The sequence below is a fragment of the Trachypithecus francoisi genome, unplaced genomic scaffold (assembly GCF_009764315.1).
Source record: "Trachypithecus francoisi isolate TF-2019V2 unplaced genomic scaffold, Tfra_2.0 Lachesis_group18, whole genome shotgun sequence".
Classification (NCBI taxonomy): Eukaryota; Metazoa; Chordata; class Mammalia; order Primates; family Cercopithecidae; genus Trachypithecus; species Trachypithecus francoisi.
Window position 1 is genome coordinate 40422614 of NW_022681463.1, and position 288358 is coordinate 40710971.

The 288358-nt window shown below is 39.0% G+C and overlaps 1 protein-coding gene and 1 long non-coding RNA gene across 7 annotated transcripts; one reads left to right on the top strand and one right to left on the bottom strand.

The window, feature by feature from the left end:
• The first annotated feature begins 367 nt into the window (after positions 1 to 367).
• Positions 368 to 210745, top strand: TBC1D4 (TBC1 domain family member 4). 6 transcript variants are annotated; one of them, XM_033177546.1, is made up of 21 exons: positions 368 to 1427; positions 129486 to 130067; positions 132254 to 132343; positions 135962 to 136066; positions 144855 to 144987; positions 152847 to 152938; positions 153198 to 153308; positions 157499 to 157618; positions 166633 to 166707; positions 168037 to 168263; positions 170062 to 170226; positions 175019 to 175042; positions 182062 to 182222; positions 185086 to 185295; positions 188799 to 188957; positions 192863 to 193021; positions 195693 to 195937; positions 200188 to 200347; positions 202938 to 203107; positions 206276 to 206452; positions 208400 to 210745. In XM_033177546.1, exons 1-21 carry the CDS (start codon positions 930 to 932, stop codon positions 208631 to 208633), a joined length of 3897 nt encoding a protein of 1298 aa, XP_033033437.1. In that variant the 5' UTR covers positions 368 to 929; the 3' UTR covers positions 208634 to 210745. The 6 variants fall into 6 exon arrangements, with proteins under 6 accessions (XP_033033437.1, XP_033033438.1, XP_033033439.1 ...); XM_033177549.1 differs by lacking the exon at positions 368 to 1427 and adding an exon at positions 122489 to 122610; XM_033177547.1 differs by lacking the exon at positions 175019 to 175042 and having other exon boundaries at positions 520 to 1427.
• Positions 210746 to 285144: 74399 nt separating this feature from the next.
• LOC117063421 lies at positions 285145 to 287812 on the bottom strand. Its single transcript, XR_004428917.1, has 3 exons — positions 287748 to 287812; positions 286483 to 286525; positions 285145 to 286113 (listed from the first exon to the last, which is right to left on the bottom strand). It is a non-coding gene; the product is annotated as an uncharacterized LOC117063421 (long non-coding RNA).
• Positions 287813 to 288358: the final 546 nt, after the last annotated feature.

A 288358-nucleotide genomic window follows, 5' to 3' on the forward strand; every position in this document is an offset into this window, starting at 1 on the left:
ATTGCGAGTGGCCCCCTCTCTAGGGGGCAGCAGAGACGCCCGGGAGGAGATGGCGATAGCAGCGACCTAAGAGAGGCCAAGCGGGTCCAGGCAGTGCCCACACCAGGCTCTAAGCTGCAGCCCCAAGGGCGGGGGTCGAAGGAAGAGGCGGAGAGGAGGCTTCACAGATAAGCTTTTGCAGGCGACGCTCTCCGCCCGCCGGACGGGAGGCGGGTTAGCAGCCCAATTAAAGCAGCAGCCTGGAAGGAAGGAAGGAGCGAGGGAGGGACGGGAACGCCAGGAGGAGGAGCAGCGAGCTGGGCTGCAGCTGCGGCGGGAGGCGGAGCGGCCCCGCGAGGCCACATTTTGTTTTTGTTATTTTCCATTGGAGTAGTTGTCGGAGGCCTTTCCCGAGGACTCACCGCGCCGCAGCCCGGCAGCCCCGACCTTCCAGGTGACAGCCGGTCACCCTGGTAGGAGTCAGCTCCGCCCCAAGTCACCCCCTCCCGCCCGCAGCCCCATTCCCCGCCCAGCCACCCAGTGCCTGCCCGAGGCGAGCGCGGAGGCTGCCTCGGGGCTGCAGCGCTGGAGTCGGCGGCCGTGGGGACCCTCGGCGTGGTCCTCTGACCCTGCAAACTCGCGACGGAGGAAGGGGAGGTCCTGCCCGAGGCACCAGCCCAAGGAGGATGCCCATTTAACCCACCCTCGCCTGTCCCTCCGGCTGCCGGGCGCTTGCCTCGGTGCCCGCCGCCAGAGCCTCCGAGCCGCGCCCGTGGAAGTGCTGCATGGGGCAGGGCTGCTGAAGCGCGGAGTTCGGGGTCGCGCCGCTCCCAAGCCGGCGCGGGGGCCTGGTGCGGCAGTTGGCACAGTTTCGGCGGCGCCTTCTGCGCGGGAGTAGGGGGCGCGGTGCGCCCGGCCGGCCTCCGCGGTGCCTTGGTGAGGCGAGAGTTATGGAGCCGCCCAGCTGCATTCAGGATGAGCCGTTCTCGCACCCCCTGGAGCCCGAGTCGGGCGTCTCAGCTCAGCCCGGCTCCGGGAAGCCGGGCGACAAGCGGTTCCGGTTGTGGTACGTTGGGGGGTCGTGCCTGGACCGCAGGACCACGCTGCCCATGCTGCCCTGGCTCATGGCCGAGATCCGCAGGCGCAGCCAGAAGCCTGAGGCTGGCGGCTGCGGGGCGCCGGCGGCCCGCGAGGTGATCCTGGTGCTCAGAGCGCCCTTCCTGCGTTGCGTCCCCGCGCCGGGCGCCGGGGCCTCGGGGGGCACCAGTCCGTCGGCAGCGCATCCCAATCCGGCCGTGTTCATCTTCGAGCACAAGGCGCAGCACATCTCGCGCTTCATCCACAACAGCCACGACCTCACCTACTTTGCCTACCTGATCAAGGCGCAGCCCGACGACCCCGAGTCGCAGATGGCGTGCCACGTTTTCCGCGCCACAGACCCCAACCAGGCAAGACTGGGGCTCGGAGGCGCGAGGGCGGGCTTGGCCCTGGGGGATCCGGGAGCAGGGCGGGAGGGGAGGGGACCCGACTTTAAGGACCTACTGTGGTTTGGCTGCAGGCGCGCGCGCTCCACGTGGCGCTCTCAAGCGCCTGCTCGTCCGCTTCCCTGGACTTTGGGAGTGGTAGAGAAGGCATTCGGGGACTGGGCGAGCGGCTGGAGCCGGCCGGTTGCAGCCGGGACCCGGAGGGAGAAGGACCGCGGTCCCGGGATGGAGGAGGAGCTGGCGTGTCCAAAGAGCACGCGTAGAGGAGCGCGCGTCCCGGGAGGACGGCTGGGTCTGGAGTGTGATCGGAGATGGCTTGCTTCCCGTGTGTGTGTGTGTGCGCGCGCGCGTGTATGAACGCAGAAGGTTGGGTTCCTAGAGGTTCTCACTAGTTCTCAATCACGGTCCTTAACCGGTTTGGCTGGTCGCGTCATCTTCGCCCCAGCGCCTGCAGGTCTCCGATTTCGGAGCGGGGCTTAGGGAAAAGTTACTAGACATTGTCAGATTGTCTGCGAAGAAGAATTCTGCATTTGGATATTGAATGGAAAGAAGCCCTTATTTTTTTGCAGTTTTTAAACACGCTTATTGGAGGCAGTGTAGTAGAACAGGTTTCTAATACAATTTTTAAATGATTTTTTTCACTTTTGTTTTAAATTTTTTTTTAGTCTTCTAAATCGAATTACCAAACAGTAAACTTTTACTTCCTTAAAAACAGATGTGGGCCTTATGAAACAGGGAGAGGAAAACTTGACTATGCAGTGATTGTGCCTTTGAAAACAAGCTTTTTTCCCCTTTAATTTGTAATGAGTTTTTCCCCCCATCTCAAAAGCTTCCAAAATGCTGTTTTAAAAATGGTATTTAATGTTTGCACAGTACTTTAGGTTCTTTGGAAAAAATATTGTTGTCTAAATATAAATAAAGTCTCAGGTTGCACCATGTGGCTTTCTTTTGATAGCTGGGAAATTAATAGTAGTCAGATGAGAAAAACATCCTATAAATAAGGCTTTAATTTTTTTATTTCACGATTTTCTGTCTGTAGTTGAAAGACTTAGAATAGTTTTCACAAAAGGCTTATAGTTGAAGAAAATAAGAGTTAATTGTCTTAGATTTCATCACTTTGTAATTTTTTTTTTTTTTGAGGCGGAGTCTCGCTCTGTCTCCCAGGCTGGAGTGCAGTGGCACGATCTGGGCTCATTGCAACCTCTGCCTCCCGGGTTCAAGCGATTCTCGTGCCTCAGCCTCCCGAGTAGCTGGCATTAAAGGCGCCCAATAAAAAGAACTCCTGATGTGAAGAGAGCAGTTTAAATTTGTGATCACTGTTACGTTTATGGCAAAATATCGTACTAAAATTATTTCAAGATCCTAACCACAATTTAATGAATTTCATTTTGTGATCATTTGTGCAAAACTTTTTAGCTTTTACATATGTTAAAATTGGAAAGTTTCTGAAAGCTATTACATCTTTATTGTGTTACATTTTTCTGGTTTTGGCGGTAAGGAGGAGCCAGTTGCATTTTTTCAGGACTTTAAGGAACTTTTCATGACTCTTAGGGGTTTATGTTAAAGTTATTTCCCTCCAGCCACATCTGATGCCTGACACATTGTTGTTAATCTCATTGATGCTCATGGCACCTTGAGTTCTCAATAGCTGCTGTTGAGTTCCTCCTGGTCTCATTGGTAGGAAGTCAATTATAAACATTCCTTTATTTTCCTCCATTATATATTTAAGCATTAGAGGCTGAACTATATAAATATTAATATGTTTAGGATCACTTCCACCTTTTAGTCCAGTGGGAGCCATAAGAGTTTCTCATAAAAGTTCAAGAAAACCTCTAACTGACTTTCCTGTTTATTGCCTTTTCCCAGATGCGTGTTTGATATAAAGACAGGAATTACTATTTGCTCTTAACCAAGAGATTCCCTGGCAGAGGATTATTAATTTGAAGGGCCAGATGTAGTGTCTCTAGAGAGCGTCTACAGCCATTAATTGGTGGTTACAAACTCAAATGATGAAGAAGAGGGTTGAATGAGGACCATGGAGGACTGGATGAATAGTGACTCCTTTCTCAAGGTGCTACTTAGTTCCAGTTGGAAGTTGCATGAATGGAATGCAAGTCTAGCATCGCTAGAGCTGCTGATTTCCCAAGAGAAAGTGGAAATCTGAATTTTTATATATGACCCTGCATTTTAAAGTATTGGGAAATATTGTAAACATTTAAGAATCCTATCTGGGCCAAACACTACACATCTGAGAGATGGCTTCAGAGATCCATGAGCTGCTACTTTTGATCTTTGACATAAATATTTGTTGAGTGGACAAGTGCAGTGATTGACACTATGTGCTGTTTGCCGTATTTCCTTTAGAGCATCCAGGTTCATTTGATATGGCTTTCATAGTAGGGGAAGTTGGGACCATCGTTTTTGAGGAATTTACCAGAAAACTTCCCAGAAGTGTTGATTCTGCAGTTGGACATATTGAAGGGGTCGGTTCCACATAGTATCATCCTGCAGTATGCTTCATGCAGAGTTGCCTGTGGATGGTTCTGGGTACCCTTGAAATCAGAAGGAAGACCTGCTGTTTGCTTTGTTCTGAGTTCTACATTTGAAGTGGAGAATTATTTATTTGGACTTAAGATCATTGTTAAGAGAGTCTCCTAAGTGTTTCCCTCAGTCCTTGACAAAGTCTACAAAGTCTACAAAGGTAGCCTAGAGCAGTAGACCTGCAAACATCCCCTAACATACTTGCCTGTGGTTTGTCTCTCATGCCTATTCCTTTAATGCAATGGCCCTATTTGTTGGATGACCATATACTTTATTGTTTGCTATGGGACAATTTTATTGTCAAAAGGGGCACCACTAATAATGACACAAGCACTGTGAGTAATAAACCTGGACTGTTCAGGACAAAGCGGGATATACGGTCACCATGGCAAAGTTTGTGTTCATGCAGAGCCACTGAGTTGGAGGATTGTGGTTACTAATATAAAATGATAATGTTTTCAAGAATATCTACTCACATATTGGAGTTGGATCTACATTTGACCTCAGAGCTGGAAGTGCTGTACTAATCGCTTGGGGGTCTATTGTGGGGAGTTGCCACAGTGATGTGTTCCTTCTTGGCTGCATACCTCCCTGGTGGGTCAGAGTCAATTTAAGGATGTGTGTCAGGAAAAGCATTCAACCAGAATGGCTCGATGCACCACTGTTTCTCCCAGGTGCAAAGAGAAATGGAGATGGGGGTCGAATATATGCCAATGCAGATCTGTCTCTAGTCAAGCCTATGTAGTCTTATACAGGAGGAATGTCAGACTTAGCACATTTCAGCTAAACTTGAGTATTTGAACTGGGAAAATGGCTTAATCCCATTGGCATGAAGTGAGTTATAGACTTGAACTGGGGAACCAAGAATATCTGATTCTCTCCCAAAGGTCTAGGGTAGGCCACTGATACTCTGTAAATATTTATCCACTTTCAAAAAGAGTCTGTATGGCATTACCCAAATTTTTCTGTTAAAAAGTTATTTTATGTTATACATTTATTACCTCAATAAAAAATAAAGCAGGAGTTGTCATTGAAAGTATGAGACTTGGTATGTTAATTGTGAATTAACATTTGCCTGTGAGTTTTGAAGCATCATTATATTTTATAATTATAGGATGAACAATCATTTACATGATAAAAACATGATTCTTATAATGTTCATTGGTTGTTTTTGTGTATGTTTACTGAAGCTTGCAAGAATGATTTTAAAGAGACTTTACAAATTGTATTCTTAAAATTAAAAAAAGGAGTTTAATGCCAGTTTTTTCCCAAGTCTCAGTTCTCTTAAAAATGTTTATTACTATCTGAACTTTATTCAGGTAACCAGTTGTTTTGTCAATATTTTTAGAAGGTCATTTTTCAGTTCTTTTTCAAAGTTGATGGTTAGTGGCTTTAGGAATATACTAGTGAGAATACCAGAGAAGAGAAATTGAAACCTGGAAGATTTCACCTCTCTGCTTTCTAAGAAGTTTGTTCTGTGGACAGATAGATCTATCTCTTTTTTTGTAATCATTTTTTATTCTCTTTCCTCCCTGCACTCTGAAGTGGAGGTTAATTTCCCTTGGCTCTGGAGTAGAATCTTGACTGCAATATCTGGAGGAAAGGCAAAAACATAGCCCAGAGACTCCCAGCCACAAGGGAGCATGTTCTGATAGGAGCCCTAAGCTGAAAATTGAAGGTGTTCAGTGTCAGGACTTGATTATCAGAAACCAGAGATTGTCAAACTTCAGCGTGTGTGTCAAAATTACCTAGAGGGCTTGTTAAAAGAGACCACTGGACCCTACCCTCAGTTTCTGATTTTAAGAAGTTCCCTGGTGATGCTCAAACTACTGGCCTGGTGACCACAGTTTCAGAAACCCTGTGCTAGGTTACTTGGTTCATTTGGTTGGCTGTATGACCGTTGCTGTCCCCCTGGTTATTTTTGCAGTCTTTCTCAGGCTTGAAAGTTCAAGTTGAATGTGAGGAGAAATAATATTTTTTTTTTTTTTTTTGAGACGGAGTCTCGCTCTGCCACCCAGGCTGGAGTGCAGTGGCCGGATCTCAGCTCACTGCAAGCTCCGTCTCCCGGGTTTACACCATTCTCCTGCCTCAGCCTCCCGAGTAGCTGGGACTACAGGCGCCCGCCACCACGCCCGGCTAGTTTTTTGTATTCTTTTAGTAGAGACGAGGTTTCACCGTGTTAGCCAGGATGGTCTCGATCTCCTGACCTCGTGATCCGCCCGTCTCGGCCTCCCAAAGTGCTGGGATTACAGGCTTGAGCCACCGCGCCCAGCCGAGAAATAATATTTGACTATAGAATATTTTTAAGAAGCTCTTTATCTTCTAGCTTAATGGTTTGCCTGTCCTTTTCCTGAGATAGACATTATTCTGCCAGATATCATAAGACCATGCAAATGTTGAATGAAAACTTTGCCTTTCAGCCAAAGGTTTTAAGTTCTGCAGGTGGAATAAACAGTTCATTTTGAGGAGAATACAGATAACCTAAAAATCTGAAGTCCAAAGTGTTCTAAAATCAGAAACGTTTTGAGCATCAACATGACACTACAGGTAGAAAATTCTTCACCTGATTTCATGTGATCACAGTCAAAACACACAAAATTATTGAAAATACTGTATAAAAATACCTTGAGGCTATGTGTATAAGGTGTATAGAAACATAAATGAAGTTTTGTTGTTGTCATTTATTCTTTTGAGGTGGAGTCTCGCACTGTCACCCAGGCTGGAGTGCAGTGGTGTAATCTCAGCTCACTGCAACCTCTGCCTCTCGGGTTACAGGAGTGCACCACCACGCCCAGCTAATTTTTGGATTTTTAGTAGAGATGGGGTTTCACCGTGTTGGCCAGGCTGATCTCAAATTCCTGAGCTCGAGTGATCTGCTCACCTGGGCCTCCCAAAGTGCTGGGATTACAGATATGAGCCACTGCGCCCACCAGAAACATAAGAATTTTATACTTAGACTTGGGTCTCATTCTTAAGATGTCTCATTATGTATATGCAAATGTTCCAAAATCTGAAAAAAAAATTCAAAGTCTGAAACACTTCTGTTCCCAAGTATTTTGGATAAGGGGTACTCAACTTGTATATCCTAATTTCAAATTACGATAGTTTTTGAAAAAATTAAACCTTGATTTACAGCCTGAGAAATAACACCATTCAGTAAGGCAGACACTGCTCACATGCCCTTTTCTCAGTTTGGAGTGAGTAATTGCTTAGTGAGGAAACTGATGATTTCCATGAATTTTCTAGATTATCGGGTGTATTATTTACCTCATTAGTAAAAGATATAAGTCAGAAAAATAGCAGCATGCTTAATATACTGGCTATTAAGAAAATCATGTAAAAAGAAGTAGAGTTGGGCAATTGAGTGAATAAGATGATGGCCAGCCTAAATAATTACTGCAAGCAATTTTATTTACTTAAAAAAAAAAAAACCTCAAGGCTTCTGTTTGTTTAAAAACATCTGGCTGGTAGTTTCAGAGCCCCATTTCCTTTAGACTGTGTTGGCATGTCTGAACCAAGCTAACATGCAGTTATTTGGATGTGTACCCCTTGTAAAGTGAAGAACAGATCAATTATGATTTAATGTAATAGTATATTCAGACTTATTTGACCAAGTAAAGGATTTTGCTTGACATATGGTCTGTATAAAATATTTATACAAATTGAATACTTCGCTGGGATGTGTCAACTCTAAGGATATCATTGGCTTCTACTTTAAGGTTGGAATATGGTATGTAATATGGTGTGTTGACATTGCACTGTCTAGTTTGAGTAGCTCCTTAATGCATTTCCTTAAAAGTGAATGTTTATTGAGCTCTTCCTGGGTAATAGCACTACTTTCACTGCTTCTCTTAGGTGATCACATTTTAGCTTCACAGTAACTGGGTGAAGTGCATACCAGTATTTCCTCCATTTTATAGATGAGAAAACTGAGGTATAGAAAGGTTAAATTATGGGCCGGGCATGGTGGCTCATGCCTGTAATCCCAGCACTTTGGGAGGCTAAGGCAGGTGGATCCCCTGAGGTCAGGAGTTTGAGACCAGCCTGGGCAACATGGTGAAACCCTATCTCTACTAAAAATACAAAAATTAGCCAGGTGTGATGGCACATGCCTGTAATCCCAGCTACTTGGGAGGCTGAGGCAAGAGAATCGCTTGAACCCAGGAGATGGAGGTTGCAGTGAGCCTAGATGGTACCACTGCACTCTAGCTTGGGTGACAAAGTGAGCTTCAAAAAAAACAAGAGGTTAAATTATTTCTCCAAGGCCACAAGACCTGTACTGGTAGAAGCAGATTTCTATTCAGGCAGAATCTAAAGCTTGTTTTCTTACCTGCTACACTAGAATGCAGTTACTGAAAATTAGTTTTTAGTTGTCGATCTTATCAACTTTTATACTATCACTTTTTCCTACTCATGTTAAAAATCTCCACAGGTAAATATGCTTATTAAGTTTGTAAAATAATAGTTAGTGCTGAATGCACACTTGGGTATAGTTATGTCAGTATGGACTTTCCGTTTTAAGGGGAAATAAAAAAAATCTGTGTCATTTGTTAGGCTGGTAAAGCTGAACTCTGGTGTATCTTTGATTTAGTGTCTTTAAGTATGGCAGGGGAATAAACTATGAGTCTATAGTATTTATAACCATTATAACTTTAGGTTAGCATAAAAGATCACTAGGATATATATTTAAAAACAAGTAAACCATGGATTTGAATATATTTTATTGAATTATAAAGTATATGAATATCATTTAATATGTCTTTGATATCTATGATTATATGACAGAAGGGGACAAAATATAGGATTAAAAGTTTGGTTGGTTTCATTTCGGGTACTCTTGCCATAGATTTGTGCAGTCTCACCAGAAGGAAATCAGGGTTGTTATTACTGTTTAACTTACTGATCTCTTCCAAGTTTCACTTCTTGCAAGATGTCAGAGTTGGAAAGAGTATCTCTAAGTAATGGAATCTTTCTGGCTAAAATTAGAAGCCTATATTCGCTGCTTTAGCGTTTTTATTTTGTGGATACCCTTAACCAGTTGAATAGTCTTCATTTTTAACTTTTGTGAATTTTCACACAAGTTTTTAAAATTCTCTAAGTTAGGACCATGGAAACTTTGTGCTATCAATATTATATAATTTGTGAATAGTTTATTATCAGTCTCAGATTCTAAGTCAAACACTGCTTCTGGTCGAACCCATCTAGAAATCTTTTATATCTCACAATTGTATCTTCTTTTGTATCTTACAATTGTATCTTTATATGTATTTTTAATAATGGATTATGTAACTTGGACACATACATTTATGGCTTGGACCTTTTAAAAATCAGTAAAAATTGGGAGGCCGAAGCGGGCGAATCATTTGAAACCAGGAGTTTGAGACTAGCCTGGTGAACACAGTGAAACCCCATCTCTTCTAAAAATAGCAAAAATTAGCCAGGTGTGGTGGTGCATGCCTATAATCCCAGCTACTCAGGAGGAGGCTGAGGCATGAGAATCGCTTGAACCTGGGAAGTGGAGGTTGCAGTGAGCCATGATTGTGCCACTGCGCTCCAGCCTGGGGCGACAGAGTCTCAGTCTGTCTCTAAATAAATAAGTAAATTGTTTTTGGTCCCTACATGGCTTCCAACTTTTTCAACTCATCTCTTGCCTTAGTTTCAGCCACTTAATTCCCATTGGCTGGGCAGTCTGAGAGCTTTTCCTGAGTTTACCTGAATTAAACTGATGTCCTTTCTCCTTGGTTCTCCAGGTTATTATTGCTCCCAGATTTCCAGTAGCAAGTTATTTGGGAGACCAGTTTGGATACCTCATTATTCTGTGTTAGATCTCCCTGATTCTGCCGCTGTCTTTGAAGACCACCCAATGCTTGTTGCCTAACTCTTTACAGATTGTGCACTACTTGCCTGATTGGATTTCTTTCTTGTCATGGAAGCTGGTCTTATTTTTCCTGAGAGAGGATCTAGTTCTCGTCCTCGCGCCTTCCCGTTAGCTCCTTCTAAGGCTGTTAACAGACTATTTGCAGACAGATTTTATTTTGGCTGTTGTATGGAATTTTGTAAAAGCCTGTTGGCATGAACATAGTGGTGGTGGTGGGCATGATCCTTTTAAATCCATCCACAGTTCTTTTTTTTTTCTTTCTCTTAGATGGAGTCTTGCTCTGTCACCCAGGCTGGAATGCAGTGGCGTGATCTCGGCTCACTGCAACCTCTGCCTCTCAGGTTCAAGCAGTTCTCCTGCCTCAGCCTCCTGAGTAGCTGGGACTACAGGCGCCTGCCACCACACCCGGCTGATTTTTGTATTTTTAGTAGATACGGAGTTTCACCATGTTGGCCAGGTTGGTCTCTTTTGACCTCATGATCCAACCACGTTGGCCTCCTGCAGTGCTGGGATTACAGGAGTGAGCCATCGCGCACGGCCCATCCACATTTTTTTCTTTTTTTTCTTTGAGATGGAGCTCTGTTGCCCAAACTGGAGTATAGTGGCACAATCTTGGCTCACTGCAACGTCTACCTCCAGGGTTCAAGCGATTCTCCTGCCTCAGCCTCCTGAGTAGCTGGGACGACAGGCGCCTGCCACCATGCCCGGCTAATTTTTGTATTTTTAGTAGAGATGAGGTTTCACCCCATTGACCAGGCTGGTCTTGAACTCCCTCAAGTGATCCGCCCGCCTTGGCCTCCCAAAGTGCTGGGATTATAGGCGTGAACCACCATGCCTGGCCATCCACAATTCTTTTATCTAATTTGAGGCAGGCAGACAGGTTCAATAGGCGGATCTTTGTCTAGTTTCTTTCTTTCTTTTTCTTTTTTTTTTTTTTGAGACAGAGTCTCACTCTGTCACCCAGGCCGGAGTGGTGCAGTGGCCCAATCTCAGCTCACTGCAACCTCCGCCTCCCAGGTTCAAGCAATTCTCCTGCCTCAGCATCCGAGTAGCTGGGATTACAGGTGTGTAATCCCACCACACCTGGCTAATTTTTGTATTTGTAGTAAATACTGGCTTTCACCACGTTGGCCAGACTGGCCTCAAACTCCTGGCCTCAAGTGATTCTCCCGCCTTGGCCTCCCAAAATGCTGGGATTATAGCCTTAAGCCACCGGGCCTGGCTTGTCTAGTTTCTAATAGCAGTATTAAACAATATGAAAACAGGTGGTGGTATATTCTATTTATAGATACCCCTTTATGTTTTACCTTGCTCCATTAATTTTAAACCTTTCCACTGGTCACATTGATAAATTTGTTTATTCTCTGTTCATGTAAATAAAGTACATTAGTTATAACGTAGAGACTGTTACCTAATAGCTAATCCTCCATCAGGGATCTGGAAGTTAGTTGGCATATCACCTTTCTTCTATTGGAAGTTAGGTTGGAGGGGAGATATATATATATATATATATATATTTAAAAATTAAATTGTTCATTTTAATAAGTGGAGTGTGAACATGACATAATTAAATCTGTCTTAACATGAGAAAGCAGAAGACTTCTTTGGAATAAAGAATATGTAAAAATCAACCTTTAATTTCTCCAGTATTTTCACTGAAGCCCACCGTATAGGTTTCTTTTTTTTTTTTTTTTTTTGAGACAGAGCCTCACTCTGTCGCCCAGGCTGGAGTGCAGTGGCATGATCTTGGCTTACTTCAACCTTCACCTGTTAGGTTGAAGGGATTCTTGTGCCTCAGCCTCCCGAGTAGCTGGGACTACAGGCGTGTGCCACCACACCTGGCTAGTTTATGTGTTTTTTGGTAGAAACGAGGTTTCACCATGTTGGCCAGGCTGGTCTTAAACTCCTGACCTCAGGTGAGCTGCCTGCCTTGGTCTCCCAAAGTACTGGGATTACAGGCCACCATGCCTGGCCAACCCATCATATAGTTTAACAGAGATTTTTATCTGTCTTTTGCTTGATCTACCAAAATTACCCAGCATTTGACTTGAAACATCAAGGAGCTATACCCTAAACTTCTAGGAGCCAGGTTAATGATGATAAAAATAGCACCTAATCACTTTATATGTATTTATGTTCTAGACCAGAGAGTCTCAAATTTGGGACTCATCCTTGGACGTTTTGTTACAATATGATTGCTGGACCCCAACCCTGACCCCCAGAGTTTTTGATTCAGTAAGTCTAGGGTGGTGTCTTAAATTTGCATCTCTAACAGTTCCCAGTTGATGTTTTTTTTATTTTTTTATTTTTTATTTTTATTTTTATTTTTTATTATTATACTTTAAGTTCTAGGGTACATGTGCATAGCGTGCAGGTTTGTTACATATGTGTACTTGTGCCATGTTGGTGTGCTGCACCCATTAACTCGTCATTTACAACAGGTATAACTCCCAATGCAATCCCTCCCCGCTCCTCCTTCCCCATAATAGGCCCTGGTGTGTGATGTTCCCCTTCCCGAGTCCAGGTGATCTCATTGTTCAGTTCCCACCTATGAGTGAGAACATGCGGTGTTTGGTTTTCTCTTCTTGCGATAGTTTGCAGAGAATGATGGTTTCCAGCTGCATCCATGTCCCTACAAAGGACACAAACTCATCCTTTTTTATGGCTGCATAGTATTCCATGGTGTATATGTGCCACATTTTCTTAATCCAGTCTGTCACTGATGGACATTTGGGTTGATTCCAAGTCTTTGCTATTGTGAATAGTGCCATAATGAACATACGTGTGCATGTGTCTTTATGGCAGCATAATTTGTAATCCTTTGGGTATATACCCAGTAATGGGATGGCTGGGTCATATGGTACTTCTAGTTCTAGATCCTTGAGGAATCGCCATACTGTTTTCCATAATGGTTGAACTAGTTTACAATCCCACCAACAGTGTAAAAGTGTTCCTGTTTCTCCACATCCTCTCCAGCACCTGTTGTTTCCTGACTTTTTAATGATTGCTATTCTAACTGGTGTGAGGTGGTATCTCATTTGCATTTCTCTGATGGCCAGTGATGACGAGCATTTTTTCATGTGTCTGTTGGCTGTATGCATGTCTTCTTTTGAGAAATGTCTGTTCATATCCTTTGCCCACTTTTTGATGGGGTTGTTTGTTTTTTTCTTGTAAATTTGTTTGAGTTCTTTGTAGGTTCTGAATACTAGCCCTTTGTCAGATGAGTAGATTGCAAAAATTTTCTCCCATTCTGTAGGTTGCCTGTTCACTCTGACGGTAGTTTTTTTTGCTGTGCAGAAGCTCTTTAGTTTAATTAGATCCCATGTGTCAATTTTGGCTTTTGTTGCCATTGCTTTTGGTGTTTTAGACATGAAGTCCTTGCCCATGCCTATGTCCTGAATGGTATTACCTAGGTTTTCTTCTAGGGTTTTTATGGTATTAGGTCTAACATTTAAGTCTCTAGTCCATCTTGAATTAATTTTCATATAAGGAGTAAGGAAAGGATTCAGTTTCAGCTTTCTAATTATGGCTAGCCAATTTTCTCAGCACCATTTATTAAATAGGGAATCCTTTCCCCATTTCTTGTTTTTCTCAGGTTTGTCAAAGATCAGATGGCTGTAGATGTGTGGTATTATTTCTGAGGGCTCTGTTCTGTTCCATTGGTCTATATCTCTGTTTTGGTACCAGTACCATGCTGTTTTGGTTACTGTAGCCTTGTAGTATAGTTTGAAGTCAGGTAGCGTGATGCCTCCAGCTTTGTTCTTTTGACTTAGGATTGTCTTGGCAATGCGGGCTCTTTTTTGGTTCCATATGAACTTTGAAGCAGTTTTTTCCAATTCTGCGAAGAAAGTCATTGGTAGCTTGATGGGGATGGCATTGAATCTATAAATAACCTTGGGCAGTATGGCCATTTTCATGATATTGATTCTTCCTATCCATGAGCATGATATGTTCTTCCATTTGTTTGTGTCCTCTTTTATTTCACTGAGCAGTGGTTTGTAGTTCTCCTTGTAGAGGTCCTTTACATCCCTTGTAAGTTGGATTCCTAGGTATTTTATTCTCTTTGAAGCAATTGTGAATGGAAGTTCATTCATGATTTGGCTCTCTGTTTGTCTGTTACTGGTGTGTAAGAATGCTTGTGATTTTTGCACATTGATTTTGTATCCTGAGACTTTACTGAAGTTTCTTATCAGCTTAAGGAGATTTTGGGCTGAGATGATGGGGTTTTCTAAATATACAATCATGTCATCTGCAAACAGGGACAATTTGACTTCTTCTTTTCCTAACTGAATACCCTTGATTTCTTTCTCTTGCCTGATTGCCCTAGCCAGAACTTCCAACACTATGTTGAATAGGAGTGGTGAGAGAGGGCATCCCTGTCTTGCCCAGTTGATGCTGATGCTGCTGGTCTGGTGCCCACACTTTGACAAATACTGCAGTAGGCAGTGGGTTGGCAAAACTATAGCCTTTATTTTTGTGAATACAGTTTATTTGAACACAGCCCAACTCATTTGTTTATATATTGTTTGTTTTCATGCTACAGTGGCAGTGCTGAGCATTTGTGACAGAGACTCTATGGTCCCCAGGCCTAAAATCTTTATTATCTGGTCTTTTATGGAAAAAAAAAAAATGATAACCCCTGCTCTAGACTATCTTGTAAAAAAAAAAATAGGTGTTTTAACCCTCATTTTATAGATGAGAAAACTAAAGCTCAAATAATTTTCTTAAGGACTGGAGCTAGTAAGTGGCGGATCTGGGATTCCAAACCCCATGTGCTTTCTAAAACCTACTTAAACAATTTTTATTGATGGCTTCCAGATTTATTACCATAGCCCAGCCCTCTCCTCTGAGCCCAAACTTTCTTCAGTATTTAAATGCTTACTCGACGTCTGCACTTGAATATATACTTGCTGTTATAACTGGGAATTATATTTGAATCCTACTTTTTCACTCCCCAATTTCAATCACTGAGGCAAGTCACATTGATTCTGCCTCCAAAACTCCTTTTTCTGGGAGAGGGGAGGGGTAGGAGACAGATTCTTGCTCCGTGGCCCAGGCTGGAGTACAGTGGTGCAGTCGTAGCTCCTTGCAGCCTTGACTTCCTGGGCTCAAGTGATGCTCCCACCTCAGCCTCCCAAGTAGCTGAGACCATAGGTTCTAGCCACCATGCCTGGCTAATGTTTTAAAAATTTTTTTGTAGAGACAGGGTCTGGCTGTGTTTCCCAGGCTGGTCTCAAACTCCTGGGCTCAAGCAGTCCTCTTGCTTCAGTCCCCTAAAGTGCTGGGATTACAGGTGTGAGCCACAGCACCTGGCCACAATTCATTTTTCATATGTCCACAGCTCTCCATTACCACTGACACTACCCAGATCTCACTACCTTATCTTTTGCTGGGATTATCACACTCCCTCTCACCTCTTGTCCTTGTTCTCAGCTTGCTCTCCCATCAGTGCCTTCTTTCACAGAGCAGTAGGAGAGGTAAAGTACAAACCAGATCAGGTTTCCCTTGCATTCAGAATAATATGCAAATTCCTTATGTGATCGTGTGTGACTCCACCCCATTCGTCTCCGGGTGTCTTCTTGAAGACTGCTCTCCTGCATGCATTACATTCAGATGTATAAGTCATCTGCCCCATCCTTAAACAAGCTCAACTCTGAATTCACTGCAGAGCCTTTGTATGTGTGACTGCCATTCTTTGTAGCTTAGTTTTTTATCCTGGGCTTCAGTTCTCTGTTAAATTGCAAATGTCACTTCCTCAGATTGGCCTCCATTAGGTGGGTATCCCACTTTTTCACTTCTGTCTCAGCTATTGGTTTTTCTTTTGACACTTACTCATTTAAAATTAATTTTCTTTTTTACACTTCTGGGGAGCATTGTCGCCACCCCTGGAATGTAAGCTTCACACTGAGCGTGATCTTACCTGCACGTGGTTGTGTGCCCAGAACCTAGTTCTGTAGTATGGGTTCATTCCAACGAATTGAAATTAGGTTGAGTAAGAATTGATCCCTGCCCTCAAGGAATTGAGTCCACAGGAGCAGATTCACGTCTGCTGGCAAAGATACATGTTTGTTTTCGTATGGTTGCCTTTAGTTTTCTTTATGTTTAACAAGTGGTGATTGTATTCTGTTTGCCCGGTATTTTTTGTTATGGCTATTTACACATTTAGAGCCCTCATACTGCTTATAATATTAAAAAGGATTATAAAGTAACTTATGTAATTTCTGAAAATATTTTGTTGTCTAATTTGAGAAGAGCTTTTTTTTTTCCCCTCCTGATCAAAACATAGGAAGTTTACTAAAGCTACCAACAGGAGAATGTGCATCTCCTTGTCGTATGTGAGTTGAGGATTTGGGGATTGGAAGATGATCAGCCTGAATGAGTTTGCAAATATATCCTTGCAATAATTGGAGTAATTTTTAGTTTCAGTTCAGTTCAGTTATTTAGGCTTCCCAGTGGTAACATGTTCTCATTTGGAAGGCTATTTAGTAACACAGTGCTTGAGAATGGGTTCTGTAAGATTTTACTCCCAAATCTGAAACTGACCATTTTCTTAGGCCCAAGAAACTGGACTAGAGCCAAGAAATTGAAACTCTGGACCCCACTCTTCCATAATTAGTCATGTAACATGAAAAATCCAGATCATGATTTCTTAGTTGTTCCTTTGTTCATTACCCTGTTTCTTTAAAAACCAATCAGGTTAATAGCTTTTCAAGGCCTGTCTTAACAAATCGGCAGGGCAGGTTAAGAGGTGTTTCAAATGCTTTTTGAAATCGAAAAGGGAAATGAATGAATGGAGAGGAGATCCATCTAGGTAAGGTCAGAGAAGAGTAAGAAAAAAACTGGCCAATGTCCACAGTGAATTCTTGACCAGTTATAAGATACAGAGTTTGTATTCTGAATTTTTTTTTTTTTTTTTTTTGCTAAAACATAAAACAGCATGATCTTGTGACAGAATAATAATCACTGCTGTTGTATATGTTTTATTTAATACTTGGAATAAGAGGTTTTGGTAGGTCGATTATAGTTTTCATGGCCACTGAGGCATGCACCAAGCTATAGGTAAGATGGCAAGTAAGACTGTAGTATTCTTGTGGGTTGGGGTTCTACTTTATTTATTTATTTTATTATTATTTTTTTTGAGACGGAGTCTTGCTCCTTGCCCAGGCTGGAGTGCAGTGGCGCAATCTCAGCTCACTGCAAGCTCCGCCTCCCAGGTTCACGCCATTCTCTTGCCTCAGCCTCCCGAGTAGCTGGGACTACAGGCACCCGCCACCACGCCAGGCTATTTCTTTGTATTTTTATAGAGACGGCGTTTCACCGTGTCAGCCAGGATGGTCTCGATCTCCTGACCTGGTGATCCACCCGCCTCGGCCTCCCAAAGTGCTGGGATTACAGACGTGAGCCACCATGCCTGATGGGGTTCTACTTTAAAGAAAAAAACTACACAAGGAAAGATAACTTTATTTTTCTAGGAAAACCTAACAGGTGCCATAGTCATATACCTTTGTAAATTTAGGCTCCCTACTTCCACCTCCTTCCTCAAAAGGGCCTTTTCTGCTCCTTCATAGTCTGTCTAGTATTAGCAGTACTCATTTCTACATTTCTTCAATGTTTGGTCCCTTACATGGTATAGGAGAGTCTCATACAGTAATAAGTTCTAAACAGCTTTTCTTTTTACACCATTGTTGAAGCAGTATGTGGTTTATATATGCGTTTCTCTGTTTTGTCATTAGTTTTTATAATAATTGAAATGATTTTTGGAAACCTGCTTTCCGTTATAATCTTGGCCCAAAAACATTGACATTGCTGATGATGCATTCAAAACAGCAAACACAGCTGCTTGTTAAGGCAAAAGGCAAATATGAAAATAGACAGTTTCATAACATGTTTGCCTATTTACAAAGGCTGTTTTCTTTTGCTCTTGGAGTAGAGGATAAACACATCATTTCTGTAAAGGGACAAGCTGTAATGTACATATTGAGTATGAGAGTTACTTGTTAGCATTGATTTGAGTCATAATATATTACCCCGTTTACTTAGGAACCAGTCAGGTTAATAGATTTTTTTGTGCATGTGATTGTACCAACTAGTAGTTTCTCTGGAAATCTTGTTTGCTATGATTTTTCTTCTGAAAGCAGAATTGATTCTAGATATTGGCAGTGGGAACTGACATGTATATGTCCTGTAATTGTTTTTTAGTTGCTTATATTTTTCAGATGTTTTTTTAATTTTAATTTTTTTCTTTTTTTTTTTCTTTTTTAGACAGAGTCTCACGCTGTCACCAGGCTGGAGTGCAGTGGCGTGATTTTGACTCACTGCAACCTCCGACTCCCTGGTTTAAGCGATTCTCCTGCCTCAGCCTCCCAAGTAGCTTGAATTACAGGCATGCGCTGCCACACCCAGCTGATTTTTGTATTTTTAGTAGAGATGGGGTTTCATCATGTTGGTCAGGCTGGTCTCGAACTGCTGACCTCATGATCTGCCCACCTCGGCCTCCCAAAGTGCTGGGATTACAGGCATGAGTCACTGTGCCTGGCCATTAGATGACTTATTTTTAAAAACCATGTTACTACCATGAAGGAGAATTACAACAAATGCTTTGCATATATTTAGATCTTCATAATTCAAATGGAGACTTTGAACTGATTATTAGAAAACTGTTGATTTTAAAAGATTATTGTTAAATATCCTCAGTACCTGATTGTGCATAGGGTTTTGTGTATATTTTCTGCTTTAGACTCTTGCTGTCAATGAACAAAATGTTCATTTGTCTAATGCAGATAGAGTAAATGCAGGAAAATCCCATCCTTAACTCATGTCATTCTCTGTTTTGGACATGTTCACTGTGATCAGTCTTAAAAGAAGTGACTAACTTTTGCTGAGTTTTCATTTGCCATTTGGAGGCTTTGCAAAGGAGAAAAGACCACTTATTATTGACTACACAAGTGTGACCCTGTGGAATAGGTGTTGATGAAAAGAGTCAAAGTCTATTAGGTATTTGAAGAGATTTATTCTGAGCCAAATAAGAGTGACCAATGGCCTGTGACACAGCTCTCAGAAGATCCTGAGAATATGTGCCCAAGATGGTGAGGCCACAACTTGGTTTTAGGGAGACATGAAACATCAGTCAATACAGGTGAGATGTACATTGGTTCAGTCTGGAAAAACAGGACATGTAGAAGTGGGGGCATCCAGGTCACACTTAGAGTAAAAGGTTTTCTGATTGGCAACTGGTTGAAAGAGTTATTTTCTAAAGACTTAGAATCAATGGAAAGGAATGTGTGGGTTAAGATAAGGGGTTGTGGAGACCAAGGCTGTATCATGCAGGTGAAGTCTCTAGGCAGTGGCCTTCAGAGGGAATCGATTGTAAATGTTTCTTGTCAGACTTAAAGAGTCTGTTCTATCAGTAATTCCAAAAGGGAGGAAAGTATAATGAGGTGTGCCTGCCCCCCACCCCCATCATGGCGTGAAGTGGTTTTCAGGTTAACTTTGGAATGCCCTTTGCTGAGACGAGGGGTCCATTCAGAAGGTTGTACGGGCTTAGAGTTCTGTTTTTGCTTTACACAGGGACCTCCAGCTTGAGAAGCCAGACTGGAACCAGGAAATGGAAGCTCCAGTCTGCACGCTTCTGTAATTAGTCATGTAACATGAAAAGTCATTTGATCTGGATTGTGATTTTCTAGCTGTTCCTTTGTTCATTACCTCATTCATTCATTCACTCATTCATTCCCTCAACCATTCCTTCATTTGTTCAGTTATGTTGTAAGCTGAATGCTTCCAGTGTGCCTGGTACTGTGTTGAATATTGATATAGAGTGGTGTATAAAGCAGATGCATTCACTGCTTCATGTATCTTAAAATTTATGGAGGAATGGGACAAAACTAAGTGAAAAACAGCATTAGGTGATAGCAGAGTTCCTGGACTCTGGAATCCGACTGCTGGGACTCCAAGCTCCACCACTTAGGGCCCTGCACAAGTTCTGGCATCTCTCTGTACTTGTATGTCCTCATTTATAATGTGGGGATGTCAAAATGTGCAGATTTCATGAGGCTGTTGTGAGGAGTGAGTGAATTCGTTTGTATAAAGCACTCAGAACAGTACCATATGGTAAGTGCTATGTAGATGTTAGCAACATACCTACAAATTTTCAATTTCAAATTGTGATGAAGGCTATGAAGGAAAAGAAGGTAATGTTATGAGAAAAAAAAAGAGGAAACTTACTCTAGATTGGGTTTTGTAGTAGGTAGTTTCTTCAGTTCTCTTTTCATAATAAAATCTTCTTTTTATTCAGTCATTTCTCCTCTGTCTCTCAGCCGGTAGGCTACAGGAAAGATTTGCCCAGGAATCCAGGCTGAAGCCAGTTTGTAAGTTTGTCCCTGGACACACAGTGGTTCCAGGAAATGTGGCTCTGTGCCAATGCAAGATCAAGGGCATTTGCCAGGTGCCGAGACCAGCCTGGTTTTGGAGACCCTAACTCAGCGGCGCTGGAGGAATTAAAGATACATACACAGAAATGTAGAGTATGGAGTGGGAAATCAGGGGCCTGACAGCCTTCAGAGCTGAGAGCCTCCAACAGAGTTTTACCCACATATTTATTGACAGCAAACCAGTGATAAACGTTGTTTCTGTAGATCACAGATTAACTAAAATGGGAAACAGAGGGATGGGCTGAAACAAAGGGATGGGCTCTGGCTAGTTATCTGCAGCAGGAGCATGTCCTTAAGACACAGATCCTCATGCTATTGTTTGTGGTTTAGGACCGCCTTAAGCGTTTTTCCGCCCTGGGTGGGCCAGGTGTTCCTTGCCCTCATTCCGGTCAACCCACAACCTTCAGCATGGGCGTCATGGCCATCACGAACATGTCACAGTGCTGCAGAGATTTTGTTTATGGCCAGTTTGGGGGCCAGTTTATGGCCAGATTTGGGAGCCTGTTCCCAACAGCCAGGGGCTCTGAGAAAGTTTTATAATTGGTTGTTGCATGTAGATTTAGAAACTGGAACTGTTATAGTTACTTTACTACCAGAGAGATGATAAAGTTAACATACTGAGGAGGGCATTGTTTGGACAACTGGAAAAAAACTGTACCTGAATTCTGACAGAAGTAAACCTGATTACCACTACCTGTGGTACGTTTTCAGTTTACGTGAGTTGAGTTGGTTTTTCTGTTACTTGTAGCCAAAAGAAAGAGAAGGGTCATAGAAGGCCACTTTTGGAGGTGAACAATTCAGGATGACTTGAGATGCGCTGATTTTTTACTAATCGGTAGACTTGGGACCGTGTATCAATATGAGGAAAGCTGATTGGGGGAATGTGGGAGAAACAGGTTTTAGGGGTAAATCAAGAATTCTTATGTCTATAATAAGATGAGCTGGATGTTAACAGTGGTTTGCAAACTTTTTCATTTTCTGACCTAAGATACCTCAGATATATGACATCTTAATATCAGTAATTGTGATTTCTAAAGAACTGGCAATCATTGTCACCAATATTGAGGTTGATGAAATCAAAATCTTACTGGGGGCAGGTGGAAAGGGTGATATATCAGTGTTTTTCAACTTGATTGCACATAAGAACTTTGTGGGGAGTTAAAAAAATGTGTACATGTCTACTAGATTCTTACATCCTTTTGTAGAGATGTGGAATCAGAATCTCCAACGTGGTCCCTGGTAATCTCTGTTTAAAAATAGGTCATTGGGATGGAGTCAGCTTAGCACTTCTGTGCAGCCTGAATTTGGGGAACCAGTGCATTAGGGAACCCAAGGCCCCTTCCTATACACGTTTTGTTTTTTTTTTTTTTAATTACGACTCCAGGAATCAATTCCACTTAAACTCGGGAAACACCAAGAGCCTTAGGATTTGCCACAGTACAGTCTTGTTAAAACACCATGAGTAACATCATTACATTACTGCTTCTTGACACCACCTCTGGTGAAATTGTTATGAGTTTTTTTTTTTTTTTTTCTATAGTGTTAGTGAAAACTCGATCTCTGCAGGAATATTGGCAATACTGTGAGTGCGTTAACAGTTACCAAATGCTTGGGTGTTTGATTGATGATTGTTAGAATATCTGTCACTTAAACAGCAGTTAAAATATCACTTTACATATCAATAGTTTGGTAATTTCCTGGGAAGTCAGGTGGTAGATCAGCCTGTAATCATAAGGTTGTATTCTACACTCATTGCAAGGACATTATTACCCATGCTTTGCTGAAGCTAGATAATACCAGTAGATGAAATCTGTTGTCAGATAGTAAGAAGAAATGAGTCTAGGACACATTGAAGCATAATTATGAGCAGTGTTACATGCAGTGGGGAGGTGGGGTGATCTGCGATGGTGATGAGCCAAGTAGGGTCCTGGCTCCAGGGCTAAGACAGAGCCCCCAAATAATGAGATGATCTACAGGAAGACATTACTCTAATTAATGTAATTAAGACTTTATTTATAGTCTTTTGGGCTACATTGTTAGCCAACCAATTTGCCCAAGGTGGTAATGATTCTCTCAGCTTTGGAAGATGATGCTGTAGGCATTTGTGTAGGGATGCGGGGCGGGGGAGGGTACATTTTAGCTCTGCTTTGTCAAATCTTTTTTTTCTTTTTTCCCTTTACCCTGCACCCTCATAGGTTTATGAGTTCTGGAAGAACATTTAGTCCTGGGAAAAGGCAACATTTTAACTCTTCTACCTAGTAAGAGATAAGGTTCTGACTTGACTTCTCCAGAAAGCAAACAAGTTGTAAATATAACATTCTTCTCTTTGCTTATCTGTTTTTTGAGGTAATGTACAATTTGGTACTTACCCTAGGTATCATATTAAACTTTAGATCTGTAGGTCTGGGGTGAGGCTTAGAACACTGGACACCTTGGACACATTTGCATCTGTTCCTCTGGTTGATTTACTGTCTCCGTGATTGTACTGCCCTTCATATATATAGTTGATCTGCAAATAACAAAAATAGTAATGGTGATGGCTTAGGATTTTCATAGGGTAATTCTTGGTTATGGATTAGGCAGTGAGAGCCATGAGAATTTTGTAGTTGTCACAGTGTTTTAATCATCCTTGTCACCACCATTGTCATCACCTCCACTGTGGCCATTAGCAAATATTGGTTGAGGCTAATCAAGTGTAAGATTAGCAGGTTGGCAACTGGGAATAAGAGGTGTAAGTGATTTCAACATAACAGATAAACACTGGTAGTAGCCTAAGCTCATGTTAATCATGAGGTGAAGCTGTAGAGATAGTACACATTTGTTGGGGTACTCGATATTCTCTGACATGAGATCTGCAATTGGTTTCAAGGAATGTGGAAGTTTCAGGGCCTGGTTGAAGAGTGTTTCAAGGAAAAAATGACAAATAATTAACATTTAAGCCTTCTGCAGGTTTTCATTCTTTAACAAAACGTCTCAATCTGTCAGAGACTTAAAAGTCAGTATAGCTACCTGTATGTAAGAAATGAAGAACTCAATGATTAGGAAATTTTAATGATAGTGCTTTTTCTGTCATTCTTACATTTCTATAAAGAATATGGCATTTACAGGTTTAATCAAGTTAAACATTTCTTTCAGTGGCTTCGTGGTGATTTCCATGTTCCTTAGAAATATAATCATAGTACTTTGAAAGAGCATTTTGGTACAGCTGGAAAGTTTATAGCACCTAGTAATTTTTTGAGGCTTTAGTATTAAAGAAATTTATAGCTCCATTATGTATGGAAATGGGATCTGGAGAGCATATGATAATTGAAATCCATGGATAGTCCTTTACTTGAAGTCCTTTCTCAATGAGTTGAGGAACAAATAAATACAGATGGTCTTTACATCTTTTTTCTCTTAAGCCCTTACTTGCATTTCTTTCATACCATTATGTATTGTAGATTCTAAGATGTAAGAAAAAATAGCTTAAACAGTGGCTCAACTGAATTTGAGCTCTGATTGCTTTGCAGACATTCAGTGGCTCCCCAGTATACAGCAGAATAGTTAGATTCACTCTTTTGTAAGCGAGTGGCTTCAGTGATAATGATGGTATGGAAGATGATAATGAAAAACTACATTGGCTATTTATGGAAACACATTTTTATGTATGAATGGGTACAGCCTAATATTGTATACCTCTAGTGTCTGGTCTGTAAGATTATTGTCATTGAAGGAATAAATTTGGCTCAACCATTTACTTCATTCCTTATCTCTCTCCTTTTTTTGTTGTTTTTTTGAAGCAGGATCTTGCTCTGTCACCTGGGCTGGAATGCAATGGCATGAAGTTGGCTCACTGCAGCCTTGACCTCCCAGGCTCAAGTGATCCTCCCACCTTAGTCACTCTAGTAGCTGGGACTATGGACACATGCCACCATTCCTGGCCACTTTTTTTAATTTTTATTTTTAGTGGAGATGAGGTCTCGCTATGTTGCCCAGGCCAGTGTTGAACTCTTGGGATCAAGCTGTCCTTCTGCTTTGGCCTCCCAAAGTGCTGGGATTATAGGCGTGAACCACTTCATTTGGCCCCTCTCTCTTCTTTCTTATAACCAGTCCAGTTACTCAGAGGATGCTCAAGCTCCATACCATGGGTTGGTAGTTCTGATCCTTCTCTTTCCCTGAACTCCATCTCTGCTTTCCAGCTCTCTGAACTTCTCACCATTCCTCGTGCCCACCCGGCCTTCCACATCTCTCTCTACACACATTGGTCTTTTTGTTGGGAATGCCCTCTTATTCACCTGGTTTCCTGATCTTTACAAACCCCATTCACAAGTCATTTCCTTTGCTGTAGTCTTCTTGATATCAGTCCCCATCCTCCAGATGAAAGTTGTTCCTTCCTTTGTGCTTCCCTGTTTATGGCTTTATTGCGGCAGTTGTATTTTTATTGTTGATTTGCAAGCCTCTCTTCACTAGTTTGTAAACTCACTGAAAGTACAGATAGGGCCATTTTTGTATCCTTAGCATCTAACACAATGACTAATATGTATTATTATTATTATTATTTTTCGAAATAGAGTCTCGCTCTGTCACTGAGTCTGGAGTGCAGTGGCACGATCTCAGCTCACTGCAAGCTCCGCCTCCCAGGTTCACCCCATTCACTGGCCTCAGCCTCCCGAGTAGCTGGGACTACAGGCGCCCGCCACCACACCCGGCCAGTTTTTTTGTATTTCACCGTGTTAGCCTGTGGGGTTTCACCGTGTTAGCCTGTGTGGTCTTGATCTTCTGACCTTGTGATCTGCCTGCCTCGGCCTCCCAGAGTGCTGGGATTACAGGCATGAGCCACCGCGCCTTGCCAGTATGTATTATTTATATGCTTTGTTGAAATAATTTTAACAAAATATATATGTTGTTTTCAAGCCTTTCCTTTCTGAATAGGACTGTGCTATGTGTCCAGGGTTATAAGAAGTATAAGATTGACCTGGACACTAAAAGGTTCATATTGTGTTTGGAAGAAAAAGAACTCACAGGGAAAATGTTAAATAATTAAACACAGTGAATGGTCCTACCACTGTTTTGGGAAAAAGAACACAGAGAAAGCATATAGGTCCTTAATAGAGAGCTGGGTAAAAGAGGTTGTATTTTATATAGAAGAGGAGAGACATAGAGAAGTGGGATAGATAATATGCATGTATTTTGCAAGAGAAAAATCAAGCCCATTGCAGTGCCAAAGTCCAGAAACTGACTAGATGGAATTGGGAGAATTAGTAAATTCCTTAAGTCTCCCTTGTCTGTAGAATATTAGTACCTGTCTCACAAAATTATGGAAAAGAAATAATCCATGTAAAACATTTTGCACAATGCCTGTAACAAAGAAAGTGCTCACAGGATAGCACTTTCTTACTGTCATTAGAATGACAGTAAGAAACCATAGTTGTTATTAATAAGTAGTGGTGGCCAAGCCTAAAAACACACTGCGGGAGCCATACAAACTGAAGCCACACAATCAACCAGAAACACACTTAAAGAAGATAAAGGTTAGATATTAGGCGAGGAATTAGTCAACAGGAAATTGAGAATGAACAGTATTAGGTCAGTGTTGAGGGGAAGGGAAAGGCAGGGAAGTTTGAAGAGTGGTTGAGAACAAAACACAAAGAACTAGTGAAAAGAACGACCTTGAAGCTAAGACATTGCTTGCCCTAGGCTGGTAAAAATCCGTGCTCTCCTTCCTGCCAGGACTGGAGCGGATCAGTGTGTGACCAGCCCAGGGCATGCTGGCGGAAGTAGGTGTGCCAACGCATGAGCTGGTAATTAGGTTAAGGGGGAGAATGGGGAATTGCAGTAGAGCCAGATTGTGACGAGAGAGTAGTGGAGGAGGTAAGGAGGGAGACTCTTGAGGCCAAAGAATGGCAGGAAGGATGTGTGAAACAAGGTCCCAGTTTACATTTACCTAGTGCTTTCTCTTTCTAAGGTCTTAGGTCTGAAAGGGAAGGCCAAGCAGAGACAGTATCAGTTTCATAGGCCCCTAGGAGAGCACATAGCCACTGGCTTGACTTGCCTTTCTCACAATATTAGCTAACTCCTATGTCTAGTAGTTCAGTTTTAGTAGACTTTCATTTTATTTTTTAAAAGCTTGAGATTTAAAAAAAACCGTTAAAAAATTATACTTGTAGAAATGTTTAGGATTTTTGTCATGCAATATAGTTAAAAGGTTTTCTACCTAAGGGGTATACATTAAATAGAGTGGTCTTAGAGTACTGGTTTGACACTTGCTTGTTTATGATACAGATAGGACACAGGGAAATACTGGGTAAAAGAGGGCGGTTCCCCATTAAAGGGCCCATCTTCAAGCCTGGAAACCCATGGCCTTAAATGGGAACAGGCATTCCTGTTTTTGTGCCCAAATGTTGCTTTTTCTAGGATCACTGTGACTTGCCACATCCCTACCCCGTGCCCATATAAACCCCAGCTCCATGAGTCACGAGTAGAGAAACAGAGGAGCAGAAGAGCAGCAGAGTGGCAGAGCTGTGCAGCAGAGAAGGAGAGAAGAAAAGGGGCATCTGAACGTTAAGAGTTCGCCTGGGGATGGTTGGAGAAGAGATTGGCCAGAGGACAGCCAAACTCCAGGGGAAGACCGTCTTCCCACTCCATCCTCTTTCCAGCTCTCCATCCATCCCGCTGAGATCCACCTGCACCACTCAATAAAAGCCTCACATTCACCATCCTTCAAGTCCAAGTGACCTGATTCCTCCTGGATACTGGATAAGGACCTGGGTACCAAGAGGAGAGGATGTAAAAGACTGTCACCCCAAATCTCCACTGGGCTGGTTTAACACTTAGCCGTTCGTGAATGGCAACTACTAAAAGGGCATTAATTGTAACACCCCTAGATGCTACCTTGGGGCCAGAGACCAAAAGCGCTCACCTGGCTCCTGCACCTGCCCATCTGCGTGCTCCGCCTCCCATAAGGGGTTTGTGCGAGCAACAGGGCTGACCGAGCAACAAGGCTGACCGAGCAAACGAGTCACACCCCTGTTGTAAGACCCATGTAGGGGTCAGGGAACTCTCTCGTTTTGTTTATAAAAATCACCTGAGGTGCTTGTTGGACAACAGAGATTTCTAAGCCTCACCACAGACTTATAGAAACTAAATCTCTAGAGCAAGCACCTAGAAATTCATATTTATAAGTATCCTAGGTACTTTTGTGATTAGGCAGTTTGGGATAAATATTGCTTGTGTCAAGTGAAAGACTTTTAAGACCTTCTTGTAGGTCAAGGATTATAGTGCTTAATTTCTAGGTCATGATTTGATTGTACTCCGGTTCCTACTTTGGGAGGTTATAAAGGAAGGTTTACTATATTCTCCCATTTCTACCAGTAATTTAACACCAGGGTTCTCAATTCCGGGTGATTTTATTCCTCAGTGGACATTTAGCAATATCTGGAGACATGAAGACACTTTTGGTTGCCAGGCTGGTCATGTGGGTACTATAGGCGTCTAATGAGTGGAGAGGTCAGGGATAATGCTAAATATTCTACAGTGCATAGGACAGCCTCCCACAAAGAATGATCTGGGCAAAAGTATCAATAGAGGACCCTGGCCCTAAGGTCTGTCTGTATTAATTAATACATAACCATTTAATTAGTTAATAAAGTCTTAAATTGATGTATAATATATATCCCATGTCACCGACATCCATATTAAGATGTAGAACATTTCCAGCGCTCAGTGCTTTCTTGTACCCTCTTCCAGTTGATACCCATTCCCCCTTAGAAATCATTACCCTGATTTCTGTCATCATAGATGACTTTTGCTTGTGCCTGAACCTTATATAAATAGAATCATACAGTATGCACTTTTTTGTGTCTGACTTCTTTTACTCAACATTGTGTCTGGGAGGTTTATTTGTGGTGTTGCATACAGCAGAAACTTGCCCTTTTTTATTGTTGTAGTATGTATATCATAATTTAGTTATCCATTTACTGCTGATGGGCTTTGTGTTGTTACAAAGTTGTGATTAATATGAATAAAAGTGTTATGGACATTTTTGTGTATCTCTTTTGGTAGATGTAGGCTATCATTTGTATTGCATATATGCTTAGGAGCTCTACATTCTTGTTAGTCTGTAATATTGTTAGTTTTTACATTTTAGCCATTCTTGTGGGGAATGTATTTGTATCTCATGGAGGTTTGAATTTGCATTTTGCAGATGAGTAATGATGTGCTAAGCACCTTTTCATATGCATTGGCCATTTGGATGTTATCTTTTGTGAAGTGCTTGTTCGGGTCTTTTGCCCATTAAAAAAATTGTCTTATGATTTGTAGAAGTTCTTTAAATATTCTGGATATGTGTCCTTTTTCAGATATATATATTGCAAATGTATTTTTCTAGTTTGTTGCTTGCCTTTTCATTCTCTTTTGAGAGACAGAAGCTCTTAACGAAATACAATTTATTAGTCTTCTATTATAGTTAGTGCTTTTGTATCCTTTCTAGGAAATCATTGGTTATCCCAAACACCTGAGGTCTTTGGATGCTCAGGTTTCTGTTAGCTCAGCCCTTTGTAGTGAACCAGATTTATTTAAAGATATTATGGCTTTTTTTGTTTGTTTTAGTCTAATCCACATGGTTTATATTGGACACTAAGCCTATGTGAGAGCTGGGAGTAGTGCATGCTTATGATCCTAGCTACTGGGCTGAAGTGGGAGAATGGTTTGAGCTCAAGAGTGTGAGGCCAGCCTGGGCAACATAGTGGGACCCTGTCCCTAGGAAAATAAAGCCTATATGAGTATCAGATTAATATTCATATATGTATTACATATATGCATTAGAAGAGAAGTCCTTTTACTTGTTAAGTTGAGCTAGGCAGTTGGTTGGTTAATATTTTCGTTAAAGCAGGGTATCAGAAAGGATACGTTTCCTAAACATTTTAAGCTAACCTTTTGCTAGGCTTTTGGGGTAGGTCCACATCAAGGCTGTTTCTTTCCATATGGGTGCATTAGTGACAGTGGAGACTCTTCGGTTTTTTGACTGTATCATACCTTAAAAGTACCTTTAGTGTTAGTGAGAATGTAAAGACACTTGTGAATTGGTTAGAGTTCAAAGTCATCCTAAAGTTTTATAATTTTTCCTCATGTTATTTTAGGATTGTTTTGTCTGCACTTGATTTGACAATTTCTCATTTTAGTGAATTAAAAAAAGTATATATTTTAAAAATTTTATTTATGTTCCCAGGCTGGACTTGAACTCCTAGGCTCAAGTGATCCTCCTGCCTCAGTCTCCCAGGCAGCTGGGACTACAGGCCTGTCCCACGGCACTTGGCTTGGTGAATTTTTTGTTTTGTGTCCTGTAAGGCTTTTTCTTTAACTCCAAATTTATTAGCTTACATATATTTAATTACATAAATATAATTATAATGGTTGTATAGTAAGCACAAATAGGACTGGGGGGACACACACAGTAGACTTATAAGCATAGGGTTCAACTCAGGACAGAGATGCCTAGGTGTACGGAGTGGGGGCCCCTAGCTAACCATAGCCAGTGGGCTGTGGGCACATGGAACATGCATGTTTTACAGAGGCAGTAGAGAGTGAGGTTTAATTCATCAGCTTATTTAGAGGATGGTGGATGAAGGTTCTCCAGTTCTCATTGAGCTGTGCAGTTGGAAAGATAGGATGGGAGGGAGGGAAAACCAGATATTTTGATCTTTCTGATCAGTTACATAGAATCTGTACCTTCTCTAACTGAAGAAAGACTCAGAAGCAGATGAAAGAGTAGTCATATATTTAACTAGGGAAAGCATTTATATATTCATGTTTACATTTTTCCCAGAGAGTACTTCATTTTAAAATTTGAAGCAGTGGCTTGGGATTAGAGAGAGGAATCTAACACCTGTAAAAGGTTATATAGGAGTACATTTCCAGTGTAGTTATATAAAGTACTTTACAGATTGTATTTCGAAAGAAAAAATATACCTTTAGATCAGATCATTATTAGGTCCAGCCTGGGATCATAAACCCTGGGAAAAAGGACTGGGGATTTGTGAGTTCTTGTTAGGTCTTGCTTGTTAGTATCTCCAGACATCCTGTACTAACATGCCAAAATCCACCCCATAAGTTCTGTTGGAAAGCGATCTGCTGCCAGTTTGAAGCTGCCTATTGCTTAATAATCTAGCAGTTTCTATATGTTTTCTGCAGAAACTGAATAAATATGGCAAGGTAGAATCCGTATTTAATTTTGGATCTGATAACATCTTTTACTTAAAAGTTGGAAGCAATTTTTGCATGCAGCTGTAATTTCATGTGAATCATATTTTTAAATATTGTAGGACAAATCTTGTAAGAATTTAAAATGGAACATCTTTGCTAACACTTATATTAATCTTTTTATCAAAGCTTGGAAAGAATCCTATTAAATAGGAGGAGTAGGTATTTTAAATAACATTTCAGAATGTTAGACTGTCTACTTTCTTTTAATAAATCACAATAGAGGCCAGGTGCCATGGATCACACTGTAATCCCAGAACTTTGGGAATATAAGGCAGAAAGATCACTAATATATTTTTATTTTTGTTTTCGTAGAGACGGGGTCTTGCTGTGTTGCCCAGGCTGGTCTTGAACTCTTGGGCATGGTTGCACACCTATAGTCCCAGGCTCCCAGGGGGCTGAGGTAGATAGATTGTTTGAGCCTGGAAGGTGGAGGCTGCAGTGAACCATGATCATGCCACTGCACTTCAGCCTAAGCAAGAGAGCAAGCCTTTGTCTCAATACATAAATAAATAAATAAATAAATAAAGTAGAGATTTCTTACAGGATGGATTATTAGAAATAATTGTATTTTACAGAATATTCCTTTTATTTTCATGTTTGCTTCTTTTATTATTGGCAATGCCAGGTAACAGGATCCACATATGATTTTTCTTGTTCGACATTATTAAATAAGAATTTTTTTTTTTTTTTTTTTTGAGACAGAGTCTGGCTCTGTCCCCCAGGCTAGATGGCAGTGGCACTATCATGGTTCACTGCAACCTCTGCCTCTCGAGTTCAAGAGAGTCTCTCACCTCAGCCTCCTGAGTAGCTGGGATTACAGGCACGCGCCACCACGCCTGGCTAATTTTTGTATTTTTAGTAGAGACGGGCCATGTTGACTAGTCTGATCTTGAACACCTGACCTCAAGTGATTCACCCACCTTGGCCTCCCAAAGTGCTAGGATTACAAGTGTGAGCCACCACACTCAAGTGTGAGCCACCACACTCAGCCAAGAATCTTTTTAAAATAGAAAATGTTTTCTCTACCTAGTGGAAGTGTATATATATATATATATATATGCATATAATACACATATACACACACACATATATATCTAATAATTAATATTTTTAAGGAGATTGAATAACTTGGTTAAATGTGTCTGAGTGGAACTATTTGGCAGTATTTATGAAGAAGAAAACATGATTTGGTGAAAAATTCAGATTTAAGTTTTAATTGTATAATTTTATTATTGTATTAAAAATAAAGGCTATGATATATGAAATATATTGCTTGTTTGAGATCCTTTGGAAATTTGAAGTCAGAAACACCTTGTTAAACAAAACATATTAGGTAAACTCTAATGTGCTGCTCAGTGCTTGAGGAAACTTGAAAGCAAGAAAAATGCTACCTAAAAATCTTATTTACTATTTATAGAGTAATATAATATAAAATTTAATTAATTCAAGAATTATGTATTATGACTGATTTGCCAGAAACGTTAGAAATATGAAGAATAAACCTCACAGAAGCTGACAGGAATTTTCATGCATTTGAAAATGATTTTCTTGAAATTTTGCTTATTTTTGACAGAAAAGACTAAAACCTGCCATTGCCAACATTTTTATAAATGTAATTTTATGGGTTTATTAAACCTGTATTTATTGAGTCCCTGCTTTACATCACAGTGACTGTAATTGCCATTCATTTCTTTTAATTGTTTTCCTTGTTTTTCTTCATTATGATGTAGTGTCAGAATTTCCATTTTCCTCCAGAGGTGTACTTCATTTAGTATAATAGCAACATTCCTGATACATGTATGTTTCAGATGTTACTGTTGCCTTTTCATTTGCTTTATACTTTGAAAAAAAGCCCTTTAGTGTTAAGTCTTTTGATAGCACCTTTGACATTTATTTAAGTTTTATCACACCTGTAAGATACATGCAGATATGTTATCTGGCTTTTTTTCCAGGCAATTACAAATAGAAAAGATGAAATTGGTAACTTTGACCTCTTTTTATAAGTGTATAACACTGTGATCAATACTCTAATTTTCCTCCTGGAGCATCGGTTTGTAACAATATGCAGAGAATATTGCCAACCAGGTAAGCCCACCAGAACCTAAGTGTCTGGAGTTTTTATTGAGGCTTCCTTATATAGGCATGATTAATTGAGTCATTAGACATATGGTTGAACTCAATCTTCAGCCCTTCCCACCTCCCCAAAGGTCAGGCTGATAGCACCTGGTGGCCCCAAGCCCCACTTTTAATCACATGGTTGGTCTTTCTAGTTTGGCCATTTTCCAATCTCAGTTCTCTTAATAGCATATATGATCTAGGGCCCACTGTGAGCCCCCTCGTTAGCATAAACTATCAAGTATAGTTTGGGGGCCCCATCATGAATAACAAAGATACTCCTATCAATAGGAGGAGTCCAAGGATTTAGAAGTTACCACTCAGGAGCTAGGACAAAGGCCAGCCAGAATCTTATCAAGCATCCTTCTATTTCCCTCAAAAGTATAGTATGTCTTATTTTATTGGGTGCCTTCAGAATTGAACTTTGTACCATTTCTTTACCGTATTTGCATTGCAGTGCGCATGAAGAGCTCTTAATTCAGAACTTTTCTCTGCCACTAATTATGTGGTTTGGGTAAATCACTTAACTTGTTTGAGACTCACTTTTCTTGTCCATAAGATGGAGTGAATAGTACCTACTTGTTAGAGCGAGAAAAAGTGCCTCACAGTGACTGCGCATAAAAGATGCTCTATAAAATAATAACTATTATTATTATGTGCATCTTTCTCTTGTAATCAAATGCTGTATTTAAGAGTCAGTAGATAATTTTTTTCTGTTACTTTTTAAGCGTATATTCTAGGACTTTTCATTTAACTCGGCTATTTATAATATAGATATGTAATATTACATATTTTGTCAAATATATGACATACATGTTAATATTTATAATACTTTTTTTATTATACTTTAAGTTCTAGGGTACATGTGCACAATGTGCAGATTTGTTACATATGTATAATACATATTTTGAGTGAGACTCCATCTCTACAAAAAATAAAAAATGTAGCCAGGCATGGCGGTGCAAGCCTGTGGTTTTAGCTACTTGGGAGGCTGAGTTGGGAGGATTCCTTGAGCCCAGGAGTTTGAGGATGTAGTGAGCTATGATTGCACCACTGCATTCCAGCCTGGGTGACAGAACAAGTTCCTGTCTCAAAATAAAAAACTCCAAAAACTTTTGTATGTATATTTATATGTGCTCTATATTATAATTTATATACCTATATATTATATATAATGTGTTATATAAATATGATATTTGTAATGAATATAATATGCATTAAATATATTCATGCAATATGTATTTTATATATGTGTATATATAGTAAAGAAGAGTTTAACCAAAAAACTGATAATATAATTGTCTTGACACTTGACTGTTTCCTGTGAAGCAAACCAAATAATTATTAGTGTTTAAATTATTGTACTTGAATTAATTTTATATTTTTTGATGACATCTGTAAATTCTTTAGTACAAGATGTAATTTTAAGTAAGTATATTTTTCGGACCATATTTTGACTAGTATTGTGTTTTTTTTCTTTTGACTGATTTTGTTACACCACTTACTTAAGTTTTGACTTTTTTTTGGTTGCTTATATTTTTAAAGTACATATTCATGTTTATCCTTCCTTCCAAGTAAACTCACTCTTTATTATAGGTTCTTTATAATCAGTTTATAATGCTTGGGATTACTCAGTAAATGTTATTGTCTGCCTAGAAATTGGAAATTAGATTAGCTTTTTGCATCTCCTCTATAGTAAATAAAGATACTACCTTGTATTTATGACCAAAAATAACCCTAATTAGTATATAAAGCTCCAGGTATCCAGAAACTATGGATATATGACATGAACATATCTTGATAAAACTATGAGCGTGTATATAAAACTGTGAGCATATCTTTGTAAAACTTGTCATATTGGTTGACAAAGCTAAATTAAGACACTAATTAAAAATGTGGGAATATAACTTGAAAACTTTATTAACAGTAGCAGTAAAAGCAATAATAATGAGAACATTTTATAGAAAATTTATTTTTATTTCATAGTTTTCTAAGAACCTGCCAACTAATTTCGATGACTAAACATTAACCCACATTCCATTGCATAACCATTCCACAGAAACTTTTACAAATTGCCGTAATTTTCAACAAAGAAACTGGTGGAAGTTGAAATATACGGTATTAAATCATAAAAAGCTTCAATCCCTGATATATGAGTGATACGGAGGAGTGAAGTAATTATCTGGATCATAGGAGAGAAGATAACAATTTTAGGTGTGGTGACATAGACATGTCATATGAAAGTCTTTTTTTCTCTTTTTTAAGTGTCTGTTTCCAGCTTTTGGTGTGGCTTGTTGTTGTGATGAGCAAGCCTGAGGCGGCCATCAGGGGATAGTGTCTCGGGGGCCTAGGCCTCTTGCTCAATGTCTTCAGCCAGAACAGATGGTTTTATTTGATTTATGTGCTGGTATTCTCTCAAAGACATCTTTTGAAAAAAAATTCTCTGAGTTCCAGAACCAGGCTGTTTGGAAACCACTGGCCTAACAGAATGTTTAAGTATTTTTGACATAAGCTGAGCAGTGAAAAATGATACTGGAACATAAGTAGTGGCAGGGGAGAGAGACAGTTCACATGGCAGAGGGAAGATTAATTTTCTCTCCACACACCACAGTGAAAAATGAGAAGAATGTAATACAGTTGTTTCATGCTACCCGTATGCTATTTGCTGGAATTATGCTGCACTTTAAAAAATTTAGGTAAAATTCTTATAGAGTGAACTATTTTAAATAAAGGAGACGATTCTGTAGCTTTTAGAACATTTGTAATGTTGCGCAAGCATCACCTCTATCTAGTTCCAGAACATTTTCATCACTATGTTGTACTTTTAAATTTATTTATGGAGTTTATTTGTGCTGTGCTTCTTTCTAAAAAAAAGCTTGGGAGTGGCTTCTCATTAAGGCTATTAATAAAATAGAAATGGAAGATCAGAACCAAGGAAAGGAGAAAGAAGCTAACATGAAATCAACATGTATTAATGTAGTTTTTATTCAACATCAGGTTTGACACTTAAGCTTTCCAGCAACAGAGCATAAAGGTACATCTGATAAGTTATCCAAGAGCAGAGAATAATTTCAGCTCCTCAGTGGAAACACGTTTTCTTGACACTGAATTCTAAATGAAATTTCTCAATTGGGACTTGATGTGGCATTGAACGACTGCAGTTTCACAGTGTATACTGAAGAGTTTGTAATATGACTTTTTCTGTAATAACCTTCAATAAAAGCAGATTTTAGAGATAGCAAAACTATAAATATTTGACCTCTACTAGCTTCATCTCAAATTAGTCCATATAATTTTATTTTTTTTTAAACAAACAGGAAAAGTGTGAGATTGCAAGGAAGCCCTTAAGAATGTCCCATCAGCAGGAATTGTGGTCAAGGCAGCATCCTCCACAGGACCTGAGGGGGTGGGACCAGGTTTTGCCAGGGATATGTTTTGAAGTTAAGGGTGGAATATTATAGATTGAAAGCTAAAATCTTTTTGTATGTTAGGCAATGAAGTGTAGGTGTTACAAAATAAAAACCTCACTGTGCACAAAGATATACAATTGTTGCACGTGGTTACAGGAGTTACTTTTACTCAATGGACTTGGTGGGTGACAAATGTAGAAATAATTGGAGGATATTTACAGGGAGAAAGTATTAGTAGATTTGGTAAATTTATATCAACGGTAGAAGTATGGAAGGATTAAGGTAGATTTTTATTGGTTCTGTACTCCTACTTTCAAGTTGCTGTTCCTAAAGATATTGGTAATTTGGAGTGCAACTAGCAGTTTATGCGAGTTCCAGTTTCATTACATACTTGTAAGCCCTAGGTGTAATTATTAACACTGTTTTTCTAATATAAATGCTGAAAAGGATTCTTATTGTTACTTATCTTTTCATAGATGAGGATACTGAAGGCTGCGATGCTGTAGGGACATCAGATCATAAGCTGATGGGCATGCACAGTGTGTGTGTATGTGTGTGTGTGTGTATACAGGCCACTGACCGGTACTGTTTATATATATATGTATGTATGCACACACATATATATGTGTATTATATACACACATACACACACACACACATTAAACAGACACACATATAAACAGACACATACACATTAAACACACACGTATAAACAGTACCGGTCAGTGGCCTGTTAGGACCTGGGCGGCACAGCAGGAGGTGAGCGGCAGGTGAGGTAGCAAACCTTTTTCTGTATGTACAGCCACTCCCTGTCTCTCACATTACTGCCTGAGCTCCACCTCCTGTCAGATCAGCAGCAGCATTAGATTCTCATAGGAGCAAGAACGCTACTGGGACCTGTGCATGCGAGGGATCTAAGTTGCAGGCTCTTTATGAAAATCTAATGCTTGATGATCTGTCACTGTCTCCCATCACCCCTAGATAGGGCTGTTTAGTTGCAAAAAAAGCAGCTCAGGCTTTCCACTGATTCTGTATTATGGTGGGTTGTATTATTATTTCATTATATATTAAAATGTAATAATAATAGAAATAAAGTGCACAATAAATGCAATGCTCTTGAATCATCCCAAAACCAGTCCACAGAAAAAGTATCTTCCATGAAACCTCTTTCTGGTGCCAAAAAGGCTGGGGACTGCTGTTCTATAGTGACTACTTTAATCACTCTTGTATTCATGCTGTCTCCTACAGGGTCTTGATTGGAGTAAATGCTTAATAAAAGTTTATTGAATGAATGAACAAATGAATGAGCTGGGACAGAGATCTCTTTCTTTCAAGTTGGATGCAGTGTATACATTGCATTTATGTGAGAATTTGTTTCCCATGTTTTAAAAAACACTTTATGGGGAGGCCAAGGTGGGCAGATCACCTGAGGTCGGGAGTTTGACACCAGCCTGACCAACATGGAGAAACCCTGTCTCTACTAAAAATACGAAAAATTAGCCAGACGTGGTGGTGCACTCCTGTAATCCCAGCTACTTGGGAGGCTGAGGTGGGAGAATTGCTTGAACCCATTAGGTGGAGGTTTCAGTGAGCCAATATCGCACCATTGCACTCCAGCCTGGGTAACAAGAGTGAAACTCCATCTCAAAGAAACAACAAAAACAACAACAAAAAACACAACATCAACAAAAACTCACTTTATGCTCTATAGTGAACATATTAATTAAAATGAGTATTTTATATGGTGTTTGGTTAAATAGATGAATGGCTAAAAAATCTAAGCTCTAAAGCATGTGAAATGAGTAGACTTATTGAAAAAGAAACTTACTGAAAAAGAAACAAAATATTTTGGCAATGAGAAAGTAAATTAATATATACAAATAGGCAGTTTTCTGTAATTGATCTAATATACTTCCCCAGGTCATGTTTAGTAAATAATAAACTTCAGCAACTGCTTCTTTAAAAATGAGTGAAAGAAGTCTTTGAAATTATAGCAGATTATGTGAAATTTTATAAAAGCTGTTCCAGTTATTGCCTCCTAAAATGTGACAGTGACACTCATAGCACAGCTTTTGAAATTCACATACACAAAGGAGAGAATCATGTATATGCATTCACATATTTGAATTATATATGTATATAATTATATACATATCTGATTATAATTATATATCAATCACACTTATATTACCTAATATTAACACATATAATACTAACGTGTTGTATACAGTAATCCCCCCATGTCCTCATGGATACGCTCTAGGACCCCCAGTGGATGCCTAAAACTGCAATATTATTGAATATTATTGAACCATATGTGTGTGTGTATACATATATATACACACACTATATATGTATTGAACCATATGTGTGTATACACACACACACAATTTTTTTCCCATACATACATACCTATGATAAAGTTTATGTTAGGCACAGTAAGAGATTAACAATAACAACTAACGATAACATTGAACAATTGTAACAGTATACTGTAATAAAAGATAGGTGACTGGTCTCTCTCTCAAAATATCTTATTGTATGCAATATTTTTGGACCATGCTTGACTGCAGGTAACTGAAACCTGAAAGTGAAACTGCACGTAAGTGTAGACTACTGTAACACGGTCTTTAAACTTAAAGTGCCCTCCCCGCCTCACACACACACACACACACACACGCACACACACGGAGTTTTAACATACATAGCTTTTTGTTTTTTCTTGAGATGGAGTCTTGCTCTGTTGCCCAGTGGTGTGATCTTGGCTCATTGCCGCCTCCGCTTCTTGGGTTCAAGCTATTCTCCTGCCTCAGCCTCCCGAGTAACTGGGATTACAGGCGCACGCCACCATGCGTGGCTACTGTTTTGTATTTTTGGTAGAGGTCGTTTCACCATGTTGGCCAGGCTGGTCTTGAACTCTTGACCTCAAGCGATCCACTTGTCTTGGCCTCCCAAAGTGCTGGGATTATAGGTGTGAGCCATCGTGCCCAGCCAAACGTACATAGTTTTAAAATGTGTACGTTTAAATCTGTATTTTTAACGTTCTGTAGTCCTTTAGGAGTAGATTGCCAGTGGTTCTGCGGTGTCCTATCATTTGATGATTCCAAATAAATGAACTCTGATACATTTTATATTGTTTTGTGTGGATACATAAACAATATAAATTGAATGTTGCATTAGTTAGGGGTTATTGTAGGGAACTGATACCACTCTGGTTTTTTGAATCAGAAGAGATTTATTCCAAGCAATTACAAAATTGATGGAAGAGCTTGAAGAGTGGTAAAATTAGGGGCTGGCATTAGTTGCTAGCATTTGTTGTTTCACCACTGAAGGTGTGATGAAGAGTTCTGGAAGATTCTGTGTGGAAAGCAAAAGGGAATGAACTTCCATGTCTCAAGTGGAGAGGATTCCAGGTGGCAGAGCAGGGACCTTTTCAAATACGTTTGAAAAGGAAAGGCCAGTGCTAGCCAGGCAGACACCAGATCCAGGATTGTACCAGGCGTGTGTGTGTATGTATTGTCTCGAACTCCCAACCTCAGGTGATCCACCCGTCTCGGCCTCCCAAAGTGCTGGGATTACAGGCGTGAGCCACCATGCCCAGCTGTGTGTATGTGCACACACGTGTGTGTGCATGTATATTCTGGAGAAAGTTATTTAAGGTCTTTGTTCTTAAGGAGGTTTCTTTGGAGGTGGCAAGATTACAGGTAAGAAGCAATTTAAGAACATTGACAATAGAAGTAGAAATTGAAATCCAGAAGGAACTTTAGAAATAGTCAACTCTCATTCCCTGTCTTCACAGATGAAATAACTATCACAGGAGTGTGATGATTTTTCTGGAGGTCACATAATAGAGGCCTGGGCTGAGAACAGTGTATGTGCAGAGAATCTTTCTGGGCCTCACCAACTGGCCCTGACATTATAAAAGATCATTTATTTAGACAACAATTAAGATCAATAGTATAGTGGGTTTCTGCAAAAATAGTCATAGTAACTTGATCTGATTATAAAAATACGAACACAACAAGGTTTGTTTCTGATTTAAGACTATGAAGTGTCCAGAAGTGTATAGATTGTTTACAGATTAAGTGCTGCTAAATTGGGTGCCCTCTTTATCCTGCAATAAAGGTGTGAGTCTGCAATTTACCTCTATTTCATTAATTCTTAAATGCACATTTTGTTTCCACCTTTTAATATAGCCACAGTCTGAATGTGTCTTAGAATGTATGGCTCCCTGGATTTGGTAAAAAACAATAATTGTTGGCTCATGCCTGTAATCCCAGCATTTTGGGAGGCCGAGGCAGGCGGATCACTTGAGGTCAGGAGTTCGAGACCAGCCTGGCTAAGATAATGAGACCCCCATTCCTACTAAGAATACAAAAATTAGCCAGGTGTGGTGGTGTGCACCTGTAATTCCAGCTACTCAGGAGGCTGAGACAGGAGAATCACTTGAACCCAGGAGGCAGAGGTTGCAGTGAGCCGAGATCACGCCACTGCACTCCAGCCTGGGTGACAGAGCAAGACTCCATCTAAAAAAAAAAACAAACAAACAGTAATTGTAGGAGAGTCTACTGAAGTGGTTCTCATAGGAACTGTAACTTAAAGTTATCTGAAATAACTTTTTAAAAACAAAAATGTCTAGGCTGTGACTCCGGCTTGTTGAATCGGCAATCATCAGATTATGAATGTGATAGTAAAGTGTTTTCCAGCAATATTTCACAACTTTTCATCTGCTTACTTTTTTTAGGGAGTAGCGTGAATGGTAAATTCCGTTTAGACTTGAAACATTTTCTGTCTTAAATCAATGTGTGTCACGTGTTGGTAAATTGTAAGCTTTGCCACTATGAATTTTTTTCTTTCCTTTTATACCAGCAACAGATAACAAATTAGTTGAAACTAATATTACCACTGCTACATTTTACTCCTGGTGAGATTGTTGGTTTTAGTGCTCTAGGACCTTATTTTATAGAAGATTTTACAGTTTAGAAAGTATTTTGCATATACGATCTCAGTGGATTCTTAGAGTGGTTTCTGAGGAAAATACAACAACAGATAATGTTATATTTTTGGTGCAAATGAGAAAATAATGTGCTCAAGGTCTATAGCTAATTCGTATTTGAGTATCTACAACAAGCCCAGTGTGTCATGTAGACAAGGAAATGTGCTATTCTAGATATTTTAAGACATTAATTATTCAATAGCCACTTGAGTATTTTTGAGAATAGTTCCATGTACTGTTCTATGTGTTGTATGGAATAGAGTGATGTACAGTATATACACATAGATTATTTGAATTTCTGTTAATATGTAAAACGAAGAGATAGCAGTTACCTGTGTGATTATCTTCTCTGGTGTCTGCATGATATTATGAGAAAATTCCAGTTTCGGTGTAGTATGAGGGAAAAGCGTGGGCTGGAGGGTTCATCTCATCCTGGGGTTAACACTTAACTCTTCCAGTGGTTAAGTGTCTGTGACCTTGGGCGACTGACTTTTTTTGGGGGATGTTATTTGGAAAATTGAGATGAATGTATCTATTCATATAGATTTTATGAGGGTAAATGAGGTAATGTGCATAAAATGCCTAGAAAACTGGCTGGCCCATAGTAAGCAATTAATAAATGATAGCCATTAATATCATTTTTTCCAATATTGAAATAAAAAGTAGAGAAATATAGACCCATGAGTCATGATAAATTTATATTATAAAATAAAATATTAACACACCACCAACGCAGAAGTTGAAATACAGGTTTATGAACAAACATCCAGACTGCAGTGATAAATGATCAACCCCAGAGCCAGGGGTATTTTCTTTTATTTATTCGTTGTCCTTTGAGTTGCTTTGTAAGGCTTAAGGTAGATTACAGAAAAGATGGAGAATGTACCGTATTTGTTTTAAATCCGGGATTCCAGATTTCATCAGGGTGTGCAGTAACACAAAAAGACATGAAACATGAACAACACTGTCTTACTTATAATGTGAAATTAGTAAACTTTTGATCAACTTGTTTTTCCCATGCCCTTGGACTTTATTATTATCTTATCTAGATTATGATTTCACAGCATTTAATTTTTTACTAAAGAGTTAGAGGCCAGGCAGCCCTTTGGGAGGCCAAAGAGGGGCGATTGCTCAGAGCCGGGAGTTTTGAGATCAGTCTGGGCAGCAAAACAAGACTCTACAAAAATACCTAAATGAACCGAGCATGCTGGTGAGTGCCTGTAGTCCCAGCTATTCAGGAGGCTGAGGTGGAAGGATCTCTTGAGCTCAGGAGTTCAAAGTTATAGTGAGCTATGATGACACACTGCACTCCCGCTTTGGCAACAGAACAAGACTTTATCTTAAAAAAGAAGAAAGAAGAATTGTATCATTTGCTTCCTACAGGTACATTTTTCTGCCTTTTCCTCCACAACTCAGTATGTCTTCTTTAGCTTTTGGGTATGTCCAATATCAGCAGTTACTTTGCCTTTGTCCTCTGTTACCCTAGCATTTACAGCTTTTTTTTTTTTTCCAGATGCTTATTTTTTTCTACTATCTGCTTATAAAATGCTTTAAGAAGACTGTGAAAGTTATCCTGTTGTCACATCTGTATCTTTTTCTGATTTCCTGGTACTCGGATTTCAAAGTAGCTGGTAGTCCTAAGTGCTTGGCAAGGTAGCTGGAAGACCATGGCTTTTCCTGGTCTCTGCAGTTGCGATAGCTGTGATTCTGAGTAGGGACAGGGCTTGGTGGCAGATACAGGACAGTGTTCTCAGGGGAATCTGTTGCCCCTTAAGGTGAAGGAAAGCAATGTTGACTGGAAAAAGCCTCTCTGTTAGTTTGGATTGACATTCTTCCTTTTTCCCTCTTTGAGAATCATGGATGTAGAGACAGGGAGGGTGGCACACCTCCTCTGACTGCCGTGCCAGCTGTAGCTTCTGCTTTAGACCGGTGCCTGGAAGGCCGTGTTTGATAGGTGTTTTATTCTCTGCTAGGGAATCCCTGTCCCCCTGTATTTTCCAGACATGTTATGATGAGAACTCATCCAACAGTTTCCCTGATCTTACCCACACTTGGCAGTGTGCTTTGATTTAGATATAATTAATTTTTTGCATTATTTAATGCTATATTGAGTACTTTCAGAGGATTATAAAAAAAATATTCAAACACTTGAAATGAGATATCCGGTCAGTCTAGGTACTTTTGTGTTTCTGATTCTTATTTTATGTCCAGAAACTCTGTGACAAATCTTGCCTTTTCATTCTTGATAGCCTAACCGCTACAGGGAAAAAAGTAGTTATACAGTTATTTGTCAGTGACATGTCCTAGCCGCTGTTGGCGTTCACTTTTGCATCTAGCTGCATCCAGCTGGGCACCTCTAAACTGACATAACTGATTACTTGCCTAAGCCCAGAGGAGCTACAATAAACTTCATAAAATAAACAGAGCAATGATACCCGTAGCAGTTTATCACCTCTGGTGCCTTTCTTCAGATTAAGTGGTGATTCTGTTTTTAGCATAGACTAGACAGAGAGAAGAGGCACAGACAGGACATGGAGTTTGGACAGTTTCTGGTTTTTTTTTGCTCTGTTACTCGCTGACCCTTCCCTTCCCTTCCCCTTCCCCTTCTCTTTCCTCTTCCCCTCCCCACCTCCCCTCTACCTAGTCTCACTCTGTTGCCACACTGGAGTGCAGTGGCATGATCTTGGCTCACTGCAACCTCTGCCTCCTGGGTTCAAGTGATTTTCCTGCCTCAGCCTCCCAAGTAGCTGGGATTACAGGTGCATACCACCACGCCCAGCTAATTTTTGTATTTTTAGTAGAGACGGAGTTTCACCATGTTGACCAAGATGGTCTCGATCTCTTGACCTAGTGATCTGCCTGCCTTGGCCTCCCAAAATGTTTTTTTTCCCCTACCAAATCATTCACACTCAAATTTAAATTTAAATGTTAGTTTTAGATTATTTGATTCCAGAACCAAATTTAAGTGATTTTAAATTTGTTTTCTATTTTGGGATATTCATTGCATTGTTTTATTTCATTATTGTTGATTATTAGAATCTTAAAAATAATCATCTTAATAACCCTCACTAATGCTTATTGAGAACTGGTTATTTGCTAGATTCTCATCTGAACACTTAAAAACATTTAGTTTTAAAATGATTCTGTGGTAAGTTTTGGTATTAGCCCTATTTCACAGATGAAGAAACTGAGGTTTTAAGAGGTTAACTGTAAAAGAGCATTTGCCAGAAACTAACTAAATACCACTCCCTCCTCTTTGAGACATAATATTTTTCTTTTGAGGTTACCCTATATTATTGAGGAAGTTAAAAAGAGTACATACATAGTATATATTATGGTGTTTATAAATTGCCCAAATGTTTTCTGAAACCATTATTTGAGTAACTCTGAAATGGAAATTATGATTACTCATTGTTAATTAATTAAGTGCTTTAAGCTTAGTTCTCTTCAGCACATGAATTGAGTATAAACATTGAGTGCAGCTACACCACACCATTGGATACAAAGAAGTGTTACAGAGTCTAATTTGTCTTCTTAGAGGGAAAACAGACATGTATACAATTAAGTTGTAATGTGGATCAGACTGTGATGGTTGCTGTAACTCGGAGTTGGGGAACTGTAATGGGAACAGAGAGAATGAAGTTACTGATTTTACTGGCAGGATTGGGGAGGGCTGAAGCATTGTCATTCTGTTTCTGAGTTAACTGATCCTGTTAGATCGTGCAGTTTTAAATTGGTTCAAATTTTTATGACTCCTTAGTTTTCTAACTCTATAGGTACTATATGCAATCTATACATATGGTGCATAGACATTCCTGGGCTATGGAAGATAAGGAATCCTATTTTTAGATTTTAAAAGTAATCTTTTTAGAGATACTAAAAATATAGTGCTTTTAAGTTATTTATGGGGGGAAAGCTCTTTGAATTTTGTTTGGTAAAAATGCAATTTCCTTTTTAATTTTTCGAGATTGATTAGATGTTTGAAAAGGATACACATAATAATTGGGTTTCTTTTTTTTGGTTCCTACCCTAGAAGATACGGTTTCCAGATGAGTCCCTTAAATTAGAAAGCTGCTTACATTGTATACATTTTACAGGTTTTTAAAATAGAATTCTATAGTTTCATATATTTCAAAGGCACTGATCATGTCTTGTTCCCCCCACCCCCCTCTTTTTTTTTTTTTTTAAAGACAGAGTCTCACACTGTTGCCCAGTCTGGAGTGCAGTGGCGCGATCTCGGCTCACTGCAACCTCCGCCTCCTAGGTTAAAGCGATTCTCCTGCCTCATCCTCCCAAGTGGCTGGGATTACAGGTGCCCGCCACCACGCCCATCTAATTTTTTTGTATTTTTAGTAGAGACGGTGTTTCACTGTGTTGGGCAGGCTGGTCTCAAACTACTGACCTCATGATCCGCCTGCCTCGGCCTCCCAAAGTGTTGGGATTATAGGCGTGAGTCACTGCACCTGGCCTGTCCTCTTTTTTAAAAAAATCACATAGCATTTAGCACAGCACCAGCCTGAAAGAAGGTAAATGTTCACTAAATGTGAACATTTTTTTTTTTTTTTTCTTTTTTTGAGACAGAGTCTTGCTCTGTCGCTCAGGCTGGAGTGCAGTGGCCGGATCTCAGCTCACTGCAAGCTCCGCCTCCCAAGTTCACGCCATTCTCCTTAAATTAATATTAAAATATGGTGATGGTCTGGTGCAGTGGCTCACATTTGTAATCCCAGCGGTTTGGGAGGCTGAGGCAGGAGAATCTCTTGAGGCCAGGACTTTGAAACCAGCCTGGACAACATAGTGAGACCCTATCTCTACAGAAAAAAATAAAACAAACTAGCTGGGTGTGGTGGTACATGCCTGTAGCCCTATCTACTTGGGGGGCTAACCTGGGGGGATCCCTTCAGCCTAGGAGTTCAAGGTTACAATGAGCCATGATCACACCACTGCATGCCAGCCTGGGCAACACAGTGAGACCCTATCTGTATAATTTTTTTTAATAGTAAGAATAAATATGGTGATATAAACACAGAGCCCTTAACAATTGGTTCCCTCTTCAATATGTATTCCTTCATGTTCAGTGTAGTCTTGATGTCCTTCACAGCTCAGACAGTTTTTTTTTCCCTTCTAAAATTTAACTGTGTCAATTACTTCACTGCTTAAAACTCTCCTCTGCTTTCTCTTTGCTTGAAGGATAAAGTCCAGTTTTGTGCCTGGCTTGCTGCCCACTTCATGATATAATCTGGTCTAGCTTAGCCTCAGACTTCTGCAGGGTTCTGCTCCCCCTTTGAAGAGTTAGCCATTTCATTTTATACAATCCACCCCTAGTTGAAACAGGCTTCTTCTCCTTCTCCTTCTTCCTCTTCCTTCTTCCTTCTTCCTTCCTCCTTCCTCCTTCCTCCTCCTCCTCCTCCTTCTTCTTTCTTTCTTCTCCTCCTCCTCCTCCAATTATAACACTTAACACATTATTCTGTTTGTTGACTTGTATGTCTCTTTGGAATTACGTAAAGGTGGGACTTCTGCCTTCATATATTTATAGTATTCGTCTTTTTAATTACCAGTGCCTGACACATAGTGTATCAAAAAATGCTTGTCCAATGATTGCGTTCTGTCCCCAGAGTCCTGCAAAATTGTTATGCTCATTAAGTGTACAAGAATCTTTTCATAAAAGGTACTGTTTATAGTCAGATGTTAATGAAACATTTCATATATTTTAAGTTGTTTGGAATATTGCATATATACCAGTTAATTTTCTTTTCTTTCTTTCTTTTTTTTTTTTTTGAGATGGAGTCTCACTCTGTCGCACAGGCTGGAGTGCAGTGGCGTGATCTCGGCTCACTGCAACCTCCGCCTCCCGGGTTCAAGTGATTCTCCTGCCTCAGCCTCCTGAGTAGCTGGGATTACAGGCGCGTGCCACCAATGCCTGGCTAATTTTTGTTTTTTTTTTTTTTTTCTTTTTTTGAGACAGAGTCTTGCTCTGTCGCTCAGGCTGGAGTGCAGTGGCCGGATCTCAGCTCACTGCAAGCTCCGCCTCCCAAGTTCACGCCATTCTCCTGCCTCAGCCTCCCGAGTAGCTGGGACTACAGGCGCCGCCACCTCGCTCGGCTAGTTTTTTTGTATTTTTTTTAGTAGAGACGGGGTTTCACCGTGTTAGCCAGGATGGTCTCTATCTCCTGACCTCGTGATCCGCCTGTCTCGGCCTCCCAAAGTGCTGGGATTACAGGCTTGAGCCACGGCGCCCGGCCAATTTTTGTATTTTTTTTAGTAGAGACAGGGTTTTACCATCCAGACTGCGCCACTGTACTCCAGCCTGGGTGACAAAGTGAGACTGTCTCAAAACAACAGTGACAACAACAAAAACCTTGCCAGTTTTTCTAAACATTGGGTACAACAAAACTAGTAATTGAAATAAAGAAGCATAGATTGAGGAATATATTCTAAGCAAGAATAAGTGAGTTATTTAGCTATTTATATGAAGATTTGAACATAGTGGTTTACAATTTCCGTTAAATACTCTGGATAGCAAACAGTCTTATTGTTTTGTGTAATTAGTACAGTATCTCTGAGTGAACATGTGATTTGCATTGGAGAAAGAACACAAATTTAAAAAAGCAAGCATATTATTAGGCTTACTGAATAGTAAGCAGCATATTCAGGCAGATGATAAAATATTACATTTAAATTGTGAAAAGTAAAAATTATGAATTTTATCACAACACTTGGCCTTAAATGAATCAAAATCAACATAGATAGAATTAAAAAACTTTATATACGAAGTGTAGCATAAAGAAATTTAGATGTGGCAAATTTTACTTAAAGTTGCCATCAATAAACTGGAATTACCTCTTGGATGAGGAACAAGGCAGTTTTTTGGGAGATTTTGTCTATGGCAAACACGTTTATAGAACTTCTAAAGGGAAGCATTAATAGTGATGTTGCTTGAGCTTATCTTCAGCTGCAGAAGCTCAGCTCTTTGCTCTCAAAATATATGGTCCACATAATACTGTACAAAATATTTGGCACTAAGATAATGTAGTTTTCCACCTAAATTACCTTAAACAGGAAATACTTTTATCTCCTGTCATATCAAAATATTTGGCACTAAAATCATGTAGCTTTCCACTTAAATTACCTTAAACAGGAAATACTTTTATCTCATATCATATGCCCTTTTGACTACATAGATTCGTATCTGTAGGAAACTATTTCTGAGTTTTCTAAAATACGAATCTAAGAGACTTGTAGCCTGTTTATCTATAGACAATGAGGTCGACATTAATCTGCTTTAAAAAATAACTGAAGAGACACACCATGTTTCTGCATGAAAATTCTTAATATTATAAACGTTTTCCATAATATTTTACTATTTATAACTTGAATTCTCAGTGTGTTATGGCCTTGCACGGTCTCTTCCTTTTAGATCTATCATTGTTATAGAATGTAGCCACAGGTTTGCTGGCTAGACTTTCTAAAACTGACTTCCAAGTGCTTTAGAGGACATTGATTGGATTTGCCCCTTTTTATACATCTAGGATAGAGCTCTTCTGTTTTTTTCTATCCTTAGGCATTTACAAGTGACTGGGCTTTTGTTAAGGTGAGTATTTCAGGAGCAGCTAATATTGAAAGGCATATTAATGAAATGTTTCTAGAGAAAATTGAACCATAAGCATTGCTCAAGTGAAACATTTGGAATTGTTTTTAGCGTAGAGATGCTTATTTGCTTTATCGTTTTTATCAGTTATAAGTTTCTAGGAGTTACTAGGAAATGTAATTAACGGTATATGAACAAGAGTAATATGCTTCAAGAGGGAAGCTTGACTAGAAGAATTCAACAGGCGGAAGTTGTCTCTTGAAAGAACAGTTTACCATATCTATTATTGGATATAGCAGAATGAGGAAAAGACGTTTATGACATTGGAAAATTGTAGTGTGATGGGAGAATCTGAAGATTTTATTTTTGCCGTATTTGTGTAGCTTTTTGAGTATTTTCTTGGCTAAGAACATTTTCCTCAGTTGTAAGAATTGCAGATCTAAAGGATTTTAAAAAACAGGTTTTTGGTAATACCAGGCAAAACTCTGTACTCTTTTGACAGACCTCTGCCAGCCACCAGAGTTAATGCATCTTCAGATAGTTCACAGTGAATAGCAGCAACTTCTCACTGGGAAGGTCAAGGCACTTAACAGCTTGCTCTGTTTTATAGAGGAATTAGCTGCTACTGGTGAGTTAGCTATTCTCTGAGAGTCAGTTATCCCCTGGAGAGCTGCCAAACTTTTAAAGACATCAGCTACTTCTTAGTGTCCCAAATCTCAAAAACTGTATATCGGTGTATTGTAGAGGGGCCAGAAATAGCTCCATTCTCTAAAAAAAAAAAAAAAAGTTTGTAATGAGAATAGCACTTCAAGGAATTTAACGGAATAATTTTGCTACCTCTGCTTATACTGTGGACAACTAAAGTAGATTTAAAAAACCTTTTTGTTTTAGAGTAAGTTCAGACTTATAGAAACATTGAAAGAATAATATACAAACTCTTACTCCCTTGACTCACATTTTACATTTATTAACATTTTTGCAAAATTTGCCTTATAATTCTCTCAGAATATAATTCTCCTTCTTACTATAATTTTTTTTGAACAATTTAAAAATAAGTTGCAGACATGCTGCTGCACTGCCCCCTTAATGCTTCGTTGGATTTGTCCTGAAAACAAGGACACCGTTAGATAACCACCGTGCTGCCATAAAAATTGGGAAATAAATACCAAACTGTTGTTATCATTTAATCCACAGACCCCATTCAGATTTCTCCAGTGATATCAGTAATACCCCTTTAGGCCTAGGATTCGTATCCAATCCATATGTTTATGTTTAAGTCTCTCCTAATCTGGAGTTTTCCTAATCTTTTCTACTCTCTCATTACCTTGACATTTTTTAAGAGCACCAGTTATTTTTGAACAGGCATTTTTAGGATATTTCTCAATTTGGGTTTGGCTAATGTTTTCTCATAGTTAGAGACAAATTATGCATTTGTGGGAGGAATACCACAGAAGTGTGTTCCTATCAGTGCATTTTAGCAGGAGGCATGAGATGTCAATTTGTCCCATTACTGGTGATATTAACTTTTGTCACTTGATTCAGATGGTATCTTCCAAGTTTCTCTAATGTAAGATGAAGAAGAATTTTTCACTTGTCAATTAATAATAAGGATTCTGTGGGGAGATGCTTTTTATGAAACATTTTACCCATTAGTGTCCATTGATGATTCTTGCCCAAATCCATTATTACTATGATGGTTGTGAAATGGTTTCTTAAGACAGAGTCTCACCGTTACCCAGGCTGGAGTGCAGTGGTGCAATCATGGCTCATTGCAGCCTCAGTCTCCTCGGGCTCAGGTGATCCTCCCACCTCAGCCTCCTGAGTAGCTGGGGCTACAGGTGTGCACCACCACAACTGCTTAATTTTTGTATTTTTTGTAGAGTTGGTGTTTCACCATTTTGTCCAGGTTAGTCTTGAACTCCTGAGCTTAAGTGATCTGCCTGCCTTGGCCTCTCAAAGTGCTGGGATTACAGGTGTGAGCCACTGCACCCAGCCTGAAATGGTAGTTTTTGATTCCACCATTCCTTCTTCATGAACTAGTTGGCATTTGTGTTAGTCCGTTTTCATACTCCTATGAAGAAATACCGGAGACTGGGTAATTTATAAAGAAAAGGTTTAATGGACTCACAGTTCCATATGGCTGGGGAGGCCTCATAATCATGGGTAACGGAAGGTAGGAGCAAAGGCACATTTTACATGGTGGCAGGCAAGAGAGCATGTGCAGGGGAAATGCCCTTTAAAAAAATCATCAGATCTTGTGAGACTTATTCCCTATCATGAGAACAGCATGGGAAAACCTGCCCCCATGATTCAATTGCCTCCCATGACACATGGGGATTATGGGAGCTACAATTCAACATGAGATTTGGGTGAGGACACAGTCAAATGATATCACCATTGTATATAAAATAGAACTTTATTTTCTTGTCTGTTTGTTTATATCAGTGTGGATTCATGGATTCTTATTTTGGTTAGTGGGCTATAACCAGTCACTGTCATTATTTCCCAGAGTTTGCCAGTGGCAACTCTTTTACACTGACTTCTGTATCTTTTTCCCATACTGTAGTTATTCTTTGAGCACTTTTGGGACAAAAATGGATTTCAGACTTATTTTATACTTACCTAGCTTGTCAGTCAGCCATTTTTTCGAGAAACTCCAGATTCTTTTAGGAGAGAATGGTATTTAGAAACCCACACCAGGATACTTGGTATATTCGTTGCCACTGGGTGTCATAGCTTCTAGGATCTGTCAGTGGACAGAACATATGAAATCTATGTATGTTTGTGCATATACAGATTTACTGTATCTAGAAACAACGCGATGTCTTTGTGTTAAAGATTGTTGCTTGCCTTAGCATTTCAATATCTAATATTTACAGTTTGTAAAGATTAAATTAAAAACCTTGTTATAGAGTTATTTGTTACTGAAGTTTTCCTTTCAAGTTATCATGACTGAATCATATTATATTTCTCTTACAAAGATGTTTTAATTATATCACTGATACCAAAGTGGTTTTTTTTAGTTGTAATTATGGTTTTTTTTTTCTTTTTTGATACAGAATCTTCCTCTGTCGCCCAGGCTGGAGTGCAGTGGTGTGATCTTGGCTCACTGTAACCTCTGCCTCCCGGGTTCAAGTGATTCTCCTGCCTCAGCCTCCTAAGTAGCTGGGATTACAGGTGCCCGCCACCAAGCCCAGCTGATTTTTGTATTTTTAGCAGAGACAGGGTCTTGCCACGTTGGCCAGGTTAGTCTCGAATGCCTGACCTCAGGTGACTTGCCTGCCTTGGCCTCCCAAAGTGCTGGGATTACAGTCGTGAGCCACCACACCAGGCCTGTAATTGTGTATGTTTTAATTGAACTTTTAAACTTTCCTCCTCTTAATATGAAAGCAACCATTTTTAGGTCTGTGAAACTCTCAGAACTTTTTTGTTTTACAGATTTTGAAATATACAACTTATATTCTTTTTATAGGTTGAATCTGTGTTATTAATATTTCATCTTATATACAAAATATTTTTAGTTATCTGAAGTTTTTTATTTATTTTGTTAACTTTTATTTTAGGTTTGGGGGTACATGTGAAGATTTGTTACATAGGTAAACACATGTCACAGGAATTTGTTGTACGTATTATTTTATCACCTAGGTATTAAGCCCAGAACACAATAGTGATCTTTTCTGGTCCTCTCCCTCCTCCCACCCTCCACCCTCAAGTAGACTTCACTGTCTGTTGTTTCTTTCTTTGTGTTCCTAAATTCTTATAATTTGGCTCTTACTTGTAAGTGAGAACATGTGGTATTTGGTTTTCTGTTCCTGTGTTAGTTTGCTAAGGATAATAGCCTCCAGCACCACCCATGTTCTGTCAAAAGCTATGATCTCATTCTTTTTTATGGCTGCATAGTATTCTATGGTATATATGTACCACACTTTTAAAATCCAATCTGTCATTGATGGGCATTTAAGTTGATTCCATGTCTTTGCTATTGTGAATAGTGTGCCATGAACATTCGCCTGCATGTGTCTTTGTGGCAGAATGACTTACATTCCTCTGGATATGTACCCAGTAATGGGATTGCTGAGTCAAATGGTAGTTCTGCTTTTAGCTCTTTGAGGAATTGCTGTACTGCTTTCCACAATAGTTGAGCCAATTTACACTCCCACCAACAGTGAATAAGTATTTCCTTTTCTCTGCAACCTCACCAGCATCTGTTATTTTTTGACTTTTTAGTAATAGCAATTCTGACTGATGTGAGATGGTATCTCATTGTGGTTTTGATTTGCATTTCTCCAATGATCAGTGATGTTGAGCTTTTTTTCATATGCTTGTTGGCCACATGTATGTCTTCTTTTGAGAAGTGTCTGTTCATGTCCTTTGCCCACTATTTAATGGGTTTTTTTTTTTCTTGTACGTTTGTTTCAGTTTTTTATAGACGCTGGATATTAGACCTTTGTCACATGCATAGTTTGCAAATATTTTTTCCCATTCTGTAGGTTGTCTGTTTACTGTTGATAGTTTCTTTTGTGAAACTTTTTAATTTGCCATTCTCTTTTATTTATAGTATGAATCAATATAATATGGTATAAAATGAGTACTGTGTGTATTAGAAAAGATGAATCAAGTATGTTAGGAAAGGTCTGTCTCTCTTGCAGGTAATTTATATAATGGGTTAAAGAGCATTCATTGCCTTTGTCTTTTACACATATGCTTCCCTATCTGTGTATAATAGGGAAAAGCATATTGTATTTTCATTTCTTAAGAAGGGACAGTAGATTGTTTTTATTTTATGACTTATACTCTCTTGTCTTGATACTTTGGGTAGATATATTACATCAGGAATGGGAACAGATTGTACAAAGAACCTATGAGCCCTTAAAACACTCTACTTCCATATATACTTCGTGAGTGCTACATAGTAAGGCACTATGGTTTGAGGAATGTTTTGGATAAATGGACAGGGCAGTTTCCTGTGTTTTCCACCATGTGTGAGAGAATAAGGCTGAGGAATGCCACTGGCACCTGAGATGGATCTAATGAATGGGTGGCAGTCTGTGGGTCACCATGGCGTGACAGAAAATGACTCACGCGTAGTAAATATTCAATATTTATTGAATGGCATGGAATGGTGAGTGAGAGTTGAGCAATAAATGTAAGTGAAGTAGGGTAGGCTCTTTTCTATTTTTTTTTCTTTCAGTTATTTGCTCTAATCCTTATGAGAGGCACCATGCAAAGAACATAGACACTGTGACAGACAGGCATGATTTTTAGTGCCGAAGCCACTTCTTGCTAGCTGCATGTCTTTTGCAGCCTGAGAAATCTTCAATCTCAGCTGACTCATTTATAAGATGAAGATGATAATGCTTACCTTATGGTAAGATTGTGAGGCTATAGAAAGTGCATCAGACACTTGAACCTATTAGTTCCTTTCTTCTGCATCTTTACTTGTAAATAGTTATTCTGTTTAAGTATTAACTGTACATTCTAAATTGCTGTCTGTGCCATTTCATTTTAAACTAACAGTAGTTATAAATTCCCACACCTCTAGGTCAAACATTACCTTTTTATATTGCTGGGAGAGTGCTGGTTCTTCCCTCTTCATAGTCCCCAGTGCTTCTCTCCACCTGACCCATGATGTTTTATTTACTTGTGTGGTTGTTGACATTCCTGCGGTGTCATGAACATTATTGTTTTGTCTGCTTAGAACCACAGTGAGCTACAGAAAACTGCCTCAGAACATGGAGTTTTAACGGATGTTTTAGTCATAGTCCCACGAGGTTCCTGGGGCCATGGAACATCTGGGCAGTTAATACATTTATCCCTTGGCTCAGGTGCTTGCCCCAGGGATGGGCCACATCAAGTGGAGCTTTTCCCTGGATATTTCACACTAGAGACTGTTCTCTCCAGTCACAGAGATGGAAGGGCTCTAGTTTGATTTGTCTCTAAAGCCAACTCCACACTGCCTACTTCTGGTTACACAAGGAAAATGAATGAATTGGGTGTCTGTTACTTTCCACCAAAGAATGGACTTGGCCTGGAATGTTTCTCCACTTTCTCACTCCAGTTGCTAAGCTTTACTAATTTCTTTAGGCTCAGTTCAAGCAAATCTAATTCTTCTAAAATGTCCATTCTTAACCCTTAGACTGGAGTAAGGCTACTCCTTCCTTTCCTGGTTCCTCTCAATATTTCTTAATAGGTAACAAGCTGTTTTAAAATTTTTAGGTGCACAAGTAGATTTCTTCTTTCATATCCTATTTCTAGAATATAAATTATCTGAATCTTTAGTACCAGTACAGATCCTGATACATTATAGATACTCAGTAAATGTTAATTCATTGAAAAAGCAATGATTTGCCTTTTGAATTCCAGGCAAATAGTTCTTTAGTAAAGCTCTTTGGTAAGAAGAATGCAATATGAAATTATTTTTATTTACTTTCATCATTACAGTTGTTACCTAACTCTGATCCTTAGACCAACAGACCAAAGGTTGGGATCCTTAGTCCCAACAGACCGAACCAAAATGCAAACCAAAATGGAGTTACTCATGCTGAAGTTCCCAGGCACCAAGTAGAAATTAAGTTGTTTATTCAAGGAAGATGTCCTTATCTCAGTTTTACAGATGTGAAAAGAAGCTTTTGTGTGACAGTTAGGTATCATACTGAAGGTCACCTGACAGCTTTAGCAACATAATTGAGATTAGAACAGGGGATTAAGATCATTTAGAAAGTTAAAAAAGTAGTACAAAAGAGTTTCCTATAATCCTAGCACCCGTATACTTGACAGGTTATGGAACCCATTTTCTCAAAGTTCTCAAGAATGAAAATTGCATAGAAACAAAGCCAAAACTCCGATTGCTCATAATGATAATTTGCATGTATAATTACTAGCTTATTTATATCAACTAGCTGATTACACCAGTTGTAATTTCTAGATAATCTTCTATAATTGATTGTTTAAAGGAATTTAGTACAGCTGTTGTAAAGCCCATTGATACCTCATTTCCCTTTTATTCTCCCTGGGACACCTCCAGAAATAGCTGAGTTTAAGCTTGCCAGGAGTGTTCATTCGCTGGGCACCCCTCAGGAGTTGAGTTTGAGTCTAGCTTATTTTAAGCTGGACTTTGTTCACCTTGTCTTTCGCTGAATGGGTATCAGCAAGGACATCCTCAGTTACAGTGGCAAGATTGTGGGTGGAGTGGCATGGGAGGGCAAATGTGAGCAAACACACTCAGAGATGGAGCTGCGTTGACCATATGAAAAGGAAGGGGTAGGTGGAGAGAGAGTGAAGTGCTGTGCCCAAGGAGCCCTAATTACACATGATAAAGCCTTAAGGGAGCAACTGTTCATATCTACACAAATCAATGGGGAAATAAAAGAATGGAAGATGCAAAACAGAAACAGCCATCTGCACATATAATAAACATTTGGGAAGTTGTGATTTCTCCATCTGTCCCCCGATGAGCCTGGAGTACTAAGCTGATGTAAAACGACGACACTTAACAAGAAAAGCCCTTGCAATGTCCTCTTCCCTATTTCTGTCAGTTTCTCATTCTGCTTTATAAATTCCAGTAGTGTGACCCTTTGGTCATGTTTGGAAAGAAGGTACAGATATTAAGAGAGAAAAGAGATTTTGAAGTGTGTTCTTGGGTGGGGCACAAGGGGACAGTGTGGACTGTTTTGAAAATGGCCTATTTAATTTGGAATTCACAAAAATACCATTTGTTTAATTTTTAAAGAAATGAAACAATGCTAAATGAGTCATTTTTCAGAGTAAAAGCTGTCAGCCTTTAAAGCAATGTATGTTTCACAGTGAGAAAGGAATGTCTTCCAACTTAAAAGGCTATGATCTTTGTCATCTAGCAAGATTATAGAGTAAATTTTATAAATTTCCAGTTACAGAGTATATCTACGGTGAGATGTAGCTACAGATATTGTGAGAATACTTCATGTAGACTCATATTCTCAACTGTCATGTATATTTGTCATAATTTTCTTTTTCTATGTTCATTGTCTGTGTGCAATGGTAAAGGTTGTTCTGCTTAACCCTTCTCTGGAGATTGAGAGTGAAATACCTTTATCTAGTCTTGCTCATTCTCAGTGGACTAAATCTAGCTTTTCTCCCTTTCCAGATGGATGCTTTTTGGAATACATTATTATGTAGATTACAAAATTCAGCTAAAAATCTATTTTTTCTGTTCAAGTTTTGCAGACGGTTCTATGCTCTGAAAGTCCTATGGGCTCTCAGACTAAGGTTTTTCTAAGTTTTTCTTTGCATTTCACTGCCTTAAAGTTCTGTTTTGTTTTGTTTTTTTGGTCTGATTTTTCTCCCCTCCAGTTTTCTCACCTTTTTTCTTCCTAGATTTTTTCCAATTTCTCTCAGGTGTTTTGTTTTTCTCTTTTCTCCCTCAATACCCTTTTTAAAAGAGTAGTGGTTCGACCTAAATAAATTTTAAAAGCATTTTGGGATCATTTTAATTAAAACCTTTTATTTTATCTTGCTAAATTGATTTGGAAGAAAAATTTTATCAACTTTTTAATGACAAGAATATAAATGCCTGGGCATGAAAATCTCAGCAAATGGCACCACATTTGTCAAGCCCTGAAGGCTTAAATGTTGCAAATCAGACCAGAAGATCCAGAAAGCTCTGGGTCAACCTTGACTCACTCTGTTTTTTTTTTTTTTTTTTTGAGACGGAGTCTCGCTCTGCCGCCCAGGCTTGAGTGCAGTGGCCGGGTCTCAGCTCACTGCAAGCTCCGCCTCCCGGTTTCCGCCATTCTCCTGCCTCAGCCTCCCAAGCAGCTGGGACTACAGGCGCCCGCCACGTCGCCCGGCTAGTTTTTTGTATTTTTTTAGTAGAGACGGGGTTTCACCGTGTTAGCCAGGATGGTCTCGATCTCCTGACCTCGTGATCCGCCCGTCTCGGCCTCCCAAAGTGCTGGGATTACAGGCTTGAGCCACCGCGCCCGGCCCGACTCACTCTGTTATTCATACTCATTCCTGTTCCATATTAAGACTTTGGGCTTATTCATTAAACTCTGGAACTGGATGAACTTTTCTTTGTGATGAGATGAAAATACTTACTTTCAGTGATGGAGATTATGAAGAGGGAGAATTTTACTTTGCTTTCTGTAGGTTGTTGATTTCCATATTGACTTATTTTTTAGATTAGGGTAAGACAGTTAACTTTCTTTCCTATGTTACTGGAAAGATATGTTTCGTTCTTTTCTTTAACGTGTGATTTTACAACATGAAAACATACATTTGGTGGTTTTAATACTTAAAAATAAAACACCAAAAAAGTTACTCACAGAAAACTAGGATTACCACCACTTGCGACTCTGTGTAATGATAACCTGGGTATGTGGTGTGAGAAATTTGTGGTGGTCAGGTGATTTAGCTATGGCAGTTTCCACAGTTAATTCGCTCTTACCTCTGTAGGATGCAGGAGTGTGTAGGGAGGGGGCCTACTGCCATCGTTACTGCTCTGAAAGTTGGCCGTGTTCCATCAAAGACCAAAGCTGTCATGGCTGGAAATATGGGAGCCTATGAAATGTGTGATGACAGGGGTTGCAGCGAGGGTGGCATTCTCCTATTTACTTCACCCTTAGTCTGCCCTGTCTATATTTGCGGCAAGCCTCTGTCCAAGAAGGCAAAGACTTTTGCAATATTGCTTCAGACGAAGAATGATTCCATTTCAAAATGATCAAGATGAACTAATCCGGGGAACTGGGTTGCCAAAAATCATTTTAGAAGAAAATTGCTCCTCATTTGTCTGTTATATTTTTATTTCTGTTGTGTTCAGTCCCCCATAGAGTGATTTAGATTAAAAGAGCCTTGATTTTATTCATAAGAGCTAAAGGAAATTATTATACATTAATTCCTGACTTGTTCATTTTTCTAGAAAAATCTAGTATAGATTCATACCAGCAAACATTATACTGGTTTTCCATTACTGTATTTAATCCAAATATGACTAACAAAAGTGTAAGGGTAGAGGGTGAAACACGCTGGAAGGATATGTAAAACACATGAACATTGCCCAGGTAAATTTTCAGGGTTTTTCCTTTAAAATCTTATTTGGTAGTTCACCTCAGACCCTAGCATAGAATGTTACAAAAGCAGAAATCTGTTTGAGATCTGTTTCATGACACGAAACATTTTATTGTAATGTTCGAGCTTTGCTTGTTTCATCCCCTCCCGCTACTCCCCACAAGTCGTCCCCAAAATAATAAACAACCTGACAGTACTGAAGCACCCCCTTAATGAAGGCTGAATTTTATGTCCCCTGTTGATTTTAATACCTGTAGAGAATGCCAGGTATTAAATGTTTGCTTCCTGACATTATTTTGAGTACATATGCTTGCTTGCTTCCTGATTTTATTTTAATTTTTCTTCCCATTATAGTCTATTCCTTTCTTTGGCCCTTCCTCCTGTTAGTAAATTGTCAGAGGAGTATTTACCAAGGTATATCAGAAATCCATCATGTATAGTTCAAAAAATGAAGTCATGAAAAAGTGATTTAGCATTTTCTTTTTGTTCTTCTAAGCAACATAAAACAAGAATACGGAAGTCTGGGCTTTCAAGACTTTTCACTTAAATAGTGAATAAAGCACAGTTATAAATGTGTGAAGGATGCAAAGATCAGTGACCCAGGGATCCTAGCTTTTACAGGATCTTGCAAGTCTAGTGAAAGAGATCAGTGATTATGAGTAATTTGAGTGTGAGTATTGCCTCCCGGGGCAAGTGCCGAGGGAGGTCTAAATACAAAAGGAGCCAGCTTTAAGCTTCAAGCCTGAGCAGCAGTGGTGTGAGGTTCACTAGCTGCTCTGATAGTTCCATGTTCTTTTTTTTTTTTTTTTCTATTTTAATATTTAATTTAAAAATAGAGATAGGGTCTTGCTGTGTTGGCCAGGCTGGTCTTGAACTTCAGTCTAGGCCGGACTCAAGTGATCCTCCCGCTTTGAACTCCCAAAAGTGCTGAGATTACAGGCATAGGCCACTGCACCCAGCTTGAAAATTCCATCTGAATAATATTGTTGATATACATAGCAGATACTTAAAAGTTTATATTTTGAAGATATTCACTCTCTTTTTTTTTTTTTCTTCTGAGACAGTCTCTTGTCTTCCAGGCTGGAGAACGATGGCATAATCATAGCTAACTGCAGCCCTGAACTCTCAGGCTCAAGCAGTCGTCCTACCTCAGCCTCCCGAGTAGCTGGGACTACAGGCATGCACCACCATGCCCAACTATTTTTTTGTGTGTGTGTTTTCCAGGCAGAGTCTCCCCATGTTGCCTGGGCTGATCTCAAACTCCTGGGCTTGAGCAATCTACCTGCCTCAGCCTCCCAAAGTTCTGGGATTACAGGTGTGAGCCACTGTGCCTGGCCAATATTCATTCTTCCTACTTTTATTTAAAGCTTTTTGTTTTGGGGATGCTTTTTTCTTCATTTAGTTTTGGACATGAATAGTCTCTTGTGGTTATTAAGAGACATGGGATTGCACAAGATTGCTTCCAAACCTGTGTAGGTATTTGCTCCAACAGGTAAGAAATTGAACCAGTGGCTGAATAGTTGCTGAGTCTCACACCAGTGTTGCCAGGGAATAAATTCAATGCAAGGTGAATAATAACAGGTAATGTGTTTATCCTGATGTGTCTAGAATCACAGTCTTTAATATAGCCGATAGCAAAAAGGGTTGAATTGACCTCCTCCCATTTGTTAGCTGGATACATGTTTTCTGTGAAACCACTTAGTAATTTCACTTATTTTAATAAGGGGACTTGATCTGTGACTTATGCATTATCAAAAAGGATTTTTTCCCTTTTCTACACATCCTCCGCAACACTTGTGGTCTCTTCTTCTCTTTTTGATAACAGGCTTCCTAAGAGGAGTGAGGCTATATCTCATTGTATTTTGCTTTGCATTTCTGTAATGATAGTGAAGTCAAGCATCTTTTCATATCCCTGTCGGCCGTTTTAATGTCTTCTTTGGAGAAATGTCTGTTCAAGTTTTTTTCCCATTAAAAATTGTATTTCAATTGATAATTAACAATTTTGTACATTTATGGTATAAAACATGATGTTTTGATACCCATATGCATTGTAGAGTCATTAAATCAAGCCATTTAAGATATACATTACCTTATATTCTTAACTTTTTTGTGTGGTGAGAACCTTTGAAATCTACTCTCTCAATGATTTCAAGTATGTAATATGTTGTTATTATTAACTATGGTCACCATGATGTACAGTAGGTGTCTTTAACATGTTCCTCCTGTCTAACTGAAATTTTGTGTCCTTTGACTAACATCTTCCTAAAGCTCCTACACTCCAGCCTCTGGTAACCACCATTTTACTCTGTTTCTATGAGTGGATTTTTTTTTGGATTTAACAGATAAGTGAGATCATGTGGTATTTGTCTTTCTGTACCTGGCTCATTTCATTTAACATCACGTTCTCCAAGTCTCCATGCTGTTGAAAATAATAGGATTTGCTTCCCAGGCTGAATAGCATTCCATTGTGTATGTATACCACATTTCATCTGTTGGTGGACACTTACATTGATTTCATATCTTGGCTATTGTGAATAATGCTGCAGTGGACATGAGAGTATAGATACCTTTTCGACATATTCATGTCATATCCTTTAGATAGGTATCCAGTAGTGGGATTGCTTGATCATATGGTAGTTCTATTTTGAATTTTTGAGCAACCTCCATACTGTTTTCCATTATGACCATACTAATTTACATCCTGGCCAATAGTGTGGTTCCCTTTTCACCACATCCTCACCAACACTTACTTGTCATCTTTTTTTATAATAGCCATTCTAACAGGTGTGAGGCATTGTGGTTTTCATTTGAATTTTCCTGATGATTAGTGATGTTGAACATTTTCTCTTACAACTATTGACCATTTGTGTGTCTTCTCTTGAGAAATGTTTGTTCAGGTCCATTGCCCATTTTTAAATTTTTTTTAAAACTATTGAATTGTTCCTTATATATTTTGGATATTAACCCCTTACCAGATATATGGTTTGCATACATATATATTCTCCTTTTTCATAGTTTGTCTCTTCATTCAGATAATTTTGTTTGTTGTGCAGAAGCTTTTTAATTTGATTATATTCCATTTGTCTATTTTTGCATTTGTTGCCTGTGCCTTTGGGGTCATACCGAAAAAAATCACTGCTTAGACCAATGTCATGGAGCTTCTGGTAGTTTTACAGTTTCAGGTTTTATGTCTAAGTCTTTAATTCAGTTTGAGTTGATTTCTGTATATGGTATGAGATAAGGGTCTAATTTTATTCTTCTGCATGTGGATATCCAGTTTTCTCAGCACCATTTATTGAAGAGACTATCCATTCCCATTGTGTGTTCCTGACACCTTTGTTGAAAATTAACTGACCATAAGTGTGTGGACTTATTTCTGGGTTCTCTCTTACATTCCCCTGGCCTACGTGTATGCTTTTATGCTAGTACTATGCTATTTTGATTACTATAGCTTTGTAGGAGATTTTGAAATCAGGTAGTGTGATGCCTTCAGCTTTGTTCATTTTGCTCAAGATTGCTTTGGCTGTTCTGGGTCTTTTGTGGTTCCATGTGAATCTTAAGTTTTTTTTTTTACTTCTGTGAAAAATGTCATTGGAATTTTGATGGGAATTGCATTGAATCTGTAGATCACTTTGGATAGTGGAAACATTTAAACAATATTATAAAAAATGATTAAAAAACAGATTAAAAATGCAATATTATTAAAAGATTTTTAATTCATTAAATGATTGCTTTCTTAGAGCAATTCTGCATCCATAATTTTTTTCTTTTTTTTTTTTTCTAAGATAGAGTTTTACTCTATTACCTAGGCAGGAATGCAGTGGCATGATGATAGCTCACTGCTGTCAGATACCTGGGCTCAAGGGATCTTCCTGCCTTAGCATCCTGAGTAACTGGGACTACCGGCATACACCATCATGCCTGGCTAGTTTTTTGAATTTTTAAATTGTTTTGTAGAGCTAAGGTCTCACCGTGTTGCCCACACTGGTCTTGCACTCCTCCTGCCTTGACCTTCCCAAGTGCTGGGATGATAGGAATGAGTGCCCGACTCATAATTTTTTCAAACTGTCAAGAATACACGTAATATAACATTTACCATCTTAACTATTTTAAAGTGTAAAGTTTAGTAGTGTGAAGTATGTTTACATTGTTGTGCAGTCTCCAGAACTCTTTTCTTCTTGCAAAACTGAAACTCTGTACCCATTAAACAACTCCCCTTTGTCCACCCATCCCATCTGTAATTTTTAAAAATTACTTTTTATTAAGAGAGAATAAAACCTGTAATATAAAAGCAGAGCAAAGATCCTAATAGGAACTATATTAGGAAGAGCTTAAAATGGAGACTAAACAGAAAAGTAGCTGCAGAGTTACTCTACAATGGAAGTTTTTGTTTTAGACTCATAGAGAAGTCATTCTTCTCTTGCCTTTAATACCTAGAATCAGGAGAGGAATTAAAATGTCTGGAATTGATTGATGTCTTCACCTGCTTTGGCCTTTTATTGAATCTCTTCTAACTTTGTTATTTAATCTCCCTCTTTCCTTTTACTCCCCCTCCCCCAGTTTTAAGGGAAAACTCTCTCTCTCTTTTTCTTAAAATAAATTTTAATTTCTTTAGCGAGGTGTTGGCCCTAGCAAACCATCTGTTGTTAGTAACACTGCTTCCTTATAACTTTAGTGCTGGAATAACTGGGTGAAAAACCTATTATTATACTGCTTTCTTTTGGACATAAGTTATATAGCAACTTGTTGAGATATTTCCTGAAAACTTAACAGATGGCTTTAAACAGAGAAAAAGAAACCACTTAAATACATAGAGATTTCAAACTATATAAATTAAAAATTAATGCAGATCTATTAAAATAAAACTTTCTATGGAATGCTCTATTTAGACCTAATTTGTGATAACTTTGGGCTAATGTTTATAGTTTCCAATTGAGAGTGTTGTTGCTTTTGGAAACTTTTCCCCTAAGATTAGCTCTGGTATCGCATCATTAAAATATGTTTTCTCTGTCAGCTGTGTCATTTAGCCTAACTAGTAGCGAATGCAATTCTAAAATTGGCCTGATTTATGAAGTTTAATTTGAATAAAAACTGTAAGGTCAATTAAAATAATTGGTCGACCGATGGTGGCTTGACCTACAAACTAATGGAAAGTTAGGGCAAAAATCCATTTTTAAAAAACCAAGAGTAGCTGAATATTTGATTGAATTCTCTGTTTTGCTTGTATAGACAAATTATCAAATTAAAGATAATCCCAAATATTCTGTGACATTTAGAAGTACATTGAGGAATTTTGTTTCCCCCTCACTCCTCAGTTTTACTAGGAAAAAGCTTTCATTGATATTATCTTTAACATAAATGTCCAGAGAAGATCCTTTCCATAGTCTTCCTGGCACTATCACAAAAGTGAATTCAATAAACAGTAACAGAAATACAGGAGTTTTTAACAAGATAGATTTAAATATTGTAAAGAATTGAAGTTCGAAAGGATTTTCTTTGATAACAAAAGATTTCTAGAAGTTCTCAATATTTTATAATGAATTTCCAATTATTTCTATGACTCAAAATTAATTTTCCATTTGCATAGTTAATGACTGTTTGCCTGATACCAAAGTAATGTGTTTTTCAAAGGACTTTATGACGGAGATAAATGAACCTGTATCTGAGCTGTGTGTTACAGCTTCTCATTTCCCTTGTAAGAAAGAAATGACTGTCCGATTTCATCCTGCAAGGGCTTCCTAAATTCAGGCCTGAATTATTTTGATTTTTTTTTCACAGCCAGTTTCTTAACACTGTATTTTTCTGGTCAAAATGACAAGGAACTCCGTGAGATTGGGGGGCAGATGAACTCATCTTTGCTCAGTATTTTGCAATCTGGGTCAACATTATTAGCCTCTTGGAATAAGGTTTGTGTATAGCACAACAGGTGACATTTAAAACAGTATTTAAGACCAGGTGTTGGTGGCTCACACCTGTAGTCTTGGCACTTCGGGAGGCCAAGGTGGTAGGATCACTTGAGCCCAGGAGTTAGAGACCAGCCTAGGCAATCCCGGTTCTAGTTGAAAAAACAAACTTCAGTATTTAATACACGAAATGTGCATTTGAGTGCACAATCTTTGTACACCATGTATGGGGAGGAAATGGATTTGTGGAACATTTGATGAAATGAAGAACAGAGAACATAAGGGATTGCTTCATCTCAGTATCGGTGATTAAGTCACAATAATTAACTTTAAAGTCAGTATTTTTTATAGATTTGGAATATGGTTGTCTTTTGTTAAGAAAGTTGTCACTTTTAAAGTACTTCTTTGTTTTTACGATTAAAGGAAATGAGCATTTGTAATCCAAAAATTATTTTCTTATAAACATAATAGAGAAGTTCTCTTTGCCCAGTCTCTGATATGCTGCTTCATTTCAGGTTTTTCTCCCAAGACTGTACACACAACCAATAGAGTATCATTAGTGCTCCTTTGAAGTATAATTGTTCTTAGCAAAAATAATTATTCTGGAGTTCTTGTTATAGAACATTTTGTAACAGGAAAGCATGTATAAATATACTACAAAGAATTACTTAGTAACAGTTTCCCAGCAAATAAAAAGTTACTAAGGAGTCTCTCCCATCAGGGGTTGCAAAGGTGAGTGTGACCTAATGCCTGTCTTCAAAGATTTTGTGAACTCCCTGACTAAGTTCACAAAATCCCCATGCAGTTAGAGAGTGAGGGAGTCTGTAAATGGGATAGGAGAGGCTGAAGCCAAGTACAGCGGTGCCTTCAAGGATAGAGAGATTGCATGTGGCCAAAGGGTCTGAAAAGGCTTTGTAAGGACGATGGTTTGTTTTAGCGTCACTGTTCTGAGGCATCGTCTGCACACAGTGAGTGAGAAGTGCCTCAAGTACCTGAGCAGTGGGGATGCCACCCTGCTGTTCCCCTATTTATCATTTCTCCAAAAGAAACTAGGAAAGCAAACCCAGATTTTATTAGTGCTTCATTGTAGATGAGTGAATAGAATTTCCTTTGATAAGTAATCTTCTAAATTTTAAAGAACGATGTTTGCATTCGTTTGTGTGTCTGACTGTCCAGTGTTGGGCTCTTGAGAGCCAAGGGGTAAATATGCCTAAATAATTCCCCTTTTTAGAACTGCTTGGCCTTTTCTGTTCACTCAAGGTCCGTTTTCTGAAGGCCTCGTTCAACTCTTGCAGAGGTGTTACATTTCTTCTCTAGATTTGGTTCACCCTTTCCCCCTGAATGATTTCCTGCTTTAATATTTTCTTGAACTGGCTGTTCTCTTCCTGTCCCCATTGCATCTGCGTACCCTACTACATTTGGCGTAACTTGTTAAATTATTGTAGGGTGGAATTTACAAGGATCCCAGGAAGCATAATTGTGTGTGGTTATTTGAAAATCACTGTTATTTCTGATAATGTTCCAGAAAGCTTTTCTAGAGATCTAATTAGGACTCCTAATTATCTTCTTGAAAATAGAAGTATCTGCATTCCATGTTGCTTGAAGCACTTCTAGATGTCTTGCTTATTTGCCTCACCAAATCGCCACTTGAGGCCCACATAGTTTCACACTATAGAAGGAAGTTTATACACGTACATTTGTTGATTACTCGTTGATGTAGCACTCTAAAAAGAAAATCACACCTTTGAAAATCTAAAAATTATGCTGACTCATATTTATGATTTACATACTATACATTCACTTTTTTTGAAACTATTTTTGTGGCTCTCTGAATTGCAGAGGCCAGGTAGGTAGAAGGCTACCTATGGCTAGTGAGCATTCGTTGCCACTTTTCTTGGACCAGTTGTCTCTCCGATAAGAGATGTGCTTTGTCCATTCCTATTTCCACTGCTCTGCCTAGCACAAGTCCGCCACCCCTTCTGGAAGATGGCAGCATCTAACTTCTTACTATAGCCACTGAGGAATTTCCTGGATCCAGGCTCTCCAATCTTCTTTGGCCTATTCTGTCTCTGCCAAAATCAGGTACTTGCCCTTCTTCTGATACTTTCCTCCTTCTCCTTTTCCTTTGTGTTTGTTCACGCAGAGTTCTTCTCATTTCTGCCCAGTGACATCCTGCTCTTCCTTTAAAATCTAGCTCCAGTGCCGCTTCCCGCGTGAGGCCTTCTGATCCTTCCAGAAACTGTGATCTCTGCCAGTGGCATACCATTCTTCCAGTGCTTGTCATATTTGGCATTCTACTGTGGTTATTTGTGCATGTCCTATCACCCCTGGGGAGAGATACCATATCATATCATCTATTTTTATATTCTCATAGCATGTAGTATGGAATCAGGTACATGGTAAGCACTCAGCGAAGATTTTTTAATTTAATACAATTTGTGAGTTCCACACATGTACCAGATGGAGGTGACTGGGAGACCACAGTTAATGTATGATGCCCACTTCAGCCTCCCTCTCTGGAAGAATGTAAATTGTTATAAACCTTAACACTACTGTGTGGTTCTCATTCATTTCCTGCTGTAATTTCAGAAATATATTTATTAGAATACCCTTTAACGTGATTTTTGATAATATATTTTATACAACTTTGAGGCATGCCTCATCAGAACTCACATATTTGCCTTCTATATTTTCTCAAAGCTGGTACTAGCTACAACAACTAAAAAGTTGGTAAAAATCTGCAATCCTTACTACATACATACATTGTTAGGCAGAAATTCAAGGAATAGGGTGAAAATGTTGCATAAAACTTCAACAGCTCCTTTTTCATCTTCCAGCACTGGAATGAGGAGAGGCAGAACTATAGAGAGGCCAAATGATTGCTTAAAAATGCCTCTTAGATTGCAGCAGAGCTTGACCAGCAAAATAACCTCCAGCAAAACTTTCTTAAGCAGTTATTTGAGGGAATTGTAAAAATTGGTTGGTTACAGCAAAGTGGCTAAAGTCACATTTGAATTGCTGTAAAAGCACCCTGAGTTATACAATCTCCATTTGTGTGTGTGTCTGTGTGTGTTCATGTGTGTGAAAGAGAGAGAAAGTGAAAGAATTAATAGTTACAGAGAACAAACGTTTAGATCAATGGTCCCAACCCTTTTGGAGTTACGACACCCAAGAGGCCCCACATGTGGTTTTTGGTCCCTTGGATAGTGGCTGCTCCTATTTTGCCTGTCTTCAATCCACCTTTAGCACAACCAGAAGTGCTGCTGTGATAGTAACAGGGTATATGTGTGTTTATTTTGCGGAGGTTGCAGCAGAGAGTAGGGAGTGAAAAAAGGGTGTAATTCAAACATAGCACTTGGAGTTCTTAGAAAATCTGTGATTCCAAAAATTGAGAAAAAGAAAACCATTGAAACAGTGTTTAACAGAACCGGCCCTTCTGAGAAATTATTAGCGATTGCTTATGTAAGGCTGTGTCTTCATGCTGCCTGTATTTTTCACCTTAACACTGCTTGAAATATTATTAATTAAATATTTACGTAGATAACAATTATTCTATTTTAAGAACGCAGACGTCTTTGGAACTTAAGGGGAACTCTTGGAGGAATTAACAAGAAGCTTTGGCCTAATAGCTAACTGTGTGCCTTTCATCGTTTAGGATCTTTTGTTTGCTAGAAGTTCTCTTTTCCCCTTTTTCAGCTGGAAAATTCCTACTTATCTTTTAGGGCCCAGCTCAAATGCCACATGCCCTGTGTCACTGTCCCAGATCCATCTCCTGTCTGGCAGGAAAAGTAATTATCCCTCCATCTGGATTCTCATTTAAACAGGTCTTTTCACACATTTGATTACAATTTTTCTTTACATTCTTATTTCCCAGTAGAAAGAATAAATACCATGGCATACTCAATGCTGTATCGGTGGGGCTCAGTAACACACGCTGGTTGAGTTAAAAAATTTTGGCAATTAGATGACCTTAATTTTAAATGAATCACACTAGGTGATTTTCAAGTCAGTCCTTGCCAAATCTAACATTTTATAATCTCAGGAGAAATGGTTAAATTTTAGTCACTGACAATTATGATAAAATAATAATAAAATCATAACAATTATAGTTAGCATATCCAGATAGTTTATTATATTTCACATATTGGGATTTATATTCACTTCCATTTAATTTTAACAAAAACTCTATGGTGGTAGTAGTATTATTACCATGTTGACAAATGTGGAAGATTTTGTGACTTCCTCAAGATTGCATAACTAGTAATTGGCACGATGTGAACATAGGACTATCAGATTTCCAAGCTTATCTGTTAATCAGTAGAGTTGAAACTAAAAGGTAAAAAGCCAGGCAGCCACCTGAGGCATTTATTTATAAGGGTTGCTAACACATGAGTCACTAGAATAAGAATACTACTACTAGTTAAAATAGGTTTCCATATCTTAATTCTTACCTATCTGAAAACAAAACAAAACACACTTGATTCCTTAAAGGAGGAGGCCACATCCTTTCGTGCATGCCCCTCCTCCTCTGCCTGGTCTCTATCTGTCCCTGTTCTCTGCAATGAAGGCCCTTAATTAAACCTATCCTGATCCCCTATGCTAAAAACTAGAAGGAGCCTCCTATTCTGAACCCAGGCATTTCTTTTTTCATGTTTATGACTCTTATTTTCTATCTGGTATTATAATTTCAGCAGGATGATAAGATTAAATCCAGTTTGAGCTGAAGTCCTATGTGCCCATCACTCTCAGACTCCAAAGGGCAGTGTTACTCCTCCCAGGTAGCACTTACCCAGGGCAGGTGGTGCAGGACACAGGTTTGGGGATGCCGGCTCAGCACACACCTTCAGCCTGTACATGAGGCTGGAAGGAGATTTGGGAAGTAGAAGGATGTGATGTGTCTAGGGCAAGTGGCAGTTGTGCTGTGAGCCCCATCCTAGCGAGGGGGCAGCAAGGAGAGCCTGGCATATAGGCCCTAGCTCTTGGGGGACTGGGTGTGGTGTGTGAGTCATGCCAGTGCAGAGAACAGAAGGCGGTGGGTGGGAAGTAGCTGCTTTCCTGCTAACAGTGGACCAGAGATACTGGGTGGAATTGTGAGTGACCATCCGTAGCAGGTGCTCTGGGGCATGTCAAGGAGGGTCCACCCATGAGCAGAGCAAGCAGCTTTGAGCATCTGCATGGTAAACCAACAAAGATATTTGCAGGGCAGTTTGACCTTCTTTGCCCTCTTTTCTCCTGCAGGGTTCAGAAGAAACTGCTAGTCAGCCAGTAGGATCTAGGGCTGGGCAAGTGAGGAGAGGAAGGCCACCCTGCCCTTGTGCCCCACAGTTGCCTGAGCCGGTGGAGGGTGACACTTTCCCTTTGAATGGAGTCCATAGTTTGGTTATTACGTGGACTGGGTATTTACCGAGTGAAGACTGTTTTAGGGACTTTTTGTTATCCACAACTTGGCACCTCACCATGGTGCCTGTCTCAGATTTAATCCAGGGCTGGCGTTAAGATGTCGCCTGGTCAGATAGGTTTCCAGGGGCACTTGTACAGGAGGAAAAATTGCTTTGTGACTTTTGAGTATTGCTTGTGTGTTGCTCTTTCCATATGCCTGGGTCTTATTTCTCCTTTCCTGCACTTGAGGCTTCGTGAATGCTGCAGCTTGGAAATGAGAGGGCGCTGTTGTCTCAGCTGTCAGCACTTAGTTATTTTCGTAAATCTTACAGAGCCGAGCACTCAGCTATTCAATACATATTTGTTGAATAAATAGTTTGCAAAATTAAGCCAAATATAATTTTCATTAAAATTTTTTGAAAAGTACAGGCATTATTTTTTAAGGAAACTTTAATTTCAGAGTAGTAATCTTAAACTTGCAGAGAAGCTATAAAGGTACTACAGAGTTCCCATATACTGCATGCCTAGTTTCCCGTTGATGCCTGACTTAAGTATATTTGTCACTACCAGTGAATTAGTGATTGCTTTTTATTTATACTAATTATTCTTCTTACAGCTTAAGATAATAAAGGAAAGAATGCCACAGTGTTTGTCTCAGAGTAGCTATTTTGATTTCCACATTGAGGTTTTGTACTATTTCTAAACTTTGTTATGCGTTTGCTTTGTACAAGTAATGTGCTTCCTAATTTCAGTTACAAATCAAAGTGTATTGCACAATTCCCAGTGAGTCAGATTGCTAAGTTCTGTGACCCTTGAATTTCATAAAGTAGTTATATTTTTCTTTAAAATGGCCAAGGAGGAACTTGATATTTATGTGGACTGTTGTCTTCAGTCTGTGATGGAGAACTTCATGTTGTTGCCAGAAATAACATGAATTAACAGTTAAGATCATTTTTGGTACCGGTGGTTTTGTACAAAACCATAAAATATAACAGGGTGATCAAGCAAAACTTTTTCATCTAAGAAGTTTTCCCTTAAATACAGCTCACCCTTTATGTCTCTGATTTCAAGAAATTTTGTGGCCTTCCTCATAGAATAATTATAAAGCACAAGTCAGTTAATATAAGAAAAATGCTGAAAAGGCCAGAAGACTCTAAATAAATTCAAGCAACAGAATCAGTTTGGATTAGTTTGATACATAGTTTGTCACTATTTGCGAGGACCACATTTGGTGGTCTGTTATTTAATATTTATGTGTTCCCAAGTAGAGTTTAAATTATTAAAGTGAACAATGCTGAGATTGAAGTACTCTCAGATGGTTTAACTCCTATGTGAAAATAGCTTAATAAATTTGTTTTTGCAGACAACTTAATCATCTGTAATGGAAATGTCATCAATCCAGTATTTTTTTCATGTCACCCATTCTCTGCAGTATTGCAGTCACTGGGTTTACAGCTTAACAGCCACCAGCACTGGTGAATATCTACAATTGGATGTCTTCTGTTGGTCCTAACTCAGTATGTCTAAAACCAATTCTTTTAAAGTCTTAGATATTTCTCTTGAAATCCCAATTTCAATTTATGACAATAAATCAGTGACCCATCCTCACACCTCATACTTAACTTTTTTTTTTTTTTTTTTGAGATGGAGTCTCACTGTATCGCCTAGGCTGGAGTGCAGTGGCATGATCGCGGCTCACCGCAACCTCCACCTCCTGGGTTCAAGTGATTCTCCTGCCTCAGCCTCCCAAGTAGCTGAGATTACAGGGGTGCACCACCAGGCCTGGCTAATTTTTGTCTTTTTAGTAGAGGTTTCACCAGGTTGTCCAGGCTTGTCTCAAACTCCTGACCTCAGGTTGTCTGCCTGCCTCAGCCTCCTCAAGTGCTGGGATTACAGGCATGAGCCCCTGCGCCTGGCCTGTACTTTGATTTGCTTTCTTTCCATCCCATTTCAGTCTTCGTATTGTTGACTTTGAATGGCCTTTTTATGCATTTTTTCCTATTCACTTTAAATCCCTATTTTAAGGATCACTTCATATCTGGATTATTGACATAGCATTCTGACTGGTCTACCCTCCTCTATTTTCTCTTCCCCCAACACACACACACACACACCACACACACACACTACATGCATATACACACAGACCACACCCACACAGACCACATCTGCATACCATCCTGCATACCCTTTCTTCTCACAACATAAACACACACAAACACCAACATACCCCCATATTCTTCCTCTATATAATACACACATGCAAACACACACTTCATTAGTTGATCTAGTTCATGGTCACATTAATTGTCCTAAAATACTTCCCTTCATTTCAGCTTACTAAAAACTTCGTGGGTAGCTCCTCATGCTTATGGGATGTGGTCTGGACTTTTCAGTCTGACTTTGTAGGCAATTCACCTTTCAGTTCACTTTGTTGAGAACTCTTCCTCTCCTATGCCCTTGGCTTTCTGTATGCAGGAGGAGATTTATGTGCGTGTTATCAAGACTTTCTACAGAGTGACCTGGCCTTTGTTTAACCAAGTCAGCTGTTTTTGTGCTATCATCTAGAACTCATTGGGGATTGTTCAGTGGTCTAAGCCTACCACCCTCCCTCTGACATGTCACTGACATGACATGACACTGAGAATGAACTCAACCATGAGAATGTGGATGCAGTGTTGCAGTGCCATAAAGGGACAAAATACTTCTGATTGCTAATGGATTTGCCTGATCACTGTACATCACTCCAAATACAGGCATCACAGGTGGCATATGAAGTTTAAGAGACAATTGTTTTTCTCCACCCTAAGCACAATCTCTTGTGGAACCCTTCTTGACATCATGGAATCCCAATCAAGAAACCCTGCTCTAGAAGAAGAGAAAGAGAACCATGTTTGGTTTTAGTTATTTCAGATCCTGTAGAGAACCACCAAAGGATGGGCTCCAGAAATGCAAACCCCTGTGTTAAAAGCTCAGGTACTGTGAGTCAGTCTTTATACGCTGAGGAAGCTACAGGTTGTATAACTGGAATCTTGACAGTGTAATACAAAGTGTTTCATGCTATGATGCTTAGTGACAGAAAGAACTCTACCCTTTTAAGACTAACAGTCTGGCCTCTTTGTTCTTGAAATTCCGTATCTGCAGATGTGGTCATAGGTTTATCAGGGGTATCCAATATTTTTTGGCTTTTCTGGGCTACATTGGAAGAAGAATAATTGTCTGGGGCCACATGTAAAATACACAAACGCTAAGGATAGCCGATAAGCTAAAAAAAAAAAAAATCACAAAAAATCTCGTAATGTTTTAAGAAAGTTTACAAATTTGGCCAGGTGTGGTGGCTCTCGCCTGTAATCCCAGCACTTTGGGAGGCCGAGGCAGGCAGATCACAAGGTCAGGAGATCGAGACCATCCAGGCCATCCCGATCCCAGCTACTCAGGTACCTGAGGTGGGAGGATCACTGGACCCCAAGAGGTCAAGGCTACAGTGGTCCATGATTGCACCACTGCACTCCAGCCTGGATGATAGAGTGAGACTGTCTTAAAAGAGAAAAAAAACAAAAACCACGTCTTTTAGGCCATCTGTGCATTTAGAAGCCATAAAGGGGTTACCTAACTTAAATTGGATTCTCATTCAACCCGAGTAGTCCCAGCTACTCAGGAGGCTGAGGCAGGAGAATTGCTTAAACCTGGGAGGCGGAGGTTGCAGTGAGCTGAGATTGCGCCACTGCATTCCAGCCCATGGGCTGCAGGTTGGACAAGTTTGACATGGATGCTGGCAAAAATGGAATAGACAGTGTTTAAGATTTGAAGACATAATTTCTATATATATGTTGTTTAATGAATATTACCGTTTGATCACTTTTTGGTATTTAGCTTAATTCAAATGTTTATCCTTTTATAAATTACCTGGTACCCAGTAAGATCTGGGTGTTTGTGTTCCTAGTGTACTAGTTTTGCGCTGAGATTAGCTTGTATTTTGGCTAGTGGGAATGCTGTGTAGGACCCTGCTTATCTTCTGAATCTGGTCAGCCATCAAGTTCACCCCATATTAGGGCATCAGTTACTGGGGTACAAGGGCATACTAGGTCATAGCTGTGGACATTATTTACTCTCCTTAAGCACAATAGCATCTGTGTTTTTGACGTCATTACCCATGTAACCTTAATAACTTAGTTTTCATATTTACACTTAAAATGCAAACTACTCTATTTGGAGGAAATTACTTTTCCCCCTAACTAAAAATACTAGTTTTTTGCCCGGGCGAGATGGCTCATGCCTGTAATTCCAGCACTTTGGCAGACCCAGGTGGGTGGATCACCTGAGGTCAGGAGTTTGAGAGCAGCCTCGCCAACGTGATGAAACTCCATCTCTACTAAAAATACAAAAATTTGCGGGGTATGGTGGCGTGCACCTGTAATCCCAGCTATTTGGGAGGCTGAGGCAGAATTGCTTGAACTCAGGAGACGGAGGTTGCAGTGAGCCAAGATTGCACCGTTGCCCTCCAGCTTGGGCGACAGAGGGAGACTCCATCTAAAAAAAAAACAAAAAATTAGTTTTTGACTGTTCAGACCTTTTACCTTCTGCGATTCTCCTCCCCTTTATGTACTCTGACGGTACTGTCTGCTTCTCTCCTTGTGGCATGTATCACACTGTACTGTACTTGCCCATTTTCTTGTTTGTTTCCTCTACTGGAAGGTAAGCCGTGTGGTGGCAAGGGACCATTCCTGTCTGGCTCATCCTTCTCCTGCCTGGCACAGTGTCTGTCAGGTTTTAGGTCACAGTATAAACATTTGTTGAGGGAATTAACTCGGTAAATATGTCTCTTACTCGAGAATTATGTTACTTAAATGTGGTTTACGACAATTAACTTCTCTGCAACAATAAACTGAAAATTGGGGTTGTTAATAGGTTGGGAATTAATCCTGAAACTGCCATTATATGTTAAAATAAACTTCCAAATGTAGTATTTTTTTTTTCTGGTAATAACCTGGGAAGACCTAATGACTTCATTTCCTTTTTGTTTGTTTGAAATCGTGGAATCGATTTAGTTTATTTGGCTATTTGACATTATTTAGAGGTGACGGTAAAAAAGTATTTTGACTGGGTGTGGTGGCTTATACCTGTAATCCCAGCAGTTTTGAAGGCTGAGGTGGGAGGATTGCTTGAACCCAGGAGTTTGAGACCAGCCTGGTCAACATAGTGAGACCTCGTCTCTACTGAAAATAAAAAATAAAAAAATTTCTCTGTGTGTGTGTGTAAGCATGTGCCTGTCATCCCAGCTACTCAGGAACCTGAGGTGGGAGGATCACTGGAACCCAAGAGGTCAAGGCTACAGTGGGCCATGATTGCAACACTACACTCCAGCCTGGATTATAGAGTGAGACCTTGTCTTAAAAGAAAAAAAAAAAAGAAAGAAAAAAAAAAAAGACCCACGTGTTTTAGGCCACCTGTGCATTTAGAAGCCATAAAGGGGTTACTTACCTAACTTAAACTGGATTCTCATTCAGATATGTGTTTTGTGTGAGGGGAAGCAAAATTAGGGTGAATAGGGAAGGTATAGCCCAAACTTCTACAGCCCTCACAAAATTTCAAGCTCTCTTATTCATTGTAACTTACAGGCTTCTCTTCTACTCCCAGACATGTGAACACTGCTGTCCCCAGGTCTACTCCTCAACCTCTTTGGATTGCCTGGTTATTATTTGGGGTAGTTAGACTAGTGACATTTCAGTAAGTAAATCTTGTTAAACTGACTGATTCATCCTTAGCCTTATGAACATTTATGGGCTTAACTAAAGTTAATATTGCAAACAGAAGCAGTGCTTTTTGAACCCCAAGTGTCTTCAGAAGCTCTGTAAGCATCCATGGACTGGGTGCGGTGGTTCACCCCTGCAATCCCAGCACTTTGGGAGGCTGAGGTGGGTGGATCACCTGAGGTCAGGAGTTTGAGACCAGCCTGGCCGACACGGTGAAACCCTGTCTCTACCAAAAAGAAAAAAAAAAAAAATTAAAAAATTGGCCGGATATGGTGATGTGCTTGTAGTCTCAGCTACTTGGGAGGCTGAGGCAGAAGAATTGCTTGAACCCAGGAGGCAGAGGTTGCAGTGAGCCGAGATCACGCCACTGCACTGCAATCTGGGTGACAGAGCGAGACTCTGTCTAAAAAAAAAAAGAGGCTCTGTATGCATCCCCGTCGTTGCTTAACTCTATAAATTGGGGCTGTCACTACAGTTTCACAGAACCATTTCAGCATTATTTTTTGAAACAGTTTCACCAAACGGCCCTGATCATTGAAGCATTTTGGGAAATGTCCTTTACTCCAAATGTTTGTGGGTTTGAGAGGAATCCTCAAAGCCCATGAGGCAGACATAACAATAGTATTAAAGAGATTTTACGGTAAAACCTCCTGTTTCATACTAAGTGATAACTAGTTCTATTTCATCACATTATATCATAAGGTGGGGAAGAATTTTATTATGCATTTCATTTAACTCTCATTATCAGGATTAGAATTTGAATTATTGTCATATTTTCCATGTGCTTGCCTTTTAGCCTCAGTAAAACAAAGGAGCAGTCATGGAGAAGAGCATTTAAACAATTTGTTGGAAAATATATGGCATAACGTTTGGGTTCTTTTGGCTTTTTTATCTCTGTGGCCTGATAAGCTTTTGCCATGTGGATTCATGGTCTATGTGAAATGTCTTACATTTTATATTAGTTAAAATATTTTATGTCTGCACTTAGAATATAGGCTAAATTTTCCCCTTCAGTAGTTCTAAAGTAGTTATTTTTTACTTTTAGTGTCCACGTGGTATTTCTGAAAAAGAGACAGGTGTTTAATTTCTTGATAACCAAATATAGACCTGCACATCATGTAGTGTGGTGTGCCCTGACCCAGCTTCTTCAGCAAATGTAGCACATGTGGAGTTTATTTATAGTTTGACCTCTAGTCTTCATTGGCTTCTAGTTTATTTGGGGCTTAATTCATTAGTGTGACGGGCTGTGGTATTTAAGGGTCAGCTCTGAGGAGAAGGAGATAGAAGAAGAACCACTGTTCTGGCATTTGTACACTACTGTGCTGTGTTCATACCTGGATTACTTGTGTGCATGGAGATGGGCCTGGGTTAGGCGGACCATAGCAGAGGGGTAGACTGACAGCATAGGAACCTTTGGAATGAAAAGGGGGGATGGCTGTAATACAGGAAAGCTCTTAAAGGGGACATGATGTGAATATATCAAACATAGTAATTATAGCTACCATTTATTGAGTGATTATCATGAGCATACACTGTTATTTACATACATTAGCTTATTGAAACTTCACAGCAATACTCTGAGAGTGCTGTTATTTCCTTTATACAAGGCAGGCAACTGAGTTTTAAGGTAAGTGGCAAATTTGGATAAGATAAACAAATTTGGTGAACAAATTAAAAAATCTGAAAGCTGGGGAGATCCTTTACAACATATGTCAAGTGGGTCAGAATATTTACAAGAAATTTTGGATTCAAATTCATTTCCTCCAGAGATGACACAGCAGGGCACGTATAAATTAGCCCTAGTATCTTAACATCCTAAGATTAGAAGGGACCTTTATAGCTATCTAGAAAAGTATTTGCTAAATTTAATAACTGAGATTACATAAATATCTAAAGAGAAGCTGGGATTGCAGAGAACATTTATTGCCTCCTTGAAAGCCTTTGTTGACAGCAGAATATAAATTCATTAAAGAGATTTGTGTTTTTGTTCCTTTTAAGATTCTGCATGTTTTACCATGAAGTTTCACTAAGGCTCAATCTGCATCAAACTGTGGAATGAACTGAACTAATTTGCAGAACTTCAAGAGAAACCCAATACTTCAAATTTATCTGTTAGCCAGGGTATTTTGAAGCTGGGGGAAAAATCCTTTTAATTGAATCTTTGTGAATAAATCCACATTGGGAAGGAATGGAATGTTTGATTTGAAATGGGCTATTGAAATGGAAGAACAAATTAATCGTGAACCCAGCCATTATTTTCCAATTTCTAAATTGAGTCACTTGAAATTTCTGAGAGGGAGTGAGCATACGGTATTTAAAATGAATATAAATTTAAAATTAGAAAAAGTTTTGTTATAGAAAATACTTTAAAACAAATTGGGCAAAAAGGAAAAATTTGCCAATTAGCAGCCATTATTGTGATATACACATTGTTGAGATTCTGGTATATACATTTATAGCCTTTTTTTTTTTTTTTTTTTTTTTTGAGGCGGAGTCTCGCTCTGTCTCCCGGACTGGAGTGCAGTGGCCGGATCTCAGCTCACTGCAAGCTCCGCCTCCGGGTTTACGCCATTCTCCTGCCTCAGCCTCCCGAGTAGCTGGGACTACAGGCGCCCGCCGCCTCGCCCGGCTAGTTTTTTTTTGTATTTTTAGTAGAAACGGGGTTTCACCGTGTTCGCCAGGATGGTCTCGATCTCCTGACCTCGTGATCCGCCGTCTCGGCCTCCAAAGTGCTGGGATTACGTAGGCTTGAGCCACCGCGCCGGCCTTATAGCCTTTTTAAAAACTCACATATATGTATATCATTGTGTGAAGACATACTTATGTATTCATATTATAACTTTAAAGAAAAGATTTCTTGAAGGCAAGACTGGTAACTGACCAATAGCTCTTTATGAAAAACTATGTATGTATGTATGTGAGTGTATGTCTGTATATATATATTTGTGTGTATATATATATATATATATGCACACAATCATTTATCTGAGGGAACTTGTAAACTTGCAGTCGTATATCAGAGGGAACTTGTAAACAGAACATGTACAGAATTTTTACAGCTTAATAATAAAGACAATCCAATTAAAGAATGGGCAAAGTATTTGAATGGTTATTTTTCCAAAGAAGGTATTCAGATGGCCAATAAGCACATTAGAAATGCTCAGCATCATTCGTCATTAGAGAAATGAAAATCAAAATCACAATGAGATACTACTTCACGCCCACCAGAACAGCTATAATAAAAATGACTGATAATAACAAGTGTTGATGAGAAAGTGGATAAATTGAAATCCTCATACACTGTTGGTGGGAATGTAAAATGGTACAGCCACTTTGGTAAATGTCTGGCAGTTCTTTGAAAGGTTAAACATAGAGTTACCAAATAACTCAGCAGTTCCACTCCCAGGTACCTCCCCAAGAAAAATAAAAACGTAACTCTGTACAAAAACTCATACATGACACTCTTTGGTTGATGGTTACACTAAACGCCTGGACTTCACAATTATACAGTATATACATATATCAAAACAGCATTTATACCCCCTAAATTTATAACAAAAAAACCCCTCCTATGTGAATTTTCATTGCAGCATTATTCATATTAGCCGAAAAATGGAAACAACCCAAATGTCCATCCATGATGAATGGATAAACGGAATGTTTTATATCCATATGATGGAATTTTACTTGGCAATAAAGAGGAATGAAGCACTGATACATGCCACAACATGATGAACCCCTAAACATACTTAAATGAAAGAGGCCAGTCACAGAAGACCACATATTAATATGACATCATTTATATAAAATGTCCAGGATAGTTAAATCTATATGTAGAGAAATTAAATCAGTGTTTGGGGGAAGGGGGTAAGGTCCAGCCAAGGAGGTGTGATTGGTGATGGGTACAGGGTTCTTTCTGGGGTGCTGAAAATGTTTTAAAACTGGATGATGGTGATGGTCACACAACTTTGTAAATATGCTAAAAAGCAGTGACCGTATGCTTTGAAAAGTTGAATCTATGGTGTGTAAATTATATATTAATAAAGCTGTTACAAATACGGTAGCTTATTTTCTGAGATTTCCTGGCTTGTTCCCCCTTTCTGTTTTATCTGTACCATCTCTTTTCTTTTTTTTTCTATTTTCTGTCTCCTGATCAAGCACTTTCTTGTTGGTGTGAGTTCCTGTCTTAGATGTGAGTCCTGGAGTGTCAGTTTCCAGAGTTTATTTATACCTTTAGACTTTGCTGTAGGCACTTCTGCTCACTTACTAGCTGGAATACAGAAAAGCTTATGGTTTCAGCCGCTGTGCTCCCATGGGCAGGCCGTGATTGACATGAGTACCTGTTGGCTGCCTTGCAGATCTGTTCTCTGGCCCGTCAGTCACCCGGCTGCTTCGCTTTGTGTCTTTCCTCAGAGATGCCAAGATTCTGCAAGTCTTGTATGTGGTTTGTACCAAAGTCACTTTTATTTTTGGATTCAAGAGGATACTTTCTCATCTAACTTTGTTATAAATGTTGTCCATAGGTTTTGTTTTTGATGTCGATTGTTCTGTTTTTCTGTGGAGAGTTGGGAAAATCAAAAAATTTTGCTTCCTTGCTGTGACCAGCTTCCTAGAATTCAGAAGTGTAATCTTTCTGGCTGTTTGAGGAAGGTATTTGGAGGGAATTGGTCTGACAAAAACAGAAGATATTGTCCTGGAGATTTTAATGTCCTTGAGGAAAGAACTCTTGGCCTATTAATCTATTTAAATCTATTTAAATCTCTTTAAACCCAGGCCCTGGCATTAGTAAGCACTCAAATATTCTTGGAATGTTGTTGAATTCGTTGAATGTAGATGTGCAGAGAGGTGAATGGCAGCCTGAACGAGGTGGGCTAGAATTTATAGCTGGTACCCACTTACCAGTGTTGTCATTGAGGGGGCTGGATGAATAGTTCCTCCTCCTTACGCATGCAGATCGAAAACACTTCTGAAGCTTTGGTCAGCTTGTCTCACATGCCTCAGTTTATCACAAACGTCTGAAATGATACGTAACTATCATGTGAAGTTTTGGTCTCACTAGGGTATCAATACTAGGGTGTTGATGATCCAAATGATGCAGATCCTGCATGCATCCGAATGAGTGTAACTAGAGACCCTTAATTAACCCTTAGATGCTGGGTCTGTTTTCCAAGTCCAAGATGCTTTGGATTCCGTTTTTGTACACTAAACTCCTATCAACCTTGCTTGTGGGTAACCAAAGCACGTGTAGTGGTTTAATCATGCAGGACCTTTCCAATTTGGTATGGAGGGAACCGCCTGATTTTTCCTGAGCTCTCTAATAATCACTTTCATTTACTCTACTCTTGCATGAATCATAAAATGTTAGTAAATAGAACTATATATGTTATGGAGATGAATTCCCTAAAGGCCCCCTCAGTGACAACACTGTGATGTGTGCTCTATCCTTCTCCATCCTCTTATCGTCACCAACACCTACCGTCAGAGGTTTCATTTCCTTGGTGCTCTGTTTTGCAACATGTCCTTGGAGAAAAGGTTGCTGAGGTTGAAATGAAGGACAAAGCCATACAATGTGCCATCTGTTGAAGACAGCATATTTTTGTGTGTTTTAACAAAGGCCTGCAATGCTTTAATTTGAAGAAGTTGAGTTGGGTGGCAATTTAAGTACCTTGGACATTTTTCAAACCCAGGTGATGCCCAGTGATCTTGGTTGTAAGTAAAGTATGTAAATAATAGAATTATAAAGAATCCAGTGTTTACTTTCTGAGTGGCAGTGAAGAGGCTTAGTGTTTTCCTTCTGGGTTGGCTTCTTGGATGTGTTTCTCAATAAATTCTCTAGAGATATGTGTGTCAAGTCAGCTTGTTAAAAAGCAAAGAAACATGAAGGCATGTAGCCCTCACAGTTGGATGCTTTTAAATACTGCAGCTGTTTGAAAGGCCGGAGTGTACGAATTCAATTATGACTGAGAAACCTATCATCTCTCCCTGTTAGTGCTTGTCATGAAATCCTTCTTAAAATAATGGTAGCCAAGGGAGGAGAGATGTGCAAGGAATATAGACAGCTTCAGTCAATTTAAAAAGGAACAAAAGACAAAAAATAAAATGACACTTACTTCTTAAAAGATAAATGAAGGATTATAATCTTGGCATGCTAGAAGTTTACTCAAACTTCCATTTTTTTTTGGTCTACTCTTTGAAACTGTGCCTTATTTTGTACCTAGTGGTTAATTTAACTCTTTAAACAAATAAGTTTTTGGCTTAAAGCTTTTCTGCATTATTATTTACAACCTTCTGAGGCCGAGACGGGCGGATCACGAGGTCAGGAGTTCGAGACCATCCTGGCTAACACGGTGAAACCCCGTCTCTACTAAAAATACAAAAAAAAAAACAAAACTAGCCGGGCGAGGTGGCGGGCGCCTGTAGTCCCAGCTACTCCGGAAGCTGAGGCAGGAGAATGGCGTTAACCCGGGAGGCGGAGCTTGCAGTGAGCTGAGATCGGGCCACTGCACTCCAGCCCGGGCGAAAGAGCAAGACTCCGTCTCAAAAAAAAAAAAAAAAAAAAAAAAAAAAAAAAAAAAAATAATAATAATAATAATAAAAGATGATTATGGTAAAGTTTATAAAATAGAAAAATATAGAAAGTTAAAAAAAAGAAAAATAACCTCCCTTTCAATGTTTCGTCCTCTCAGGAAATTATAGATTGATGCATACCCTAGACTTAAAAAATTCATATGACCAGGTGCGGTGGGATCTGGGCTAGGATCGCACCTGTAATCTTAGCACTTTGGGAGGCCAAGGTGGGCATATTGCCTGAGCTGAGGAGTTTGAGACCAGCCTGGGCAACACAGTGAAACCCCATCTATACTAAAATACAAAAGAAATTATTTGGGCATGGCAGTGTGCACCTGTAGTGCCAGGTGCTTGGGAGGCTGAGGCAGGAGAATGGCGTGAACCTGGGAGGCAGAGGTTGCAGTGAGCTGAGATTGCATCACTGCACTCCAGCCTGGGCGACAGAGTGAGACTCCATCTCTCCACAAAAAAAAAAAAAAAAAAAAAAGCATATATACATGTATATATACAGACACACACAATATAATTTGTTGTGATGTATAAATTGCATTTTTTTTGCAAACATTGTATGTTTATTATTCTGCAGCATGGTTTGCTTCACCTAATAGTTCATGGTCTTATCTCCATATAGCTGAGATCTGATGAACTGTATTCTCCCTTTTTGTGTCAGTAAAGGTATTAGATACATAATGGCCCATATGTGAGAAAGATATCAGGGGAAACTGCAGCCCTACCCAAATAGTTTGCCCTTCTCAACCCCTGGTCTAAATGGATGTGTAGTACCTGGAAGTCATTTAACAGCTGTCAAATCAATTGCACGGCTGCTGGTGTCACAGAGGACAGGCAGCAGCTGGTGGGCAAGTGTAACCATCCCCATTTCTCTGCATGGGTGGAGGGGGGACAGCAGCAGATGGACATAGTTCTACTGTTGTTCAATTTTTAACTGTAATTTAAGGGCTTTCCATTAGGTGTTCAATTTTAAAGTCACAAAAAGTGATTTTAGTGAAATATTTAAAAACGATTTAGATAAGTTAGAAGAAAAGAATTATCCATGGTCCCTGGCTACCCAAATGTAATTATTGTTAACATTCTGTGATTTTTCTTTTCGTTCATGCCTTTTCTTGAATCTGTTGTTAGAAATGGCACTTTACCTCTGTGGTCTTCCTCCCTAAAACCCATCACTCAGTCTAATCATGAGAAAAACATCAGATAAATCCTGATAAAGAAACGTTTTTAACAAATTCTTCTTGAGAACCCCTCAGAACTGTCACGGTCATTAAAAACAATGAACATCCGAGAAACTGTCACAGCCAAGAGGAGCTTAGGGAGACATGATGACTAAATGTAATGTGTTGTCCTGGATGGGATTCTGAAACAGAGAAAGGACATTTGGGTGTCCATACTGAGGAGGGATGTTAACAATAGAAGAAACTGGGTATGGATTATAAGGAAACTTTTTCAACTGTCTTCACCTTTTCTGTAAATCTAAAACTATTCTGAAATAAGATCAAATACATCTTTTAAAAAGCATTACAATAATACTATATATGCAGTTTTGAACTCTGCTTTTTCTTATGTGCCATCTTTTTAAAAAATCTAGGGATTGTTCACTATTTATCAAAATGAATGTGCTTTGATTCACGTAACTATTGCCTTTGTTGGGGAGATATGTATATGTGTGTGTGTGTGTGTGTGTGTGTGTGTGTGTATGTGTATATATATATATTCCCCCCTATAAAGCCTATTCTAATTTACAGTTATACCACCTATATATATAAATACCGGATTTCCTTGAACTTTCTCTAGCATTCTGTATAATCTTTCCTGAAACTAGTATCTTGATTTAATCTGTTATTTCTTTACTGAAGTTCAAATGTAAGCATTTCCCCATTAGGTTTGTTTTACTACTTCTCTTAAGGAGTCTCTCCTCACATTAATTGTCCCACTTGTGCCTGTGTTTTTCTTGTGAGTTTCCTTGAGCTCTTTAAATAGTACACACACAGCTTTCAATAATAAGCACAAACAGAGGTGGGAAATTGGACTTAATAAGTATTCTTTTGTAATGATCCTGTAGAATGCAACTAGGAAGAGGAAAAATTATAATTTATTAAAATAAAAACTAATGTAATTGAAATTCATGTCAAAAGAAAATACAGAATGATAGTAAGTAGTAGCTCATTTTCTTTGTCTTTGCTTTATTTTGGAGCAGCATGTGTGTTTTGGAAATGTTGGGTTGTTTAACAACATTGTTTATACTTCCTGCCTTTATTTTTTAAGGTATTTGCTAGATCAAAAATAATACATTTTGTAACCACATGGTAACATACAAGAGAATCTCAAAACATTTAGAATGTAATTTCTTTAAGCAATATGAATAGAGCCTATAATTAAAATATTTTGTTTAGTAATAACGAAAAACTAGCTGTTAGTAAGTGATTTTGTTGCTAGCTGCGAAACTAGAACTAATAATTATCTTAATCCTTTCTCCCCTGCCCAAAAACCCCACAAACTTTTCCCCTAAAAATAAAGTAAGTCGTGTTGTGAAGTAGAGGATCCAGTGGAATTAAAAATGCATTGACCCACGGCCTCCTGGTACCTGGCCATGTGCAGGAGTAGGTCTTCATCCATGGGTGAACAGCAGTTCAGTCTGCTGGTTTGGTTTATTTTGGCCCTGCACGCCTGGAACAGACTCTTGAGAGAGGGGCCCAGGAGCACGGGGGCTGCATGTTCTTTCCCCATGACTGCAAATGCCCCACATACTGTGAAACTGGACTGCGGAGCTCATTAACCCGGACCTGATGACTGGCAGGCTTCACAGCTTCCTCTGATTTTGACAGGGGATGGAAGATGTTCAGACACCTCGTGTGTGTAACTTACCTCCCTGTGAGCTCCATTTTTGCTTTTTGTGCTTAGGCAGTATCTATTTTTAGTTATTAAAAAGTCTCTTGTATCTCTCTTACTTTTACCTTCTTTATAAATTCTACCTTTTTTTCTGTACTAACTTGAATTAAAATATGTATATAAAATGATTTGTTAGAAATCTTTTCATCACAGATCATGCATGATACAGCGTGTGTGTGTGTGTTTGTGTATGTGTGTTTGTTTACTAGGGGTGGAAGACCACGTGGAAAATGAAATTGTTTTTAAAGTAAAAGTGTATATACCAAGTAAAATTTATAGATCGGGGTAGGCAATTATCTTTTAAATGGAGAATGTTTCAGATTGCTCAACTTAAAACTTCTTATCCTTTTTTTTGAAGCTATTACCTGAGAATGGAAATATTTATTATGCCAGAATCATTATTATAAACCTTGGTTAGTTCTTATATTGAAAGAATGGAGAAATGTTCTATTCAATCCTTTGGCATGTTTCAACTAAAGCTTAAGTTGCGGGAGAGAAGAATGAAGGTGTATCGGGGAGATGGGGGACAAAACCCTTTTAGGTCTGCCACAAGCTCTAAATTACTTGGACACCTTGTTGTATATTAAGAAGTAATTCAGATTTTAGTTTATTTGATAATATATCTTACATATTTTAATATAAAGATGTTTTTAAGAGCGTGGCAGTAAAATTATTTAACCCCCCACTCTCCAGTCTGTAAGTCAGAATGATTCTACTAGAATCTGTGCTATGTTCATCCTTGACTTTAGGGCACCCTTGGTGGGTGGTTACACATCCTACAGTGTACATATAGCTCAGTTAATATAGCTTTGCATTAGATACAGGAGGAAGGGCTCAAGATCTACATGTTTCAGGAGATTCCAAGCAGAGTTTGTGTTTGAAGTGTTCACTTCAGCAAAAGTCCACAGGTTTTCATGATTTGAATAATTCCTCACTGCTTAATGTTCATTTTCCATTAATTGAAACATTCCTTCATTCATTTGACAAATGTTCCAGTCTCCAGGACTGAAAAAGGGTCTGTCTCAATGGAGTTTACAGTGTAGCTTTTCCTATGATTTCTAGGTTGATAGATACATTCTAAAACTAGTTAAAACTTGTTGCCTTTATTCTCCAGTAGCTATCAACAATAGCAACAACAACAAAAATCAACCCCAAAGCATCTTCATTATCTGGAGGATAAACCTACTGCTGTCTGTGAGTGAGAAAATGTAGAATAATCTGTATATTCTGTTAATTCTTGCTAAAAAAGAGAATTTCTTATTGCCAGAGTATTATATTTTTTATTTTGTACATAACTCTTGATAGGAAAGAATAGATTGTGCCGTTCTTTTGCGAAGGTGAAGTCCTGTGTGCTTGTGCTTTCTGATTATACGTTACTTTCAGCTATTGAAAAAACTGCTTAATGCCAAGGTCATGTAGTATCAGGCACTGACTAAAGATAGTTATGTGGGTGGACCTTGACTGAAGTACCTGATGCAAAAACAGTCCTTACTGACAAATTGAATCAGTTATTCACCACCATTGTGCAATCTCCCACAATTGTGGGAGATTTGGAGATTTGGGGTTTGGGAGATACTGTGACTTTAGAGAAAGAAAGGGGGAAATTAAGAACAAGTAAGAGAACTAATCCTGGAAACAAGCTCTCACACAAGCTTGGGGATAGAGCTGGGTCAGGGAGAAGGGGAGTATGTGGAACTTCCTTTGTGAGAATATTTTCCTTGTTTTCAGACTCATTTTTGAAAGCATTTTGATACGAGAGATCAAGAGATCATCTCATTTTGGTCTAACACTAATATTATGTAAAGGAAACTAAAGCTTGTTTATTTAGAGTGACTTGTCCAGGGTCACATGGTTATTTAGTGACAGCATATATGCATATAGAATCTAGAAACTTGTTCTGGATTTTTCCTGTGACACTTACTCTTTCTCTGGAGTGCTCATTGCTAATGGGTGATGGTTGCACATGAAGCTGGAGAAGTGATCGATGCCATATGGGGGAAAGCTTTGTGCATCCTTGTGAGGAATTTCACTATATGTGTGTGTGCTGGAGAGCTAGTGCCAATTTTAAACATGGATGTGGCCGGGCACGGTGGCCCATGCCTGTAACCCCAGCACTTTGGGAGGCCGAGGCGGGTAGATCACGTGGTCAGGAGATCGAGACCATCCTGGCTAACACGGTGAAACCCCTGTCTCTACTAAAAAACAACAATAACAACAAAAAACCCCAAAGAATTAGCTGGGCATGGTGGCGGACTCCTGTAGTCCCAGCTACTTGGGAGGCTCAGGCAGGAGAATCGCTTGAACCCGGGAGGTGGAGGTTGCAGTGAGCTGAGGTCACGCCACTCCCCTCCAGCCTGGGCAACAGAGTGAGATTCTGTCTCAAAAAAAAAAAACAAAAAAAAAAAGCATGGATTTAATGTTAGGTTTTTATTTAGAAAGAACACTTTGACTGTGATTTGGAGAATGGGGTGTATTGGAAGTAGTGGTGGTGGTAAATGGGTGAAGGGGTATATTAGGAAGCTACTGAGAGTTGTTCATGCAAAAAATGATGGGAACCATATAAACGTGGAAGTGGAAAAAAAATGGGGCTGGTTAGAGCAATATTAAAGAGGAAGAGAAATAGGATTTAGTGATTGTATGTTGGTGGTAGGATGGGGTGAAAGGAGGGAGAGAAATGAAGTGTTTTGGTTTTCTAGGGTACATAACAATTCACCTTTCTAATTAATGGCTTAAATCAACAGCAGTTGTTTATTTGCCCACTCTTCTGCAATTTGGTTAGGGCTCTATGGATGGCTCATCTGTACTCCACACAGTGTCTGCCAGAGCTGGAATTTTCAGGATGGCTTCTTTACTGGGTGGTGCCTCAGCTGACCTTGTGGTCATCTAGGGACTGGCTGGGAATGGCTCTCCTTTTGGTCTCTCCCCAGTGCGAGCATTACCTCCCTTACAGCATGTCAGTCTCATGGTAGTCTGACTTCCTACATGGTGGCTGGCTTTTCCCTAGAGCTCAATAGTAGAAACTGTTGGCCTTCTTCATACTGGGGTGCAGAAGTCCCAGAACATTAGTTCTACTGCATTCTATTGGTCAGAGCAGCCACAGGGCCAGATTGCATTCAAGAAGAAGGGAAATACTTCCCATCAAAGAATTTATGGACACATATTTAATCCATCACAGTGTGCCCTCTGGCCACAAATTATTTACATTTCTTCAAAGGCAAAACACAATTGCTCACTCCCAAGATGCCCGGCAGTCTCAGCGCATTATAGCATTAGGCTCTGACTCAGATACCAGAATTACATTCATTAAATCATATGGAGGTGTAGATGAGGTGGGTTGGGTGTGGTTTCTCAGTGGCAGAGGTGTGTGAACTAAATAGAAGGACAAGTTATTTGTCCCCTAGCCCCCCATATATAAAACAGGAATATAGGGATGATATAAGCCCAATAGACACCCCTGTTCAAAATGGATGTGTGGCAGTGGGTTACAGTACCATAGAACAGGTACTGGTCCATAGCAGTTCTGAAATTCAGCCAATTCTCAGCCTCAGCTCTCATTGGGAATGATTTTCTGTGGTTCTTGGCTCCATCCTCTGTGTTGTCCTTCCATTCCAGTAAGAAACAGCTGATATTTGCAGCCGACTCTTTTTTACCATGCTTCCTGCCTATAGAAGTTTGGGGGTTCAGAGGCCTCCTTTATTTTGGGAGATCTTATGTCATTTATTCCAAGCTAGTGTAGTACCCCCCAAATTTAAGAACTTTCTGTATATCAGTCCACTCTGTTTGAGAAAAGTCACACCCAGAATATCTTTGAAGATAAGATTGGTTCTTCTCTACTTTAGGCTGGGTGTCCTGCTGTGGGAGAGCTCCTTAAAGTCTTAGAAACCCCCTTGTCTAGATAAGTGGGTTTGGGAGGTAGGTCCTCAGATCTTTGAGGTTTTTAGAAAAAGGAGTCTTACTTTTTTGGTACTAACCATGGGTCATTTTTACTGAGCCCTGTTTTGGTCCTTGACCTGAGGCTACTGTTTACTGTGAAAGTCTTTTGCTGAGAGGGACTGCAGATGGAAGTAGCTTTACTTTTGGACTCATAACGTTTTGGGTCCTTTATATTTCCTCTGATTTCTGCTTTTCTTAGCTTCTCTTGCTTCTCTCATACTTTATCACAGGCAGTTAAAGGAAGCCAGTTATACTTCCAGCTTTCCGTCTGGAAATCCTCTTAAGTTGACCCCCAAGTTCATTAGATACTCTTTCTGTTGTGTGCATTAGAACAGGCTTCCTCATTGTTTGCCAGTTCACAGCTGGTGTCCTCTTCTGTCCTGCCTTCAGTAGCCAGTTGCCTCACTAGCAGCTCCCACTTTCAAACCCACTAGCCATATCCTCGAGGCCCTTTAGGCTCCACACAAAACCCATTCCCAAAGCCAATGCCACATGTTTTAGATTTTCTTATGTCAGCACCCACTTCTAGATTCTGATTTTTGTCTTGTTCATTGCATAACAAACCACCTCCAAATGTAGTGGCTTAAAATGATAACATTTGTTTACTTAGTACCCTGCAGTTTGGATTCTCCTTGGTAAGAACAGCTTATGTCTACTTCACATGGCATCTGCCAGGACTGGAACATCCAAGGTAGCATGTTCCCTCTTGTGTGTGAAGCCTCAACTGAGTGGCTGAAACACTTGGGGCTGGCCAGGCATCTCTTTCTCTCCATGTGGCCTCTATGCTGCAAGCTTGGCCTTCCTCACAGCAAGATGGTCTTATGGTAGTCATGACTTTGGATATTTTCAGAGTAGGAAAGTGGAAGTAGCCAAGCCTTCTTAGTACCTAGGCTTGAAGAGCTCAAAATGTTCATCTAATTGCTTCTATTAATCAAAGCAGCCACCTAACCAGGGAAGCAGACAGTATCACCTTTCAGTGGGAAAACTACGAAGAATTTGTAACCATCTCTAATCTACTATAATAGGATAATTCCTAGGTTTTTCTGGTTTAGCATTGGTAGATTATGATACTGTTCCCTTGAACTGGTTTTTCTTGGAAAGGTCATGGTTCATTTACATTTCAAAGAAACCAACTCCAAAACAAACAAATGAAAAAACAAAACAAGGCCGGGCGCGGTGGCTCAAGCCTGTAATCCCAGCACTTTGGGAGGCCGAGACGGGCGGATCACAAGGTCAGGAGATCGAGACCATCCTGGCTAACACGGTGAAACCCCGTCTCTACTAAAAAATACAAAAAACTAGCCGGGCGATGTGGCGGGCACCTGTAGTCCCAGCTACTCAGGAGGCTGAGGCAGGAGAATGGCGTGAACCCGGGAGGCGGAGCTTGCCGTGAGCTGAGATCTGGCCAGTGCACTCCAGCTTGGGTGACAGAGCGAGACTCCGTCTCAAAAAAAAAAAAAAAAAAAAAGAAAAAACAAAACAAAACCAAAAAGCATATCAAATCAAAACAAACAAACAAAAAGCCAAATAGGAAAAGAAAGACCTGTTAGCGTTGTAGACTGACTTATCTTTTCATTCCTTGCCGTCTCCACGCAATATGTTACTGTTTTCACACCTTCTACCATTTATCTCAGTTTTCTCTTTTCAACTACAGACAGTATCGCTTAACATTTCTATGTTAGTTCTACTGCCTTTCCTTCTCTTTTCCTCCACTTCCACTTTATAGTTTCTGGTATCTGCCCTTTATTTTTTATGTTGTTTAAATTGATATCACTTTGTGATGTGTTCATAGTTAATTTCATGCTTTGTAGTTGATTTTAGGAGTTGATTATTACTGGACTAAAGGTTTTACGCTAATACGACTGTGTAAATATTTACTAAAGAGTCACTGTGCCATGACTACACTTTTTTGTTTGGCAGCTTTTTGTTTTTCCTGGAGTTTCTGCTTACCATTTTTTTCTTGCCTTCTCTGCTTTAATCAGACCCTTAAATTCTTCTGACATCTCAAGCATGCTAATTAACCTGTGAAATCTGTTCATTTCCTAGATGCTTCTCAGCTAGGACCCTCAGCTGTCCTGTTTCAGTTGGGACTGATGGCAATGTGTCCTCAGGGTTGGATTCTCTATTTCTTAGATTGTATGTCTTCCTGTTTCTTATTTTACTGTCTGGTTTTGCTTCAGCATATCTTTAAGTAACCTCTCTAAAATGCTTTTATGTGTAAAATCTCTGAATCTTTTCTCATCTGAAAATATGTCTATTCTTTAATCAGAGTTTCTCCAAACACCGCATGTTCTCACTCATAGGTGGGAATTGAACAGTGAGATCACTTGGACATGGGAAGGGGAACGTCACACACCGGGGTCTATTATGGGGAGCGGGGAGGAGGGAAGAATTGCACTGGGAGTTATAACTGATGTAAATGACGAGTTGATGGGTGCTGACGAGTTGACGGGTGCAGCACACCAACATGGCACAAGTATACATATGTAATAAACCTGCACGTTATGCACATGTACCCTAGAACTTAAAGTATAATAATAATAATAAAGAATTTCTTTCAGTGTTGTAGGCAAAGAAATACTCAAGTGCTCAGAATGTTATTCCCTAAGGATGCTGTAAATATATCTGAGGGTGTATAATTACTTGTTTCTGTTGTTTTCCCCAAATTTGTTTTCTGATCTTATATTCCTGCTTTATCATTATTTAATTTTTTTCTTTTGCTTATTAATATTTTTGAATTTTAGGAATTACATTCAGACATTAGTTACTGGGTTTTAAAAATTGATAATTAATTACACTAGATGGCAAATTTGTGAAATTCTCCCTAAATGGCTTTACTAGGAAGTCATTATTGTGACACAAATACAATATGCCTATTTTAGAAAAGTCTGTAAAATTTCTGGAATATCTACTCCTTTCAGTCCCTATTTAAGAATCTCTTTACTTTTTTCCTGGTGCGATAAAGTTGGATTGCTTAAACCTTTTCAGGACAGCTTTGTCTTTTAAAAACATAGCCAACAAGATCTGGAACATTTTAGGCCTGTGACCAGTGGTGCTTTTTAAGTCAGTTCTATCGCCCTTCTTTGAAACAGCTGCGGAGACAATAAAGGTTGATCTATAAACTCCATTAACAGCATTCATGGCTGGAATAAAACTATGCTTTATTGTTTTAGTATAATGAATGGACCTGTCTGGAAGGCCCACTGATTTTTTTCTATGTCTGTAGAGATGTGAAATTTGCAGCTTGTGGTTTTTAATGAAGGAAACCGGATTAAACATTTACCCCTTACATAAATTATAAGCAGGTGAAATAAACCTGTGGAACACCTTTGTGAAAGCAGGAGCCACATTAATCGCAGGTCATGAGAAAAACGAGGGGCTTTGTTGAGAAAGTCCAGAGCCAATGGGTTGCAAAACCACCCTGATCCTGTTTATAAATAGGCGTAAACAAGCCAAGCAATTAAATGGGAGGGGCACAACAACTTACTGATTGTGGAGCCAGGATACTTACCAAGGTATCATTCTTTTATTTAGTTATTTATTTTTATTTATTTATTTTTTTGAGACGGAGTCTCACTCTTGCCCAGGCTGGAGTGCAGTGGCGCGATCTCGGCTCACTGCAACCTCCGCCTCCTGGGTTCAAGTGATTCTCCTGCCTCAGCCTCCCAAGTAGCTGGGACTACAGGTGCACGCCACCATACCCAACTGATTTTTGTATTTTTAGTAGAGATAGGGTTTCTCCATGTTGTGCAGGCTGGTCTCGAGCTCCAGATGATCCACCTGCCTCGTCCTCCCAAAGTGCTGGGATTACAGGCGTGAGCCACCGCGCCTGGCCGTATCATTTATTTTCACTGGCAGATTGTGAACTTCATAAACTCTTTATGATTTTGCTGTTTCCAGCAACTCATAGAGGAATACCAGGAATCTTTATAAATAGCTTTTGGTTGTATACAGATTATTGTATTATATGTTGGAGGAATGGATTTCATATTGTGACTTTTGCACTTTACCATTCACTTTAAAAAATATTTGAGAAAAGGGCCTTCTAGTTGGAACTCAGTCTTGTACATGTTTGTTCCTGTTTAGATATACCACAAAGAGGCACAGTCTCTGTGGTGAGGAGTTGCTAAGGAGGAAGTAGCAGTTGATACATCTGTTTTATGCCTACCCTTACCCACTACTGAGTAGTTACCAACCAGTACATTTCAGGGAACTTGTACCTTTGTCCTACCACATCTGTCTCAGGCCTCCTTTAACACAAAGGAATGGCAGCATTCTTTTTAGAAAATATATTCTAATTGGATAAATATTTTTTGATTTCACACATACTGCCTACAAACATACTTCTGTACTTAATGCCTATACTCCTATTGTAAATGGTTGTTTTTATACTTGGTACCTTCCATACTCAATGCATTCTCTTTTCTGTGATCCTGCTCCCCCTCCCCCACCTGTACACTCTTTCAAATTGTAGCAAGGTTTTGCACGTTGCAGTTGCTCAATAAATGTTTGTTGAATGAAATTAATTGGCTACAGTCTGTTCCTGTTTCCCTTTAACTTAAATCTGCACAATATTCCTGTATTGAAAGCACAATAACATTATTTGCAGTGCTCAGAATCATTGCCAAGGATGCATTTGATTTTCAGGTCATACTGAGAAGTAACAATGAACAAATGAATGAACAAAACAGCTAACCACATACATTTTAATTTTTTTAAAGATTGGCAAATCTAGCTTCTATTGTATTTGAAATATAAAACATTTATGTTTGCTATTTAATAATAAGGTTTATATTTTGGCAAATATTTGGCATGTAGGTGATTCTCTCTGAGCATTCTTTTTCTTTTCTGTGTTTTCCTTAAAATTTAAAAAAAATTATACAGCTGAAACATCTGGCAGATCTGATTTAATACACGGCCAAAATAACCATTGTTCTTTCCATGATTGTCAATTCTTTTGATGACCTCTTGTGTTTAATAATGTCGTTTCCTTTTTAGATTTCACAACGGTTATGGCTAGATTGAAAATCTGTGGAATCTAAACTATGGTTCTGCTAAACCTTTGTTAATAAATGATGAAGTAAAATGAATATGAATTTGAACTTAAAATTAATGGGTCTGAGATGACAGTAAACTTGTTTTAAATATCTGAGTTTGCATATCAGCTCTGTTTACTAGTCTCATGACTTTTCTTTCTGCAAGTTAATTATATTTGTCTTGTCTTAAAAGGTAATTGTAAGAATCATCAGTAGTTGAAAAGCACTTTGTAGCTATTAGCTGTATGTATGAGATTATAATTACCAAGTCATATTATATAATCCCTATTTCAAAGCAATTCACATAGGCATTTTCAGAAACCAAATCATTCTGATAGACTGACTCATATTCTTCCTCTAAGAAAATAAATATCTGTATTACTTAATAAAGAGTTTTTTTTTTTTTTTTTTTTTTTGAGACAGAGTTTTTCTTTTGTTGCCCAGGCTGGAGTGCAATGGTGCGATCTCTACTCAGTGCAGCCTCCGTCTCCCTGGTTCGATTCTCCCGCCTTACCTCCCGAGTAGCAGGGATTATAGGCATGTGCCACCATGCCTGACTAATTTTGTATTTTTAGTAGAGACAGGGTTTCTCCATGTTGGTCAGGCTGGTCGCGAACTCCCAACCTTAGGTGATCTGCCCACCTCGGCCTCCCAAAGTGCTGGGATTACAGGCATGAGCCACTGTGCCCAGCCAAAGATTTTATTTATATCGTTTACAAAAATTTTCCCCAAGAATGTGGAACCTACAAATTTCTCAGGTCTAGGTAACTCTAAACCACTGTATTGTTGCACTGAAAAATTTGCTGTTTGTAGATCTGGCCTGTGCATAGCAAGCCAAGTGGCTATGAGTGGGTAGAATATTATCTGGTGGATCGAATGCAGCAGAGGATATTCACCATCCATTCAGACTTGTAAAGTGTTTGGAGTGGAGCCTGGCAGACAGTATGCCACATCATACAATGTTTATTATATAGATATTAAGAACTGAGACAATATTAATTAATTCTACTGAAAAGATGATGAAGTGTAACATTCCAGAGACCTGCCTGGGAGAATGAGGAGTGAAATGTGTGAATACAAGGGTTTTAGCAGTGTCTAAGAGATGACTATCTACCTCTTGTTTAAAGAGTTTGGCATCAAAAGAAAGGAAAAAACAAAACCAAATGCAGTAGTAACAGCAAACAAAGGCTGAGTGTGTGTGTGTGTGTTGGGGTATGTGTGTATTTTAATTTAAATTTATTTTTTTTTTTTGACATTACAAAAGAGATGATGCCCACAGGGAAGAAATGACTGCAGGTCTACATAAGGAAGGGTATACTGTAGGATTTGGAATTCTAGCAAAGTAGAGGTGGATTAAGGGCTCAGCAAACTGAGAGGAATAACTATAAATCAGAGAAAAAAGGCTAGGTACAGTGGCTCACTCCTGTAATTCCAGCATTTTGGGAGGCCAAGGCAGGAGGATCACTTAAGGCTAGGAGTTCAAGACAAGCCTGGCAATATATCAAGACCCTATCTCTACAAAAACAAAAATAAAAATTAGCCGGTGTGGTGGCGCATGCTTGTAGTCCCAGCTCCTCAGGAGGCCGAGGTGGGAGGATCAACTGAGCCCAGGAATTTGAGGTTGCAGTGAGCTGTGATTCTGCAACTGCAGTCCAGCTGGGGGAACAGAGAGAGACTCTGTCTCTTAAAAAAGGAGAAGATGAAGAAGGAGAATGGGGAGGAGGATGAGGAGGGGGAAGAAGGGGAGGGGGAGGAAAAAGAAGGGGAAGAGGAAGAAGAAGAAAAGGAAAATGTCTTCAGTGGTTAAAGTATGAGAGGACAGAAGGAGGGACAGTGAGATATTGAAGTGGAATTAGGAGCACATGAGAACATTTATGTGAGGTTGTCTTGCAAGCGCCAGTGAATTAAAAGTGGATTGTCTGCTTGAGGATCTTCTCTTCTTTAAGATGACTAGAGAATAAATGAAATATGCGAAATGATCAGCTGAGGGGTATGATGGAGAATGAATGCTGGTAAGGAAGTAGAAATAAAGTGAGAAAGAGGATATGCCAATATTAGGGTCAAAAATAGGGTCATTTTTGCGTTTATTTTGTGTGCATTCAAAAATACAGTCTTTTGGTTATTTATCCAACACATATTTATATGTTTATTTATTCAGCAAATATTTGTTGAAAGTTTTTGGTTTTATAGGGCTTCTGTTTATCATGGGAAGACAGACATTAAAAAGATAAAAAAGTAAAATATTATACCATGCTAAGTGGTGAGAAGTGCTTAGGATACAAATTTTACAGGAAAGGGGTCGGAGAGAAAGCAAGAGAAGGAGAGAGAAAAATAATGAAAGACCAGAGAAAGAATGAGAGAAAGCGAGAGAGAGTTTCAGTGAGTGCGCCCAATGGAGTTGTCACTGAAAAGAAATAGGTGAGTAAAGACCTAAGGAAGTGAGAGAGAGGAACAGGACTTCCGTGGCCCAGGAGGAAGGCTCCTGCTCTGTGGAGGAGCAGTCAGGAGGCCATGTGGCTGGAGTGGACTGAGTGAGGGAGAGTGGCAGGCGAGGAGCTCAGAGAGGGAGTAGGGCATCAGATGGTACAGGGTCTTGTAAGCCAGGAGACTGCATGAAATGACTAAGTGGAGCAAGTGTAAATAGGAAAGAGGAAAGGGTCAATCATAGAGCCCTGGGTCGTCCCAAGGATGAGAGTTCTGCAAGATGAGAAGGAATAAGCAAAGGAATCTGAAGGAGAGCCAATGAAGGGAGAAAACCTAGCACAGTCAAGTGTCCTGGTAGCCAAGTGAAAGAAGTATGTCAAGGCTGAGGAAGTGGTCTTTTCTGTCAAGTGTACCCCTTGGGTCTAATATGATAGGGACTGGGAATTAACCATTGGATTTAGCAATGTGGCAGCCATACCAGCTGCTTTGTTGGGGTGGCAGGAGTAATTGCCTGATGTTATATGGGTTCAAGAAGGAAAGGGAGGAGAGAAATCACAAACAGTAAATGCAGGCAACTCTTTTGGAGTTTAACTGCATCTAGGAGGAGGGAATTGGCCTGGTAGTTAGAGAAGCAAGTGGGGTCAAAAGAATTATTTTAGGATGAGAGGTAAAAATAGCGTGTGTGTGTAAACTGTTGGGGAGGATAGAGTAGAGAAGGAAAAATTGATGTAGAAGAGAGAGGGGAGAACTGCTACAGCAGTGTCCTTAAGTGTGCAGGAGGCCATGACATCTGATATACAAGTTGTTTGTGTGTGTGTGTGTGTGTGTGTGTGTGGTGGGGGGAAAAGTGGCCTTAGCTAGTGTGTGCATAGTATCAGGAAAGAAGGCATAGTGTAAGCACAGTTAGATGTGAAGGTCAGAACTTGTGGAAGCTCTCTTTGGATATGTATCCAAAGATAATATAGATTCTCCCTGCCCTGCCCTCCCCGCCCCTCCCCTCCCCTCCCCTCCCCTCCCCTCCCCTCTCTTCCCCTCCCCTCCTGTTTTTGCCTCCCTCCCTCCCTCCCTCCCTCCCTTCCTTCCTTCTTTCCTTCCTTCCTTCCTTCCTTCCTTCCTTCCTTCCTTCCCATGTGTCTATCCATCCTCACACACATACCTATACATGCACAGTGATTTTCACACACTAAATAGAAGAGAAAGATGAGGTTTTCCTCTTTTGACAATTGCTGCCTTATATACCTCGAAGTCTGCTGTTATTTTCTGGTCTTTTTAAAAATCTGTTTGAAGGTCATATGCAGCATCCTTAAGCTTCCATCATTCCAAGTCTTGAGGAATTACAGTTAGTAAGGCAGAATGTGAGATTCCAGCTCCCTTTCATTATTGTGTTTTAACTTTGGGGTTGCCATTACTAAATGAGAATGGGAATCCATAAGTGAGTGAATTGCTGAAGGTGGCAGTGAAAGAGTCTGTTAGTGTCAGAAATTAGTAGTAGCACCTTTTAAGAATACCCTTCAGCAGCTATGGTGCTGGGTTCATGGGGGAAGCCCTATTTCAGGTTATTCCACATCCTAATCACTCTGGATGTAGACTTGGACCTAATCTTCTGGACCCAGACCTTTCGACCATTGAGACCTGACTGTCAATTTTATCCCTCTTCTGACCTTTTCTTTCTTTTTTTTTTGAGATGGAGTCTCTCTCTGTCACCCAGGCCGGAGTGCAGTGGCACGATCTCAGCTCACTGCAACCTCTGCCTCCTAGGCTCAAGCGATTGTCCTGCCTCAACCTCCCTAGTAGCTGGCATTACAGGTGCCCACCACCACGCCCAGCTAATTTTCTTTTTTTGTATTTTTAGTAGAGACAGGTTTTACCATGTTGGCCAGGCTGGTCTCGAACTTCTGACCCCAAGTGATCTGCCCACCTCGGCCTCCCAAAGTGCTGGGATTACAGGCTGAGTCACCATACCCAACGTGTTCTGACCTTTTCATTTTAAGTTTTTGGTTTAGTTACCTGTCTTCAGGAATTATTGTTTCTATTACTTCTAGGGCCTAGACTTCTGGTTTGCTGAGAATTTCCTACAATCTTTAGTGTTTTGACTAGTAAATTTTCTGGCCTTTTCTGTCCACATTGTCTTGTAGTCCTTGTCCATATCTGACTAGCACCATCATGTTGATGCCTGGTATTGGACTGTGTGCATTAGCCAACCACAGTACCATAATTGTTTGGGATTTTGTGGTTATTTTTATAAATTGTTATAATTCATATGACTAATTTTATGAAAATGATTTCTTAACACTATGGCAATATTTAATTGGTCAAAATATTATTTTTCTTCTATTTTATTTAACCAGTTTAACTGTTTCTCATAATAATTATTATTCTGTTATTAAAAATAACAAAAACTAAAACCATTTCTAGAGATACAATAGTTAGATAAAACCAAGCTTTTCTACAAACTAGTCTGTTTTTACTTACAGTGCTTTTCTGAAGAAACAAAGTACATTAAAAAAAACTACTAGTAGCCTCAGAATTAAATAAAAGTAAACAGAATTTTTGTGGCCTAACTTTAATCTGAAACAGAGAGAGTATGATGAATAGTTTTGTCTTTTTTTCCCAAAATCTCCTTTCAAGGCTGTTTATAATTCATTCTGGCTTCAGGGTAGCTCACTAACATGAGCATGATCAGTCTGTAGAATGAGTACTCCTGGAAATATATCGGAATCAAGTAAGCAGGGTACTGTCCTGTTTTAAGTATGAGAAGTTAAGAAAAATCTGGAATATTACAGTAGGTCTGTTATTTTTAAAAAACAATCACATGCAAAAAATTTGGACCCAGAGTAGATGATGGGCAACAATAGCTACCATTTTAGTGAGCACTTATTGGCCAAGCATATGTCTGCTGTCATTTGATTTCACAAATCCTTACAAAATAATTTGAAGCAGATATCAGTAAACCACTTTATGCATAAAACACTAAAGTTAGAGCTGCTAATAATAAATTTGTAAAAGGCCACACAAACCAGTAAACTGGAGAGCTGGTATCGGAGCCTGTTTGAACAATGTTGGAAGGCATAAAATTTTAATTATAACCTATATGTACATATGGTGAGCAGATAATTGAATTGGGTCAATGTTGTCATACTGTATTACTGTGGACATGTGGAAGACCTGAGAACCATAGTACTCAAGTGTGGTTTGCAGAACTCTGGGGTTCCCTGAGATACTTTCGGGGGTCAGCAAGTCAAAACTATTTTGATTATAATGTTAAGATGTTATTTGTCTTTTTCACCATGTTGACATTTGCATTACTGGTCCAAAAGCAATGATAGATGAAACCACTGGCATCTTAGCATGATGCCATGATGGTGCCCATCAATGCAGTGGCACCAAACTCTACTAATGATCACTGTATTCTTCACAGTCACTAATTCATAGCTAAAAATCCCAGCCAGACCCACTTCAGAATGATCTTCATCTGCTTATTGAATCAGTAGAATTTATTCAATTTCTTAAAATTTAACTCTTGAGAACACATTTTAAAAAATATAATACTTGAGAAAATGGGAATGGCATACCAAATACAGTGCTGGTGTAGAGAAAAAGCATTTGTACAGTTTTTTGAGTTGTGTGATAGGAAGAACTATGGCCCCTTAAATATGTCCTTGCCTTTATCCCAGGAACCTGTGAATATATTACCTTGTATGTCAGAAGTAACTTTGCAGATGTGATTAAAGTTAAGGACCTCGAGATGCAGAGATTATCCTGGATTATCCAAGTGGGCCTAATCTAATAACAAGAGTTCTTAACAGGGAAGAGGAAGGTAGAAGATGGGTCAGAGAGATGTGATGTGAGGAGGACTCAACCCACTGTTGCCGGCTTTGCAGGTGGAAGAAGGGGGCCACAAGGCTGGGAATTTGGATGTCTTTTAGAAGCTGGGAACAGCCCTCAGGTGACAGCCTGAAAGAAGACCATAAAGAAATGAATTCTCCCCTAGAGATTCCAGTAAGGATAGTAGTCCGCCAGCATCATGATTTTAGTCTGATGAGATTTGTACTAGACTTCTGTCCTGTGGAACTGTAAGGTAATAAATGAAGTTTGTGGTACTTTATGAAGGCAGTAACAGAAAGCTAATACAAGTTGTATGCTGAACTAGCCTCTTTTACTTGGAAAACCATTTTTGCTTGAAAGAATGACTCATAACAAAATGTGCTGCTTCAGTCTTGGGTGTTAGGCAGACATAGTCTTGAAAATGAACAAAGTGATCTTGCCACTTAAAGAAAAGCAACTGGCCGGGCGCGGTGGCTCAAGCCTGTAATCCAGCACTTTGGGAGGCCGAGACGGGCGGATCACGAGGTCAGGAGATCGAGACCATCCTGGCTAATACGGTGAAACCCCGTCTCTACTAAAAAAATACAAAAAACTAGCCGGGCGACGAGGCGGGCGCCTGTAGTCCAGCTACTCGGGAGGCTGAGACAGGAGAATGGTGTGAACCCGGGAGGCGGAGCTTGCAGTGAGCTGAGAGCCGGCCACTGCACTCCAGCCTGGGTGGCAGAGCAAGACTCCGTCTCAAAAAAAAAAAAAAAAAAAAAAAAAAAGAAAAGCAACTGACAGGGTGTGTTTAGACTTTTGGAAAAACTTCTATTTGTCACTGTGAGCTTGATGGTTTGCTGAAGACTTTGATGAGATTGGTGGTAATATTAGCAAATGTGATGTCTTGATAATACTTAATAGAATATGTCAAAATTTGCATAACTCAGTGAACCAATATTTCCCCAAAGACCAGTGTATGAGTTACAAAATCTTGCATTGTTAAAATATTCTTTTGAAGTGCAAAATAAAGAAATGGATTTCAATGGGACAGAATGTAGAAAGTTCACTGATACAGTTTCAGATTTCACATTGCCACGAACCTGTAAGGAATGATCATTCTTTGGTGGATAGTATCAAAAGATAATATTAAGCATTATCTGAAAAAGCTCTGAAAATTTACCCTTTTCCATTTATATACACTTGTGGGACATTAGATGTTCTTCATGTCATGGCAGATTGAGTGCAGAAACAGGTAAGGGAATCCAGCTACCTTTTATTAGTCAGGTGTTACAAAAATGTTAAACAATATCAATCTTTGCACAAACTTTTTTGTTTTAAAAGTGATTTTCATAAAATAATATTTATCATATAATGATTTGTGACTATATTAAGTGAATTAATAAATATTTAAAATTTTCTCAGTTATAATTTCTAAAATGATAAATACTGATAGATAGAACCATGCATACAAAAGCCCTTAGTGGTCTCTCAACAGTTTCAAGAGTGAGAATTGCTGTTTTAGAAAGCACTTGGAAAATAATGATAAAGATGTCAATTATCAACAAGGAAAAATACCTACACCATGTTTTCAAGGACAAAAAGGAGATCACAAAACTTTTTGTTTAGAATGAGTCTGTTTATTCAAAATTTTATACCTATGTTAACTATTTTAATATTGAGAAATGTATGGAGAGATGTTCACTAAAATTTCAGTAGTGGTATTTTCTGGGTGAGTGTTTTTTTTATTTGTACTTGTCTGTATGGTTTATTTTACAATGAGCATGTATCATGAAATAAAATAGCAAATCTGTATTAAAAGCACATTTATTATTTTACAGCATATGTTTTTATAAGAACTGCGAAGCCATGTAAAAAGTGTATAATGTATTCATGAAAGCTTTTCTTTCATTGCATTCTTTTCTAGGGCTACTAAATGATAGTCATGGTTTTTGGTCCAAGTTTATTGCTCAAGGCTTTAATGCAGTAGTTCTGAATTTATATGTTTAAGATGGTCTCATTGGTAGGTTGGCCCAGTAGATATTGACATTCGTTAATGCAGCAGTGTGTTAACTTCACTCATCCTTTTGTTTTCTGTTTAGTGTTTACGGATAAGCCTTGTAGGGTAGAATTAAACTTATGATGTTTATAAACATATTATAAATTGTTCAGGATTATAGCAGGACATGAGGGCTTTAGGGTGCGCACGGTTAATCATAAGCAAACACTGTCACAGAAACGCAGTGTTTGATGTCTAGTTTCCGTTCTAATCTCATAGTCTTTGATGTTATCCTCTTAAGACTGGAAAATGTCATGTTCATTTTCTTGATCCGGTTAACATGATTTTATGAGTGGGTTCAATAAATTAGCAGAATCTAGGACAGTTTCTTATCAGTAAAATGAGGATAATAATAGAATTACCTCAAAGGATCAAAGGATAGTTGTGAGGATTAAAGGAGATAAAATATATAAAGCATTTAGAACAGTGCCCCGCACGTAAGTGCTCCATTAGTGATAGCTATTATTATCTAGAAAGTGCACACAGTAAGTTCATAGAAAATATTATTCACAAAGAGCTAACTTTCCCAGATACTCATGTTCAAATTGTTCATGTATTTGCATTAGCAATGATCATGCAGAGGCTGTTATCAGCGTCTCTTTTTAGAGCAGGCACCTGCTTTTCAGGTGACACTCTTAATTTGATTAATACTCTCTTCTCATATGAAAACACTCTAGGTTCAGGCAAGAACCAGTGTAGTATTGTGATCTAGGAAGGTGAGCAGAACCACCATTTTCTCTTTGACTCTTTGCTTGCTCATTCATTGGTTAGTTCATTTCACAAACATATTGCATGGGAGCCATGTGCTAGGCCTTGTGCTCGGGATGGATAAGAGGCATGAGACACATCTGTGGGAGAGGAAGATGCCATTGGGTGACTAAATACAGTGCCATAAGTGCTGTGAGGGGGAAGCACTGGGTTGCTGTGGGTGATTTGTAGGTGTGCATTGCTGCCACAGGCTCTGGGGTAGTGCGCCATTGGGAAGGGCCATGGAGGGAAGTTTCTCTGAGGGGAATTGTGAGCAAATAGGCCTCCCAGGCTGCTGAGCAGTGAGCAGCCTATGCTTTGTTCCTCTCTTTGTTCCTCCTTCTCTAAGGACATCTTATTATCTGCTGATGTGCCTTATGGGCAATTTGCATGGAAGATTTATTAGTCATATTTTTATGTTCTTCATATTCTGTTTACTGGGCTGAAAGAAACATATGTGTTTATCCAATATTTATAGGGCAAACAAAATTTTTAGGAATATTTAATAAAGGCATAGCGGTTTCAGAAAAATTTTTCTTCAGTTATTTTAACCATAACTGGAGTTTTAAACATTTAAAGATGATTTTTGTTTGTTTATTTCAGAGTTGTGGAAGGAATAATCTTTCTGAAGTTTTTTTTTTCGAATCAGCCCACAAATTCATAGACTAATCATAAGGAAACCATTTAGCTGGTATTTATGTAAAGAAATATTTTATCATAACTGAATTTTCAAATATTTGGGCTCATATTTCTATATTTTGCAGTGGCAACCTCTTTTTTTTTTTTTTTTTAAAGAAACTTTTTCTTCCTTTATCTTTTCTGGTTCCCAATTGAAGTAGAATTTTGGAGAAACTGGAAAGTTACTGTCAGGTTGACTGGATATAGTGCTGCATGGTGTCCAGAAAGGAATATGCAGCTCACTGGAGATGAGGTTTTTGAGATAGAGTCTTGCTCTGTTGCCCAGGCTGGTGTGCAGTGGTGTGATCTCAGCTCACTGCAGCCTCCGACTCCCAGGTTCAAGCGATTCTCCTGTGTCAGCCTCCCAAGCAACTAGGACTACAGGCACCCACCACCATGCCCGGCTAATTTCTATATTTTTAGTAGAGATGGGATTTCACCATGTTGGCCAGGCTGGTCTTGAACTCCTGATCTCAAGTGATCTGCCCGCCTCGGCCTCCCAAAGTGCTAGGATTCTGTAATCCCAGCACAGGCGTGAGCCACTGCACCCGGCCTGGAGATAAGTTTTGAAACGTTTAAGAGCTGGAGAGCAGCAGATGAGAAAGAATAGTTCAGGAAAACTGGTAGGCCATGTACCCAGGAAATAGATGATGAGGTAAGAATAAGTGCTAAGCAAGGAATTGAGAATCTTGTAGAAGACTTAAGGCAAGAAGACCAGTTTTATACAGTAGTCCTGCCTTATCAGTGAGGGACACATTCCAAGACCCCCCGTGGATGGTACCAAACCCTATTTATACTCTGGTTTTTTTTGTGTATATACGTACATACATATGGTAAAGTTTAATAGGCCCAGCAAGAGATTAGCAACAATAGTAATAAGATAGAACAATTATAACCATATACTCTAATAAAAATTATATGAATGTGGACCCTCTCCAAAATGCCTTATTGTACTGTACTGCAGGAAACTAAAGCCACAGAAAGTGAAACTACAGATAAGGAGGGACTACTGTACAAGTCCAAATGTATTAAGTGCAATGGGGATAAAAAATGTTTTAGCCATTTATTCAGTAAGTAAATAAAATTTTTGAGTGCCTACTAGTCACGGTTGAGGTGGGGGTAAGATCATTTCTGTTTAAAGAATTCAGAATTCAGGAAAGGCTTTTTTTTTTTTTTTTTTTTTTTTGCGGGGAAGACAAGGTCTCACTCTGTCACCCAGACTGGAGTGTAGTGGTGCAATCTCAGCTCACTGCAGCCTCCACCTTCCGGGTTCAAGTGATTCTCATGCCTCAGCTTCCCGGGTAGCTGGGACTACAGGTGCTCACCATCATGCCCGGCTAATTTTTGTATTTTTTGGTAGAGATAGGGTTTCACCATGTTGGCCAGGGTGGTCTCAAACTCCTGACCTCAAGTGAGCTGCCTGCCTCGGCCTCCCAGTATGTTGGGATTATGGGCGTGAGCCACTGTGCCCGACCGAAGATAGGCTTTTAATAAGAGTTCATGACATTTAACTTGCCCTTAAAGGTATACAGAGATAGAGTTCTAATGCAATGCTGTCCAATTAAAATATAATGTGAGGCTCATGTGTAATTTAAAACTTTCTAGTAACCACATTAAAAGAAATCAAAAGAGACGGGTGAAATTAATTTGAATAGTATATATTATTTAACCCAATATGCCCAGAATATTGTAATTTCAGCATTATAATCAGTATAAAAATATTGAGATAGTTAACATTTTTCACACTAAGCCCTTGAAATTGACTCTTCATTTTACATGTCCAGCACATAGCACATCTCAATTCAGAAGCTAACTTTTCATTGGAAATATGTGATCTAAATATAGAGTTTATAAAATTTTACAGTTGAAAAACAAAATTCACATACAGTTTGTTCCAGTCATACTTTAAAGTTTTCCAATAACTGAATAGGGCATCTGTTTTAAAATTTGAATGCATATTAAAGTTAATTCAAATCAAAAATCTTTTTCCTAGTCATATTAAATTCAACTCCACCCGTGGCTAGAAGCTACCATACTGAGTAACACAATTTTAAAGAAATTGAAAAGAAAGTTTTGTAGGCAGAAAGAAGGTGTCGAGGAAAAACGTTGGAGCAGTCTTGAGGAAGCAGCAAGCAGCCCAGTGTAATTTATTTGAAATGAAATAGTGAGAGAAAAACCTGGAATGATATTTGGGAGCCCTGGATGCATAGTATCCAAATTGGAACTTCAAGTAAACAGACATTGGGCACTCACTGGGTTAACTTTTTGGGAAAAACTTTATAAGAGGAATGAGAGGCTGCCTGTTTTGATTTAGGCTGATTAATCTGGCTATATTGTTTAGGGTGGATTTGAGAGCCAAGGGGAAGAAGAGAGGCTGGAGGTGAGGATATTAACGAAGAGCTAATCGCAGATAGAAAGACGTAATGAGAGCCTGGAGTAGAAAAATGCTGGAGATTCCCCAGCCTAAAAAGATTCCCTTTCACTGAATCAGCCTCCCTCAATGGGTTTCCTAGTGTTCAACTATCTTTCTGTGCTGTTACAAATATTATGTTGTGTCTCTAGTATATTGTCTGCTAGTATTTCATTTATTAGTTTCCCATCCATCTCCATAGATTGGTACTGTAAACGTAGCCATTCGGCACTTATTTCATTGTATCATTGTATGTTATTTTGTGTGTTTGGATCTATTTTAGAGTTTGAGCCATCAGTGAAGAGAGACCATTTCATTTTCGTGTTTGCATGCATAGCGCCTAGCACACTTAGAGCCTCTGGTGTTCTTGTTGCACTGAGAAGGAATTCAATAAATGTTTCTTGATTTGAGTGAACCTGCAATGATAGTAGTTTGTGGATGGCACAGACTTGGGGATGCCAATAACTTTGACTCATATTTGGGCAATAAGGAAGCAACTGAAGGTGGGGAGTTCATTTCAAGGTGAATTGCCAGAGGTTTCAAGGCAAATTTTTATTGGGGAAAAGGTGAAGCAACAATATGAAGTAGTTTCTGGTATTCTTCTGTTTCTTTTTAAGAATACAGAAGAAATTGAAATCATCAGAGAAATCCTATTACTTGATATAGGCAAATATATTACCCCTTACAATTTGTTTAAAATTAGAAATCCTAAGGCTAAAGGTGAAAAGCCAGGTATAGCTATTTCGACAGTGAAATAAATGATTGAGTGGCAGTTATAGCCCATTCACCAACTGGACAAATAGGCACCATGAGGAAGGACTGGTGTTTGTGGGACATGATGATTTCCTCATAATAAATGGGAGACTTTTTGTACATCATGCATTTGGTTGATAATGAAGAGGAGGTGGAGAAAAATAGTTAATATTTATTAATTTTATTAACAAGTTAATTCATCAACTTTATTAACATTATTAAGAACCTATGTTAGAAACAATGTTAGGTGCTTTATATAAAGTTTATTCTCACAGTTTTTATAGGTTACAGGTATTATCCCTATTTTATAGAGGATGATGCTGAAGTTAAGAGAGTTTTAAAAGTGTGCCAAAAATCACATAGCTAGTAAGTGATCGAGCTGGGAATGGAACCCGGATATGTCTTACTGTAAAGTTTGTGACCCATTCGTAATTGGGCATAGTAGATGTTACAGAGAGGGCATTTTGGAGTTAAAAAAAGGTAGGGGGAAAGGTAAGGTTCTTTTTCTAGAGCAGAAGCTCTCTTCTGTTCATTTGGATGGTGATGATGAAAACTCTTCCAGTGGCATAACACCAGAAATTATGGGGACTGCATTAGGCTAGCTTTGTCAGGACTCCCATAGGAGGTGGTCGTGTGGAAACCATGATAAAGAATAAGAAGGTGTGAATTTTCTTCCTTTTTTCACTTCTTCACATAGTGTAGATAGAGTTAATGTGTGGGAACATAAAACGCCAAGAAGGTGGAATGAAGGAAATAGGGATTGATTGTTTGTAAATTAGTGTTTCATCCCTTGAAGATTAAAAAAAAAAATCTTACCTAGTTCATTACTATTCCAGAGACAGATTAAAAAGTGTCTGCCTCTTTTTTTTTTTTTTTTTTTGAGATGGAATTTCGCACTCAGGCCCAGGCTTGAATGCAATGGCGTAATCTCAGCTCACTGCAACCTCTACCTCCTGGGTTCAAGCGATTCTCTTGCCTCAGCCTCCCAAGTAGCTGGGATTACAGGTGCCAGCCACCACGCCTGGCTAATTTTTTGTATTTTTAGTAGAAATGGGAGTGTCACCATATGGGTGAGGTTGGTCTCGAACTCCTGACCTCAGGTGATCCACGTGCCTTGGCCTCCCAAAGTGCTGGGATTACAGGCATGTCTGCCTCTTAATAGAAGAGTCAGATGAGGCTGGGTGCAGTGGCTCACGCCTGTAATCCCAGCACTTTGGGAGGCCGAGGCGAATGGATCACTTGAGGCCAGGAGTTCGAGACCTGCCTGGCCAACACAGTGAAACCCTCTCTCTGCTAAAAATACAAAGATAAGCTGGGCCACTTCGGAGGTTGAGGCATGAGAATCGCTTGAATCTGTGTGGCAGAGGTTGCAGTGAGCCGAGACCGTGCCACTGCATTCCAGCCTGGGCAACAGAGCAAGACTCTTCTCAAAAAAAAAAAAAAAAAAAGAGTCAGATGAACAAAACTGATATACTTCAATACTAGCTTTCTTTTAGATATCTTAATTTTATCAATAACGGTAAATATGCTGTTTAGTTGATTTTTATCAACTAAAACTTGGAGTCGGCCGGGCGCGGTGGCTCAAGCCTGTAATCCCAGCACTTTGGGAGGCCGAGACGGGCGGATCACGAGGTCAGGAGATCGAGACCATCCTGGCTAACACGGTGAAACCCCGTCTCTACTAAAAAAATACAAAAAATTAGCCGGGCGAGATGGCGGGCGCCTGTAGTCCCAGCTACTCGGGAGGCTGAGGCGAGAGAATGGCGTAAACCCGGGAGGCGGAGCTTGCAGTGAGCTGAGATCCGGCCACTGCACTCCAGCCTGGGCGACAGAGCGAGACTCCGTCTCAACAACAACAAAAAAAAAACTTGGAGTTTTAGCTGACTCAGGGGAGTGAAATGGCTCTCTTTGAGACTGATAATCATTTTCTGACATGAGGCTATTTAAGGCCTCAAGGACTTCTGATGTCAATTAACCATCAAATATTTTAACAGTGCTTAGTCTTTGCTCAATATCTTGGTCCATTCATGCACGTCAAATAGACATTTTGGTTTATGAGAGTCCATGTTTCGGAAGAGGCTGTTGGATTCTTAAAGCATTTATTCAGTCATCAAATATTTATTGAGTATTGAACTCATGTTAGTCATTGTGACAGACATGGGTATTTAGTGGTGAACAAAATATATATTTTCCTGCTGTCATATTCTTTGAAATCTAGTGAGGTTGGCAGACTTTAAAAAGACAGTAACACAAATGAATATACTGTCATACATTTTGATAATATTTGACATTTACCATATTGATCTCATTGAACACTAGAGATTTACTTTCTTTAAATAGATGTATCTTGAGAAGCTGTGTGTGTGTGCATGTGTGTGTATGTATGTATGTATAAAACTTCACATTTGTGTAAATCAAGTAATAATTTAGCTTTGTGATTTTGAGCTAGTCATTTCGTTTCTCTGGATTTTAATTTTCTTGTTTATTATATAGCAATTTATAGAAGATCTTTGTAGAAGTTTCTGATGTTAAATTCAGTCATGATGTTATGTGATTGAGATGTTTATATACTATTTTTTAATGTTGCTCAAAACATAAATTAGTTCATTTTGTACCTGAAAATAGAAAGTAAGACTTGTTAAATAATAAATTTACCCAGCTGGCATCAATAGTTATAATGCTGCCATACTGGAAATGTTGAAAGTTTTGCAGAAGCTTAAATATGAAGCTTTCAAAATTATTGTCGAAATTCTAGATTCTAAGTTCTATTAAAAGCCTGTTTATTTTCTTCAGCTGCATATGTATTCGATGCAAATCTTCTAAACTTGAAACAAACACTTGATGGCCTCTCTGATCATCAGTTTTCCAGTTTATTATTTTTTAATAGATAATTTTTTGGAGCACATTTAGAAGTATAGAAAAATTGAGAAGTTAGACCAATTTATTTTCACAGTGGGAGTAATAGGCCCTATCTTGGATAGTTGTGAGAATAAGAATTATTGACTGTAAAAGTTTTAGCATAGGTCCTCATTCCTACGCAGCTATTACTGTGATCAACTTTTTCCCTTCATCATTACGCTAACTCCTACACTGAAAGAGAGCTAGGTATCTATTTATCTTTTTAGTTAATAAAAGAAAAAATTCTATTGTCATGCCCATTTCTATTTGTATCACTGATGGCCACCGACCACAAATCTGTTCCACCATTTAATGTTTTCTCTCATTTCAGTGATCTTTGTTTGTTTCCTTTTTCTAACCATGGAATTTTATGAAAATCTAGACATCAAAGGAAGCAACATAAGAATGAGTAGGTGATTTTTGTATTTTTTCAAAAGCTGATCATTTTAAAACAAAACATTTAAAAAGTTTCCAGTTATTAATATAGATTTAATATGCATTTGAAGAATTTTCAAAATTTAAACCAACTTTTAGTAAAATCGAACTTTAAAATATATTGATGTGCGTTTAGTACATAAACTGGTATGTGTGGAAAACAGGCGAAGATACAAAAGATAAGGAGTAAAATCATGCTGATGGATGTTACACTAACGAAATGCCACATATAGCCATAGTACTAATGTACTATTCTTTAACATATTACAATAATTATAATATATGGCTTTGAAACTTTAAAGATATGAAACCCCCAAATCATGTTCATATTTGAAAGAGAAACTTAAGGCAATAAACAGTTTGTAGCAATTAGAACTATATTTTGCATGCCATTAATATATAATTGCATGCTACTTTTATATATCCATTGTAGCAAAGATTCCCGGGGAACTCTATCAGGCCTGGTTTATGATAGATATGTAGATAGGTAGGTAGACAGAAAGATCCTGGTTTAAGATAGATAGATAGATAGATAGATAGATAGATAGATAGATACACACACACACATATTGATAAAGACCAATCAGAAAAAATATATATGATACATATATTTAAAAGACCAATCAGAATATTTATCTATATTATGTATAATATATATTTTTGGGTTGGTCTTTATCAGTGAACTCATACTTGAATAGTTAGTAGAGTAACCGAATGTCTTGTTTTTGCTCATTTGTGTTTGAGGTATGATTGTAGTGCCCATGGGATAGTGCAGTGGTATTTGCATCACATAATTGTTACATCTGGGCCTTTTTGTTCCCGTTGACTTTCAGGGCCATTTTGACACCTGCATTAAAGACAATTTCTGAGACATTTTCTTCTAGAAACAAGAATGGTGTTAGTAGAGAATCAGAGAATAATTTGTATATCAGACCTCTTCGTTCTATAACGAACGAAGTCTCGTTATAGAACAAAGTCTCACAAGTAGCAGATGGCCATAGCTGTCATTCACATAGAGCTCCAGCTTTCATAAAACGGTATGTTTCCTGGATACAATCTGGGGCCTATTTGCCATTTAATGGCCTCACTCTGTTTGAAGTTTAAAGTTCTCCACTCTACTGCGCCAACAGTTTTCGATATTTATTTAGCAGCTGGCTAGGAACTAGAGAATCTTGTGTTGCACTGAAGACATGATGTTCACACGTTGAATCAGACAGAAAAATTTATATTATGCCTAATATATACTGTTTATGAAGACAGAGATGTATATACATGCTCCAAATGATTAAAATGAAAAGTTATAAACAACACAGTTAACCCTCAGTGGCTCAGTACATTTTTGTGACAGGATAAGTGCTGCTTACACACATGATGCTGTTCTCTGTGTTTGGCCTATTGGAATGCATTGATCTATATTTCCTAAGCTGAAACGAAAGTAAGAAATTTAATTTATATTATAGTTATTGATTAATCACATTGCTTCATGAGTGTACCAGAATAATACATGCGGAAACATATTACTAGTTGAAGTAAGTTTTAGATGGTTATTTGTGGATTATTGCCCTATTACGGTCTCTGTAGAAATGTAAAAGTTTACTTAAAAGTCACCAGAAGGTCAGCTGCAGTGGCATATGCCTGTAATCCCAGAACTTTGGGATACTGAGGCTGGCAGATCACCTGAGGTCAGGAGTTCGAGACCAGCCTGCCAACAAGGTGAAACCCCATGTTGTCTTTATTAAAAATACAAAACTTAGGCAGACGTGGTGGCACCTGCCTGTAATCCCAGCTACTTAGAAGGCTGAGGCAGGAGAATTGCTTGAGCCCGGGAGGCAGAGGTTGCAGTGAGCCTAGATCGCACCATTGCACTCCAGCCTGGGTGACAGAGTGAGACTCCATCTCAAAAAAAAAAAAAAAAAAAAAGGTCACCAGAAGAACATGGTCCTATTTGGAAAAGATATTTATAAATTTCATTATGTCTGTATGTCTGTAGATGTAGCTTAATGATATTACCATCAGATGTGCCTTGTTATCTTTGGGTGAAGAGGAATAGTCCTATGACAGTCTTTGAAGGTTGATCATAAGATTTCTGTTTTTTTTGTTTTTGGTTTTTTTTCAGTTTCAGAAAGTTTTGAAACACCTAGTTCAGCCTCACTTTTATTAAGGACATATGTCTGGAACTTTGACTTGAGTTCTTTCTTTTTAGAAGCATTATATAACTTAAATATTTTGACTTGCATCTAGCCCCAGCTTTTCTTTGTTGAAGAGCTCTGATTGTATTGCCTTGTCTCGAATGCATCATTGATCATTATGAAAAGAATACAGGTTGTTCCTGATGTCTGTTCTCCTTTCTCTAGTAATGGAATTTTGAACTAGGTAAATGGCAATGTAGAGTCAAGACTACGCTTCTTAGCTTCTCTTGTTGCTAGGAGTGTCTCTGGTTCTGGCCACTGGGGTGTACGTAGATTTGTTTTGTGGCAGCTTGCTTAAGAAACCTTCCTTAAGAGAGTATCCATTATGTGTGTGTGTGTGTGTGGTGGGGGTGGGGGAGTCGGGGGACATCCTCTTTCTCTTTTTCTTATTATTAATTCCTTCTTTGTATCTTGCTCCCTGGAATACAGTTGCAACTATTTTGAACCATGGAGTTGAGGCCCCCAAGACAGAGAAACAAGATAGAAGGCACCTGCACCTTTGATATTTAATGACAAGCGATGAAGTACCAAAACAGCCCCAAAACACTAACTACACTTTCATGTTTCATGTGACAGGAAAACAAACTTCTGTTTTGTGTAATCAATTGCTGTTTTGGGTTTCAGTCATTGCAGATGAACCCAATCCCAACGATTGGGTTCAACAGGTTGTGTATAACTTTAACTGATTCTTTAACTACTTTGTTAATATATATTCTCCTAGACTTGTGTACTGGTTAGAACTCTTAGAGGCAAGGGTGAAAACTATCACCTGTGTGAAAGGACCCTGAAGTGGCCCCCAGAATTGGAGGAGACCCAAGAGCTATTCACCACACCTCCAAGGATGTTCACAGCCAGGGACTGGACCCCACCTGGACTCTTTCTCTCCACAATTTGGATCCAATTTCATTTTCCTCTTGGTTTTATTTTGTTACTGCAGACTGGCTCTCTGCAGTGAAAGAGAATGGTACCAGACTAATTTCCTTAATACTTGAGACTTCAGATGGGATATAGCTGTATCTCGTCTTCTGTTGGAAAAATATTAGGGAACAACTCACATTGACCTGGCTTGGGTCACATGCCAGTTGCACCCGTTTGCCTGTCACTGGACCAGCTTGAATTACCTGCAGTTTATTGTGGTTACTTTGGAGGCAGGTGGATGGGAAGATTGGACCTGGGGGAGGGTGCAAGGATTGGCAGCATCCACTGAAACCATTTGTTGTAAATGAAGTGTGTGCTATTTTGACAAAACAGTGTCTATTATAGCTGATACATCATTTATAAATGATTTACAGTTGGGATCATCTTATTCTTTCTTGAAAGCAGTCCATGTGTGAAAAAAATGAGGGCTGCGAGTTTGCTTTGAATTTGGTTTCTGACTTTGAAGTTGTGAAATTTGGCAAGACTGCAGCTCAGATAAATCCTTTGTTTGGGAATTTTGATGAATTTCAGTCCCCATTGTCACATTATACAGGCTAATTATTGGGAACCACTGAACAGATTTCCTTATTTTCTTTGATCTTCAGTCTCATTGATTATAATGGAAGCATTGCTATAATCATTAATCTTTTTAATGTAGACCTAGGGAGGTGTTTTGGATATTAAAGAATTAAGGCTATTACGCCCTGAAAAATACTTAGTGTCACAAATTCTACTTAAAATTCTAAGATGAGAGCTTCTCTAAGGAGTTAAAATTTGGCATTTAAGGAGTTAAAATTTTATGTATGTTTGACCTACATGAAGTTTGAGAAGTAAAAATTCTTTTGAAAGGGCTTTAGGATACTGAGTTTCCAGAATGTACTTGAAATATTAACAAATGATGGAAGATAAATTAATTGAAAGGTCCTGGTGTCATGGGATTGAGTTCTGTTGAGGGAGAGAGGACATCTCTGTCGACAGGGCATGCCTTCGGAGAGTGGGCAGGGCCTGGCATGGGCTGGGCAAAAGCTAATCATGACACAGCGCCTGCTTCCAGGTGGCGTTCAAGCAATATGGTGACATTTCAGAGGCTTCAAAAATAGAGGTGTATTGCTTGTGTAAGTATTTTATTTATTAATCTAATTTCTAGTCAGATATATGTGAGGTGCATAGATGAAGCATATTCTTTCTCCAGGATGCTGAAAGTCTCAAGCTTTTTATTTTTTTCTTCAATCAAAGATGAAAAGAAAGTTGTGTTGTTTGGGTCACGTAAACCATCATACACTTTCTCTTGGTATCGTTTTGCCAGCCCACGCAAGAGAAAGGGAGGGAAGGGAGCATTTGATATTCAATGAACAAAGAAGCATACCTTTCTACAGCCAGTGTCAGCTCTGGAAATGCCTTTTGTGATCAGAACGTTTTGTAGATGATGTTCACTAGAGTCCCAGACAGGAAGAAGGAACGAAGGCCAGAAAGGCAATCTTGCTGCAAGATGTCATAGGATAATTTTTCATTCCCCAGGAGCAGCCACAGCAGGCACACTCCGTGATGACCCGTGTTGTTTGGAGGAGTTGATCTCTACCCTAAGGGTTGGAGGTTGTGCATTTAGAACTCCAATATGAATGGTTACTATGTGGGGAGACTGGCGCTTTTCCTTCACCCACAAAAAGTGCAAGTCCGGGTCAGAGATTAGCATCCGGTTGCTTGCTGTTGCCTTTCCTTCCTGCCTGATTTTGGAGAAAGGTGAATGTGTGTTTCCGTTTTTATCCCCGGGTGGCCTGCGGTTAGGATTTTTCTTCTTTGAAAAAGGGAGGTATACGCCCCTTTAGCAGTTAATGACAATGTTTATAAGGACCTGAAGTCTTTGAATAAAAGCCCAATAATGTCATATTATTTTCATCTGCAAGGTGAATAGTCTGTTATGATGGTATAAATATCTGAAGTAATATGGAAGGACAGGACAAAAATAGGTTTCTGAGAAATGTGTGGCATTTTTTGTTTCCTGATAATATTACAGCTTTATCTACTGATCTCAGCTAGAGTTTGTCATATCCAGATCCCTCTGGGCTGAGCTGTCGCTCCTTTGCCTCCTTTTCCAAGGCCCATTTCATTGCACAATTAAGCCTTGCTTAAAACCTTCTCTTCTCATGAACTCAGACATATCATAAGTTAAAACTACCTATTAAATATTCAGTTTTAGGATTTTGTTTAGATGACATTATACTTCCTATTTCATGAGGAAGGACCAAGATGTGTGTTTCTTACTATATTTATTGTGTCCTGCTTTAAACTACCTAGCAAATTAAATGTCATCGAAAGTCCTGATTTTGCTATATTCAAATTTTTTCAGTCTAACTTTATTTTATTAACTTATTTTATTGCCAAACTTGTCTAATCAGCTAAAGTTCTAGTTGATTTACTTTTTATGGGCCTAAGATGAGAGCAGTAGTAATAATATTTTATAAATAATGGGAGCATTTTTTTTTTCTGAGTATTGTGAGAACCTTTAAAAAAAATTTTTTTTTTTTTTGGTTTAAACTAGTCTTTGTGGGAAAGCTCCCTCTAGTGTTTCTTGGAGCAAGTACAAGTAGTATTGAACTATGCTTTTACAAAAATGAGCCTTAGGGCCAGGCTCGGAGGCTCAGGCCTGTAATCCCAGCACTTTGGGAGGCCGAGGCAGGCGGATCACTTGAGGTCAGCAGTTTGAGACCAGCCTGGCCAACATGGTGAAACTCTGTTTCTACTAAAAATACAAAAATTAGCCAGGTATCATGGCGGGCGCCTGTAATTCCAGCTACTCGGCCGGCTGAGGCAGGAGAATCACTTGAACCTGGGAGGTGGAGGCCTGCAGTGAGCCGAGATTATGACACTGCACTTGAGCCTGGGTGAGGGAGTGAGACTCAGTCTCAAAAAAAAAAAAAAAAGTGAGCCTTAAATAATAGGACTGATTTGATAAATAGAGAGCATCTTGTTGAATAGATAGTAGGCTGATCTCACACTGGAGATGCTGTGCAGTTGGGTAGAGGGATATGCTGTATTCAAAAACATGGATCTCAAAAATAAAGAACAGCGTTTCAGGTGTGTCTCTTAAATACCCCTAGAAAATGGAACATTAACTTTCTTTTTTTTTTTTTTTTTTTTTTTTGAGACGGAGTCTCGCTCTGTCGCCCAAGCTGGAGTGCAGTGGCCGGATCTCAGCTCACTGCAATCTCCGCCTCCCGGGTTCACGCCATTCTCCTGCCTCAGCCTCCCGAGTAGCTGGGATTACAGGCGCCTGCCACCTCGCCCGGCTAGTTTTTTGTACTTTTTAGTAGAGACGGGGTTTCACCGTGTTAGCCAGGATGGTCTCGATCTCCTGACCTCGTGATCCGCCCGCCTCGGCCTCCCAAAGTGCTGGGATTACAGGCTTGAGCCACCGCGCCCGGCCAACTTTCTTGATTACATGTTTATGAGATGCTTTACTTTCTTGTTTTGATGACTTTGTTTCTTACTTCACTGTTTTAGAAATCATGTCCATAGAAATATCCATATCTAAGAAAAGAAATACAAACATTTTTCTTTTCTTTTTTTTTTTTTGAGACGGAGTCTCGCTCTGCCGCCCAGGCTGGAGTGCAGTGGCCGATCTCAGCTCACTGCAAGCTCCGCCTCCCGGGTTCACGCCATTCTCCTGCCTCAGCCTCCCGAGTAGCTGGGACTACAGGCGCCCGCCACATCGCCCGGCTAGTTTTTTGTATTTTTTAGTAGAGACAGGGTTTCACCGTGTTAGCCAGGATGGTCTCGATCTCCTGACCTCGTGATCCACCCGTCTCGGCCTCCCAAAGTGCTGGGATTACAGGCTTGAGCCACCGCGCCCGGCCAAACATTTTTCATAAGTGACACAAATATTTAAAAATCATAGTATGTTATTTTTATTTTGGGAATATACAGAATAGTTTTGCGTAAACACATGCAAACTTTTTTCAAAATTTATTCCTTATATAAATATTACTTTTATAGGATAGCTCCCAGTCTCATCCTAATGGCAGAGAAAACAGTTTTACCTACATGAGTTCATTTCACGTGAGCAAACCTCTCTTCTAATTAGTGGCTGATTCCTGAGTTTTACCTAAAATACTTGATGCCATGTAGGGTTCACATTTAGCAATCCAGAGACCACAGGAAGAGTAGCTCGAGGGTCCTAACGATGCCTTCACCTCACAACTTGGTCAATAAACAGCCTAGAATTAAATTTTATGTTGATGCTCAATATTCTGTTAGATCTTCTTCCCCATCCTCATCTTAGCTAATGAGCAAGCTTGCTATTTTACAGAGAAAATTAAAGCAGAGGAGAAATTCTGTAAACTCCCATCACCCATCTGCCTGCACCTGTGCCTTTCTATTCTGCCTTTCCCTTTCAAACTGCCAGTTCAGTTCAGCCTCTTCCTTGGGCCTAGATTCTGTCCCCTCTTGTCTACTTAAGGACATTGCTCCAGTAATTCTGCCCTCTTTCTTGAGATCATTGATTTCCCCTTCAGTGTTAGGTATTCTCTATTGGAAGCTGTCATTTCTTCAGTTTCTTTCAAGAGAGAACCCACTTTTGAATTCACTCCATTAAGACTTTCGTCCTTAGCTCCCACAAATTTTCTTGCCAGAGTCACGTATGATCTCATGTTGATTATTCTCTTCTTTTGGAAACCTTTCTTACTTTGCTTCAGGATGCCATTCCCTCCTGGTTTTACACCTGGCTCTTCCTGTATTTTCTTTCATTCATATTTCTCCATCTTTCTTTTTCTTTTGAGACAGAGTCTTGCTCTGTTGCCCAGGCTGGAGTGCAGTGGCACGATCTCAGCTCACTGCAGCCTCCACCTCCCAGGTTCAAGCGATTCTCCTGCCTCAGCCTCCTGAGTAACTGGGATTATAGGTGCACGCCACCATGCCTGGCTAATTTTTTAATATTTTTAGATGGGGTTTCACCTTGTTGGTCAGGCCGGTCTCGAACTCCTGACCTCGTGATCTGCCTGCCTCAGCCTCCCAAAGTGTTGAGATTACAGGGTCACCATGCCCAGCCTCTTCATCTTTTAAACTATAAGCACTGTGACCTTAACGCTAGGTCCTGGAGATACCCACCTCTCTCTCTCTGCCTAGCTCTCTCTGTCTCTGTCTCTGTCTCTCTCTCTGTCTTCTATACTCACTCTCTTGTTGAACCCATCTAATCTCATGGCTTTAAATACCATCTAGATGCTAATAACTTCCAATTTTCTGTCTCAGCCCTGATCTGTCCCCTGAGTTCCAGACACATATAATTAACTGCCTACTGACATCTCACCTTGAATGTCTATAAGCTTCTCAAAATTAATGTGTCCAAAACGAAGCTCCTGATCCCTTAAGCCATCACCCATCTTCAGTCTGTCCTACTGTTGCTCCATTTTTTTCTAATTCCTGTGGCCCTAAATCGTGATGTCATCCTTGCCTCCTCTCCTTCTCCTAGACCTCACACTGGATTCGTCAACATATCATCCTGTCTGTACCTTTAAAGTTATATCCAGAAGCTGGCTGCTGCCTAACCACTTCCCTTGCTGTCGCTTCTGTGTGAACCACCAATGACTCACCCTGGATGAGTGCAGTGGACTCCTGCCCATTACGCTTGTCCATTTTCCACACAGTAGCCAAAGGGTTCCTTTGAAAGCAGCTTAGATCATGTCATTTCCACACTGAGCACTGCACTAGAAAACAGGGGTTTCTGTCTCACCAAGAGTAGAAGCCAAAGTCCTTTCAAGGCCCTGCAGGATTTAGATCTCCCACATCTCCCACAACTGCCTCTCCCATAATCACATGCTCACTCCCTCTCATCCAGCCATGGCGGTTCCTCACAGTTCCCTGAACACACCAGAAAAATTTGTGCTTCAGGACCTTAGTACTTGATGTTCTGTCTGCCCAGAACATTCCTCCCTCTGATATTTGTATTGCTCATGACCTTGCTGACTTCAGATGTCTACTCATATCTTATAGAGAGTCCTTTCTCTAAAATTGCAACTATTTTCCTCAAAATTTTATATCTTTCCAAATTTCCCCCTTCCCTGCATTGTTTTACTCCTTGGAAATGTTCACTAAAATCCCTTCTATTTTACTTCTCTCGTTTATTATTATTTTTTCTTCCCTATCTCCCCACCCCAATTTAAATTTCATGAAGGCAGGGAATTTGATTTAGCCATAGCCTGTCACTTATTTTGTCCTCTTACGTAGCACACATTGGAATTATATTTTGATTTAAATGTTATTAAATGCTTTCATTGTCGCAGCACTGTGTCAGGCGTAGTTTCACATTTAATTCATTTTTCTTAGGTTGCTCATCAGATAAGCATTGTGATTTCCATTTTGCATATGAAAAACCTGAGACCTAGGGGGTATTGTATCTTTCTGTAGATAAACATAGATACTGGACCCCGGCTTTAAGTGGAAACCCTCTAACTGCATGATGTGTACTTTTCTAATATGTGAAGCTATGGACTGCTTCCTTATAAAAATAATAATTTTGATTTTGTGTGTGTGTGTCTAGTGAAAGACAGGGTCTCACTCTGTCACCCAGGCTATAATGCAGTGGTGTAATGTGATGACTGTTCCCTGCAGCCTTGACCTCCCAAGCTCAAGTGATCCTCCCACCTCAGCTTCCTAAGTAGCTGGGGCTACAGGCATGTGCCACAACTCCTTCCTGGTTTAAATTTTTTGTAGAGACAGGGTCTCCCTATGTTTCCCAGGCTGGTCTTGAACTCCTGGTTTCAAGCAGTTCTCCTGCCTCTACCTCCACAAAGTACTGGGATTATAGGTGTGAGCCACCATGCCCCAGTTGACTTTGGTTTGGAAAGGGAATTGGAAAGTGACGGTTCTTGCCTGCTCCTTTGTCATCTGACTTCTTCCCAAGCACATCATCTTCTGTCTTGTTACACCAGGACTTAGCCACTTTCGGGGAGATTTTATTCTGTCTTTTTTTTTCTCTCTTTGAGACAGTGTCTCACTCTGTTGCTCAGGCTGGAGTGCAGTAGTACGATCTCTGCTCACTGCAACCTCTGCCTCCCAGGCTCAAGCGATTCTTCTGCCTCAGCCTCAGGAGTAGCTAGGATTACAGGTGCGCACCATCACGCCTGGCTAATTTTTGTAATTTTAGTAGAGATGGGGTTTTGCTATGTTGGCCGGGCTGGTCCTGAACTCTTGACCTTAAGTGATCCACCAGCCTCGCCTCAGCCTCAGCCTCCCAAAGTGCTAGGATTACAGGTGTGAGCCACTATGCCTGGCCTCATTCTGTTTATGAAATCACGATTCCCCAGATTTTTTCCTGTGAGTTGCTCTTTTATGTTTTCTATCTGATCACTTTTACACATTTGTAACAGTCTTAGGACAAGAAGGCACAGGTCTATCTTTTACAGAGGGAATTCAACTGGACAAACAGTGAGACGGCATGAGAGGAGAGAACTCAGTAGAAAGGTTTAAGAAATGTCTCTCTGATAATTTGGCCTAACTTAGACGCCATCAAAAAGGCAGCAGTTAGAAAAGAGCTGAACCGTAAATGGGTTTGGAGCAAAGTAGCCAAGAATATCTAAGAACTAAAGTCTGGTCTGAGAGGAAACTGTCTTGGCTCATAGCCCGAGGGTCAAAAACAAAGCTACTTGTATGACTCTGGTTTAAGTCACAGAGATACTCTTGATTTCTTTGGCCCCAAATTGTCTAGTCTCTTGTGATCTCATTCTTTTCTTTTTCAGTGGTTTGATTTTTGATGTTAACAGTTTATTGCCACATCTGTAAAATAAGACAATGGGGACTGGTGATTCCTTCAGGGCACCCTTAGTTTTACAGTTTTACAGTTCTATTATTTTAAAATCAGTGTATTATTCTATTCTGTTTTGAATCTAGACTCAGTTTTAGACTCCTATTTTACTGTGGAAAATTTGCTTTAAAGTAGTAATTTAGATTTTTAACTAAATACAAAGAATCTCTGAAGTATTTTAGGATAAAAGTTCAAATGAGATTGTCAAACAGCTTCACCCTAAAAACCATAGCACGAACTGGGTGGGCTTCTAAGGCTACTGGGGCTGGACAAATGTATAGGAATAATTAGTGTTTCCTTGAATATAAATGAACTGATACTTGGCATCTATATATCTTCCCACCATTTTCCATTGCATGAAGACAAAATTTTAAAAAGCTCAATTAAAAATTACAGCATTAAATGACCAAATCAATCATTTCTCAAGATGCTGAATTTTACTTCATACCATTACACTTTCAACGTTATCCCCATGTTGCGTGGATAGTCTGTAAACTAATCTTAATGGTTTCTTAAACAAGCAGAATTAATTACAAAGGAAATCTACCCTTCCCCTAAAGCCATGCATTACTTCCAAAGCAAATATATTTCTTTTCCATACTGTCTCTGTTTGAGTGAAACTAGTTTAAATTGCTGTTCTTTCTCATTAGGCAGTTTCTCAGTTTACTTGTTCCCTAATGTTTTTCCTCAACTTTTTTTTTTTTTTACACTTCTCTAAATCTTGCTCTACCTACTGTAGTTATTATAAAAGATGAATAATATCAAGCAGTGAAGCTTATACCAATTGTAAAAGAATTGATCCAGTTCTTTTTTGTTTAAATATGTTTTAGGAAGCTTATTCTCACACTGATATCCGTCATATCTATTTTTAAACATTTATTGAAGTTCATCGGTTATCAGTGAACCATGTGAGGAAAAAAGACATTGTGCTGTAGATTAATCTCTTATCTCCATAATTAGTAAGCATGGGACACTTGTGATTATTTAAACAGTATAAGAAAGACTACAGTCATCAAAATTAAAATGTTTCTTTTTAAAGAAAGCTAAAGCTTTGCTCTTTAGTCCCAAACAATCTGTGTATTTCCTGATTGCAGAGTCAGGAAATACTTAACTTTTGAAGCAATAACGGTTACTCCTGGGAAGTTTTATAATTGGCTGCATAGTGATAACATAGACTTTAATAAATACAATAAAAATACCGCCGGCTTATTTAGAAAGAGAGAACTTCTTCAGTGCAACCGAGAGAGCTAATACTGAGGACGACACCAGTTTGGCAAAATCATTGCTCTTCGTGACCACCTCCAGTTTCCAGCTGGCTTCCTGATCAAAGGTATCTTTCCTTAGTGCTTTTTCACTTTCCAGATTTTCTCCCGTGTTCGTTCAGGACTTTGAACATCAGTGTGGGTTAGTTGTAGAATTCGTTTTATTTTGAAGTCAGGTAAAATGTAGTTTATAAAATGTTAATGGGTTTCTTGAAGTATGTTAAATAACTATGATAACTATTGAGAAAGAACAGCATGACATCAAGGAATCTAGAGGCAATTTTTTTTTTGTCTAGAGTGAGGAATTGCTTTAATGTCTTGAGTCTTGGTACTTGAGTCTGAATTGTTTTAGTGAGGTCAGTGAAGGTGTCACAACAAAATACTAGCTAAAGGTGGCGCTGTGCTTTTTCTAAATACTATGAAACCCTTATTTTTGTTGAATTGATCCCTGTGTGTTAATGGAAATGAATCATATTAACAACTCGCACACTACTTCAGGTTTAATCATAAAGGTGATTTTTCCCTCTCTTGATTGTATGTTATCTTGCTTTTATATTGGCATTAATCCAAAAATTAACGCACAGAATGTGAATGCCGATGAGACCTTATTGACCATCTATCAAGTTCCCCCATTCACTTTACTCCTGAGGAAGCTATCTGGCAGAGGTGCAACAACTATTCCCAGAGGTCCTGAGCAAAATATTGGGGATAGAATATAAACCTGTCAGTCCCTAGTTTGGTTGAGCCTTTTTGAGTATCATTGTTTTGTGTTAAAGATTAAGTGCTGTCACTGAGTAAAAATCTGGCTTTGAATTGGTGTAAATCGTCATTAGACTCTGTGGGTTGTAGGCAGATTCTGAGCAGCGGAATTATTTGTAGCTAGAATATGTAGGTGGGGTGTGTAGCTTGAGGTGCTCTATAACATTTGGAGTTGTTCTGGAAACATACTGTCACTTCCCAGTTTGGGTGAATGGTGAGCAGAGTGAGAAGCCACTGCTTTCTAATTTTGGGTGTGGCAGATCTCTTGAATCATCAACAGGAATTTACTAAATTTGTCTCAGTCCTGAAGCATTTATATCAGAGTTTTAGGTAGTTTTTTACTTCTATATATATGCCTCTGTTTGCTGACAGCGTTCATTCAAGTTCTGAGCCCAGATCATTTTCCCAGTGGCCACAGGGAGGAATTCTAGTAAGCAACAAGATCAGCCTAACTCAGTCTTTCACTTAAGAGCTTATGGTATGATGGTACAGGAGAAAAAGATATTGAAAAGATGCTACACATATAAGAAGGATTCAAATTCATTCAACAATATTTGTAAATGTATGTATAAATATATGTCAGTTAACACTATGTATGCTACAGGAGAATCCTGTGATTCCAAAATATTGTATATATGTACAACTACTGGATAGAAATTTTATTTCTCTTGCGTTGTTTCTGATGAATCCCTTAAGTAAATGCTTCAATACAAGATTTTCATGATTCTCTGATCGCTCATTTCCCCACCATGGGTATTTTACTGTGCTTATATGAGCAGTGTGTCCCTTCTGGTGTGGCCTGAGCTAGTAGTCAGGGGCTGTATAATGCTAGATTTTATACTGCGTGTCTCACATGAGGATAAGCGAAAAAACAGAGCTGTTGTTAGCTCAGTTTTGCAGTCTCTGTAACCCGTGTCATTGAAAGTTGCAGTTAGTCATAACTTGAGAAAAGGTAGTAAAGGTAACTAGAACCAGTTTTGTGTTATAATATTAGCATCTTAAATTATTAAAGATTAAATTACAGACCCAGTTCAGAATTCAAGATGATACACTTTGCTTATATAAATTAGGTCACTTACAGAATTACATTTAGGTGTTGAGTTTTTACCTGTAGTCACAGGGAAGGATCCTGGGAGACTAGAAATTCAGCCACAAATCAGTTTTTCATGTAAGAACTCTTGATATGGCGGTAGAGAAATTCAAAAGACTTGACACAGTTAAGGTTGAATTGACTTTATGTGCAATCTCAGTTGTAGAATGGAACTCTGAGGTTGTATGTAAATCATTTTGTAACAAGATAAAATATCTGCACTAAAATCAGTGCTACAGGCAGTATTTCTGATTCTGTACTCTGTGGAGACATTTTTGGAGGCATACTTGGGTTAAAAATTAGATGAAAAGTATTTAGTGGAAATCAGACAAAAAGATTTAGCTATACTTGGGTTAAAAATCAGATTAAAAATGTTTAGTAATCAGATGAAAAATAGAGAGAAAGAAGAGATCATTCTCCTAGGGCTTTGCCCACTAGAATCATTTTACTTTTTGCAGGTTTGCAGGGTTCAGTGTCAGCTAGCTCACTCTCCGTATCTTCGACCCTTGTCGAGTAAGGTAAATCACATACTAAGGCAGTAAGAAAATGACAGAGGTTTAAGGTTGCTAGTCACATGTTAACACAGATCCCTGACTTTGTCCCTGAGACATGGCAAGTGTTCGGGTGAGTCACTGAAGCTATAGCATGTGGACTTTATCCTTTCATAGGAAATACTTGGTCTAGCAATCTGAAATTCTTGTGATTTTAAAACTATGAATGCTCTAGCAGTATATCTCAAATAATTACAACAGCCCCTCCTTATCCACAGTTTTAGTCACCTGTGGTCATCTGTGGTCCGAAAATATTAAGTGGATGTGGCAATAAACTGTTAACACCGCTGAAGTCAGAGACCTTGTGGGAGGAATGTGCCTTGCATGTTGGAGAAATAGCAAGGAGGCCATTATGGCTGGAGCTGAGAGAGTAAGAAGGGAATTTAGTAGGAGATAAAATCAGAGAAATGAGGTGAGGATGGAAAGATGAAAATCCAGGTTGTCTACCTAAAGGTCATGTGGATGACCTTTAGCCACGGTGCAGATTTAATCTGTATGGATATCATATGTGGATGGCCAGGGCCCTGTAGCACACTGTGAGCTGGTTGTCTTTTACATTTTTTTTTTTTTTTGAGACAGAGTCTCGCTCTTGTTTCCCAGGTGGGAGTGCAATGATGTGACCTCAGCTCATTGCAACCTCCCCCTCCCGGGTTCAAGTGATTCTCCTGCCTCAGCCTCCCGAGTAGCTGGGATTACAGGCACCCGCCACCATGCCTGGTGCCTGTAATTTTTTTGGTATTTTTAGTAGTGATAAGGTTTCACTATGTTGGCCAATCTGGTCTTGAACTCCTGACCTCTGGTGATCCACCTGCCTCGGCCTCCCAAAGTGTTGGGATTACAGGTGTTAAGCCCCTGTGCCCGGCTTTGTCTAGAATTTTACTCCTAATGAAAGGGAGACCTATTGAAGGGTTTGCATGTGAGCAATAGAGGCGAGGTAAGATTTCTCCTATACGCCCTTAGGATCTCTGACTGAAACTGACAGGAGACAGGTTAACAGGAGAAAAGCATACTAATTTTATTTTGTGATTTTTACATGTACATAGGAGCCTTCACAAGAAAAATGAAGACCCAAAGAAGATAAAGGGTCTGGGGTGGATAAAGAGTAGTAACTTGTGCAAATGCGACAAGACAAAGAGGTTTTGGCTAGAGCAGTTGATTGTGGAAAAGTAACTAGGAAGATAAAGGGTCAATTAACAAGATTTTTTTTTTTTTTTTTATTATACTTAAGTTCTAGGGTACATGTGCATGACGTTTATATCATGTATAACTCCTCAATGCAATCCCTCCTCCTCCCCCCCCCATGATAGGCCCCAGTGTGTGATGTTCCCCTTCCCAAGTCCAAGTGATCTCATTGTTCAGTTCCACCTATGAGTGAGAACATGCGGTGTTTGGTTTTCTCTTCTTGTGATAGTTTGCTAAGAATGATGGATTCCAGCTGCATCCATGTCCCTACAAAGGACGCAAACTCATCCTTTTGATGGCTGCATAGTATTCCATGGTGTATATGTGCCACATTTCTTAATCCAGTCTGTCACAGATGGACATTTGGGTTGATTCCAAGTCTTTGCTATTGTGAATAGTGCCGCAATAAACATACGTGTGCATGTGTCTTTGTAGTAGAGTAATTTATAATCCTTTGGGTATATACCCAGTAGTGGGATGGCTGGGTCATATGGTACATCTAGTTCTAGATCCTTGAGGAATCGCCATACTGTTTTCCATAATGGTTGAACTAGTTTACAATCCCACCAACAGTGTAAAAGTGTTCCTATTCTCCACATCCTCTCCAACACCTGTTGTTTCCTGACTTCTTAATGATTGCCATTCTAACTGGTGTGAGATGGTATCTCATTGTGTTTTGATTTGCATTTCTCTGATGGCGAGTGATGATGAGCATTTTTTCATGTGTCTGTTGGCTGTATGGATGTCTTCTTTTGAGAAATGTCTGTTCATATCCTTTCCCCACTTTTTGATGGGGTTGTTTGTTTTTTTCTTGTATATTTGTTTGAGTTCTTTGTAGATTCTGGATATTAACAAGATTTTTATGTTAGGTTTCTCTCAACTGCAGTTTGCTGTGTCTAGTGATGAGTATGTCTTCCTTTCTTCTTTATAGTGAGGGGGAGTTTTACCTCCTGATTTTAGGAAGAAAAAAGAAGATGAGAATACCTTTCTCACACTTGCAGTTTTTCAAGTATCTTGAACTCAAAAATAATCAGTATGCCAAAGTGGCATATTTTGGGGTGGCAAATTTTGACCCCCTAAAGTAACATGACTTGTGTTAAAAAGGATCATTTTGGTTTTGAAAGTAAATTGAAGCTGGCAGGGGAAACTAGCTGAAAGGTTATTGTAGTAAACAAGGTGAGAGCTGATTAGTGTTCTCTCTTGTTAACTATAAACCAAAAATAAAATTCCAAGTCCCTGTACCCCCCTACCAGTTGAATGGACCCCTCCTCTTGTTCAAGGTCACTCCTAAGTTAACCTGAAAAACTAGTTCAGACCATGAAGGGAAGTGGGGGTTGGACATCCCTCCTTATACTCTCCTTCCTTTGAAATTTAGGCACAGCTGACCAGCATTTAATATTAAAACAGCCTTAAGACTGACAAAGCAGACTCTGTCGCAGTAAGATACCAACATGACAGATAACAGGCCCTAAAAGAAGGGCCCTGAAAAGGCCCTATATTTTACCCCAAAATATATTTATTTAACATGTTTTGAAATGGTCCTACAAAGCTCTCTTATGGGGAAAATCATAGATTTTTCCTTCCCTTTCCAGGTCTTTTTCCTGGTCGAGGAGAGAATTAACTAAGAGTCTGGCACCTTTAAAGTCTGATAAGAAACATTTACAATCTATTCTTTGTGAAGCCTGCTACCTGGAGGCTTCTACATAATAAAAACCTTGCTTTTCACATCCCCTTAACTTAGCCGGGACACCACTCCCTTCTATTGATTCCAGCTCTTTAGATAAACTCTTACAACCAATTGCCAATCAGGAAATTTTTGAATCTACCTATGATCTGGAACTGCACCACCGCCCCCACATACACACCCCCCCACCCCACCCCTTTGAGTTCTCCTGCCTTTGTGGAGCAAACCAATGTACATGTTACATATATTCATTGATGTCTTATGTCTCCCTAACATGTAGAAAACCAAGCTATAGCCCAACCACCTTGGGCACATGTTCTCAGAATCTCCTGAGGCTGTGTCATGGTCATGCCCTTAACCTTGGCAAAATAAACTTCTAAACTGATTGAGACCTGTCTTAGATACCTTTTGGTTTATAGAATGTACCACATTTCATTTATCTCTTCACTTGCTGATGGACATTTGGATTGTCTTCAGTTTTGGAGTTGTGAACCCAGAAAACCTGAGACAGGTCTCAGTTAATTTAGAAAGTGTATTTTGCCAAGGTTGAGGATGCGCACCCATGACACAGCCCCAGGAAGTCCTGATGACATGTCCCCAAGGTGGTGAGGGCACAGCTTGGTTTTATACACTTTAGGGAGACATGAGACATCAATATATGTAAGAAGTACATTGGATCTGTCTGGAAAGGCGGGACAGCTTGAAGCAAAGGCAGGAAGACTCAAAACAGGGAGGGAGTTTTTAGGTCATAGATAGGTGCTACACAAATGGTTACATTCTTTTGAGTTTCTGATTAACCTTTCCAAAGGAGGCAATCAGATATGCATCTATCTCAGTGAGCAGAAGGGTGACTTTGAGTAGACTAGAAGTAGGTTTGCCCTAAGCAATTTTCATCTTGAGTTTTCCTTAGTGATTTTGGGGACCTAAGATATTATCCTTTCACTGGGTATTGGGACAAAAGTGCCTTTGAATATTTGTTTGAAGGCTCTCGTGTGGACATGTTTTCCAGTGTTTTAATCTCTAGGAGTGGAATGGCTAGGTAATGAAGTAGGTCTGTATTCAACTCCTAAGAAACTGCCAAACCATATTCTAGAGTGGTGTGTCATTTTATATGTCTGTTTATAATGTACTAGAGTTCCAGGTGCTCCCACGTCCTTGCTGGCAGCCTTCTTTTTATCGTAGCCATTTTAAGAGGTATATAGTGGTATCTTATTGTGGTTTTAATTTGCATTTTCTCTGATAGTTAATGCTGATGAGGGATGTCTAGGTTTTAATCTCCTCCTCATCAAGAAAGGTTATTTTATCCTCATGGTTGGAACTTTGGTTCCTTTCAGCTGAGGCACAAAATAACTTTTAAAAACAATCAAAAGACATATTATGACATAATAAGTTGGCAGTGGCTTATATAGTTTAATGGTTTTGTTTCTGGGAGACTCACTTGAAGTGGGAAAATATAATCCTGCTCTTCAATTTCAATTAATTTTCATTACATTTTAATTTTACATTAAAGTCATTTATGTCAAATAGTATAAGTGTACACTCTGTCTTGTGTAGTGTCTATTACTTTGTATATTATTTAGGATAAAAATACATTCCATATGGTAATAATTGGGCTAGGTAAATGTAAATTGTCTCAAAACATTCAACTAGAATCAGGGTTGTAATTTTTCCCCCCAGGTTCCTGATGTTATTAGCAGCATAAGGCAATTATCTAAAGCCGCCATGAAAGAGGATGCCAAACCCAGCAAAGATAATGAGGACGCCTTTTATAACTCTCAGAAGTTCGAAGTCTTGTACTGTGGAAAGGTGACCGTGACCCACAAGAAGGCCCCCTCAAGCCTCATCGATGACTGCATGGAGAAGTTCAGCCTGCATGAACAGCAGCGCCTGAAGATCCAAGGCGAGCAGCGCCGTGTGGACCCGGGAGAGGACCTGGCTGACTTGGAGGTGGTGGTGCCCGGGTCCTCCGGAGACTGCCTGCCGGAGGAGGCGGACGGCACCGACACCCACTTTGGCTTACCTACCGTGGCCAGCCAGCCTGCCCTGACCAGCTCTCGGGTCTGCTTCCCTGAGCGGATTTTGGAAGATTCTGGCTTTGATGAGCAGCAGGAGTTTCGGTCTCGGTGCAGCAGTGTCACCGGAGTGCAAAGGAGAGTTCACGAGGGCAGCCAGAAATCCCAGCCACGACGGAGACACGCGAGTGCGCCCAGTCACGTCCAGCCCTCGGACTCGGAGAAGAACAGGACCATGCTCTTCCAGGTACGCCTGGCCGGGCGCTGTCTGCCCTTGCCCCAGAAGGTGCCAGACGGAAGCAGCTGGGCATCCAGTTCCTCCCAGCTCCACCTCTATATAACGAATAATCTAACTTTTGTTTTCCCATTCAAAGCAGATAAGGCAGGTGGAGGAAGAGTGCACAGCAAAGTAGGGAAGGGGCGAGAGGCAGACGTGGAGTGTGGAGTGTAAGAAGTAAGGCAGTAGGAAAGGAGGAGGAGGAGGAGGAGGAGGAGGAAGCAATTCGCGGAGCATCCTGAACATCGGGTAGAGAGAATAAGAATCTATCGCCAGCGTTTGCTTTGGGGTGATTCTCAAATAAATGCTTAAAAAAAAATTTGTAGGTAGGGCACAGGGGCTCACGCCTGTAATTCCGGCACTTTGGGAGGCCGAGGTGGGCTGATTACTTGAGGTCAGGAGTTCCAGACCAGCCTGGCCAACATGGCAAAACCCCGTCTCTATTAAAAAAATAGAAAAATTAGCCGGGCGTGGTGAGGGTGCGCCCGTAATCCCAGCTAATCAGGTGCTGAGGCAGGAGAATTGCTTGAACTGGGGAGTTGGAGGCTGCAGTGAGCTGAGATCGACTCCTGCACTCCAGCCTGGGCAACAGAGCGAGACTCCGTCTCAACAACAACAAAATTGTGAAAAGTCAGTCTTTAAAGATATGAATCTGAGAGAGTGCGATTTAACATGGAGAAACAAGGGAATTTTTTTCTAGAGAAGAAAAAACTCCAGAGACTCGTATGTGTATTTTGAGTTGAGAACACACCAGTTTATGCTGTCACACCGAAAGAGGTTAACGAAACACCATTGACCTAAAAATGTACTGAATTGGATACTAAAATAATTTGATGCAAGCCGTAGTATTGGTATAAAAGATCATTCTTAATTCTAAACATTTTTGAATGTTGTACAGGATATAGAAGGTGTCAGGTTCCACTTAAAATAACTTAATTCATATCAATACCCTGTAGAGAGTTTTTAATCCTCAGCTTGTAAGATTTGAGTTTCCGTGGGCAAAAAAAAAAAAAAAAAAAAAAGGGCTGACTATCTTTTTAAAACTTATTTTAAAGATTTCCAGAAAAGGAAATTCCGGAGTATTTTGGTAAACAGTACCGGTGTGTAATATCAGAAGTTTACTTTATCAGAAGTTCATGAGGCTTTTTTTCCACAAATGATAATATTTTATTATAGAAAAAACATCCCAAATGTAGGATTTCATAAACACCGGTAGGCGAACAAGTACAGCTTCCAAAGTAAATTCAAAGTAAAGAGACAACACTTACAAACATTTCGCCTTAACGAGAAAATGTGATGTTCTCCTGCAGAAGTGATCCCATGCAGAACACAAATGTGGCTCCATATCCGTGAAGGCATCAGATTTCCTTTCTGAGCTCGGTATGCCCATTTCAACAATCGAAAATGATGGCAAGAAGTGGCATTGATTATATTACTACTTGATTAAAAAAACACACCCCTGATTAAAAACAAAAATTAAGAGACAGGGTCTTGCTCTGTCATCCAAGCTGGAGTGCGTTGGTGTAATCACAGCTCAATAGAGCCTTGACCTCTGGAAGTTCGTATTTTGTTTTTTTCGTTGGTGGTGGTTTTGTTTTTAATGAACTCAAGGTATGTCATTAAAGCCTCTCTAGTCTTCGGTGACATGTTAATGAATTTCCCCTTTTCTTGGGGCTATCAGATTTGTTCTTTTTTTAGCTAGTCACAGTTCTTGTTGTTAATTTTTCTGAATGGTTTATTTTCAAAAATTTTAATTCATTAGCCCAATTACAGATATATCCTTTTGCTGACCATTTGGGAGAAAGTATGATTATAACTTTTTTTTGAAATTACTATTTTTAGAAATCATGAAGTGAGGAAAGGTTGCACATTTTTTAAAAAGACAGTTTCTAATCTGAAAAATATTTGTTTGTATCTTATAATAATTGAAGACTAACTTAATTTTCATACTTTTTTTGACAGAGGAAAGAAACATTTTTGAGGCAGCTGATATTTGGGGTTAAAAATATTGGTTGGATTAGATGTTTAAGTACATATGAAATAGATATATCTGGGATATTGCATTTGAATCTATATTATTAGTTTAATATTTGATTATAAAGTAAGATGTTAGATCCTTGTGAATTAAAATTAATTGGAATGCTTTTATTTTTAAGGTTGGGCGATTTGAGATTAACCTTATCAGTCCAGACACTAAATCAGTTGTGCTAGAAAAGAATTTTAAAGATATCTCCTCTTGTTCTCAGGTATGTATCAAAGTATATCATAGTATGTGAAGAGACCAATTCAGCCTTATTTCAGAATTAACAATAAAATAACTGGGCTTGACAACCCTTCAAATTTTAATTTTTTTTTGAAATTTAAATTTTTATTCTTAAAGGGAATTTGTCTTAAACTAAGGGCTCCTGGGTTTTTGTCTATGGCAGCGTCAAAATCCTGCCCAGGTCCCTTGGTGTCTGTCCTAACAGTTTGTCCTCATTTTAGTCAACTCTTTCTCACTGTAATGCCACTTCATCAATCCCTTCCAGTGATGGAATTGTTGTGGTGGTGAGTTCTTTTGAAAATATCTGCACAGTTAGTTCCTTGGAATGCTGGCCTGTGGGACTTGTGGGTGTAACTGAGTCATGCTTGCTCTTTATACCATAGTAGGTAGTAAAAGGAGAATGAAGGTTTCAGCTTATTTTAATGTAAATACTAAATTTTGAAAATAGTTTTGTATTTTTCTTTTATTTATTTTTAATTCACAAACTGTGTATTTAAATGTTTTTAAAATAATCAATACAGCCAAATATGTACAAGATTATATTAGACATTGAAGAGATTACAAGATTAAAAAGAACTTTTGAAGATGTCAGATGGAAGGAGTATCTAAATCTAAATGTAGGGAGATTTAAAAATGCTCCTCTAAGGAGGTTCCTGGAATTGAGAATTCACTTCTTTTCTGCCTAGTGACTTACCTTCAAGGAGTTGGATCTTGCCAAGGTCCTTACTTAGATTTTATTGTCACTTCTTTTCTGCCTAGTGACTTGCCTTTAAGGAGCTGGATCTTGCCAAGGTCCTTACTTATATTTTAATGTTGAAAAATCATGCCGGCCTATCTTGTTTTCTTTATTTACTATCTTTTTAAAAATAATTTGAAGTTAGCATTGCTGTAGGTATGATATTCAGACATTCTTCCCTTTGAAGATAACAAGACAGTTTTTGTACATTTATTTATTTATTTATTTGGAGACAGGGTCTTCCTCTGTCATCCAGGCTGGACTGCAGTGGTGTGATCATGGCTCATTACAGCCTTGACCTTTGCGGCTCAAGCAATCCTCCCACCTCAGCCTCTCCAGTAGCTGGGACCACAGGCATGTACCACCATGCCTGGCTACTTGTTATTTTTTTATTTTCTTAAATTTTTTGTAGAGACGAGGTCTCATTATGTTGCCCAGAATGGTCTTGAACTCGTGGCCTCGAGGTCTTCCTGCCTTGGCCTCCCAAAGTGCTGGGATTACAAGCATGAGCCACCATGCTGGCCAGTTTTTATACACCTTGTTAATTGTTTACCCCAGTCTCAGCTAATACAGTTCACATGTGGTATTTTGTTTTAATATACTTTCTATTATATGGAGACATAAAATTACATTGTATAGATAAAACTTTTCTACTCTAATAACTTTGTCAGCAGTTGACATAAGGAGGAATATATTGTAAATTTCTAAATTCCTACTTAAAAGACACAGAAATTTTAACTGAAAACTATTTATTAAGCATTCTTGTAATTCCCAGTTTACTGGTGGTCCCTGGGAGATCGTAAGTGCTGTGAGGGCAGGTGTCTAAGGCTGTGGTGTCATTCTGTAGGACATCAGAGTCAGATGTACTCAGGCAGAGCTTAACCCTGAGGTGTTCAATACATGTTGAATAAATGAGCACTTTACACGTGGTAGGCCTTATGCCAAATACTAAAGAGAGAGTGATGTCTGAACCGAAGCAGTTCCTACCCCAGAGCACCAAGGGGCATCCTCAAAAGCTGTGCCTCCCACCCCACACACTTCCCGAGCTTCCTGGTGAGAAAACTCTCAGTGTTCATTGGGCAGCTAAAAGAAAAAAAAAATAGAAAGAAACAGAAAAAAGAACTAGCCAAACCAAAAATTGGAAGTTCAGATACAATTTCTTGTTTCCCCTTTGTATGTTTTTAAAGTCAAGATGTGCATTCTGATATTCTGGTTCAGAAAAAGAAATAAACAGAAGCAGGAGGGATATTTGTGGAAAGCCCTGACTTTCATTGAGGTAATTGTCAGGTTTAGCCATCTGCTCCTCACTGAGTGGCTGGCCCTGTTCTTATTACGTCTTTCCAGGGAATTGAACTCATGTAATGTGGCTGTTTTCAGGAATAGCCTTATTTTTAATAGTGTGCACCCACAAATGCTTCTTTCTTCAAAATCTGTCGGACTGTTTGCCTGGCAAGCATGGGGACTACAGGAGTGGTTTTCTTTCCTGGAAACGTTGCCATTGCCTCAGGACCCTCTGAGCTAATGAGGTCCTGTGAATTTTTCCCATTTAGTACTAAGCGAGTAAAGGATATTCTTAAGTCACTAATAAATTGTACCAAATTGAGGCCCGTGTGGCTAGAGTTGTGGAGGTGAAAGGGAATGTTATAGGAGATAAAGCCAGAGGAAAGGAGAGGAGAATGGAAAGATGAAAATCGAGGTTGTGTATCTAAAGGTCATATGGAGGACTGGTAGTCACCGTGCAAATTTAATCTGTATGGGTGTCATATCCATACAGATTGCTTACTTTCACCTCAAGAGTTGCAACCTCTCTGCTCTGTACTGACTTTTTCTTTTTACCAGAATTGATTTCCTTTTCTATTTCCATTGGATAGATTGAGCTTATTATAACAAAATAGGGGTTGCCATTTATCAAGCATCCTAGGAATTATATTTCTTAGTTCTAAATCTCGAACATTCCTGACAGTAGGTGCTGTTACTACTGGTTTATAATGAGAAATGGGTGCTCAGAGATAGTCATGAGCAACCCAGTGCAAAATCACATATCTCACAATTAATTGAATCAAGATTTAAGCACAAATCTGACTTCAAAGCATGTTTTTCCTTTTCACTTGGATTTAGGTGATTTCAGGACAACTTTAAATTTTTTACCTACCTGGCTTTTCTAAGTACTATGCTTGCTATTAAGGTGTTGTCTACTTACCGGTATGTATACATTTAGACTGAATGAAAATCACAGATGATTCTGATTTTTTTTTTTAAATGAGATATAGAGGTTATTTAGCCCGGGTCCAGGAAGTACAAGGATTCGTCAGTGTGGATAATTGGCACCTGCAATAATTTCTTTAACGTATCAGTCTTTTAAGTGTGGCTCCTTGAGTGTCTGTAAAGAGACAAACATTCTAGTGTTTTTATGCATACTTTAGGGAATTGCATGCCATTTAATTTGAGTATTGTCAGTATTAGTTTTTCTCAGATTCTTAGCCTCAGATAGATAAGAACAGTGTTTATGATGAATATCAGACTGCCGTGCTAAGAAGACAGTAAATTGAAAACTCCATTATTTGCAGACATGGGTGGCATTTTATTACAAGACACAGTGGATCATACCATCAATATTTTTCCTCCTGTGGCCTTGAGTCGCACAGTGTTTATCAGATGTAAAACAGTCTGCGTTGGTCTCACCTTTTATTTTATGTATCAACAGGCCACTGTATGAGTTTGCTATGGCATTATGTCCCCCCTTCATCGCTGTGAAGAAGAAATTCACAGAACCGTGAAAGCAGAGAACTGATGTTGCTTTCCATATTGTTGATTAAAAGATATATTCCCATAAATTTTTTATTGCACTTCTTCCCCTCCATCTAGGGTATAAAGCATATGGATCACTTTGGCTTTATCTGCCGGGAGTCTCCAGAGCCTGGACTTAGCCAGTATATTTGTTACGTGTTCCAGTGTGCCAGCGAATCTCTGGTAAGTAGTGTTATTGCTGTCTGCTTGCTCCTGCGGACACATCGGTCGAACAGAAGACTTGCCTGTTAGGAGCCCAGGTCTTGCAAAATGGCTATCTATGGGAAGAAGAAGGCATCTAGAAATATGTTTTTCCCCTTCAAAGCAGCACAGCAGTAGAAAACCAAAAACAAATTGTCATGGTAAAATATATGCCTAGATACTTTCTTGGGTTTAATAAACCCAGTCATGGAAACTTGAGCATTTTTAAAAGGTAGGAGAAGACTAATAATAGGAGAAAAGCTGTTACTTTTTTCATTGCTCGTATGAGAAGATAAGGAAGGGCATTGATCTTTTATTTTCTTAATTGCTATAACATCACAGAATAGATAATGCTTATGTCAGCAGAATAGAGAGCTATTTTGGTTTTCTTCCTTTATTTTATTAGTCCCTTCTTCATTTTTAAAATATCATATTTGTTGTGGTCTTACTTTAACTTTCATTTTCCTCTTTGGCATTTAAAAGTCAGTTCTTACCTTTAACACTACCCCTCTCCTGCTCTCAACTAAAGGTAATTGGAGTTCAAGAGGAAACATGTAAGGCAGGCTTGGACATATATCTGAGTGGCTAAGAAATATGTTGACTTTTTTCCCGTCAAAGTTTTTACTTATTCTTGCACTTATGCCATCTCCCCATATCATTTTAACACAAACCTTTAGACATACACATCACCATTTTTAGAAAAGTTTACAGAAAATTATTTTCTTAGACATGTGATCCTCCCACCAGGATTTCTCCCAGGGAAACACGTAAAACTTCGTCATATAGAAATCAAGCAGGCAGCATTGTCCTTGTGCCCTTGGCGCATATCACAATTATCCCTGCCCGACTCTTGCCTTCCACGTTCCCAGTATGGACACCGAGGTTAGAAATAATGAAGAAGTAGGAGTGAATTTGTTCAAAGGCACTATGTGACCAGCAGCCTCTGGCCTTCATCTTTTTCTCTAAAAGACATAAAACTCCCATCACTAACAGTTTCCTATTCTTGAGAGTTCCATTTGAGTTTTGTCCTTCCTCTAAATAACCATACGTATGAAATATCCACATGTTGATATCCAGGGACTGTTGCTAAATAGGTTGCATTTAGGACTTGAGATAGAAATTTGAGATTGTCATTGTGTAAATGACAGTGCAAGACAGGTTAGATAGAACTGGGGGAAGAAAAAGAAAGAAAGCCAAAGAAAACCAATGACCTAACATTAGAGAATGCCAACAAAGTAAGAGTTTGGTAGAAAGTGATATCCTAGGATGTTATTCCACACACGCCCCACTCCCCACCCATTCCCTGCACGCTCACACCTCACTCCTTCTCTGTATTCCTCCTCTACTCTAGGGCTGATCCTTCTACCACGTTCTGGATCCCCCACTCTGCTACCTTTCTAAAACCTATCATATACCCCATATGTTTTATTTTGGAAGCACCATTTACCTAACTTCTCTACTTAGAAATGCTAATGTATCTCTTTCACATTTTATATGCAGTTGTTCATCAAATCCTATTGACTGAAAGAGAAGAATGTCTCTTTTCTCCATTCTCCCACTTTTCTTCTTTGCTGCCCGATTCTAGGCATTCATCTTCTTTACTTTGGCCCTTGTGTAAGTGTTAGTGTCCTAACTAGTAATCCTGCCACTGGTTTAATTTGCCATCTCTTCATTTTCTACATTGTGCTAGAGTTTTATTTTTCACAAAATTTCCTCCTTGGAACCTGGTTTATGCCTCACTGTTAAGGGACAAAATCCAGATTGTGTAGCACACAGCGGGGCTCCCTTCATTCTCTAGCCTCATCTGCACGTAGACTGGAATGCCATGCCCTTTCGTGACCTTTCTCACACACGCCGTTCGTCTTACAAGCTCTTCTCTGGGTCAGACCACAAAGACCGCTTTGATGGTTGGTGTGATACTGCTTTTAGTTTGACTTGCTACTGAAACCCACACATGTTGGTTAGTTCATGGGACGTAAGGACTTGAGTGAGAGGCTGCAGCTCTCTGAAGGCCCACTATGGCTCACAGTACTACAGCTGAAACTTAGAAGTCACCATTCACTGCATGGAGTGAGGAGTGTACCATGTCAGAGGATGCCAGAACCAGGGCGTGCTGCCTTTCATACTGTCCAGCTGGGAAGGAGGCCATGTCAGCCTCAAGAATCTGGCTGTTACTAAGCAAGGAGAGTGTGCAGTGCTTTAGTTATCTCTTTTCTTTACTGCTTTTAATTTTGGAAGTGAAGCAAGCCTGGCTCTGCCCTACTATAACCTGAGTGCCATTCCCTTTCTTTTCTACTGCATATTTTTCAGGCCCCAGCTTACATATCACATCCTACTGAAGTCTTTCCTGACCCCCTGTTTTGCAGGAATTGCCTCCTTTAGTTGTGCTATTGTTAGTTCTCTTACTATACTTTATTCCTAGGTCTCTAACAGTTCTTGCCAATCCCCACACTCACTCATCTGTTGCATAACCACCTATTCTACTTGATTGTGAGTTGCACAGATTTTGGACTATCTCTTTTACGTGTTGTGTCATGGAGGTTCTAGGATAGCAGGTGCTTGGTACTTTTGTACTTTGAGTGATTGAATGACTGCATTACTCTTAACTTCAGGCAATCATTTTCTAGGTGCTGGTTTAATCTGTGATCTCTGGAGAACTTGCACTAAAAGGAAAATGACGTAAAACTTTGTTACTTCTAATCCTTTTTACAGGTTTTGTTTTGTTTTTAGTTTTCAGTGTTTTCATTTTGCCCTCATGCATGTAGAATGAGTTTTGGAAACAGGGAATCATAATAGAAAGTCTGGGAACATGCTGCATTTTTCCACCTAGCGTGATCTGTGACTAAGGCAACAGACTTGACTGGCTGTGAATGCCTTCCTACTGCTTGAAGCTGTGTCAGAATCTGAGGTTTGGCATAATTATTCTTAAGAACAGGCCTATGCTAGGATCTTTCAAACCATGTTTAATTTTATCAGTAAGCATCTTAACTGAATAGTGAGGCATCAGAACTGCAAGTCTCAAGAAAAATTAAACGTAAATTTCCTTCATAATGGAGGATTGCTTAAGGAGCTGATACATAGAACAAAACAAAGCAGTCAATTAAATATTATCAGTCTAAGCAGTGTTAGGAGTGATGTGGCTTGCGTAAAACAATGTATTGCAACACCACACATGCTGATTTACCTTCTCTGAGTACCGAGAATGCACAATTAGCATTTTCTTTTGCTTCTTTGTAATAATTGCTATGAATTTGTAAACAGGGTAGTGTTCTGACGGGCCGTGGAGGGCTATGCTAGAAGTTTAGATGATCAGTTCTTCCTTTTCTCCTCCCTTTGTCTCTCCCAACCTTCTCCCTTCTTTCCTTCTCCCTCCCTTTTCTTCCTTCCTTCCTTCCTTCCTTCTTTCTTAAAATAGTTGTAGGCAGGCAGCTTAATCTTGTTTAACCAACCCTTGAGATTTGTAGAAAACATTATTTCTTCAAAAGTGCTTTCTCTAAAATAGGGTTTAAAGAGTGTGAAAAAAGTACAGGTAGACTGCTACTTACAAATGAAGAAAATGTAAACTCCACAGATGCAGACCAAAATATTCAGGGAAAGTATAACCAAAAGACATCTACAGAACTCTCCACCCCAAATCAACAGAATATACATTCTTCTCAGCACCACATCGCACTTATTCCAAAACTGACCACATCGTTGGAAGTAAAGCACTCCTCAGCAAATATAAAAGAGCAGAAATTATAACAAACTGTCTCTCAGACCACAGGGCAATCAAACTAGAACTCAGGATTAAGAAACTCACTCAGAACCGCTCAACTACGTGGAAACTGAACAACCTGCTCCTGAATGACTACTGGGTACGTAACGAAATGAAGGCAAAAATAAAGATGTTCTTTGAAACCAGTGAGAACAAAGACATAACATAGCAGAATCTCTGGGACACATTTAAAGCAGTGTGTAGAGGGAAATTTATAGCACTAAATGCCCACAGGAGAAAGCAGGAAAGATCTAAAATTGACACCCTAACATCACAATTAAAAGTACTAGAGAAACAACAGCAAACACATTCAAAAGCTAGCAGAAGGCAAGAAATAACTAAGATCAGAGCAGAAGTGAAGGAGATAGAGACACAAAAAACTCTTCAAAAAATATCAGTGAATCCAGGAGCTGTTTTTTTGAAAAGATCAACAAAATTGATAGACCACTAGCAAGACTAATAAAGAAGAAAAGAGAGAAGAATCAAGTAGACACAATAAAAAATGATAAAGGGGATATCACCACCCACCCCACAGAAATACAAACTACCATCAGAGAACACTGTAAACATCTCTACGCAAATCAACTAGAAAATATAGAAGAAATGGATAAATTCTTGGACACTTACACTCTCCCAAGACTAAACCAGGAAGAAGTTGAATCTCTGGATAGACCAATAGCAGGCTCTGAAATTGAGGCAATAATTAATAGCCTACCAACCAAAAAAAGTCCAGGACCAGATGGATTCACAGCTGAATTCTACCAGAGGTACAAGGAGGAGCTGGTACCATTCCTTCTGAAACTATTCCAATCAATAGAAAAAGAGGGAATCCTCCCTAACTCATTTTATGAGGCCAACATCATCCTGATACCAAAGCCAGGCTGAGACACAACAAAAAAAGAGAATTTTAGCCCAATATCCCTGATGAACATTGATACAAAAATCCTTAATAAAATACTGGCAAACCGAATCCAACAGCACATCAAAACAGCTTATCCACCATGATCAAGTGGGCTTCATCCCTGGGATGCAAGGCTGGTTCAACATACGCAAATCAGTAAACATAATCCAGCATATAAATAGAACCAAAGACAAAAACCACATGATTATCTCAATAGATGCAGAAAAGTCCTGTGACAAAATTCAACAGCCCTTCATGCTAAAAACTCTCAATAAATTCGGTATTGATGGGACGTATCTCAAAATAATAAGAGCTATTTATGACAAACCCACAGCCAATATCATACTGAATGGGCAAAAACTGGAAGTATTCCCCTTGAAAACTGGCACAAGACAGGGATGCCGTCTCTAACCACTCCTATTCAGCATAGTGTTGCAGGTTCTGGCTAGGGCAATCAGGCAGGAGAAGGAAATAAAGGATATTCAATTAGGAAAAGTGGAAGTCAAATTGTCCCTGTTTGCAGATGACATGATTTATGTTTACAAAACCCCATCGTCTCAGTCCAAAATCTCCTTAAGCTGATAAGGAACTTCAGCAAAGTCTCAGAATAGAAAATCAATGTGCAAAAATCACAAGCATTCTTATACACCAATAACAGACAAACAGAGAGCCAAATCATGAGTGAACTTCCATTCACAATTGCTTCGAAGAGAATAAAATACCTAGGAATCCAACTTACAAGGGATGTGAAGGACCTCTTCAAGGAGAACTACAAACCATGGCTCAACAAAATAAAAGAGGACACAAATGGAAGAACATTCCATGCTCATGGATAGGAAGAATCAATATCGTGAAAATGGCCGTACTGCCCAAGGTAATTTATAGATTCAGTGCCATCCCCATGAAGCTACCTATGACTTTCTTCACAGAATTGGGAAAAAACTACTTTAAAGTTCATACGGAACCAAAAAAGAGCCCACATTGCTGAGTCAATCCTAAGCCAAAAGAACAAAGCTGGAGGCATCACGCTACCTGACTTCAACCATACTACAAGGCTACAGTAACCAAAACAGCATGGTACTGGTACCAAAACAGAGATATAGACCAATGCAACAGAACAGAGCCCTCAGAAATAATGCCACACATCTACAACCATCTGATCTTTGACAAACCTGACAAAAACAAGAAATGGGGAAAGGATTCCCTATTTAATAAATGGTGCTAGGAAAACTGGCTAGCCATATGTAGAACGCTGAAACTGGATCCCTTCCTTATACCATATACAAAAATTAATTCAAGATGGATTAAAGACTTAAATGTCAGACCTAAAACCATGAAAACCCTAGAAGATAACCTTGGCAATACCATTCAGGACATAGGCATTGTCAAGGACTTCATGTCTAAAACACCAAAAGCAATGGCAACAAAAGCCAAAATTGACAAATGGGATCTAATTAAACTAAAGAGCTTCTGCACAGCAAAAGAAGCTACCATCAGAGTGAATAGGCAACCTACAGAATGGGAAAAAAATTTTGCAATCTCCTCATCTGACAAAGGGCTAATATCCAAAATCTAGAAAGAACTCAAACAAATTTACAAGAAAAAAATAACCCCATCAAAAAGTGGCAAAGGATATGAACAGACACTTCTCAAAAGAGGACATTTATGCAGCCAACAGATACATGAAAAAATGCTCATCATCACTGGCCATCAGAGAAATGCAAATCAAAACCACAATGAGATACCATCTCACACCAGTTAGAATGGCGATCGTTAAAAAGTCAGGAAACAACAGGTGCTGGAGAGGATGTGGAAAAATAGGAAGACTTTTATGCTGTTGGTAGGACTGTAAACTAGTTCAACCATTGTGGAAGACAGTGTGGCGATTCCTCAAGGATCTAGAACTAGAAATAACATTTGACCCAGCCATCCCATTACTGGGTATATATATATATACCCAAAGAATTATAAATCATGCTGCTGTGAAGACACATGCACACGTATGTTTATTGGGGCACTATTCACAATAGCAAAGACTTGGAACCAACCCAAATGTCCATCAATGATAAACTGGATTAAGAAAATGTGGCACATATACACCATGGAATACTATGGAGCCATGAAAAAGGACGAGTTCGTGTCCTTTGTTAGGGACATGGATGCAGCTGGAAACCATCATTCTCAGCAAACTATTGCAAGGACGAAAAACCAAACACCGCCTGTTCTCACTTATAGGTGGGAATTGAACAATGAGAACACTTCGACACAGGAAGGGGAACATCACACACCGGGGTCTATTGTGGGGTGGGGGGAGGGGGGAGGGATAGCATTAGGAGAGATACCTAATGTAAATGACGAGTTAATGGGTGCAGCACACCAACATAGTACATATACACATATGTAACAAACCTGTACATTGTGCACATGTACCCTAGAACTTAAAGTATAATAATAATAATAAAAAACTTATAGGTCATTTGCGAAAAGTGATAGATTTTAGAAAATAAAGTATTTATAATTTTAGAAGTCAAATAAGTTTTTAGTAATATTTGTGTACAGGAGAAATTGGTAGCTACATTTCAGACACCATGACCTCTTGTTTCACCCAGAAATAGCGAAAACATGAAAAGTTCAATATTTCTACTAGATACCTTTTACAAGGCGGTATTATTAAATCACATATAATTTATATGGAAGCTATTTATGTTACTAGTAGATTGCTAACCCCTTCAGTGTTTAAAATAAATGAGAAACAAGAAAATAGAAATAACTGAACATCTGCACAAATAGCTTTTGAATGCATAACAAGGCAAATGAAATAAAAATGCAAAGTCATTAAAGATGTAGTCCTTTTATTTTGAAGAATTAGAAATTATTACTTTTTGCATATAGTATAAAATAACATTTTATGAAAAATTACTTTTATTAATGGAATGATAAGAAATTCATAAGCCTTAAGGTTGGTGATATAATAAAACATAATTGAATAATGACTGACCGCTTGGTGTTTGATCTCTTCTTTCAGAAATAGTAGAAGAATAGTCTCTGTTTATTTCAGTTTCCTCATATACTCAAATGTAAAAATAGATTACATTCTTTAAATAATAATTTATTCTTAAATCAGGCCATGGGGAAGGGGAAAGAGAATGTAAAAATGTGCTTACAAAGATTGGTAAATGGTTTTGAATATCAAAGCTAGTTCGGATGAGGCCCTTAGTGCTCAATGGCTGTGTCATGCAGGTTTCATAATTTGATCTAAGACCTACAGAGTGTAGGAAAATGACACTTTACATTTGTGATTGTTTACAGAAAAGGAGATACAACCGAAAATTGGTTTAACAATGCATGGGGATGAGCTGTTAATTGGTTTCAAAGAAGCATCCAGGAAGTAAAAAGGCTAGATTAAAACTTTTTGACTAGGTCATGGATGAACAAAAAAGAAGTTAGCTGGTAGTTTGCAAGCTGCCAGTCTAACGGTGAGACTCAGCTGTTAGATGCCTCTGTGTAAGACCTTCTTAGTGTCACAAATCAGAAGTGGAATGATAATAAATCAGAAGTTACAGGGATAAGCCATTGTTATTCACAGACTTTCCCCACCATTGTTTAAATGGAACTCGTTTTTATCCAGAACTGTACTTAACACTTTTTGTTTGCTTTTACACTAAAAGTAATCCAGAAGAGTAAAGTGCATAGGATACCTATTAACAAAGTGAATGTTGGACCTATTTTGTTGTTTCCTATAAGTGGCAGACAAAACTTCCAAAAGGATGTTTATCTGATAAGCCGTATAATTAAACAGAAGGATTAGCTAATTAAACTCTCTGATGGCATAGCCCTCAATGCGATTTGAAAATGTCATTAAATTTAAATTAACAGACCAGTATTATATTACACACATCGAAATAATCTTATTTCATCCAGCTTTCAATTATATGTATGAAACATCTAACTCCAAGACTTAGTATTTTCTCTCTGCTAGCCTCTACTCTAGTCATCAAAATTCTATTATTTCTTATTTCGTCAGCATCAACACAGGCTCACATTGCTGTTGAATTTTGAATGTTGCCATGCAAGCCAACTTTTGTAGACCTGAGTTTTGTTTCTTCCTGTAGGTTGATGAGGTGATGCTGACTCTGAAACAGGCCTTCAGTACGGCGGCTGCCCTGCAGAGTGCCAAGACTCAGATTAAACTGTGTGAGGCCTGCCCGATGCACTCTTTGCATAAGCTCTGTGAAAGGATCGAAGGTACAGTTTTATGTGGCCTTGGCAAAAGAGAAGTTTGCTTTGGCACTTGGGAAATGAGAAAGTCCCTGTTGTCATTGAATAGTTCTTTGTCTCAATATGAAGCAAGGACCCAAAGAATCATTTCTCATGTTCACTCAAATGAGTGTGCTGTCAGTCTCTGCTAGGTGCTTCACACACTGTCTCTGTCTGTCTCTCTCTCTCATTTTTAAAGGCAAACTGAAGAAGGTATTTGTATTTCCCACAGTTTTTAAGACTGCTAAGTACATGGTGGGAACTGACCAAATATTTGCTGAATGAATGAAGAGAGACAAAACCATCACAGAATGTCAAGTGATTATTTAATATTTCCCCTTTTCTCCCTTATTTGATGATGAGTTCCTATTCTAAAAATGTAGAACTTTAATGAAGCCTGCTTGGCTTTTGAAGGATATTTGTCAATGACAGAGATAATAGAGGTGATAATATAAAGCAGTTTTTTAAAAAATATGTTCTGAGAAGGAGTGAAGGGCATGAGAAAGAGATGATCCTGTGACTCAACTTCCTTTTCATTTCATTATCTTTTACTAACAACAACATGAAAAAGCTTGAAAACTACTATACAAGACAAAAAACACAATTTAATAAACACTAGTGAAATGTCTACTCTGGACCAGGCAATGTGCTAGGCACTGGGAGATGCAGAAATGATTGAGACATGGACTAATCCCAAGAAGCTTACAGTCTAGAGTGGGAGACAGGTATATTAGCAAATAAATGTAATTCATTATGACAGGTGTTATAATAGATGGGAAGAGTGCAAATTAGTAATAAACATAGCAGAGATTGGTCTAGACACTGTAAATGCAAATCGTGGTTTCTGTTCAGAAGGCAGCAGAATCATAGGCACAGGGCAGAATCAATGAAGAATAACAGTATTCATTGAATATTTACACAACTGTATGATCAAACACAAGTTTTTTTTTTTTTTGGTTGTTTGTTTGTTTGTTTGTTTTGAGGCACAGCCTTGCTCTCTTGCCCAGGCTGGAGTACAGTGATGTGATTACGACTCACTGCAGCCTCTACCTACCAGCTTCAAGCAATCCTCCTGCCTCAGTCTTCCAAGTAATTGGGACTACAGGTGTGTGCCACCACACCCGGCTAATTTTTTAAAAAATTTTTTGTAGAGATGGGGTCTCACTATGTTGCCCAGCCTGGTATCAAACTCTTAGTCTCAAGCAATCCTCCTGCCTTGGCCTCCCAAAGTGCTGGGATTACAAGCATGAGCCACTGTGCCCAGCCAAAGACTATTTCAATGTAATAGGTTTAAACAATTAGAATTATAATTTTGCAGAATGTACATTATTTTCAAACACATAAACCATTTACAAAAATGGAACATTCTTAGCTGTGTGATAAAGGAAGCCTGTAAATCTGTGTGTCGGGGGGTGCCAGTTACTCAGGAGATGGTGTTGGATCAATTAGCCATCCAAAAGGGCAAAGATTGCTTATATTCATCCTGCTTAGTAATACATGCTAGACGGATCAAAGTCCTCACTGTAAACAAACAAAATACTAAAACTATTAAAAGAAAACAAGAAGATTATTCTTATTTCTTGAAGGGAGATTTATTAAGACACAGAAATTCAAGAACAATCAGAAGAAGACACTGACATATTTGACTTTATGAAAATTTAAAGTGTTTACATAACAGTAAATGTTTGGGAGTTATATGATCAGTAACAAACAAGGAGATAGCAGATTGGAATCCAAAATTTGTAAGAACTTTAACCTGTAAGAAAAAGATTAAACCACGCAGTAGGAAATTGTATAAGTCATACTGAAAAATACTTCTCAGAAAAGGAAATTAAAAGTTCCAAGAATGGAAATGTAAGGATGCTGAACCTTACTGGATGTCAGAGAAATGAAAATGGAAACAATAAGATACTCATCAGGTTAACTGTTGGAGAAATTGTATGGTTGTGTAATACGTTTGTGTAATACTGATGGAAGTGGAGATTGCTACAGCCATTTTGGGGGGACAGTTAATATAAACTCATTAACCTAACATTGCACATACTCTGTTATCTAGAAGTTCCATGTCTTGATAAGAAAAACTCTTATATGAAAGTACAGAAGGTGACATTTAAAAGGTTTTGTTATTTGTAAATGATGGAAAATTGGAAATGATCTAGATGTTGATCAATGGGATAATTAGTAGTATATTCACATAATGAAGCAATTAATAGGAAGGAATTGGAACTATATGTCAACATGGATGCATCTTAAAATTGTATTGTTGAGTGAAAAAAAAATTTGCTTAACAACATATACAGCATATATTTGTATATATGGAAAAAAACATAGTATAATGCCGTAAATTTTTTTTTCAAAAACTTTGATCTACACTCCATCACTTTCAGGAAGACAGTGTGGCAATTCCTCAAGGATCTAGAGCCAGAAATAATATTTGACCCAGCAATCTCATTACTGGGTATATACCCAAAGGATTATAAATCATTCTGTTCTAAAAACACATGCACACGTACATTTGTTGCAGCCCTATCCACACTAGCAAAGACTTGGTACCAACCCAAATGCCCATCAATGATAGACCAGATAAAGCAAATACAGCACATATACACCACTGAATACTACGCAGCCATAAAAAAGGATGAGTTTGTGTCCTTTGCAGGGACATGGATGAGGCTGGAAACCATCATTCTCAGCAAACTAACACAGCAACAGAAAACAAACACTGCATGTTCTCACTCATAAGTGGGAACTGAAAATTGAGAACACACAGACACAGGGAGGGGAACATCACATGCCGGGGCCTGTCGAGGAGTGGGGGTCTAGGGGAGGGATAGTATTAGGAGAAATACCTAATGTAGATGATGGGTTGATGGGTGCAGCAAAACACCATGGCACGACGTATACCTTTGTAACAAACCTGCATATTCTGCACATGTATCCCAGAACTTAGTATATGAAAAAACACAAAACTTTGATCTACTTTTAGATTTACAGAAGAGTTGCAGAGAGTTTCCAAATATTCCTTACCTCATTGTTTATAAGTAATATTTTCCTTCTTAAATTTTATTTTTCAAACCATACACTGTAAAATAAATTAGTTCTATGTAGGCAAAGTTATAAACATAGGAGTAAAGAAACAACTTTGTATTTCTGTTTTTAAAATTATTTAAACAGACTCTAGGTGTGTTTTAAAATATATTTTCTATTACAAAACAGAAGTTTTAAGTTCTCATAAAAGTAGTCAGTATTTGCCAGAAGCTGGCTCTAAACCTATAGGGGAGCTATTACTTACACAAAGGATTCTGTGTAGATATATAGCTGGATCTTCATTTTCTGGAGCCTGATGTTTTTATAGCTTTAGATATCTTTTTTTTTTTTGTATTTTCATAGAGATGGGGTTTCACCATATTGCCCAGGCTGGTCTCAAACTCCTGAGCTCAGGCAGTCTGCCTGCCTTGGCCTCCCAAAGTGCTAGGATTACAGACGTGAGCTACCGTGCCCAGCCAGTTTTAGATACCTTTTTAAAGAAAAAAGAAAAGTAATAAACAATTATGAATTCAGAATTATTAGGGCCCTTCCCAGTATCACGAAGGGACTCTGATACTTGAGCTTTATGCACTGCAAGGCATGCGTGTATCTGAAGGGAGTGAAAAGAAGGACTTGTGAGTCACTCGGGGTTGTTTTCCTAAGGCCTTCGATCACACTGTCTGATAGGATTTGTTCCTTCCTGCTTTTTATGTTGGGTAAAGATAGCAGTAAGACAGCGCAGTACTCTGATGTTAAGAGTAAGAACAAAAATAGTAACAGTAAGGCAGATCCTCTGTAGGCCTCTCCATGTGCGAGGCACTATTGTGTTTCGCATGTATTAGCCCATTCTATCCATATGAAAAAATGGAATTTCATTTACACAGGAGGCAGCTGAGACACTGAGACCCGTAGTGGGGTAATAACTGCTGTATTCACGTTGCTGGGAAGGGGCAGAGCCAGGATTTGGACTTGCACAATTGTTTTCTAAAGCACCTTGATACCTTCTGTCTAAGAGAGTATCCAAAGGCAGGGACCCTCAGGGCCTGGAAGCCTTCTGGTATCTGTGCGTTTTCCGAAGAGTTACTTTCATCTAAGTAAGATAACTGTGAATTCTAAGTTTGTTTTATGCTTAGGTACAAAGTACAGAGCTGGAAGAAGGATCACATTTAGATAAACAAATTAATAAAAGTATCGTTAGTGAGAAAGATATTTTAGAGTACCATATAATAGTATTTTATTTCGCTCATTCAGAATTGGAGTATTCTGGTCAATACATCTGGCTGCATTGAGTTTTATTTTTAATGACAAAAATAAGATAAAAATAGAGTAGATAAGTATGTGTATGTGAGCCTTCATCATCTGTCCTTGTGTTCACTCTTACTGTTTATCCCAGGAGGAACAGAGTCAGCCATCTCTGTGGACCAAAGTGAATTGAGGGGGTGGCATCGAAGGGGAACACTGTTTCCCAAGGACCAGACCTCAGAATGTGAACCTGAAAAGTGATGCTGAGTATCATGGAGATAGAGCGATTATCCTAATGTTGGTTTCCTACATTAACATGCATAGTGGATAATATACATGCTTTCAGTATCAGTAATTCACTAGTCAGTGATTCCAGCTGCTGGAAGGAAGGAGGTCCAATCAGCCAATCAGATTCATGGAAGAGGGAGCATGTATAGTTTGAAAGAAATATAACTCCAGCCAATTCCAATTCTTTGACTAAAATAGAGGACTAAAGAAACTTCCTAGTTACATACTTTAAATAGCTACCTTCTTTTTTCTTTTCCTCTTTTCAATCTTTTATCTTCCATGTTAAGTCACTTGAGTAATAAACAACAGGAAACAAAACAAAAACAATCATGTGAATCATTATAATATATTGTCTAAGCCTCTGAAGGAGACTTTCCCAGCAAATAATAAATTGTGATAGCGGCCGGGTGCAGTGGCTAATGCCTGTAATCCCAGCATTTTGGGAGGCTGAGGCAGGTGGATGACCTGAGGTCAGGAGTTCAGGCCCAGCCTGGCTGAAATGATGAACTTCCGTGTCTACTAAAAATACAAAAATTAGCTGGGCATGGTGGTGGGCACCTGTAATCCCAACTACTTGGGAGGCTGAGGCACGAGAATCACTTGAACCCAGGAGGCAGAGGCTGCAGTGAGCTGAGATCGCGCCGTTGCACTCCAGCCTGGATGACAAGAGTGAAACTCTGTCTCAAAATAAATAAATAAATAAACAAATAAATAAATAAAATAAAATAAGGTAAGATAAAATAAAATAAAGCCGGGCGCTGTGGTTCATGCCTTTAATCCCAGCACTTTGGGAGCTCGAGGCGGGCCGATCACCTGAGGTCGGGAGTTGGAGACCAGCCTGACCAACATGGAGAAACACGGTCTTTACTAAAAATACAAAAGTAGCTGGGCATGCTGGCGCATACCTGTAATCCCAGCTACTCAGGAGGCTGAGGTAGGAGAATTGCTTGAACCTGGAGGCAGAGGTTGCGGTGAGCTGAAATCACGCCATTGCACTCCAGCCTGGGTAATAAGAGCGAAAATCCAACTCAAATAAATAAAATAAAATAAAATAAAACTGTGATAGTGAGTGGCGTCATACCATCAAAATGAATTTAGTTTTCTGTCTGTGATCACCAAGACATGCACCGAATTTTGCTGTACATTGCACAAAGAAATGTGGAGCGGAGTTTTTGGAAACTGTTCCTCTAGTTCTCATTCAGTACTGCACAGTGATTTAAAGCATGCCTGGTGGCTGTGTGGCTGCAGGATGGCAGTACTGTATGCGTTCTGGCAAGTGTGAAGCGAATTCTAGATCTTTCAAAATAATGTGTATTTTCAGGTGATCCTCCTGTATACTATCTGTAGAGATCTTGTTAGTTATTTAATTTTAAAAAGTAGCTCAAATCTATTAAATCAGTTTACTTCAGTTGCCTGGCACCTCATATTTTCTTAGAAATGAATACAATGAGAGAAATGCACAATGTACTTACAGACTAATACATTATTTTTAAATTCTGTGATGCAACTTAGCAGAACAAATTGTAAGTATTTTTGGCCAATTACTTTGTCTTATTCTTTGTAAATAAACACAAAGAATACATGGAAAACATTAAAATTAAGTCATAACATCATGTAATGTATTTAGTTATAAACTGAGAAAGATAGCAAAGGCAGCCTTGTAGTAACAAATGATTTTAAAATGCTGGCCTACCTGTAATGTTTATTAAATATTATATATACCCAGATATTCTCTTCATAATCAAAATATAGTAGCAGCACTCTAAGTGGAACCTAACTGTCATGAAAATCTCTTTTTCTCTGAATCTTCTTTTGAAGAAATGAAGGAAGAGAAATCTGTTCTTTAAAAATGGATGGTCTGTTGAATTACTGCAATATGAATTAAATTTTCTTTTTTAAAAAAAATTTAAAAACAACCTTTTCATGAGAAAAGATTTTCCAAGGACTTAATATAAATTATGTGTAAGAATGGGATAGGTTTATGAATATCATGATATAAAGAAGTAAATCATTTCTTGATAAAATAATAACATTGCAAGTTCACTAAATGCTAATGCTATCCTTAAAACTTTATTCTCACAGAAGAGAGCTGCTTCGGGGAAGAGATCTCTGGCTAAGCTGTAGTCTTGCCTTTTAAAATTATTACTTGTTCTTTCTTCTTTACATGTCAAGTTGTAAGCTTAACATTTTTGGCCAAGGCTAGTCTTTAGCTGTTATTTCCATGTGAGGTCTTAGGTTAATGTTTTTTTTTTTTTTTTTTTTGAGACGGAGTCTCGCTCTGTCGCCCAGGCTGGAGTACAGTGGCCGGATCTCAGCTCACTGCAAGCTCCGCCTCCTGGGCTTACGCCATTCTCCTGCCTCAGCCTCCCAAGTAGCTGGGACTACAGGCGCCTGCCACCTCGCCCGGCTAGTTTTTTGTATTTTTTTTTAGTAGAGACGGGGTTTCACCGTGTTAGCCAGGATGGTCTCGATCTCCTGACGTCGTGATCCGCCCGTCTCGGCCTCCCAAAGTGCTGGGATTACAGGCTTGAGCCACCGCGCCCGGCCCTTGAGCCACCGCGCCCGGCCAGGTTAATGTTAAATCATCTGTGAGTTTCTACTGTGGCGGCTGTTAGTGTAAAGTGGTTTCTGGTTGTGCTTGGTATTGCTTAGAAATTCATTGTTAGTAATTTTTGTTGTTTTTTTTTGAGATGGAGTTTCACTTTGTTGCCCAGGCTGGAGTGCAGTGGCTCGATCTTGGCTCACTGCAACCTCCACCTCCCGGGTTCAAGCGAGTCTCCTGCCTCAGCCTCCTGAGTAGCTGGGATTACAGGCTCCTGCCACCATGGCCGGCTAATTTTTGTATTTTTAGTAGAGACGGGGTTTAAAAGAACTAGAATTTGCTTCATGCTTGTCAGAATGTACACAGTGCTGCCATACTGTGGCCACACTGTCACCAGACCTGTTTTAAACCACTGCAGTACTGAATTAGAACTAGAGGAAAAGTCTCTGAAAACTCTTCTCCACCTCCCCAAGTGTTGGGATTACAGGTACGAGCCACTGCACCTGGCCCGTTGTTAGTAATTTTAATGCCAAGATCACTAATGGAGCTGTTGATTTTGGTGGAGAGGTTTTTCATCTAGTTTCAATCATTTCAATGATCCAAGGTTTCTTGTAGGCAGGAACACATCTCCTTGAAAAGATTTAAGTTCAGAGCCTGCTTGGGAAGAGGTGAAGTGTAATGCATTATCTGCCCCTGGATCTCTGTTGCTGGATCTCTGTTTAATCCCTTCCCTTATCATTTTCCTTAGGTCTCTACCCGCCAAGAGCCAAGCTGGTAATACAGAGGCATCTCTCGTCACTGACAGATAATGAACAAGCTGACATCTTTGAAAGAGTTCAGGTAACATTATTTGTAGGTGTCATAAATAAGACATAAGGAATGAGAATTGAATCCTGTTTTATGCATTCCTGTTTTCATTCTGCTGCCTAGAGTTAAAGATGCATGACCTAGAGTACTATTGGGTAGTATAGAATGCCATGGTATTTTTGCTTCTGAGCTAAGTTAAAACTCTTAGCTTTGTTTACGTTTGTCTGCCAGACGGAATAAAAGGAGAGAAGCTATGTTGCCATAGTGTTCTTTTGGTTTGTCTGTTCAACAGAAAATGAAGCCAGCCAGTGACCAGGAAGAAAATGAACTTGTGATTTTACACCTGAGGCAGATGTGTGAGGCCAAGCAGAAGACCCACGTGCATATTGGGGAAGGCCCTTCGGTGAGAAGATACTTCCTCCTTCGCCGACTTTTGTTGTTGTTTATGGATTTTCTTAATTCTTCCCTTTGTACTGTCAGGTTCTTTAGGGCTAAAGTCCTATCAGAGTTTCCTGTGATGCCCCCCCAGCACTTTGGTAGTTTTATAAGGATTTTTTCTTTTTTTTTTTTTAAGCCAGAGTTTCACTCTTATTGCCTGGGCTGGAGTGCAATGGCACTGTCTCGGCTCACTGCAACCTCCGCCTCCCACGTTCAAGTGATTCTCCTGCCTCAGCTTCCCGGGTAGCTGGGACTACAGGCATGCGCCACCGCACCCAGCTAATTTTGTATTTTTGGTAGAGACAGGGTTTCTCCATGTTGGCCAGCCTGCTCTTGAACTCCCGACTTCAGGTGATCTGCCTGCCTCAGCCTCCCAAAGTGCTGGGATTACAGGCATGAGCCACCGTGCCCGGCCGTTTTATAGGGAATTTTAGCAGGCACTGATACATTGAGCTAACTAATGATGGTCTTAAAATGTAAAAAAATTTGTGGGTTTTGGTTAAAAAAAAGCATTAATAGTACATGTTCATGATTTAGAATGAATGTACATTATTTTTAGTTATATTAATCTATTATTTTATTTCTAATTCATATGAACATTTTATTTCATCAAAAGTGGAGATAGCCCAAATGGTGAAACAGCAGTAATATCGTGTAAATGATACCCTAGCTGCAAACTGAGGGTTGGTATTTTTGTGCATGTGGTTTAGAATTTATCCTCTGCTGCATATAGAAGAAGCAGGACTACCAGCAGTAACATCAAAGGGGATAATGAAATATTTAGTCTTGATAACACTATTTCAGGTTGTGTCTTTATTTCACTATATTCAGAACAAATCACATATCGTTAGTACACAGTCCTTCATTTAGTCACAGAAAAGCATTTCTTGAGAACCTTCTATGAGTTAAACTATGTGATGGAAAAGGGTGACAAAAAAAACTGATGAATGAATCATGGGCCCTCCAGAGAACAGCTCAAATATTTGAAAGGGGGATGCAAACAGATCAATAGATACATAGAAAAAATTCAATAAATGGCTTAAAAAAAGAATCTGTATCAATTTTAAGTTAAGTTTTGTATCGGGTATAAGGTGAGGTCCAGCTTCATTCTTTTGCCATTGAGTATGATGTTAGATGTGAGTTTTTTTTGTATATGGCCTTTATCACTATGAGGAATTTTTCTTCTATTCCTAGTTCAAGTGTTTTTATCATGAGAGGGTATTGGACTTTGTCAAATGCTTTTACTGTATCAACTGTCATGGGAGTTTGTTGTACAGATTTTAGCAACACTATTCACAATAGCAAAGACATGGAATCAACATAAATGCCCATCAATGATAGGCTGCATAAAGAAAATGTGATACATATACACCATGGAAAGTTAAAAACGTGTGTATATTAAAGCACACTGTCAGGAGTATGAAAAAACACCCTCACAGAGTGGGAGAAAATACCTACAAACCACTTATGCAATGAGGGTTTACTATTCAGAATATATAAAGAACTCTGACTCAATGACAGAAAAAAAAAAAAACATCTCTGGTGAGCACAAAAGTAGCTATGTTTTTGCTTTGGAGCTGGAGTGGAGAGTAAGAGAAGAGGAGATTAAAGAGGAAGGACATTTGGGGGAGCTGGAATTTTAGAAGAGATAAACTTAGCTGTCAGAACAGTTGAGGAACTGTACTTTTGGGCTGGGCGCAGTGGCTCATGCCTGTAATCCCAGCACTTCAGGAGGCTGAAGCAGGCAGATCGTGAGGTCAGGAGTTCGAGAGTCTGGCCAATATAGTGAAACCCCGTCTCTACTAAAAAATACAAAAAAAAATTAGCCAGTGTGGTGGTGGGCACCTGTAATCCTAGCTACTCAGGAGGCTGAGGAGGGAGAATCATGTGAACCTGGGAGGCAGAGGTTGCAGTGAGCCGAGATCACACCCCTGCACTCCCCAGAGGACAGTGAGACTCTGTCTCAAAAAAAGAGAAAGAAGGGAGGGGGGAGGGGGGGAGGGGGGGAGGGGGGAGGGAGGGAGGGAGGAATATTGAGCATAAAGTTATGTAGTGGTGCTGGTTTTGAGGTCGTGCTTGGGGGTTGGTGGGGGAAACGGCTGGGATAATAGGCAGAATGAGATGAGGAAGGGCCTTAAGTTACTGGCAGGCCTGACTTTGTCATGGAAGGATTTGAAGTAAGGGAGTGAGAAGATCAGATTTGCACCACAAAGAGAAATTTCTGCTGTTCTTCTGATGGTAGATTTATTTGTTGGGAAGGTTGCTGGGTGAGGGGGTTAGGACAAAGTCATATTCTCCAGTTGGGAGAATGTTTTGATAGAATATGTGATAAGTGATTTAATTATTGCAGAAATCTTTATCGAGTACAGACTATGTACTAGGAAACAGTGATGAATAATGGTGACCCTGTCCTGCCATCTTAACTGTTTAGGAGGAGAAAACAACATGAAACCAAATACATTAAACTATGATATGATTGGTATAATGATGTATGCACAAGTTAGAGGTAGCATTGATACATAAATAGCTTGAATAATTCTGTCTTTTTTTTTTTTTTTCTGAGACGGAGTCTCGCTCTGTCGCCCAGGCTGGAGTGCAGTGGCCAGATCTCAGCTCACTGCAAGCTCCGCCTCCCGGGTTTACGCCATTCTCTCGCCTCAGCCTCCCGAGTAGCTGGGACTACAGGCGCCCGCCATCTCGCCCGGCTAATTTTGTATTTTTTTAGTAGAGACGGGGTTTCACCGTGTTAGCCAGGATGGTCGTCTTGATCTCCTGACCTCGTGATCCGCCCGTCTCGGCCTCCCAAAGTGCTGGGATTACAGGCTTGAGCCACCGCCCGGCCGAATAATTCTGTCTTGAAGCATTTATTTAACTCAGGAGAGAGACCAAGCTAGAGCCCTAGAGAAGTGAGGAAGGAACTAAGTGAAGAGCTATTTAGGCAGCATAATCTTTAGGACTTAGTGACTGACTGGAAGAATTTGTAAAGGAAGGGAGAGGGAGTTGCTGTGAACAACGTCATGGTTTCCCATGTGGGGAAATTTGATGAAACGGAGCCTGGAAATACAGAAAGCAGACGAGAGTGGGGCAGTGGATGAGAATAAAAAATAAGAGTTCAATGTGGAAATATGTTTGAGATTCAATTAGAAAAATGGATTTGGTGCCTATAGAGGAATTTGAGGTGGTAAGTATGGAGGTTGATACATTTGGTGCCTATTGAGGAATTTGAGTATAAATATGGAAGACATGAACTTTGATGTGGACCTGAAGTTCAAGGAGGATGTACACGAGATGCAGTTAAAAGTAATGGCAAGTAATATTTTAACTAAATACATGCACTGACTTTCTCTTCCTTAAGCAATCCACCCTTTAGGATTTTGCCAACAACTATCCCCAGTTCTGGGGAAGTCTTCAACCCTTTCTTCTGCCTGTCTGAATCCTGTGTATTCTTTTCTTCATATTTAGACCCACAGTCAATCTTCCTGCTTTCGTATTTGATACTTACATGTGCTTTGTGTTGCTGTTCCCTCCCCAAACAAATCACAAGGTTTCTCGCTTGAAAGGTTTTTGCTGCTAAGGACCATGTAGCTGCTTACTTCAATGGATAAAATACATAGAGAAGCTAATATAGTGGACACATTGTAGATTCTCACACAGTTTGGTTCTATACTTGTGATCTAAGAGATAAATGACCCACTCACAAATGAAAATGGAATTATAACAGAGGCATTACCAGAATCCAGTTTTGTTTGGAAAATGCTTTGTTCTTTGGAACTTGTGTTCTGTGTTTTCCTTGGTAATTTGGATATACAATATCTATCTTGGAAGGGATGGTTATAGATGTTAATCAGAGTTGCAGCAGTAAAAATTGACATCTCAAGTATAATTTTTGCTAAATGCAGCAGGAATGTATTCATGGAAAGGAAAGGCATGAAGGAAATATTTTACATCTGTCTTTTTATTACATACAATATGAAAAATTAAACCCCCTTCCTTATAATCATTGTTTTCACAGTGTGGGACTTAAATTATTACTTAATAATAGAGCTACTGAAGAATTCTTGTGATTTTTAATAGCTTAGTCTTAAGCCTATAATTAAAGTCTCATTTAACCTTAAGTATTTCCAAACTAAAATGTGTCTGTTTTTCTTTTTTTAGACTATTTCAAATAATACAATCCCAGAAAATGCAACAAGCAGTGGAAGGTTCAAACTTGACATTCTGAAAAATAAAGCTAAGAGATCCTTAACTAGCTCCCTGGAAAATATCTTCTCAAGGGTAAGATTGCGCTGATGGTCTTTTAAGTATGCACATTTGTGTTTTCTAACAGTTGAGCTTCAGTCTCACAGATTTCCTTAAAAAAAAAAAAAAAAAAAAAGCCTAAGATAACTTTTAAAAATTAGTTAACAAGTGTTCTTTTTTGTTTGTTTGTTTGTTTTGTTTTTTTGAGATGGAGTTTCACTCTTGTCACCCAAGTTGGAGTGCAGTGGTAAGATCTCAGCTCACTGCAACCTCTGCCTCCTGGGTTCAAGCAATTCTCCTGCCTCAGCCTCTTGAGTAGCAGAGATTTCCTGCCTCAGCCTCTCAAGTAGCAGAGATTACAGACATACACCACCATGCCTGGCTAATTTTTGTACTTTTAGTAGAGACAGGTTTTCACCATGTTGGTCATGTTGTTCTCGAACTCCTGACCTCAAGTGATCCACCTGCCTTGGCCTCCCAAAGTGCTAGCATTACAGGTGTGAGAGCCACCGTGCCCAGCTCAAAATGATCTTTTTTTTTTTTTCCTTTTCTTTGAGACAGAGTCTTGCTCTGTCACCAGCCTGGAGTGCAGTGGCACGATCTTGGCTCACTGCAACCTCCACCTCCCGGGTTCGAGTGATTCTCTTGCCTCTGCCTCCTGAGTAGCTGGGACTACAGGTGCACACCACCACTCCCGGCTAATTTTTATATTTTTAGTAGAGATGGGGTTTCACCAGGATGGTCTTGATCTCTTGACCTTCTGATCTGCCTGCCTCGGCCTCCCAAAGTATTGGGATTACAGGCGTGAGCCAACATGCCCGGCCCAAAATGATCTTTCAAAATAAGTTTCCTTCTCAGATCGAGATTTGTTCTGGGGCCTTTATGTGAATTTGAGCAATAGAGATTTAGTAGTAGAAATACATATGTATAGAAAAGGGGAAATAGAATCTTGATGCTCAATACTGTCAGAACTTTAAAAATCATTTCCCATAGAAAGTTATAAAGAAATTATTTTTTTGCCCATTGTATTAGTTCATTCTTGCATTGCTATAAAGAAATACCTGAAACTGGGTAATTTGTAAAGAAAAGAGGTTTCATTGGCTCACAGTTCTGCGGGTTATACGGGAAGCATAGTGGCTTCTGCTTCTGGAGAGGCCTCAGGAAGCTTCCAATCATGGTGGAAGGCAAAGGGGGAGCGAGACATCTCACATGGCGCGAGCATTAACAAGAGAGAGAGAATGAGGAGGTGCTGAACACTTTTAAGCAATCAGATCTCATGAGAACTCACTATCATGAGAACAGCACCAAGGGGATGGTGCTGATGGTGCTAAACCATTCCTAAGAAATCCATCCCCCGTGATCCAGTCACCTCCCACCAGGCCCCACCTCCAACATTGGAAATTACAATCTGACATGAGATTTGGGCAGGGACACAGATCCAAACCATATCACTCATTCTTAGAAACTTAGAGGCTAAGTGCTGAAAAAAGTATAAATTAATGGAAATTTATATATTCCATTTAGTAAGTGTATATATTCCATTTTAAAATAAGTGAAAGTGTTCCCCTTCAACTTTATTTTCCTCTTCCTGAACAATTCTGCCTTAGAGCTATTAGGTGAGGTCAACCTACATGGGTGTTTTGGGCTGTGACATGGGGGACCCATGGTGGCTCAGAGCAGGGAGACTGTCCATATGGGGTGTGGAATGTGGGGGTGGCTCGATGCAGGGTGGGGGAGCCTCTTGCAGTGGCGAGGGAATCCGCAGAGAAGGGGAACCTGGTTTGGGAGGTCGCAGGAGGCAGCATACTGGCAGAAGGAAGGCCCAGTGTGGGTGTCAGCGTCACAGTGGAGGGGAGCGGGCATTCACAGGGATGAGTGCCTGAGCAGGCTGAGGATGTGCATGTGTTGGGATGGCAGCCGCAGCATGGAGTGGCACAGCCTGAGTGGGATGAGGACAGTGTCTGTGCAGTGGTCATTGTGGAGATGGGTTACATACACACAGGGACTGATGAAGTAAGTAAATGTCTTAAGGAGAGTGGAATCCAGGGAGAAAGAAATTACTAATATGAAAAGGGTAGAAATTAGAATGAACCCTGCATTGGATTCAGCTGGGAGGTATCACATTAAAGAACTTACTCACGTAACCAAATACCACCTGTTCCCTCCTGGCCAACATGGTAAAACCCTGTCTCTACTAAAAATACAAAAAAATGAGCCGGGCATGGTGTTGCATGTCTGTAATCCCAGCTATTCAGGAGGCTGAGGCATGAGAATCACTTGAACTGAGGAGGCAGGGGTTGCAGTGAGCTGAGATCATGCCACTGCAGTCCAGCCTGGGAGACAGATTGAGACCCTTTCTAAAACAAACAAACAAAAAAACCCACCTGTTCCCCCAGTAACCTATGGAAATAAAAAAATTACAAAAATAAAACTTGGAGGTATCAGTATAAAATCATGATATTTATATACATTAAATATAAACATACAATCATATAGAAATATATGTGCAAATATAAAAATATGTAAATATAAACATAGGTATATATGTATATGTTCTACTAGACAGAACCAAGATTCTGAGAAACATGGCTAATTTCAGGACTGCAGGAAAAGTACAAGATGAGCCCAGAACATCTTGGTGTTCTAGATAGTAGGAAAATGTTCGAAGACAAATGGTGATGTGTCATAAGGACATAAAAACCTTGAAAGGGCTCCCACTGAGAAAATACGAGCATTGACATAAATGATAGCCACAGATAATCTAACTTATAAAATGGGAAACTGTTTTCTGATACAAAAAATAAATGAATATATTGAAAGTTTGATCATAAAGAAGATATTTGCTGTATGTAATTAATATTTATGAATTACTAATGGGAAAATAACTTTACAATGGAGAAGGCTGGCAGACACCACCAAGTGATCAAATTGAACATCATCAGCAATGGGACAAATTGCAGCCCTGTGCCACCTGATATAAAGAAACAGCACTGCTTCTGTGGTATTCCTGACAAATAGGCAGTGCCTGAATCTAATCATGGGAAATGTCAACAAACCCACATTGAGGTGGAGTCTACAAAATAACAAGCCTGTTATCTTCAAGAAAGCCAAGAACAGGTTAAGAATATCAAGTGGAATGGTAGATTGTGAATCAAATCCTTTTGCCCTAAAAGCCATTATTGGGACAACCAGTGCAATTGGAGTGAAGTCTGAAGATTCAATAGTATTATACTGCATCAATGTCAGTATCCTGGTTTTGAACGTTGTATTTTAGTTATATTGGAGAATTCCTTGTTATAGAAAATACACAGTAAAGTATTTCAGGGTGATGGAGCTTTATATTGGCAACTTATGTGAAAATGGTTGTGGGAAAAAATATTTTTGTACTAATAACTTGCCTCCGCATTTGAGATTGCCTCAAAATAAAAAAAGAGAAACAAAGTGATCGTTTTAAACATGCTTATCACACATACCTCACAAAGCCCACCGAGGGTGTTTTTTTAAATTTATTTTTTCTGCTTGCTGTTTTCATGTGTTAATAAATAGCTCAGGTTATTAATGAATCAGAAATACTGCCATTGTAGGATCATCAATAAGGGCTCTTTTCTGTACCCAGCACACTGCCTGTGAAAACCAAGTAGTAGGACTGGTTGGGTGGTGGGTGTTTTAACTCCTATGAACAAAGTTTCAAAATGTACCCTTGATGACTTTTTTAAGTCTCTTGGCCTTTATGTGAATATACAAATAAAATTTCACCTTCAGTGTATAAGTGTCTTCCTTAGTGATCTCTCAGTGCCTTTAAAGAGGCAAATTAGTGATATAAATTCTTAGACTTTGAGAGGAACTTTGAATTAACCATTGAACTCTATTTGCAAATGCGTATTGTTTTTAAAAACATTATTTCCACGTGTTTAACCTTAATAGCATTATAGGAATATGTTTAAATAGTTGGATACATTTTGATTTTTTCCATGTTTGTGCAATAGAGCATTAGGACATAGTAACTTCTGATATGCAGCGTTCCTTGTTTTGTTTCTTTGTTACGGCTCAAAATACTTTTCTAGTTATTTCTCTTAATGATAGAGATACTTTTAACTTTAACGGAAGCCCTGCAGCAAGCGTGATCGATTGTGAATGCCATTATTTTATTAGTGGAAAACTGAATCTCAGAAAAGAACATCTAGGAGATTTGTCAGAAGTATGCCAACACAAATTTCATAAAATATTTATACCTTTTTCCTTCAAAATTTATAAATTAGTAAAATCCTGGTCCTTACTCCAGACCTACTTAATCAGAAACTCTGGGGTTGGGGTCCAGTAATTTGGGGTTCAACAAGCTCTCCAGCTGATGCTGATGCAGTTACACTTAAGGTACGTGTAATTCTTAAAGCACCAGCATCAGAAACAGCATCAGCTACCTGAATTGAACACAGTGTTTAGTGAAAATTTTAGCAGAGAAGACCATTTAAGTAGGTGTCAGGGTACCTGAATGTAATACCTGGCCCTAGCCAATTTTATATTTATGATCTTGGATGAATTATTTGCCTTTTCTAAGCCATAGTTTTCCCATTTGTGAAATGGATATATTAATATCTGCTTGCCTCATGTAATTGTGAGGATTAAATGTTAGTATGTTAGGGAAATATCACATCATAGATATGAGGTAGTATATTCAGTGGTAAGCTCAAAAGCTCTGTCATTTACAAAATGGCAAAGGGTATTTAGGGTGATACTTTATCTCCATTTAGTACCTTGGCATCCTGCATAATACTTGCAGTGCCAACTTTGAAGTCTTTTTCTCATGCCTTCAATTGCTGTAATGACATTTTCAGCAAGGGCACAGCCAATCTGTTCTGATCAAGGTGGATACCATAGCTTTTGTTTCCCAGAGTGATGCCAAATGACATAAATGTTGCGACGTAACAAGGTCTTGCTTGTACCATGTGCAACAGAGTGCACTTTTTGGGCAGGTTGGCAGCTCCCCATGTTGTATAAAAGGTTACACAGCAAAAGGGCAAAAGGGGTTTTGTGTACTTCTAAAACTTGTCTTTTTTTTTTTTTTTTTTTCCTGCTGAGTTGTATAGTAGAAAATTCACACTCCAGTTTTGGAGTTTAGCTCATAATTGCTGCCATTTTTAAATGTCAAAATATTTTATTTAGCTAACTATAGTTGTTTATGAAATAGGATCCATTTTTTAAATGCCAAGAAGCTCAGCTCATTAACCACTAAAAAGCGGGTCCAAGAGAAAGGGCCTGCCACATGAATTAGTGAATCATAATGTCGAACAACAGAAAAAGCTGTCTGTTCAGAGGTGAAAATCAGAATCATGTAATGGCTATCTGTTGCTTTTTTTTTTTTCAGTTGTTTTCCAAAATGGAAATATTTACTAATATAAATGTTATTTTATTTTTTTGAGATAGGGTCTTGCTCTGTCACCCAGGCTGGAGTGCAGTGGTGTGATCATAGCTCACTGCAGCCTCAAACTCCTGGGCTCAAACAGTCTTCCCGCCTCAGCCTCCCAAGTAGCTAGGACCACGGGCACATACCACCAGGCCTGGCTAATTTTATTTTTGTTTTTTTGTAGAGACAAGGTCTTACCATGTTGCCCAGGCTAGTCTCGAACTCCTGTTGTCAAGCAATCCTGCCACCTCAGCTTCCTAAAGTGCTAGGATTACAGGCATGAGCCACCATGCCAAGCCAATATTTACTAATATAAGTGCAAGTTATTTTGAAAATAGTACCCATTTTCTACTTTCTTCAGAATAATGTCCATTGTCTTAACTTGTTGAAATGTGTGAAGTGGTAGAGTATAACTTTAAAGTAACTTTGTTTTTCTTTGTGCATAAAAAAAGCATATGTGGGTAAAACACCACTATGTGTAAAATAGGTGATTTCAGTTGCTTTGCTAATAATAGGAATGGTTTGATACCCATCTGACTACTTTGTCTGTTATGACCAAATAACCTGTCTGAGATAACCAGGCAGGTGGGCATGTAAGTAGCGCTAAAAATAACAGAAAGCAATCTTGTCTTTACTATATTTTCCTCTTGGCTACACACACTAATCCAATAATTTGTTAGCCACAAATAGAGTTTTTATTATTGGAAGGATGCCAATTATAACATAGAACTGAAGAACTGAAAAGAATTTGATGATGTTCTAGGACATTTACAAAATTCCATGTAACCTCTGTAGGCTAATTAGCTTTATTTGTAATTCTCTTTTTCACAGTGTGTTAGTTTAGGGATGTAGTAGTAACAGCTCAGGAACTTCACTTGCAAATCCTGTGTCAAAATTGCTGCCCTTTTCTTTTAACTAGCTGTGTAAACTTGGACAATGTAATCTGTCAGAACTTCAGTCTCTGTATCTGTGAAGACGGTCTAAATAACCATACTGACCTCACAATTGGTATGAGGATTAAGTGAGCTAATGCACTGTAAAATGCTTAACGTAGTATATGGCACATGATAAGCGTTCAACAATACTAGGTGCAGCTATCAATTTTATTATTGTTTTAGTTATTATATAGTAAGCCATTGGAGATAAAGCTGTAATATATGCAGATAGGAATAAATATTGCTTTATGAAACAAGGTTGGATGTCATAAATAAAACATAGTCATCTGAAAAGAAGAAAGAACTGTTAAACTTTCTGATAGTAGATGTAAAAAGAAAAATTCAAGAGAAGGCTAGGAAACTTCAGAAAATGGAGCAAAATTCAAAGAAATGGAAAATAGGAGAACAAGGTAAAAAATTAAAGGATCTGTCCAGAACCTAAACAGTAGGAGTTCCAGTAAGAAAAAATGCGTGCAAGGAAGTTTTTAAAGAAATAATTTAAAAAATTTATCAGAGCTAAAGAGCATGAGTTTCCAGATTTAGTGAACTCAGAAAGTGCACAACTGAGTGACTGCATAAAAGTCATGTTAAGGCATGTTGTTGTGAAATTTCACAATGCCAAAGGGCAAACTTAGATTCTGTTCCAAAGAGAAACAGCAGGTCAGCCACACAGGCTCTAGAGTCACAATGGCTTTAGACTTCTGAACCAAAGGACATTTGAGCAATGCTAAGATATTTGGAAGCAAAATTTCTAACCACTACAATATACAATATTCAGCCAAACTATTAGTGAAATGCAAGCATAGACTAATGACATTTATGGGCATGTACATTTTTAAAAAAATTTAGTTCCCATTCTCCCTTTCTCAGAAAGCACCTGGAGAATGTGCCTTACCAAAATGAGGAAGTAAACAAAAAAAGGAGAAGACATGGGACCAAGGAAGCAGAAATTCCAACAGAGGAGGGGGTCAAAGGAAATTTCTAGGTTGATAGTGAAGGAAAATCCTAGGAAACTTTGTAGAGCAAGCCTACATTGTAACACGTCCAGTCCAGATTGGGGCAGAAACACAGAGGTCTCCATAATGGTTGCTTTAAAAAAAAAAAGAAGGAGGGGGAGGGGGAGGGGAAGGGAGAGGGAGAGGGAGATTGATGGTTTATGTGGTGATGTTTGGACCATATTGTGAACTGTTGGAGAGTTTTGTAATATATTTGTGATTGCTCAGGTAGCCACTGACTCCATGAAAAACAATATACAAGATATGAGGTGTAATCAGACATAATCGTAGTAAAATATGTAGCTCAGCTGCAAACAATATTAACAGTCATAATAATCTAAGCACAAAGTACTGATTTAACCAAAATTCGTGATGTAACTATATTGAAGGAAGAAGGGAAGAAAGGTGTGTGTGTGTGTGTGTGTGTGTGTGTGTGTGTGTGTGTGTGTGGTGGAACTGGGTATATAATGAAGTAAGAATATTAAAGTTTCATCTTCCAGAATTAGGAAGTCAACAGATAGTTTCTAAAATGGAAAGCATAAGGAACAGCAGGATAAGCTTGAATACCAGAAATATCGATATAAATAATGTCAAGGTTTGCTTTTGGGGAGTGGGATTCAGTGTGCGAGAGAGGGGGTAGATGACCACCACTTTTCATTATAAACTTGATAGCACAGTTTCACTTTGGAAACTTTGTGCTGATATTATTTTCATTAAAAATTAAAATGAAATTCAACCCCCTCTTGCCCCCGACCCCCAAATAAACCTAAGAATGTTTGCAGACAGAGTTGAAGCCTGGAAAGTACTAATTGTTAAAAAATTTCACAGGGTCACTGTCACATGGATCTAACTGGTGTTTCCACTCATTCTTTTTTAGAACTTCGCCACATGCTCTAGAGTTGTGTGGAACTCCTCAGTCTGTGTTTTGTCTTTTGAGACCTTGTAGATGATGAGGTTCCCAACCTGACTTGTATCCTCTTTCCTTCTACAGTTGGCCTCAGTCCCTTCCTATTTAAAGTGAGGGGGAACAGACAAAATGATCTCTTAGGTTCTTAGGTCTCTTAGATCTTAGGTGATCTCTTAGATCTGTTTCTGAGATCATTTATAAAATCCACATCAAAGGACTATGTGAAAAAAAATCGATAACCAATTCACTAATATTGAAGCAGACTGATATCTAGTCTTCCAAAATTAAATGATTTATTGAAATAGTTTGGCATTATGGAATAATGAATGAAGCAAAACCTTTAAATTTTAGAATGTGGTTTTCTTTTCCATGTGATTTTTAACTGATGTGTATTATAATCCTATAATGTGAATTATGATGTTTTGATCTAGGTTGTATGTATTAAGTCATTTTCTAGATAGCTTTTTTCATTTGTTTTGCTGTATCTTCCATATTTGAATCTGAGACAGAGTTAATGGGGCCCTTACTGAACTTATGAGTGAATAATGTGTAATCTTGTAACCAAACTAACTTCAAAAAGCTTGGCCTGAGTATCTAGTTATCTAATAGCTGATTTAGAAATAATGTAAATAGATCAGGAATGGTTCTTTTTACCGTGCTATAATGACTATTAATATAGCCAACACATTTAAGTGAACTACAAAAGGATCAATTTAATGGTAACATTAAGAGGCCAACTGGAACTACCTTATATAGTTTTGAAGTAAAAATTTAAATCACGTGAAGCACTTAATTTTATTCTTTTCACTCAGGGAGCTAACAGAATGAGAGGTCGGCTTGGAAGTGTGGACAGTTTTGAACGGTCCAACAGTCTTGCTTCAGAGAAGGTATCTAACTAGAGCTTATTTACACTAATTACAGCTTAACAAAGTCAGCACTGATATGGTAATATGCATGCTCCATTATTTTATTATGAATGCTTTATAGCTTTTTAAAAAATAAATATTTGAGACTTTATTATTTTAAATAAGAAGATTCTAGGCATTAGCATGTAGTTCCTTATTCCCTTACAGGCTAACTGTGCTGTGTTAGGCTTTTTATTGTTTGGAGATAGTGTGCTTTGGACAACAGTATTTGAGCAACTATTGATCCAACACCTTATAAAAAATGAGCCATAGATTACTAATTATATACTTGTACAGTGATTTTATTTGTTCCCTTCCTGTGTTACTTTTCCCCCCTCATTTATTTAAATCATTTAAACTGCAACATCAGGATCTTCTTTATCTCATAGACAACTCTCAGTAGGTTGGGTTTCCTGTTTCCTGCATAGTGCAGTATGTCACCTGAGGCACATGCAGCCTATTTTTTTAAATGGAAATATATTAAAATATTTCTGTTAAACTTTCTGTTGATGGAAGTGGGGACTTAGTCCAGCTATGAGTCTATTATCACTAACCCGTGTTTATCAAGCTGAATATTTCTACAGTGGTGCCTGTTCTGGAAAGTTTTAACAGCATACCTGTCTAAATTGAAAGATTTATGATTTCTACCCATGCAATATGAGATGCATTCCAGCATAGCTCGGTTTTCATTCATTTCCTGTTTTGCATGTGTTTTAAAAGAAATTTACCTCAGGGAACATGTAATTGAATAGAAACGTCCACAGTGAGGGAAGACACTTAACAGACTTTATTTTCCGGAAGGCTTTGCCATGAGACTTGGACACTTAGGCATTGTAATACTGTTTTGGCAGTACAGGAAGCATGCAATTGATATGTCACGGAAGCCAGGAGATACGGAAACACAGACTCCACCCTCTTTGGTCATGATCTTTTTTCGTCTCTCTGGCAACAGTGAGAGAAGTACAGTAGCTATAGCATTTCATGGCCAAGTGTCAGGGGAGAGAATACCTTTCACTTTTTTGTCATCCCTCTCACTTTCTGGCCTGTCTTTACGGATGCTGTCTTACAGCTGCTTATCCGAAGATAAGTGGGTTGTGGTGATACTGATTACAGCTGCTTATCAGAAGATAATGGGTTGTAGTGATACTGATTAGCCTACGGCATAAATTCAGTAAAAGGGGGAGAAAAAAAGCAGTTTTGTCATGACTCAGGAGGAAGATGAGGCACACTGTCACTTTTGAGTTCTGTGTTTTGGCAGGTCTGCCATGACCCACGTGGGAAATAAAGGGCTCCCTTCTGCCTGTGTTTCAGGACTACTCACCAGGGGACTCTCCACCAGGGACACCGCCAGCGTCCCCACTGTCCTCAGCTTGGCAAACGTTTCCCGAAGAGGATTCTGACTCCCCGCAGTTTCGAAGACGGGCACACACGTTCAGCCACCCACCTTCAAGCACAAAAAGAAAGCTGAATTTGCAGGATGGGAGGGCTCAGGGTGTGCGTTCCCCTCTGCTGAGGCAGAGCTCCAGCGAACAGTGCAGGTGAGTCTGACCCTCTCTCCAGAACGAGACCTGGATTCTCATGGCACACAGTTTTGATTACTCTGGAGTCAAGGTGGATTATGAATTTATGCTGTAGCCAACTTTCAGTTTTGAGAAACACCATAAAAACAATTTAAGTCACCTCATTTACTAGGGGAAACAGGCAAGGTTAAGGCATACCCAGAAAGAAGAGTTATTTCGTTTGGGTGGAAACTCTTTTTTTTTTTTTTTCCTTTCAGAAAAATGGAAAAAACGAGATAACCATGCAATTGTTTTGTCTGAAAACCTGCTGATAACATGTTACTCAGTGTCTTGATGATGGTTCTAGAGAAACAGAGTCAGCAGATTTGAAAATAGCATAGCAGTAGAACTTCCTGTTAGCTTACAATAAAATACCAGGGTTTTTAAAGTCCCCTGAGTTACTTTCATACATGAGATAATATTTGGCTATATTTTGTTACATAATAAATTAAAGCTAAATATGAAAATTGTTATAAATTGTATCTAGAATAAGGTGATATCTATAAAGAAGAATACATACACCGTAATTGACAGGCAGTGTCCACTTAGAAAAGATCTTGCACAGTATTTAAAACATAATTTAACAAAAAGTTGTTTGATATTTGGTGAGAAACAGTAAAGAGGATAAATGTGGAATGATTTTCTTCTTCCTGTGTAACACAGATCAGATTTATATCTTACAACTCGTTTTGTTTCTCTTATTTACGTATGAATTTGATACAGAAAATAGGGTTAAGTAAAGATGCTGGTTGGAGAGGAAAAGAAAAAACACAACTCAATGTAAAAGGAGAAGGCTAATTTTTATATCACGTGTTACAAAATTTGCCAGCATTTCTTTTAAGGACACGGTTTTATTTTCATTGTTTTCTGAATGATTCGAAATTTAAAAATGAGATATTTTATGATAGAAAAATAAAGTTAACAGAATTCATTATTAGATTTTTTTCTGTGTGTGTAAAGGATATTAAATAGTCATATGTATATCAAGATATTTAAATGATCACTTCATTTATATTTACTCAAGGCAATAGAATGCTTTTTTTTTTCCAGGAAAAATTATTTTCAAGAATTAAAGACATCTATCATTTTAGACTATAAATATCTCAATCCTTCCCTCTGTTTTCCACATTTTATAATGTATAAGTTCAAACAATTTCTATCACTATAAAAAGATGCTCTCTGTGTCATTGTGAAGGCTTGCTATGCAAAGAATCTTCTAGATTTTGGGCTTTCAATTAAACCATAGTGGCACAATTCCACTGTCTTCAGGAAAGAACACGGACATTAATGTTTGTTAAGCCAAAGGTATTATGATAACTTCCAACAACCAAACATGTTGTTCTTAAATATTTAGAAGAGTTTATATCTTTAAAATAGTCAAAGTCTTTGAACTAGTGATAATCAGTCTTTCCTTCTGGAACTTGTTTCCTGTAATTATTTGTGCTTTCCTACTTTTTTCCCTTGAAGTGTCTTTTGCATGTGAAAACAAATACTTTTTGTCCTCAAGTTGTTAAGAATTTTTTAGAGACAAACACAGATGCTTAGAAATACTGTATAGATAAGGAATTCAAATTGTGAAAGAATGAAGTTAGGTCATAGTTATCTAAATAGAGAACTACATGCTTCTTTTTTTTTTTTTTCATGTAAGATCCAGCCCTGAGCCTTGAAAGGAAAGATTAAATTAATAGCAAGAACCTGTTTATATGCTTTTTCATAGTGAATGAAGATATTGCCAAAATATAAATTAAGACAAATTTGCTGTATTTTCTGTACTCAGCACTCTTTCGTCAGTTCGACGCATGTACAAGGAGAGTAATTCTTCCTCCAGTCTTCCAAGTCTTCACACTTCCTTGTCTGCCCCTTCCTTCACTGCCCCCTCTTTCCTGAAAAGCTTTTACCAGAATTCAGGTAGACTGTCCCCACAGTATGAAAATGAAATCAGGTGAGATCAGTGTCCTGTGTTTGCAAAGCAAAATTTTCTGCAGTGATATACTGATACGTTACTAAAAAGTGGTTGATTAATTTTGGAGTGACATTTATGCATCCCTGTGTTGTGCTTGTTCTAATCTGTTTCTAATAATATATTAGTTTCAATTACAATTAATTTTATTAAGAAAACTTTTCAACCAGTAACTTCAAAGCTTTTTGATGACATTATTATCTTTTTGAATTATGTTTTTTGTATTGTTTGTGTGTTTCTTTTTCTCAAACTCCAGAGTCTAAGCACAACTGATGCTAACATATACTAAGTTAACCTTCCCTGATCGTGCCTTTTTTTTTCTTGGCCTTTCTAGACATATTTAATGGAATCCAAAAGCCACTGATTGAAACAACTATACTAAACTGATAGATACAATAATATCTTTATTTTTAAGTATATATAATATTTCCTAGGCATTTCTTTTATTTTTCAATGACAGACTTTTCTGGATCTCAATATAAATCACACAATGGTTACAAGATCATGTTGATAGCAGCTCTCAGATAGCATGAGGGATCTGTAAGGGACCTCTTGAATCTTGTGAACATCCTATTTTGTTTTGTTTTTATCTCCAGTATGGAAAAGGCATAGCCTGTTAAATCTTACTGCTTGTTCTTTCAGTAACACAAAATTAGATGTAGTGATTTTTGGAGAATTACTTTTTTAAAAAAAATTAAAATTATACATGCAATAATATTGATCACTCAAATTCTTAGTGGGGTGCTGCAACCTCTAGAAAGTAGTGGACTTAGTTGGGAACCTTTCTAAATTTGTTGGTGATGTAGATGTTTGTGAGATTCATTCCTATTTTTGTGTATAGCTTGACTTTTCACTTTTATCGCTGTATAGTATTCCATTTCATACATTATAGTTTATCTACTCTTTGCCAATGGATATTTGGGTTGTTTCTTGTTGTTTGATGATTGGCAATTCTTGTAGTCAGAAGAGGAATACATGTTATCCACTAGCCTGTGTGCCATTAACATCTTCTTGGATATTCTTTTGGCCTATTTCTCTTAGACATAGGACATGCTAAAAGTTAACATAACTAGGTAGCACTCACTCACTAGTTAAGTTAGACTAATCCTTGAATTATTCCTGAGGATCTTTTGTCCATGTGTGCCTTTTTTTTCACTTTAAGAAAGATAACTAATACTGGATTAATATAATTTTGATTCTGAACTTTCCTCTGAATTAGTACAAAGTCATGTTCAAACATTGAATTTGATTTATAGTGAAGAAAGTATGTGAAGAATTTAGAGTGCTTTCGGGCACAACCTTATGGAAGAAATTTCAAAGGAAATAGCCACAAAACTAGTATAAGATATATAGAATATGAAATGAGTTTAGAGAACCAAGAATATACATAAAGATATCAGTTTGCATTATCTCTATAATACTGCCTACTAATAAGAATACAACACTTTGAACCAAACCTATTTGCATTGTCTTATTCTGTTGGTTAAACTGAGCATGTGGAGAATCCCAGTTTCCTTCCTGAGAGAACCATGCCTGAAAGTGACAATTAGCAGTACCCATTAAGAAGATCAAAGGTTAGCTGTAACTGGGATGTAATTACATCCAGTTATAGATGTATAGAAGTGGTGGCTTCTGTCTATAAAGATTGTTCATATTGTTCAATGTAAGATTATTCATTTGCTTTCAGGAGTTCCTGCTTAGCTGTATGTATAATTTTTGCAAATAGCTTCCCAAAGCCCTCTATACCTCATTCTAATAGAAGGATATTGAAGTCAGAGGGCAAATATACATTAGTTTTGGGTTGAAAAATTTCACCTTTTTGTAGCTGTGTTGTTTTAAGTGCTGTATTGAAATATATGGCAAACTTTTAAATTTCTAAGATCATTTAAAATCATTATTTTCTGTATGTTTTAATGTTTTCTTGGCTATGTGCAGTTCTAAAAATCAGAGTACTTTTTGTACCGTTTTCTACATTTTGTAAGTTTGATAGCATAAAATCAATAGGCTAAAATTATACTTTAAAAAATTGTTTTCCCAGAAAAGGACACCAATTAAAAGCACACAGCTCAATAGATTATCGCAGAGTGAACACCTCTATTTCTCCTTCACCCCAGTCAATAAATGGAATGCTAGCAGCATGTGTGCAGCTCCTCCCATATCCCCCATCTAATCACCATCCCCATGCTGACCTCAGACATCCTAGATTAGTGGTGCTTGGTTTGAACTTTACATGAATAGAATCAGCCTATATCTTTTTTTTTTTTTTTTTTTTTTTGAGGCGGAGTCTCGCTCTGTCGCCCGGATGGAGTGCAGTGGCCAGATCTCAGCTCACTGCAAGCTCGCCTCCTGGGTTTCCGCCATTCTCCTGCCTCAGCCTCCCAAGTAGCTGGGACTACAGGCGCCCGCCACCTCCCCGGCTAGTTTTTGTATTTTGTAGAGACGGGGTTTCACATATTAGCCAGGATGGTCTCGATCTCCTGACCTCGTGATCCGCCCGTCTCGGCCTCCCAAGTGCTGGATTACAGGCTTGAGCCACCGCGCCCGGCCCAGCCTATATTCTTTTATCTCGCATCTTTCACTGACTTTCGTTTGTGAGATTTATTCCTGTTTTAATGAGCATTTTACTTCATTCATTTTATTGCTGTATAGTATTCCATTTAATATATCTGAATTTTTCCATTCTCTTGTGAATAGACATATAGGTTGTTTCTAGGTTTTTGGCTTCAAAAAGAATCCTGTCTTCACTATTATTATACATGTCTTTAATGTACCTACATATGCATTATTATTATTATTATTATTATTTGAGATGGAGTCTTGCTCAGTCACCCAGGCTGCAGTGCAGTAGTTCAATTTCGGCTCACTGCAAGCTCCGCCTCCCGGGTTCACGCCATTCTCCTGCCTCAGCCTCCTGAGTAGCTGGGACTACAGGCGCCCGCCACCACGCCCGGCTAATTTTTTTTGTATTTTTAGTAGAGATGGAGTTTCACCATGTTAGGCAGGATGGTCTCGATCTCCTGCCCTCATGATCCACCCGCCTCGGCCTCCCAAAGTGCTGGGATTACAGGTGTGAGCCACCGCGCCCAACCCTACATATGCATTATTGATGAATATCTACACAGTAGTAAAATTGTTGGACAAAATGCTCTCTTAATAGGTTTATCTCAACTAGTAAGTCACTTCAACATAAATGTACAAGTTAGAAGCTTGGAGAGTTTTAAATTTGTATTTTGAAATAATTTCAAATTTATACTAAAGTTGCAGAAATATTGCAGAGGATTCCTGTTTAACCATTTATCCAGGTTAATCAAGTTTTTATATTTTGCTACATTTGTTTTATAATTTTTGGTCCATTTACATATATATATATACATACATATATACACATCTATATTTCCTCATTCTAAGCCGTTTGTGAATAAGTTGCATGCATCGTGTTCCTTTATTCTTAGTACTTTAGGGTGTATTTCCTAAGAAAAAGGGTATTCAATTCTAGAGCATGGTTTCTGAAACCTTGTGGTTCCTGAACTCTACATTCTCATTATCACTTGGTTTAGAGAGACTATCATGTACACATAATTACCATGATATCTGAAACTATTCAGAATAGTGAGGGGAGAAGGTTGGTAGTATGATCAGTTATAATTTTCTTGTCAGTTGAGTACTTAATATCTTATTAGTTGCATAAAATGGATCTCTAAATATGCATTGTCAAGTATTGAATATGGTAGGGTAGGAGATAGGCTAACAATATTACTACTTTTTTTTTTTTTTTTTATGAGACAGAGTCTCGCTCTGTTGCCAGGCTGAAGTGCAGTGGCACATCTCGGCTCACTGCAAGCTCCGCCTCCCGGGTTCACGCCATTCTCCTGCCTCAGCCTCCGGAGTAGCTGGAACTACAGGCACGCGCCACCATGCCTGCCTACGTTTTTTTTTTTTTTTAAATTTTTAGTAGAGACGGGGTTTCACCATGTTAGCCGGCATGGTCTCGATCTGACCTCGTGATCCGCCCGCCTCGGCCTCCCAAAGTGCTGGGATTACAGGCGTGAGCCACCGCGCCCGGCCTACTATTACTTTTTTAAAAGCACGTTAATTTGAAATTTTAAATTCAGATTAGGCATCCTTTTCCAGGACCACTATCCTGAATTATTGAAAACATGTTAGGTTACTGTTTTTAAGCAGGCTGAGAAAAAGGAGCCAAGATCTTTTTAATAGTTGGTTAGTAGATTTACTTGCACATAACTGAAATGATAGAGGAGAGGGAATGTGTGTTTTTTTTTGTTTTACCTCACTTTGAATTAATTTTTCAAAATTTAATGTTATTTCGTTGTTTAGTAAACTATAATTTATATGATATGGTATATTTTTATAACATCTGTTTATTAAATATTATCACAGGCATATTTGTTACTTTTTACAATTGCTCCTCAGGTTTTAAGCCTGTGCTTAAATATTTATTTATGTTGAAATTTATTGCTCAGAAGTAAATGACAGTCAAAAAAAAGTAAATGATAGATATTACTTCTATTTACTTATAAACTTTTCAATGAGAAAATAAAATCTTTGATGATGAAGTACTTTGTGGTATAGTTTTCTTTATTTCTCTTGTATTCAGTGAAAAAAATAGTATAATTATTCATTGTGGTTCATTATTGAAGTAACCTTACCATGACTTATTGATGACTTATGGGAATGTCTTTTATTCTGAATCCTGATTTAGACATATTTCTCTTTGTGTGTGCTAATTCCATTCCTTGTTTTCCTGTTGTACCAGACAAGACACTGCTTCAGAATCAAGGTGATTAGAGGTCTAAATATTTTTATTACAAAAAATTCACAGATTCTTCCAACTGCACATCATCATTAGTTTCAAAAGCAGTTTTGTTTGTCTCCTGAATGCATGCCATCTTTCTGAGTGCTCTGAGGTCTACATAGTAGGGAAAATGTGACCCTTGCTGTAATCAGACCATGAATTACCATGTAAAATGTTGATTGCAAGCAGAAATCCTGTTTCTACTCTATTCCATGCTGAAATTTCCTTAGACCTGTGCTGTGGCCTTCAACCAAAGCCTAATTTTAATTTTAAATTAATAGAAGTGAGTTTGCTAGTTAGGGTGTACATATATGCCTAAGTGGAGTTTATTCCGAATGCCAAGAAGATGCAGAAATGAGCATCCTAAAAGAAACATACTCACAAAATTGAATCTGCCTTTCAACTGAAGAAGACTGTTCATCTATTTCTGTTCATCTAAATTCCTGTCACCTTGGTCGCTTTGAGATACTGCAAAAGCCCTTCAGATCTCCCATTTGTCTGGACACAGGAAACACCGAGTTCCTTATTATGGAAGTGTGACCACATCTGTGTTGACATCTCTTGACTCACAGGCTTTTTCTGTGGTAAACATCCAGAATCACTGCTAACAACCACTACAAATAACTGTCCTCTGCTTTATTCCCGTTTCTATATGTTGCTCTTATCATGAGCCCAGTGAAAAAGATACATGCCCATCTTCCTATTTGGGGCCACTGTTTAGATTTCTTTGTAGCTAGAGTAAAAATGTAATGTTAAATACTGCACTAGAATGAGATGTTCAAGGAGAAAAAACCCTCAGAAAATTATTTTGGCAACAATGATTAGATTAAAAAGTGACTTTTTTGAGACTTGTAATTGGCAAATCTCAGTCGTGGTTAGGTGTAAGACCATTTAAATAATACTTCTTACCTATTCTTAAAAGCCTAATGGAAATGTTAGTTCTGCCTTGTGTCCTTTTAGGTTTTGCTACAGGTATGGAATTAAGTCTGTTTATTACTTGAGAGATAATCTAGCCTATGATTTCCTTATTTTACATGTGGTTAGATTGAACGCCAAAGAGGTTTTATATTTTGCTTGATTTTTTTTCAGCTTGGGTCATAAGGATATAAATAAACATATGAGATACCCAGATATGTTTTAAATTCCAATATACTGAACTTATTTTCTTAAAATCTACAGTGTGTCGAGTTTAGGAAGTAAAACTCTTTTTTTTTCTCCTTCTTTTATCTACACGTTGTTCCACTGACTATCTCTTTTGACTCATATGTCAAATACTATATATTGATTTCCACTAGAATAGTTTAATCTCAGTTTTATTTAATTAGTAAAGATTTTCCATAGGATAACAGATGTGTATGCAGTTGAAAGCCAGAACCTATATAAACTGTTAGTGCACCTGATACAATTATGAGTTAAACTGTACTGTGGATCCTGTAGAAAAAATATGGTTTCATTTCTATGTTGTTTTACTTAGGATTTCTTAAGGCTTACAAAGAGAAAAGTTTTTCAGCTTTCAGTTGAATAGTTGCTGTCACACTAATCAAGTTTTGATATCTATCTTATGTTGTCATTCATGGTGATTTAGATATAGATTTAGCCAGTGTTTAGTCATTTATTTGGACTTTAGAGATAGAGTCTTGCTGTGTCGTTCAGGCTGAAGTGCAGGTGCTGGGAGTTTCAGCTGGGTGCCAGAGGGTTGGAGGATAGGAGGCAGGTTGCTGCTCAGCAGAACACCACCTTTGCGAGACGTCCTGACAGAAGAGTTTACCTTTGTGCAAAGTGTATGTATGTTGCCCTGGCAGGAAGTAAAATATGACTACATCCTTCTTAAAGTTGAGTCTCTGTGAGTGGTCATTAGAGCACCTCCATTCTGCACAATAGTCAATGAATTCTTTTAAAGCAGGCAAGCAGGCATTACAATTCTGTGTTAAAATAAGAAGTATGATGTTAATTTAAGAGTTGATCTGGTGAAGGCTATAACTGCTTGTTCAAGGATATGTTAAAAGACTATCTTGAAGCTTTGACAAGTTCATATTATATCATTTGATGGATGCTATATACAAAGGACTTAGAAATAGCCTTCCTACCCTATATTGGGGAATATATTTAATATGGGATATTTTCTCTCCATATAAAGGCTTAATTTATGTTCACAAATTGTGGTTCTTAATTAATTGGTGAGTGGTAAGAGGGAGTATATATACAATATACCAGTCAAAAATGGGTGGGAGTTCTCCAAGTTATATTTCCTTCCTAGATACTCATTTTTAACTTTGTGAATTTCTGATAGAGGTAATGCTGGCACAGAATACTTTTCCTGAATATGTGTCTTGGGAACCAGTTTTATAATACACATGTTTAGATTCCAAAATACAAAAGAAGAAAGAAAAAGATTCTATGAAAACATAAGGGAATGGTTATAATTTGCTTCATCATTTTAAACATGTAAAGATGATTAAAATACCAGTGTATGTATATTCAGCTATATTAAGGTTTTTTTTATTTGGTCCTTCTATTTACAGTTAAAAGTATATACATTTTGGAATGTAATTATTTCAAAGCAAAGAAAAGGAAGTGAGACATTTACATCAACGAGCACCTGATAGTACTCTGAAGTTATTTCTCTGTTGATATACAATTAATCCATTAAAAAATGGACAGAGAAGTACCCAACACAGAGGCTTAGTGCTAATTGGAGACTTAATTTTTCACCAGAAATGCAGAGGATCTTGGGGATCCCAACAGCTTTGTTTTTGTGGTCCTATAGAGCTTTGTTCAGAACTAATGCAGAGTATTTACACTGGCAGGATGTGCCTAATATCTGGATTCTGGACCACCTAGGTTTGCATCCCAGCTCCTTCACTTTATTATCCCTGTGACTGTGGGCAAGTTACTTAGCCTCTTTCTACTTTAGTATTGTCACTAAAAATGGAAGTAGTAATGACACCTACCTTGTAACGTTGCTGTAGGGATGAAATTAATTTATATTTGTAAAATATTTAGAATAATCGATACCTGGCATGAAGTATGTGCTGAGAGTCTTAGCTTTATTATTATTACAGTAAACACCACATGTTGTTTTGTTTTTACTTTTACTCGAAAAGTAGACATTATGCTTTCTTATCTAAGTTTAATTAAAGGAAAAGTCAATGTGATAACTAATATTGTAATAAAAAACAAACAAACCAAAAGAAATAAACTCCCCTCACCCCCATCCCAGTGTAGTTTCCAAGTTGGGTTATAGGAATTTTGATGCAGTGTTTCATTTGGTTTTGATTCTTGCAGTTACCACCTTAAGAATGTCAGATTGCTGACTAAATGTAAATCAAACAGGAAACTGCTATAAGTTGCATAATTGCACTGACTGCTTAAATGTTTATTGGGAACTTGACTTCTGAATACAGATCTTCTCTTATTAAAAGCAGAGCTGCTTTTGCCGTATCTCAGCAACCAACTGCTTTTTCAAGATGTCGATTTTTAGTACAAGATAAAGGGTCAATGGTTTGTTCTGTAAGTTCTTCTTTTCAGTATATTATTATCTTTTATTTTTACTGCTAATTTTTGGCTTATTACTAGTCATTCAATTCCAGACATGGGAGAAAAATATGTCATTGGGCAGTTTATTCATATAATAGGATTTAAAATTTTAGGTTTATGAAATTTCTGAATAGGTATCAGTGGTCTAATGTAAATACTGTATGCACCTCTTTTATAACATACTGACCCCCAAACTTTGTGTTTTATAGGCAATCATGAAACTGATATGGGTACAGCTCAGTTTTATTTTTAGTACCTTCTAAACAGTTGATATGTCATTAGCAGTGAATTGGAAGGTGATTCTTACAAGCTGTATTCATTCCAGCATTAAAATATAAACATTTCAGAATCCTTTGATTTGGTCAACTCTGGTTTGTTAGAGCACTAAAAAAGTCAAGATAAATTAATATTTGTTGATCTTTTGCCCTGTTGGAGCATTGAAATAGTGCTTTTAAATAAGTATTTTATTTAGCTTTCAAAGCTTAAATTATAAATTAGATGCCTTTATGTAGGAAAAGAATAACACTTACTAGAAAAAATATGCTTTTTGTTGTTTATTAACAGCATTGTCGTGGTCAATACCTACCAGTGCCATCAACAGTTCAGAACATACTTTAGAAAAACAAAGCTATTAGGACTTGACTCCCAATAAAGGGTTTTAAGAAGGTAGATCTTTTATTTATTCCTGACATGTTAGCCTAGCCAATATTTTTGTCTGTTTCACTTAATCTTCAGAGGTAATATGTCATTTAGTTGTATAAAATATTAATTTATTCAGTAGATATTTTTGAGTGCTTATTATTTGCCCATTACTACACTAGAAGCTAGAAATATACCTATGAACTGGGCATTTAGCAAATAACTGCCAGCAAGATCGTGTTACAAAAATGAAGATAATGAGTACTTCAACAGTATTTATTGGGTTGTCACTATTATATATAGAACATTCAAATCATATTTTTAAAAGGGAAATACTTGCATTAATGTTTTCCAAAGTGCAAGTAAAAGAAAATATATATATATATATATATATATTCAATATTTCAGGAATTTTTTTTTGGTTTTGGTTTTGTTTTGTTTTGTTTTGTTTTGTGAGACAGAGTCTTGCCCTAGTGACGTGATCTTGGCTCACTGCAACCTCTGCCTCCCGGGTTCAAGCAGTTCTCCCACCTTAGTCTCCTGAGTAGCTGGGATTACAGGCGTGTACCACCACACCTGGCTAATTGTTGTATTTGCAGTAGAGACAGGATTTTGCCATGTTGGCCAGGCTGGTCTCGAACTCCTGACCTCAAGTGATCCACCTGCATTGGCCTCCCAAAGTGCTGGAATTACAGGTGTGAGCCACTGTGCCCAGCCTCAGGGAGTTTTTAAAAAATTTTTTTTTAGTTATAATTTTATTTTAAGATGCAGTCTTGCTCTGTGCAGTGGTGCATTCTCGGCTCACTGCAACCTCTGCCTCCTGGGTTCAAGAGAACCTCGTGCCTCCCAAGTAGCTGGGATTACAGGCGCCCGCCACCATGCCCAGCTAAGTTTTTTTTTTTTTTTTGTATTTTTGGTCGAGGCAGGGTTTCACCATGTTGGCCATGCTGCTCTTGAGCTCCTGACCTCAGGTGACCCGCCCACCTCGGCCTCCCAAAGTGCTGGGTTTACAGATGGTGAGTCACAGCTCCTGGCCACTGCCTCAGGAATTTTGAACAATGGACACATATTAGGGTTATAATGTTATTCAGGATATATAATAACCAGAATTTGACTATATTGAGATATATATATCAAGTACTGTACTTTCTAAATATCACATCATAATACTTACTGTCTGCACAGCAGCGCAGAAGTCTTTTTTTAACTTTTATTTAGTCAATCCAGAAGTAATGTTTCCATAAAACAGATCCAGACTAGAACTAACTGAATTGACTGAGTAAATAAAGATATGATAGGCAGATGCTGAATTGCTCTTCTCATTATTAATTGCCTGAACACTACGGAGTTCCTTGGAGTATCTGAGGGTGGCTGTTCTGGCTGAGCTTTATTTCTGACCTCAGCAATGACCTTTTTGATTCCATCAAAAGTCTTATACCTTCATTTGTTGGTATCATCACCTGTAAATATTGGTATCCTCATCATTCTCTAAGGCAAACTCAGACTGTGAAACTTAAAAATGTAATATATCCCTGCCACTAACAGCACCAATTATTGTAGGGTCTTCCAGCAGCAAACATAGTTGATCTCAAAAATAATTTTGAGTCATACTGACCTTTTTTTGCAGATAGGCCTAGCATAACTCAAAGTGGTCTTTTCTAGGAAATGAAATGTTTACAGTAGAGGAGCATTTTCCTATGCACTAATATTGAATGATGTGACACTCCTCCCGCCCCCCCCCCAAAAAAAAATGAGGGAGGTGATTCTAGAGTCAATTAATTTCAATAAGTTGGGGGATTTCTATACACTGTTTCCCTGTTGGAGAGGTACAATGCATGCCAGTGTATTAACAGTCTCTAACAAGTACTGCTATAAAGAAATCTGTTAACATTTTTTAACAGGCTGGGTGTGGTGCCTCATGTCTGTAATCCCAACACTTTGGGAGCTGAGACAGGAGAATTGCTTGAGCGCAGGAGTTGGAGACCAGACTGGGTAACACAGTGGGATGCTGTCTCTATGACGATTTTTTAAAACAAATAGCCAGGTGTGGTGATGTGCACCTGTAGTCCTAGCTACTCGGGAGGCTGAGACAGGAGGATCTCTGGAGCCCAGGAGGTGGAGGCTGCAATGAGCTGTGGTTGCACCACTGCATTCCAGCCTGGGTGAAAAAATGAGACCTTATCTTGCAAAATAAATAAGTCAATAAAAATTTAAAAGATCTATTTTTTTAACTTAGCCATCCAATCTTATTTGACCCCAGTTTTTTCTTGGTATATCACCTAACAATAATCCCAAGGTTGACTGTTCTGCCTATATTCAGGTTATCTTCTGCCATGATCCAACTATTGGTGGCTAACAATTCAGAGACAGATCTTAACAGTCATAGGCAATTAGAAACAGTCCTTATTGACATGTTCTATAAGAGCTCTAACAAAAGCACTTTGTGAGCCTTTTATGGAATATTTACCTTGTTTTGAATAAGCTATTCATGTTATTTCCTTAGCAAAGCATGAGTTCATGACTTAAGCAACCTGTATTCCTCCTTAAAAGTGCTTCTGTTCCTCGGATTAGAACTAGGACTGGTTGGCTGCTAAGGAATGAGTAGAAACAGGGGAGCTTCTCTTGACTGGGCTGTGGCCTAGATTGCTGTTTCCCCGGGATGTGGTGGCCTGGGTGACTAGTGTGCCTGGTGACGCATTGCTCCATGTTGCCTGTGGCTTGTGCTTGCCCATGACAGAACTTGTGAATGGCTTGTGCTACCAGTTGGTTGTGAAGTGCCATGATGTGCAGCTCTCCTTACAAGTGATATGTTTATTTGCTTTCAACAGTGATGGAGAAGGGAGGAAAAGGACCTCATCTACCTGCAGCAATGAGTCCCTAAGTGTGGGAGGAACCTCTGTCACTCCTCGCCGGATCTCCTGGCGGCAGCGCATTTTCCTCAGGGTTGCTTCTCCCATGAACAAATCACCCTCAGCAATGCAGCAGCAAGGTCTGTGTGGTGCTCCCCAAGGAATTCATCCCTATGAGTGTCAGAAATTAGCTAATGGAATGCAAATGCTGTGTATAAAGAGATTTAAGTGATGACAGTGTAGAAATAACTTTCTGTATGTGACACAGTGGTTTCTCTTTCAGGTACCATTAGAAAACATTAGACAGTCAATACCTGATTGTTGAATGAATGAATGAGTGAGAGAGTTTCCAAAACCTGTACTTGGGCTTACTTCGCAAGGTAGAGGGAACTATGATAGTGCTAGGAAAGAAGTATGTGTCCTTTTTCTTTCTTTTCTTTTCTTTTTTTTGCCCCAGAGATCAGGCCTTGCTCTGTTGCCCAGGCTGGGGTTGCAGCAGTGTAATCATAGCTCACTGTAGCCTTGAACTCCTGGGCTCAAGCAATCATCTTGCCTCAGCTTCCAAAGATCTTTTTATTAGAAAAGCAACATAGCCTTTTATAAGAGCCACACATAAAACAAGCTGATGTAGAAATATTAAGCAATAAAGGAATGTATACAATACACTAGGCAAATACTAAGCAAAAGAGAGCACAGGCAGCTCTCTTTGAGTAATTGACTCATTAAATTAAAGCCAGAGCATCCAAAGAGGCAAAGCACATGTAATGGTAAACAAAAAGATAGAACAATCATGAGAACATACATAATGATGTAATTTTGAGAGCTAGAAAATAACACCTAAAAGAATTCTGGAGTGAAATCACTAAATTAATAGCTCCCATGGGAGATTTTAACATATTCATCTTTAGAAATTAAACATAAATAGTATTTGAGTAACACAAATAAATAAGCTTGACCTAATATTTATACAGAACTTTGCCTCCTATGGAGAAAACTCACTAATTTTTAGCACACTTGGAACATTCATAAAATGTAATGATGTACCTGTCCACAAAGATTTTTTTTTGAGACGGAGTCTCTCTCTGTCGCCCAGGCTGGAGTGCAGTGGTGCTATCTCGGCTCACTGCAAGCTCCGCCTCCCGGGTTTATGCCATTCTCCTGCCTCAGCCTCCCGAGTAGCTGGGACTACAGGCACCCGCCACCTCGCCCGGCTAGTTTTTTTTTTTTTTTTTTTTTGGTAGAGACGGGGTTTCACCGTGTTAGCCAGGATGGTCTCGATCTCCTGACCTCGTGATCCGCCCGTCTCGGCCTCCCAAAGTGCTGGGATTACAGGCTTGAGCCACCGCGCCCGGCCCCACAAAGATTTTTAAGTAAATCATTTTGAAATTCAGATAACCATGATCGTTTATACAAATATTATCTGACCACAATGCCAAAAAAAGAAAGAAATCAAGGATTAGAAGACAAGTAGAATGACATGTGTTTGGGAATAGAAAACTACTCTTAGAAGCTAGTAGGAAGAAAATTCGATGATTAGAGTCTTACCTATTAAAATGGATCTAGAGAGCCGTGAAAAGCCATGAATATGTTTACATAAAATCAAGAAGGCCAAAAATTAATTATACTGAGTGTTCAACTCAAAAAGCTAGTTTGAGCCAGGTATTAAAATTTTAAAACAACAACAGGAAAACATATGGAAGTAAATAATAAGAGTAAAGACAGAGGTCAGTGAATAAAAACAAAAATAGAAGGAAACAACTGGTATTAATAAAGATGAAGTTAACTCTGCCTGAGATGGTCAGAAAAAGCTTCACAGAACAATTAGATATTTATTTAAACTCGTTGCTGGAAGAACCGTGCTTTAGAAAGAAGGAATGATGAAGCTCTGGAGTCATTTGAGTGAACTTTTCAGATCAGAGAATCATGAGAAATTCAGCATAATGGATGCAAAGAATGGGAGATTGATATATGATACTAGAAATCTGAGTGGAGACCAGAATCTGAAGGAACTTAAATATTAGTCCCAATTTGTTCTTGGGATATGAGCAACCATTGAAATGTTTTAAGAGATGTGATTATGGTTGTTAATAGGAAAATCATTGGCAGTAGGAAGGGAGAGAATGAGTCACCTGTTAAGGGAGTGTTGCACATGGAATACTGTGCAGCCATGAAAAAGAATGAAATCATGTCCTTTGGAGCAACATGGATGTAGCTGGAAGCCATTATCCTAAAAATTAACACAGGAGTAGAAAACCAAATACTGCATGTTCTCACTTATAAGTGGGAGTTAAACATTGAGTACACGTAGAAACAAAGAAGGGAACATTAGACACTGGGAGCCCCTTGAGGGTGGAGGGTGGGAGGATGAGGATTGAAAACTACCTCTCAGGTACTGTGCTCACTACCTGAGTGGTGAAGTCATTTGTACGTCGTACCCCAGAGTCACATAATTTACCCATGTAGCAAACCTGCACATGGACCCCTTGAACCTAAAATAAAAGTTGAAAAAGAAAAAGAAAAAGGTGTTGCAGGAGGAGTGAGCAGACGGAGTACTGTGCTCAGCCAGGAGATACCCAGCATTGCTCAGTGGCTCTGCTTCTGATGGATTCTGATGATCGATGTAGACCTTTGGAGATCACCGATACCTAGCCACTTAATTTTCTTGTTCCTCACAGCCAGAGAATATACGTAAGTAAATTGCAGAAGTGTTGGACTCAGGGGAGGCCAGTTAGTTTTAGGGCACCTATCTTACAGAGCTCTCTGGGTAGAAAGAAGAAGTGGTGAAATGACCTATGCTTTTGTTTCATCATGACAGGGAAATCTGGAAGGGGAATTCAGTCTAGTGAATTCGCTTAAATATTAGCTCCAGAAACTAAGTTACGGGGAAAGAGGCTTTGTGACATTTTTAAGTGTAGAAGATCAGATGAGAATGTGAATTCTACAGAAACTTGTGTAGTCTGGGTTACTGCTAAGGAATGCCTCTCACTGTGTTCTTCTCGGCAGATGGATTGGACAGGAACGAGCTGCTGCCACTGTCCCCCCTCTCTCCAACCATGGAGGAGGAACCACTGGTTATATTCCTGTCTGGGGAGGATGACCCAGAAAAGATTGAAGAAAGAAAGAAATCAAAAGAACTGAGGAGCTTGTGGAGAAAAGCTATACACCAACAAATCTTGTTGCTTCGAATGGAAAAAGAAAACCAGAAACTTGAAGGTTAGCCATTCTAATAGACTAAATGCTATGATGCTATGATTGAAGGGTGTAGGTTAAACCTACCTTTCTCTCCCCATACATGCCACCTGCACTCAGTTTTGGACTGTATGCACACTTTAAGAAGAATATCTGCTGATTATAATTGTTGATTTCCGTTTTGTGAGGTGGTTATAACATGGGAAAGGTCAGCTTAAGATATTTGTGGTTTTGTTTTAAATGGGTTTGTATTTTAAATAGATTTAAGACACAAGAAACCTTTAGAGTATATTTAGGTAAAATAGAATGTAGATAATATGGTATCAATGTATTTGATGTGTCTGAAAGTTTATTATCTTAGTGTCACTTCTAAAAAATCCTTAAATATGAGAAAGCAAATTTTTTCTTTGAATGTGATTTTCAAGTTTCAGGTTAATTACATTCATAATGGGAGAAATATGCCTACTTCAAATAAATTCTGCTTACATTGTATTCAATTTAACTATTTAATTGTAATTATCTGTTATCAAGCCAAGTCTGTTCCTATTTTTTGTTAATGCTTTGTAAATTTTCTATTTAACAAAATTATATTCAAGTTATTACATTTATAATCAAATAATTTATAATAGATTTTGTACTGTTTGTGGTGGTTTATTGCTAAGTTTATGATTACCAAATGCTCTGGAATGTGTTTTTCACCCTTGAAAGAATGATGTAATTTACTCCAGTACTGATAGAACCGCATATAAGGAGATGCTAAGAAATCCAAAAAATGTATACATTTCATTCTTTTGGGAAAATCACTTAACCTGAAGGGGCCTCATTTTTACACTTGTAAAATGAAACATTTAACCTAAGTGGTCCGTTTGACCTTTAAGATTATTGGCACAAGTATAATTTAGGTATTTCTCTCACTTGCTTTTATTTTGTTGTCTTTCCTAAAGCTTTTTTAGTGCAGGTATTCCACATTGCTGAGTTTATCATCTGTCTTAAAATTCCTGTTACTGCACCTATGATTCAATTCAATTTTTTATTTTAACTATATGTAGTTTGCAAGAGCACATTTTTAAAAATTGCTGTTGGCGGAGTGAAAAGTATGTAGGATTTTAAAGATCCTTTGGAAATATATCCTCTTTTCTTTAAAATTAAAAATGCTATTAATTGTCATTAGCATAATTTTAAAAGTTCAGTGCGATAAATGGTCTGCCTACTTGAAGTTTCACAGGTTTCAAAAGAAATTGAATTCTTAATTGTAAGCAAGTGCTTATATCTTGAACTAAGTCAGGAAAATAGGTTGAAAAAAAGAAAATGGTCATCATTTCCTCGAAAAATTTAATGCATGAAACTATATTTCACTTGGGAGTATGTACAAATAAAAAATCTGATATAAAATATCAAAGGATAGTTTCAGAATCATAGACTATTTGAAATAAAAATAGTCTTAGAGATTACTTAGCTAGATTCTTCATTCTACAGCAGAAGTAGTGACTGACTCAGGGAAGGTAGGGAATTAACCTAAGGTCAGATAGTGACATGTTGGCAGAGCAAGTACCAAAACTCAGGTTTATTCATCGTGGTTCTCGGACTTTCCCCAGCACCCCGCAGTATTTCTCAGCTATGTAAATATAAGGAAATGGAATGTTTCACATAAATGGCTGCATGTGTATTCTGAGGTCAGTTATATTCTCTGATTTTACAGGATAAAAAAGGAGGTGACATTTAGAATACATTCTCAGAAACCTTTATCAGTTCTCTGTTTCTCAGCCTACAAAACAGAGATAAAAAATAGTTTAAACTATGAAAATTCCAACCAATGGATAATTATTTCTTGATAGTTCTTTAGTCTTTTCTAAACAGTTAAGGGTAGATATTAACTGTCCCTATTCACCATTTTATCCTCAGGGTGTGCTGCTGTTACATAAGCAGATTCTTGCGATTATTTTAAATGAACAATAATCTAGAGAAGATTAGAGAAAAACTCTAAGGAAGTATGTTTTGTCCATCGTGAAGAAAATAATTAGTAAAGTTATATATAGGAGTATATTTGTTTTTAGCCTTAATAAACTCACACCTTTAAAAAAATTATTTGGTTATCAGAGAAATATAAAGAAAGTAGCCAAACAGCCAAGCTAAACCGTGTTAGAAAGCCATCTGTGGTATCCGGAAGGAATAGTTTTGTACTGCGATTTATCTTTAGGTTATGTCTGGACTTTTAAGTAAGAATTTTTACTGCCTTGCTTGAATAACAGTTTGTTATAAGATATTTTAAGTCTTTTGAAATGGTTTCAACCACACTAAGTAAAGAGTAACTTTCATTCTGCTGTTGTTTTTGTGCTGTCGAGGACTTGGGATGCATGACAAAGATTTGTGTTGCAGGAGGTAAGGTGGCCAAGCGCTTTGAGCATGCGTGAATACAGATTGCTCTGAGACGTTCCTGTCCACCGTGATCCTAATGAAGAGAAGAAGTATACTCTTGTGTCCGCTCTTCCTTCTCTTTTGAAATCAATTTTTCACGATAAAGACCAAATCAAGATACTAGTTGCTTTTATAGACATTTATTTTAATAAGCTCTGGGCATGTATGTTTGACCATCAAATTAGAGAGAATTATTTATTATTTAAAAAATAGAATTAGTGTTAACTTCAGTGAAAGGAATTTTCCTTTTTAAGTTTATTACAAATGAACACAGGAGGACTGGGCACAGTGGCTCACACCTGTTATCCCAGTTCTTTGGGAGGCTGAGGTAGGAGGATTGCTTGAGGCCAGGAGTTTAAGACCAGCCTGGGCGACATAGCGAGACCCCATCTTTACAAAAAAGTTTGTCAAATTAGCCAAGTGTAGTGGCGCATGCCTGTAGTCCCAGCTACCCAGGAGGCTGAGATGGGAGCTCAGGAGGTTGAGGCTACAGTGAGCTATGATTGCACCACGGCATTCCAGCTTGGGGTATTGAGGGAGACCCTGTCTCTAAAAAGCAAAACCAAAAGCAAACAAAAGAGAGAATAACGAACACAGGAACACATAAGCTAGTTTTATTAGTTATTAAGGGCAGTGTGGATAACTCTGGAAACAGTTATAAATATGTATCATGTTATCATGGTCATATATTTTTCAAATCAAGATTAGCATGAGTCTTTGCTCATGTATAGCACATATAAAATATTAACACTTCAGTGGTGTTTAAGATAATGTGAGCTATCATTTCCTAGGCTATCCATCACATTTGTCAAAAAAATGGAAAATTATAGAATGATCAACATGGTTTACTTTTTATGCTTAGCAGACTTACCATATGTAAGATACAGAGTAAAACCTCCTTGGGAAGTTATTCTTCATTTTGTTCTCTCATGAAATGACTCAAAGCTTGAGACCCTTTCATGTATCCTCAATTTGTTTTAAATTTTCTTTTTAAGATATACTACCAGTTAATTCCTGAAAGTCATTTGGTATGGTTTTACAAATACAATCAAATGTTTAAAATTTTACATTTTAAAAACACATTGGTCTTACGTAAATTCTTTTTTCCTTAGCAAGCAGAGATGAACTCCAGTCCAGAAAAGTTAAATTAGACTATGAAGAAGTTGGTGCATGTCAGAAAGAGGTCTTAATAACTTGGGATAAGAAGTTGTTAAACTGCAGAGCTAAAATCAGATGTGATATGGAAGATATTCACACTCTTCTTAAAGAAGGTATTTGGGATAATCTCAATAATTTTTGTTTTTTACGGAAAAACCTGCGGGATTTTTTTGTTTGTTTGATTTGTGGAGCTCAGATGTAATTTTGTCCTTGTGTTTTGCTTAGTAAAAAAAAGAAGTGATTTGTTTCTTCTTGTAGTTTAGTGACCGTCTCTGAGGAGGTAGCACAAACCTATTTTCAGCTTGGTGGTGTTGTTTACCAAGAGAGAAGGGCATGCATTGATACAAATCTTTGATCACTGCCATAAAATTATTAATAATTCAGTCTTTCAAACTTGGCTCATTTTCATCATTTGGTCAGAAGTATTCATTTACATATATATGTATGTTTACATGAATGTGTATATATACCTGTATGGATTTATATAGAGAGAGACTTATATTCTGGCTAAGTAATCAACCACTTTTCTTTCATCCGTTCGTTTCTTCACTAATTTTGGAGAAGTTGCTTTTATTTAGCCATTATATTGCATTTATTCTTTTATTGCTGCTATGCCATATAAGATGCCTGATATTTAAGAATTCTAAATTTAAAAATAAAATGAATAAGTCAACTTTTAGTTGCAATTTCTGTGACTCACATTAAATATGTTAAAATTAGAATCTCTATAGCCTACATAAACTGTGGATGTAAAATAAAAATTCCAAAATACCCAAAGAAATTCTATAACGAATGTTGTTTTAAAAGCCTATGCCAATGTGTGAGACTGTTGATCCACAGTTAAGTTTAAATTGAGATAAGAGTTATTTTGAAAGCTGCTTCATTGACAAACTTAATATAGTGTTCTTTATCCTTAAAGATATGGAAATCCTAAAGATTTTTATTGAATGCTTTATTTGGGAGACCCAATAATGGTTAACAGAATGTCTGTGAGATGTGGATTATACCATTTTTTGAAATGATTTTCAAAGATATTTTAGGAGTGCTTATCTTCCCATTTCTTATTGGATACAGTTTAAACTTCTTGGCCCTGTGCCCAAGGCCTTTGTATTAGTCCATTTTTACTCTGCTGATAAAGACATACCCGATACTGAGTAATTTCTAAAGAAAAAGAGGTTTAATGGACTCACAGTTCCACGTGGCTGGGGAGGCCTCACAATCATGGTGAAAGGTGAAAGGCATGTCTTACGTGGAGGCAGACAAGAGAGAAAATGAGAACCTAGTGAAAGGGGTTTCTCCTTAACAAACCGTCAAATTTCATGAGTCTCACTGCCACAAAAATAGTATGGAGGAAACTGCCCCCATGATTCAATTATGTCCCACCGGGTCCTTCTCACTATACGTGGGAATTATGGGAGCTACAATTCAAGATGAGATTTGGGTGGGGACACAGCCAAACCGTATCGTTCTTCTGTAATCTCTCCTTCCTTCTTTCTGATCTAATTTTGTATCTCTCCTTACCGTGTATTGTATGCTCTGGAGACACTGAACTGTTATACTTTGAGCACTGATATGTCCTTTACTATTTCTTGCATGGAATGTTCCAGTCCTCCCTACTCTTCTTCTTCCTTACTTCTCTACATTTTCATTTCCCATCTCCCTTTCTTTCTACCCCATCCTTTTCTCACTCCTCTTTCCTCCGCCCTTTCCCCTGGTCCTCTCCTGGAGTGCCTGCTGCCTGCACTTTAGGCCCAGAGCATCCTTTTATCCCTCAGGTCCCTCAAATACCATTTCCTCAGAGCACCACCCCGACGCCCCAAAAAATCAATTCATTGTGCTTTATCATTATTTTTCATGATTAATTATACTTAATCATAATTTATAGTTTAATAATTATGTATGTATTTGTTTAATGTTTTTCTTACCCCACGACTGCACACCTAGCACCTAAGACAGTATCTTGCACTTGTTACTGAATGAATGAATGGATGAATGAATGAATGAATGAATGAGATGATTTTCGTGAGAATGGATTTATTCATCACTCAATGATGAGGCATCCTGACTGCTTTGCTTTATTCTCTGCTACATACTGGATGCTCAATAAATGTATGTTTGACTGGAATGATGTCGCTTTTTGTACATTTATGACTGGATGGATAATAAAACCGCCCACTCATGTTATCAGTGATTCATTTAGTGGGCTGATAGTTACCTTCTAAAAAGGACATTTTCTATGCTGTCATTCATTCATTCAACAAATGTATAAGCAGCAAGGGATATGATTTTATCATACAGAGATGAAAATATGCTTGCTATTCTCAAGGACCATTTAAGTGAGGAAAAGAGACAAAACTTCCATATAGAGCTAACTGCAATCTAATAAGGTAATGTTACAGTATGAGTCAAATAGTGTGTGAAAAGGGACTGATTACATCTGGAGATGTTAGAGAGAGCTTCAACAGAAAAGGTGACACTCGAGCTCATTCATGAAAGATGAATAGACGTACAACGGGTAATCAAGTGAGGGAGCTTGAAATTCCCTAAAGGCAACAGTAGGTGCTAAAAACTGGAGAAGTGAAAATGACCACAAGCGTCTAGTATACATCAGGGACTGGGAAGTAATGGTGCTTAGAAAGGTAGTTTGGAGCTATATTGTAGAGGCCTCATAAATCATGCCAACAAGCCTCGGTTTCACCTATTGGACAATAATACTTTCAGCTTGTACAAACTCTGGCATTCATTCAGAAGAGATTACTGCCATTAAGCCTTTCCTTAACCAGCTGGAGCGAAGGAACCCATTGCAGATTCAATCTGTCCAAACTGAAAACTCCTAGTGAGTGAAATAAAGTTGTCTGCACTGTGCAGAGTTGAATTTTGTCCCTCCCAGTGCTTACTTCATTTCCCTTGGCATAAAAAACATAGTCATAGTGTCCTCGAACTGCTTGGGATACATTTTGGTGTTGAAGCATAATAGAGTTAATGTTTTATTATATGTGCTAAGCATTTTCTTCTCAAAGCGCGAATATTGTTCTGGAGCATGTCAGTTACACCTTCTTATTGTTTACTACTTTTATTATTTCTTTTTTTTTTAGACAGAGTCTCACTCTGTCTCCCAGGCTGGAGTGCAGTGGTGCGATCTCAGCTCACTGCAACCTCTGTCCCCCAGATTCAAGCCATTCTCCTACCTCAGCCTCACGAGTAGCTGGGATTACAGGTGCATGCCACCACGCTCTCTAATTTTTGTATTTTTAGTAGAGGCAGGGTTTCGCTATGTTGGCCAGGCCAGTAACGAACTCCTTACCTCAAGTGACTCGCCCGCCTGGGCCTCCCAAAGTGTTGGGATTACAGGTGCGAGCCACTATTCCTGGCCTATTCTTTCATTTTTAATGCCCATATAAGAATGCCATTTGATTCTCTATTATAAAGTTACTTGTTGATGACAAATATTTAGAGTTGTAAATTAGGATTAGCATTCGTTGCTATCCTCAAGCCAAATAAAGAGTGAAAATAGGCAGCAATACACTTTGGGATACACTTTGGGATACTTTTGGGAATACACGCCTCTGAAACCAGACTTTCGGAGTTCTAATTCTAAACTGCCACTTCCTAGCCATGTGAACTTGGGGCAATTACTTCATCTCTGCCTCAGCTTTCTGTCTATAAAGTGGGCCTAATAGTAATTGCCTACCTTATAGTTGAGTTGTTTTCTGAGTGCATGTGCTCTGTAGCTAGGCACTCTCAATAAATGTTTGATTAATGCCCAGTAAGTGATGGGTGATGTTGTTGTTAATGTCATTATTGTTAAGTGTTGTGTGAGGGTTTTCTTTTGCAAGACATCAGGAGCTATAGGATTAAGCTTGTCAAAATACACTCCTGTCAATCGTACTGCGTGGTCTTAGAGTGGCGTGCAGTACACACAGCTGCCTGTTTACCAGAATCACATAGTGAAGCAACTGGGATCTAACAACTTCATTCCAGAGCTTAAGGCCTTGGTTATTTATCTCCTTGATTGTAGGAGTTCCCAAAAGTCGACGAGGAGAAATTTGGCAGTTCCTGGCTTTACAGTACCGCCTCAGACACAGATTGCCTAATAAACAACAGCCTCCTGACATATCCTATAAGGAACTTTTGAAGCAGCTCACTGCTCAGCAGCATGCGATTCTCGTGGATTTAGGTATGTTTGGCATGTGGATTATAATTTACAAATGTAAACAGCTGATCCTTCTGTTGAGTTGTTTTGGTTTTTGTTTGTTCTTGGGGCTGATAAAGAGCACCTGTTGGCATATGCGGAGCCATTGACTTTGTCCTTTACTGAGGGCAAGTTGGCCGTATTCCTGATTGATGATCCAATAAATGCCTGCGTATTAAATGAAGTTTTCACCCCAAAACTTTGCCTCTGCAAAGGGAACCATCTTATATTTAAATTATTATAAAGGTCATATTATGGGGTGCTCTCAGTTACTGCATTTTGAACAACTGACTTTTTAGGGCAGATAGTTGTATTTTAATCAATGCTGGTTTTGAAACGGCTTAGAATAGGTTAAAAATTTAACAAAGGTGTACTAGGTATTCCTGGACACATTGCTGAAAACAATCCTTTATCTATCACTTTTAAAAGCAACATGATAAATGGTTATGTTGGTGGAAATTATGACTATACACCTATAGGGTGAGTGAAACATTAGTTGCGCTAATAGGGTAGGAGTAGGTACTCATGGCCTGGGGGAGAATTTCCACTGACAGAATCGTAAGGCAGTCTTATTTATTTATTTATTTATTTCAAAATGGAGTCTCCCTCTGTCGACCAGGCTGGAGTGCAGTGGCGCTATCTCTGCTCACTGCAAGCTCCGTCTCCCGGGTTCATGCCATTCTCTTGCCTCAGCCTCCCGAGTAGTTGGGACTACAGGTGCCCGCAACCACGCCTGGCTAATATTTGTATTTTTAGTAGAGACAGGGTTTCACCATGTTAGCCAGGATGGTCTCAATTTCCTGACCTCATGATCCGCCCGCCTAAGCCTCCCAAAGTGCTGTGATTACAGGCGTGAGCCACCATGCCCAGCCAGCAGTCTTCTTAAATGCTGATTTTCAAATAACTTGTGGAAATAAAAATGCTTTGATTTTTAAAAATTATATTGTGTCTAATTTTTCTGTAATATACTTTATTATTTTAAAATATCTACATTATTAGATTAAATATTATACATTGGCATTTGACCAATTTATTTGTACTCCTAAAAGTTGGTATATGTCAGGTGGCCAGATATGTTATTTGGGCCCATTTGGGAAAATACAAGATTACCTTATGTTTGGGGTCATCTTATATTAGGGCATATGAAAAATCACTAACCAAACCCTAGTTTTTAACCTCTGTTCCTTTTGGATGACAAATAGCTCTTGTTGGGAAAGGACCCAGCTCAGTTAATTATTTTTTTGAGCCCAGCAGAGTTAAAAAGGGGATTTTACAGAGAAACTGAAAATGAGTTTTTGTGCTGATTGTGCCACTAATTGTGGTCTTAGACAGATTGCCTTGCTTCTCAGTGTCAATCCTCTCTACTAAGTGGGGGCATTGAACAAGGCAGTCCCTGTGTTCCCAAGCAAATCTGTGGTTCTCTGACCACAAATTGGTGATACCATCAGGGGTAGTCATGATGTCCTATTAAAGAGAGAGAATGAGATCATATTACAGTCAGACAAAAACGGAGCTAGAATCAAGTTAATGGATAGAAAGTGTATTTATAGTTTTCCTTAGTAAAAAATTTAAGTGAGAAAATAAAACCATAATTTAAAAAATTGCTTATTTGGCTCTACTTGTAGCCATCTGTGTTTCTTCAGCATGCAACTGTTATTTTCTCATATCTTCCTCTTACTGGCTCTGCAGAATTAATCTTATTGGTTCCTGGAAAAAAAATCACTTTTAAGCATATGTGGGAGAAAACATTTTAAAACCTGACCCTCTTGGAAGTTCTAACTGACATGAGTAATCATTTCACAGGGACGCTAACATCTCCCTTCATTTTTGTGGCACTAGGAAAGTCCCATATCAGTATAAACAGCTTTGATGTGAAGATGGGTTTGTTTCTGGGTATAGAACTCTCCTTTAGTGATTCAGGACTCACATTGCCAGCTCAAGTGTCTCTGTGGTAATTTGATACCTAGAGGTAAATTTTAGAGGGGTGTTTATTTGAAATTGACTTGACTTGACCCTTTATTTTCCTTGATATTTTTAGGTATTGAAAAAGGAAAGTGGTTGGCTTGTGGAGGTATTTTAAGAGCAAAGAGCAAAATATAGTTGAAAAAGAAGTTTTCTTCTGAATGATAGTCTGAATGTAAAGCCAAACAAACCCAAAAAGTCCCTCCAGTGTCATATTATAAGAAAAGCAGAAATAAATCTGTTGATAGACTATGAAGATTTCCTTTTAAATAATATAATATCTCTTATAGACTTCTGGTTTCATTTAGAAGGTAGTCTTTATATGAATTAGAATTTGCCTTGCTTTATATAGTCAGAATAAATTTTATATTCTGTTTTCCTGGTATCTCTCCTGGGTATGTCATCAGTTTGTGGATTTTTATTTTATTGTATTTTTTTTTTTTTTGCTACAAAGAAGTACTGGTTAGCATAAAATGTTTCCTCCCATATCATACATGTGAAGATGGTATGGTAGCCTCGCAGGACTTGGGATGAAAGAGAGAGAGACTCTTAGTTACATGGTGACTCCAAGCAACTCTCACTGGTTTGGGAAAGAGTGTTTATTTATTCTTGGAGGTCACTGAATTGCAATTTCTCTATGGTCTCCAAGGCATGAGGACATTTCAAAAAATATTTTTCTTCTTTTCGTCTGCAGGAAGGACATTTCCTACTCACCCTTACTTTTCAGTACAGCTTGGGCCAGGGCAACTGTCACTGTTTAACCTCCTGAAAGCCTATTCTTTGCTGGACAAAGAAGTGGGCTACTGTCAGGGAATCAGCTTTGTGGCTGGAGTCCTGCTTCTGCACATGAGTGAAGAACAAGCCTTTGAAATGCTGAAATTCCTCATGTATGACCTTGGCTTCCGCAAGCAGTACAGACCTGACATGATGTCGCTGCAGGTGAGGCACTTGTGCTTCCCAAGGAAGGTGTTAGACTATTACCAGAAATCCTGGCCCTCTTCTCAGTTATTACAGTTCAGATTTAAAGAAATGGAGAGCCATTGTCTTAGAACTTGGATGAACACTGGGGCATGTTTTAGTTCACTTAGTGTGGGATTTGCTATGTAGGTAAACTTCTAAGTGTATGAGACCCATAGGCAGGATACCTTTTCCATAAAATTCCTAAAGTGAGTAAATAAGTAATTTAAGAAAGGTAGGTGATGAGGACCCAATCCTTTATGCCCTAAGTCTATGGGTTACACGGAGAAGGTATCAAGTCATCTTTATTCACTTTCCCTCAACTTCTCAATTAAAAAGGCTCACAGGTCTTTTGTTTACAATCTGAAAGTGTCTTTATCCCTTTACTTTTGAGTGCACAAATAGCAGATACCATGTTATGGTTCTTTTTGAACTTATCATATCTCCCCTCCTTTATCTTCATGTAAGATAGGCCTTTACAGAGGAAAAAGTGTGAAAGCCAGTGGTGCCTTTTCAGTCTGCTTGTGTGTGTGTGTGTGTGATGGTGTCTTGCTTTGTCACTCAGGCTGGAGTGCAGTGGCACGATCTCAACTCACTGCAATCTCCGCCTCCCAGGTTCAAGCGATTCTCCTGCCTCAGCCTCCCCAGTAGCTGGGATTACAGGCAGGTGCCACAATGCCTGGCTAATTTTTTTGTATTTCTAGTAGAGATGGGGTTTCACCGTGTTGGCCAAGCTGATCTTGAACTCCTGACCTCAGGTGATCCACCCACCTCAGCCTCCCAGAATGCTGGGATTACAGGTGTGAGCCACTGAGTCTGCTTTTCTTAGCGGGCTCTGAAGAATCACCATTAAGATTTTTCAAGTATTTTGAGTGGGGTATTAACTGCCACTGCTGTCTTAAGCCTACCTCAGACTCCTTGTTTACACATTTCTTTCCTAGTTTATCACTTCTCTAAGTGGATTGGTTGCTAATAAGCAGTTTAAATTTTGTCTATAGATACTTATCTCAAACAACCACTGCCTGGCAATTTAAAGTTTTCAGTGGTTAAAAATATAAAAGAAGACTTTAAAGAGGATTCTCAGGTTTTTCCTCCCTTGAAATGAGGTATGCATGACTCCCAGTTCATCGTAATACTATGCTTTAGATAAGAAGTAGTACTTTAAAGATGCTTTTAAAGTATACTATTTTTCCTGGTTCCCGGATATGAGTTTTTGCCTTTATTAGCTCAGTTGCCAATCTATAACAAAAGAATTGTGTTTTTACTCTGAGCATTATAGTAAATGATATTTTTTGAGAGTGAATGCAGATGAAGTATTCCATTTTTCTTCCTTTCCCAAGGTAAAATTTTGGCTGGGGAGATAGGGCTTTGCTATCAACATTAGGTTTTCTGGTGTGAGTTCGTATGATTTGATTCCTCATTGATGACTATTCATAGGTTTAACAAATCAAATAACAACTGTGGAAAGTTTTATTTTTTATTCCTAAACAGTTTACCTGTATCTTTTTATCTTTTTTTTTTTTTTGAGATGAACTCTTACTCTGTCACCCAGGCTGGAGTGCAGTGGCGCAATCTCGGCTCACTGCTATCTCTGCCTCCTGGGTTCAAGCGATTCTCCTGCCTCAGCCTCCTGTAGCTGGGATTACAGGCATGTGCCACCATACCCTGCTAACTTTTTGGTATTTTTAGTAGAGATGGAGTTTCACCGTGTTGGGCAGGCTGGTCTCGAATTTCTGGACCTCAAGTGATCCACCCGCCTTGGCCTCCCAAAGTGCTGGGATTACAGGCGTGAGCCACCATGCCTGGCCACTGTATCTTAATATCAGATAGGAATCAGATGCTCTTGTAAGGAATTCAATAATTCTGATTTTCAGAAACAACAGTTTGGTAGCTATTATTAGAATTTCAAAGATACAGGGAAGTACCTGTGAGTAGTGTTTGATCTGGATCCACAGATAAAAAGATATAGCTATCAGTTTAAAAATACAATGATATTTCAATTTACAAATTCTTCATCAATTTCACATTACAACAATTCATGTAAATTGGATTTATACATTCATTTAATATGCTCTATAAGTACCAAGAAATATTTTATGTCTATAATTTTGAAAATGCAGACATTTAAAAATCTTTTGTGGCAGCATTGCTGTAGGTTACAGTATTGGGGACCTTATTCTGGAAGAATAGATCCTTTTGCATTTTAAAGTGGAATATCACACTTTCTCACTTACTAGAGCAGAAGGTACTGTTTTGGGTCTAGCCAATAGGATGTTTAGAAATGTGCTTGAATGCCTCTTGCAGTGGGTTTGAATTCACTCCACAGGATTTCTGATTTCTTGCTTCTCTCTTGGTGACTTGGGTGCTCCAGGCTTCAGTTACTTTATCTGTAAAATGTGGGGGTTGAGGTCTTTTTCAACTTTAAATACCTGTATCTCATCACGTTAGTTTCTGCTGCTTTCCGTGTTAAGCATAAAGGCATTGTATCTTTTCCTCTGAAGATTTTGGTCTCCACTTTTTTTCATCATCTCTCTCCTAGCCTTATCTCTCTCTCTGCATCTTTCCTTCTCCAGTTCACCTCTTTAATCTGAAGGTTTGCCTTGGTATCTGTAAGGTGGAACTGAAGAATTATTTGTTCTTAGCAAATAGAATTTTGTCATTAAAGCTTTCTTTGAAGGAAGCCTGAATCGTATTCTTATTTGCCCAAATATCCCTTGATGGAAGAAACTATCTTGACCCCTAGTTGAGAATGTACGACGGGGTAGGTGGGAAATAAGATTCTCTTAAAAAAATTAAATGTTGAAGTATTGCTTCTTTTTATAATCACAAGTGAATGAGAACAGTGAGCTTTTGATGATGTGCTTTCTTTTTATGCTGCTAATTAGACTTTTTTGATTTTTGTGTTTACCAAAATACTAATTCTTTTGTTGATAGGTGCTCAAAATTTCTGGTTTCTGTGATGCAAATGGTCTAAAGGAAATGTATGATTTTTTTTTTCAACATGACTTTTTGAGATAATCTCATTTAAAAAAAGACTTTCTTTTTGACTCCAGCTAAGCTTCTTATTTTATAGCTATGACTGCCTGTGGCTCTTTAATTCCCTTTTATTTACAGTTTGTGTGGAAACTGAGTTTCCAAAGATATTTGTTGTAGAGAAGGATTGAACCATTTTTTGTATTTATGCATAGTTTTTGATTTTTTCCCAAAGGAGTCCATTGATTTTTAGTTCTGTACTCTAGAAATAATTGTTGAATTCACAACATAATTGGTTATTTTTATGTATTGTCATAGAGCTATTTAAGAATGATGTTTTAATAATTTCTTTTAGTGAAAGAAGTTCTGCTAGATGTAATAAAACATTTTATACATTTTTACACCAAAATATCAGGCCAATATAACTGATCAGGGAACCACCACTTATTGGTTAACTGTGTGGATAAAAATTTCACAATTCCCGAGTTTCTTCGTTACTTACTCCTGCTTTTATCTTTAGTATCACAGATATGAGTTTAAAAGTTTCTGTGTGCTGTCTTTATGATGTTTTCTGAAATACCAGTAACCAACTCAGTAGCCAAATGAAATAATTTTTTCTTTTAGTTCTAGAAACATTCAGAAACAACTGCACTTTTTGCCTTAATCCCATTTGTCATGAAAAATATGCTGCTGGAATAACTTGAATATTAGAAATAAATCTCAAGCTTCTGGCCCTGTAACATTCTAAGCTTTAATTCTATCCTAGCAGTGCAGATTGTCTGGAGGGCCAGAACTCTTTCATTAATCACATGCTGGTCACAGTAAATAGAAATAAGCTTCTGCACTGAACGTGGTAGATTCTTTAGAATGGAGGCTTTTCTGGAATTCGTCTAAAATTAGGAGGGATCTTCTGTGAGGTTCGTGAGCCAGGACAGTTCTCATTAAATTCCAAAAGCAATGCCTCTCTACAGAAGAAAAAATTCCATTTCTATATATATATATGTGGTACTCAAACACACATGATAGAGAAACTTGCTCAGTCTTCTTAGATAGACTCTCAGTAACTTGCTTTATGGCTTCAGTTAAGTGAACTTGGATTTTAGTATCAACTTTAAAATCACAAAAATGAAGTAATACTGCTTATACTTATATATGTGAATTTGTTGTTAAATATTAGAATAAAATTAAAATCAGTGTATTTGATGCACATGCAGATACATGGGTAATATTTTATTTTTTCTTCTCCAAATTAACTTTAGATTCAAATGTACCAGCTGTCCAGGCTCCTTCATGACTATCACAGAGATCTCTACAATCACCTTGAAGAAAATGAAATCAGCCCCAGTCTTTATGCTGCCCCCTGGTTCCTCACATTGTTTGCCTCCCAATTTTCATTAGGATTTGTAGCCAGAGTTTTTGGTAAGAGATGCCTGTAATTAAATGCAACAGTATTATTTATTCCAAGGACTATACTTCTACTTCTAGCCATATAATGCTCCCATTGTTTTATCACGTGTTACACAGAATAGCAAATTGCTAATGGAATTTAATAAATGTGCCTGGCTCTATTCTGACAGTAACTTAAAACCATATTTGTCTTACATAAAATTGAAATTAAAAGGGAAAGAGGAATTGGGCTCTTGTATTTGAGTAAGCTGTAATGGAGCTCTTATTTTCATTTGTGCCTAAAAATCAGAGCGTATACTCCTAAACTCTGGACTAGGGACAGACTCTGTGTAATTTTCCAGATTTTTATATACATCTTTCTACCCCCCATTGTCTTCTTCCTCTTGCATTCAGAACACAGAGAAACATGTTCTTAACTTGTATCAATGTTGTTTCTAATGACATTTCTTAATCTGACTTTTTGTTGTTAACAGAATAACTTTACTTCCTGTTTCATTGCTCATGTGACTCTTCTTTCATGGCAATGCAGTTATGGTGGGACAGTCTGTAAGACTGGTGGCTCAGGGAAAACACTAAGTACAGTCAGTAGAGCCCAGGGCAAGTTACTGAGTAACTGCCTTGCTCTAATCACAGTGTTTGGCATTGGGAATAAAAAGAGAGTGTAACATGGTTTATGTCCCCTTTGGAGGCCCTTAGACCTATTCACAAGTCTTTATACTTGTCTAAGTCTGTTATTTGAAAAGCAAAAATTAAAACAACAACAACAACCAACTCTTCATCAGAGGTTTGTTCTAATGATGTGTAGGACCTCAGTTGCCTTAAAAAGGACTCCCTTAATTTTTATGTTCTGATCATCTATTTAGCAGACATGGACAAAGCAGTCAGTATTCACTCACAGCTGCACTTCTGTTACATTGGAGCTGTTTGTCAAATAGTATTGGCGCAGTTGTAGGTCATTGTCAGTGTTTGAAAAAATGAAACAGCTTACAGTGACGATATTAGGGAATATTACAAATAGTAAGGAAATACATTGTTTGGAGAAATTTGTTTTGAGGATATATGTGCAATATGTATATATACCAGATTACAACGTATGATATATTTCTTATTGAGGACTGTGGTGGTTTAAAAGTTAAACACTGCATTAATGTTACTACAATTTATAAAATGCAACAAAAGAGTAAAGTTAAAATGCGCTGAATCAAATGTTCATCAGATTTCTCTTGTTTCTCGAATATACACTACTGCTTTTCTACAGTGACATTTTCTCTGGAGCTTGGGTTCCTATTAATGGGTCTTCTGTAAATTCTTTTGTTTATATATGTTTTTCTTCCCAGAGAATAATCTATCATATCAAAATGAGGTTTCAGGGCACCTCTCTTTGACTTCACCTTGGAAGCTTGAGGTCAGGAGTTCAAGAAACAAATGTCATCAGTATCAGTTTTTTGTTATGAGAATACAAATGATGCTGTTGGCTGTACAACAGCTGTTCAACTCTCTTCTTTGAATTTATAAAAGAATAGAGCTGGCAGGAAATGGAAAGATGCATGAGCAAGAAGAACTATGTTTGAAATAATGATTCTATGGTTCCATCTTCATTAAAGACTCTCTGTTGTATATTATTCATTAAAGAATGACATAGATTGAGAGAAACTTTCATACAAAAGTACTAAGTACTTGATACTTTTCTTTCTTTTTTCATTTTTCTGAGACTGAGTCTTGCCCTATTGCCCAGGCTGGAGTGTAGGGCACAATATCAGTTCACTGCAACCTCTGCCTCCTGGGTCCAAGCGATTCTCCTGCCTCAGCCTCCCAAGTAGCTAAGACTACAGGCATGTGCCACCACACTCAGCTAATTGTTGTATTTTTCGTAGAGACAGGATTTCACCGTGTTGACCAGGCAGGTCTTGAACTGCTAGCCTCAAGCCATCCACCCGCCTCAGCCTTCCAAAGTGTTGGGATTACAGATGTGAGCCAACACGCCCGGCCTAGTACTTGATACTTTTCAAAATTATTGCCTGTTTGTATTTGTAGGGAAGCAGGGCTTAGAGTTAGGGTAGCTCTTATATTTCTCTCCTGATTGAGGTTGTATGTTTGTCGTTTGTTTTAATTTTTCTTTTAAGGTGTTTTTTTTTTTTTTTTTTTTTTTTTTTTTAATTTCCTGGTGTGACATAGATTTAATTACATAGCTGGTTCATTTACTTTTTATTATGGTAATGAGAGTTTGAATAGTACTCATTGGTTATGTTAATTTGTTTTTGTATTCCTGTTGTGAAGAAAAGTCTATCAGTTGAATAACTGTCCTTGAGGTTTACCTAGTCTCCATTAAATTTGGCATTAAAAATTACAAATAGTTCATGGACAGAGATATACACTTTGTCCTTTTTTACTCTGGCTTTATCTGAGATTCTTAAGAGGAATATTAAAACACCTGCTTATATGTTTAGTTATTTTACTTTTTAAAAAAAGCTAGATGCTTTTGACCAGTTTTCTTTTGCAAAACACATAAAACAAGTAAATAAAAACCTTTAGCAGAAATAGCATGCTTTTTACAAGAGTGGATGCATAATTTTGATCATGAAAATTGTATCTCTTCTTTTAGATATTATTTTTCTTCAGGGAACTGAAGTTATATTTAAGGTTGCACTCAGCCTACTGAGCAGCCAAGAGACACTTATAATGGAATGCGAGAGCTTTGAAAATATTGTTGAGTTTCTTAAAAGCACGCTACCTGATATGAATACCTCTGAAATGGAAAAAATTATTACCCAGGTATGATTTAAATGCTAATAGTGTTATACAGCAGTTTTCTCTACTGAATATATATTAAATGCTTTAGCATAAAAATGTAGCTTTGCTTGACAGGTATTTTCATCAGATACATTTTTTTTAGAAAGGGGACTGTTGTGAAATTTCTACATTGTGACATTGTCTATCTGGCTATGCACAGAAAATATGGTTTAGTGCTACGTAATGAGTTTTTCAGGAATCCTTTCCATTTAAACCAATGCTAAAACTGCAGATAGAACTGACAGAATCAGGAAGGCCTGAGAGTAAAATCAGATCGTCTTGCCTTTGTTATCTTCTTAATTATTTTGTAAAATACATGAAGAGGACATGTGGCAAGAGTACAGGCTTTGGAATTAGAAGGTATTGGGTTTGCATCTACTTCTAGCTCTTTAATTGGTTGTTTGGCTTGTACACATCAGCCTAATCGTCCAAACCGTAGTTGTTCAGAATGGTACAGCACTGGACAAGTTCCAGAATGGGATAATACTGATCTGAGAGGTTTTATGAAGCTTACATGAGGAGACTTGGTGTATCAGTCTTTGTCCCTCCAGGAAACATTCTCCCTCCAATGATTCAAATGAAGGAACCATCTATAAAGATGTGGGTAGGCCTAAGGGAATCCAACACAGATGTCCAGGTGCCCATTTCCCTAGTAACATAGGGAAAATGTTCAAACCTCTGCTGCAGAGGGGCTAAGTGGAGGATGTAATAGTGTTACTAGGTCCAGGAAGAGCTGGAACTGCGGAGGAGGGTTCTGTGCTGGTTGTTGTGGTCTTGTTGAACTAGGCAGAGAAGGATCAGGGAAGAAATACCCAACCCTTTTCTCCTGCCTCTTCTCATCTTGTGCTGGCATCTTCTGTTTGCCAAACTGAACTAGAAGCCAGCCAGAAAGTAAGTGTGGGGAATTGTCTGCCTGCCAGGGTACAATAGAATGGATGAGGGCAGTGAATGGATCTGAGAAGCAAATTAAAAGTAATCTACACACTGCACACAAAGACTACAAGTCCTTGACTCTTCATAGGGACTAGGTGAGTGGTAGCTATATATTGCTGCTGTTCAGATGCAGTGGACAAGCTTAAGAGCAGATTGATAGATTTGACAGTTGAGCTTTATGAGCATTGATAAAGTTTACCACTTTTCTGAAGGCACTTTTGATGGCAGAAAGACGATAGGGTTTAGAGAAAGGGAGTTTGGAACCTTGTTCTGGTGTCCAGCCATTTACCAGCTGTGTGCCTGTGGGCAAGTTACAACCTCTCTGAGTCTCAACCTCTTCCTCTACAAAATGGGAATAACAAAAGTAGATTGTATTATACTTTTGTATTATTTTAGGAGCAAATATAACCAATATGTTAAAGTATTTTGTACCCTGTAGTTCATACTGTAATATGAACTCTTATTATATTAATACATATAAAATTTTGTTTCCATTACATGGAATCTAAATCACAAATATCTATAAATAGTTTGTTAAAATGCTCTGTAAGCTGAAAAGTATAGCTTTTATTTGTATAGTTACTTGTTTATCAATTTTTCAGAAATACCTTTCTTGACTGGAATCAGATATTATGCTTTTAGAGATTTGAAATCAGATATCACCTCCCTTCTAAAATTAATGAGGAAATTGCCTGGCTTTACAGATTACTATTAGGATTAATGGGTAGAATTTATAGGCAAGTAAATTTGAACTTGATATTGGGAGAATTTCTTTTTTTTTTTTTTTTTTTTTTGAGGCGGAGTCTCGCTCTGTTGCCCGGACTGGAGTGCAGTGGCCGGATCTCAGCTCACTGCAAGCTCCGCCTCCCGGGTTTACGCCATTCTCCTGCCTCAGCCTCCCGAGTAGCTGGGACTACAGGCGCCTGCCATCTCGCCCGGCTAGTTTTTGTATTTCTTAACAATTAGAATTGATTACTGTGGAATGAAATGCTAATATTAAAGGAGACTTTGATGAACTTTATTTATGGACACTGGAAAAAAATGCAAATAATGCAGAAAATCACAAAGAAGGAAACAAAAGTAACTATAAATCTCAACATCTAGAGATAACCTTTGAAACTTTCTGTTACCTTTTCTTTGCTTATATATACATATAAAAATGTATAAAGTTATATATAAATGAAATCATACTACATATACTATTGTGGAACCTGATTTATAATTAAAAATATATAGAGTATTAGATTTTTTTCCAGTAACTATAAATCCATATTATCATTTTAATGGTTGTGTAATAATCCATTGTGTCCATACCCACTAAGTAAGGAAAAGATGATGGTTATTTGAGGATAACCAGTTAGTCTAGAAGTTCTCTTATTAAAATTTGAATGTTTGAGTCTCTCTAGTAGTAAGTAGTAGAGTAAGTCAGATTTTTTGTGGTTTCTTTTCTCTTCTCAGTGTTAATATAGAGACCATTGCTTGAACAGCAGCTGTAGTCTCTCCTTCCCCCAGGAAGTTTGGAGTAACTGTCCTCTAGCTTCATAGCAAATGACCTTCCTATTTAGTGGTGGTATGGGAGAGCAGTAGCAGCCCTAATTAAACCTTACAGCCCTGGACAGTGGTCACAGTATGCAATTTTGAGGATTCTCTCTGCAGTACAATATGTAAATGACTCTTTAAGAGGCTTACAGGGAATAGCAAATGGATGAAAAAATTTTTTAAGATCTTTCTGCTCCATTGGCAAATAAATTAGAAATGCTTTTGGTTGTTTTATTACAGCAATACCCTATGCAATTTTGCTTACTAATCAGTAAATAATAATTACTCAATAACTAATGTTGTTTATCTAGTATACTACATTTTGGGAGACAGTTACTAGATTATGGATATCTTGGCTGCAAAATACACTTGGACATTAATTTATTCTGGTGACTTGACTTCCCGAGAATGTTTCAATTGCATAGAAATAATCTATCTGTTCTGTTTTTAAAGAAAAAATTTCTTCTTTCACAGAAAGAGCTGTTTGTTTTTATGTTGACAGTGTAAGCTATATCTAATTTATTCTTGCATTGACAGTTATACTTTTTTTCTTTTTTATGCTTTAATGTTCTTTATTAATAAGTATTTGGAAATATACATGAAACATACCAAGATACACAAGCTGTATCTTGTTATACATACCAAAGGCTAGCCTAACCCATGATACTTTCATGGCAGGTTTTTGAGATGGATATTTCTAAGCAGTTGCATGCCTATGAGGTGGAATATCATGTGCTACAGGATGAGCTACAGGAATCTTCATATGCCTGTGAGGATAGTGAACCTTTGGAGAAGCTGGAGAGGGCCAATAGCCAACTGAAAAGACAAAACATGGACCTCCTAGAAAAATTACAGGTAAAGAAATAAAGATTTGAGCAAAGAAGTACTTTAATGCCTCCTGCATGCACAGAACTACCTCAGGAATGGAAGGGATATGTGTGTGGAATGAACCATTGCTAACCAAGAGCCCATGTATCAGACTGTCCAAGTGCTCTGGGGCTACAAATGACATGTTAAATTTAACATTACTTGGAAAAAATGCACCCTCACAAAATAGCTAAATGGCAGTTCAAAGTGGAATCTGCTTAAATACCTGTTGTATGTTATAGATATTTGGTTAAGTTCAAGGGAGGAAGAATTGAATGTAGGAAATTGATGAAGTTGTGAAGGACCTGGGCTTGAGCTGGAATCTGGAGGATTGGTGGAAGAAATGAGTGAGGAAGATCTTTAAGTCAGGCTGGGTAGGAGGGTGGCATCAATAAGGAGGACATGGCAGAGCAGCAGAGTTAGCCTGGTGTCAATTTCAGATAGATGTTGGGGAGAGTTGGTAAATATGATAAAGGCAGAAATTGTAAGTGACTTTCAGTGTCAAACCAAAGAACCTGACTTTAATCCTGTCAAGAGGGAAATCTCTCAAAGTTTTGGGGCCATGCTGTAGAAAGATCAATCTGGGAACCTTGATGAGGACAGATTGAGATAGGAGAGAAGGTAAGGAGGCCTGCTAGCAGTCACTTGTGAAAATCTATTGTGGATGATGAGAGTTGTCTAGACTAAAATGGAAATTGAAAAAGAGGGAGACATGTCTAGGTAAATTGAATTACATGTAAATGTTACATGTAATATTAATACATCATTCCTGCCATCAGGGAGTTCACAATTATTATTTGAGAATATAAAACACTATATATCTGTATCTAAGCACACACTTATACGTGCAATAAGCAATTTATTATACAGTAATATTCTGTATTTGCAACTTGTATATGTGTGCTGTGTAGCCATGCCCTGAGGGGAGGGGCTTAAGAGTGATCAGGGGAGGGAGACTAGCAGGTGACCCTCCTGAAGTCTTCAGGGGAGATGACGTCAGTGGAGTTTCAGTGCCTAATGGCTGCTTGGGTTCCACTTACTCCTCCTCTCCATTTCCTCAACACTGCACCTGGCTACAGACTGGAAAACACTAAAACTCTGCTTCTATATGGTGAGTCCCCTGTCAAGACCAGTCAGGAGAGACAGGTTAGAAATGACGGGTCTCTAAAGTGGTTGCTTCCCAAGAATGGGGACACTAAACTTCCTTCACTTTGTCTTACATTGGCTCTGGCTCACAGAAAATTTAAATCTTTTTTCCTATTCAAAAGAGGGCAACATAGTCTATTTTCAAAAAGAAAAATAAATGGTTGATATATTGTCCATTTTTAGTTGGATATTTCAATGGCGATTGAGTATTTGCCCTTATTAGGGAAGGTGGGTTTGTACCTGTTTTATAATGATTCTTCTGAACTTACAGACTTTTTCACTGACAGTTCAGTGTAGTCATCATCAGTTACTCAGCCACCCCTCACATCTATAAAAACTGATGAAAGTCCAAGTGTATGTTTAGAGAACTCCGTATTTCAGTCAGGGAAGGAAAATCTCTTTTAGCACTGCAAGATAGTGTCAGGAATCTCCTGTTTCTCCTTCAGCCAGGCCAGATCCCTCCCGCTCACTCAGGGGAACACCAGTGGGTGCAGAGTAAGTTCTGCTACTGTTGGTGAGGGGGTGATTTAGTATTGAATTATTAGTGTATTCAGTGAGATGAGATGAATCATGATAGTTCCATAGTTACATCTTTGTGAAACCTAATAAATCATCGTTTCATGTAGGTTTTCAGAGTATTTGTTTCACATAATATTTTATTAAGTAATTCGAAGTAATTGGTTAATAAGGGTAAGGACTGGCTCCTGCTATAATCAATCATGACTTTAGCAAGACATTTGATTCCAAATCAAATTTTTGATTTGTGGGATTTTTTCCCCCCCGAAACAGGTAGCTCATGCTAAAATCCAGGCCTTGGAATCAAACCTAGAAAATATTTTGACAAGAGAGGCCAAAATGAAGTCTTTAATCCGGACCCTGGAACAAGAAAAAATGGCTTATCAAAAGACAGTGGAGCAAATCCGGAAGCTGCTGCCCGCGGATGCTGTAGCCAATTGTGAACTGTTGCTGAGAGACCTAAGCTGCAACCCTAACAACAAAGCCAAGATAGGAAGTAAGCCATAATTGAAGAGGCGTGGCCTCAGCAGGAAGTGCTCCTTAGAATACTACAGAGAGGAAGAGCCTGCATGCCACTGGCCCAAGGCTGGACCCTGAAGCTGATGGAACCACCTAATACTGGTGCTGAGCCCCTAGTCACAGCAGGTGGACCTCGTGCTCATCAGAGAGTGCCAATCCTAAGCCATTGGACCTATGTAGATTGGTTTTTGTTGTTGCTATGTACATATAAATATATATATAAAATGAACATAGTTCATGCTTTCAGATAAAATGAGTAGATATGTATTTAATTTTTTTAGTCAGAACTTCATGAAATCCACACCAAAGGAAAGGTAAACTGAAATTTCTCTTGGACATATGTGAAATCTTTTTGTCTTTATAGTGAAACAAAGCCAGAGCATCTTTGTATATTGCAATATACTTGAAAAAAATGAATGTATTTTTTTCTCCAAAGAACAGCATGTTTCACTCAATGGTGAAAAGGTGGAAACATTTATGTGACTTTATGTGTTTCTGTCTTAATATCTACTGACATTGTCTATATGAGGAAAGTGACTGAATACTAGTCATGCTCCTATGAGTTTTTGGGAAGGTAGGGGCATTTCTCCCTGCTTGCTTTGTGCCAACTAGCATGTTGCATCTACATGCATTGTGAGTCTAGTTAAGTATTACTATAAACATACATAAAGAGAAAGTAGGACATTGTGGCTGAGTCTACCCAGCTCAAGGTAAAGGAGAATGTCGCTAATTTTTTAGCGAACTAGATCAGCATTATTACTCAAACTAAATATATCACACCTGAAAAATTTAATTTAGGACCTAAAATGTCTAGATTAACTTTCTGCCTTTTTAATTTAAATAACTCATTCAGTTGTGAATGAATTCCTCTTTATTTGGTGCCACAGTCACCAAATGACAAGGATTTGCCATTTTCCCACCAAATTGTGAGTGCTCATAATTTAGGTCTCTCTACCTTAAATTCAGTATAAGGAAATGTAATTATGATTGTTTTTTTTCCAAAGATGACAAGCTGTGTTGAAATACATTTTTTCTTTTGACCAATTGACAGACTCTAATAAGCTTTAATAATCTTCCCCTTTTATGTGAAAAGTTTTGAGAACTGTAAAATGTTTAGGAACAAACTGTTGAAATCCATCGGAAGGGAAAAGTGGTACCAGTGGTACCAGCTCAACTAAAACCTGCAGTTGTGCATTTCAACTCTTCACTTCCTCAGTCTACAAATAGCTTATTAGAGGACATTCACGCATGCTGGGTATAGGCAAGGAAAGTAATTTTCAAAGTACATTTGCAATTCTCTTTTTCAGAGATGATTCTAGGATAGTGCCTCTGAAAGTTGATGCAGCATTTTTGCCTTTCCAAAAAGTATTTATCGTCACTGCTTTTTGCAGTACTTGTATTTTCACAGATGGATTATCTGGGGTAATTTTCTTCAAAGGGATTTTGTTATACACAGTGAAAATTTATTATGGAGTAGAATAGTAAAGCTCTAGAGGTTTCAGAAAGCTTTGATGAACAGATGACAAACATCCGAAATCCCCTGTACACTGTTACCCAGTGTGAATATAATAACTTGTTATAGTTCAGTGTGCCCTTGAATCCAAACAGTTTCTTAAAAGACAATAAAATCTTATTAGTAAAGTTAATGTAACTTCTAAGTTCTAGAAATGCTGATTCTGTCTACCCCATTCAATTGGGGGCTACTAATTGATTTGTTGCTTGGTTTTCTTGAGAATTTCTCTATTTGTAGGAGGGATTTTTTTCTTTTTACTGTCTGTAGATGGAAAATTACTTTATGGGTGTGATGCACAGATGGTAGCCAAGGAATCTGTTGGGAAAGTTTGGAAAGAAACCTTTTCTTTCTGTTATTCAGTTTAAAGTAATCTTTATCCTGGATGTTTATAGTCAACATTAAGAGTTATATTACAGTGTTCAGAGATTAAGCTGACTTGGATACAATATTTTCTTTTGAAAATGAATTTTCTTTTTCATTTGTGATTTTTTAAAAATGTTGCACCAGTTATGCTTCATGCATTGTTACATCTCATCAGGTTAATGTAATGTCTAGTTCCTTTGCAATAAATATATTACTGCAGCTTTCTTGACATATACTATTTCTTTTCGGGAGAGAAGAAGCTCTTGGTTAGAGTCTTTTACTACAGGGGTCCCTGGGTACCTGTCCATGGCCTGTTATGAACCAGGCCGCACAGCAGTGGTGGGCATGTGAGCAAGCATGACTGCCTGAGCTCCGACTCCTGTCAGATCAGCCATGGCATTAGATTCTCATAGCAGCGCAAACCCTATTGTGAACCTGTGCATGCAGGAGATCTACATTGTGTGTTCCTCAAGAAAATCAAATGTCTAATGATCTGTCACTGTCTCCCATCATCCCCAGATGGGATCATCTAGTTTCAGGAAAACAAGCTCAGGGTTCCCACTGATTCTACATTATGGTGAGTATATAATAATAATATGGTGAGTAATAATCATAATAGAAATAAAGTGCACAATAAATGTGCTTGAATCATTGAGTCATCCTGAAACCATCCCCTGCCACCAGTCTGTGGAAAAATTGTCTTCTATGAAACCAGTCCCTGGTGTCAAAAAGGTTGAGGACCACTGCTTTATAAGATCTGCATGGTAAAACCCCGTCTCTAGTAAAAATACAAAAATTAGCCAGGCATGGTGGTGCACATCTGTAATTTCAGCTACTCAGAAGAGTAGGAGAGGCATGTGTTGTTACTTATAGGAGGCCAAAGAATCGTCTGAACCTGAGAGGCAGAGCTTGCAGCGAGCCATCGTGCCACTGCACTCTAAGCTGGGCCACAGAGTGAGACTCTACCTTAAAAAAAAAAAAAGATCTGCATGGTTTGGATTGTACCTACTTAAAATTGCTACACAAATAATTCTTCCTAATAGAATCTGAGACAAGAAAGATAATTCAAGAGACATTTATGTAAGTACATTGTTACCAGTTTTCAACTTACTTTCTCAATGGAGACTTGAAAGAACATTATTAGCAACCACATTGACAGATTTGCATTCTATACTTTTATTTTCCAAGTCCCCTCATAGATAGCAAGGGAGAGAAAGAGCCACAAGAAAATACAAAATTTTTCAATTGGACACAGATAATTAAGAATTAAGGACACTTACTGATGGATGTGATATGAATGTTTTTACATAAAATATGTATCTCTTGGAGTATTCTCATGTATATTTGTAATCCAATAAAAATACACTATGTCTTCTTGCTAACTTTAGGACTAACACTTTTAACTATTTTTCACTTAATGTAGTAGTTAAGCATTTTGAGAATGAGGCACTGTAGGCTTAATAGTACAGTCTCTTAATATCCATGTTGACTTTTGTTACTATTTCACCAATTATTTTTTCACAGTACCAGATTAGGAATAAGAAATCTATCATCTGATGGCATGAAGTATTTAGTCCTTCTACCACAATGTGACACTCTCATTATATCACTCATTAGCTGTGATATAATGAGAAAAGCACTGGATTTAGAGTGAGAAGTTTTAGATCTATGTCCTGGTTCCACCACTTTTATTTACTCATTCAACAAATAGTTTTTGTGAGCCTAGTCCAGGCTAGCTGCCTGAAATTCAGGGGTGGAGAAGACATACTCCTTGTCCTCAAAGAGTTTGCATAGCCAGACAAGACTAAGCAAAAATAACAAATCTGGAGGCATCACATTACCTGACTCCAAACATAATACAAGGCTATAGTCACCAAGAAAGCATGGCACTGGTATAAAAATAGGCACATAGACAGTGGAAGAGAATAGAGAACCCAGAAATAAAGCCAACTATACGAACAGATCTTCCACAAAGCAAACAAAAACATAAAGTAGGAAAAGGACACCCATTCAACAAATGGTGCTGGGACAACTGGCAAACCACATAGAAAAGGATGAACCTCATCTCTCAACTTTTACAAAAATCAAGATTTAAATCTAAGACCTGAAGTCATAAAAATTCTAGAAGATAACATTAGAAAAACTCTTCTAGACACTGGCTTAGGCAAAGACTTCATGACCAAAAACCCAAAAGCAAATGCAGCAAAAACAAAGATGAATAGATGGGAATTAATTAAACTAAAAAGCTTCTGCACAGCAAAAGAAATAATCAGCAGAGTAAACAGACAACCCACAGAGTGGGAGAAAATGTTCACAATCTATACTTCTGAGAAAGGACTAATATCCAGAATCTGCAAGGAACTCAAATCAGCAAGAAAAAAAAATCACATCAAAAAGTAGGCTAAGGACATGAATAGACAGTTCTCAGAAGAAGATACACAAGTGGTCAACAAACATGAAAAGAAAGTGCTCAATGTCACTATCAGGGAAATGCAAATTAAAGCCACAATGCGATACTGTCTTACTCCTACAAGAATGGCCATAATAAAAAAACTCAAAAAATGATAGATGTTGGCATGGATGTAGTGAAAAGGGAATACTTTTACACTGCTGGTAGGAATGTAAACTAGGACAACCTCTATGGAAAATAGTGTGAAGATTTCTTAAAGAACTAACAGTAGATCTACCATTTGATCCAGCAAACTCACTACTGGGTTTCTGCCCAGATGAAAAGAAGTCATATGTTGACTTACAAATATATATACATACATATACACACACACATATGCATATATATACATACACATATACATACATATATACATATATATACGTGTGTGTATATATGTTACATTTTCTTTATCCAATCACTAGTGGGCATTTGGGCTGGTTCCATATTTTTGCAATTGCAAATTATGCTGCTATAAACATGCATGTGCAAGTATCTTTTTTGTATCATGACTTCTTTTCCTCTGGGTGGATACCCAGTAGTGAGATTTCTAGATCAAATGGTAGATCTGTGTGTATGTGTATGTGTGTGTGTGTGTGTGTGGGTAGTATTCCATGTATATATATATATATATACACACACACACAGAATACTACACACACGCACACACACACACACATATGTATAAGAAATACTACTGAGTCATGAGAAAGTAATGAAATAATGGCATTTGCAGCAACCTGGAAGGAGTTGAAGATCATTATTCTAAGTGATGTAACTGAGGAATGGAAAACCAAACATCATATGTTCTCATTCATAAGCGGTAGCTAAGCTATGAGGATGCAAAGGCATAAGAATGATAGAGTGGACTTTGGAGACTCAGGGGAAAGGGTGGGAGGGGGGTAAGGGATAAAAGATTACACACTGGGTGTAGTGTACACTGCTCGGGTTACAAGTACACCAGAAGCTCAGAAATCACCACTAAATAACTTATCCATGTAGCCAAAGACCACCTGTTCTCCAAAAACCTATTGAAATAAAAAATAATAAAAAAGAAAACGAGAGTTTATACATTAAAGTGGAAAAATAGATATGCAAAGTAGTACAAACAAGACTCATTTCACTCAGCCTGGATGGGGGACTGGGTAGCATTGGAGTGGGTGTCAAATGTGGTCTGAGGATGGGATGCTTCATCTGAGTCTGGAAGCTGCAGTAGAAGTTGATTAGTTTGTATAAAGCAGTATATGAAAGATAGGGGATGGCACAGCAGGTCCTCAAAGTGTTATTTTATTACAATGTTCATGAGAAAAAAAGTAGATTCCCTGCCAGGGCCACTGCTTGTGTGGAGTCTGCCCATTCTCCCTTAGTGAATTAGGTGAGCTGGCATGTCTAAACGGCCTCATTGTGAGTGATTGTAGGTAAGAGTGGCCCTGCAATGGGATGGCAAGCTGGCCAGGGTTGATTCGTTCTTGGGACCCTGAGATGCTGGGATGGGCTCCAGCCAACCAAGACCCAGAGATGAAATAAACTGGTTGGAAAATGAACGAATAAATACAACTGATTGTAAAATACAAATTGATAGACTTTACAATACATGTATGACACTAACAGATGCAGTATGAAAGTGCTCAGCAAGCCCTCCATGTTTGTGATGGTTTTTGAACTTCATGGTTGGAGGAGGTGATCCTGACAATTTTTGTGTTTGCAAACATTTTTTCCTTGATTTTCCCCACCACAACAACAAACGCTGTCACTCACAGGTTCATCAAAAAGGGGGCAAATGATTATCTTACTTGTTTCTATGAACCTCTCTTAAATGTATGTATAATTCACATTTACTTCAGTGATTGATATTAGAAGTGTTTGGGGACTTTATTTAGAAGTTTGGTGATGTTTTTGTGACCAGAAACATACTGTAGGAACTTAACTTTTGTGTGTATCAATTAGCTTATGGTAAAATTGGTTTCCTTGTACATTGTGTCACTTAAAGTCAGTTTCCAAGAACCTTACTATTGTCAGGTCTGTCCCATAGATGCTGACTGACGGATGAAATGAGTACTCAGACACAGGTATGTAGTGTAAGAGCAGCTAGGGGACTGCCTGGCTCAAGTGGCCAGAGTGCATCCCTAAGAAGCTGGAGCTGCTTGCTTTTTTTCAGTGCAGGCATAATGCCAAAAACCTGGAGCCAACAAAACCTGCAGGTAATTACCATTTATTGTTCCCCTTTCAGGGAACATCACACACAGATGATCAAAGGTCAGATCTTGGTCAATGTAAGTAAACAAGCCTATTTAAGATAAATTCCCTTACACTCCCTTGTACCTACTCCTTACCCTCTGCCTCAGGGTTATAGAACAGCTGCCTTCAGCAATTCTACCCCAGGGCTCTGCAGAACCTTCTGTGCCTTCAGAAGGTTTGCATCCTTTCCCTATAGTTTTTCCCACCACTCTGACCGATCCCCCACATACTATGATGGTAAGTGATGACTTACTGTTTATAAATCATAACTCATTCCTTAATTTTGAAGTTTAGTAAGTCTACTTAGTAAGTATAGTTACATAGGGGTGTAGTGGGAAATGAGTCCCTGACACACAAGGACTCTGTCATGAAAGTCTTTGTAGACCATTGGAGGCCATGTGAGGTCATTTTGAGTTCTGCCTAGCAGACAATGGCACCATTAATGACTGATAACCTGGAGAGAGACATCTGGTTTGCTCCAATTCATTTTATACATTTGGAGAGAAACTAGAGAGTAGGAGTGTATAATTAGGTGAATGTAATAAAAATAAGAGTTGAACAAAACAAAATAGAACAGTACAAGCCTGATCTAGGGCAGTGGGCTTTGGGAAAGAAAATGGCCCTTCTCTTTCTGATATATCAGTCACTGGAACTTGCTAGTTTTGTCAGCAAAATATTTGTTCCCCCTTTTCCCCAATCCCTGCAGCAGCTACCTTAGTTTATTCATGTTCTTGGTCCAGTGGATTAAACTGAGACCATTACCCACTTTTAAGGGCAAATTCCTAAGCCACAGATACTGAACTAGTTGTTTTTTGTTTTGTGGAGTGAGAAACGCAAGTAGAAGTTTGGGCTGAATGGCTCAATGGAAGAACCAGGAAGGATCCAGAATTGAAAGGGAATTCACTGGAAGCATAGGAAGAAAGCAATAGAAAAGATAAGTGAAAATTTTTGGAGCAAAATGCTATTATCCCTTCAGTCTACTCATGACATTCAGTACAACGTCAATATCTTGGTGCTCCATGCTGTGGAACCAGATCTCTTTTGCTACAAGTTCTGTTTCAAGGTAGGGTAGCAGTGGAGGTCATGCCAAAGGGAGCATGCCCAAATCTGGGTTATCATTTCTAACCTGGATTGCTCCTTGCCATTAGTGCTCCTCCCCTTGGCAAAGATAACTTCCTAAAACATAAATCTTATTCTGTTTATCCTCAGCTTAAAAACCTTCAAAGCCTTTTTCTCCCTCCCAGGATGAAGTTCAACTCCTAAAATGACACATTCAGTTTTTCATGAGCATGTCCTTAATAACCTGTTCAGCATGAGCTCCTGCCTCTGGCCCTATCTTTTTCTGTGCCCAAATCAAATGGCTAAAATGCCAAAATCCATCTAGTTTCATGAACCAACCATTCTTTTGCTTTGCACAAGCCAATCCTTTCTTCCCACACTCCTTGGGGTTCACTCCTGTAGGATACCCTTGGGTCTCTGTAATAGGAGGATCCAACCACACACCCACTACAGCCTAAGTAGTAGCATCACATCACTGGCAACCTGGGAGCGGGTACTGGGGAATGAGGGAGCAAGGTGCTGCTGAACTTCATGGGTATCTCAACACCCCCAATGACATTATGCATACTAAAAACCAAACAGCTAACTTCATCTCTACTCTGCCAGAAAAGCATGTTAGTGGACTTTGGAGAGACAGGTGTAGTTGTGTCTAGCACTTTATGTTTCTTGATGGCCTAGTATGGATGGGTCAGACCCTTTGCTAGATTGTAGGACCTCAAAAACGTCTCTCTCTGGAATTCTCTGTGTCAGTTCTCATCTGAGAAAAGCACAGTTTTTATGAAAAAGCAAAAAGGAGCATGCAGTGTAACACTTTGTAATTTGTAAAAGTGCTCTAGTGTTTTGTCCTTCATTGTATATATGTTACATGTTTGTTCTATGTACAAGTTATATCCAATGCAGTATATTATGGCATATCTTATACTTCACATTAAATATAGTATGATACAAGCTATGAATATAATAGGGTAGTTGCACTGAATAATCCAGGAACATCACTTACATAGACTATAATGTGGATGGTGCTTCCTGGAGCTGTGTAATGTAGCAGCTGATAAAATATATTACATATAATATAGTACACATATTATACTGACACCTGACACCATGTATCCCACACTGTTCATGTATTAACATGCTCTTACTATTCCATTGTCTACACTGATATAATTTTATAATTCGAAAGCACTCTTATCCAGGCAAGTTATTTCATTGATCATTACAGGAACATCCCAAAAGACCCATGAACTTTTCAATAAACAGTTTATATCCCAAGATTCTTTGAACTCCCTCATCTCGAAATTCACACTTTCTCTTTCCACCAATCATATTATTCTTATATCATGATTTTCAACCTGTCTTAATCAAACACTACATTGAAATACACGCCCCCAAGCAAAACTTCCCCTCTGAGACACAATCAAAGCTCTGTAGAGTTGGCATTCTCCCTTACTGTGATAGGCAATAAACTCAGCTGTCTTCATAACCTCAGCATATGACTTCTTTTCTTCCTTAAGTTGAAAACTTTCACCTTTTGACTTGCAGGTAGCACTTGACAGCTTCTCTTTGGAATATCTGTATTGCCAGTATCACTATTCTCCAGCTTAGGGGCCATTATTAAGTAAAATAAGGGTTGCTTGAGCAGAAGCACAGCGATGGCTCAACAGGTGATCTGGTAACAAAGAGAGCTACTACGGGACTCACAGGCAAGTGAGGCAGGAGAACAGGGTCTGGAGGCAGGGAACATAAGCCTGATTCATGCTGACTTCCTAGAACTAAACCAAATGGGAGCACTTCAGCTATGACAGGGAATATCCTCTCCATTTACCTAGGGTGCACACCGTGTAAATGACTTTGTAACTTTACTTCATCTTCTTTGTTGACATAAGGTATACACCACGTAACCAATGGAAGCCTCTAGAGAACATTTAAACCCTAGAAAATTCTGTCATGGGGCCCTCAAGCCCCTGTGCTGTGGCCCGCTTCCACCCTGTGGAGTGTACTTTCATCTTCAGTAAATCTCTGCTTTTGTTTCTTCATTCCTTCTTTGCTTTGTTTGTGTATTTTGTCCAATTCTTTGTTCAAGATGCCAAGAACCGGGACACCTTCATCCAGTAACGCAAGGAGTGTAGACAGCGTGGATATGCCCGACAAAGGGTCAATTCATGTCCTAGGTGGTACAGAGTGGGACAATGTGAGATTTAATCACATGACTCAGAACAGTGTGTGATATAAAATGTATGAATTATTTGTATGTGGGATTGTTCGTTTAATATTTTCAGATCTCAGTTGACCCCAGATAACCTGTGGAATTTTTCATTTCACATTTTCAGACCTCAGTTGACCTCAGATAACCAAAGTCCTGCAAAGAAAAAACACTGATAAGGAGAACTATGGTACATGCTATTGTTGTCTTATCTTTTTACTTTGCTTATCTTATACTTAATTTCTCTTTTCTTTCTCCAGTCGTCTTTTCCCAAAGTTATATCTATCTCAGATCTCCCGGTAATTCCCATCATTTCCTATCATAATTGGTGGATCCTAGGGATACAGGCAAGGTTGACCCTTCTAGTTTTTATTCCTACAGCAATACAATTGTAGAAAACATTGAGATTGAACTAAATATTTTATTTACTATCATGTGCGTGAGGTCTATAAATATTAATACCTGGGCACTACAATGAGGTATTCTCCAAAACCTCATAAATAAGGGAAATGTGATATTCTTTGAAGTGAAATCAATAGTTTTTGCTCTCATCTACAAGATCGCTTTAGACAGAATACTTCCTGGATCTGAAAGCTTTGACTGTGATCTAATTGAATATGTTTGCACAGCTAAAGAAAGATTAGGTTAATTAGAAAAGGATTGTTTAGCCTTAGAAATACAGAAGAAAGAAAACCAAGCAGTTTGGGCAGATCCAGGTGGAGGGAACCTTAGCCAAGATCCCTGGCAAAGTTGCTGTTTATTGTGAAATTGAATATGGGGAGTCCTGGTCTCCAGAATACAAGCGTTCTGGCTCCTCTGACAAGTCTGTCCCCATTGTGAGATTGATGTCATCTGTGATAGACATATGTCCTAAACATCCAATTCATTGTACTACCCTTGTTCAAAGTCTATGCCATCAGAGCAATCTTCCATTTACGATTTAGCTTTTCTGGATGTCATAGAGAAAGGCTAGTCTAGTTTTAAAACTGCATATATTCAAGTCCCTGAAACAGTTCTGCTTTTTAATATAAACTTAAAACAGGGATTTCCAATGTTTGGAATTATAGTAAAATATACACAACATCAAATTTACCATCTTAATCATTTTTAAGTGTAGAGGTCAGTGGCATTAACTACATTTACATTGTTGTGTAGCCATCACTATCATCCATCTCCAGAAATCTTTTCAGCTTGCAAAACTGAAACTCTGTACCTACTGAACATTCAGTCTCCGGTCACCCCTTCCCTAGCCTCTGGTAACCCCAGTCTGCTTTGTCTGTGAATGTGACTACTGTGGGCACCCTCTGAAGTAGAATCATACAGCATTTGTCCTTCTGTGACTGATTTGTCTTACCTAGCATAATGTCTGCAAGGGTCATCTAGGTTGTAGCATGTGTGAGCACATCTTTCCTTTTTAAGGCTGAATAAAATTCCATTGTGTGCATATACACCACTTTTTGTTTTTTCATTTCTCTTAAGGGGACACCTGAGTTGCTTCCACCTTTTAGCCATTATGAAAATGCTGCTATGAACATGGGTGTACAAATACATTAGTCTCAGGAGCTTGGTTTTTGTGAGTCCACCCATGAAGAATGAATCTGTGGTTTGCATGCTGATGAAATCAAACTGCTGAGCCTTCAAGGGCCCAAATGGAAAAAACTTACCAGGGCAAATGACATTTTTGAGTGATTTCTTGCTACTATTATTATGTAGAAAAAAAATCCTAGAATGTACGGGTTGGATGTTGGGCAAACTGGTTTTCTTAATAATAGTGATGCTTTTGCATACATGGGAGATTATTTTTCTAAGAGCTAGTCAAATATTGCTAATATTCAAGTTCTCTTTTGCAGAGTAAAAGCTTATGTGGTCTGATATTCTTTGCCTTCTCAGATTGAGTTACTTTGCAAATTCACAGATATTGTTCTCAATAGACTATGATATTATATAGGAAGGATTATTTCAGTTAAAATACATCTTACACTCTATATTCAGGGATGTCTCAGAAGTGTTGACATCTCAAAATGAAATGAGTGCATTTCCTATGTTGACTTCTACCAACTTGGGCCTATTTATTTTTCTTTATACATTCATATTCTGTTTTTGTCTAGTGAACGGTTACTCTATTCTAGTCCCCTCTCCTCCGCTCCCTAATTTAGCCTTTGTATAGTAAATTGGGTACTTATAGGGATAAATCACCATTCACTCTTTTTAATAAGTCTATTAAGGCTTATGTAATTAGAGCATTCATTAGTTCTTTAATAGTACTTACATTTAAAATCACAGGGCAAGGCTAGAAGGGAGGTATCAGTGACTTGAGTGAGTTAATATGCTTGGTTTTCTTCCCATTTCCCTTGAAGCTAAATTTATCAGTTAAATATGCCCTGGGATAAACTGTTCAACTCACTCAAAGAATCAAAATACACTTCACGTACGTTTCTATGAAAGGATTACCAGATAAAATATTAATATGAGTGCAGATACAAGAAATTATCACAGAAATTTGGAAAATATACTCTTACAATTGTGTTTCTTCATCTCTTTGTTCTTCCTGAGCCTGGAGGAAGAGGACAAAAGAGTTATTAAGAGGCAGGGTGCGGTGACTCACACCTGTAATCTCAGCACTTTGGGAGGCCGAGATGGGTGGATCATGAGGTCAGGAGTTTAAGACCAGCCTGGCCAACATGGTGAAACCCTGTCTCTACTAAAAATACAACAATTAGCTGGGCGTGGTGGCTTAAGCCTGTAATCCCAGCTACTCAGGAGGCTGAGGCAGGAGAATTGCTTGAGCCTGGGAGGCGGAGTTTTCAGTGAGCCAAGATGGCACCACTCCACTCTAATCTGGACAAAAGAGTGAGACCAAACATCACTTTCTGACTGGGCATGGTGGTTCACACCTGTAATCCCAGCACTTTGGAAGGCCAAGGTGGGTGGATCACCTGAGGTCAGCAGTTTGAGACCAGCCTGACCAACATGGTGAAAACCCATTTCTACTAAATACAAACAAATAAACAAAAATAGCTGGGTGTGGTGGCACATGCCTGTAATCCCAGCTACTTGGGAAGTGGAGGCAGAAGAATCACTTGAACCCAAGAGGTGAAGGTTGCATTGAGCCGAAGTTGTACCATTGCCTTCCAGCCTCGGCAACAAGAGCGAAACTCTGTCTCAAAATAATAAATAAATAAATAAATAAATAAATAAAAATAAAACACCACTTTCTGTGAGGCTGTGCTAATTTTGTTTAGCACAAGGGATGATGGAAAGCCACGCACTGTTTCACTGTGCAGGTTAACTTTTCCCGTGGCAGGCAAACTTAGATAGCTTGAGAAATCTCTCATCGTTTTGTGGGCATTTTTACTGAGCTGGTTTGTTACCAGCCCAAGTTTATTTGTGTACAAGGAAAGTTGCAAGAAAGAATTGGTTTACCCGTTGCACGTTTGGATTAATTACCACATGAATTGCTGGCAGCATCTGGGAGACCTAGTTCACATGGCTCTGTAGTGAGGATAGTTGTATTGCCTTGGATTTCTCAAAGTGTTTTCATGGAGAACACTTAGTGGTGCTAACAGGTAAACAGGTTCTATGACCAAATAAGTTTGGGAGACAATGGATTAAGCCACATTATATAGAATTTTTTTCTGCGGGGTTTTCAGGTAGCTTTAGCTTACTGCAGCTCCTTGGGAGAAGGGCCAGGAGACAGGTAGCCCTTAGTGTTAGGAGCACAGGATGTCGCCATGTAGAGCCAGGGTGAATTCCCGCTCCTGCACTTACTTCTTGTTGACCTGGGCAAGTCATCAAACTTTTTAGCATCTGAGTTTTTCTTTTTGGTTTTCGAGATGGAGTCTCGCTCTGTTGCCCAGGCTGGAGTGTAGTGATGCCATCTTGGCTCCCTGAAACCTCCACCTCCCAGGTTCAACCAATTCTCCTGCCTCAGCCTCCCCAGTAGCTGGGATTGCAGGTGTGGCCACCATGTCCAGCTAATTTTTGTATTTTTAGTAGAAATGGGGTTTCACCATATTGGCCAGGCTAGTCTCGAACTCCCAACCTCAAATGATTCACCCGCCTTGGTCTCCCAAAATGCTGGGACTATAGGCATGAGCCACTGTGCCCTGCTGCATCTGAGTATTCTTATTTGTGAAATGATGGACTTAAGTTAGACCACTAAGGCTTCATTCAGCTGTGTGATTTCTGCAATAAATAATTTTCCAAAACTTCAGATAAATCATGTAAGGCACAAGGAAAGAAAATTCTGGTCTGACTTTCAGTCTAACTATGATAATTCATAATTCATCTTCATCTCATAATTTACTTTTGCTTTTTAAAAAATGTCAGTACAAGGAATCGACCAAATAAATATATTTTACCAGCCTTTTTTCCCCCCTCTGAGTAATATAAGTCAACATGAAACTGTATGGTTAGACTTGTTTTAGAAAAATAGATGAATAGGCCGGGCACAGTGGCTCACACCTGTAATCCCAACATTCTGGGAAGCTGTGGTTGGAGGACTGCTTGAGGACAGGAGTTTGCGACCAGCCTGAGCAACATGGTGAGACCCCATCACTAACAAAAATAAAAAACTAGCTGGCTGTGGTGGTATGTGCCTGTGGTCCCAGCTTCCTGGATGGATGAGGCAGGAGGATTGCTTGAGCCAGGAGGCAGAGGCTGCAATGATCTGTGATGGCATCACTTCATTCCAGCCTGGGTGACAGAGCAAGACCCTGTCTTGAAAAAAAAAAATAGTAAAATGAAATTAAAAACAAAAAACAGGTGAATGAGTCATTTCACCCTCTTCCTTCTGAGTGTTGGCATATAGTTGCTGCATTTTAATTTTAGTCTTGCTTTTCATCGTTGGAGTGGTGAAGATGGAAGAATGATATGTTCTTTTGAAAAAATCTAACTACAAAATAAATTTTGTCTTACAATTCCATTTTTTGATTAAAAAACATATAATCTGAAAAGATAAAGAAAGGCTTTGTATCATCAAATGCATTTCTATAAATGCTTACCTCTAAGATGTTGCCTTCATGAATCTATAATACTAAATTTCTGTCACATGGATAATGCTGATTGTCATTCTATGAATGAATAAAAGTTGGTAAAAAGAGAAAAGCCCATATATAATAAAATGTCTTTTTCTATTGATATTGTGCTGTACAGCATTTGTGTTCCCCTCGAGTGGGAAATGCATGATTTATTTATATAGAAAATCATAAATAGCACACACATTCAATGGTGAGGTAAATTGCAGGATACATTTTTTATTCACTCAACAAACATTTATTAAAAACCTACTGTGTGCCAGCCAATGTCCTAAGTGCTGAGAATACAGTCCTATAGAGAAGATAGGCAAGAAGAGTCCGTACAATATAGTGATAATGCATCATGCTAGATTAGTTAGGCAGTGATAGTAAAGCCAAGAGGAGGGACATCTAACCTAACCTTGTGAGATCAGGAAAGGCTCTTAATTAAATGAATAAAATTTAAATAGGCCAGGCACGGTGGCTCATGCCTGTAATCCCAGCAGTTTGGGAGGCCGAGACAGGTGGATCACTGGCGGTCAGGAGTTTGAGACCAGCCTGGCCAACATGGTGAAACCCCGTCTTTACAAAAAAATACAAAAATTAGCCTGCATGCTGGCATGTGCCTGTGGTCCCAGCTACTTGGGAGGCTGAGGCAGGAGATTCACTTTAACCTAAGAGAAAGAGGTTGCAGTGAGCCAAGATTGCACCACTGCAGTCCAGCCTGGGCAACACAGCAAGACTCTGTATCAAAAAAAAAAAAAAAAAAAATTAAATAGTCATTTGTCTTCACTACATGACCCTAAAAGAATTTCAGGCTTAAATTGACTAGTATCTTTTAGTCCATACCACTTTGCTTAATAGTTTCTCATTTAAAAAACTAATGCTTGTTAATGTTTTCCAAATGTAAAAGTTAGTATACGGGATTACTTACGAGGCCCTAAAAATTTTTTAAAAATTTACATCATTTCTGCTATCTACAAGTTATCAATAATATGTTTATATATTTCTTTTGTCATCATTTCCATGCATTACAAAATAGATATAGACAATAATAGAATTCTGTATCTGATATTAACATCATGATGTATTTATGTCATTAAAAATCTCTAAAATATCTGTATGCATAATTTTCAATGGCTATTCAAGCAAACCAAAATGTATTAATGTTTTTCTATTTATGTAGTTTCATACATTCTTCAGGTATAATCAAATGACTTACAACATTCAACTACCTACTGAAAAAAATAATATAACGTAATCAGCTGTTTTCTATTCCCTAAAATCGGTACCTCAAAAGATTATATTGTATTTGAAAGTTCCTTCATTATTCAGTAAACTAACGCATAGACTACATCTTCTAATATATGGTAAATTAAACATATCCATAAGTTAACTAGATAAGCAATATATCTTAAATATATTTCTTTTTAAACAGAATTTCTATGCTCCATATATTGTAGATGTGTTTTGGCCCCTAGGTCATACTGCAACATTTGAAAACTAATGTTTTAGGATAGTTCAATGCCTCTCCAGAAAGAATAGAGAATATATGTACCATGGGTCAAATGACATAATTTGTTGGATATATACAAAGTCATACCTCTGTTGAAATTGTGATGATTTTCTATAAAGAAGCCCAAATACAAATTCTAGACTCCTGTGTAGTCCGTCCTTACCTTCCTGCAGCTTTCAAAATCCACAATCAATGTTACAGAAATTTCAAGGAAAAAGAAGATCCAATTTATAAAATACAACTCCCCTTCTTAAATCCCCGTAAGTTTCTTCTTTCATTTTGCTACAACTGGAGTCTTTCATTCTTAACTGTCTACCAAACTTTCCCCAGCACACTCTGAGTGAGAAGCTACTCAGTTCTCTATATGTAGATCACCTCAGCCTTTCTCCTCCTTTCAGTTTTGTCCATGCTCATTCATTTGCTATGATCTGAGTGTTTGTGTCCTCCCATGATTGACATGTTAAAAACTAACCCCATGGTGAAGGTATTAGGAAATGGGGGCCTTCAGAGGTGATTAAGTCATGAAGTCACAGCCCTCATGAATGAGATTAGTGCCCTTATCAAAGAGGCCTGAGGGGGCTTTTTAGCTTCTTTTGTCACAGAAGGTGCCATCTGTGAGATGCCGTTTATGGCCATAACCAGACATCAAATCTGCCAAAACCTTGATCTTGGACTTCCCGGCATCCAGAACTGTGAGCAATAAATTTCTATTGTTTATAAATTACCCAGTCTGAAGTTTTGTTATAGCAGTCCAAATGGGTGAAGACGTTCAGTAAGCAAGAATTGCTCCCTCTAGAAGCCCAAGGTGAAGTAAGAGGAAGATTATATTGGATCGGTTGGTTCTATTGGGTTGGATCTGTTACCTAGTATTAATTTTTGGATCTGTCTGTTATATAACCTTACTATAGACTCCTGGATAATTAGAGAATTCCTGCTTCCTTCACTAAAAGGGCCTAGTCAGTATGCCTGACATTCTCAGAAAGAAAGTTTGACACTACTTTTAATTCTGCCTCCCCTTCCATCAGTGGCCTTTACTAGAATACTTGACAGTGAACTGGTTTCGTTGTTCATGTTATAAGATGGAAAAAATGCACAAAAGGTTTTCTTAGGTTTTGGTTAGAATTAAGTCTGTAAGCTGACCACAGGCACATAAAGAAGGCATAAAAATAACAGAGAATGCAAGTGACATAATGGCAGTGTTTATTGTTTGTGCCTAAGTGGTCACATCAGCTACAAATTACAAAGCTGTGTTTTCTACCCTGGACCCCTTCTTACACCAAGCTTTGACCTACTCACTATACATTGTGCTGTCTCAAATAATTACCATCAACAACCACAAACACACACAAATTGGCAAATATACTCTTTCCCTAAATCCAAACCACAGACACAGAAGAGATTGATGAGTCAAAAATGCAACTTCATTAAATTTAGTTGTAAATTATATGATGTTTCTAGTTTGCCCCATCTCTAGACAGGGCTGCTTCTGCCACTACTGTGACTATCTGTAGCAGTTGGTTGCTGTGCAACTATGAGAAGACACAGAAGGGTGATCTGATCCATTAACAATTACCATGTAATTGAAGTAAAATGTGAAAATAAGAAAATGTTCCCAGGTGAGATTAACCAAGAACATCTCCCTGTAAAGCTTTCTGTTATGCCTATCTAACTTCTTGAAAATGGTATAAATTCATCAGTTCTAATTGACATGAAAGTTAAGAGTGAAGTAATATAAATAATAACTAACAAAAGGATCTATTGCCTATGGATAACTTATTAGATTAATGCATTTTAAACATACGTTATCTCATTTGATTTTTTGCAGTAGTTATGTGAAAGAAAGTACAATTTTATTAATATTTTACAAATGAGAAAAATGAAATGACACAGCTAGTAAGTGAAAAAGTTGGGGCTCAAATGCTGCATGGTCTGACTCCAAAACTGGTTATTTCAATGACTTAGCCAGGCTACTGTAGCCTTCCTTGGAGCAGTGAGCTAGTCCCAGGTTTATCTACATTTCATCATCTCCAGATCTTGCAGAGTCTTACATTGTGTTTGTTTGTTTGCATTTGTTCAAGTTAAGAATGCTTTTCATGTTGGTTCTCCTGAGATAAGCAATTTAGGAGAGTCAGAAAGGGAGGAATGTGTAAAGATTAGGGGAATCAGAAGTTTGAGGGATGAATGAGGAGAGAGGAGGAGAGAAGACAGAAAAGCTAGAATTCTTCTGGTCTCTGTTAACTTACACTGTTCAAAAGTTATGATGAAGAGAACCTTAAATACAGCCACAGAATGACTGCAGATTCCTATGATATCTTACTGGATTCTCATATCTAAACCAATTTATAGCATGTAGCAATTTATTTTTTCCTTGGTGCCTGGGCACAATGAATTAGGAAAATGTCTATTTCTGTTCTAAGAGATTTCTACTAAGGGCTAAGGAAATCCCTGGATAGGAACTCCCAATCTATATTCCCCAAGTGCCATCCCTACCCCAAAGCCCATATGTTGGGCTAGTCTGGGGGCCCTGGGGAACTAAAGGAAAGGAAATGTCTTAGTGTTCTTCATCTCCTCATCTCTTTCTCTAGCCTTATACTCTGGCTCTGACTAGAAACGATGATTATTGTAGGAAAGGAAGTAGATCTATAACATTTTGGTCCAATGGGCTGATAGAGGAGAAATGGAATCATGAAAACATTCTAAGTACATCCATTCACGATGGATCAAAAGTCAGATTTATCTGTCATGATCTCAGATGTTTGTGTGTCACTGAAAGAAACCTGTGTCACTTGATTGAATCCTAATCTATTCAGGGAGAGGTTTCTAGGGACATGCAAAGTTTATGATAGAAAGTAAGTTTTGGCCAGGTGCAGTGGCTTATGCCTGTAATACCAGCAATTTGGGAGGTTGAGGCGAGTGGATCACTTGAGGTCAGGAATTCGAGACCAACCTGGCTAACATGGTGAACCCTATCTTGACTAAAAGTACAAAAATTAGCCGAGCATGATGGCAGGCACCTGTAATTCCAACTACTCAGAAGACTGAGGCAGGAGAATTGCTTGAATCCAGAAGGTAGAAGTTGCAGACAGCAGAGATGGTGCCACTGTACTCTATCCTGGGCGACAGAGCAAAACTCCATCTCAAAAAAAAAAAAAAAAAAAAAAAAAGAAAGAAAGAAAGAAAAAGAAAAAGAAATTTTGCTTTACTTTGAAGAACAATGTGAAGAAAGGAAGGGCCAACAGACTAGGATAAAGGATTCCTGAAATTAGGCCTATTCCTATCATTGCATTATATTGGTTGGCTGGCTGGATTAATTGATGAATGGATGGAAAAACTCTTAACATTTTGGAGCACTAGTATTTGATAAAGTAATTGTCTTAGTCTGTTTTCTGTTGCTATAACAGAATACCATAGGCTGAATAATTTATGAAGAAGAAATTTATTTCTTACAGTTCTGGAGGCCAGGAAGTCCAAAAGCCTAGTGTTGGCAACTGGTGAGGGCTTTCTTGCTGTCCTAAACTGGTGGAGGCCATTGCTTGGTGAGAGGGCAAGAGCATGTGTGTTAGCTTCTTATTCTTATAAAGCCACCAGTCCCATCATGGAGGTCCCACCCTGAAGACCTTTTCTAACCCTAATTACCTCCCAGAGGCCCCACCTCCAGTCAACATATGAATTTGGGGGGACACATTCAAACCCTAGCAGAAATTAAGCAATATCATTAAAAAATTTGGGGCTATTAGCCCTTGATAGAATGATTTCGATTTTCTGGGAAATGGACATCCATTTATTTATTTATTTATGTGTTTGAGAGAGAATCTCGCTCTGTCCCCTAGGCTGGAATGCCGTGGCACAATCTTGGCTCACTGCAGCCTCTGCCTCCCAGGTTCAAGCAATCCTCCCATCTCAGCCTCCTGAGTAGCTGGGATTACAGGCACACACCACATGCCTGGCTAATTTATTATTATTACTATTGTTTTTAGACAGAGTCTCACTCTCACTCTGTTACCCAGGCTGGAGTGCAGTGGTGTGATCTCGGCTAACTGTAATCTCTGCCTCCTGGGTTCAAGCGATTCTCCTGCCTCAGCCTTCTGAGTAGCTGGGATTTCAGGCACACGCCACCACGCCTGGTTAATTTTTTATTTTTAGTAGAGATGGGGTTTCACCATGTTGGTAAGGCTGATCTCGAACTCCTGACCTTAGGTGATCCACCTGCCTCAGCCCCCCAAAGTGCTGGGATTACAGGCATGAGCCACCACGCCTGGCCTGGGCTTCCTTTTATTGGGAGAATAAAAGATGGAAAGTGACTCATTGCGGCTGCAACCTCTGTGTTAATATCACATATGTGAAAGCCATTTTAAAACATTTTATAGATGTGTTTGGTTGTCTGATATCTATTTTCTCTTTCACTCAGAGTTGTATCATCTCTTTTTGTTTGGGGGAACCTATCTCATTAGATTAAAACACGCATTGTGCAATCTAGGATTAGTGTCTGTGGAACTCAGCTTGGGAGACAGTACCTTATTTTGTATTAGTAATTTCATTGTCAGAGCTTTGAATAGATGGGATAATCAATCACCCACAAAGTGTGACTTGAAGGACACTGACTAATTTCAAGCATGTCTGAAATCTGCATCATTCAATTCAATTAAATTCATACAGCATTACTTGACTATTTGATGTGTGCCCTGCACTAGGAGAGAGAGACACACAGCTAAATATCTATATTTCAGTTTGGTGAATCCACAATAAAATACTGTATCTTTGAAACTTTATTTGCACATACGTAAGGAAGCAATTAGTTGTGCCCAGGCAGGCAGGCAGGAAAGCAATGGAAAAGCAAAGTGCCTTTTAAAGGAGCCTTAAAGAGTCAGGAAGAGACTCAACAGGGAGCCAAAGGATGTGTGTGTGTGTGGAGTGGGGTGGAGGGAGGGCATGTGAAGGACAGAAGAACAGCGACTATTATCCAGGTTTTGATATTCCTTGATAAGTGATTCCTCAAAACACTACCTCTCTGATGATGAATTCTGTTTCCCAGATACCATGATATCAAGGAAGAAGGTAAACTGATATGAGACACGTGTCTTTCACATCTTCTAATCAAAACAGTAGCTGTCATCTGTGGTGGATTTACTGTAAAGCCAATGTTTCAGGGTCTGTCATTTGCATGAGGTTCTTCCAAGATTCTGTATGTAATTCTGTATTAATAATTTCATATATTCCTTTTGAAGGGGAACTCCCCCAAATTCTGTAAAACTCAGATCCCATAAAACTTGGATCTGTCCCTTCCTACCATTTATTGTATGGTGTATCAATCAGGGTCCAATCAGGAGACATAAACCACACAGTAATTTGAACAGGCAATATTTAGTATAAAGATTTATAACTGTAATAGGGAATTGGAGGCCTGGGGATTGGCTAGTAAGGAGTGAAAATAACTTTAAAGAATGCAGGAATGACAGATACATGGTGCAGCCACTAAGAGCTGAAAGAGAGAACCCAAGGAAGGAACACATCTGAAAAAGCCGATCTCCCTGCTCTCCAGCCTCGTATCAAGGCTGAGATCCAGACTTTATTGGTGAGGGCATGGCTGTGGCTCCCTGAATGGCAGAGAAGTTTGCTGAGGCTGGGAATTGCTCAAAAAGTGTGCCAGGGAAGCCATGTTTGGGAAGATACCAGGCCTGAGGCACATCACTGAGAAGCTCTCTAAAAGAGTGTGGAGGAAAGCCATGCATGGAAGGTGCCGGACTTCTGGCCAGTTAGCGATGCAGGAACCCTGCACTGGAGAAGCTGCCTTCGCTGTAGGAGTTGGGTGCTGCAGAAGCTGCATAGGCTGAAGCAGCCTGCCCAGCGGGCTATCACAAAACCAGGAAGCAGAGCTCCTTCCTCCTGCAGGGTCCCTCCAGCACCCCCACCTGACAAAGTTCAAATTTTATCATCATGCAAACTGCAAAGGAAAAATATATTTTCACAGAGCAGAGAATAAAAAGTAGACTTGGATCTCAAGTAACTGACACTTGTAGTTTCCATACATAAGTCACAAATGTTACCTCATTCAATTCCCGTAAGAATCCTGTCTGTCCTATGTAAGTTTTATTGGCATGAAGTACTGCTTGTGAATATACATATTTCTGACTCTACTGACAAAACTGGATTTTTGGATCCATCTAGACAATGGGATGTCTCCTGTAAGACTATGTCTGAGAGGGGTCACCTTGAAGGACCAGCAGGAGGGCAGCTAAAAAGGCCTGTCAGTCATTTTAGCTTTCCATGACTGCTAACCAGCAATCACTTTTCATTTCAGCATTTAGACTTGGCTTCAAATCTGGAAAGCCCAAGATGTACATCAGGAGTGTGGCTATTAAGAATTTAATTAAAACATTCCAATTCTGTTGGGTTTACCCTTTAAACTATGACTACCAAACTACTTATAATCTCTTAGTTCCCGCTAGAGGGTTCAGTTATCAATCAGCCTGATGATCTGGGGTTTGTTTTCAGTGTATGTGGTTGAGGCATAAATGGGAAAATAAAATCTTGAAACAAATTTACCTCTAGGTTTTAAAAAAAATTAATTTGTTTTCATATTTAAAGTATATAGGGATTCATTCAATCAGATTGGTGTATTGGGTGTTATGACTGAATTTTCCACTAGATGACACTGTTGTTTCAATTTATTTGCATTGGTCTTTGCCTTCTTTGGAATGGACTTCATGGGTTAGCAAACTACTTGAAGGAATTTAGTAGCTCACCATTCTGCTTCCAGGTAAAATATCCCAGTATGGGAGGATCTAGCTTATTTGGAAATGCCTTATGGAAACTACTTAAGTCTCCCCTTGTAACATACCTAAAATTTAATTCTCTTTATTGTCAAGAAATTGTTTTATACCAAATCTGTATTTTTAATACCGCTGTTTAAACACATTTCTTTTTCCCCTGTTCTCCATGGAGATGAAGAAAAACAGATCATCTTTTTATATATAAAAGCCTTTCAAATACAGAGGACAAAGATAAAATTGCTTTTCATCTTTCTTTCCTGAAGGCAGAAATAATATAATTTCTTTTAACTTTTCATCACATTTCTTCACCAGTCGTTTGGACTCAGTTTTGATGATTTTTGATGAGATCTGAATTCCAAATGGACTCCAAAATGCTCCAAGGACTTCAGATTTTGCTTATGACCAATTCACTTAGTTTCTCAAAGTTTCAGCGATATGGCCTAACACTTTCCTGGGTTCTTAAACAAACACAGAGAATCAGGCTAATATTGGTTTAAGTATCCACCCTTCATTATGATGTTGGTGATAGAGGTTGAGTGGACAGGTGTTTATCAACTCAGACTTGCCCCAGATAAACCATCTTTGAAGCACTGTTCTCTTTCCCACCTGTGGACCTCCGCACTTATTATTCTCTCTACCTGGGATGCTCATAATCTCTCTGCCCTGTGCTCTTTCCTCTTGTGTAGTTTCTACACATTTTCAACCTCAGGCTAAACATCATTTTCTCAGGAGCCTTTCCTGAGCTCACATCATCTGCTGTCCGGCACACCAGGTCGTGGACTCCATTAGAGTCTTTCTTAGCACCTTGTACTTGTCTTTTGTGGAACTTTGCACACATGTAGCCATTTAATTATTTGTGAGCATTTGTTTAATGTCTGCTTTCCTCTCATTAGACTCTATTCAGTTACGGATGAGATCTATTTCATTCATCTACAAAGCTGCAGCACTTGTCTGGGAATATAGTAGGCACAGAGTACAAACTTGGTAGGTTATTTTAACTAACTACTGGATGAATTCTTGACAAATTGTTGCATCCTTTTGTTTTCTAAGAGATAACAGTTCTTAGTAGGGCAATTCTCATGAATCAGGAGGTAGACAGGAGCATGACTCATTCAAAGACCTGGAAGAAAGCCTGGGGTGTATACCGGAAGGGAGAGAGCTATGCACACCTGTCTGGTGAAGAAGTTAAGGCCAGACTTTAGACTTTGAACTTTGGGCAATTAAAACTATTGATGGGTTTTTGAAGAGGGAAATGATATAGTCAGATGGTCCCAATTTACCAGGAATGTTGAATGGTTCATGAGGACAAAGACCATTTGTGTTGAGAACTTTAGCAGTAATCTTGACATTGAGCCTGTTCTTCTTTTGTAATTTTATTTCCAGTTGTGATTTTTGAGTTTATTTTACCACACATTATAAGTTATTCATACAGATGAAGATGATGAAAATGATGTGAATAATCACAACCTAATGTCTAACATTTTTTGAGCACTTTCTGTATACCATGCACTGGTCTAAACACTTTACATACATTACATTAGTGATTAAATTTTAGTATGCATAACAATCACCTTGAATGGCTTCTTGCTAAGTACTCCTAGACCTTACCCTCAGAGTTTCTGATGCAGTAGATGTGGCTGGAGCCTGATAGTTTTTGTGTTTCCGACAATATCCTAGGTAATGCTGATGTTGCTGGTCCAGGGACCACACTTTGAGAACCACTGCACTGTATCATTTAATTGTTAATACAACTGTAAAAAAAGAAGGACTACTATTGTCTCCTCTTTAAAGAGGAGGAAACTGAAGCTTAGAGAGGTGAAATAACTTGTTTAGAGTCACACAGCTAGTAAATGGCAGAACCGTCAGATCCAGATTCATCTAACTCAAAAGATGATCTTAACCCCTAAAGCAAAAGTTCTCAAACTTTGTGCATCAGAATCAATGGAAGAGCTTATAAAATTCAGGCCACTGAGTTCTACCCTATCTAATGAATCAAATCTACTGGAGTAGGATGGGCTATTTGTTATTGGATAAGCTTTTCAGGGGACTCTAATGCCCATCAACTTAGAAAAATAGTGCATTTGTATTACACGTTGTAATACCTTAGGAGTTCCAAAAATTTACTGACACCAGTTAGTCTGATTTATTTGGGCGGTGGTGCGGCCTGAGAATCAGAATTTTTAATGTTGTCCAGGTGATTCTAATGTGTAGCTTGAGAAACATGATAATCACTGCACTAAAATTCTGTCTCTTGAACTTGACTGCATATGTTTTGTACACACTCGAAAATGAATTCATTATGTGAATGCGAGGTTAAAGCCAGAAGGCTCCACAGCAGCTTTAGTAGGGGGAGGAGTTCTGAAGGTAGAGGACCTGGGTTTAGGTTGTTCTGTCATTTACTAACTCCATTGTAACCTTGAGTGAGTCGCCAAAAATTTTCTGAGCCACAACTTTCTCATATGTAAAATGAGAATAATAATGAGATTACATACTCATTGCAATAATGTTAATATGTAGCATTATTATGAAAATTAAATGAGATTATGTTATTTTAAGGCTTTATGAACCATGGAATACTAAACCAAGATGAGGGATTATTTTCACCCACATTCGAGAGAGACTTCTTAACAAGAATCTATCCTAGCTGGCAATAAGTGAGGCATATTAATTTTTTTTCTACCTTCAGAAGCCATAATGCTCAGCTCATATTTAGGTAATTATGTCAAATACATTTCCTTGGATTTTTTTTTTTTCTGGCAGGCATAAACAGAGACACAATCTTTTATGTATCATTGGTCTGCTTTCCTGAAAGCACCAAATTATAGGCAGGACTAATGCGTTGTGAATGCTTACAGCCAGTTTATTGTGGCATGCTTCTGACATATCACCATCTGAAAAGCCATCACAGAGGATAGAAATCATTCACAGTCTAATTTAAATAATGGCCACATCTTTGCAATGATGACAGACTGTGACAGTTTATAGGTTTTAGATGGCGACTCCTGCACTTTGTAAAGACAGATCATCTGCCAGTGGACCTGTGATTATTGCCCCACATACATTTGTGAATTTTTAAAGGGAAATTGAGTGTGCAGCTGCCATTACAACAGGTAAATTTAGATGAGTGAATGTATCTATCAAGTGACTTTTAAAAAAAGATCATCTGCCTGTGCTGCAATTCCTGAAGCCCCGTTTCCCATTTTCAAATTTCTTCTTGGAGAAGAAGTAGAAAATAATGTAGAAAAGTTGAAGGAATATCTCTTGGTAAGAATGGAACTAGGAGAATTGGAAATCGTTTTCTCTCTTCCTCATCCTTATTATGCAAGCACCATGTTGATTCTGGGAAGCCAGAAGGTACAGTGCAGAGGGACTGGCTTGATAGAGAGGAGGCTTATGGAATGAATTAGAAAGAATACCAGCTGGTCGTGGTGGCATGTGCCTATAATTCTAGCTACTTAGGAGGCTGAGGTGGGAGAATTGCTTGAACTCACAAGTTTGAATCCAGCCTGGGCAACACAGTAAGGTCCTGTCTCAAAAACAGAAAAAGCAAAAAAAGTATTCCTTTTGCCTTTTTCAAGCATGAGCTTTTCTAACCCCTTGCTTGCATGAATAGAGCCCCCTTTTTCCCCTATGCAAAAATCTTTAAACTAGGGAGGAGGGAAACATAGGTCGAAGACGTTGTGCAGCCACCTTCACACATGGGGAAAAATGTCCTTTCAATGGGGCAAGGACAGTTTTTCCTTTATTCTGAGGAGAAAAGGTGTTTTCAAAAGTAAAGAGTAGGTTTATCTGTGCTCTGAATTTAGAGTAAAGATGACAAAGACCCAGAGTTGGAGTAACAACTACTGGTTGTCGAATACTCTAAAAGATTAGCAAAATTTCCTTAATAAATTCTACCAAAAGGCATCTTCACTTTGAGTCCTAACTCAATGAGATTGCAGTATTTTTTTTAAAGTGTTTCTTGAGTGATTTTCCAATGAGTTCCTAAGTACCAAATTCAGTGATGTTGTGTTTATATGACTTGCTACTTGGTGAGCATGCTACTTGGTCTTCTCTCCTTCTGTTGTTTCCCTGCTTATGGTCAAAGCAGAAAAGAAGTATGAAGGAAGTGAAGAGTGGTCAGAGGAATAGTCACTAAAGCCTCTTCTATGTAGTATTAATCTGGCTTCCACAATGCTTTGTTCATTTCTCAATGATAGCACTCACCAAGTTGGGTTGTAATATGTTGTTCCCCACTATTAAACTATGAAACCCTTGGGGGCTAAGCAGTGCGTTACTCTGTTTAGTACCCATTGTGCTGGTAAATAATAGGTGTTTGGTAAGTGTTTATTAAATGAATGAACAAGTATTTGAGCCAACGTATAATAATAAACCTAAGTTAAAATCAGCAATGTATAAGAACTTAGGTTTCATATGATGTTCTGTTTTAAAATGCATATATATTCAAACATGTTACTTTACTAACTTGGCTTACAAATACATTCATATCTCTCTTATTTCTCAAATCTTTTGGGATCCCAGAGTTCTGTTTTAAAAGAGGATCCTGTACCTTTCTTGAGTACTATTCTACCCTGAATTGCTCAAGAACCTCAGGGATTATTCAGTGTGGAAGGGCCAGTACACAATCTGATCAGTTCAAGGGTGGGTCCTGTTTTTAGCAGTTCTTGCTTTGATTGATTGAATCCTTATATTCTCTTGCCTGCTGTCTTCCCTTGAATCTTTATTGAGTTCCTTCTCTGGGCCACGCACTGTTCTAGTTGTGCCATCTCACATGTCCCTGTCCCCTGCTGCAGAGAGACAGCACACTCTTGGCTGCTTCAGATCTCTGCAGTGGCTCCAAACTCCATGCTTAGAATCCCCAGGTTACCTATTTTGTGTTTGTCTAATTGGATTCACAAAACAGGTTAAGTCTTGAGGATCTTCTAGACTCAGCCACACTCTGTGCTGGGCCAATCCCTTTTCCCAGACTTCAGATCTTTACTTTGAAATAATAGAGTACCCCAGACTTCTACCCTTCTGAGGAGCTCTACTTTGGATACTTGGTGTCCTTTCCTACCATCAGACCACTGTCAAGACCATCCCAAATATTGTAATAATGTTGAACTTCACAAAGGGAAAAGACCAAATTCACCTTTTTTTTTTCTTTTCCCCAGGAGGCTTCTGGACTCTTACGCAGATTTGTCCACCTTGTCCACAAATGCTACCTCTGCTTATCAAGAAATATAGGGAGACTTTGTCAGGGTCCATCAGGTTCTATCTTTCCCCCAGGAAATAGCGCCTGCTAGTCTTACTTTTGTGTAACTAAGAGGAGCCAGTTAAGCGATTCTTCCCTGAAAAAATAAAGTCTGCTCCAAGGTGCCTTGTTATGTTCATCTACAGATTCAAGAGTTCTTGGATTACATGTTCATTTTAAAATTTCTTCTCCACATGCACTTTCTCTTTATCAAGTCCACAGAAACTGTTAATAGGAACCATTTCTGGACAATAATATTGTAAGGTATAACTTTATTTTTCTCTTATTATTCTCAATAGATACATGCTATTTGAAAAATAAAATGCTAAGAGTTAGTACAATAAAGAAATATAAAGTAAATAAGTTCATGGCTTTAGAGTAAAATATCAACTGCACATGAGAGAGCTGGAATTTATCTTTGAAAATAAAACATGACATTGTCTATAGGTTTCATCCTCTGTTACTTCAAGCCAATTATAGATGAGTTTATAAAAATGTCTATTTACACCAAAGCCTGGCAGAGACACCACAAAAAAAGAGAATTTTAGACCAATATCCCTGATGAACATCGATGCAAAAAGCCTCAATAAAATACTGGCAACCCGAATCCAGCAGCACATCAAAACAGCTTATCCACCATGATCAAGTGGGCTTCATCACTGGGGTGCAAGGCTGGTTCAACATATGCAAATCAATAAACATAATCAAAGACAAAAACCACATGATTATCTCAATAGATGCAGAAAAGGCCTTTGACAAAATTCAACAGCCCTTTGTGCTAAAAACTCTCAATAATTTCGGTATTGATGGAACGTATCTCAAAATAATAAGAGCTATTTATGACAAACTCACAGCCAATATCATACTGAATGGGCAAAAACTGGAAGCATTCCCCTTGAAAACTGGCACAAGACAGGGATGCCCTCTCTCACCACTCCTATTCAACTTAGTGTTGGGAGTTCTGGCTAGGGCAATCAGGCAAGAGAAAGAAATAAAGGGTATTCAATTAGGAAAAGAAGAAGTCAAAATGTCCCTGTTTGCAGATGACATGACTGTATATTTAGAAAACCCCATTGTCTCACCCCAAAATCTCCTTAAGCTGATAAGCAACTTCAGCAAAGTCTCAGGATACAAAATCAATGTGCAAAAATCACAAGCATTCTTATACACCAATAACAGACAAACAGAGAGCCAAATCGTGAATGAACTCCCATTCATAATTGCTTCGAAGATAATAAAATACCTAGGAATCCAACTTACAAGGGATGTGAAGGACCTCTTCAAGGATAACTACAAACCATCGCTCAGTGAAATAAGAGGACACAAAGAAATGGAAGAACATTCCATGCTCATGGATAGGAGGAATCAATATCGTGAAAATGGCCATACTGCCCAAGGGGATTTATAGATTCAATGCCATCCCCATTAAGCTACCAGTGACTGTCTTCACAGAATTGGAAAAAACTGTTTTAAAGTTCATGTGGAACCAAAAAAGAGCCCGCATTGCCAAGACAATCCTAAGCCAAAAGAATAAACTGGAGGCATCATGCTACCTGACTTCAAAGTATACTACAAGTCTACAGTAACCAAAACAGCATGGTACTGGTACCAAAACAGAGATATAGACCAATGGAACAGATCAGAGCCCTCAGAAATAATACCATACATCTACAGCCATCTGATCTTTGACAAACCTGAGAAAAACAAGAAATGGGGAAAGTATTCCCTATTTAATAAATGGTTCTGGGAAGATTGGCTAGCCATAAGTAGAAAGTTGAAACTGGATCCTTTCCTTACTCCTTATATGAAAATTAATTCAAGATGGATTAGAGACTTACGTGTTAGACCTAAAACCATAAAAACCCTAGAAGAAAACCTAGGTAATACCATTCAGGACATAGGCATGGGTAAGAACTTCATGTCTAAAACACTAAAAGCAATGGCAACAAAAGCCAAAATTGACAAATGGGATCTAATTAAACTAAAGAGCTTCTGCACAACAAAAGAAACTACCATGAGAGTGAACAGGCAACCTACAGAATGGGAGAACATTTTTGCAATCTACTCATCTGACAAAGGGCTAATATCCAGAACCTACAAAGAACTCAAACAAATATACAAGAAAAAAACAAACAACCCCATCAAAACGTGGGCAAAGCATATGAACAGACATTTCTCAAAAGAAGACATGCATACAGCCAACAGACACATGAAAAATTGCTCATCATCACTGGCCATCAGAGAAATGCAAATCAAAACCACAATGAGATACCATCTCACACCAGTTAGAATGGCAATCATTAAAAAGTCAGGAAACAATAGGTGCTGGAGACGGTGTGGAGAAATAGGAACACTTTTCCACTGTTGGTGGGACTGTAAACTAGTTCAACCATTGTGGAGAACAGTATGGCGATTCCTCAAGGATCTAGAACTAGAAATACCATTTGACCCAGCCATCCCATTACTGGGTATATACCCAAAGGATTATAAATCATGCTGCTGTAAAGACACATGAACATGTATGTTTATTGTGGCACTATTCACAATAGCAAAGACTTGGAATCAACCCAAATGTCCATCAGTGACAGACTGGATTAAGAAAACGTGGCACATATGTACCATGGAATACTATGCAGCCATAAAATGGATGAGTTTGTGTCCTTTGTAGGGACATGGATGCAGCTGGAAACCATCATTCTCATCACACTATCACAAGAACAGAAAACCAAACACTGCATGTTCTCACTCATAGGTGGGAATTGAACAATGAGATCACTTGGACACAGGAAGGGGAACATCACACACTGGGGCCTATTGTGGGTAGGGGGGAAGGGGGAGGGATAGCATTAAGAGATATGCCTAATGTAAATGACGAGTTAATGGGTGCAGCACACCAACATGGCACATGTATACATATGTAACAAACCTGCACATTGTGCACATGTACCTAGAACTTAAAGTATAATAATAAAAAAAGTCTATTTACCTGCCCTATTTGCTTACTTTCTAAAATGAGAGGGCTAGTGACAGATGATGCATACAATCTAAAGACATTTGCTCTGGGTTCTTAGTTTTTTTTGTGGTGCTCTGCATACATATAAGTTTAAATTATATTTCACCCTCCATTGTGTAATGTATTTTTTATAAAGCATATGAAAATAGAGAAGTAATTCTAAAACTTTTATTGTAGAAAGAGAACTAAAGTGTTGCCTCCATTTGTGTTTACATATCACTTTACTATTAACCTAAAAATTTTCTAAGATGGATAGCTCGTCCATTGGCATTTTTTCAGGAAGGCTGGCAAAATCTCTCAGGCAATCTCCTTCATATATGTTAACATTTACAGATATGATTTTAATGTTGCTTTAATCTCAAAACATATAATTAAAACAAAATAATCCCAGAGCAACACTTTACTCTTTCAGTGCAAAGTAAACTAGAGGAATGCTTTAAATTACTTATTGGTTGAATTGTCCTTCGTCAGTCACCTTGTCATATATGCTAAATGATGTCCAGCAGAGCTTGGTGGCTCACGCCTGTAATCCTTATCTTCTCTAGGACTTGTGTTTGAGAACTGTTCTCAGTTAAACCCTGTTCCATTTAGTTGTAGATAAATCAACAATATAAACTTTTTTCGGCACAAAGCTTGTTTTTAGCTTCCAGGGCTGGATATTCATATGTTTTGAGTCTAGGAGTTTGAGACCAGTCTGGGCAACATAGAAAGATCTTGTCTCTACAAAAAAAAGATAAAAACAGAATTAACTGGGTATGGTTGTGTGTGTAGTCCCAGCTATTCAGGAGGCTGAGGTGGGAGGATTACTTGAGCCCAGGAGGTTGAGGCTGCATTGAGCTGAGATCGCACCACTACACTCTAGACTGTGTGACAGAGTGAGACCCTGCCTCAAAAAAAAAAAAAAAAAGCTATCCAAACATTTAAGAAAGACAACAAATGCGGAATGTGCTCTTGATTGACTAAAATATGAAATCCCCTGTTATCAGTTCAAAATGGTGAGGGAACAGCTCATTTACTCCTCTGACTTCATGGGACTGGAGTTACAACAGTGGGAACTGTGATAACTCACACTTCCTGCACAGCTGGGCGAATGAGAAAAATGCTTTCATTGAAAAGAAGATTCCAGATTGGAAGTGAGTTGCTTTTACCGATTTCATAGTAAAAACAGCTTTTTTGTGCTTTCTTTATTGTTACTCTGCAAATGTGTGGCACATTTCTGTATGCTAGGTTAATTTTCTCATTTGGTCCTGGTTCCTGTTTGAAACTGCTTTGAGGAAGTTAAAGGGAGGGTGCAAAGGTTTCTCTGCAGGGAGGTGGGCATGCTCAGTCACAGAAACGTCATTATCCTCTCTAGGCTATTTGTGGCCAAATGTCATGGAATTCAGGGGCAAGAGATCCCTTGTATTAGGTCATATCTATTAGATTATTTCATGATTCAATGAGTCATAGAATCAGAGATTGTTTTAGTTGGAAAGAACCCTAGTGATTTATCTAGTCCAGCGGTTCTAAACTGGCTGGGAATTGTGGCGGAGGACGGAGTGGATGGGGTGGGCGAGGGGTGCATTGTCAAAAGCCACACGACAAACCTCCTCTTCTTGATCAAACCCGTCTTCTCCCAGTCATGGCAGTTAAGAATCTCCCAGAGTTGGGAGCATATATATATATATATATATGGAATATATGTATATACATATATAGAAACATGTCAGGGGTTCTGATAGGATTCTCTGGCTGAGAGCCATAAATTTCATAGTCATATGTTTAAGAAAATGAGAAAAGAAATTCCAGAAAAGTGAAGTAATCCCCATCACTGATAGAGTCAAGCCCAGAGACCTAATTCTCAGGCCATTCCTCTTGTAACTCTATTGAGGAAATTAAGTATTTAAATATATCTTCCAAGTAATCTCTTCCTTGTGTTATTCTTCAGAACAGGTGCATAGAGTGCAAATGTTGATATAATCCTGTTTAGTTCTTTTCTGATTTGTGAAGGTATGTGGACAAGTTGTAACACATCCAGACAGAAACAGGCTTCAAACAGAATTATTGAAGAGGGACTGTTCCTTCGTTTTTCTCCTATTGTGGCACTAGCATCTATTCTTAATGGTGAGACTTGACTCAGTCCCTGTATCTTTCTAAAAATGTCCCTAGATAGGTTGTTTAAATTAGACTCTTATAAAAAAAGTTAAAATGTTAAGTCATGAATCCATTAACTCATATTATTGAATGAGACCTCTCTATTTTTTTTTTTTTACTTTACAGATAATAACTACATAAAATATGCAGTGAGTTTTAATATTAACTTCCAATTCTTTCTTACTCAATGAATGCTGGCAATACCTAGCCAGCATACCTAGTAGAACTGCCAGGCTTCCAGCCTGGGCCAGTCTCCTTTTCTTTCTGACTTTGTAGATCCTGTTTTACAGATTCATCATGGTCTATACTAGACTGGCTGCTTCAGGGTTTGTGTTGCAACATGCGGAAAGTTGGACTTTCCTCGTATACTTGTTCAAGGTATATAAATATCTAGATACTAAGTCTTGTTTAAGTGCATTAACTTCTTTATAGAATGCCTTGTAAAATGCAGGCCATCTGCTTTACTGCAAAATATCGGGGATATACTTTTTGTCTCTCTTTAATCTGAATGCCTAATATCTGTGTTCTTTTTCATCTGCATCCTCTCTGCCAAATGTGTCAAGTTTAATGCCAGCAGATGAGTTGGATCTTTCTGGGTGGGAAGCTCCCCTTCCCACTTAAGGTCTCAACTGAAAGTGAATGTCTATTGGATTAAAAAAAAAAAAAAAAAGACACTTCAGGTACATACTCATGCTTCGAGGTGTTCTTATTTAAACATTTCGCATCCGGTTGGATACATAGCAATCTTCTGGCTGCTCCTAGCTTCCAATGCACAAGCTCTTCACTGCCACCCATATCTCGGGCCAACTAATGTGATTTTAAAAGATCTAGTAGTCATATTAACAAGAGTAAAAAGGAACACGTAAAGTCAATTTTAATAATATATTTTAGGCCAGGCACGGTGGCTCACGGCTGTAATCCCAGCACTTTGGGGGCTCAGGTGGGTGGATCACCTGAGGTCAGGAGTTCGAGACCAGCATGGCCAACATGGCGAAATCCTGTTTCTATTAAAACTACAAAAAATTAGCCAGGTGTGGTGGTGTATGCCTGTAATCCCAGCTACTAGGGAGGCTGAGGCAGGAGAATCGCTTTAACTTGGAGGCAGAGGTTGTGGTGAACCGAGATGGAGCCACTACATTCCAGCCTAGGGAACAGAGCAAGACTCTCTCTCTCTATATCTATCTATCTATCTATCTATCTATCTATCTATCTATCTATCTATCTTAGTTAACCCAGTATAGCCAAAATAACATCATTTCAACATGTAATCAACATAAAAAGTATTAATGAGTTATTTCACATTCTCTATTTCTTACTGAGTCTGAAATCTGGCGTGTATTTATACTCATCTCACTGTGAATGCTAAATGCAGAATATTTATTGTCAGTACTTGATCTGTATCCAGATTTCATAACATTTCTGGTTGAAAAGTAGAGCCACACACCCAAGATTTTCCAAACATACTTAAAATATTCCAATAACTAAATTGAGTATCAAAACATAATTTTCCTCTTATATTCATATTCACATTGATAAAACCAGTTCGTGTTTTGAGAAGAATTAATTTGACTTTGAAGCCAAGTATGACTTTCAAAACTATACCTGTGTAAGTTAAGTAAATTCACTAACTCTTGTGTCAATATAGTGTTGTTAACATTGAATTAAAAGGGGGTATACATAAATTGAAAACAACTTTAAATTAATCAATATCACTGAAATGTTCGTCAAATTTTTCTTGTGGTCTTACAGCCAGTTTAGATAACATTATAAATTGCCAATAAAATCTTGTGTATATTGATTCATGCTAGAAAAATGAGTAAAATCATTATTTCCATGTATTATGAAAAATTTAGATTTCAATATAAATGTTTGTACTTGTCTAAGTCACAAATAAGCTTTCCCTTTTCTCAGCAGTTCAGATTTAGCTCATTCATGTGCAGTGTGAGATCTGTGAGAAATCATAAATCATATTGCCCCTTTTGTCTTTGATTTTTGAATATTTGGCAAATATTCCCTTGTTTCAAGGAAATCTTGAGTAGCAGTATTAACAGGTAAATTGAGGCACATTAAAATATTAAAGAGCAAATCATGCACCAGACAGCTTTAAACCAGAAGGGCTCCAGGGGCGGAGGTAGTTGAGGGAAAGCTGCTATAGGGTAATCATGGAACACAAAGCAAAGAAATTATTTGATTGGTTAAAGTAGAGCAGTAGCCTCATTTGGATCATCTCAGTGGACAGTCCTACTTGGAAATTAGTTGGCAGTTTCTGATTAGTTACACTTAAATTTCATTTTCTTTTTTTTAAAGAATATGACTGTTTACACTGGAGCTACCTCAACTAATGACCTCCCAAGTAATTATTTTAATAGAAGTTAACAGTAAAATAAACTTTTGTAAAATGTTTCCACAATCCAAACAAACAGCATTCACAAAGAACACAAGGTCTTTTAATATACTGCCTTCTATTTGTTTTGACGATTCTATTAACTGACAATGATTAATAGTTTGCACATATTTAATGAGTGATTTTAACAACTGTGTCTGCAACACGTGTCGTAGAGTCTGCTTCAGAAAACTAAGTACGAATATTTTAAATATCTATCATACAGTGGTAGAAAGAAATAACAGGGAAATGTCAGTCTATTATTTTAAAATTTCAATAAATCTGGATTTTTAACCTCACCAAGCTGAAGCACTATTTGTCGTGATAGAAACCATTTTTTTCTTATCCTGTTGAAAATTTTTTGACAGATGTACAAGATTAAAAAATATCTATTCTACAAGTCTGATTTTTCAGGCTGTCAATTGACAACATTTCTTCACAAATTTGAAAGTCCTCAGACAGATGTACTCTTGAGACACTCATAAAGGACATGGTTTCACATGCTATCCATATGATGATGACTTCCATACATATCATATGCTCAGCCCTAATCTCTTTCCTGAATTCTAGACTCAAATATCCAATATCTACGTAACATTTCCAAATTCTGATTCTCCTGCCAAACTGCCTTTTTACTTAGTTTTCAACAAATGATAACTCCAGGCCAAGACTTTGTGAATTATTTTCAACTCTTCTCTTCATACCCTATATTTAATCCATCAGCACATCCTGTGGACATTACCTTTTGAATGTATTCTAAATATGACAGTTTCTCACCAATCCATTGTTATGACATTAGTCCAACAGGACCTCTTGGGTGGACCACTGCAAAACTTCTTAAGTCTTTCTGTTTCCATTTGTAACTTTTGTCGTCTATTTTTAATACAGCAGTAAGTCAGATCATTCTAAGCTTCTCCTTCATATCTCTTGTAAAGATTCCCATCTCATCAGAATCTGGTCCATAAGTGTTGCCATGGCCTATAAGGCTATGAATCTCACTCCCAGCTCCCTATCAGTCCTTAACTCCTACCATTTTCAGCTTTTGCTCACTGATTTGTTCTCCTGTGGCTTCCTTGCTGTTCTTCAAACACTTGAATCCTTGGGGTTATTTTTTTGAACCTACAACTCCTCTCTGCAACATGCTTTCACTGATAACCAATGACTCATTCACTTCATGCATGACTGTGCTCAAAGGCCGTTTTATCAGGGAAGCCTCTTCTGAATACCCGACCTAACATATGAAGCTTTCTTTGTCTCTTTACTTGCTCTGTATTTCTTTACCAGTTACATTATACATTTATTTGTTTTGGAGGATTATCTGTATCCCTCTAGAACAAAAGCATCAGCAGAACAATTTAATACAGCTGTAACTGCTGTATCCCCAGTGATCAGACCAGCACCTAGCACACCACATATTCTCACTTGTAAGTGGGAGCTGAACAATAAGAACATGTGGACACAGGGAGGGGAACACACACACTAGGGCCTGTCAGGGAAGGCAGGGGGGAGAGGTCAGGATTAATAGCTAATGCATGTGGGGCTTAATACCTAGGTGATGGGTTGATATATGCAGCAAACCACAATGGCACACGTTTGCCTATGTAACAAACGTGCATGTACTGCACATGTATCCTGGAACTTAAAATAAAATAAAATTAAAATTAAATAAAATACAGTGGAATTCTAAAAAAAGATGCTCAATGTATAGTTGTTTGGTTAATAAATGATTTATACTTCTGATTAAAATTCAATCAGTAAATTGAAATCTTAGAATATCTGTTTTTTGGATATTCCTATCTTCTGAGTGTAAATCATTTGTTTGTGGTGGCTTAAATGCACGAAAAAGAAATTAGGCTTTGAAAATAACCAGCTGTTATTTAGATTTTATGCTGCAGGCATTTTGTGGTTGTTTACAACCATGTAATGAGCATTGGCCAATGTCTCTTATGGTTTTGGCAAATAGTTCAATTCACAGAGTCCAGATTTTTGCATTGGTTATTTATTTTTCATTCTCTTCAGTTCAGTCCTCTTTTTTTCCATATCAAGCTCCATGTCTATCTCTAAGCAAATCTCAGGTTTCGAGTTAGTGCAGGACTACCTTTCCTATCTTTGTACTGGTACAAATTTTATAGTCACAAACTTGAGTGTGCAAAAATATAACATTATTGTCTATAACATTTTATTTTGGGGCTCTGAACTCCCATTCTGAATGTGGCATAAAACTCAATCCAATAACTGCTGAGAATTTCAGTAACATACATTGATTTTTTGCAGTCAGTTCAGACTTAGCCCAGCCACAGTCAGGACATTTTACGTCCACCTTTCCCCATGGACTTGCAGATTCACTGTGTGGTGGGGAAAAGGACAGAAGTGGTGGTGGAGGAGGGGTCAGAGTTGTCTTCTCCTCTGTGCTGACTCTTTGTGCCAGGAAGGAACTGCTCCTTCAGGCCCTTAACACTGGTAATGGGGTGCTTCCTCTAATGCACACTGAGACCTGTGGGTCCTGCTGGGCTTCCCTCACTCCCTGGAGCCAGCAGTCTTCTGACATGCAACTTGTCCACTCTGGTCCCCAGTAGATGGTCCACACTGTATCCTTCTGGGGGAGACTTCCCTTGTTTTAGCTTCAGTCTTGACCTTCTGGCTCAGTCTCTCTTATCAAATACCATTTGAGCCAGCAATCCCATTACTGGGTATATACCCAAAGGATTATAAATCATTCTACTATAAAGATACATACACATGTGTGTTTATTATGGCACTATTCACGATAGCAAAGACTTGGAACCAACCCAAATGTCCACCAATGATAGACTGGATAAAGAAAATGTGGCCCAGATATACCATAGAATACTATGCAGTCATAAAAAAGGATGAGTTCACACCCTTTGCAGGGACATGGATGAAGCTGGAAACCATCATTCTCAGCAAACTGTTGCAAGAACAGAAAACCAAACACCTCATGTTCTCACTCATAAGTTGGAGTTGAACAATGAGAACACATGGACACAGGGAGGGGAACATCATACACTGGGGCCTGTCGGCGGATGAGGGCTAGGGGAGGGAGAGCACTAGGAGAAATACCTAATGTAGGTGACAGGTTGATGGGTGCAGCAAACCACCATGGCATGTGTATACCTGTGAAACAAACCTGCACATTCTGCACATGTACTTCAGAACTTAAAGTATATATAAAATAACAACAACAAAAAGCCCACATTCTATTTAGGTTTTGAACTCTTAGGTCTTATAAAATGAAAGGGGTTGTCTCCACCTTTCCTGTGCTTAGAAAAGTTCTCCACTGTGTCTAATCTCTACAACCCAGATGGGGAAATTCTTTCTGAGGTTTGCTGTGTCTCTGAGCTGTACCTGAAAACCATGGCTCAGGTTCTTTCTTTTCTTGGATCCCTTTATTTAAAGGCGGTTCCATTATTCTTTCCCCTACTATAGCCCTGGTACTTAACTCAAGTGGGTAGAGGTTCAGAATACCTCTGGGTTTCTGTAAAAAACTATTTCTACCCGACTCAGATGATTTTTTTTCCGAGACTCAAGGGGAAGTAAAAACGATGTGGCGATCCTGGGTGCAGTGGCGCACACCTGTAATCCCAGCACTTTGGGAGGCCAATGCAGGTGGATCATGAGGTCAGGAAATCAAGACCATCCTGGCTAACATGGTGAAAACCCGTCTCTACTAAAAATACAAAAAAATTAGCCAGGACTGGCTACTCGGGAGGCTGAGGCAGGAGAATGGTGTGAACCCGGGAGGTGGAGCTTGCAGTGAGCCGATATTGTGCCACTGCACTCCAGTCTGGGTGACAGTACGAGACTCTGTGTCAAAACAAACAAACAAACAAACAAACAAACAAAAGATGTGGGGAAAATGGTTCTGACTTATTCAGAAATTGTATAGGAGTTGGAAGTGGGCAGAAGAAAATCCTGGTGTCCTTTCAATGGAGTGCTGGGCATTGTCTAACACAGTGGTTTCAAATTAGAAGCATTTGGCAATATTTGGAGACATTGTTGATTGTCACAACTGGGTGGGATGGCCTGCCCCTGGCCTCTAGTAGGCAGAGGCCAGGGATGCTGCTAACCATCCTACAATGGACAGGACAGCCCACAGAACAAAGAACTTTCTGGCTTCAAACGTCAATGGCGCCAAGGTTGAAAATCCATGGTCTGGTGAACCGTCTGGGGATTATGTGATTCTATAGCAGTGTGTAATTTTCAATTACCTTTCTATGGACCAGTCTACTTTATATCACTTTAGGGGAAGAAGTTAACTTGTTAAAAGCTATTAGTAAAGCAAATGATTCTTGTTTATAGCAATACAAATGAATTTCGACGACTGGAGACTATTGATTTCCACCTATAGAAAACATGACCTAAATATTTTATTTTAGTGCCTTCTAAGACATTATTCAGTTTTGTATCTATTAGCAGATTTATTTCAGCATTTTTATTTGATATATATATATACATATAACTGATTTTAACCAGTTTAGTGATTTCTTCACTAATGAATGGGTTGAACACAATCTTTGACACATGTTAATTTTATATTGGCCCAAGAGTCATGTTTTTAATCTTTAAAAAATTATCTTTTAGCAACCTGTCCATATCTTCTTCCAAATATTTGCTATCATACACCGGAATGGTCTCTTTTGGTCTTACAGGTCACAAATTTTGTTGCTTTTATTTTCTTGGGATCTACACTGATAACCCTAAGCTATGGGACCTGACTGTTGGTGTTAGAGTAAGGTCAGGGGTGTAGGGAGTATTATGATGCCCCAAGAGCTCTTTTTCAAACATTGTCATAACACCAATATTGATGCCTTAAAATGAATAATAATTCTTTAATATTAACAAATCAGATTCCTGATGTTTCCTGTATTTTTAAACAGTTAGTTTGAATCAGTATCTAAACAAGACTTATACATTGCAACTGACTGTGATGTCTTTTAAATCTATTTTAAGCTAAAGCTTCCTCTGTAAAGATTCCATATCTTCCACATACCTTTTTATTTTCCTTGCAATTGTATGGTTGACAAAATGTGATCATTCATACTCTAAAGTTTCTCACACCCTGAATTTTGTTGATAACGTCTTTGTGCCATTGTTGCCTATGTTTGCTATAAACAGGCATTCAATTGAGAAACTTGATTAGACTCAGGTTTGATTTTTTTTTTTTTTTTTTTTTTTGGTCTGAACACTTCATAGGTGGTGCTGTGTGCTTCCACCAAGTTTCAAACAACTAGCTGTCTCTGGTTTTGTCATATTGGTAGCTGTTGAGTATCACTACCTCAGTTGATTTTTTTTTTTTGAGACAGAGCTTCGCCTTGTCACCCAGGCTGGGGTGCAACAGTGCGATATCAGCTCACTGCAACCTCCGCCTCCCGGGTTCAAGCAATTCTCCTATCTCAGCCTCCTGAGTAGCTGGGATTACAGGCTCGCGCCACCATGCCTGGCTAATTTTTTGTATCTTTTGTGGAGATGGGGTTTCACCATGTTGGCCAGGCTTGTCCCGAACTGTTGACCTCGTGATCCACTGGCCTTGGCCTCCCAAAGTGCTGGGATTACAGGTGTGAGCCACCATGTCCGGCCTAGATTGATGTCTTTAAATTAAGGATGTGCCGTGCATCTTTAATAGTTATCAACCTCGTTTTCCCTTAGGCTTAATCTTCACCTCTCTGTTGGCACGTTCCATGGCTGTGGGTAGTAAAGGTTTCCCTGAGGAGGTGAATGCTTCTTAAGGAAATGTCAGAGTTGGGCAGGGGGAAGGGAATTTAACACAGAGGGAACAGAAGGGGCACAGACAGGAATATAATGAGGATGAGTCCATTAGTAAACTGTGAGTGCACCCAGGTGCTTGGGGAAAGAGTGTTCAGGGAAGCATAGATGAGAGAAAAGTTTGGGGGATAATGTAGATTGCGGCCCTAGCGTAAGAGGTTCTGTCACAGGCATTTCCAAAAGTTTTAAGTTCCTGACTAGGTCAGACTTAGGTACAGTGCTCTACAAAGTTCTATGCACACGTCTCTGAAAGGGCAAGAAGTCTACACAGGGGAAAACAGAAACACCCCCTGTATTACTTCATTCTGGCTACTATAACAAAGCACTACAAACTGCGTAGCTCACAAATATCAGAAATTAATTTCTCACAGTTCTGGAGGCTGGGAAGTCCAAGATCAAGGTGCCAGCAGATTTAGTGTCTAGTGAAGGCCTGTTTCCTGTTTCAGAGATGATGCTTTCTCTCCGTGTCCTCACAAGTGGAAGAGCAAACAAGCTCCCTTGGGCCTCTTCTATAAGGTCACTAATCCCATGCATGAGGACTCCACCCTCCTGACCTAATCACTTCCCTCCTGATACCATCACATTATTAAACAGGCTCAACATATGCATTTTGGGGAGACACAAAAATGCAGACTGTGCACCACCAGTCCCTCCTCCTGCACCATGCCAACGTCCTCATAGTGTGCTTCTTTCCTTCCTAGGGAATGAAGTGATGAGCTTCAGGGCATGAAATGCAACATCCAAGTAGAAATCAAATCCAAGATCTCTCTTTTCAAAGTCTTTGCTACTTCTGCTGACAGAATAATCAAGAGCCTTCAGACCCCTCACCTTTATGGTGGGATGGAGAGGAGAAATCAGGCATGCATCCACTATATTATTTTTCTTGTCATTTTAAATTACGAGGTGGCAGTTTTGAAATACTGTACATGGTTGAATGTGGCCTGAAGTAAATACCATGTCTGACGCTGGCAGAGAATAGATTTCCACAAGCCTGAAGCATGCAATTTTTAAAGCTCTATTTTTCTCCTCCTCTTTCTTGAGGTGGAGGGTATGTTTTTTTTTCACATAAAAATAATAAGTTTTAAGAATATAAAAATATATTTAAAATCTCATCTACATTGAGGGCTTTTGATGTGATCTTCCTTTTTTTCCGTTTCGACTTCATTCCAGTCACTCTTTTTGGTTTTCTATCTCATCTCACACCCTAATGATTACTATTTTTATGTCCTTGGATGGTTCTATTTCCAAGTTTGTCTTTCTTAAAATGCAGCTTATTTAGTGTTGGAAAAGGGATAGCTCCATTCTTCAATGTTTCTTTTTCTGGATATCAGGACCCCTAATTCCTGTTTCACATGTAGATTTAGGAAGAGATGATATACAAAACAAAGATGACTCAATTTTGGTTTATCTGCAGCCTTATTCACAGACTCAGCACTATCCCTGGGCACAGAGGTACCTATGTGTGTGTTTTTTTCTTCCATATTTTGCTAAAGTTTCTGATTGGAGTACTTTTCAGTTATTCAATCACATTAGTTACAAACGTACCATGGGTCGAGCACTGGCAATACATAGTAGACCAAAAGAAATAAGTTCCCTTATACCATGAAAATAAAATTCCCATATCTGAAATCAAATTTGCCACCTTTCTCTTTCTGATATCTCTTATTTCTCTCAGCCACGAAATTATTCTTTTAATCAGAAACCAGGTGCTAAACCTTATCTCCTTTCTCTTCTTTGGCATCTTCCTAAATTGTCAGTAAACAATTTCTGCCAACTCCAGAAACAATTCCTTTTATTTTCACTCTTCTTTTCCATTCTCACTGCAGCCCCTGTGGTCTGGATCTGCATAGCTTTATCTCAACTCTGGCGAAAACCTCTTTATTGATTATTCTTTTTTTTTTTGAGGCGGAGTCTTGCTCTGTCGCCCATACTGGAGTGCAGTGGCCGGAACTAAGCTCACTGCAAGCTCCACCTCCCGGCTTCCCGCCATTCTCCTGCCTCAGCCTCCGGAGTAGCTGGGACTACAGGCGTCCGCCACCTCGCCCGGCTAGTTTTTTGCATTTTTTAGTAGAGACGGGGTTTCACCGTGTTAGCCAGGATGGTCTCGATCTCCTGACCTCGTGATCTGCCCGTCTCGGCCTCCCAAAGTGCTGGGATTACAGGCTTGAGCCACCGCGCCCGGTCTATTGTTTATTCTTTCCCTTCTCTTCAATGCTTTCTGAACTTCATGTTAATTTTCCAATTGTATTGGTTTAGGTAGGTCAATTTCCTCCTTCAAATCTCTTCAGTTACTACTGCCTAACTTAAAGCAGCATTTCCCAAAGTAGGTTCCAAAAAATGTGGTAATTGCCTTTGACCAAAAGAAAGGTTTTTAAAGTTAGAAAACACTAGGGTAATGAAGTAAAACAAATTAATTCCGGGGATGGTAGTTGTCACTAAAGGACTCTTGAAAGTCTTGGATGTTGCCGAGGAGATGTTCAATGTGGTGGTTCCCATTCTTATCTGGCCATGAACAGCCCGCTCTCCACCCCGACATTTCTTTTCTTCCAGAGTAAGTCCCATGGGATTAGCTCTATCAGGCATCAGTGTGGGAAATACTGGTCTATGGTACAAATTCGAAATTCCTTGATGCCTGTAATCCCAGCATTTTGGGAGACCAAGGCAGGCAGATCACCTGAGGTCAGGAGTTCGAGACCAGCGTGGCCAACATGGTGAAACCCCGTTTCTACTAAAAATACAAAAATTAGCCGGACGTGGTAGTGTGCACCTGTAGTCTCAGCTACTCAGGAGGCTGAGGCAGGAGAATCGCTTGAACCCAGGAGGTGGAGGTTGTAGTGAGCCAAGATTGTGCCATTGCACTCCAGCCTGGGCAACACAAAGGGGTATTAGAATGTAAACTAGAATGTAACTAGAAGTAGTTATGGTATAACTATAATTAACTATAACTATAACTAGAAATAGTTATTCAGGGGGCAGACAGGACCTTTGGAGAAGGTTGAAGTTCCTTTAATAGAGGATGGGAGCGTAATTTAGAAAATGTCATCTATATGTTATTTGATCATGTTGGATTCCCCCAGGCTGGCACGGTGTAGAGAAGAGTGGAGTGCTCCTGGCTCTCTCATTTGTCTTCAGCTCTAAGCAGGGAACAGGAGATGGTGGCCTCTGCAGCCCTTTTTGCAGCCAGCTACGTCTTGTGCCAGTGGTATCTGATGCCTGGTGCAGGAAAGAACCTGAAACACCCACTTCCACAAAGTTGCTTAAAGACTTTTTTGGCTTGTATTTGACTCAAATAGTTTTTGTATTTGTCAGGCTGCCATAACAAAATACCATACGTTAGGTAGCTTAAACAACAGAAACTTATTTTCTTATAGTTTCAGGGTGCTGTAAGTTTGAGATCAGGTTTCTAGCATGGTCCAGTTCTGGTGAGGGCTCTCTTCCTGACCTGTTGATGGCCACCTTCTTGCTGTGTCCTCATCTGATCTTTCCTTGTCGTGTGCACTTTGAGAGAGAGAGAAAGAGAGAGTTCTCTTCCTCTTCTTATGAGGCCATTACTCCTAACACGAGGGCCCCACCCTCATGACCTCACCTCCCAAAGTCCCCAATTCCAAATACCCTCCCATTGTGGTTAGGGCTTCACTATATGAGTTTAGGTTGGGGGACACAATTCAGTCTACAGCAGTTTTGAATGTTAGCCTTAACCAGTTCTATAAAAGCAGAAGGAAGATTTAGCAATAGGACTCATTGAAATGGTACTAGTTTAAATAAATTCTTCTTTGTCCTAGAATCTCAAGTGGAGTAGAATTTCTTGCCAACAGAGGCTTCTGTCAGCTCATGAGCCTCCGCTTGGGCCATGTGTATGTGTTTCCACTTTAAATCCACTTCACTTATGCTTTTCAGAGCCTACCCCTCAGTCTCAGGATTTAAAACTGAAACCTCTTCTTGTTATTTTACTTCGTTTAAATTGCACAAAGGGGTGCTAGAATGTAAAGTTTGGGGTTGGCTCATGAGAGCAGTAGGGAAAACAGTTACACATTAAAGGGGAAGGAATCCACTCACAGAAGAAAATCACAGCCCTGGGAGAACTACACTCAGAGGGCCAAATAGCTTTCTCTCACTGCTGGCTAATTTCTTGTGAATTAGGGGAAGTGCCAAGAAACATGAGGACTCAGAGCCCTCTGCCAGGATCTGGGTATTTCTTGCCTCTTAACATCTGTCTTATTTAGGCCTCACTATAAATTTGATGAGATTTCTTCCTGAACTAATCACAGAACCTCGTAGGGCAGCAGACACCATTTCTTGACTCTTTGGCTTTATATAGGAAGATGACTTTAATGGGTCCTTGCCTGTTCATTCCAGTGCATAGTTTACAGTTCCCTGGTCCCACTTCTGGTCTGAATACGGGGCTGTGATGCTGCACAGAGGAGTGGCTTACCTTCATTCTGTTCAACAGATAACGATGAAGCATCGGACGCCAGGCAATGGTAGGGGGTGGGGATAAGGCTGTGAGCACAATGGAGAAAAATTCCTGCCCTCATGGAGCACATATTCTTGTGCTTTGTATATTTGGCATCTTTTTCACGTTATGATTGTACTCACAATGAACACTTCCGTGTTTAATTGGAGCATCAGCTCTATGTGGAGATGGTAAGCACTTTAAAGAAAAGGATTCTAGGCCGGGTGCGGTGGCTCATGCCTGTAATACCAGCACTTTGGGAGTCCGAGATGGGTGGATCACTTGAGGTCAAGAGTTTGAGACCAGCCTGGCCAGCATGGTGACAACCCGGCTCTACTAAAAACACAAAAATTAGCCAGGCGTGGTGGCAGGTACCTGTAGTCCCAGCTACTTGGGAGGCTGAGGAAGGAGAATTGCTTGAACCCAGGAGGCGGAGGTTGCAGTGAGCCAATATTGTACCACTGCACTCCAGCCTGGTTGACAGAGTGAGACTCCATCTCAAAAAATAAAAAATAAAATAAAATAAAATAAAATAAAATAAAATAAAATAAAGGGATTCTAGCAGTCTTGTTTACTATATCATTGTGCCTGAAACATCATAGGTATTCAATATGCATTTGTTTAGTTAATCAATTTATGGACCACCTTCCACAGGGTATTTTTTTATTGGCACCTCTTCCCCTTATATAGTAAGCAAAAATTTTCATACACGAGAGACTCCTCATTGCCTAGAATGATTTAAACTAGTAGTAAAGTTTGTTGCCCATCCATAGGCCTTTAATAAAATATTGCTGACCTGCTATGAATCAGCAAAGCCGAGGACTCCCATGCTCATAACACTGTCATCCTCAACACTGTTAACTTTCCCTGTACCCTGGGATCACAGCCATATATCCAGTGAGGTACTGGAGCCAGCTCATACCATATCTTGCAATATCTGACTGAGAAATTTTCAAAAAGTTTGCAAGCCAGTTGGCATCACATCAGTAGGTTGAAATTAACTATGATGGGGAGTATTTACACTGTGGAAATTGGTAATTATTACATATCAGTAGTCTCCCTCCATGCCTCCAGCCAACTGTTAAAATTTATGAACACACCACTGGACTAGATGGAAAGATAGGGTACAGGATCATATCACTGAGCCACTGAGTCCTGAACTCCCTTCTAGAGTCCTTGCCAAAGAAATTTCAAATGTCTTGTGGCTTAAGTCCTTGCTACTCAAAAATGTGGTTGGTGAATCAGCAGCATTGGCATCACCAGACAGCCTGTTAAAAATGTAGTCTCAGGCCTTGCTCCAGACTTGCAGAGTCAGAATCTGTATTTTAACAAGAACCCCAGTTAATGTAAAACACTAACATTTGAGAGCACAGGTTCACGTCAATAGTTCTCAAACTTAAGTGGGTATCGGCGTCAGCTGAACTGTTTGTTTAAACCCAGATTGCTGGGTGAGTTTTCCATTCAGTAGATCTAGGGGAAGGACCTTCAGAAGTTATATTTTTAACAAATTTCAGGCTGCTGCTGCTGCTGCTGCTGCTGTGGGACTTTTCCTTGGTTCAGCTAAAGACAGGGTCCTTGTCACACTGCCACAGAAATTTAGGCTCGCAGACAATTTGAAGAGTGAGAAAAACGGGATTTATTGGGCAAAAAAGGAACAGAAAGGGAAACAGAGATTCTTAGCAAAGTGAGAGGGAGTGCTCTCTGCCTCACAGTTTGAATCCCGGGTTCCACTTAGGAAGAGGAGGGGCCAGGCTCCTCCAGGCTTCAAAAGGTGTGAATTTCTGTGGCTCCTCCCCGGTGCGCATTCCTCCCAGTGCGCAGGCTGGTTAGAGTTCTGTCAGGAAGCCCTTCCCACCTGGCTGTGTCACTGGTCTGGGAGCACATTTTGAGAATCACTGGTAGGTACGTCTGTCATTGGGTGCATTTTTTTGTTTGTTTCTTGGAGCTGAACGTATCCCGATAGAGGCAATATTGGGCTGGTAAATGTTTAACAATTGGCTCTCTAATTAAAAAAAAAAAAAGCCTTGATTTGTGTTTGCAGATTACATGGTGTAAATACTTACCCACCCCTTGGCCAGTTGCAGGCTACCAACATGGTGCCACTGAAAGCGGAGTTGAAATGAGTGTAGATGGCTCTCCTGAGCCTGTGTGAGCTGATGCTTGGACAGCACTGAGGCTGGCCAAAGACAGCCGAGAAGTCAAGCAAGGAATTGTTAAAAAGCTTTCAGCAGAGTGACTTTATTAGATTTGGGTTTTAGGTGGATCTGTGTTTCCTGGCTCACTTTAAGAGGGTCTAATAGAGTTGGAGATCCCCGTAGAAGACTATAGCAATATTTCCAGCTATGAAGCTGAGGAGTGTTGCCACAGGAGAGGAACAAATGTGAAAACTAGTATATTAGTGTGCTTGGGCTGGCCTAACAAAATACCACAGACTGGGGAAGCTTAAACAACAGAAACCTATTTTCTCACAGTTCTGGAGGCTGAAAGTCTAAGATCAAGGGGTTGGCAGATTTGGTTTCTCCTGAGACGTCTTTGCTTGGTTTTCAGGTGGCTACCTCTTCACTGTGTCCTCACCTGACATTGTCTCTGACTGTACATCCTTGATGTCTCTTCCTCTTTTTATAAGGACATCTGTCATACTGATTAAGACCCTATGCTTATGACTTCATTTAACCTCAATTACCACTTTAAAGGCTCTATCTCCAAATAGTCACTTTGAGGGTTAGGGCTCCAACATATGAATTTTAGGAGAACATGGTTTAGTCCATAACAGCTAGTTGGGAGGTAGTTTTGTGGCCTAGTAAGTATAGGGCCTGAGGGCAAGGGTGCAATCTAGGATGGCTCCCAGAATTGCAGGTTGGGTGAATTTTGGTGATAAGATTAGGAAAATGGGCTGGGTGCGGTGGCTCACTCCTGTAATCCAAGAACTTTGGGAGGCCGAGGCGGGTGGATCACTAAGGTCAGGAGTTCGAGACCAGCCTGGCCAACATGGCGAAACCCTGTCTCTACTAAAAATAAGAAAATTAGCCATGCGTGGTGGCAGGTTCCTGTAATTCCAGCTACTTGGGAAGCTGAGGCACGAGAATCGCTTGAATCTGGGAGGCAGAGGTTGCCGTGAACTGAGATCACACCACTGTACTCCAGACTGGGTAACAGAATGAGACTGTGTCTCAAAAAAAAAAAAAAAAAAAAAAAAGAGGTGGGGAAGAAGAGAAGATTCTAACAGGATTTGAGTAAAGGTTAATTTTATGTCCTTTATAAAATGATATTTAACAGCAGCTTAGTTTTTGCTTTTTCCTGTGGGAACTTGCATATGGTAGAGGATTTTTTTTAAAGCTCCAACACTATCAAAATCTAAACTATTTGGAGCCCCACATATGGTTGCCAGGTAAAATACAGGATGCACAGTTAAATTTCAATATTAGATTAATAAAAAATGTTTTAGTACACGTTTGTCCATATATTGCATGGGACATATTTCTACTAAAAAAACCTCTATTTATTTGAAATTCAAGTTTAACTGGTAGTCCTGTATTTTTACTTGCCAGCAACCCTAGCTTCCTATGTACTCATCAGGGAGACACTTTTGATTGGCTGCACTCAAATTATACTAAATGCTGTGAAGGTTCCTGTTGACAACATAGTGGTCATAGGTGCTTTGTAATAGGAAGTGTAGATGCGGATTTCACATGGGCTGTCTGTGAGGTTGGAATCAGGAAAGCAAGAGGACGGATGATTGCAGAAAATTCAGTGTGAGTCACTGGAAAACTGGTTACATGTGAATGTGTGTTACTGTCCATGTAAGTGCGTCTGTAGTTTATGGTCACCGGCCTGAAATGTCTTTTTTGGAGATTATCTGAATCATTTCTCCAATGTTTCTGTACTTGCACTTACAGTCAACTGAAGTCTTAGCAAAGAATCCCATGCGTGTTTCCAATATTAGAGTGTGTGATTCCTTTACTCCAGGAATGTCCTGCTTTAAATCAAATATTTGGTCTCGATTGTGAATCCCTCTGAGCAGGACCCAGCTGGCCCTACTCCTGGGTGAGACCATGTCTGTGCATGTTTCCACACCTGGGGCCTGCCTGGCAGGCATTCCCTACATACCCTGGGCTCCTGAAAGCCTCCCGGGGAGATGAACGGGAATCTGGAGCACAGATGGGCCTTTACCTCCCAGAAGATTCTGGCTAGAAGCACGGCCCCAGCTCTTAGAAGGATAATCATGTCCATGTGTAAGTTTGAAAATATGAAATCATAAAAGTGTGTGCAATTTTGTGCATTCAATGATATATATGGGTGATCCTGTGAGTAGAACATAATCAAATTTTAGGTAAATAAAAATTTCTATGGGCCTAAAATATTTTCAGATCTTTTAGCAAAGTTTTAAAGGTGCTATCATTTACATTATATATAATTCTTGGGTACAGCGTGTCTTAATCATCTTTGTGTTTCTCAGCCCATACAAAAGTAAGCCTTCCCCTGCTCTTACATCATATTCCTAACCTTTGTTAAAAGTCCCATCATTTACCCAGTCAAATAGCACTAATCATACAAGAGCCACCCTAGATTCTGCCATCTCTCAAATCCTCCTTGACCAATACGTTATGTCCTTTCAGTTCTACTTAAACCCTCCCCAATCTTCCTTTCCTTGGAATCTCTCCTTCCTTAGTCTTACCTCAGCTGAAGGATTGCTGTGGCCTCGTCCCATCTCTGAAATAACTTGTGTTTTGTTGGGGCACAGAATCAATGAACAGACTAGGTGGCATTAATTTTGTAGTTTCATATTTGAGCTTGTGCCAAATTATCTTTGTCTTCTTTCCTGATAGGGTGACTAGAAGAGCCTCATGAATGGTCATAGCCTGGAGAGTTAGTGTGGGCTGGAGAATGAGAACGTGGACTCTGGAGCCCACCTGCCAAAGGTCCATGTCCAGCCCTGCCAGTGTGGGCCTTTGGATAGGTAGCTGAAGCCCACTGTGTCTCAATTTTCTTGTGGGCCAAAGGAGATAATAACCATAGTGTTATTATAAGGATTAAATCAGTGCCTTGCACAAAGCAAGTACTCTGAGTGTTGGTTAAATAAAATGGTAGGTTTAGGGTGGATGTAGGGTCCGAACCTGTCTCTTATCATATCTGCCACAACTTGGGAACACATCAGGGGTATGGCTGTCTCCTCATGATGGGATGGTGATTCTGAAAGATCCAGAACTTGGTTCTACACCAGCTCACTGAAATGGGGCAGGCTCTGGGGAAAACGTCTGGGATATTAACTTATCTTTAGATTTGTATCTACAAGGGAAGACAGGGGACAGGGGATGCTGAAACAAGATACGCAGTGTACCTACCATGGACAAATTGGTTCTGGAGAGCTGCAGACCCTGCCCAAGAAGTGATGTCAATAGGAAGTACTGGTATTATCCATTTATTGATCTGTTTATTTTCCACCTACATTTATTGTACATGTACCTCTTCCCTAGGCCAGGTACTCGGGCATACAAAGATGTGCAAAGAATCATCAATAACAGTCAAAATGAGCAAATCATGTACCCTCACAGAGTTCAAGGTGAGATAAGGTGGCGAAGAACCTGATTCAGAGAGACAGGGACATTCAGGATCTAGCAGGCCAGGCAAGCATATCCTGGCTGTCATTGAAGAGCAGAGCTCAGCAATCCAGAAGGAGCACAAGATGAAACTGTGCTCAGGAGTGATGAATATATAGGCCGGAATTACCAGCCAGCATCTAGACACAGGCCCATAATAAGAGCTCATCTATGGCAAAGCCAACTTGGGGGTGGAGGTGGGGCTAGATAGGACTCTGGGGCCACAGGAGAGATCTCTGTCCTCATTGGAGATTCTAGTACCATATGGCAGCCAAGAGAATGCTTCTGTTCCGGGCTTGCTCCTAAGATACCTGGTTCAGAGTCTGATTTGATCATGAAAGTGCCTCATGGGGCTGGGTGAGTAGTTTTCATGCTTCCCCCTTAAGTATAGATTTGCTCAGAATCAGGGCAGGCTGAGCTGGCAGGAACAAGGTATTGCTCAAGTACTTGCTCTTTGTAAAGCTGATGTGGTTTGGATCTGTGTCCCCATCCAAATCTCATGTTCAGTTGTAATCCCCAATGTTGGAGGTGGGGCCTGGTGGGAGGTGGTTGGGTCATGGGGGTGGAGTTCTCATGACTGGCTTAGCACCATCTCCCCTTGGTACTGCATAGTGAGTGAATTCTCATGAGATTGGGTTGTTTAAAAGTGTGTGGTACTTCCCTCCTCTCTCTTCCTCCTGCTCTGGCCATGTGAATTTCTGGCTTCTCCTTTGCCTTCTGCCATGATTGTAAGTTTCCTGAGGCCTCCCCAGAAGCTGAGCAGATGTCAGCACCATGCTTCCTGTATAGCCTGAAGAGCTGTGAGCCAATTACACCTCTTTTCTTTGTAAATTACCCAGTCTCAGGTATTTCTTTATAACAGTATGAGAAGGGACTAATACAAAAATACTGTGTTAGGTACCTGAACCATGGTGCAGAAAAAAAAAAATCTTTCTCTCTAGGAGGAGTTGATGGTTTAACAAGAGAGTTATGGCCAACACAGAACATGCAGAACCAAATACATTAGGACACATCTCCAGCCTCCCCAGTGGTCCCCACCTCCTCATTTTATCACCAGCACTCCACACATGCCAATATTTAGGTGCTGCTTCATTTAGTGAATCTATTAGAAATTGTTAAGATTTAGTTTCCTTAAAAAAGAGGATCTTAAGTATTGCAGAGAATTTGAAAGAAGACATTGTGTCATATCAAGAATAGATGTTTTTCAGGTTCTTAATGCCATAGATATACTAGAAATTTATGTCATAACCACTATTCTTAATCCCTGCTTTATTCTTTTACAGAGATTGTCACGGGGTTATAAGTAACTGAAAACCCAAACCCATACAATTAAATTATAGGCCCTTTCTGCTAAGTTTTGTAAGGTTGTAAAATACATTAGCAGTGTGCTTCTTTGGTTTGTGTCTTGGTATTTTAATTTTAAGAGTATTTGGCCAAATGGAGATAACCTGGGACTAATCTAATGCAGCATCCCTTGCCTTATTTTCAGAAAAAGTCATCATCTTTGAAAACATGTGTTTTCTGTTCTCTTTTAAAAGATTCTCATCTTTTTCAGATGTCTTCTCCAAGTCTGTGGAGTCAAAGAATTGCCAGCCTCTGAGATTTATTGGTAGGGATTTTGCTGAAGCATAGGGTGGGTGATGGGGCTGACTTCAGACCTCCTGAGGAAGGAGCTTTGGGGAGGAGTGGAGAGAAGATGTAGTGTAAACTACCTTGCTTGTGCCACGCTCACTAACCTGATGTCACTGTGCTTTCTGTAAGTGAACGGCTTCTCATTTTGACAAAGTCACTTATCAGAAGCCTTACAGACGTGATTTGTTGTACTCTTCATCCAACATGGTAGTTAGGAAACTATGGGCCCTGGTGTGAATTTTGGCTTTGCATCTACCAACACTTTGAAATAGATAATTCTGTGGTTCTTTTAACTCTTGGAAGTGGAGACTTCATGACGCCGATTCTAGTAGTGGGCTACTGCCCAAGGGGGTGTCTGCCTGTGGTAGAGCACTCACTCTCTGTCAGAAATCAGTGAAGGTGATTTGACCATCAAACTACTCCCTGGTCTAGAGAAGGGTGGGGAGCTGTTGGAAGTAAGTAGGCCCTCCAAAAAGAGGCACTCCTGTGGGGGCTGGTCAGCCCCGCAGTAGTCCTGGGAGACCTAGAGGCTGCCCCAGAAGGAAGCCGTCTTTTAGGCCAGTGGAAAGCTGGACACAGAGGAAGATGGGGCTTTTGCTTCTCTTAGGGTGACAGCACCTCCTCTGGCCAGGGTTTGAGAGGGCCTCACCATGCATCTCCGGCCAGACCTGCCTGCATCCCTGTCCCACTGCCTCTTTGTTCCAGGTGGCCCCCTGAGCCCTCGGTTATCCAGCAGCCTCATTAGCTAGTGAGCCCAGCGGGTGGAGGAGAAAGCACCCAGCAAGGGTGCAAGCCTTTTCCAAAGCCTAGCGTGCAGAGACAGAGACAAACCCTAGTCTCTTCCCTGCCCAGACAAAATCCCGCGCTTCCCTCCCCCGCTCCCCACTGCAATTCTAAGGGAGTGTTTCCATGTCTTTTCTTCTGCATTTTCTTCCCAAGGATAATTGGAGGAGGAGAGCTAGGGTAAGGGAAGGGGTGGGAAAGGGTATGTACGTTGTCATTTCTCACTGGAGCCTAACTTCGGAGCAGCTGGATTCCAGACGCCCTTTTGACTAAATGATGCGCCCTTTGCTCGCAGGCTCTGCTCCGGGAAACTTGCCGGGCGCCCGTCGCACCGAAAACCAGTAGATGGCGCTCCGCCCCCGCTCAGCCGTCCAGGGAGCCGCGGCACCCGGAGCTGGGCTCTGAGGTCCAGACTGGTGTCACCCGCGCAGGCAAGAGGCAAATATTCAACCTATTTCATGCATTTTGAGAAAGAAAGCCTTTCTATTTAGGTTCACTCCAGATTCTCTGGAGATGTGTTTGGAAAACCCCCTGCCACTGAACTCATCACTGTGGCCTTTTATTCACTTACAAAATGCTTCCCCCGAATCCCAGCTCAATTACCTTTTGTCTCCCCTCTGTCCTAATACTCTGGTCTGGATGCATGAAAAACAAAAGCAAGGTTAGACGTCCGTTTTCTCTTCCAAAATGGTGTGTTGTTCTTATTTTCCAGAGCCAAATGGAACTGGTAACCTTGCTACCCAGATATATATATATACACACATATATATACACACACACATATATGTACACACACATATATATATACACATATGTATACACACATATATATGCAATGTGTGTGTGTTTGTGTAGTACAGTATATATGTGTGTGTGTTTCACAAACATGTACTTTTGCCTAAAGAAAAAAATAAAAATAAATAAATAAATACATATTTCTTTCCCTCTGGGCAAACGTACATGCTTTTAGATAACGTTTTCACCAGTCTACTCAAACCTTATGTTTACTTGTCATTTCAGAGGTCCAATATCTGAAAAACTATCATGAATGTCTGATAGTTAATCAATTCAACAACTGGTTACTGATTGCTGCTGGTATGCAAAGCCTTATACTCTGTTGTGGGGAATACAAATATTACATTAAATCCTTACCTTAAAGAATTTACCACCTTATCTTAGAAAAATAGCCCTTGGACAATTAGAGCTAAAGCAATGTGTATAAGCATTTGAATATATGCACAAAGGCTGCAATGTGTGTTAGTGTGTGTGCTATGGTTGATCAGGACTGAGATCTGGAGGACTGGTAGACTTTTAGAGTGATATATCTAATAGTGAATGTCGGATTGTTTGATTGCTTCAGGGTGCCATGCCTAGTTTGAGCTGATAGTAAGTTCTATCAATAAAGATGTGAATTAGGCTCCAAAAATAACTACATTTACCGTAGGTTGATAAAATTATTTACCTTTTCTTTTCCTTTTTTCTTTTTTTTTTTTTTTGAGATGGAATCTTGCTGTGTTGCCCAGGCTGGAGGGCAGTGGCGCGATCTCTGCATACCACAACCTCTGCCTCTCAGGTTCACTCAGTTTTTGTGCCTCAGCCTTCCAGGTAGCTGGGATTATAGGCATGGACCACTATCCTGGCTAATTTTTGTATGTTTAGTAGAGACAGGGTTTCACCGTGTTGGCCAGGCTGGTCTTAAACTCCTGACCTCAAGTGATCCACCCTATTTACCTTTTCTAAAGTGCTTCCACGTGTATTATCTCAGGAATGATACTTTGCCAGTATTTCACACTGTGACTTACATTCAACAATAGAGAAGCAAGAGATGAACATATAGATATTAAGGAATAATGCATGACCAGAACTCAGAATGCCAGTTATACTTTCATCTATTTTGTTTCCTATGGTCTCTCTGTATTTTTTCCTCCAGAAAATATTTGGTAGATTTGGATGGAAAGGAAAAATTCCTCTGGTGGGAAAGCAAGTGGTGTGTGTGTGTGTGTGTGTGTATACTCCTGCATGCTATTAAATGTCTTCCCAGAGGTCTTGGTCTGTTGCAATAGCCTTGCCAATCCTTCAATTACTGTTTTTCTTTCATGAGAAATTGTTACTAGAATGCACTCACCCTTTTAGGGAGCTGTGAATGTGGTTATAATTGCTTGTTTCTAAGATAATTGGCCTGACTGCATAGCCCTGGAAAAGTTACTTGAACAAATGGAATGTGGAGGAGAGCCTGAGCTGCATTCAGACATAGTCTCAGCTGCGAGGCTTTGCTGCCATCCATGGGCCACTGTCCTGGGGATCACAGTGTATGGCAAGAGAAATGAAACCAGAAATGTCTATAAATAAGGCCACCTCAGAGTGAAAAGACTGCTTGAGCTTTGACATTTCTTTGAAGGAGGGATGTTCTTTTGATGGTAAAATGACCTATTCTAGCTTTTGATGGGTTCTAATCCAAGAGCTGTAGATTACTAAACTCTCAGATGGATTCCATTACCCCCTTTACAGGAGGCTCTGGAGATTCAGGAACTGAATGTTATCCGAGTCTGCAGGAGCAATGGAAAGGAAAGAGAATAGTGAAAGGTTGATTGATTTCAGGCATTAAATCAATGTAAAATTTTCCAACATCTATATTACTGGTACTATCAATAACCTTTGATGGCACTGATCAGAGTTGTGCTAATGCATAACAAGCTGACATGAAATGACCATGTTCTTTGGCTCCTGGGGAAAAACAAAAAATACTTAAAAGTCTATACTGAGGATAACAAAATGCTGCTAGTTTTGTTCCCCTCAACACCCCCCTCCATACTTTCTTAAAAAAAAAAAAAAAAAAGAAGGTCCTAGAAAACATTTCGTGATGTATATCTGTTCAATAACTGAAACTTGGTTACCAAAAAGAATCTTTAGATTGTGAAGAGCAAGAGATTAATCGTTCACGGGGAAAACAGTGACCAGTGTTGTAAAAAGGTGAGAGTAACCCAACCAAGAACACCTAATTTAATGAAGGTATGCCCAGCCATTCCAGGATTTATGGAAACGTGTAAACACAGTCAGGAAAATCAACCTAACAACTCAGTGTGGCTCTTCTTTTATTTCTTGTTTTCAGTTTTCTTAACAATCTTCTCTTTTTGTTAAAGACTTGCAGGGTTACAGGATCATACAGGCTATATGTAAAGCATTGTCAGGATTGGAAGCTATCTGAACTTGGCCAGTTTCAAGGAAATATTGCAAAGAGTTGTTACCCAAAGAACTTTCTCCAAGACTTGCTGGATTACCAGGCAGGGTCTGTGTCAGGGTGCTACCAGGAGCAGTGAGCAATGTGGCTCATTTTGTTAAGAATTTTTTCAGTGACTAGCAATTTAAGCATGCTTTTGCAAGCTACCACTTAATTTTTCAAAAAGTTACTGCAGAACCAGGCAAATAGTATGCTTCCTTTTCAAAGTTTTTTTTTTTTAGTCATGAAAACACAAAATTTTCTTTTCTTTTTTTTTTTTTTGAGACGGAGTCTCCCTCTGTCGCCCAGGCTGGAGTGCAGTGGCCGGATCTCAGCTCACTGCAAGCTCCGCCTCCCGGATTTTGGCCATTCTCCTGCCTCAGCCTCCTGAGTAGCTGGGACTACAGGCGCCTGCTACCTCGCCTGGCTAGTTTTTTGTATTTTTTAGTAGAGACGAGGTTTCACCATGTTAGCCAGGATGGTCTCGATCTCCTGACCTCGTGATCCGCCCGTCTTGGCCTCCCAAAGTGCTGGGATTACAGGCTTGAGCCACCGCGCCCGGCCACAATTATAATTTTCTACCATATTAAAACACAGCAATTCTGCAGCCATTAAAGAGAATGAGAGACCTGAATGTAGTGACATGGAGAGATTTCAAAGATGTACTGTTAAGGGAAAAAAGCAACAGGCAGAAACTATGTTTAGGAAACATTTATTATTTAAATATAGAGAAAAATGATGAGAAGCATATGCAGTAAACTGTAAATTTGGTTACCATTGGGGCGAAAAATGGCGGTGCATGAGGGGTAAAAAGTAAACTTTTGCATTTTACTCTGTGTACTTCTATGTTGTTTGAGTCTTTTTTGTTGTTATTAATGTATTATTTATGTAATAAGATAGTTTTTAAAGTGTGACTGTAAATATCACAGCGTTTCAAACACACTGAGAAAAGCAGTTATTTCATCATCTGGTTTGTGTCTTGAGTATACATACGTATCTTTTTATTTCATTTACTGTAGTGCAGGTAAGAAGGGGTTAAGCCATCTAGGTCATTTTTAAACGTCTGGATTCTTGCAATCAAAGCAATCAAAATCCATTTCCACCTTAGCCCTCTGCCACCATTCATCAAATAGGTCCCGCTCTGTTGGGAAGACAATGTTGTTTCACAAGTAGGAAAAAACCCAGCTGCAAATGGTTTGCACAGCGCCGGTAGGGAGAAGTCTGCTGAGGATTCCAGGAGAAAGCGGTCAGCGTGTCTGGTCCTGTGAGGGTCGCGGAGTGTGCTTTGTTTTCCGACAGTGAAAGCTTCCCTGAACATCCTGGAGAGGAATGAAAAATGTTCCGACCTGCAGAGAGGGCATCAGGAATGAGTGTTAAACTAATGCTAACACGGAAGAAATAAGCATCAGGAGTTCTCTCTGAAGGAATGGGAGCTGCAGGTCCAAAGGAGCCTGCCTGAGCTGTCTTTCTGGTTTCATTTGTGTTGTCAGAAGCTCCACAGTCACTTCTTTTGATGTCTCACTTTCCTACATTGTCTGTTTCCAAACCACATTTTTGGGTTAGGGGAATTCTATGCTGGCCTGGGTGTAAATGGGGATTCTTGGTGAGGGCATGAGAGATTTTATATTTTTTTTAAATTTTTTTTTCTTTCTAGCCCTACCTACCTTTCACCTCCCTTAGGGGAAGACTTTATGTACAACCTCCACAAGGTAGAGAGAGATGTCATAGAAGAGGGACATATGGAACCACAGTGCTGTAATTTTCCTGGCAAAGAGTAAAGCTTATTACTTTGTCAGTATCTAACAGAATCTTTGTTTTTTCCTCTTTAAATATGATTCTGAGGCTCATGGGTGTGACCAGGTCATTTTTTGGGTTCAAGCAGGAATAGGAATTGCTAAAGGAATTTGGGAAGGAGTTGGAGGGGACTACTTCTTCACAAAACTGTCCCCCTGGTGGAAGGTTTTGCTTATTTTTCCCTTGATAGATTCCTACTGGATGGCCAAGTGAGTATCAGTGTGAAAATGTTTTAGAAGAGGTACCGGCTATTAGGTACTGAAAGCAGGCATAAGCCATGGAGCATCACCAGGTCATTCTCCCTTGCACAGTTCACGATTCAGACCTTTCCCCAAATGCTTATAAAGCTCCCGGTTTCATACCTAAAAGGAGACTTTACACTGGAAAAAAGTACATATATAAAAGCTATAGTTCAAGTCATTGGGACATAAAATAAAATGTGGAAAGTTAAAGAAGCAGGATTATTTAATATATATATGAAATTATCATATCATCATCTCCAAACCTAGAGAAAAATAGTAGTAGATGTCTTAGTGTGTGCTTCTCCAGGCATGCTCACTTTCTCTGAGAACAGACACCACTCTCCACTGCCCACAGCCAGCGCTACCCTTCTGCTCCTGTTATGTGGAGCAGACCCAGATGGTGGACACTTGACCCAGGAATGTTGCATCTAGAGACTGGGTTAGGCCAACAGGTTCCGTAATGGGGGTTTTATTTTTGAAATACACCCGATGTGTCTCCACTTCTCAGCATTCTCTTTCTTTCTCTGAAGTCCTTCTGCTGTTTTTGCCCTGGGGAAGAGGAGGAGAGGGGAGAAGCATTTCTAGACTAATAGGTTCAGGTTCAGGTGTCTGTGTCTTGTCCTGTAGAGAAGCCCTTTATTCATGTTACCAGAACCACAAGGTGCCTCTCAGGCAATAGAGTAGAGATAACTGGGTAAAGGGTCAAGGCGGATGGGCCAAGCAACAAGCCAATCATTTGTCTTTGCGGGAATTAAGAGAAAAATTCTCCCTCTGAGTGGAAGAATTAGAAAAAGGCACACCTCTGCATGGAGGAAGACTGGCAGATGCATGCTTGGCCAACTGACCAGTGTCTTTTTGTAAAAGTCAAAGGCTATCTTTTTCCAGACCAAAGGAGCCCAATGCCAGGGAGCACCACTTGGCAAGCATAATGCGGATTGTTTCAGACCATTCTTGCACCTTTGGCCTTTGTACAGTGCACGCATGGCTCAACCATACACAGAAACCCTGAGCCTGATAATCACTTCCCAGAGACTCCATGTTCCAGCTTGATGTCCAGAAAGTGTCTGAGATTTCCTAGGCCATTGAAGAGGGATGAGGAATGAGGAGGGACATGGCTGATGGGTGGTAGAACCAGCCACTCTTGTGCAAGGTAGGTGGGGACCAAGGAGGACAGAATTAATGGAGAACTCGGGCAGGGCCAGGGCTTCATGAATGCCAGCTTGATAAACACGTACCTGTAGCTATCACTGGGTTCTTGAAGTCTCATCATATTCTGGGTTTTGAAATTTGTTTTAATTAGAGTTCTGGTTTTTCATGCAAATTGGGTTTCACGAAATAGAAGTTACGTGGACAACATAAGGAGCTCCTTTTATTCCCACAATTTCGTTTTCCATGTAGACACGAGCTTCTCTCACATTTTTCTGTAACCAAACCTCTTATGGTTTTATGCAAGGTTTTGGTAATCAATGGTCTTCTCATTTACTCAAACCAATGTAGTCAAAGTTGTATATATGTAATTTTTTTTTGCTAGGCTCATGTACTCTGGTCTTCTTTAGGTTCTGGAATTAATAAATCACCTATACTGATTAATTCATGGTGTTTCTAGATAAAGATGAACCATGTTAGGCCCATGAGAGGCTTCAAGACAAAAATAATTCTGTAGTCAAGTAAGTTTAGAAAAGATTGCATAATATTTTCCTCTCTTCGTATTATCTTCTCTTTCATATTATTATCATTATCATATTAGAGTTTGTGAAAATTTCTCTAATAACTTTTTAACCTTGTTTGATGCAATATGCTCTAGACTTATTTGACTGTGAAACATTTTGTTGATGTAGAATAGTTCTATGAAAATATTTTGGTAAACACCCTTCTAGATTTAAGATTCCCAGAGCTGAAGATAATTAAGCAACATTTTTCTCTGGATGTTTAAAAAAGTAGCATACTTTCTAATTGGTTTGTTTTCCTATTTGTAAAATTATTTCTCCCTGTGTTAAAACAACTGACTGTGGGCTTCCATCTTCTCAAGTGGCCTATGCTACTCTGCCTTTTGTTTTTAATGCTTCCTTTACTTGAATAAGTTATGATTGTTTACCATCTATTCTTTCAAATTACTTTCATCTGAAAAATAATTTTAAAAAAATTTCATCTTTTCACATATGCTAGCATAGCTGTTTGCCACATACAAAGTGTTTTCACATTCATTATCTTATTGATTGTTGCTATGACACAGTCATTTTAAATAACCTTGCTGATGGTATTTAAAAATCATTAGGGCCATTAATATTCTATTTAGTCTGCAAAAAATTGAAATAGCTGACTCCTCTATATCACAGAACTAAGAGAATATAAAATTTTGCCTGTAGCAAAAATGCTCAAAGGTTTTACTTAAACACAGATTGCTAAACTTGAATAACAAATAAAGAGCAAGGAAGGTAAAGAGTGGAAGAGTCGTTTGCTATTGTTATTGCTAGAAATACTGCCTTTTAAAACACTATACTCCTTCTGATTGATTGATTTTAAATTCTGGTCATGCCACTTTCCAAGGCCATTATAGAAAATATATCCCCAAAGACTCTGGCACTCAAGTCATTATATTTTCTGGCAATCTCAGGAAATAAATATCTGAATAAAAATATTTTGTTATCTTTACAAAATTTATGAGAGGGAGCATTATTTTAAGGGTTAATTTTTAGTTACAAGTTGTAGAATTTCTTAGTTGTTTTATTTGCCTGATTTCTTTATTTTTATTTTAAGTTTCAGGGTGCATGTGCAGGATGTGCAGGTTTGTTATAAAGGTAAACGTGTGCCATGGTGGTTTGCTGCATCTATCAACCCATCACCTAGGTATTCAACCTAGCATGCATTAGCTCTTTTTCCCGATGTTCCTCCTCCTCCCTGTCCCCTACCAACAGGCCCCAGTGTGTGTTGTTCCCCTCCCTGTGTCCATGTGTTCTCATTATTCAGCTCTCATTTATGAGTGAGAACATTCAGTGTTTGGTTTTGTATTCCTGCATTAGTTTACTGAGGACAATGGCTTCCACCTCCATCCATGTACCTGCAAAGGACATGATCTCATTTCTTTTTATGGCTGCATAGTATGCCATGGTGTATATGTACCACATTTTCTTTCTCTAGTCTATCATTGATGGGCCTTTGGGTTGATTCCATGTCTTTGCTATTGTGAATAGTGTTGCAATAAACATACATGTGCTTGTATCTTTATAATAGAATGGTTTATATTGCTTTGGGTACATACCCTGTAATGGGATTGCTGGGTCAAATGGTATTTCTGGTTCTAGTTCCTTAAGGAATCACCACACTGTCTTCCACAATGGTTGAATTAATTTGCATTCCCAATGTAAAACTCTTCCTATCTCTCCGCAGCCTCTCCAGCATCTGTTATTTCTTGACTTTTAAATAATCGTCATTCAGGCTGGCATAAGATGGTATCTTATGGTTTTGATTTGTGTTTCTCTAATGATCACTGATGTGGAGCTTTTTTTCATATGTTTGTTGGCCACACAAATGTCTTCTTTTGAGAAGTGTCTGTTTATTGGACTAATTTCTATTAAAAATAAGATATATTTATTGAATGACTAAATAATGAAGTAATAGCAAAATCCTGGAATTTGTATCCTTTTCATATATTTTCTCTGACATTTTTAATATATATTATGCTTACATTCAGATCTTAATAATTCCTACTGAATTACAAGCTTCCAATTTTATTAAGGTATAATTGACAAACAATAAGTTACCTATGTTTAAAAGATAAGATTGATGTTTTTTGACATATGTACACACATATAGAATGGTCACCATAATCAAGATAATAAACATTTCCATCACCCCACAATTTTCTTTTGTTCCTTTGTGGTAATTTCTCACAGATTGCACTGTCCCCCAACAATCACTGGCCTGCTTTCTGACACTATGATTTAGTTTGGATTTTCTAGAACTTCATACAAATGAAATCATACAGCATATACTTTTTTGTTTCTGGCTTCTTCCACTCAGCTAAAGATTTTTGAGGTTCTCTATGTTGCTGCATGTGTCAATAGTTTATTCCTTTTTAAATTATCTTTTGAACATAGAATATATTTTTGAGCATAATTATTGCTGAGTATTGATTTACTATATGGATACTTCATATTTTATCTATTCATCTGTTGCAGTGCAATGGGCTGTTTCTAGTAGTTTTTTGGCTATTATAAATAAAATTGCTATAAAAAGTACCTAGCAGTAGAATAGCTGAATAAAATGATAGGTGTAAGTTTCCTTTTTTTTTTTTTTTTGAGAAGTTTGAGAAATTTTGAAATGTCATTTGTGAAAACATCTCAATAAATGATAGATTACTAGTCACAAATTCAAAAAATACCTTGGGCATGTGTTATGTGCTGGATACAGTGCCAGAGCTGAGGGTATAATGGAAACAAAAATAAACAACTTGCCTGTTTTCATGTACCTTATAGTACGGCATAGGAAACAGAAGTTAATTAAATAACTATCCTAATAATTGTGTAACTACACATTAACATATTTACTCTGAAGAAAAGGAATGTGATTCTATGAAAGGATATCATACAGGGATATCTCATTTTATCAGCTTTATGTGCTTTGCAGAAATTGCATTTTTTAAAAATTGAAGGCTTGTGGCAACACTGGCTTGAGCAAGTCGACTGGCACCAATTTTCCAACAACACGTATTCACTCTGTGTTTGTGTGTTACATTTTGGTGATCTTTGCAGTTATTTCACACTTTTATTATCATTATTATATCTATTGTGGTGATCTGTGATCAGTGATCATTGATGTTCCTATTTTAATTGCTTTTGGGACATCATGATCCATGACCATGTAAGACTGCAGACTTAACTGGTAAATGTTGTGTGTGATCTGACCACTCCACCAACTGGCTGTTTCCCTGTCTCTCTCCCTTTCCTTTGACCTGCTTATTTCCTGAGACACAAGATGGAAATTAGGCCAATTAATAACTATCACAGCCTCCAACTGTTGAAGCGAAAGAAGAATCATACGTTTCTCCCTTTAAAATCAAAAGCTAGGAATGATTAAGCTTAATGAGGAAGGCATGTCTAAAGCCAAGGTAGGCCAAAAGCTAGACCTCTTGTGGCAAACAGCCAAGCTGCGAATGCAAAGGAAAAGTACTTGAAGGAAAAGATAAGTGCTACTCCAGTGAACACATGGATGACAAGAAACCGAAACAGCCTTATTGCTGCTACGGCGAACATTTCAATGATCTGGATAGAAGATCAAACCAGTCACAATATTCCCTTAAGCCAAAACCTAAGCCAGAGCAAGGTTTTAACTCTCTTCAATTGTGTGAAGGCTGAGAGAGGTGAGAAAGCTGCAGAAGAAAAGTTGGAAGCTAGCAGAGGTTGGTTCATTAGGTTAAGGAAAGAAGCTGTTTCCATAATATGAAAGTGTGAGATGAAACTGAAAATGCTGATGTTAATGAGGTTGTAGTGAGTTATCCGGAATATTTAGCTGAGATAATTGAGGAAGGTGGCTACAGGAAGTGGCAGATTTTCCATGTAGATGAAACAGTCTTCTAATGGAAGAAGATGCCATCTAGGACTTTCCTAGCCAGAGAGGAGAAATCAATGCCTAGCATCAAACTTCAAAGGACAGGCTGACTCTTGTTAGGGTACTAATGCAGCTGGTGACTTTAAGTTGAAGCTAATGCTTGTTTACCATTCTGAAAATCTTAGGGTTTTTAAGAATTGTGTTAAATCTACTCTGTTTCTGCTCTATAAATGAAACAACAAAGCCTGGGTGACAGCACATCTGTTTATAGCATGGTTTATTGAATATTTTAAGCCCACTGTTGAGACCTGCTGCTCAGAAAAAAAGATGCAAAATATTACGGCACACTGACAATGCATCTGGTCACTGAATGGCTCTAATGGAGATTTACAAGGAGATTAATGTTGTTTGGATACCTACTAATACAACATGCATTCTGCAGCCCATGGATCAAGGAGTCATTTCAATTTTCAAGTATTATTTAAGAAATACATTTTGTAAGTCTACAGCTGATGTACATTGTGATTCCTCTGATGGATCTGGGCAAAGAAAATTAAAAACATGGAAAAAGCTCACCATTCTTGTCCCGACCCGCAGGACAGTCAAACGGGCCCTGGAAGGGGGAGTGGGAATGGAGGAGACAAGAAAACATGAGAAATGGAGACAAGACAAATAGCCTGATCAAGTCTCGTTTATTGAATGCAGGGTCATGCCTTATATAGGCTGGCAGAGGAAGAGGTTGGGCCGGGCGGTGACGGGGGGGGGGGGGGGGCTTCTCAAATTACAATTGTGCATGCGCCGTGGGTTTGTAATTTTCCCAGGCGCGGGATCGCGCTTGCGCCGTAGGCTGCATATCTTCCTGGGCGGGAAAAATGTTTGCGCGGGCGCGGAAAGGTTGGCGCCCTGGGGAAAAGTCTAGGCACGCGCGGGAACAGTTTGGGCACGCGCGGGAAAAGCTTTAGGCGCGCGCGGGAAAGGTTTGTAATAAGGAACCCGGAAATGTGCCATTTTGTCTCCGCTTTGCGGACATCAAGCAACAGAGGTCGGCTAACTCCGGGCCTCATGGCTCCGGACACATTCTAGATGCCATTGAGAACAATTTTTGATTCATTAGGGAAGGTAAGATATCAATATTAACAGGGGTTTGGAGGAAGTTGATTCCAACCCTCATGGATGACTTGGAGGGCTTCAAGTGTTCAGTGGAGGAAATAACTGCAGATGTGGTGGAAATAGCAAGAGAACTAAAAGTAGGAGTGGAACCTGGAGATGTGAGTGAATCTTGTGATCAAACTTTAATGGATGAAGAGTAGAGTCTTATGGATGAGCAAATGAGTAAATTTCATCTCAAGAAACCACTTCCTTTGCTCATCCAATTGTTTTAAATAGGATGATAACATAACCAGATTTGGATTTTGAAATGATCATTCTGGCTGCAGCATGGAGAACAGATTACAGGAGGGACTAGGATGGGAGTGGAAGACCAGTCATGAAGCTGTTGAAATGGGCCAGTGTGACTTGAGGTGGTGTGCAAGGCAATGGAGTCAAACATATGGATTTGAGAGCTGTTTGAAGGATAAAATTGACATGTCTAAGATATATTGTCTTATTTCATTCTCTGTTGCTATAACTGAATACCTGAGACTGGGTATTTTATAAAGAAAACAATTATTTCTTACAGTTCTGGAGGCAGAGAAGTCCAGGGTTGATGGGCCACGTCTGACTTTTGGATGGGACAAACATTCAAACCATAGCAATGTGTAAGGTAGAGTGTGCAGTGCAAAGAAAAGTCAAGGTTTCTGGCTTGTACAAGAGTGCCATTTGGTCACATAGAGATCACTAGAACAGGGCCAAGTTTATGGGAAGATGCCAAGTTTGGTTTTGAAAAGTTGAGTTTGTGCATGGCATGTGAGACATATCTGTGTAGATGAGTCTTCTTTCTTTCTTTTCTCTTTTCTTTCTTTTTTTTTTTTTTTTTTTCAGTAGGGTCTCTTTTTGTTGCCCAGGCTGGAGCACAGTGGTGTGATCATAGCTCACCGCAGCTTTGATCTCCTGTGCTGAAATGATCCTCCCATCTCAGCTTCCCAAGTGGCTGGGATCACAGGTGTGCAACAGCATACCTGGTAAGTTTTTAAAACTTTTTTTGTAGAGATGAGGATCCACTAGTTGTCCAGGCTGCCCTCGAACTCCTGGGCTCAAGCAACCCTCCTGCCTTGGCCTCCCATGTATATGGGTCTTGAGTTCAAAGGAAAAGTTTGGGCTAGGGCTATATATACATATAAGGAGATAACAATCAAAATGATAATATCGAGTAAGGAGGACCTGCCACCGTGCATCACAGAGTGCTAAATGCAAAAACAATAGCTTTTGAGGATTTATAGATCCAGGTGTAAGGCTTTTCTTTCTACCTTTAAAATTGAGCAGCAGGCGGTAGCTTTCATGTACCTCCTCAAAGTGATATCCCTGCTAAAAATGAAATTTAAAATGCTGTAATTAGGTAGGAAAAAACTCTAACTGTAACATTTTAAGTGCTTCTCTTCTCAAAAGTTTAGTGACTGTATCTCACAAATTCAAACTCTAGTTCAAGATTTTGGTGTTGAATTCAAAGAACAGATAGTTCAACTCATGACGTCATGGAAGTTCACTGGTTTTTCCATAGGATTATAGTAATTTATGGTAAAAGTGGCCATATGTTAAAACCTTCAAGGGCAAGGTGGGTGGGAGCCAATTTTGTGACTTAAATTCAAGGACTTGGCCTCATATATCCGTTTTCTTTCTCCCTGTGCATTTTACTATTTCCATCTTCTTCTGGATAATTACCAGAAGCACTGTACCACTCACTTTGAACAGCTTTGTCATCTTTTCCTCCTTGATCCTGCTGTAGAGTTGAAATTCTGAATTTATGACATTGAAATCATTTTCATGGCAACAGACTGTGGCATCATAAAAACTGCCCAATAGAAGTGTCTGAGAAATTGCCAAGATGGATTTTTGGGCAACATAATCCAATAATTACTGGAATTGATGTTGACAACTTGCCCTCTGTAAATGTCCTAATGTCGGACTATACCTTAAGATTTTTGCTGGAATGTGTAGAATTAGTGTGAAATTCATGTGAGACCTATATTCGTTTCTAATCTTCATCTACTTTTGGAAGTATTTAGCTAAGGAGCCTATGCAGAGATAGACTCTGAGAATAAACTTGGTCATCCAATAAATCTGATTTGAGTCCCAGTTTTGGGTCGTGCTCTCTGTGTACCATTAGTAAGCATTTTGTCAGATATTAAGATGGTGAATCCAGCTTTCTTTTGGTTTATGTTTTCTTGTTATGTCCATTTGAATCTTTTGTTTTCAGTTTTTAATCTGACTGTTGTTGCATTTGAATCTGGTTCGTGTAGATGATATACAGTTGTATTATTCTCCAGTTCAACCTGCCAGTCTCTGTCTTTTGGTTGGTAAATGTAACCCACTAACATTTAGTAACTTTAATATTAATATTTGTTATAATTTATTTGGTCATTTTATGTTTTCCATTTACTCCCTTATTTTTTCCTTTTGTTATTTTAGTCCTTACTTTTCTTTAGAAAGATCAAATTTTCTTTTTCTGGTTGCAAATGTACACATTCTATTTTAATACTTTGGTCATTGCCCTTAAGACTCATTCTTATATTTATTTACCCATACTGATTTTTAAAAACAATATCTATGCTGATATCTGTATATTCTTTTTATTTTTAAATCTCCTTATCTTTTCCAAATGCCATCTTGGAGAGTTTCTCAATGTAATATTCTAGCTAACAAGTTTGTACTCTCTTTCCTCCTATTGTTTATCCTGTTGCTCTATTTTAAAATCTCAACTACCATATTTTTATACTTAATATTTACAGTGGGTTTTTTTCTTATAACTTCCTGTTTATGTTTCATGTTACTAATAACTTTTCTTATCTTCTGAAAGACATTTAATGTCATGCTGATATGGTTGAGATCTGTGTCCCACAAAATCTCATGTCAAATTGTAGTCCCCAGTGTTGGAGGTGGGGCCTGGTTAGATCACTGGGTGGATTTCTCATGAATGGTTTAGCACCATCCCCTTGGTGCTGCTCATGTGATAGTGAGTGAGTTCTTGTGAGGTCTGGTTGTTTAAAAGTGTGCAGCACCTCCCCCCTCACTGTTTCTTGCTCCTGCTCCCACTATGTGAGACACCTCCCTCCCATTTTGCTTTCTTCCATGATTCTTAACTTCCTGATGCCTCCTCAGAAGCCGAAACCACTATGCTTCCTGTACAGCCTGCAGAACTGTGAACCAATTAAACATCTTTGCTTTATAAAATACCTAGTCTTAGGTATTTCTTTATAGCAGTGCAAGAACAGACTAATACAGAAAATTGGTACTGAGGTGTGGGGCATTGCTATAAAGATATCTAAAAATGAGGAAGCAACTTTGGAATTAGGTAATGGGCAGAGGTTGAAAGAGTGTGGAGGGCTCAGAAGAAAAGAAGATGAGGGAAAGCTTGGAACCTCCTAAGAGACTGGTTGAATGGCTATGAACAAAATGCTGGTAGTGATATGGACAGTGAAGGCTAGGCTGAGCAGGTCTCAGATGGAAATGAGGAACTTACTGGGAACTGGAGAAAAGGTCACTTTTGTTATGCCTTAGCAAAGAACTTTTATGCATTGTGCTCTTGCTTTAGGGATCCGTGGAACTTTGAACTTGAGAGTGATGATTTAGGGTATATGATGGAAGAAATTTCTAAGCAGCAAAGTGTTCAAGAAATAGCCTTGTTGCTTCTAACACCTATGTTCATATGCGAGAACAAAGAAATGACCTAAAGTTGGAACTTATATTTAAAGGGGAAGCAGAGCATAAGTTTAGAAAATTTGCAGCCTGGCTATGTGGTAGAAAAGAAAAGCCCATTTTCAAGGGAGGAATTAAAGAAGCCTGAAGAAATTTGCATGAGTAAAAAGAAGCCAACTGCTAATAGCCAAAACAATGGAGAAAAGGTCTTGAAGGCATTTCAGAGACTTTTGCAGCATCCCTTCCTATCACAGGCCCAGAGGCCTAGAAGGGAGGAATGGGTTTGCAGGCCAGGCCTAGGGTACTGCTGCCCTGCGCAGCCTCAGAACACTGCTCCCTACATCCCAGTCACTCCAGCTCCAGCCATCGCTCAAAGGGTCACAGTTATAACTCATGCCATTGCTTCAGAGGGTGCAAGCCATAAGCTTTGGCAGCTTCTATGTGGTGTTAAGCCTGTGGGTGCACTCAGTGTAAGAGCTGAGAGTTTAGAATCTCTGCCTGAATTTCAGAGGATGTATAGAAAAGCCTGGATGTCCAGAAAGAAGCCTGCTGCAGGGGTGGAGCCCTCATCAAGAACCTCTACTGAGGCACTGAAGAGGGGAAATGCAGGATTGGAGTCCCCACACAGACTCCCCACTGGGGCACTGCCTAGTGGAGCTGTGAGAGGAGGGCTACCATCCTCCAGATCCCAGAATGGTAAATCCACTGACAGCTTACACACTGTCCCTGGAAAAGCAACTGGCTACTCAATGCCAGCCCTTGAGAGCAGACTCAGGACTGAACGCTGCAAAGCCGTAGGGGTGGAACTGCCAAAGGACTTGGGAGCCCACTACTTGTATTGGTCTTCTCTGGATGTGGGACATGGAGTTGAAGGAGATTATTTTGGAACTTTAAGGTTTAATGACTGCCTTGCTGGGTTTCAGACTTGCATGGGTCTTTCTTTTGGCCGATTTTTCCCTTTTGGAACAGCAGTATTTACCCAATGCCTATGCCCCTATTGTATGTTGGAAGTCACTAACTTGTTTTTGATTTTACAGGCTCATAGGCAGAAGGGACTAGCCTGTCTCAGATCAGACTTTGGACTTTTGAGTAAATACTGAAATGAGTTAAGATTTTGGGGGACTGTTGAGAAGGTGTAAATGTATTTTGCAATGTGAGAAGTATATGAGATTTGGGGGGCCACGGCCAGAATGATATGGGGGATCTGCGTTCCTCCAAATCACATGTCAAATTGTAGTCTCCACTGTTGGAGGTAGGGCCTGGTGGGAGGTAGTTGAAACTCATGAATGATTTATCACCATCCCCTTGGTGGTGTTCTCAAGATAGTGAGTTCTCATGAGATCCAGTTATTTAAAAATGTGTAGCACTTCCCCTGTCCTTGCTCCTGCCATCTGAAATGCCGTGCTCCCCCTTTGCCTCTCACCATGATTGGAAGCTTCTCAAGGCCTCTCCAGAAGTAGAAGCCACTATACTTCCTGTACGGCCTGTGGAACAGTGAGACCATTAAACCTCTTTGCTTTATAAATTACCCAGTCTCAGGTACTTCTTTATAGCAGTGCAAGAATGAGCTAATATACATGTTTATTTTAAGTTCTTTGTCATGTTCCATAACACTGCTTTAGATATTTCCCTTTGGTTGTCTTTACAGTAGTCATGTTCCTCAAATATCTAGTTATTTTGTCTTATAAGCTCATTTTCCTCTAGGGGTATCAGCTTCTTTTCTCTGTTTAAGGGAAGGGTCAAAGGCTGTGCCCAAATCTGTGTCCACTCTGGTGGGCTTAAAAGAGAAGAAAGACTGTATTCCTTAGATCCTTAGATTCCACATGGTTACCCTTGATGACATTTTACCAAATACTTGTGTTAAGGTTTTACCTTCAGGCACTCAAAGACAAGCATCATCGAGAGAAAGCAGTTGGTATTCTACATGCAGAGGAAATTGAAGAGTGGAGGCTCCAGAAGCATTTGCTCTAAGCTAATGTTACCATGAGGCGAGTGTTGGGATAAATATCTGTGGGGAAGTGCCAGGCAAAACTTGTCCTTAGGGAAGACTTTAGAGAGATAAAAGCAGAATTTAAGAGCTTCCCTCATCCAGGTGCAGTGGCTCATGCCTGTAATCCCAACACTTTGGAGGCCAAGGCAGGTGGTTGGCTTAAGCCCAGAAGTTTGAGACCAGCCTGGGAAACATCATGAAACCCCATCTCTACAAAAAACAAAATATAAAAATTAGCTGGGTGTGGTGGTGCATACCTATAGTACCAGTTACTCAGGAGGCTGAGGTGGGAGGATTGCTTGAGCCTAGGAACTTGAAGCTGCAGTGAGTCATGACTGTGCCACTGCACTCCAGCCTGGACAGTAGAGCAAGACCTTGTCTCAAAAAAAAAAAAAAAAAAAAAAAAGCTTTCCTCTACTAGAGCTTCTCACTAGTTTTGAGACAAGAAACAAGCACCATTTTGGTGGCCACTCTCTCTTTTTGACCTCATAAAACAGGTAGTTCTGGATTCTGGAGTTTTTATTCCTGTAGAGTCTATGTCCCTTGAAGGCAGGGATCATGTCTGTCTTGTTGCCTATTTTCTCTTACTTGCTTCTGCCATTATCCTTTTATTCTTGACTTTCCTATTACGTAGGGTTTAGGTTTAACTGTGACTCTCAAACAAGTAGAAGTTTCTTTTCCTTTCATGCCAAAGGCTAGTGGAAAATGATCTAGGGCGGATATAGTGGCTTTGCTTCATAGAATCCTCTTACTGGTGAGGCCCAGTCTCTTACTGGTTTACCTCCCTGCCAACCCTGAGCTGTAGTTCAAGATGGTGACACCACCTTCTATGCAGAGGATAGGCAAGAATGAAGAAGGATTAGTAAAAGATATAACCTGGTTGTTTCCTGGCGGGATGTTTCAGGAAGCTGCCTCATAAAACTTGTCTTTACGTATAAGCCACAACTTAATTGCATAGCTATAGCTAGCTTCAGGGAAACTAGTCTTTACTGTGTCTAGCCACATACCCAACTAAAAATTCTACAATTACGGAATAAAGGAAGAATAATTGCTGGGAACAACCAGTGGTCTCAGTTACATCTTCCTTCTTTTCTTCTTCAATGTAGCTTGTTTTTCTAGTTTCTTTTGTTCCTGACTTCTTTTCATTCCTTCCCCAAACATTATTTAGTGTCTAATGTGCACCAGGGGCTATGTTTTGGCTTGCATTTCTATCATTTGTTTGGAGGACAAAGATACTTTGCTATATAATGAGGAAATCTCAGGGAGAAAAGTATAGGTTGGATACAGAAGTTATACTGGTATGAAAATGGTTTGCTATTTACAGATGAAGAAACAGATCAAGGACTTTCTAGGCAGGAGAAGAATCATGACTTCAGTCACAGAGGTAGAAGTAGTGTGGAGGTAAATAGATGAATTTGACCAAATACTAGGCTATATTTAAAAGAATAGGGGGAGGAACATTTGGAGAGGTGGGTATCAAACCATGACGACACTTTAATGGCAGATAAAGGTGTTTAGAGTTAGGCAACAGGGAGCCTCTTCAAATTTATACCTAGGAGAGTAGCTTATGAACACAAAATTTTAGGAATCATGTGGCCTGAGAGGAGCCTGGAGACATTTAAGTTTGAGGTCTAAAATGTTGACATAGGGAGGGAAAGTGGTAACCAGTAGACACTGTCTCCTTGTGCCACCACCATATTTAGAACATGGTTTCCACTTTTTAGTTTACCTCAGAGTCCAAGATGGCTGTGGGAAATCTATATGTTGCCCTTACCTTCCAGGAACGATGGAAAAATGGGACTCTGGATCAGTTTCCTCTATGTATACTTCTTGGTAGTTGCCTATCACACTTGCATGTTTATCTCATTGGTCAGAACTTAGTTATGTGACTACATCTATCTGTAGGGGAAACTGGGGAATCTAATATTTTGTTCTGAGCGATGATATACTCAGCTAAAAAAAAAATTAGTATTTAGTTACTATTAGGGTGGTGTCCCAACCTTGTTATTAAGAAAGAAGTAAGGACTGAATATTAGAAGGCAATCAGCAGTTTCTTCCCTATCTTACATTAGCCTACTTAAGGGAAGTATGTCCAAAACTCTGTGGCTGGCGAAGTGGGGTAGTGGTTAAGGGACTTTATGCCAGGTAAATGTTATGAGAGGAAAAATGTGTGGAGGGAGAATTAAAAAAGGACATAGAGGGTCAGAATATTTTCAAATGAACTACTCTGGGAAATCTCCTGTCTACAGTGTCAACAGTTGAGCATTGGCAATGTGACAACTCATGCCAAGGGAGGTGGGTAGGGCTGTAGCCCTGCTGTGTACTTCTAGGGAGCATCATTCATGTGGAATATACGAGTGGTGCCTCTGAAATTGCAATACAATCCAGCAGCAGCCTGGGCTGCTGTCGTGGAGTAGGGGTGGTCCTGACACTGTGGCCTGACCCTATTCTTTTATTTAAGGGTTCTTAGTGGCAGGCAGCTCAAAGCAGTCTTCTCAGTTCATTGTATTCTCTGTTTCTTCAGCAAGAACACTTACAGAGTAAGAAAGGATGAGAGAAAGGGAAGGGGATGGGATGTCAACTAGACTCCTGTTTTAAGAGTCTGAATGACTAGTGGTCTTTATTTGATTCACTTCATACAGCTTGGGGAAGAAATTAGAAATCCTAGCTGGACACTTTAAGATTTTATCAGCAATTTGGACTTCCAACTTGGAACTATCGATTATAGGCAATTTTAATAAAAAACCGAGGGGTTTCACAGAGGCTTAGAAAGAAAGAACAAGAGTAATGAGAGCAACAGTGACGTGGTGGGAAAATTCTATTGAACTTGGAGTCATACAATGCGAATTTTAATTACAACTTTGTCACTTGCGAGCGGGGTGATCTTGGTCAAATTATGTAATATCACTTGAGTTTCAATTTGCTTATCTATAGAGATTAATTATAAAAGAATAATCCCAAGGTTGCTGTGAGGAATCAAGGAGTTAGTGAATAATGGACACAGAGGCTGCTGCTAGTGTAACAGGAAAACTAAAGGGCAACTGGGAACATCTGACACTGGTGATAAAGTACATTCAACCTTTTCTTGCCAATATCCTCAGCCCCTCCTGAGTTACCTCCCTTCCATGTGATTGTAGGGCTCTAGGCGTGCCTTTCCTAGGTCCACATCTGGGAAAATAACACAACCATGAATATTTTCACCACAAAATTGTATGGTCACCAACCTCAATTTGGCCTTTAAAACTGCTCACTGATTCTTCTATGCTTTGTTCTTTCTGGTTTTGTATCTTTTTTTTTTTTTTTTTTGAAATGGATGCTCCAAAAATGTTACTCCCCTTCTCCCCTCCTGCCCTGGCTTCCCCTCCCTTGGCCCTTATCAAGTGACATCACTTCCCATTTCACAGAGAAATTAGATGCCTTTTTAACTCTGTCAGCACTTAACCAGCAAGCTTAACTTTCTTCACATCCATCCTTCCTGCCTTCCTTCTTGTTAATGGAAGAGGTGACCTTCATGTAATGGGCAAGTCCTCTTTATTTGTTTTGGGAGTCTCACCCTGCCTGCTTTCTCAGGATTCTGGTTTCATCAATCATCCTTTCACTTCTGTATCTTAAAGTTTTCCTTTCATACTGACTCTTTTTTGTAAGCATTTAAACATCCCTTACTTATTTCCATTTTAAGAATAAAAGCTGGCCAGGTGCTATGGCTCATGCCTGTAATGCCAACAATTTGTGAGGCTGAAGTGGGAAGATTGCTTGAGCTCAGGAGTTTGGGACCAGCCTGGGCAACATGGTGAGACCCCTCTCTCTACTATAAATATTAAAAATAATTAGCTGGGCGTGGTGGCACGTGCCTGTGGTCTCAGTGACTCCAGAGGCTGAGGCAGAGGAGGATTGCTTGAGCCTGAGAAATCGAGACTACAGTGACCTATGATCAAGCCACTGCACTCCAGCCTGGGCAACAGAGTGGCACCCTGTCTGAAACAAAACAAACAAACAAAATAATCAAATCTTCCTTGACTGAATTTCCTATTCCAACATCTTCCTTCACACTACTCATATTCCATGTACAAAGTCATCTACATGGCTAACTTCAGTGTCAACAGGACAGACAGAGAAGTACTCATCTCCTTCAGAGAAGCATTGCAAGTTACAAAGTAATGGGTAGGGATGTATAATGATCCTATAGCAAGGGAAGTGAATAATTAAAATGCAATCTACCACATCCTCTTTATTGCTAGACTCTTTGAAAGAGTTGTCTCTATTGCTAGATTTAAAAAAAAAATCTATTTCTTCAATTTGGTTTCTGCCTCCACCACTTTAGTGAAACTGCTCATGCCAAGGCCATTGATGATTTTCTTGTTGTTAAAACCAAAGCACATATTTCCGTTATACAGTACCCAGCTTTTACCAACATTTGAAACATAGACCCCTCCCTCCTATCAATTCTTTCCTTGGCATCTTGACTTTACTCCCCTGGTTCCCCACCTCTCTCTCTGGCTGCTTTTTCTTGCTGTCTCTTGTGGGCTCTATTTCCTTGGGCAATTCCTTAAATGTTGGTTTGTGTCATGTCAATTCCCTTCTGAATCCCTCAATAATCTCTACTTCCAGTTCTCCAATCATGTTCTACATTTTGCAGTACATCCTAGATGTGCCAAAGTATAGCTTTTCTTATTTTTAATAACAGATAAAATTGTGCTCAACCCTCTTCCCCCTAGAAAGGGGTGGCAGGGAAAAACAAATGAATTCTATTAAAAAATTAAACAAATTAAATCAATTCATCTTCTAGTTTTAATGTCTCTTGCAGGTAAATATTATGTAAACTCAATCTTCCTTTAGTGTGGTTTCTTATCTCAAGGAGGCTTCTTTCCTTGTCACTGCCTGCCTGTCGAGGGAGTGTGGATGCAGAGGTGCACGTAAGCCTTTAGCTGTTGATAGAAGCATGGACATCTAACGGGTTTATTGAAAGTACTGAATTCAGTAGGGTGGAAGCTGAAAGCAACTTTATTTTCTCTTACCATTACCCCATTCAAATCAGCTTTCTCTTCTGGTTACTCTCTAATAACTGAAGGAAATTTGGGCTAGGATTAAAGATTTTTGTGGTTATATAATAAAATAATACAGCCTAATTTAGTTATCATACAATACTAATCTCCAATCCAGTTTGCTTCTCCACAAACCAGTTTTGCCCTGCCTAGAATCCTCCAGTGGGAGGAAGAAATAGTTTCTTCTCTGTTTTTCATTCATTGTTTTTGAAGCCCGTCAAAGGGAGGAAAGAGGTGAGGAAAAAAAGAGATTTTTCCTTAGGTTCATTTTATCTTGTGTTGATGCTCTCTGGTTGCAAGAGATAAGTATAACAAACTGACTCTCTCACTGGGCTCTTTGTGCATTTTTGGAGATGTTCCCACGGCTGGGAGTCGCAAAATTGCGTTTTGCTTGACTTTGGGCTTAATTGCTCCAGCAGTCACACCTGCTCATCACCTCACCCCTGCCCTCATTCCTAGCCCCCAGCTTCCACTGCCCTCTGGATTCTGCTGTCCCCAGTGATCCTGGGACCACCACTCCCTGGTCCTCTGTGTTGCTCCTCCAGGGTTCTCTTGGAAGAAAACTTTTATCAGAAATGTGCTTTTAAGAGAGAGTGATGAGGCTCTTCTTCCTCCTTCTCCTCTTTGTCCTCTTTCTTTCCTTCTCTCCTTTTTTTTTTTTTTTTACATTTTGAGGATGGGTTAGGTTTCAGTGGAAATCAACAGCAACTGGAAAAGAAAGTATTAGGCTATGAATAAGTATGGAGCTACAAAAGATTTATTACAAGCCTTAATTGCATTATTTGCAGTGAAATCTATAATACCTGCCCATTAAGCAAATCCAAATAAAACAAACACATGGTATTAAGGAGTAACAGAGAAGGGAAGAGGTTAATGAATGACTGTCAATAAGCAGTAAAAATTAAATGGATACTTAGAATATTCATTCATCTTTTGGCAAAAGTTAAGAAATGTTTTATCTTAACAGTCTGAACAAATGTTCAGGAAAATATAATGCTCTATTTTTAACTGATACTCCTTTTAATCAAAGATATGTTAATCTGTTTTTAGTAAATGAGTAAAGGTAGAACTTTTTACCTTTTTGTTATTGAAATCACACAAAACATGTTGAGACTCAAACCTGCGGTTTTAAGGAAAAGCAGCTTAACAGATATGGTCACTTTGGGATGTAGGAGTTGTTCACAACCTAAGCAATATATCAGAGTTGAGTTAGGGATGAATGAGACATTTGCCTTTCTTGTAAAACAAGGGAGAAAGGCTTCTGTGAAATGGAAAGCACGATCCCTTTCGTAGAATAATTTTAAGAAGAAATATGTACGAAAGTTGAGGGTACAGAGATTAGTTTCTTGAAACCATTTTGCCCATTTTTTTCTCTTTGGAAACCCTAGTATACCCTCCAGGGATATGTATACTTCCAGTTACTGTTTTAGGGAGTGACCTCTCCATTTAGGATGTGAGGGATTCTTGATGCTCACTGTATTCGCTTTCTTTTAGGCTTCTGCCAAAACTCTGAGCTACAGGGAGTATCATATTTAACTTCCCATTTCACACATATATATATTCTCCTGGGAGGAGAATCTGTAGCTCTCATTAGCTTTATAAGGGTCCACTTTACCCAAAAGAGTTAAGAAATGCTGACCAACAGATTGACCTCCTTTTGCAATCCTATTATTAGGCCACTATAAATGAGGCATATGACTGTATATTGCATACCATACATAACATTCCTGCCTTGTTTTGATTCTCCAGACCAAATGGTCCGCTTCTGTCAAATTCTTCCCATATCCACTGGGGACTCAGCTGCCATTCCACAGGGCATGAGAGTGCAAATTAGTTATTCAGGCTCCTTTGGCAAACAGCGAGAGCACTGTGCAATCTGTTACCCCATTTAAATATCTGTGGCACAAACAATCACTTAAACGTGATTATAGTTATTTGATGCTACAACTTAATTTCATGATAAAATTGTATGTTTTAAAAGATTTCTTTGCCAGTTTTTTATAAGATCGTGTTGTACAAAGGACTTGCTTTGCTTGAAATCAGATATCCATTGGTAATTTGCACAACATGCACACCAAACATGGAATGTTTTTGTGGGAAGGCAAAAAGACCAGTAGCAAGACTATGTTTTGTTTACTTTAGAAAAACGCTGCAAGGCAAGGACTTTTAAGGATTATGCTTTTGGATGGGTGCAGAGGTAGTGGGAAAGAGGGGAAATACTTATCTGAAAAATTCCTTAACCGCAGCTGAGACCTACACAGGTAAAAAGATGACACAAAGGAAGACAGAAAAGTGCATCCTAATCTAACCGAACTGAGAGAATCACCAAACTGTCAATTCACCGAGCTGTGGATGTAGAAACAGAATGGAGCCTTTCAATTCTGCTGCCTTCTCCCTGGGGTTAGAGACTGGTTGCCATGGATATTCTGGATTCCTGCAGCTAATGGGAGGGAGTTCTGTAGTGTGGTATCCTGGGGACCCGCCAGGGTGAGACATGAAATGGAGGCCTGTGGGTGTGGTGGTGGAGGTCTGGGAAGCAGAGGTCATAGGGTCGCTTTCCAGCAGAGTTAAAGCTGATTTTATTTCAAGTCACATTCATTTGGCAATCTATATTTTCCTGAAAAACAGACCTTTTTGTCCCTCCCCTACTGAGCAAAGAGAATCTTCATCTCCTTAAAATGGTTGCGATCACAGCACTAAGTAGTGTATGCTATAATTAGATGTGCAACAGTGGTTCAGAGAAGGAATTTTTTTCAATGTAATTGTTGGGGGTAGGGGGAGAGGGGAAATAATTTTAGTTTGGTTCAGAGATTGAACTGTTTTAAAATGCCCCATATATGTATGTAGCAAATAGGGTGAACCAATAGGAAAGTTTCTGATTTACTCTGTCATTTAAAAAATGAATTGGTATTTGGCCTCTTCTTTCTTTCCAGTAACTCATGGCAATGTAGCC

Coding starts and splice junctions, on each gene's coding strand:
- TBC1D4 (XM_033177546.1), top strand. CDS start 930: ATGGAGCCGCCCAGCTGCATTCAGGATGAGCCGTTCTCGCACCCCCTG. Junction 132,344..135,961: donor ATATCTCCTCTTGTTCTCAG/GTATGTATCAAA, acceptor CCCTCCATCTAG/GGTATAAAGCATATGGATCA. Junction 166,708..168,036: donor ACAGTCTTGCTTCAGAGAAG/GTATCTAACTAG, acceptor CCTGTGTTTCAG/GACTACTCACCAGGGGACTC.